Source organism: Microcaecilia unicolor, chromosome 5 (genome assembly GCF_901765095.1).
Source record: "Microcaecilia unicolor chromosome 5, aMicUni1.1, whole genome shotgun sequence".
Classification (NCBI taxonomy): domain Eukaryota; kingdom Metazoa; phylum Chordata; class Amphibia; order Gymnophiona; family Siphonopidae; genus Microcaecilia; species Microcaecilia unicolor.
In genome coordinates this window covers 58,686,715-58,938,673 of record NC_044035.1, presented here as the reverse complement: position 1 = coordinate 58,938,673, position 251,959 = coordinate 58,686,715, and the positions used below count along the sequence as shown (strand labels likewise).

The 251,959-nt window shown below is 45.4% G+C and overlaps 2 protein-coding genes across 2 annotated transcripts; one reads left to right on the top strand and one right to left on the bottom strand.

Annotated features, from left to right (window-relative positions):
- The first annotated feature begins 4,539 nt into the window (after window positions 1-4,539).
- On the top strand, window positions 4,540-35,666 carry MMP21 (matrix metallopeptidase 21). The gene is given in 9 exon segments (XM_030204957.1): window positions 4,540-4,686; window positions 11,772-11,873; window positions 18,661-18,981; window positions 19,012-19,122; window positions 20,273-20,507; window positions 27,730-27,869; window positions 32,603-32,721; window positions 32,723-32,742; window positions 35,659-35,666. Coding segments are annotated over 9 exon segments (1,203 nt in total).
- Window positions 35,667-38,262: 2,596 nt separating this feature from the next.
- EDRF1 (erythroid differentiation regulatory factor 1) lies at window positions 38,263-242,505 on the bottom strand. The gene is made up of 24 exons (XM_030202947.1): window positions 242,303-242,505; window positions 227,113-227,312; window positions 212,286-212,352; window positions 208,407-208,532; window positions 206,899-207,023; window positions 203,927-204,080; window positions 176,836-176,957; window positions 173,431-173,542; window positions 171,960-172,107; window positions 171,767-171,875; window positions 168,745-168,856; window positions 164,551-164,817; window positions 163,391-163,462; window positions 163,146-163,296; window positions 140,868-141,056; window positions 136,326-136,526; window positions 128,213-128,428; window positions 89,647-89,873; window positions 84,021-84,179; window positions 78,640-78,789; window positions 64,298-64,451; window positions 63,382-63,497; window positions 43,981-44,120; window positions 38,263-39,170 (listed from the first exon to the last, which is right to left on the bottom strand). The coding sequence occupies exons 1-24, from the start codon at window positions 242,390-242,392 to the stop codon at window positions 39,002-39,004; spliced, it is 3,576 nt and encodes a 1,191-aa protein (XP_030058807.1). The 5' UTR covers window positions 242,393-242,505; the 3' UTR covers window positions 38,263-39,001.
- Between the last annotated feature and the right edge of the window lie 9,454 nt (window positions 242,506-251,959).

The following is a 251,959-nucleotide window of genomic DNA, read 5'->3' as shown; positions in this document are numbered from 1 at the left end:
CCTAATTTAGGTGTCAGCATTTACACCAAGTTTTACTTGGCGTAACTGGCAGCGGCTAAATTTAGTCACGCAGACAGGCGTTCGGCATATTCTATAAACTAGGCGGAAATTTAGGCTTATTCTATTCACGTTAACTTCATGTTAGGTAGCACATGGTAAGTGCAGCACATTAACAGCTAAATGTCTTCCACTCTCTGCCCATGCCACACCCCTGACACAAAAAGCACTTACTACATGGTTAACTGTGTGGTAACTGCTGAATTACGGTGTAGCCTCTTAACACAGCTTTGTGCTAAAAATTACAATATGGTAAACAGTGCATTAAGGACCGGATTCAGTAAATGGTGCCCAAAGTTGAACACCAGAAAAAATTGACACAGAGCACTATTCAATATGGGGCGCTCCAGCGCTTAGAGGCCATTCCTGTGCCCAGATTGGCCACCAGTATTTATACCAGCTGAAACCTGATGTAAATGCTTGTGCCCAGCTCTTGCCATTTGGGTGTGGGAATGGCACTATTCTTTAACTCCACGCATAATTTTTTTAGAATGCTCCTGACCCACCCCTAGCCTAGCCATTTTTTGAGTTGTAAGCTAGGGGACTTGGACACACAGGGTTGTAGAATAGTGCCCAGGAAGATGTGCATGCAAATATTTAATAATGCCAATTAACTGCAATGATTGATTCTTAACATCAATATATTGCAATTAATTTGCTGATAAGCCAATTAATTTACTCTCACATCTTCGATCAGTACCCAAATTTGAGCGCTATGTATGGAATCCAGGGGTAAGTGCTTAATGCAATTTATTAAAAGGGCCCTTTAAATGCCAAAGTGTAAACATAAATATGCTAAGCAAATTTATTATGGGAGCAACCAGGATATGAATGTGCCAATCAGTATGCTAAAGAGAATGATTAAATTAATTATAACCTTGAGAAAACTACAGTATTCAATTGTAATACTTGATTACGGTCATATGATCTATTCATTCGTAAGGCTTCATAAACATGGTTAATAAATCCCAATTCATAATTAAGGAGTCCTTTATTTTGTCTATTGTCTCAATGAACATGATAATGCAGTCTCTGTCTAGAAAGTGATTTTTAAGGGCAGCTGGGTTATTTTTGCGTAGTGTTAGCATATAGACATCAAGCTGTTGTCTTTCATAAAGTAAACTCTGTAAGGAGAGTGGAGGAGTGGCCTATTGGTTAGGGTGGTGGACTGAGAAACTGAGTTCAATTCCCACTTCAGGCACAGGCAGCTCCTTGTGACTCTGGGCAAGTCACTTAACCCTCCATTGCCCCATGTAAGCCACATTGAGCCTGCCATGAGTGGGAAAGCACGGGGTACAAATGTAACAAAAAAAAATTAGCATCCCAATGGCCAGCTCAGTCAATCCCTAGCTCTTCAGAAAGCCTTGATATCCCATCAGATAGACCATAAGCTGTTACCTGATCTCATCATATTGCATTCTTCTTTCTACACAGTGTACAGAAAAAATGGACCCCTTACCTAGTGTCAAAATACTTTGCAATTGCTTAAACATTTAGGGGCCCTTTTACTAAGGTGCACTGAAAATGGTGAGCGCTGGTATAGATGCGTGTATTGGACATGCGCAGGTCCATTTTTCAGCATGCCTGCAACAAAGGCCCTTTTTTTTTTTTTTTGCCAAAAATGGATGTGTGGCAAAATAAAAGTTAGCACATGTCCATTTTGGGCCTAAGACCTTACTGCCACCTATTGACTTAGCAGTAAGGTCTTACACGTTAACCAGGTGGTAATTCTTAGCGCGTGTACACTGCCAATTACTGCCCAGTTAGCGCCGCGTGGTAGAAAATAGAAATTCTTTTCGGATGCGCATTTTTGATGCGTCAAAATTAGAATTACCGCTTGGGGCATGCGGTAGCTGGGCAGTACTAATTTGACACACGTATGCGCGTAGGCACCTATGTGTCTTAGGAAAAGGGCCTTTGAAAATACATTCGCCCAGCCTTTATTAGGATACTCCCTTAGCAGTTTGTGTCAGATGCCTTATTTTGTCACAAAAATTTAATCGCAATTTTGTCTTCTTTGCTAAACACCATTTTGCTTAAACAGATCTTAATGGTAATTTCCTGAATGACGTCATTTTGAAACAAGAATCATCCAGTTTTTACAGCATGTTGCAGTAACACCTGTCAATAATAGTAATAATTTTTTAATAACAATACATTTGTTTTTGGGTTGTTTGGAAAAACGTTGAGAGTCCTGTTTTTTCCAGTCACTGTGTATAATGTCAATGAATTCAATGCTGTCACAAAGCAAATAGTTAAAACAGCCAATTAATGATTACTCAGGAATCCAGAACTGCCCAATCGATAGCTGAACTCAGTGTCTCCTGTAGGTAAGGCCAGATGTAAGACTCTGTATCCATAGGTGCTAAATTTATGCTCCCTCTCGACTGCCCAATACTTTCTCTGGCACAGCATTCCTCGCTGTCTCTTTTCTTCTATCATCACACCAGCAGCTTACAGCATGTATGCATTAACCAATGTGAAGGATGCACAATTTTCATAAGCCATTTTTAAATGGATTAACACGCTGAAGAAAGGACTCTTGGAACCTTAAAACCAGAGCATACTGCTTTGTCGCCTACTGATTATCCATCCACCTCTCCCTGTTGCTCACTCCTCCCCCGACCCCTAATTTATCAATAAAATCTTATATCCTGCATATCTACAAATCTGGGCAGATACAATAAAAAAAAATACACAATTCAATTAAAACAAGACCAGTACTAAAACATAAAAAAGAAATATCTGCTGTACATCAAGCAAGATACACAAAATTATTGTCTAGAAAATGTGTGCTGAAAAAAGATAAGCCTTTAACTTTAAATGTGGCAGCCTCAGATCTTAACAGGACTGGCCAGGCAAAGAAAACTGTTCTACACTGTAATGCATTGCAAATGATTCAAATTTTGCAGTGATTGATTTTTGGAGTACGGAAATACATTGCATTGGTTGCCTGTTAAATTTCATATTATATATAAGGTACTGGCCTTGATTTATCAGATTTATACGAAGGAGGTCCAAAGTATCTAACAGAGGTGTTTCAGTTGTATACCTGTTTAGCTATTGAGAGGAACCTTTTTGTGCCAGCAGTAACTACTTTTCATTGGTCTGAATTAGCTGCTTGCGCTGTCGCCGCAGCTGGCCCAAGGTTATGGAATGCATTACCGGGTCATGTTCATTTTTGTTCATCTCTGCAGCAATTTAAGAAGATGATTAAAACACACTTGTATGTGCAAGCTTTTCCCAGCTCCTGAGTTTTGAGTGTGATATTTTTTTCAGCTTGATTTGTATGGTAATCTGCTGTATATGATGTTTTGCTAATATTTTGTTTTACAATTTTTATATATGTTTTTCATGTAAACAACCTAGGGATAGAAGTGGTATACATTTTTTAAAATATATAAGTAAAATTCAAATGAATAAGAGAAAAAAAATGTTCTTTAAAAACAAACACACGAAACTGTTGAGGATGAAGTAAGATGTTTAACAGGTCCTTGGATAGAGCTTTTAAGAGGCACCGCTGTTTTATACCTTTTGCTTTTAACAGAAGGCCCATGAAACTTAGGATTCAGAATCCACATTGGGCTGCCAACTTGTCTCTTTAAAAGATTACCCATTCTCATAAATATGAAACCAAAACAGGAGGGGACATAAAGAAGATTTAAATAAGGCAGCTGAGTGCCCTTAAAAGAGCAGTAAGATGCTGTCTTTATAGCCAGCCTAATGTTCTGAGTTATTGGAGCACAAAATTGGATTAACTTTCAACAGTACTGTTGTTCAAATTATTTGTGTAAGTAAAGTCAAGGTCGAAATCCTTCCAAACACTGCTGATGCAGACAGAAACATTAGATAAATAGATTAGATATGTAAAAGTGATCCAGGGGGCTGATTTCTTGGTTCATCCTCTGTTTATGCCAGGAACAGACTGACCTAGCTTGCATTTTATATTTTTGTCCTTTTTCTTAATCTGAAAAAATGAAAATGTATGTGCTGGAGGTGGTGTGATCCAGTGTCCTACTGCTGTCCTCTCCATGCCAAGCAGGAAAATGCTGGTCTAAGTAAGATATAAATAAAGCAACATGAGAAGAGGATCCATGATGGCCATCAGGTCAGACATTTGAACGGGCTGTTCTCAGCTGAGCTCACAAATTGATTTGTTTTTCTGCTTGAATTTTTTTTTCTGATAAGGGAAAACAAAAGAGTAAAGTTTGTGTTTGTGAGCTTGATTGCCATACTGTCCTATTTTGCAGTTTGTAGCTCCATTGGAACCTCCCCAGTTGCTGAGGTCCTTGCTGACAGTGTGGAGAGGGAAAGAATGACGGCCTTACCTTTCACTTGGCTTGAATGATCAACCTCCTCTACTTGCTCCCACCACGAGCTCCACAAAGGTGGAGGACAGCTGCAGTGCTAGCTATGGAGAGTGAGGCAGTCCATGTGGCACCATGAAGTGGAACATGCAGTGCAATAGAACCAAAGAAAAATATGGGTGCAGCTACTGAGAGGGATTCTCAAGAGCAGAGCTGTTTGTTGGTTTCAGCAACCGGGACAGCTGCAAATGCTGTTTCCTCTGTGGAGCAGGGTTTAGAGACCCTGAGTATATCAGGACCACAAAAGTTGGAAGAAGAAACTGTAAGTGGCAGTTTGCAGAGACTGGAGAAACCTGTGTTGATTACGACGGAGTCTATCTAGAAGGCCATCGTCTGTCTGAAAAGAACTGTTGGGAATAGGGGGAGTACTAGAGAACTCTGTAGACTGTGGCTGCTTGGGATACACTTTTTCAGAAGAAAATGGTGCGACATGAAGGACAACTATTGCATTAGAAAAGAAGGTTGAAGATATCCGGGGTATACAAACTAAGCTGGTTGTAGATCATACTAGTATACATTGGAGAGGTTGGAGGTATTTGAGAACAGAATGAGACACTGGAACTATAGGAATATATACTGCCCATACCTGTTTGGGTACATAAGGCCTGCATTAGCCATTTTGGGCCTATCAGCAGAACTATGTCTGCATCATAACCAGGCTGTCGTAGATTTCTTTGTGCACTGCATCATGGACACTGACCTCTTTCAATTATAAGTTGTTTATGAAAATGAACGGTTTACAGTTTCATTATTCTGTGAGAAGTTTGTGGGAAGAGAGTTTCACAGAGATAACAGAGCTGAGGTAATCAGTTGGTGAGGCGCCCTGTATATGGTTACCATACATCCTCTTTTAAGGCGACATGTCCTCCAGGTTTTTGTTTTATGTGCCTATAACCTACATGCCTACCCACATAATGAAAGAAACCATCTCTGGCCTATTAGTCAGTCTGGACACATGGGGGTGCTAAATAGAGAGAAAGGCATTGCTGATCTCCTCTATTTCCCTGCTGGTTAAATCTGTCAGAGGAATGTTGTTCATGAAGCACAACTTTAAGCATATATCATGTAAAGACTTTCATACATACCTCAGAAGACAGTCAAAGTTGTTGAGGGATATCCTCTCTTCTGATAAGTACTCTTGGGCTCAGTCAAGCTCAAATCCGGAAGTTCCTGAAAAGTAGATTGTCTACTGCTGCACTACAAATACATAAGACTAGCCATACTGGGTCAGATCAATGGTCCATGTAGCCCAATATCTTGTTTCCAACAGTGTCACAAGTACATGGCAGAACCCCAAATAGTGGCAACATTCTATGCTACCAATCCCAGGGCAAGCAGTAGCTTCCCCGTGTCTGTTTCATTGGAAAGGATAATCTGATTCATAGTTACCTGATGCTAGGGTCCACCTTGGGGTCAGCACTCAAGAAACAGATCTAGGTGGCGTTGAAGATAATATGCTGAAATCTGCTCAGTGTGCGGCGGTGGCCAAAAAAGCAAACAGGATGCTAGGAATTATTAGGAAACGGATGGTGAATAAGACCGAAAATACCATAATGCCTCTCTATCACTCTCACTCCATGGTATGACCTGACCTTGAGTACTGCGTTCAGTTCTGGTCACCGTATCTCAAAAAAAGATATAGCAGAATTAGAAAAAGTTCAAAGAAGAGCGACCAAAATGATAAAGGAGATGAAACTCCTTTCGTACGAGGAAAGACTAAAGAGGTTAGGGCTCTTCAGCTTGGAAAAGAAACAGATGAGGGGAGATATGATTGAGGTCTACAAAATCCTGAGTGGTGTAGAATGAGTAGAAGTGAATTGATTTTTTACTTGTTCCAAAAGTACAAAGACTAAGGGACACTCAAGGAAGTTACATGGAAATACTTTTAAAACAAATAGGAGGAAATATTTTTTCACTCAACGAATATTTCAACTCTGGAACTCTTTGCCGGAGGATGCAGAAACAGCGGTTAGCGTATCTGGGTTTATAAAAGGTTTGCACAAGATCCTGGAGGAAAAGTCCATAGTCTGCTATTAAGACAGATGTGGGGAAGCAACTGCTTGCCCTGGGATTAGTAGCATGGAGTGTTGCCTTGATTTGACTTTCTGCCAGGTACTTGTGACCTGGCTTGGCCACTGTTGGAAACAGGATACTGGGCTAGATGGACCATTGGTCTAACCCAGTATGGCTACTCTAATGTTCTGGCAAAGAAATTGCAAACTTAGCAGCAAAACGTATCACAGTACTAAATCACAAACAGTGAGGTACCGATTGCAGTACAACTAATAATTTATTCCTGATACAATCTTCGTGTTCCCTAATAGACTAATAATAGATACCTAATGAACTACATGCTAAAGGTCCTGAATCACACTTGAAACATAGCAATGCTTTCTATCTAACCCTGGGCCATAGGAAGAAAACCACTGTTCTCACCTGAATTGTGAGATGCACACAGAAAAGTCCTTGGCTCCCTCAGAGTGGCAGATCTCACCTAGGTTTTATCATACATCATCTTTTAAGAGGACATGTCCTCCTTCAAGACTTCTTCAGATAAGTCCTCCAGGTTTTTTAAATTTTAGGAAAATATCCTCTTGTTCTTTCGTGTGCCTATGACCAACACACCTGCCCACATAATAAGAGAAACCATCTCTGGCCTATTAGTCAGTCTGGACACAAGGGGGTGCTAAATAGACAGAAAGGCATTGCTGATCTTCTCTATTTCCCTGCTGGTTCATTCTGTGAAAGGAATTTTGTTCATGCAGCACAACTTGAAACATTTGCCATGCAAAGACTTTCACATTTATCTCAGAAGCCAGCCAAAGTTGTTGAAGGACATCTGCTCTTCTGATGAGTACGCTTGGGCTCAGACGTAGTCAAACTCAAATCCAAAGGTTTTTAAAAAGTAAGTTATTGTTTACTGCTGTACTGTATGTCAGTCACTTTTGACGTGTGTTCATTACAGTGTGTTTTTTTCTATCAAAAAAAGTGTCGGTACTCAAATGCCAGGCCACCCTTCAGGGGTGGGGTAATCACTGAGGGACCCACTCCATAATAGCCAGACCCCCTGCAACCAGTCACAGAATCTATGATAAGTCAGAATTGGTGTGTAGAGCCTGACTCTTTCATTAAAATTTGGGGTCCATGGGTCAATTGTAGCAGATATTGGAAAAGGTGCCGGTACTCAGTACCCCCAAGTACCTCCTCAAAAAAAGCACTGGTTCATTAACTAGAAGCCATTTACACATTAAATATTACATATTTCTTTAGCAAAGGTAGCAACCCTTTTTATTTTTTGTGTCCTCTTTTTTTGTCTCCACAAATATGGTAACCCTAGTCTTACCTCTTTTTCATGGACTACTGGCTGATGTCTCACAGCTGACTCCTGGATTAAGCCATAGAAGACTGTACAAGATTGTGTTGATAGGATGCCTCTGATCTGAAGTGTCTTAGTCTGTCTTTTTGGGTGAAGGTTGTCTCAGCAGTGAAGATGGATTGCACAAAACCCATCTCTGGAACTAATCTCAGTTGTAGATAAGATGCTGTGCGGTCCAGATTCTGGAAGGGAACTTTTAGAAGACTAGGGAACTGACTGAAAATATGATTCTAGGCTTTCAAGGCAAAGCTGACGTCCTCTGACTAGTGCTTCAAGTGTGAGAGTGGCAGGTACATTCCTCCAGAGTTTTTGGGTGTGCTCTGTCATCTGGTAGCTGTGGAATAAGGTGGCACACTATATGCAAATATTACTACAGGGGTTTGTAGTGGTGTTGGCAGAGTTGTGCTTGTTTAATGTATTCCCAAGGCTTGCTGGCCTGGAGAGAGAACCCTGCTCCCTGCTAAAGAGGGTCGTTTTGTTAGTGAAACAAGTAATACTTCAGAATTGGCTGCTGGGGAATGGTCTATCCTTTAAGCAGTATAGGAATGCCTGTCATGAGCTGATGGAGACAGAACTATGAAATGGGCCTGAGCTAAGCCCTTCACATGTACATCTAGGTGCAATCATGTACACCAACCCTATGGTGAGCCATGATTAAGAGCTTTAATTTTTTTCAGCAATAGTATGTATTCAAGTATCAAGTTACACCTTTCACTCCGAGTACTGGAGGGTTGGGTTTTTTTTACATCAATTTTATTTGCTTTGTAGGTGACTGAAAAGGGTGTGGATATGTGGTCTCCATATATGCAGACTCTTTACCTGCAGGCCAAAAGTACAGTGTTAAATTTGTAATGGGGTAGGTGGCAGTTAGGAGGGTGGGTAGAATTGCTAGTTTGGGGTAAGGGAAGGAACAGGAAGAGGAATTGTTGGATGAAGTGTTTTCATTGTTAATCTTGGATATGTCAATGGGAGATCTCATTGCATTTGTATTCTCTACCGTAGTTGTAAAGTGAGCTCTGCCCTGGAATAATAATAAAGAAATTTGAACTAAAAGCAGATGTCATCTTCTGTCTACCACAGGTGTCCTTTCTCAACATGTATTGTATAAAGGGCTAGACTCTATTTATTTATTTATTTATTGGGATTTATTTACCACCTTTTTGAAGGAATTCACTCAAGGCGGTGTACAATAAGAATAGATCAAACATGAGCAATAGACAATTACAGCAGTAAAAATATTCAAAAACAGTATGGCATGGTATACTATTTACAATGTCAACACAATACGTAATAGAACATTATAGGTGATAGCGAAGCATGGTAGCGCTCTAGAAATGTTAAATAGTAGTAGAGTAGTAAAGCAAAGATGTAACATATAGAAGGGTAAGAAAGTAGGAAGAGTTAGAAAGTAAGGTGATTGATTTAAAGAAAGTTGCACATCAGGTCAGAGAAATGGTTAAATGTTATCTCAGCTAGGGTAAGAGTGGATAAACATGTCCTAGCCTGTTACTTCTTCCAGTAAAGGTTTAGTTGAAGAGCCAAGCTTTCACCTGCTTCCTGAAGTAGAGATAGTCTTGTGTTAAGCGCAGCCTCCATGGTATATATGGTGCCTGAAAAATTGGCACCAAAAAAATTTCCGCCTAGGCGTATTCTATAAACCACGCCTAACTTTAGGTGTGGTTTATAGAATACACCTAGAGCCCTTATGCATGCCTAAACCTAGTCGAAGGAATTTATGCCAACTAAAACATGGTGTAAATACCAGCACCTAAGTTAGGTGCGGTGCAGGGGTATTCTATAACCACGCTCATAGTTTTAGTAATGCCCACATTTTAAGACATTTTTCTATGTAGTTCGTCTACAGTGCATCCAAATCACAAGGAGGCTTGTCAAAGGGCATGTTGAAGGTGGGATTTTGGCATTATTTCCTAGCAATTGGATATTTTGGAGTAGCCAAGTGGTTGGGGCAGTGCACTGTAGAGAAGGGGACCCAGGCCCATAACCCACTCTAACTGTTACACTTGTGGTGGAAGTATTTTTTCACGGCGAGAGTAGTGGATGCTTGGAATGCCCTCCCGCGGGAGGTGGTGGAAATGAAAATGGTAACGAAATTCAAACATGCGTGGGATAAGCATAAAGGAATCCTGTGCAGAAGGAATGGATCCTCAGGAGCTTAGTTGAGATTGGGAGGCAGGGCTGGTGGTTGGGAGGTGGGGATAGTGCTGGGCAGACTTATACCGTCTGTGCCAGAGCCGGTGGTTGGGAGGCGGGGCTGGTGGTTGGGAGGCAGGGATAGTGCTGGGCAGACTTATACGGTCTGTGCCAGAGCCGGTGGTGGGAGGCGGGGCTGGTGGTTGGGAGGCGGGGCTGGTGGTTGGGAGGCGGGGATAGTGCTGGGCAGACTTATACGGTCTGTGCCCTGAAGAGCACAGGTACAAATCAAAGTAGGGTATACACAAAAAGTAGCACATATGAGTTATCTTGTTGGGCAGACTGGATGGACCGTGCAGGTCTTTTTCTGCCGTCATCTACTATGTAAGTGTGAGCCCTCCAAACCCACCAAAAACCTACTGTACCTACATATAAGTGACACTTGCAGGCATAAGGGCTATTGTAGTGATGTACAGTTGGGTAGAGTAGGTTTTTGGAAGTTTCTGGAGGGTTCACCATACAATATAAGGGGTAAAGGTGAGATGTGTACCTGGGACCTTTATGTGACATCCACTGCAGCACTCCCTAGGGTACCCCACTGCTCTGGTGGGATGTCTGTGTGGCCAGTCTACTACATCCCAATGGCTTGATTTTGTGCATTTTTCACTTGGACTTTTTATTTAATAGTCCAAAATGATAGACGCACTGAGCACAACAATGTCTAGCAAATGGCCATTTTTGAAAGAAAAAAAAAAAAACATTTTTCAGGTTTGAAAATCACTATGAGGCCCTTTTACAGAGTGCCAGCCCAAAATGGTCGCCATGCGCGTGCCATTTCCAGGGGAAAAAGAAAACCCTTGGAAATGGCTTGCCTGGCAGCAACCCGGCACTAATCGGGCATCAGCACATTCTGCCCAGTTACAGCATGGTCATATGTGTCTGTGGGCTTTTTTACCCACTGCGGAAAAATGGCCCCGTCATTTGCGCAGGGCCCTTTTTCCCACAGCTTGGTAAAAGGACCCCTATGTCCGCTACTGGGGCAGGAAATGGGGAGGGACTGTGTATTACTGTTAACACGTGGCCATTATTATGAATTAATTTTTAATGTGAAAGATAATGCAGAACAATTAGCTATACCTCCAGATAAAGAATATCACAGGGACAGGGACCTGTGATTAAAAAAAAAATTTTTTTACAGCATTGCACCTTTCACGTCTCTGTTTTATCACAATTAAGCTAGACAAACAACAATAACAGATACTTGAATCTTTAGACATGGTCCGTTCTAGTCTATATGTATGTTGCTACCTAATAAAACCATATTTTGTGTTAGCATGTTCTAGCGCATTGGTCACTTTAGCAAACTTAGCCCTAAGCATGTACCAGAGACTTCCTTCCTTTCCCTTATCATCACACATCTCTTCCAATTGCTACCCATACACTGCCTACTAGAGGTCATGCCTTCTCCATTTTGTCCTTAGCTGGGCAATTCTGCATTAACAAAAAAAGCCAGTGGTTCTTCAAAGACAAGACAATTTGACACCACACAGAAATATCTACATATTTGCTACAAGTTGATGAGTCTCTAGCACACTTTGAAGTTTGTTGTAACTTTGCAAACCTTTGTTTGAGGAACTTGTACTGACAGAAAGGGGTCCGTGGGTAGTGTTATGTTACAAGCTGACAGTCAATAAAACACACCGAGTCTCTTCTTTGGTATAAGAACAAAGAGGAAGGCCGAAGTGAACTGAGCTAAACTAGCAATGAGCGTTTTTCCCCATTGGATGGCTCTCCTTTGCTGCTGGCTGATGTTTCTCAAGCCTGGCCAGCCAGAGAGACTCTTCCACAGCAGGGACCACTCGGATCTCCAGGATTCTTCTTCAGAGCAAGCAAAATCAGTCACTGACCTAAATTCAGCTCAGGTACGAATTCTTAAGAAACAAAATATGCATACATAATTATATATTTTATAGCAGTGGTTCCCAACCCTGTCCTTGGGATCCCCATTCAGTTGGGTTTTCAGGATGTCCACAATGAGGTTATATGTGAGGTAAATTTCCATGCAATAAGGGCAACGCATTCAAATTTATCTCCTAAATGTTCATTGTGAATATGCAGAAAACCCAAGTGACCAGGCTTCCTTTAGAACAGGTTTGGGAACTGCTGTATTAGAGCACTGTATGAGCTAATCAGTGGACTCTGGTGCTCAAAAGTTCATGCCTCAATAAATTGGTAGTCTATAAAACATCGCCTGCTTCAGTCAATTTTATATAATTTAGGTTCCTTTTCAAAAGAGCTTACAATCTAAATTGAAGCAGAAGAGTACTGGAGGTAGGGTTCAAGTTTCAGAACTCTGGTTCAGCAGTTGAACCTGATTTACTTCTACTCATTCTACAAAATCCTGAATGGTGTAGAACAAGTAGAGAAGTAAATCGATTTTTTACTCATTCCAAAAGTACAAAGTCTAGGGGATACTCAAGGAAGTTACATGGAAATACTTTTAAAACAAATACGTAGGAGGAAATATTTTTTCTCTCAACGAATAGTTAAGCTCTGGAACTCTTTGCCGGAGGATGTGGCAACAGTGGTTAGTGTAGCTGGGTTTAAAAAAGGTTTGGACAAATTCCTGGAGGAAAAGTCCATAGTCTGCTATTGAGACAGATATAGGAAGCAACTGCTTGCCCTGGGATTTGTAGTATGGAGTGTTGCCATGATTTGGGTTTCTACCAAGTACTTGTGACCTGGCTTGGCCACTGTTTGGAAAGCAGGATACTGGGCTAGTTGGACCATTGGTCTGACCCAGTATAGCTACTCTTATGCTCTTATTGAAGACCGGACTGTTCCTCTCATCACTTCCCAAAGAAAGGACTGAAAACCTCTTGAAATCAGGGCGATGTGAGAATGCTGCCTTCTGGCACCCCAAAATGCTTTACATTTAATTTTCTGTTTTTACACCTGTGTGCCTCCAAATTACATCCCATATAAGCTTTTCCCAGTTTTAATTGTCTCAATATTGATTTAGCTGTATGAGTAATAAATAATAACAGAAGACGTGTAAACTCATAATACCAGGGTGAAGCTGTGTTTGTTATTATTAGGAAACAGCTTTTTTTCTTCTTGATAATTCATTTACATCTTGATTTAATTAGAATTTTTTTCAAGCACTAGGGTGCCTTGGATTTATGTAATTCATTTTAATTACTTTGCATTGGGTTGGCTTTTACAATCCTCTATTACCAAGTTTTACTAGTTAATTGCCCCTTCCTGTGCTGGTTTTCATTAACTGCAATGCTGACCTTTTTTTTTAATAATTGTGTGAAAGTTTTATATTGCATTCTTTCACATCTTCAGCAGGATATAGATGGAATCAGGGTTTCCCAATCCAGTCCTGGAGGCATATGTAACCAGTCTCATTGTCAGGACAGCCACTATGAATATGCATCAGGGGCCTAGCCAGTCCTCAAATTTTTTTAAGGGGGGGGCCTGAGCCCAAAGTGGGGGGCACATTTTGTCCTACCTCCCCGCCACTCTCCACCTCCACTACAACCCCACATACCTGGGCTAGCTGGGGTCCTCAAGCCCCACCAGCTGAAGCTTTCCTTCCATAGGCCTCAGTGGCTCAGATGTTTGGGGAGGCTAAAGTGGGGTGAAGCTGGGGATGGGGCTAATTCAGGATGGGATGGTGTATGGCAGGACAGATTTAAATCTTTGGGGTCATAGCACTTGTACCTATGGGGGCACTTCACTGTGCTGCTCTGTTGCAGCAGCACCAGCTGCCTCCCCCACCCCCCAGGACCTCTGTTTCTGATGGTAATATGGACTCTGAACACACTTGCAACTGCAAATAATTTACCTGACGCCCACTTGAGATAATTGCGTTTTGGTCAATGAAAGACCTGCGTCTGGCGCTAAAAGCAAGCAGTCACGGAATATTCAAGGTCACTAAAGAGCGATAACTTACGAATGTAGAGGAGAGAGCGTTTTTCATCGGTTGTCGCTCTTTAGCGACTTTGAATATTCTGTGACTGCTTGCTTTTAGCCCAGACGTAGGTCTTTCATTGACCGAAATGCCATTATCTCAAGTGGGCATCGGGTGACTTATTTACAGTTGCTAGCACATGGTACAGGTGGCACAGTTAAAGATAAATAATCACTTTTTTTGACATTGTCAATGATATTTTTATATGTTGAAATTCAATAAAAGTCAGTAAGATGAATTTATAGGTACTGTCTGGCAAATGACCGATATTACAGCATAAGCTTTAACCTAAAATAGCTGGATGCTATAAGAGGTCTTATAGCTTTCTTTCACCTATATCTCATGCCATTCTGTCCTTTTGATAAATGAAATAAACAAAAATACAAAATAAAAATTGTATATTGTCGAGGTTTTTAAGGATCAGCTACATGTTACATTTCTCCCTAATTTTCTTCTAGAAACCCAAATAGTAGCAATATTCCATGCTACCGATCCCAGGACAAGCAGTGACTTTCCCATGTCTATCTGAATAGCAGACTATGTACTTTTCCTCCAGGAACTTGTCCATAATCGCACTAACTTCCAGGAGTCACAAGCAAGGGCTTACCAATTAAAAGGCAGCACCATACATATTGTATTAGAACATCAATACACCTATTGAGAAAACTGTACAGTACAGTATTAGTATAAATGGATCTGCACAGTATTAGTACAGATCCAGCCTATTCAGACATTCAATGCTAACACAATACCTGTTATTTTTTTCACATACAAACACAGAGAGGCCCTCAGCAAGTAAAGAATAAGTAACCACAAATGAAAAATAGAAATATGTAGACACAATTTTAATTAAAACCCCAAGATACTAGACTCTGCATACAGTGCAACAACAGAGGAATAAAAACTGTGATGCATGTCCCTCTATACTGTGCAGAATATAAAGATACGATGTAAATTAAAAAAAATTATCACATTTCACGCACTAAATTAAAAATGAATAAATAAATGAAACAAAAATGGATAATAAGGTGATACCTTTTTTACTGAACTAATTTAGGGCCCCTTTTATCAAGCTGCATTAAAAGGAGCCCTGTGGTAGCGTCGGTGTGTGGATTTGCCGCACACTACTACTACTTATCATTTCTATAGCGCTACAAGGCATACGCAGCGCTGTACACCATACAGAAAAGACAATGAGGCCTCTTTTACCACAGTGGGTAAAAGGCAAAAAAAAAAATAAGGAAATGGCCGTGCGGTAAGTGCACACTTGCCGTACAGCCATTTCTGGGAGGAGCCCTTATCACCACCTATTTTGGAGACAGTAAGGGCTCCTGCACTAACCTGGTGGCACACTGCCTGATTACTGCCGGATAAGCCCTCGCACAAAAAAAAACAATTATTGCTGTTGATCCGGAAATGTCACATGCTGGGGGAGGCACTACCGCTGGCTCCTGTGGTAGATCAGCGGTAGTGCCAGATTGGTGCAAGCCAATGCCACAGTAGCTCTATCGCAGCGTTGTAAAAGGGCCCATTAATACATTTTTTGACTAGCTTTTTGGAGTTTACTGACCTGAGGAAGGAGGTTTAGACCTCTGAAAGCTAATCAAAAATGTATTTAGACCAACAAAAAGTTGTCACCTTATTTTACTTTTTTTGTTTTATTTTTATTTATTGACTAAAGTGGACTAACATGGCCACTACACTATTTCACCCTACATTAAAAATAAAAATTTCATTTACCTTTGCTATCTGGCATTTAATTTTTCTAATTGTGCAGGTTGTGGTCTCTGGCTACAGCTTTCCTGTCTTCGCTTAACTTCCCATATCTCCTGTCCATTTATCATTTTTCTCTCTTCTCATGTCTTTCTCTCATCTCATGTGTTCTTCACACCTTCCACTACATCCATCTCTGACACTGATATTTTCCTTTCACCTTTCTTCCATTTTTCTGCCTCTCTGACCACCACTCAGACTTAATTCATTCTTATTCTCCCTGATATCTTACATTCTTATCACTTACTATCTTACATTCTTCATTTTCTCTCTGGTTCTCTCTCTACATCCAACATCACCTATCTGTCTCTGTCCCTCCCCCGCCCCCCCCCCCCCCACTTTACCATGCAGCATCTCTACTTTCTCTTCCCTTCTCCCATCCATCCAGGATCTTCCCTCTCTCTATCCCACCCCCTACCCCCACCATCCAGCACTGCCTGCCGCTCTCTCTCTCTCTCTCTCTTCACCACGGTTGCCAGATGGGCAGTTTTTTGGGTCGCGGTTTTTTGGGCGGCTTTCTTTTTCATTGGGCATGTTTTTTTTCCTCGCCGGCTGCGGTTTTTCACCCCGCGGGGGCGTGGTTAATGACATTGGGGCGGAGCTGTTGACGTCAGGGGTGGAGCTGATGACGGCGGGGGCGGGGTTGGTGATGGCGGGGGCGGGGTATGGGGTTTTTGGGCGGGTTTAGAGGCTGGTTTGGGTCGGAAAAATTATTTAAATCTGGCAACCGTGCTCTTCACTCTACCATCACCCTCAGCCTCTTTTCTCCCACCATTCAGCATTGCCTGTTTCTCTTTCCAGCTTTGCTACTCTGTCTTTTGCCCCATCCCAAATATACAGCTTTGACCCTCTGTCTCTTCCCTCCCTCTGTCATCCTCTCTCTTTCCTCCCATTTCCTACCTCCAGCATTACCTTCTCTCTCTCTTTATTCTTCTCCAAGCCACAAAAAGAAAAAGAAGTTTCCTCTCCCCGCCGCCTTTCTGTCTGACCCACAGCATTGCCTTCAGTAGAAACTGTGTACAGAGCCAAAGAGTCTGTATGCCACTAACAACTCTGCCAGTTCCTGCCCAAACAGGAAGTTGCATCATAGGGGGTAGGACCAACGGAGCTGTCAGTGATATGCAGACTCTATGGTCCCATGTACAGGGGGTCTTTTACTAAATCTTAGCTTGATTTATCTGCAGCAGGGTCCATTTTATTCCTTTGGGCCCTGCTGCAGATAACTCAAGTTAAGCTTTAGTAAAAGATCCCCACAGGGGAAGGAGAAGATCCAGCTTGATTTTCTTTTTACTGGGGGGAGGAAAGCCGAGCATACGCAGGGTGGGGAAGCAAGGCAGGCAGCGCGGAGCATACTTCACTAGAGGATGGATTCTGCAGGTGGGGCTTGAGGACCCCTGCCAGCCAGACCAGCAGACTTTGGAGGGACCTGAACACAAATTGGGGGGCCCAGGCCCCCAAGGCCCCCGTAGCGATGCCACTGTTTAGGACTCACCTTACTCCCACCCAAAACACACCTCCAACATACCCCTTTGCTCTTTAGATGAACTGCAGCCTTTTGAAAATCATAATTTGGATGTTTTTGGCAGATGGACTTTTTAAAGTAATTTTTAATGTCTATCTGCTTTGAAAATGAGTACCATATGGTCCCAAATTAAGAGGCTCTTTTACAGAGCGGACTTATCGTTTGCTTTTTCGGGACTGCCACTGGCCCAACATGGCCGTCAGCTGTAGTCCCACACTGAGTACATGCCGTTCCTGGGAGAAAAAGAAAACCACGGAAATGGCTTGCATGGCGGTAATCAGGCATCGCCACACACTGCCCAGTTACCATTGGGTTAGCACGGGAGCCCTTATTGCCACCTCAATGGGTGGCGGTAAAGGATCCCCATCGCATGGCCATGTAGTAAGAGTTATCTTACCGCGTTGCCATGTGTGCTGGAGGCTTTTTTACCTGCTGTGGTAAAAAGGGCCCCGGCACGCAGGCAAAATGGCCCCCACTGCCAGCGTAGGCCCTTTTTCCTGCAGCTTGGCAAAAGGGCCCCTAACTAAGCTGGCTTAGTGATCTAAACAGGCCAGTGGTTTTTGTTCTATTGATCCCATAGTCAGTTGGGTTTTCAGGCTGCCTACAATTAATTTTCTCCAGAACCAATATGTAAACTAGAACTCTGAACTATTGTCACGGTTTACCACATATCATGTGTGATTTATTACCCTAAAAAGAAGAATTTCTATATCAAAAATACCAAGTTTATATATACTAGAACATAAAAACAAAAGAGAGCGTTCTTAATCTCTATCCATTTCTTACTAATCCCTATATTCCTGCCATTTTTCTTTTATTGTACCATACTATTAATTCTCAAAAAATACTATCAAGCCTTTCTATTTCTTAATCCTTTATTCTCGTTTTCTTTCCTGTTCTCTTCCAGTCTCTTCTCAGCTTTCTTTCTTCTTTTTTGCCAATTTCTTATTTTAAAATTAACAATTTTTTTTGTTCATTTCCCATTTTTCTTCATTTTCACTCCCTATTGAATTTTGATTTTCTCCTCTTAGCCCTTCTGTTTTCTTAACCTGTCTTCTATTTTTTTTACATTCTGACTTCCTTTTACCTTCCTTTCCATCTTCCCACCATTTCTTTCTCTTTCACAGGAAGAAGGTAGACAGAAAGAGGAGGGGGGAGCTGTTGGGGACAGACAGTGCTGTGCACTTTCTAAGTTCCTACAACCTGCATTGATGCTATTGTTCTGTGCTCCTACAGGACCAGCAGAACAACAGTATGGTGGGGTCAGACTGTAGTGCATCAGCTATCAGATGTTTCTTCCATCTTGTAGGATTTTCCTGGTCCTAGATGAAAAATTGTCTGCCGATCAAACTGACTCCTGTAAAACAGATGATATTGTACAATCTATATTCTATTTTATCTGTGAAACTGAATGTTTGTATGTGCCTTGTAACAGCAATTCTTATCTAGATACGGTTGGACGGAATCTACAAACTGGGAGGAAAGCGTCTATCAAAATATCCCCGCAAGAAATTATGACCAGTTTCCAATAGAAATAGATCTAGTGCAGGAAGGGATATCCATTTCAAGACGAGGGCAAGAATTTCCAATACAGCCTACCAAAGATCCTATTTTCACAGAAGCAATGAAAAAGTTTCAAAGGGCAAATGATCTACCAGTGACTGGGCTATTAGATGATGCCACCATAGAAGCAATGAACAAGCCTCGGTGTGGTGTTCCAGACAATCAGGTCACCGAGAATAAGAACGCTCTTCCTGTTACTCTTCATAGCAACGCTTTCATACAGGTGAATGACACATCCCTCAATCAATCCATGAGCTCCAACTACACTGTAAATGATGAAGAATCACCTTCAAGAATCCGTAAGAGACGTTTTTTAAACATGTTAATACCTCCAGCCAGAGATAAAAATTATTTATTTATTTATGGTTCATTTATACCCCACAGTTTCCCCACAAATGCAGGCACAATGTGGCTTACATGAATTACAAAAGTAGAGAAGTACAACACATGAATTTTACAGCAGAATAAGGAGAGAACACTAACAACAATTAGGATGACTAATTAGCAGAATTACTAATGGAGTAAGTTTTTTTCAAAAAGGAACGTTTTCAACATCTTCTTGAAAAGGTGATGATCAGATTGAGATTTTAGGTTCAGAGGTAAAGCATTCCAAGTCTTCGGGCTGGAGTAGTGAAAAGTAGAGGCAAAAAGAAGCTTGTATTTGACACCCCGGCAAGACGGATAATGAAGTTGGAGATAGGTGCGGGCTGTGTTGATGGCATTTCTAGGTGGGAGGTCTATTAAAGGAATCATGTATTCCAGAGCTAGACCATAAATAATTTTATGCGTTAAGGTGCAGAGCTTGAAAGCGATTCGCTCTCTAACTGGGAGCCAGTGCAGATTGAGACGTAGAGGTTGCGCGGGAACCATGCGCGATTTGCCCAGGATGAGTCTTGCAGCAGTGTTCTGGGCAGTCTGGAACTTTCGCAGTAGTTGCTCCTGGCAGCCTGCGTAAATCCCACTGCAGTAGTCAAGGTGAGAGAGAACTAACCAGTGAACAAGTGTGCGGAAGAGCTCTCTGGTGAGACAAAACCTAATGCGCCGCAGTCTCCACATTGCATAGAACATCCGCTTGGTGACCACTCGCACTTGCAAATCCAGTTGAAGGTAAGGGTCCAGCTCAACACCTAGAAGTTTTAAGCTCTTTGAAATAGGGAGAGTCTGGTCTTTAAGGACAAGCAAGCGTGATGAAAATCTGGTATGGATGGACGAGAGCACCAGACACTGAGTTTTATCTTTGTTTAACTTAAACCGAAATACCTCAGCCCAATGATCCATGATGGAAAAACTCGCTTCAATCAGATCTATGATTTCATCCAATGAGGAATGGAAGGGAATAGAGATGGTTATATCATCTTTGTAAATAAATGGTTTCAAGCCTAGTTTTGCTAGTGCTGTTGCAAGGGGAAACAGCATGATGTTGAATAGCGTTGGTGAAAGAGGCGAACCTTGGGGGACCCCACAAGTAGCTTTCCAGGGTGCAGAATGATCAAAATGAAAAAGATTCACCTGACAGAACTGAGAGAAGAGCTTTTGCTAGGAAGAGTCTGAAATGGAGACTGACTGGGGAGGGATACAGCAGCCAGCTCTCCATTGAGGAGCAGACATATGCCTTCAAGTTGGCATTTCGAATGTGGAGTGAGGTTACACCTTTGGACTTTGAGGAAGACACTACCTCGCCAATCTCTCAAATAGATGTCATGCTGGGATTTGGAACAGGTACAGCATTATTCTCATATATTTTGCTTGCGTCATATCACTGCACTGTTCATGTCATGTAAACAAATGTAGCCTAAACGCATTGCTAGAGTAGGAAAAAAGAGGTTTAAAGACAATGGAAGGCAGTTCAGAACACCTGCACAATAAAAACCAACCAAAATGATCAAACTGTAGGCTACAGCTGGAATTCATAGCCTCTATGAAACAAATCCTGTATCATAATGATGAAATGACCCATCTTAATGATATAAAATTGCATAGACTCACAGACCAGATGGCACTGGAGGCTTTAAAATATTACATTAGTGCCCAGCAGCCGAGATAACCAGGAAACCTACTTGCAGTGTTCAGACAGAAGCAAGAAAAAAAAAATATATTTCAGCTTTTCAATAAATGTAAGAAGACAGCCTTAAATAAATCACCAGAATGAATGGCTGGCACTTCACTCACATTAAACCAAAGAAATAAAGCAAAATTCCATTAGAGTGTGAAGAAGCAACAAGCAGTGTTTTAGTGATTGTGGGTTGTTTTGCTTTTTTTTTAACATACTCCTTTGTTTCTTGTTAGCATCGTCTCTTCGAGCAGATGTTCTAGAAAAAGTATTTTAGCTGGCTTTGTTCTAAGTTAAACAAGATAAAATGGGATTTTTTTTCCAGGATTATGTTGTGTTTTGGAGAAGATATATGGGGCCTATTTACTAAAGTACATTAGGTATTCCAGTTTCAGTTATTGGAACAAATCACCTGTACAGTTATGTAAAATGAGTATATTATTAACTTTGAGGAAAGGTTTGAAAATGTGGGGCCTGATTTTCAGCCTGTGATGATCAACATTTTGCTGTCTGCCACCAGTGTTATACCTGGAAATTCAATGCCAGGCCATGTCTGGGCTCCGGCACTGAATTTCTAGGTGGATGGAGCCGGCAAAACCATAGCCAGTTAAGTCTGAACCGCATAAAGGTAGGACTGACTTTTCTGCAGTCCTATTTACAGGGCCGCCGAGAGTCTAGGCCGGGCCCGGGGCAAGGCTGCCCCACCTCCGCCCCCCTTGTCGCTGCTACCCCCTGTCGCTCCCCCTGCCGATGCCATCACCTGTCGCTCCCCCCCCCCACCGCTGCTGCCCCCCATCGCTCCCCCCGCCGCTGCAGTCCGAGCCCGGGGAATTTTGTCCCCCCCTGCCCCCCCCCTTGGCGACCCTGCCTATTTATGCCCTTACTTTGGCAAGTTAAGTGCTGAATACTGGCAATTAACTAGTCAAGTGCCTACTCCACCCCAGAATGACTACAAAGTCCCCCTCCATCTGTCATATCCTCAACCTCTCTCTCTCCACTGCAACTGTCCCTGACACCTTCAAGCACGCCGTAGTCACACCTCTCCTCAAAAAAACATCACTTGACCCTACCAGTCCCTCCAACTACCGTCCCATCTCCCTCCTACCCTTCCTCTCCAAAATACTTGAGCGTGCTGTTCACAGCCGCTGCCTTGATTTTCTCTCCTCTCATTCCATCCTCGATCCGCTTCAATCCGGTTTTCGCCCTCTACACTCGACAGAAACGGCACTCTCTAAAGTCTGTAATGACCTGTTCCTTGCCAAATCCAGAGGCCACTACTCCATCCTCATCCTCCTTGATCTATCCGCTGCTTTTGATACTGTCAATCATGATTTACTTCTTGCCACACTGTCCTCATTTGGGTTCCAGGGTTCTGTCCTCTCCTGGTTCTCCTCCTATCTCTCTCACCGCACCTTCAGAGTACACTCTCATGGATCTTCCTCCACCCCCATCCCGCTCTCTGTTGGAGTTCCCCAGGGATCTGTCCTTGGACCCCTTCTTTTTTCAATCTACACCTCTTCCCTGGGCTCACTGATCTCATCTCATGGTTTCCAGTATCATCTTTATGCTGATGACACCCAGCTATATCTCTCCACACCAGACATCACCGCGGAGACCCAGACCAAGGTATCGGCCTGCTTATCCGACATTGCTGCATGGATGTCTAAGCGGCAGTAAGCCCAACCGCTCGCTATACAGGAAGTACCGCCGGGATACCACAGCAGCCCGGAGGTACTTCCCACCCCTAGTGTGCTGTCACTTCTGGTGCAACAAAAATATATTAATTTTTTTAGCACCGGAGTGTACCAGGCAGTAATCAGGCAGTGCTGCCCGCTGCCCAGTTACCACTGGGTTAACGTAGGAGCCCTTACTACCACCTCAATAAGTGGCAGTAAGGGCTCCCCCTCAAAATGGACGTGCATGTAACGGCCCTCTTTTTCCACAGCCTGGTAAAAGGGGCCATAAGCGTATTCTATAGGGCACTGCGCCTCAATTTTAATGTGCGCAGTTCAAAAGGGTCATGGCAATGGGCAGGGAAATGGACGTTCCAAAATTTACACACATAGTTATAGAATATGACCCAGTGTGTGTAAATCTATGTACAGGGATTTACACCACATTTTCATTGGTGTAGATGGAGGTGCATAGTTTTAGGCCCTGGGATATCAAATAAGAGTATTCTATATACCGCGCCTAAATCTAGGTGCCGCTTGTAGAATACTAGTGGAACCATGTCCGTTTCCTCAACAATGAAACAGGCCCTAGGAAGTCTGTCATGTAAGCTTTTTTTTTTCTCTCTCCCCTGCCCTCCCCTCCATGTCCAGCGATTCTCCTCTTCCCTGCCCTCCCATCTATGTCCCGCGATTCTCTCCTCTACTGTCCTCCCATCCCATCCATGCCAATCAATTCTCCTCTGCTCTGCCCTGCCCTCTCCTTCCCTTCCCTTCCTTCCTCCCCCCTCCCCTCGATGTCCCGCGATTCTCTCCTCCCCTCGATTTTTACCTGAACGTTCTCTGGCTGGCTGGCGCTGGCTTCCGTTCCATTCGTAACATCTCCTGACGTCAGCCAGCCTCTAGCGTTCCATTCCCTCTCACTGTTCCGCCCTCTGAAGTCATTACGTCTTGATGCGAGGGCGGGACAGTCAGGGGGAATGGAACGCTGGAGGCTGGCTGTCGTCAGGAGATGTTATGAACCCAGGCAGCTAGACATGGAACATTGGAGGTGCAAATTTTTATATAGGATGCTTAAGTGGAAATGTTTGCCACGCGAATTTTTTAGGTGCCTTATATAGAATCTGGCCCTATGTGCATAAATATAGGTGTGGGATCCGCACTTAAACTTTAAATGTGATTTGAAAAAAATGGGTACAAAAATAGGCAGGTAATGGGTGGAATGGGGGTGTTCCTAAAATTTATACATCTAATGTAGGCACGCACATTTGCACCATGTTTTAGTTGGTGCAAATGGCCACACCTAAAGTTAGGCGCAATTCCCGAGTGAAAGCGCTATTCTATAAACCACACCTGACTAAGCGTGGCTTATAGAATAGTGCTTTTTTAAGAATCATGCTGCAAACCATGTTCGGTGATGTTAGGAAGGGGAACATGGTTTGCAGCATGATTAGAGAATGTTTGTTAATTATGAAAATGCGCAATCTCCCAAAGACACAGTCATAGCGAAACATGGCACCATGTAGAGATTCAGTTGAGATTCAGCCAGCAGCATGTGAGATGGTTTGACCAGAAGTGGAGGAATTTTCCCTGGAATTATTGAAACACTAGTAAAAGAGGCCCGTTTCTGAACAAATGAAATGGGCGCTAGCAAGGTTTTCGTCGCCAACACCCCCCCTCCCTGCCCAACCCCTTCGTTGTTCTGCCATTGCTCCGCCCTCAATGTCATGACGTTTGACGCGAGGGCGGGGCCCGGAGCGATTTCGCAACCCCCCCGCCTCCCTCCCTGTGAACCCCTTCGTTGTTCTGCCATCAAGGTTTTTGTCGGCAACAGCCCCCCCGCCTCCCTCCCTCCCTGCCTGCCAACCCCTACGTTGTTCTGGCATCGCTCCGCCCTCAACGTCATGACGTTTGACGCAAGGGCGGGGCCCAGAGCGATTTCCCACCCCCCACCCCTGCCTCCCTGCCTCCCTCCCTGCCAACCCCTTCGTTGTTCTGCCATTGCTCCGCCCTCGAGGGCGGGGCCCGGAGCGATTTTGGTGGCTTCACCACCACGAACCTTCAAACCTTTTTGAAGGAAGTCAGGGCTTGGCTTCACTGACGTCACTGTCTTCAGAACGTTGAGGGTGAGTTTTATATATATAGATATTTTTAAAATAAATCCTTTGGAGCACCTGAGCACTTCATTTTCACATTTTGAGTATTGCATCTGGAGGTGGATATTGAAACGCCTCCTGTAGCCGACACAGAAAACAATTGAAGTGGAGCAGCTGGTAATATACAATTTGAAGTTAAGTACAATTTGTTCTTTTTCACTTTATCAAGAAAATGATATTGGATGACGTTATCTTTGAGTGAATGTATGAACAATGATACGTTATAAGCAGCCTGGTAGACCATTCATACAAATATACTTATTGTTGGCAATATAGGAGGTGCGATGATTAAAAAGTGACAGCTTGTCCACTATCTGGCTATGCTTCACAGTTCTGAGCACCAAAACAATTTTGTTCATAAAAAGCTTTGATATAGTTTGTAGTCTCTTTAGATAGTACTGATTAAAGAATTTCAGTGACAGATTTGGTATGCAAAATCCCTTCTTTATAAAAAAAAGCATCATCCCCTGAGCTGGTAATGATGGGCCGGGGAGAGCGTAAGAAGCCCTCTGCCCTCAGTGACAAGCAAAATAAATCAGGCAGGCTTGTTTACTGATGGCTCAACAGCACTGAGTTTGTTTCTCAGACCCACTTTTCAATTGTTGAGGCCAAAGACTCTATGGAGGCACCACTCCAACCAGCATTTGGGAGGTGAGGAGAGTCCCAGTCATTGCACACCCAGGCAATACTCAGCAGTCAGTCTTTGGGCTCACTATTGCAGGAGAGCTGCTGTGTGGCACCAGCTGAGAAATGCAATGATTGGGCTGAAATGAGTTGAGCACAGGAGATAAAATAGGGGGAAATCCCTGGGTAATTATTAAAAATGAAGGCTCAGGACATCGGACCCCAGCTCCAGTTCTCACTGAGTTATAAGTCCAAAAGAAGCAGGACCAAAAAAAAAAAAATCAAAACAAAACAAACAAAAAAGAGTCAGGTCCACCATGCAAAAAACAAACAAACAAAACAAAAAAAAGAACAGATTCATTTCATAAGCTTACCCAAACAGCAGTAGTCCCTAAGGTTCATGTGATCGAACCAACTTGCTGGTGTCTAGGTTATGTTAATTTCTTTCCTAGTACATAAATACATAAATGTTGCCATATTGAGACAGACCAAAGGTCCATCAAGCCCAGCATCCTTTTTCCAACAGTGGCCAATCCAGGTCACAAGTACCTGGCAAGATCTCAAAACAGTACAATACATTTTATGATGCTTAACCTAGAAATAAGCAGTGGATTTTCGCCAAGTCCATTTTAATAATGGTTTATGGACTTTTCTTTTAGGAAGATTTCCAAACCTTTTTAAAAGCCCGCTAAGCAAACTGCTTTTACCACATTCTCTGGCAACGAATTCCAGAGTTTAATTACACATTGAGTGAAGAAATATTTTCTCCTATTTGTTTTAAATTTGTTAAATTTATTTGTTTTAAATTTAGCTTCATTGCATGCCCCCTAGTCCTAGTATTTTTGGAAAGAGTAAACAAGCAATTCACGTCTACCCGTTCCATTCCACTCATTATTTTATAGACCTCTATCATATCTTCCCTCAGCCATCTTTTCTCCAAGCTGAAGAGTCCTAGCCACTTTAGCCTTTCCTCATAAGGAAGTCGTCCCATCCCCTTTATCATTTTCGTTGCCCTTCTCTGTACCTTTTCTAATTCCACTATATCTTTTCTGTGAATAAGTGACCAGAACTGCACACAGTAATCAAGGTGCAGTCACATCCCCTTCTGTCCCCTCTTTTCTTCTTTGGCTGTCTCTGTCCAGGGCCGCCGAGAGACTGAGCCAGGCCCGGGGCAGAATTGTCATCGCCGCCGCCCACCCGAAGTACCTTGGCTGGCCCCGCCAGCTGCAGGCAGCACAGCTCCTTCCTCTGCCCAGCATTGCCTGCCCCTGCGGCTACTTTCCTCTGGTCGCACATGCTCAGTCTCAAGACTGAGCATGCTCAGCCTGAGGGCCCAGCAGCTGCTAGGCAGGCAATGCAAGGGGGGCCCGGCGCCGGAATTTTCTCTCTCCTGCTCTTGTCGGGTTGCGATCACTCGGGTCCTGTCAGGAGCAGGAGAGAGAGACCCCCTCAACAGGTCCCCCCTGGAGGCCCGGCCCGGGGAATTTTGCCCCCCCCTCCCCCACTCTCAGCAGCTATGCTGTGTTGCTGGAAGTGACTTGGTATGTTTGAATTACCCTCTTTCCTATTGAAGTTTTTAGTTCCTTTCTATGCTGTTAGTTGTATGTGTTTTATTGTATTTTAAAACCACCCTGTTCTGCGAGTCAGCTTGGGTGGTATAGCAAGTTTTAATAAACTATGTACTTCAGGATAAGCATGCACTCATTGGATTCAGATCAGTTTTGGATTCACCTGTATGGCCTAGGCCTGGTGTGCTTAGGGTCCTTTTTACAAAATGGCGGTAAGCACTAACTCATGTTTACCGCATATTAAACAAGCACTACCGTGAGACGCAATCAGGCATCTTGCAGTAGTTCTGGGATCAGCATGTGCTAATCTCACGCTAGAAATATTTAAAATATTTTATAGCGCAGGAGACATGTTTAGAGGCAGAGAGTAAGCATGCCCTATGCTAATCAGGTTGCACAGGTAAATCATCGCATATTGCCTGATTAGCACAGAGTTAGCACAAGAGCTCTTACCACCTAGTAAATAGGTAACAGTAAGGGCCCATGTGCTAATGGCCATGCACTAATTGGGAAATTAGCGCATGGACATTAAGGGGAAAATAGAAATTGTGATACAGGCCACTTTTTGGCATGGCTTAGTAAAAGGGCCCCTTAATTTGATGATGGGACACTAACTAATCACTGCCCAGTTTCACCCTTGCATTATCATATCCACTGGAAAGCAGGGACTACCAAAGATATCATCCCAACCGTTGCATTGGAATAATATACAGTAACAGATTTTGATTAACTTTCAAGAGCTTTGCCCCCCTAATAAATCTATACCCCATATATACTGGTAATCCCAGAGACACAGTCCACGGACCTTCCCTTCCTTACTCTCCTGTGTTGCCCTGGTACCTGTTAAAATGCTCTTCTTTTTGGCTTCTGCAGGTTAGCACTTGGGCTGTGCCCTTACATTTGATGGGGAGGGGCAGGAGTTTGCACACACCTGGCTATTGGGCGACATTCACTTTGATGACGATGAACGTTTCACAGCTGCTGGCACCGACAATGGGATCAGTCTCCTGAAAGTAAGATATCTAGAGTATTCTTGCATGCTTGTTTGTTTCCCAATACATGAAATTTGCAGAATTTCCATGTGAAGATTCATACAAGAGGGGGAGTAGCCTAATGGCTAGTTGGCTAAGAACCAATGGCGCTGGGTTCAATTTCCACTGCAGCTTCTTGTGACTCAGGGCAAGTCACTTAAGTCTCCATTGCCTGAAGTACAAAATAAATACCTGTATATAATATTTAAACTGCTTTGATTGTAACCACAGAAAGATGGTATATCAAGTCCCATTCCCTTATAAGCAATGTACAGACACTATAGGGGTTAATTCTATAAGGAGCAGCTAGAATGCACACGAGTGGTGATATTCATAGGCACATAAGCAATGTTCCCTCTAAGTGGAACGCTTAAGCAATTGCTCGTACATTTTAGGAGCGTTGCTCACAGATTTTACATGGTTGCTCACAAAAAAATATTTATTTGTGCTATATACAGAAATGCATTGCTAATACTGGTGCTCACACGAAAAATGTGTACACACCAGGCTACTCCTTAGAGGAAACATTGCACAAAAGTGGCCACTTGTGCATGTAATTGAGCTGGTATAGAATACCAGCTAGCAGAAAAGAGTGCATTGTGTTTTAAAGTGCTTACTGTGCATGGATGGGTGGAGAATGGATGGAGCACACAAACATGCAGGTATCTTAGGGGCGTAGCCAGATGACCAATTTTGGGAAGGCATGGAATTCGCCCCTTCCCCTGGTCCTCCACTGGTTTGCTCATTTCTCCACCCCTTCCTGCCCACAAACCCCAAATATTAAATACTTGAGCTGGTGGGGATCCCCAAACCCTGCCAGCTGAAGATTTCCTCCTCCTCCTCCTTCTCAAGCAGTCAGCTCTCTTCCAAACAGCAGCCGGCAGCACTTGCCTCAAACTAATGCTGTTGCTGGCAGGCCATACATGCTCAGTGCTTTTGCATGTGCGAAAACTGAGCATGTGCAGAAGGGCCACTCTCAGCATCAGCTCAAGGCAAGTGCTGCTGGCTGACATTTGGCAGAACACTGGCTGCCCAAGGAGAGAAAATCTTCAGCTGGCAAGGTTTTGGGATCCCAACCAACCACAGCAAGAGTGTCACAATTTTGGGTGGGCCTGAGTCCAAAGTGGGTGGGCCCTGGCAGGACGTCAGACTCAGAAACAGAACGAAGCCTTGCGCCGGAAGAAGAGGACCTTGGCTGGCGGGGGTTGGGGTCCCCCGCCAGCAAAGGTAGGAGACAGCGACAGCGGGTTGGCGGCGGGAGGGGGGAGTCAAGAGGGTCATCGGCAGGGGGGGTCTGGGGCCAAATCTACGGGGGCCCAGGCCCCCGTGGCCCCACGTAATTACACCACTGGTTTAGGCTCATAAATGTAGACTTATGCTCTAGATTTCGCGTTTAGCACACAACATCAGTGATTTTTCTGAATTTACCCCTGGCTGGCTAACATCTAGGGGGCTGGTGTAAGTGATCACACCTTAAATGAAAGCACATTTTCTGCCACTTCTGCTAGTATTCAACACACACACACACACACATATATATATATATATATATATATATCTATATATATATAAAGGACCTACTTTTCTTTATAGAATAGGCTTGAAATAGGTACCTGCTTACCCTCTTATCCTAGGTGACCCCTGTTATTGAATTACTCTTTATGTCACTATATGAAATGAGCAATGGTAGCAGACAAACACCAAATTGGCCATTCCATTCTGTCCGTGCAGATGCAGACAAAGACACACAAATTCCCATAATGGAATCCAACATCCTATTCATCTTGTCCCATGCCTGTCACCCAATGTCTCAAAGTTGTATCACTGTGCTTTAGGGTTGCAACTAATGCTTCCTCATAGATCCAAAGGAATCATACCACTGCTGTTTAGGATTTAAGCATCACTTAGTGCTGGTTTCCATATGCTTTCTTGGAAGTAGAGTGCAGTCATGTCACTGTTGTTTTGGGCTGTAACTATCACTCTTATCATTAAATTAATTGTTTCCATAAATTGTTTCCCATCTCCAACACTGGTCAGCGTTTCACAATTTTCAGTCTTCAGCTTGCTGCTTCAGGAAAATGTCACGGACCTTATCATAGTCTTATAACCAGGGCTTTTTTTGAGGGGGTACTTGGGGGGTACTAAGTACCGGCACCTTTTTTCCATTGTCTGCTAAAATTGACCCATGTTCCCTAAGTTTTAATGAAAGAGTTGCAGGCTCTATACACCAATTCTGCCTTGTCATCGATTCTGTGACTGGTTACAGGGGGTGGGTTCCTCAGTGATCACCCTACCCCTGAAGGGTGGCCAGGTATTTGAGTACCGGCACCTGTTTTGCTAGGAAAAAATGCATTGCTTATTACTATACAAAACACATTTATTAATTAATTCTGAACCAAACTCCAAAACAAACTCTGATGTTCAATATTTACTATCAGACAGCTTCTCTACTCATTTTCACCGCAGTGCACAAAAAATGGCAGCTCAGCTTATACAGATGCTGGCCAACATTGGAGACGGGCCTATTTATTTCAGATAAGTGAGTCTAATGATGCTTAAAGTTAAATTAATTTTCACCAGCTGCAAGCGGAAGGCTTTTTGCCAGTGACTGGAATGAATGAACACAAAAGCTATGCATGTCCAAAAGAAGTTCTGAGGCTTTTTCCTTCCATTGTATTCACAGTAGATAATTTATGTGATTGATATAGAAAGATAGTGATGTATTAATTGACTCACGGTTGATATATTTGAGTCTGTTTAAGAAATTATTAAAACAGCATTTTTTTGATGCAGGCTCGGAGCTGATTTCAGTATGATGGGGACGCAGAGCTCAAGTCTGATGTATTTCTTAATGTGCATGTTTGTGATTGATGGGATTTTATTATGTGTATATATTGTGCTCTGCTCTGGATAAGTGCAGAATATAAGGTAATATATGAAATGATATGAAAAAAAAAAAAAGAAAATATTGTGTCGATTAGCTTTTATAGTTTTGTTTGTATATATATATATATATATGGACTGGAAGCTGAAGCTACATTACTACTACTACTACTTATCATTTCTAAAGCGCTACTAGACATGCGCAGCGCTGTACACTTGAACATGAAGAGACAGCCCCTCCTCGACAGAGCTTACAATCTAATTAGGACAGACATACAGAACAAACAAGAGATAAGGAATATTAAAGTGAGGATGATAAAATAAGGGTTCTGAACAAGTGAATAAGGGTTAGGAGTTAAAGCAGCATCAAAAAGGTGGGCTTTTAGTTTATTTTTCTTCCTCTCCTCCTCCTCCCTCTCCAAATCCCGCAGTCTCCGGAGCTCCTCCTCCTGTTCCTTCCTCCGCCGTTCCTCTATCTCACATTGTGAGGGAGTGGGTGGTACATGGCTGGGTTTCCATAGGATCGCTCCGTCACTGAGGCCTAAGTTGAACTACCTTATGGCAGGTGACGTTAACCTGCTGAGTCAGAGGGGTGGGGCTCAAGCAGGGAGGGAATTAAGGGCTTCTTTTACAAAGCCGCTCTACCGATTCTCGGTGCAGCAAATGAGAGGAAGCCCATTCAGTTCCTATGGGCTTGCTCTCATTTGCCACACGGGAATCACTAGCGCGGCTTTATAAAAGAAGCCCTAAATGTCCTAAAACTGAACAGTTCAGAGAGGCCCCAAGTCAAGAGGCCTGTAAAGGAATGGCAACTGTGGGTACAGTACCTGAGGCAGGGGCGGACTCCGGCCAGTGCCTGAGGGTTCAGAGGCTCTGGGGGGCCCAGTGCCTCTCCTCCCCCCTGCACATTACAGCCCCTGGGCCTACTTTGAAGGGCTCTGGTGGTCTAGTGGCCTCTTTGGGGGCAGAAAAGAACCCCACTCTGTCCTGCCCACTGCCTCTGCTCTGTCCAGCACTGCTTCGTCTTTAAAATGGCTGCCAAGACTTCCTGCAGCAGTCTTTTGAGACTGCCAATACCTGCGACCACAGGAAGTCTCGGATGCCATTAAAAAGCAGTGGTGGCACCAGGTACAGCAGTGGCAGTGGACAGGAAAAAGTGAGGTTGTTTTCTGCCCCCAAAGAGCCCATTAGACCACCAGGGCCCTTCAAGGTAGGCCTTGGGGCTGTAGTGTGCAAGGTGGGAGGGCACTGGAAACAAAGGTGGAGGCGGAGGCTTTTATGCCCGGGAGTGCCCCAATGACTCCTTCTGCCCAGGGGCCCAGATCTCTGTCAGTATGCCCCTGACCTGAGGGGAGTAGTGCCAGGGAAGAGAAGTAACCAGAGCTAAGTGTTTCCCTGGTGTGGGAACTGTAAGCAGTTAAGTCAGCCTCCAGGAGTTAATGATGCATGGACAGAAGACTGCCAAGCTAGAAGAGAACCTTGAAGAGTATTCCTAAAGTGTATACATTTGATGTGTGTCCAGAAGGGACCTGGGGTGGTATTTAGTTGCCAGAGTGTTTGGGCCTGGCTAGAAGCCAGCTCCATGAAAAGTATTGACTGGGACTGTATTTTGAGAGAGAGAGGACTCTACTTAAAAGTACTAAGCCTGTGAAGTAACAGAGCTGACCACAACCCCATTTGTGCACTTTTGACTTTTAACCTCAAACTGTGTGTGTGACTGCCACATTTCTATGAGGTCCTGCAGACAGCCACAAGCCACACTGCCACAGTTGTATTGGAGGTATAAAAAGTTATGGGATATTGACTCATTTGCAGTGGCTTTATCTTCACAGGTGACAGTTCACAAGATTGGTCATGTGCTAGGACTGGCTCATAGCCACAGGAGGGGATCAATCATGCAACCAAATTACATTCCCAAGGAATCAGCATTTGAGTTGGATTGGTCTGATAGAAGCAATACAGAAACTGTACGGTAAGGAAAACACTAACTGGTCGATATTCAAAATGATTAACCAGCTAGAAATGACTTGTTTGGGGCTACCCACTAATTTTCAGTGGCATTTATGCGGTTATCGCTGCTGAAAATGATCAATTAGTGCCTAAGAGAAAGCTGGCTATTTTGGGAGCATTCCAGGACGGAGTCAGCACTTGGCCAGTTAAGTGACGATATTCAGCCCTTAACTGGCCAGAGTAACCGCATAAATGAGACCACATAAAACACAGTCCTACCTTCATGCAGCAACTCATGGCCACTTAAGTTCTTGAATATCAGCTTAAGTGGAGAAGTGGCCTAGTAGTTAGGGTGGTGGACTTTGGTCCTGAGGAACTGAGTTCGATTCCCGGCACAGGCAGCTCCTTGTGACTCTGGGCAAGTCACTTAACCCTCCATTGCCCCATGTAAGCCGCATTGAGCCTGCCATGAGTGGGAAAGCGCGGGGTACAAATATAACAAAAATAAAAGTGGCCATGTGTTAGCTGGAGCTGCATAAACCAGATATTCAATGCTGAAACCTAGACATGGCCTGGCATTGAATATCCAGAAATAATGCCAGCAGTGGTCAGCAAAGTGCTCACCACTGAATATTTACCCCTAACTTTTTAAGTGAAACAAAATAAACCCAAAGTACTGATAGCGAGGTCCCTGTTTCAAATTGTAGAAAATAGAGAAATGTAATGAGTTGTGCTAGGTCCTCAAAACAACTCTCCTGCTGGTAGGATTCCCTACCTCGACACCTCTTCTCTTATTGGTGTTGTGGATGGCTTGAGAGCTTTACAACATGGTGTGGTGGAGCATTAACAAGTAGCCAGTTCCCTTTATCGACACTCCCTCACAGATGCCCAGATGATCAGAAGCAAACACAGGTGCTAGAGGCTCTTAGCACCATACTAGCGCTTGCATTTGCTACCGTCCCATGGTCAGAGCCCCAAAGCTCGTGAAACAACACGCTCACGGGCTCTGAATGCAACTGGCATGCAAATGCATGCAAGACAGGACTCAGCGCAAGTAGCATGCAAAGGCATGCTAAGTGTAATCCTCCCCAATGATCAGCGAGCAGGTCCGTGGCAAACCCTAAGCCAGCTTGGAGCTGGTGTTCGGGTTTGCAGACCATTCGGGAGGAATTGCGAGCCCTGTCCAGCATGCATTTGCATGCTAGCAGGCCACCCATTCTCCCCAATGCAGTAACCCCCCCCCCCCCCTCTCTGCAGGAACAGGAACTGTGACCCGACCCCCTCCCCCCCAGTGACAGGGGGGCTGGAGGTCCTGCAACTGAAAATTGACCCCATTAGGAATGTAGTAGGACATAGACAGATTCTGTGAAATGTAAAGGAGTGAAAAACCTATTTAGGAGTATAGCTCCATGGGAGAGATCTCAACATCATTTGAGCCTGCCCAAACATCTGGTTTTCAGTGTAAGAGTTTCAAATGTTCACTTATTTGCATAATATAGAATTTTTACAAAATAGAGGCTGTTTTTTGTGGTGGTTTGCAAGTCTGATATAAAATGGGCAATATTAGGCCAGCTGTCTACATCAGGCAGTCTTACTGCAATAAAGATTACTTAAGTTCAAGTTTCCAGCTTGATGGGAGTGATGGAGTTTGTATGTGTTACAGAAGCGATATCCTTAGTTCTGACAGGGATAGAAGACAGCTGACACTACCTCATCAAGGGGTCCCTTTACAAAGCCGCAGTAAAAAGTGGCTTGCAGTAATGTGGGCGCATCTTTTTGGTTTGCGCTGGGCCACTTTTTACCACAGCTGGGAAAAAGGTCACTTTCTAATGGGCCGGGAAATGGGCGTGCACAAAAATTAAAATTAGCGTACGCTTATTTACAGCCTGAGCCCTTATCGCCATCCATTGACCTAGCGATAAGGGCTCATGCAGTACCCACACAGTAACTATGCAATGCACACCAACATGGCCACGCAAACGATTACCGCCAGGAATCCCCCCCCCCCCCCAACAGAAAAAAATAGACAAATATTTTTGTACTGCGGGTTTTGGCACGCACCAAACTCAGAATTCCCGCCAGGCACACACGCTACCCCGGCAGTAGTGGCACTTTGGCATGTGCTACCCACGCATTAGCCCTCCCGTGGTAACCAGGCAGTATGCAGCAATGCCCTATTACTTCCAGCTTATCACCATGCAAGACATTTCCGGGGGATTTCTTTTCCCCACAGAAATGGTGCACACTCGGGGCGGGACTACCGCCAGCAGCTGCGTTGGACGGGCCGTAGTCCCGGCAGAGTGAACGGTAAACCCGTATTGGGCTTACCACCGCTCTGTAAAAGGGCCCTTCAACCGGTGGAGACCTGAAGACTGGTTTAAGCATCACTGCTAAAACATGTTTATTTTTGTTATGCCTTTAACAGCAAAAGGTCAAAGCAGTGTACACACAGCACTGTTCTTAAGCCAGTAGATTTTATTTATCTATATTAAGATTAACTACATTTATAAAGAGATTCTACTGGCTTAAGAACAGCTCTGAAATGGGGGATCATGCCCAAAAAGGTAGCCTAACTCCAACACCTGATCATGTCACCTCTGACAATAAAGGCTTAATTTATTGGTGAGGACGCTTGAATCTTTGTCTTCAGGTTTATCTACTAATGCAAGAAGCTAGTTTTAGCATCACTACTAGCTAGTCTTCATAATATTTACTGGCTTGATGTTGGTTCTGTTGTATTCTCTTTTGGTCTTCCTTCTAAATTTTCTTTTATTTCTCCCAATATAGTTTTCTATTTATATATGTTTTAGGGGGTGGGATGGTAACTAAAGCACACACCTTTTTATTAAAGCGTCTCTGCTTCAGATTAAATCTCTTTCTTGAAAACATCTGACCCAGCTAGCTTTTATCCTCTAATTTTCTATTTTTTTTTTCTAAGGTTCTTGAAAAAATTGTTTTCAGTCAATGTTCATGTTTGGCAAAATCTCTCACGCAGGATTTAGGGAAGGACTCAGTACAGCACTGTATAACAAACTCCAAATGTCTCTAGGTCAATGCTCCTCTCATACTTATTTCACTAGCTCTCTTCTGCCTTCTATATCATAGATCACAAACTGCTTCCTGCACGCTTCCACTTCTTGGGTCTTTCTGGCACTGTTCTCAACTGGTTGTTTCTCTCAGAATGCTCCTTTCAAAATCACCAAATGAAGTTTTTCTGCCTCCCATTCCAATACCCCGTGGCATCCTTTAAGTGTCAATCCTTGCACCAGCTCTATTTAACATCTTTCTTGCTCCACTCCTCTTCATTCAATCTTTAAGGCTGTTGTCCATACTGCTATGCTGACAACATTCAAATGTTATACACTTTCTTCCCCATCCTCTGCTTTGAAGCCTAGTACATAGTATAACAAATGGAAATAAATACTCATAATCAACAGCTACCTCCAGTCCTCTCTTCCGGTGGCATAGCTAGGACTCAGTGAGCCCAGGCAAAAAAAATTAATGCCGGCCCCCCCCCCCCCCCCCCCCCCCCACACACACACACACACAAAAAACCTCTCCCCCAGCATAGCAAACACCAAAGGGAAGGGGGAACCATGCAAAATGCAAATACATTTCAGACCTATATAGAAAACCTGTCATAGTAATAGAAACAGAAATACATGATATCAGAAATGCACATTTCTCAAAGCTACCTTCAGAAGACAAAATAATCTTCTGCTGGCTCCCAAGATTCAACATCAATACATTTCTCAAAGCTGACATATTACAATTAATAAAGTTAGAAACATTTTTTTCTACCGTTGTCTGAGCATTACTTTGGTCTAAGTGTCTTTTTATGCCTCTGTTTTTTTTCCCCCCCTTAACTCTTTTCTTGGGGTCTCCTGTTCTTTTAACATTTCTTCTTTCTCTATGTCCAACATCCATCTTTCCTCTGCGTCCCTATCCATCCTATCCAGTGTCTCCCTCTATGTACCTGTCCCTATCCTCACCCCCATGTTGAGCATCTGCCCTCTCAGTATCTCTACCTGCCTATATATTCAGCATCTCCTCTCTGTGAACCTTATCTTATAGTCTGTCCAGCATCCACCCTCTTTGTCCACTATCCCTCCCCTTATATCCAACATCACCCTTATATACCCAATCCCTATGTTCCTTCAGTTCCAGCCTCTCTTCTCGGTTCCTGCCCCCCCCCCCCTTTCCCATGTCCATCTTCTCCCTTTTCTCCTGCGACCCCCTGTGGTCTGGCATCTCTCTCTCCCTCCCTCTTTTGGTCCAGCATCACTCGCTATTTCTCTTTCTTCCAACCCCTCAGCATCTCTGCCCATCTCTTACCTTTGTTCTAGGTCTCTCTCCCCCCCTCTTAGCCCCCTCCTATGTCCAGCATTTCTTCATCACTCACCCCACCCCACCCATACAGGTCCAGCATATACCCCTTCCGTGTCTAGTCTCTCGTTGTAGCTCACAATTTGCATGGAACCCCCCCCCCCCCCCCCCCCCCCCCCGTCCTTCCAATGTGTGGTGGGTTGCTGGCAGAGACGATAACAGGCTGCCTCTGCCACCTACAGGAAGTTGCATAGTTGCATCAGAGGCAGAACAGAGAAAACTTTTTTTTTGTTGCCTCTGCTACCAACCTACTACGTTGGGAGGACCACCGGGGGGGGGGGGGGCACAGAGGAGTGATGCTGGAACTTTGGGGGGGGGGGGGGGGGAAGGTCAACTGCAGGCGGCCTTGGGCATTTTGCCAGGCTTGCTCAATGGTAACTATGTCTCCTGGTCTCCTCCAAATGCGAGGCCATTCATTAGGAATTTTTCCAGTAACAATCTGGAGATAACTCTTCATGTTGTGAAATGCCTTAAATCTTACTCAAATTCAACAAACCATTTTATCTCTCTCTATCATCTATCTATATATACACACACAAATATATATATTTATCTAAATGGAGTGGCCTAGTGGTGGCGGGTTCAAATCCCACTGCTGCTCCTTGTGATCTTGGGCAAGACACTTAACCCTCCATTGCCTCAGGTACAAACAGATTGTGAGCCCTCCTGGGACAAAATATCCAGTGTACCTGAATGTAACTTACCTTGAGCTACTACTGAAAAAAGGTGTGAGCAAAATCCAAATAAATAAAATACATAAATACACACACACATATATATATCTGTGTGTGTGTGTATATATATATATATATATATATATATATATATATATATATATATAAACCCTGATTAGAATATTTAATTCTAATTTAATAACCAATTTATATTCCACTTTTTATGTTTGATGGAGCACATAAGGTGGCCTAGTGGTTAGAGTGGTGGACTTTGGTCCTAGCGAACTGGATTCGATTCCCACTACATGCACAGGCAGCAGCTCCTTGTGACTCTGGGCAAGTCACTTAACCCTCCAAATATGTACCTGTATATAATATGTAAGCCGCATTGAGCGGGAAAGCGCGGGGTACAAATGTAAGAAAAAAAATAAATAATGCAAATGTTAAATAAAATGAAAAAACATTTAATAAGGAAAAAAAGCTGATTCTGTACTTTCTTCTTTAATAAATAAACTTTTTATAAATATGTTTTACAAGTTATTCACAGCTTGAAGTGGAAAAATGAAAACAAAATCCAATACAAAACAATAATATATTTGAACATACAATTGTAAAATAAGGAGGAAATACCTTCCCTTCATGCTGAGATGAATCGTGGAGGTTTCAGTGCACAGCAAATTTCTTAGAAAAACCTGGCATGGTAACTAAGGCACAGTTTCAGTTTTTGTGCATGGTAATTGTTGCAGTTAAAGGGGGAAACAAAGCCAAAGGTACTTTTTCTACACTCAAATACATGTGAAAGTTTACACACTTCCAATAACCACGTTTTAAAAAAGAATGTATTAAACAATTCAGTCTGTATGTCAAGTTCACATAAAACTATTTTACACAATTGTATGTCTTAATTTTCATAGAAAAAAGAAACCTGTGCATATCTGTGTATAAAAAGTAGATTTTACATACTTTTTTTTTTTACAAAAGCTTTACATCTAGATTCTTGCCACAAATGTAAAACATAAGTAACAAAGAGAATAAAGTCTTGCAAGAGGGAAGCAATGGACAGTATTCATCAGCTGGCTCAGCTCTGGTAGTCTGGACACCTGCAGTGTTTCATGCTCCGTAACTAGAAGCAAGAATCAAGATGGACTAAGCATGGCAAATCCCAGGTTTCAAAAAGGCACTGATCATATTCAATATCCAAGACCCTTTCTATATGTCAGGTCACTGAGTTACAGAATCACTGGCTTCACTTTTAGGAGACAGCTGATCCAGTAAATTTATAATAATTTCTATTCTTTCCAGCAGAGAGGTGGCTTTATTCGCAATGGCCCGGAGTAGGATGGAGTAAACTTGTTTGTTGTTCTGAAGTACTGCCTCTTCTTTACTGCCACTGAAAATAGAATTTGACACTTCATAAGTTTATATGAATTAACTGTCAACAGAAAAATGTAAAATTCATCCATCATCTCTATACCCAAGAATTTACAAGTCAAAATTGCCTTCTCTGTTCTGAATTCTGATTGTACACATCATCACTGTTTTTTCAGGGTTGAAAAGAACTTATCTATATATAGTCCAGCAGCAGGTAGGAAGGCACTTGGCGCATGCACAGTCAGAAGGCTCTAGCAAACTTTTAAATGCCGATTCCCGGGCCGGTGCGGAACGCCGACCCACTTGTGAGGATTATTTCTGCCTGCTTGTCCTCGGAGAATATGCAAGTACACTATATTCCCTAGGCATGCTATATTTATACTTAACCAAAAGGTGCGATACATGACATTTTCTTTCCGCTCTTCCAAAAATAAATAAATGCATTTAAAAAGAGAGCTCTAGTAAACCATAGAACAATTTTCTAGACTGATTGTACACACAACTTAACTAATTGTGGTTTCAATGTGGCACACTTCCACACTAATCAAACAGGTTAGAAAAAAACAAGGGATTGATACATTAAAAAAATATCCCTGGATGGTGCCAAGAGCAGTTCTTACCTCCCTGTTTACTAAGCTGTGCTAGCGGCTGCTGAAAAGCAATGCAGATACAACCCATTCAAAGTAAGTAGGCTGTGTCAACATTAGCGCGGCTTAGTTATAAACAGGGGGATTAGTGTCTTCAATTGGTAAATGAATGTTTTAGGCAGAATCATTTGGTGCTGAATTTTTAAAAATATATTTTTTTTGGGGGGGGGGGAGAGGGGGGGGGAAGATCCGTCAAATAATTTTAAAATCATACAAGCTAATTTAAAAAGTACACATGCCTGAAGAGGCAACCAATGTAACCGAACAAGAGATGGAGAAGCCCTATAGAATTTCTTCAACCGAAATATCAGTTTAGCAGCTGTATTTTGAAGAACTTGCAATTTCTGTTGAAGTTTAATTGTAAAGTTTAATAGTCCAAACATGATAGAATGAAAGCCTGAACCAGCACTGAAAAATGGTCCTCTGAAAAAAATAAGGACGTATATGATCAAGCTGTCTAAGCTTTAAACATACAGTTTTCACTACATTATTCACTTGTAATTCTAGTGAAAGAGAGGTGTCAAATGACACTCAAGATCGAAGGGTGTTCCATCTTCCCTGACAAACCACCAGGCAGCTTTAATTGATCAGGAATAGATTGTATTTGGGGACAGTCCATATGAAAAGATAAAGGCTCCTCTTCCCGCAGTTAGACAATCACAAATCCATGGAGGTTTGGGGAGTTTTGCAAAGTTTAGGATATTACAAAAGAAAAAAAGAAAAAGCCAGTTTGGAAAATAAAAAGAATATCAGCATGAAAACAGAGGTTTTTTTAAGCCAATGATTGAGTCTAGTTGGATGGAGTTAAATGCCTGACACGGCTCCTATAAAGATACATAACATATCTGGCAGTGACTGAGGCTTTGTCCTCTGTAGATATAAATTCCCTAAACGATGATTTAAATTGATCACTATTTTGATTATTAAGTGGAAACTTTGTTTTAGCAGACCAATATTCTACAACAACTTTTTTGGTATTGGAAAGTTACCACAACAATTTAGTCTTTTCCCTATTTAGCTGGAAACTATGAATCCTACTTTTATGTTCAAACCTTATGATACAACATTGGGTATGAGAACTTAACTCTGGGATCTGCTGTTTTTTTTCTGCATTCCACACTATTTGCAGATCTGAAGAGCCTCTCTTGCTTTGCTGACATACAGTGGAGGAAATAAGTATTTGATCCCTTGCTGATTTTGTAAGTTTGCCCACTGACAAAGACATGAGCAGCCCATAATTGAAGGGTAGGTTATTGGTAACAGTGAGAGATAGCACATCACAAATTAAATCCGGAAAATCACATTGTGGAAAGTATATGAATTTATTTGCATTCTGCAGAGGGAAATAAGTATTTGATCCCCCACCAACCAGTAAGAGATCTGGCCCCTACAGACCAGGTAGATGCTCCAAATCAACTCGTTACCTGCATGACAGACAGCTGTCGGTAATGGTCACCTGTATGAAAGACACCTGTCCACAGACTCAGTGAATCAGTCAGACTCTAACCTCTACAAAATGGCCAAGAGCAAGGAGCTGTCTAAGGATGTCAGGGACAAGATCATACACCTGCACAAGGCTGGAATGGGCTACAAAACCATCAGTAAGACGCTGGGCGAGAAGGAGACAACTGTTGGTGCCATAGTAAGAAAATGGAAGAAGTACAAAATGACTGTCAATCGACAAAGATCTGGGGCTCCACGCAAAATCTCACCTCGTGGGGTATCCTTGATCATGAGGAAGGTTAGAAATCAGCCTACAACTACAAGGGGGGAACTTGTCAATGATCTCAAGGCAGCTGGGACCACTGTCACCACGAAAACCATTGGTAACACATTACGACATAACGGATTGCAATCCTGCAGTGCCCGCAAGGTCCCCCTGCTCCGGAAGGCACATGTGACGGCCCGTCTGAAGTTTGCCAGTGAACACCTGGATGATGCCGAGAGTGATTGGGAGAAGGTGCTGTGGTCAGATGAGACAAAAATTGAGCTCTTTGGCATGAACTCAACTCGCCGTGTTTGGAGGAAGAGAAATGCTGCCTATGACCCAAAGAACACCATCCCCACTGTCAAGCATGGAGGTGGAAATGTTATGTTTTGAGGGTGTTTCTCTGCTAAGGGCACAGGACTACTTCACCGCATCAATGGGAGAATGGATGGGGCCATGTACCGTACAATTCTGAGTGACAACCTCCTTCCCTCCGCCAGGGCCTTAAAAATGGGTCGTGGCTGGGTCTTCCAGCACGACAATGACCCAAAACATACAGCCAAGGCAACAAAGGAGTGGCTCAGGAAGAAGCACATTAGGGTCATGGAGTGGCCTAGCCAGTCACCAGACCTTAATCCCATTGAAAACTTATGGAGGGAGCTGAAGCTGCGAGTTGCCAAGCGACAGCCCAGAACTCTTAATGATTTAGAGATGATCTGCAAAGAGGAGTGGACCAAAATTCCTCCTGACATGTGTGCAAACCTCATCATCAACTACAGAAGACGTCTGACCGCTGTGCTTGCCAACAAGGGTTTTGCCACCAAGTATTAGGTCTTGTTTGCCAGAGGGATTAAATACTTATTTCCCTCTGCAGAATGCAAATAAATTCATATACTTTCCACAATGTGATTTTCCGGATTTAATTTGTGATGTGCTATCTCTCACTGTTACCAATAACCTACCCTTCAATTATGGGCTGCTCATGTCTTTGTCAGTGGGCAAACTTACAAAATCAGCAAGGGATCAAATACTTATTTCCTCCACTGTACATTTTTCTGGTTCGGAGGAAATAGGGTGTAATGCATACACAAAGACTACAGGCAATCTGGCAAGATTTTAGCAAGCCAAAATTGTTAACAGATAGTAATAAGATATGTCCTTGTGTGTATCTGAAAGCAAAAGAGTTTTAAAATATTTAAACTCATTCACAAGCTTTATAATAGAAAACATTGTTCTTTTGCTACATACAGTTGATACATACAGTATTCTTGAAACCTGCTCACCTTAATCCTGTGAGATACATCGAACTACAGCATGCAAATAAAAAGATAAATTACTTTGACTATATTAAGTGTCTGAGGCCCAGATGCATCAACCATACGTTAAAAAATCACAAACGTAAAAGTCCTTACCGAATTTGAAAGAACGAAGAATGCACTAAAAACAGAAGTCCCACATGTTCGGTATTTGTAAATCGAATGCATTACAGAAGTGTAATCCCCGTCGTTAATCTGCCTGTAAAGCATGCGCAGAGCAGCCAAGCATTATACTGGCTGCTCTGTGCATGCCACAAACGTCAAAACCCAAAACAAAACAAAAAACACACGTGGAAAATAAAAGGGGCAAAGGCGCTCATCAGGGCGTCCTGAATGGACGCCCTTGCCCCCCCCCCCCCCCCCCCCCCCGAGGTCGGCACTGCTCCCCGCTTCCGCATGTGTTAAATAAAAAGTAAGAACAAAAAACCAAAGTTTAGCAGCCCCGGTCCCCCTCCCTTCCTGTCTCTGTTTTTCTTCTTCTCCCAAGCTCCGCCTCCCACCATGCTCCGCCCCGTGCCCCGCCCCCTAAGCTCATCGCCGCCGCTCCCCCCCCTCCGCTTTACCGACCCATGCAGCGCCTCTCACCTCTGTGTGAAGGCGCTACACGGGCAAGAAGAGCTGATTGGTGATCAGTACTGCCTTCTCCGATGTCCCTCTGTTCTTCCTGGGCCGGCGCAAAACAGGATAGAGGCTAATCAAGTTCTATCCTTCAACCTGTTACCAATCCACAGTAGAATATTTTCTCCTACCATAAGGCTTTTTTCAGGAGTCTCACGACGGACTTTTAAATTACTTCTGAAAATCCAGGACCTCTGGATAGGTAGGGATGGGTCTAGGAATATTCCAGATAAATTATACATGGATATGAGCCTTCTGTCAGTGTAGAGCTTGGGAGTGGCACTTGACAAAGTTATTTATGAAGCCTTATAATTGTTTGCGCTCATGTTTTGTTCAAATGAGACTGACCCATCAAGCCCAGTATTTTATGGGATGCACAACTGTGTCAAAATTAAGGCTTGAACTATCTGAGTCGCTTCTGTAAATACTATAAAGGAAAACTTGTACATACACTTTCATAACTAAGTCCACTTGCATGCATTATATTTACAGGCACAAATGATACAACTTTACCAGTTAGTACTATTTGTGAGAACATACCTGCTTTTCTTTTTTGTTGAGGTAAGCAGTTTAATTAGTTGAAGGAGCAGGAATGATAAACGTGACTCAAATATACTGAGAAGTTTCAATATTTCCCCTTTGTTGAAGCTGGCTGAGGAACTGCTTCCTTCACTAGCATCCTTTAAAAAATAAATAATGAAGGCAGAGAAATGTTATACATCATGCCGGAATAAGTTCACATTTTCAATGGGCAATTAAAGAAGCTGCCCCAATAGTCGGCTGGTGGCAGTCAGTGCTTTTTTTTTTTTTTAAAGTGTCAATTGCAGCTGGTTAAATTAGACCTGGATATTCAATGCCAGGCCATGTCTGGGCACCAACACTGAATATCCAGGAATGACCAACCAGGAGCTAGTTGCCAGTACTTATCTGGGTTCCAGCCAATATTCAAAATCAGGACCCAAATAATACACATATATAATACAGTCTGACCCCCCCCCCCCCCCCACAACTGCCCACTGCATTCCCCAAATCTCTCCAATTCCAAACCTGCCCTCCATCCCACAGCACCCTCCCCCCTCCTCCCCCCCCCCCCCCAATTCCAGTTCCCTTCTGGTTCCAATCACCCAATTTGCCCTTATATGGACAGCTGACTCCTAGCAGTAATACCACAATAATACTTCCAGGAATCACTCCTGCTATTTTGAATCTGAGGCTGGATAGGGTGGTAGAAGAGGACCACTCCTGCCCTGTCCCACTTTGGATCGAGTTGCTGTTTCACTTGTTTATTTTATTAAACATTCAGCCTCTTTTCATAAGATGCGGTCAGTTTCTAATGTGGTCAGACTTCTAATGGCTTTAGTTCACTCCATATATAAGGCCAAGGCTCTTCTACAATCCAATGTGTGCAGTGTGCTTTCATCTTTATGGGCAAGAGGCTTGTCAGGACAATAGACTGGTAAAGATTAGAATTTTGTATTACTTTAGGAAGAAACTTAAAATGAGTGCACAGAATGACCCTGTTAAAGAATTTGGTATAAGATGGATCAGTTACTAGAGTCTGAAGCTCACACTGTGCTTAAGTCTCTGCTACCAAAAGCTGGACCTTTGAGGTAAGCTACTTCAGTTCACAGGTATGAAGCAGCGTAAAAGTAGCTTTCATCAGCTGGGTTTACACTAGATTGAGACCCCTTGACACTGTAGGATGCTTGATGAGAGACTTCAATAGAAGGGAAAGGGAAATGGGACTTGATATACCGCCTTTCAGAGGTTTTGCAACTACATTGAAAGTGGTTTACATATATTCAGGTACTTATTTTGTACCAGGGGCAATGGAGGGTTAAGTGACTTGCCCAGAGTCACAACTCAGTTCCCCAGAATCAAAGTCCACTGCACTAACCACTAGGCTACTCCTCCAATCCTCTGCATAAATCAAACAACTAAAGGCTGTACGGAAGTGGGTTTTCCTTCTACATGATCGTGATAAGCGCCAATCACACCAAGATGTACCCTAACACAGTCGAGTTTTAAATCCATTTCTGACAAATATAAAAGGTATTCAAGTAGTTTATGTGGGACAGGATAAGAGGTCTAAAGTCTAGTGCTTTTATGTCACATCAGATAAAAGTCAAATTCAAACTGTAAAATTTCAAATGAAATCTCTCCTGCAACACAGACAAACTTAGGGGCCATTTTACAAAGTGGTGGTAAACGCAACACGGGCCTACCGCTTGCTAAAAGGTACTGCCGGTCTACCGCAGCAGCCAGTCATTAGCTCCCTCCCCCAGTGCACACCATTTCTGCCACTGCAAAAATATTTCAATTTTTGTAGCACCAGTGTGTACCTGGTGGTAATCGGGCAATGTCACGTGCTGCCCGGTTACCACTGGGTTAGCGCGGAGTCCCTGCCACCTCAATGAGTGGCGGTAAGTGCTCCCTACTCCCCCCCCCCCCCCAAAAAAAAAATGGCTGTGTGGCAAATGGTTAACTTGCCAAACACCCATTTCTTTAAGAACAGGAATACATGCCTTTTACCTGCTGCGGTAAAAGGGGACCTCAGCGTGTGTCAAAAACACACACAGATGCCAGCACAGGCCCCCCTTTTGCCACAGCTTCGTAAAAGGACCCTTTAAAGAGGCTATAGTTAGCTTTACCCCATTATTGATCATGCAAGCATAAGACTCTGTTGCATTCCAGCATATATTCCTGCACCTTCACTGCTTGGATGTCTAGAAGGTAAGCTGAAAGTTTGGTTCTTCTCCCAAGTTAATGGAGAATAAGGGTAGGACCATGGCCATCATGGATGATTCAAGACAGCTGTGTTTGCTCAGACTATTTTGCTCAAGGTTTGTTATGGTTTTATATTTAAAACATTTTATTAAACCAGAAAGAAACAAATACAAATACTGCAGATTCATGTCATCATTTACAACAATTTCCCCCCCACCCAGTTCCCCTTCCCCTTCCCCCCCCCCCCTTTCCCATTTCTGATAACCTTTATCATGAGTCTAGTCCGGTGAGAAAGTTAGTCGTTTGCGTGCCACTGGATGGAGTGTCATCAAAAAACGCTGCCACGTATATTTAAACTGTCGTTGCTCGGCAAATGAGGCCTTTTGCAAGCTACATCTCTCCAATCGTACCAAGTCTATCATGTGTGTTCTCCACACTGACACCGAGGGTCCATGCACCTCTCTCCAATACAATAGAATCACTTTCTTCCCCATCAATACTGACTTGCGTAAGAATTGTAGCAAGCCTGCTGGGGGTCTATCCTCCAGCTGAAAGTCCTCAAATAGAATCAACTCTGAAATTGGAACAGGTTTCTTCCAGAGCCGAGATGCGGTTAGGATGATCTGTGTCCAAAAGCTGGTGATGTCTGGGCACTGCCAAAACATGTGTGCTAAGGTGGCCAGGCCCTGCGCGCATTTAGGGCAGGCTCCTTTTGTATCCAACCTCGCTCTGTATGCCCTCCTTGGTGATATGTGAAGTCTTAAGGCAAACTTATACTGTAATTCCCAGTATCTTGGAAATGTCTCTCTCCTTTGAATGGATGTGAAGTGCTGACGAAATCTATCCTCTGTTATGGTAATTTGTAAATCCTCTGTCCATTGATCTATGAGTTTCTTGAAGTTTATTTCTTCGGTCGTATCCTTAAGGTATCTGTGGTGAAAGCGCAATGGTACTGCAGTGCTAGCGTTTAGGGTGAGTGCTTCGCTCAACACATCCCGCACATCCTCAGTCAGATTAGACCACCCCAAGGAGGTAATGTAGTGTTTTATCTGTAAGTATGCAAGCCAGTCAGTGTGCTTTAATCCAAATGACTGTCTAAGTTCGGTAAAGGGTTTGATAGTTCCTTCCTCTGTTATCAATTGGCTTATATATTTTATCCCCTGTATTGTCCAGTGCCGAAACCCTCTCGACTCGGTACCTGCTATAAAGTCTGGATTGTGGTTGAGGGGCAGATATGGGGTGCTCGCTGCAGAAAATCCATGCCTCCGGCAGAGCCATCTCCAGGCCGCTCTGGATGACCGCAGCATTGGATTGTTCCTTATGCCCTGAACCCGTCTTCCAGGCATTGTGTGCAATAGCCAACTGAGATGTGCAGATGGCATCAAAGCACCCTCCACTGTTCTGTCCGAAAAGTCATTGGTCTCTGCGATCCAATCTCGTATGTGTCTCATGGCACATGCTACTGATAAATATTTAATATTGGCTAGTCCCATACCTCCTTGTTCTTTGGGTTTTTGTAAACTAGTGATTGGCAATCTTGGTTTCCGTCCTCTCCATAAGAATCCTTGCAAGGCGTTGTGTAATATTCTTTCTTCTTTTCTCCTCAGCGCCAGTGGTAGCATTTGAAACAAATACAGCCAACGAGGCGCTAACATCATGTTAAATAGTGAAATGCGTCCCACCAGCGCCAAGGGGACCCCGCCCCAAAGACCCAACAATCTTTTTGTTTCCATAAGTAATGGTGTTACATTTTTCTCATATAATTTCATAGGATCAACAGTAATGGTCACCCCTAGATAAGTAATTTGTTCTCTAGCCCATGTTAGTGGAAATGCCCCCCTCCATGTCAATTGAGTCTCCTCTTGTATTGGCATTGCCAAGGATTTGAGGAGGTTCAATTTGTACCCCGAAAGGGTACCATATTCCTCTATCACTTGTAGCAGCCTGGGTAGGGAGCTCTGTGGTTTACTTAAGAGGATAAGGAGGTCATCCGCATATGCGAGCACTTTAAGTTTACTATCATTCAGGCACACTCCCCCTACATCCTCATCTGCTCGAATCATGCATAGTAGTGGCTCCAATACTAAAAGGAACAGCACAGGAGACAGGGGGCAGCCCTGTCTGGTCCCTCGGCCAATGGGAAAGGAATCTGTCTGCACTCCATTTACTAACACTCGAGCCTGGGGCGTGGAATACATAGCCTGTATAGCATCCAGATACCACCCATGCAGTCCCACCCTCCGCAAGGTTGTGAACAGGAAAGGCCAGCCCACCCTATCAAATGCCTTTTCTGCATCTAAACTCACAATCATATATGGGTTACGGCCGGCCCCCCCATGTAGTAATGCCGCTATTAGTCTCCTAACGTTGATGACAGACTGCCTTCCCTTCACGAACCCCGTCTGATCTCCATGTATCACCCGGGGTATCATCGGTGACAATCTCTCCGATAAGATTTTGGACAAAATCTTTATATCCACATCGATCAATGAGATTGGTCGGTAAGAACCCGGGTGCATATGATCCTTCCCTGGTTTGGGTATAAGGCTAATCAGCGCTGTGTTGGTGTGTTGAGGGAATTTCTTTTCTTCTACTACTGTTGTATAATAATCTAATAAGGGACCAGTAATCTGGTTCTGTAAGATCTTATAAAATTCTCCCGTGTAGCCGTCTGGCCCAGGGGCTGAGGAGTATTTTAATGCTTTGATGGCCCTCTGAATCTCCCTAATGGAGATTGGTGCGTTTAATGCCTCTGCCGTTTCTTCCGACAAGTGTAACATGCCAGATTTTTCTATATACTTCTTCATTTCTGCTTCTGATCTTTGTGAGGTCTCTGGTGCATATGTTTTTTCAAAATGATTCCTAAAAATCCTAGCAATCTCTGTGAGATCTGTAATGGGAGTACCATGCTCATCCTTCACCACTGATATGTAGTGAGGTCTCCGCATTCTTTTAGCTAGGCATGCCATCATTCCCCCAGTTTTTTCCCCAAATCTAAAAAATCTATATTTCTGGTACATGAGTGCTCTAGTTGTTCTCTCATGTATGAGACTATTGAGTGCCACTCTAGTGGCTATCAATGTTTCATATGTGCTCTGTGTGGGCTGTCTTGTATATCTCTTTTTTAGTGCTCTCAATTTGTTTTCCAGTTCCACTATTTTGGCAGTTATTCTACGGTTTCTCCCACTAACATACGATATTACATTCCCTCTGATTACTGCTTTTGCAGTTGACCAGAACAGTACGGGGTCTTCTATATGTTGGCTATTCGTGGACTCATACTCTTGCCATTTAGCCTGTAGGTAAGTGACAAACTCCCTTGAGGATGATAGGTAAGTTGGGAACCTCCAATGCGGTGTTCCCTGGGAGTAGTGGGGCGCCCGTAAATCCACCCATATCATCACGTGATCGGAGATCCCCTCGGGCCCTATTGTGGCTTCAGATATATGTTGGAGAATGTGCTGCGTCACAAAAATATAATCCAGTCGAGATTGTGTTTTATGTGCCCTGGAAATGTGTGTAAAGTCCAGCTCCTCCGAATGGAGGAGTCTCCAAGGGTCCACCACCCCCAACGCTGTGGTGAACAATTCTAATTCAGTAGGTGAGTGTGTGGGCCCATGGGACCCCTGCCCTGTGCGGTCCAATGCTGGATCCATCACCGCGTTCATATCTCCAGCCAGTACCAGTTGCAGGTTTGGATATTTCTGGCATTCCCTCAATAGATGTGCAAACAGCTCTGTCTTGTTCCCTACAGGGCCATATAGGGCCACCAACAAAAACTCTCGTCCCTGCACGTTTACCTGAAGCCCCACGAATCGGCCCTTTACATCTTTAAAAAGTAACTTAGCCTTGTATTGTAGGGATTTACTAAACAGAATGGCCACTCCCCCTCTGCGCCCATCAGCAGGAGAATCATACACTTCCCCTACCCAATAACGTATTAATTTTTTGTGTTCCTCTGATGAGAGCCTCGTTTCTTGGAGGCAAACAATGTCTGCCTGTTGCCTTTTCAGAGCTTGCAAGATTTTTGTTCTCTTAGCTGGCGAAGTAATGCCACAAACATTCCAAGATATCAGTCGTACACATCTACCTTTTTGTTTAACCATTATCTATGGGCCAATATTCTTCTAGGTGTAATACCTTACATCTCGGCCCTAGGGCGCCCAGCCTCACCCCAGAGCAGTCCAGGTTATCCATGCCAGTATATTTATTTGTTATCCCCCATTTCCCGTTACTATTTATTCGTCCATCTCTTCTCTCTCTCCAGACTATATTAGGTTTTTCCCCCCTATTGCCTTCCCCTCCCCCCCTTCCTCCCCCCTCCCCTATCTTCCCCTTCCCCTTCCCTTCTTTGCCCTTTACATGCATCCGACCCACTAATGAGTCAGATACCCAGGTCATGTTCAATGCCATCGGCCCCAACCCTATCTTATAAGGTATCATTAACTCCCACAAGACAGTTATTTATAACATTTCCAGCTATCTTGTTTAACAGTGAACGATAAACTCTGTGCATTTTCTACTCATTTTGCATTATCAATCAAACCACATTACCAGTCTCAGCATTGGATGATAACTGTTTCACTTATCCAATAATTGTGCCACATACTCTTGTGCAGCCTCCGTGGCGGTAAACGATTTCCACTGATTATTGTGATGGATTTTGAGAATCGCTGGATATAGCAGCAAAAATTTTATGTTATGGTCGTGAAGCTTCTTGCACAGAGGAGTAAACTGTTTCCGTTGTTCCTGGAGCATCATTGAGTAGTCCTGGAATATTAGAATTTTATGCCCTTTGTATTGTAGTGTGTCGCGTTTCATGCGATATCCCCTGAGGATTTCTACCTTGTGGATATAATTGTGGACTTTTATTAATACCGCTCTTGGTGTTCGGCGGCCATCTTGAAGCCTCCCCACGCGGTGCGCTCTTTCTAGGCACAAGGGCCCGAATGTGTCCGATAAGGCCAGTTCTTCAGCCAGCCACTTCTCTAGTATTGTCGAGAGATCCCTTTCTCCTATTTCCTCTGGGAGTCCTATGATTCGGAGATTCGCTCGGCGGGACCTGTTTTCTAGGTCGTCCATTTTCTCCTCCATCCTGCTCACTTTCTTTTGAAGCTGTTCCACTGCCGTTGTTGTTGCTGGGCCCGTGTCCTCTAGCGCGGAGACCCGATTCTCTAGTTCTCCTGCTCTTCTATTAATGTCGGTAAGTAGTGTTTCGATGCTTACTATTCTCTCTTCTAAGCGATTGATTTGCGGCTCCAGCGCTTTCTCAACTGCAGCTGTTATTTGTGAGACTTGTTCCTCGGAGAAAACCGGCCCCTCCTGTTGCTTTTTCTCCTCCATTTTCGCTCCCAGCGCTTTCGTTTTCTCCTTCTCGCGTTTCACTCCCTTGCCTACCATTCCGCTCGGGGAGCTCTCCAAATATTTTTCCATTCACTCCTCACTCTTTCTGTTATCAAGATTTGCACCCGAGTTGTCTCGTTTAGAGTTATAAAGTTCGATTTTCGGGTTGGGGCCTCGGAGAGCTAGCTCTGCACGTCTGGCTCTCTCACAGCATCACGTGACCCTCTTGTTATGGTTTTAATGTATGGTACTGTTTTATTTCTATTTTACTATTTTATTTATATTTGTCAACTGCATTAGCAATTTTTTTGAAAAGCAGTATTGAAAGTGTAATAAACTAAGTTTTCCTTTGACACTTAGCAAGTACAAGTGGTAAAAGCATCTGTGTATTCTGCACATGCTGAATATTTAACCTGTGTAATGGGAGACAAAATAGCATATACACATTTTAAAATAAAATGTACACAGGCCGTGTTCCTTCTTCAGCCTCAACACAGCCACAGGAACACTTTTTTCATTCAACTTAAATGTATTTGCAGAGTGAAAATTTCAATTAGATCCTTTTGAAATTGCATTCCCCATTGGTAACAAGGATTTGGAACCAAGAGAGCCCTATTTAGTTCCTCTAATCATTGTCCTGGAGGCAGAGGCAAATACTACTGCCGGACAGATAAAAAGCATTCACTTCATAAATTCTCATTAAACATGCACCCATTCTGCCATCCGTGGAACCTTTTAACTAGACATTTCCACAGAGAATGTGGTATGTTTGGACAGATTGCAAACAGCTAAATCTACAAAGGGACAACTGAACTAAATGAATGCTGTTATCAAGTCTAATAGACTCAGAAAACAATTCTGGACTGTATCCTTTATGGTCCAGACATTTCAATTCATTTTTTGATAGTTTCCAAAGTGCAGGATGAATAAGGAGGGCTTTGTCTGCCTTTAGCTATATGCCAATTAAGGGCTATATAAAACTTGTTTTAATACATCAGATTTTATTTATTAAGTATACATTTAATGTTATATCTTTGATGAGAAAACTTGTATTATAAATTGTCAGAATTTTCTAGAAATAAACCATGCAGCCTTGGTGTCTGCTAAGGAGGGGATACAGCGAGTTAAGTATCTCTTTCCTTTTGTAGCTTGTTTTTGTAGACAGTCAAATCTTAATTTAGCCATACAATAACAAAGGTCTAGAATGGTTTTGAGATGGCTATCTTTTGTGTGAGTGTATGACATCATCACAATATCCCCAGATCCTATCTGGACAGCAACTTCTAATGCGTCAGATGCAATTTAAGACTTTGTTCCCCATATAGGATATATAGGTGCATTCTTGCCGTCATTTTTGTGCTTCTGATTCAAATATGCCTAGGTACTGAGGGGGGTTCCTGTTACTAATTAACCTGGGTTCTCAGGTTCCTGCTCAGCAGATTAATCCTGTTGGAAGCAGGATATTGAGCTACATGGACCATCGGTCTGACTCAGTATGGCTATTCTTATGTTCTCACAGTAAATTAGTACCCAAGACCTTAAAATGTATGACCTTAGCCAAGTTTGGTTTCAAGCAAGTTTGCTGCTTTTCTCTTTTTTTTTTCCCTTTTTTAATTCTGTGAGAACAGTGTGGCATATATGGATAACCCCATGGGACACAGAACAAAAACTGAGGCTGGAATAGCCAAGGCAATGGCATCACTGGAAGGCTCAGCAGAGAACTGTTGTACAATTTTATTACAACTTTTGTCTTCTCCTGTGTGATCACCATTCCTGGCTATACAGGAGGCAGTGTATGCAAATTAATCTCATGCATATTTATTGTAGATATCCTGAAAACCTGACTGACAAGGAGATACTACAGGACTGACATGGGAAACAATGGTTTAGAAAATACTTAATGAACCATAAACGATCTGCTGTGCAGGGCCAGATTGTGAGCCCATCTGGGACAAAAGGACCTGTACAGATATTAGGTGTGTGAATCACTTCATGCCTATGTTAGGCTCAAGCAACATATCAAATGCGTTAAATAAAAAATAATAAATCATGCTAGCCTACTACTGATACAATGTCATTGGTTGCAAATAAGGTATTACATAAAGTTGCTGATTTTGGTGCATCGGGCGCTCTTGTATGCGAACCCTGCCATATTTGGCCTCACTTGTATCCTATGTTCTGGGAAGAGCCTTGGTCTTCCTTGGCCCTTGGTTTGCAGGTGCCTTCTTTGGCAGATGCCCATTTAACCTCCTTGAGATTTAAGAAGTTGTTAAAGACATACTTCTGATATGGCCTTCGGTGAACAGGCAGGGACAGCATGCTAGTTCACTTGGTTGCCTGCAAGTTTCTTGATCTCACTGATGTCTTTCCTATTTTATGATGGTCTTCTTTTCTGTTGCTTTGTTTATTATAAACTGTGATCTTTCTATTTTGGGGCAATGGTATATCAAATACTATTAAATGATAAATGTCAGTCAGCCACTTCACAGCAATACACAATGCACACTGGAATGGGAGTTTAACAAAGCATTTGGATAAAATTATACTACATTAAAAGCGAATGCTACATACCTGTAGAAGGTATTCTCCAAGGACAGCAGGCTGATTGTTCTCACTGATGGGTGACGTCCACGGCAGCCCCTCCAATCGGAAACTTCTCTAGCTAAGTCCTTTGCTAGTCCTCGCGCGCCCGCGCGCACCGCGCATGCGCGGCCGTCTTCCCGCCCGAAACCGGCTCGAGCCGGCCAGTCCAGTATGTAGCAAGACAATACACTTCAAGGGAAGACACAACTCCAACGGGGAGGCGGGCGGGTTTGTGAGAACAATCAGCCTGCTGTCCTTGGAGAATACCTTCTACAGGTATGTAGCATTCGCTTTCTCCGAGGACAAGCAGGCTGCTTGTTCTCACTGATGGGGTATCCCTAGCCCCCAGGCTCACTCAAAACAACAACCATGGTCAATTGGGCCTCGCAACGGCGAGGACATAACTGAGATTGACCTAAAAAATTTACCAACTAACTGAGAGTGCAGCCTGGAACAGAACAAACAGGGCCCTCGGGGGGTGGAGTTGGATCCTAAAGCCCAAACAGGTTCTGAAGAACTGACTGCCCAAACCGACTGTCGCGTCGGGTATCCTGCTGCAGGCAGTAATGAGATGTGAATGTGTGGACAGATGACCACGTCGCAGCTTTGCAAATTTCTTCAATGGAGGCTGACTTCAAGTGGGCTACCGACGCAGCCATGGCTCTAACATTATGAGCCGTGACATGACCCTCAAGAGCCAGCCCCGCCTGGGCGTAAGTGAAGGAAATGCAATCTGCTAGCCAATTGGATATGGTGCGTTTCCCTACAGCCACTCCCCTCCTATTGGGATCAAAAGAAACAAACAATTGGGCGGACTGTCTGTGGGGCTGTGTCCGCTCCAGATAGAAGGCCAATGCTCTCTTGCAGTCCAATGTGTGCAGCTGACGTTCAGCAGGGCAGGAATGAGGACGGGGAAAGAATGTTGGCAAGACAATTGACTGGTTCAGATGGAACTCAGACACAACCTTTGGCAAGAACTTAGGGTGAGTGCGGAGGACTACTCTGTTATGATGAAATTTGGTGTAAGGGGCCTGGGCTACCAGGGCCTGAAGCTCACTGACTCTACGAGCTGAAGTAACTGCCACCAAGAAAATGACCTTCCAGGTCAAGTACTTCAGATGGCAGGAATTCAGTGGCTCAAAAGGAGGTTTCATCAGCTGGGTGAGAACGACATTGAGATCCCATGACACTGTAGGAGGCTTGACAGGGGGCTTTGACAAAAGCAAACCTCTCATGAAGCGAACAACTAAAGGCTGTCCTGAGATCGGCTTACCTTCCACATGGTAATGGTATGCACTGATTGCGCTAAGGTGAACTCTTACAGAGTTGGTCTTGAGACCAGACTCAGACAAGTGCAGAAGGTATTCAAGCAGGGTCTGTGTAGGACAAGAGCGAGGAGCTAGGGCCTTGCTGTCACACCAGACGGCAAACCTCCTCCACAGAAAGAAGTAACTCCTCTTAGTGGAATCTTTCCTGGAAGCAAGCAAGACGCGGGAGACACCCTCTGACAGACCCAAAGAGGCAAAGTCTACGCTCTCAACATCCAGGCCGTGAGAGCCAGGGACCGGAGGCTGGGATGCAGAAGAGCCCCTTCGTCCTGCGTGATGAGGGTCGGAAAACACTCCAATCTCCACGGTTCTTCGGAGGATAACTCCAGAAGAAGAGGGAACCAGATCTGACACGGCCAAAAAGGAGCAATCAGAATCATGGTGCCTCGGTCTTGCTTGAGTTTCAACAAAGTCTTCCCCACCAGAGGAATGGGAGGATAAGCATACAGCAGGCCCTCCCCCCAATCCAGGAGGAAGGCATCCGATGCCAGTCTGCCGGGGGCCTGAAGCCTGGAACAGAACTGAGGGACTTTGTGGTTCACTCGAGATGCGAAGAGATCCACCAAGGGGGTGCCCCACGCTTGGAAGATCTGGCGCACCACTCTGGAGTTGAGCGACCACTCGTGAGGTTGCATAATCCGGCTCAGTCTGTCGGCCAGACTGTTGTTTACGCCTGCCAGATATGTGGCTTGGAGCACCATGCCGAGACGGCGAGCCCAGAGCCACATGCTGACGGCTTCCTGACACAGGGGGCGAGATCCGGTGCCCCCCTGCTTGTTGACATAGTACATGGCAACCTGGTTGTCTGTCTGAATTTGGATAATTTGATGGGACAGCCGATCTCTGAAAGCCTTCAGAGCGTTCCAGATCGCTCGCAACTCCAGGAGATTGATCTGTAGACCGCGTTCCTGGAGGGACCAGCTTCCTTGGGTGTGAAGCCCATCGACATGAGCTCCCCATCCCAGGAGAGACGCATCCGTTGTCAGCACTTTTTGTGGCTGAGGAATTTGGAAAGGACGTCCCAGAGTCAAATTGGACCAGATTGTCCACCAATACAGGGATTCGAGAAAACTCGTGGACAGGTGGATCACGTCTTCTAGACCCCCAGCAGCCTGATACCACTGGGAGGCTAGGGTCCATTGAGCAGATCTCATGTGAAGACGGGCCATGGGAGTCACATGAATTGTGGAGGCCATGTGGCCCAGCAATCTCAACATCTGCCGAGCTGTGATCTGCTGGGACGCTCGCACCCGCGAGACGAGGGACAACAAGTTGTTGGCCCTCGTCTCTGGGAGATAGGCGCGAGCCGTCCGAGAATCCAGCAGAGCTCCTATGAATTCGAGTTTCTGCACTGGGAGAAGATGGGACTTTGGATAATTTATCAAAAACCCCAGTAGCTCCAGGAGGCGAAAAGTCATCTGCATGGACTGCAGGGCTCCTGCCTCGGATGTGTTCTTCACCAGCCAATCGTCGAGATATGGGAACACGTGCACCCCCAGCCTGCGAAGTGCCGCTGCTACCACAGCTAGGCACTTTGTGAACACCCTGGGCGCAGAGGCGAGCCCAAAGGGTAGCACACAGTACTGGAAGTGGCGTGTGCCCAACTGAAATCGCAGATACTGTCTGTGAGCTGGCAGTATCGGGATGTGTGTGTAGGCATCCTTCAAGTCCAGAGAGCATAGCCAATCGTTTTGCTGAATCATGGGGAGAAGGGTGCCCAGGGAAAGCATCCTGAACTTTTCTTTTACGAGATATTTGTTCAGGGCCCTTAGGTCTAGGATGGGACGCATCCCCCCTGTTTTCTTTTCCACAAGGAAGCACCTGGAATAGAATCCCAGCCCTTCTTGCCCGGATGGCACGGGCTCGACCGCATTGGCGCTGAGAAGGGCGGAGAGTTCCTCTGCAAGTACCTGCCTGTGCTGGAAGCTGTAAGACTGAGCTCCCGGTGGACAATTTGGAGGTTTTGAGGCCAAATTGAGGGTGTATCCTTGCCGGACTATTTGAAGAACCCACTGGTCGGAGGTTATGAGAGGCCACCTTTGGTGAAAAGCTTTCAACCTCCCCCCGACTGGCAGGTCGCCCGGCACTGACACTTGGATGTCGGCTATGCTCTGCTGGAGCCAGTCAAAAGCTCGCCCCTTGCTTTTGCTGGGGAGCCGCGGGGCCTTGCTGAGGCGCACGCTGCTGACGAGAGCGAGCGCGCTGGGGCTTAGCCTGGGCCGCAGGCTGTCGAGAAGGAGGATTGTACCTACGCTTACCAGAAGCATAGGGAACAGTCTTCCTTCCCCCAAAAAATCTTCTACCTGTAGAGGTAGATGCTGAAGGCTGCCGGCGGGAGAACTTGTCGAATGCGGTGTCCCGCTGGTGGAGATGCTCTACCACCTGTTTGACCTTCTCTCCAAAAATGTTATCCGCACGGCAAGGCGAGTCCGCAATCCGCTGCTGGAGTCTATTCTCCAGGTCGGCGGCACGCAGCCATGAGAGCCTGCGCATCACCACACCTTGAGCAGCGGCCCTGGACGCAACATCAAAGGTGTCATACACCCCTCTGGCCAGGAATTTTCTGCACGCCTTCAGCTGCCTGACCACCTCCTGAAAAGGCTTGGCCTGCTCAGGGGGAAGAGCATCAACTAAGCCCGCCAACTGCCGCACATTGTTCCGCATATGTATGCTCGTGTAGAGCTGGTACGACTGAATTTTGGCCACGAGCATAGAAGAATGGTAGGCCTTCCTCCCAAAGGAGTCTAAGGTTCTAGGGTCTTTGCCAGGGGGCGCCGAAGCATGCTCCCTAGAACTCTTAGCCTTCTTTAGGGCCAAATCCACAACTCCAGAGTCATGAGGCAACTGGGTGCGCATCAGCTCTGGGTCCCCATGGATCCGGTACTGGGACTCGATCTTCTTGGGAATGTGGGGATTACTTAGTGGCTTGGTCCAGTTCGCAAGCAATGTCTTTTTTAGGACATGGTGCAAGGGAACAGTGGACGCTTCCTTAGGTGGAGAAGGATAGTCCAGGAGCTCAAACATTTCAGCCCTGGGCTCGTCCTCCACAACCACCGGGAAGGGGATGGCCGTAGACATCTCCCGGACAAAGGAAGCGAAAGACAGACTCTCAGGAGGAGAAAGCTGCCTTTCAGGAGAGGGAGTAGGATCAGAAGGAAGACCCTCAGACTCCTCGTCCGAGAAATATCTGGGGTCTTCCTCTTCCTCCCACGAGGCCTCACCCTCGGTGTCAGACACAAGTTCACGAACCTGTGTCTGCAACCTCGCCCGGCTCGACTCCGTGGAGCCACATCCACGATGGGGGCGTCGAGAGGTAGACTCCCTCGCCCGCATCGGCGAAGCTCCCTCCGCCGACGTAGTCGGGGAGCCCTCCTGGGAGGTGGCCGCAGTCGGCACCGCACGCGGTACCGACGTCGGGGACCTCACCCCGGGCGATGGGCCAGCCGGCGCCACGCTCGACGGTACCGGAGGGGAAGGGCGCAACAGCTCTCCCAGAATCTCTGGGAGAACGGCCCGGAGGCTCTCGTTCAGAGCGCCTGCAAAGAAAGGCAAAGAGGTCGATGCAGGCGTCGACGTCAGAACCTGTTCCGGGCGAGGAGGCTGTTCCGGGCTTGTCCAGAGTGGAGCGCATCGACACCTCCTGAACAGAGGGTGAGCGGTCCTCTCGGTGCCGATGCCTGCTGGGTGCCGACTCCCTCAGCGACCCAGAGCTCTCGGTGCCGACGCGGGGAGGCGACCGGTGTCGATGCTTCTTCGACTTCTTCCGAAGCATGTCACCGGAGCTCCCCGGCACCGACGAGGAGGACGTAGAATCCAGCCGTCGCTTCCTCGGGGCCGAGGCCGAAGGAGGTCGGTCTCGGGGGGGCTGTACCGCAGGAGCCCTCAGGGTAGGAGGAGACCCACCCGAAGGCTCACCGCCACCAGCAGGGGAATGGACAGCCCTCACCTGCACTCCTGACGATGCACCACCGTCCGACGACATCAGCAGACGAGGTCCCGGTACCACCGACGTCGATGCAGTCGCCCGATACCTTGGCGCCGATGCAGAGGCCCGATGCCTCGATGCACTCCATACAGTGGCGGCCGAGGAAGATGGTCTGGACGCTGACGACGTCGATGCACTCGAAGATCCCGGTGCCGATGCCGACGAAGAGCCCGAGAACAACACGTTCCACTGGGCTAATCTCGCTACCTGAGTCCGCCTTTGAAGCAGGGAACACAGACTACAGTTCTGAGGGCGGTGCTCGGCCCCCAGACACTGAAGACACGACGAGTGTCTATCAGTGAGCGAGATTACCCGGGCGCACTGGGTGCACTTCTTGAAGCCGCTGGAAGGCTTCGATGTCATGGGCGGAAAAATCACGCAGGCGAAATCAAAATCCGAAATGACGGAAAAAGAGCACCAAAAAATTTAGAAGGGAGAAAATCTCGACCGAGGCCGAAAAGAGGCCTACCCCGACGACGAAAGAAAACTTATCGGGGCAAAAAGCTGGAAGTACGGGAAGGGGTGGTCTGAAACCTGGGGGGGGGGGGGGTTCCGAAGCACTTCCCGACACTTTAAAGACTTTTTCCGAAGAAAAAACACGTCAAAAATAAATTTGGACGCGCGAGGTCGACTTTCCGGGGCTCGACACGGCGAAACACGACCGTACCGAGTGCGGACAAAAGAAGACTGGCCGGCTCGAGCCGGTTTCGGGCGGGAAGACGGCCGCGCGGGCGCGCGAGGACTAGCAAAGGACTTTGCTAGAGAAGTTTCCGATTGGAGGGGCTGCCGTGGACGTCACCCATCAGTGAGAACAAGCAGCCTGCTTGTCCTCGGAGAAAAAAATATATCCATCACCCGGGAGGGAGTGGAAAACATGAAAAAGGATCTGAGGAAGCTAGAAGAATGGTCTAAGGTTTGGCAATTAAAATTCAATGCGAAGAAATGCAAAGTGATGCACTTAGGGAGTAGAAATCCACGGAAGACGTATGTGTTAGGCGGTGAGAGTCTGATAGGTACCGACGGGGAGAGGGATCTTGGGGTGATAGTATCTGAGGATCTGAAGGCGACGAAACAGTGTGACAAGGTGGTGGCCGTAAGCAGAAGGTTGCTAGGCTGTATAGAGAGGGGAGTGATTCCTTGTTTCATTTTTCCCAGAGTGACCAGCAGAAGAAAAGAGGTTTTAATGCCCCTGTATAGTCATTGGTGAGGCCCCAACTGGAGTATTGTGTTCAGTTCTGGAGGCCGTATCTTGCTAAGGATGTAAAAAGAATTGAAGCGGTGCAAAGAAAAGCTACGAGAATGGTATGGGATTTGCGTTACAAGACATATGAGAAGAGACTTGCGGACCTGAACATGTATACCCTGGAGGAAAGGAGAAACAGGGGCGATATGATACAGACATTCAAATATCTGAAAGGTATTAATCCGCAAACAAACCTTTTCCAGAGATAGGAAGGCGGTAGAACTAGAGGGCATGATATGAGATTGAAGGGGGGCAAACTCAAGAAAAATGTCAGGAAGTATTTTTTCACGGAGGGAGTGGTGGATGCTTTGAATTCCATTACCGTTTTCCTCTCCACCACCTCCCATGGGAGAGCATTCCAACATACATGGGATAAACATAAAGGAATCCTATTCCGAAGGCAAGGATCTTCAGAAACTTAGCCGAGATTGGGTGGCAGAGCTGGTGGTGGGAGGGGAGGCTGATTGGGAGATGGGGATAGTGCTGGGCAGCCTTATACGGTCTGTGCCAGAGCCGGTGGTTGGGAGGCAGGGATAGTGCTGGGCAAACTTATACGGTCTGTGCCAGAGCCGGTGGTTGGGAGGCAGGGATAGTGCTGGGCAAACTTATACGGTCTGTGCCAGAGCCGGTGGTTGGGAGGCAGGGATAGTGCTGGGCAAACTTATACGGTCTGTGCCCTGAAAATGACAGATACAAATCAAGGTAAGGTATACACAAAAAGTAGCTCTTATGAGTTTCTTGTTGGGCAGACTGGATGGACCATGCAGGTCTTTTTCTGCTGTCATCTACTATGTATATAAATATGGAGAAATTAAAACTTACTTGCTAATTTTCTTTCCTTTAAACCCTCCAGACTGGTCAAGACGTGTGGGTTATGCACTCCTACCAGAAGAGGGAGACTAAGAATACCTAACTTTGAGCACTGTATATTAACCCTGTGCAGAACTCAGTATTACAATAACAAACTCCACTCTACAGCTGTACCCCCTTGACAGAAACCATGCTTTCACCGACAGGCTCACACAGAAAACCTGTTACTTTGAACAATACACAACTAGTAAGATGGTTATCATTTAAATGAATGAAACTATCCTTTGATGATTCAATGTCGAGGCACAACCCCTGAAGAAGCCGTTTGAGTGAAACGAGTCTGGCTGCCGTTGGATGTCAGTTAAGTGCTTGACTTTTCTTCTTTCACATTTACTATAAATATAATTTCAAGAGACAAGAATGTAGCCGTATTATTGCTGTATTGTGAATGGAGCGCTACTTCTCACAGAAATACAAAATTGGAAAATTGAAAAAAATCTTTTTAACAAAGGATCAAAAAAGTAATACAGTAATTAATGGAATAAAATTAAAAACATCACGAGATTTTTCAGACCAATGATGAATGTCACAACCCCAGCAAAAGACACCAAAATCACAGTAAGCATTTAGGTGTTTTAAGGTCTTTTCCTCGTGTTTTTCTATATAATAGTAACCATATATTTTTGTACCATTACTGGGCTCTTCATTATTTTGTTAGTCATTTCTGGTTATTTACAGTTTCAGTTAGTTTTCTCTGTATTTTTGTTTACTCTCATTATACCACGCCAAATTAGCCAACTATGAGGGAAATATAAAGTTGCTATTAGCGGATATGGTGCGGTCTCTTAAAACTGTGGGAAAAATTACTACTCGTTCTCAGAAGAATATGATTGGTTAAGATAATCTTTCTGAAATGGTTATAAGTCCTTCAAAATGTGACATTTAAGATAGCTGGTAGGAAACTTAAGTATGGAATAAAATGCTGTTCTCATTTCTTTGAAGGTGGGGGGGGGGGGGGGGGGGGGGGGAGACAAAAATTGGCCTACTTAAGTCTCAAAGGAGGAGTAGGTCTCCCAAGACATAAGGAATACATGAAAAAGTTAGAGACTTCATTTCAAAATGCAGTGCAAAAATGAACAAGGATCTTAGAAGAGGATAACACGGCTGGGGAATTATTAGAAGGGGTTAGGAGAGGAGCAGATTTAGCTTAAAGTGCAATACTGAGACTCATTATTGAATGCTTTATCAGCTCTATAGGCATCCCAGGTGGGTAAACAAAGTATGGTCTAATCGCTCTGCATGCTGCATTAAATGTGCTGATATATTGGCGACATATTGTTGGTGGAGTTGTCCTACTATTGCACGATTCTGGGATCAGTTGTGGTGACATTTAGAATGAATGATGGGATGCACCATTCCAAGAAGTGTCAAATTGTGTTTGCTGGGTTTAGAGGATAACCTGGAACTTGAAAGAGAACACCAATTTATTTATAAAGAAAATATGTTTGCTAGCCAAGCACTGCATATTGTCACAGTGGATAAAACAGGATCTGCCTACCTTGATGCTATGGCAAAATCAGATGCATTTTCTATTGCAAATGGAGCACCTGTTAATTATTGGTAAAGGGGAGAAGATATATCTTTATCAAGTTGAGGACTTTGTTTCTGGACTCTAACACCTAGGCTGCAAGTATGTTACTTAATAGTTTGGTAAGCTAATTGGAAATATGTTTTTGTACTAATGATACTGCCCATGTCAATATCAGATTTATGTCCCGCGGAAGGAATTTATATAGGGGATAAAAGAAGGGAGGAGGGGAGGTTTTCTTTATGAAAAAATTGTCCAAATTTGTCAGTTTGTATGATGTTATATTGAACATAATAAAAATATTGTTCTTCAAAATATCATGTCTTCCACTTACCTGTTCACAGTCAGTTACAAGTTCATTCCTGATTAGATGGAAGGCACATTGAGTGTTCACCATTATATCCAGAGCTCCTGAGAGTGTCTTTAGTTTTCCAGCACTGCTATTCTGACCTGAGATGATAAAAATTAAACTGGATTTAGAAAGAGTAGTATAAGTTTAATATGTTCAGTTCTTCAAACTCCCATGTAGGTGGACACCTATCAGGAAGCTCTATCTATCAATGTTGAGGAATTAAGAATGCTCTGTTCAACTCCTCCTTTGAGTTATGAGTAAGGTTCATCATTTTTTCCAGGTGGTTTTCAGTCACACACTGGATACAAACACCAGGACTAACTTTGACAGCTCATATAAAGTAGAACTGCCTGTGGATGCCTTAGTAACCTTGCATTCCCCTTGTTGTCAATTGCTTCTCCAGGATACACCAGAATATTCAACCATTACTCAGCACACAATTCTCAACAGTATTCAGCCAGAGGGCAGTAAGAGAAGCAGAATGAGTGCTGATGGACCTGATTTTCTTACAGCAGAGGGACATGTCATACATTCTTTATATTACCCAAAAGGCAAGGTTTATTTATTCATCTGAGGTGGTAACTTTTCAATTATTTCCAAGCAACCACCCATAGATAAAACATGGTTTTTATCTAAAGATCTTCCCTTGTGAGCAAAGCAAAGGCCATTCTAAGAAATGAATTATTTCGGGCTAGAAATTCTGTCACCCTCATTAAAAAAAAAAAAAAACCCATCTATGGATTGTGTAACATTCTGGTACATACCCAAGCCATTTCCAACATCAAATCAATGGTTATGCCTATTTTCTCTACTCAGCAAACATTCTTATAAATCACACAAACATAGAATAAGTGCTTCCTGTGTAAATTTTTTTTTTTAAATTATCTTGCATACTTACTTGCCATCTGGAATTCTGCAAATGCTACTCTCTCTAACTGTACACGAAGAAGTTCACACGGAGCATCTTTCAAAATCTGAAAGAGCTTTACACCCTTGCTATAATGGAGGTCCGCTAGCATCCTGTGCTGTTTCCTCAGATGTTCATCACCAACCTGCAATAAAGAGAAAGCATATATTCTTCTCTGCAAATTTTCTAATGTTACTGGCACGACTCTTGTTGCAATCAGAAATTAATATCTTGAGGCAGGAAAACAAAATTGCTTTCCTCTAGCAGGTGTTCTGTAAAGTAGGGCTGTTCATCGATTAAAGGCTTTCATCGCAGGATTGTCCATGATTAAAAATTTTGATCGCTCAGTTGATAGTATAAAGTGTCCCCCTCACATTTTCACCTGTATAGTGCAAAATGTAGACTGCAGAGGTCAATTCTCAAAACTGACATATTGTACTTCAGTTACTAAACTGAAAATAAAATCATTTTTCTTACCCTTTGTTGTCCAGTGATTTTATTTTTCTAATCATCTTATTCCCTGTCTCTGGTTCTGTTCCTCTGTCTTTGCTCAGAACTCTATTTTCAGGGCCTACTCTCTTCTCCTCACTATTTCTCTCCTCCTCTCGTCTTCACTTCTTCCCCTATAACATCTTTCACATTCAACTTTCTGCCATTTTTATTCCTCCTTAAAGGAGAGAGCAGCATGATGCGATTAATCGAGCTAAATTTGTGTGTTAAACATTTTTTAATGATATTAATTGCGTTATATGAACAGCCCTACTCTAAAGACAGCAGTTTACCAATCACACACTTATTTATTAGGACTTATTTTCCGCCTTTTTGAAATAATTTACTCAAGGCTGTGTACAGCAAGAATAAGTCAAATATAAACAATATACAATTACAGCAGTAAAATATTCAAACAATACAAAATATGGCACAGTATGCTACTTTATAATGCCAACACAATGCAGCACAATAAAACATTTTAATAGGCAGGATAGGATGCAAGCAAATATGGAACATATAGATAGATAAGAGAGTAACAGGCGTAAGAAAATAAGGCACTAAAGAGTTGAAAATTAGGTCAGAAAGGTGCTTGAACATTCTCTTGGCTAGGGTAGGAGTGGATAAATATGTCCTGCTATAATATGTGCAGCTGGTGTTATTTACTTCTTCTGTTAAAGGCCTGGTTGAAGAGCCAAGCTTTCACCTGCTTCCTGAAGTAGAGATAGTCTTGTGTTAAGTGAAGCCTTTCAGGGAGTGCATGCCAGAGCATGGGGGCTACTCCAGAGAAGGCTTGCTTGTGGGTATCACATTGTGTGATGTCCTTTGGAAAGGGTATGGTTAGGGAAACTCCTTGGGAGGATCTTAGTGACCTTGAAGGTGTGTAGAAGGAGATCCTGTTCAAGTACTCTGGGCCATGAAGGTCAAACAGAGTTTTAAAACTGGCTCTGTAGTGTGCTGGTACCCAAAGAAGTTTATACAAAAAAATGGTGTAATATGGTCATGTTGCTTACCGCCTTCTATTAGTCTTGCTGCAGCATTCCAAATCAAATGGAGCTGGTGCAAACCCTTTGTAGTCAGACCAGTGTAGAGTGCATTACAATAATCCAAGTCTTTATCATGGCATGCACAACTGAGACAAAGCTTGCCTTCTCAATGTAAGGAGCAGACAGCATAGTTGTTACAAGTGATAGAAGCTGCTCTTGAAGGTTGATTGAATAGAAACATAGAAACATGGCAGATAAGAGCCAAATGGACCAGTCAGCCCTTCCTCAGTAACCACTAACTCCTCCTTTTCCTAAGGGATCCCAGATACCTGTCCCATATATCCTTAAATTCTGACAAAGTCTTCTCCACTACCTCCAACAGGAGGCCATTTCACGCAAACACCACCCTTTCCGTGAAGGAGCATTTTCTTAAATTCCTCCTAAGGACATGTCCTCTCACCTTCCTGAGGGATCAAAGTATTGCATTGAGCTGCATTCCAATGTTTCTGCCTTGTGATTTGAGGGACAGTTCATATTTCCCAAAAGAGATTTGATGTTAGGTATGTCCCCACTTGTGTTAGGTACCCACAGAAGCTCAGTTTTACTTGGGTTCAGGCAAAGTTTGTTATTTTTAGTCCATTCTTGAATCGATGTTAGACAGGTAGTCAGTTTATTCAGGGCTGTGGATAAGTCAGATTCAATGCGTATAAGTAGCTGCACGTTATCCGCATAGATATAGAACCATGTCCGTTGACCGAATCAACTTGGCTAGTGGCTTGAGGTAGATATGGAACAGAATAGGGGATAGTATCAATCAATGTGGTACCCCACAGGTCAGTACCCATAGTGGTAATGAGGTGCTGCCAAATACTTGACTGTGTGATAGATAGGATCTGAACCAGGCAAGTACTATTCTACTGATACCTGTTTCTGCCAGTTGAGCTAGCATATCGTGATCCCAAGTGTCAAAAGCTGCTGAGAAATCTAGCATTACTAACACCGAGGCAAATCCCCTGTCTCGGATTCTATGAAGATCATCTAGTAGGGATACAAGGACTGTTTCTGTTGCATCACCCAGTCTGAATCCAGATTGACATGGATCTAGCCAGTTTCTTTCTTCTAGTCAACCAGTGAGTTGATCACCGACTGCTTGTTCTATAAGTTTCCCTAAAAATGGGATGTTTGATACTGACTGGTAATTTTCAAGTGATGACACTGTGCTCTGCACTGAACAAATATATTCTTCTAGAACTCTGACAAACCTCTTCATCTGCCCTTCAATTCCCAGAAGTTCTGTAAGAAAGCCTTGAATTGGGGAGGGTGGGGGACAGAGAAGAGAGAGAGACACCTTTAAAGTTGAAGGAAAGCAAAAGTTGAAGGACTGGTGAACTGTTGCCTTCAGAGAAAGTGAAATTACTCACCTGTAGCAGGTGTTCTCCAAGGACAGCAGGACAAGTTATCACATGTGGGCGACATCACCAACAGATCCCCAGTGTGGACTCTGATCAGCATTCCTATAGCTTCTGGAAGCTTTTTTGGCAGGCCTAACTACATGCATAAGTGCCTTTTCACCCACTCGACTCAGGCAGGACTCTCAGTTGCATTAAAAAAAAACGCTTAAAGAATACAACTTCTAGGCGAAGTAGGAGGGTATATGAGAACGTATGTACTGCTGCCCTCAGAGAACACCTGCTATAGGTAAGTAATTTTGCTTTCTCCAGGTTCACCAAAAAACAAACAAACAGTCAACAGGGACTTGCAACAGCAAGACCAACGAGAATCAATGAAACTAACAACAGTCCTGTTGTGAAGGTGTAACTGGAACTGAAAAAAAATGGGCCTAGGAGGGTGAGTTGGATTCTAGACTTTAAACAACTTCTGCAGAACTGACTGTCAAAACCAGTTGTTGCATCAGGCATTCTGCTTGAGGCAGTAGTGAGATGTTAATGTGTGGACTAAAGACCAAGTCACAGCTTTGCAGATCTCTTCAATGGACTACTGACCTAAAGTGAGCCACCAACACAGCCATGGCTCTGACATTGTGAGCAGTGACATGACCCTCCAGAGTCGGCCTGGCCTGGGTATAAGTAAAAGAGATGCAGTCCACTAGCTAATTGGATAAAGTGCGTTTACTGATGGCTGCCTATGTCCCTTCCCTACTTCACTGGACGTCCAAAATCTCAGCCCTGGGCTTGTTCTCAACCTACAACTTAAATGGAATGGTTTACGTCATTTCCCTCTAGAACTGGACAAGAAAGCCCCTCCTTTCCTGGAGAAAGGTCTAAAAGTAGACCAAGAGGGCTCTGCTGGTTCCAGATCAAGAGCAGTCCGTATCAGACTCAGCAAACTACTCCTCCTAGATCATCAGAGTCTGTGCCTGCCTTGGACCAATGGATATGTGACCAGGCTCTGGGCAGAAGCACCAAGGTATGGATCCCTTCCTGGACCTTGGGGTTGCTTCCTCCTTTGACGGGCTAGAAAGGAGCACTGCATCGGCAGTGCTAGCTCTGGCACCCAAGGTAAAATTATGTATCATACCTGATAATTTTCTTTCCATTAATCATAGCTGATCAATCCATAGACTGGTAGGTTGTGTCCATCTACCAGCAGGTGGAGATAGAGAGCAAACTTTTGCCTCCCTATATGTGGTCATGTGCTGCCGGAAACTCCTCAGTATGTCGATATCAAAGCTCCATCCGCAGGACTCAGCACTTAGAGAATTACACCCACGAAGGGACACTCTGCCCAGCTCACCACCGCCGAAACGGGGGAGGGGAATTAACCCAGCTCATCCCCACACAAGTGGGGGAGGGGAATCCGTCCAGCTCATCCCCGCGGAGCGGGGGAGGGACACCACACCCGCCGATGCGGGGGGATCTGGCTTATCCTGCAACCGCAACCGCGGGAGGAGCTGACTGACCCTAACACCGCCGAAGCGGGAGGGGTACAAAGCTGCCCTACAGCCGCACGAAGCGGGAGGGAGTGCCGGCAGAATTTAAATCTCAATCCAGCCCCGTAAAACAGAGGGGAGAGGAATGCAGCAGCTCACTGTAACACAAACTCGTCTCAACTCTTGAAGAATCCAAGTGAAAAAACTTGAACACGAAGTCTTTCTGAAGTAACTGAAGACTAAACTTGAACCTGAAATGTAACCAGAATATAAACAGTACAGATATCTGGGAGGGGCTATGGATTGATCAGCTATGATTAATGGAAAGAAAATTATCAGGTATGATACATAATTTTACCTTGAAGATGAAACAAAAAAGTGAGGAGAATGGATGAGGATACCAACTGTTTTATATTTATTCACTTAAAAAATTCACTTAAAAAATTACATGTGCATAAACAGCGACCCGACACGGCCGTGTTTCGGCACAATGGCCTGCTTCAGGGGTCTTTATAACCTTGAATGATGTAGTTTAGAATGTTTGTTCCAAGGGAAATAACAGGAAACAAATCTCTCTGGTCTCCTCTCTTCAAAAATAATATATATGAGATATATATTTTTTTTTTTTAAAAACGAGCATCTAAATACTCCTCTCCTATGAGTTATCGGCAAATTGCAAAAATGCTGAAAGGATTTTTGCATTTTGCCGATAACTCATAGGAGAGGAGTATTTAGATGCTCGTTTTTAAAAAAAATATATATCTCATATATATTATTTTTGAAGAGAGGAGACCAGAGAGATTTGTTTCCTGTTATTTCCCTTGGAACAAACATTCTAAACTACATCATTCAAGGTTATAAAGACCCCTGAAGCAGGCCATTGTGCCGAAACACGGCCGTGTCGGGTCGCTGTTTATGCACATGTAATTTTTTAAGTGAATTTTTTAAGTGAATAAATATAAAACAGTTGGTATCCTCATCCATTCTCCTCACTTTTTTGTTTCATCTTCACGGTGTCGTGAGGATTTTTTACCTCCTTTTTTACCTCCTTTTTTGCCTTCGCTTCACATAATTTTACCTTCCATATCATCAAGCTGATCAATCCATAGACTGGTGGGATGTACCGAAGCAGTACTCACCCAGGGCGGGACATTGAAATCCCTGACCTCAACACTGAAGCTCCAAACCGGGCCTCCGCCCGTGCAGCCACAGTCAAGCGGTAATGCTTGGAGAAAGTATGAGCCGAAGCCCAAGTTGCCGCCTTGCATATCTCTTCCAAGGAGACGGACCCGGCCTCTGCCATCGAGGCCGCCTGAGCTCTAGTGGAGTGAGCCTTCAGCTGGATAGGCGGCACCTTCCCCGCGGCCACATAAGCCGCTGCAATGGCTTCCTTGACCCATCTTGCCACTGTAGGCTTAGCAGCCTGCAGACCCTTACGAGGACCTGCAAACAGGACAAACAGATGATCTGATTTCCGGAACTCATTGGTCACTTCCAAGTATCTGATGATGACTCGTCTCACATCCAGATATTTAAGAGCAGAGTACTCCTCTGGGTAGTCCTCCCTACGAAAGGAAGGGAGACAGAGCTGCTGATTCACATGGAAGCGAGAAACAATCTTGGGCAGGAAGGAAGGCACTGTGCGAATAGTCACTCCTGCCTCAGTGAACTGCAGAAAGGGCTCTCGACATGAGAACGCCTGGAGCTCGGAAACTCTTCTGGCTGAAGTGATAGCCACCAAAAAGACTGCTTTCAACGTCAGGTCTTTCAGAGATGCCCTCGACAAGGGTTCAAAAGGCGGCTTCTGCAATGCTCTTAGCACCAGGTTGAGATTCCACGCAGGCACCACTGAGTGCAGAGGAGGGCGCAGGTGATTAACTCCCTTGAGAAAGCGCACCACATCTGGCTGCGAAGCCAGGGAAGCCCCCTTCAGGCGGCCCCTGAAGCAAGCCAGAGCCGCTACCTGGACTTTAAGGGAACTGAGCGACAGGCCTTTCTCCAGACCTTCTTGCAGGAACGCCAACACTGAAGAAATTGGAGCAGTGAAGGGAGAAAGTGAGCCTGCTTCACACCACGCTGCAAATATACGCCAAACCCTGGCGTAAGCAGTAGAAGTAGAGTGCTTCCTCGCTCTCAGCATAGTGGCGATGACCTTGTCTGAGAAGCCCTTCTTTCTCAGACGCTGCCGCTCAATAGCCAGGCCGTAAGACCAAAGGGGGAGGGATCCTCCATCACCACGGGACCCTGATGTAACAGGCCCTGCTCCACTGGCAGCCGCAGAGGATCGTCGACTGATCGTCGACTGATCAAGTTCGCATACCAGGGACGTCTGGGCCAATCCGGACCCACCAGGATTACCCTGCCGGGATGCTTTGCCACCCGGTCTAGCACCCTGCCCAACATGGGCCAGGGCGGGAACACATAGAGAAGCTCTTGAGTCGGCCACTGTTGGAGAAGAGCATCTACTCCCAGGGATCGAGGGTCCCGTCCTCTGCTGAAAAAGCGCGGCACTTGGCAATTGGCCGATGACGCCATCAGATCTAGGCTCGGCTGGCCCCAGCGCTTCGTGATGTCCAAGAACGCCTGAGCAGATAGCTGCCACTCTCCAGGCTCCAAGGTATGGCGACTGAGAAAGTCCGCCTTGACATTCATGACTCTGGCAATGTGAGCCGCTGACAGCTGCTCCAGGTTCGCTTCTGCCCACTGGCATAGATTCATAGCCTCCTTGGATAGAGGGGCGCTCTTGGTACCTCCCTGGCAGTTGACATAGGCCACAGCCGTGGCATTGTCCGACTGGACCCGTACCGGCTTCAACACCAGTACCGGGATGAACTCCAAAAGCGCCAACCGAATGGCTCTGAGTTCCAGGAGGTTGATAGACCACTTTGCCTCTGCAGGAGACCAGAGCCCCTGCGCTGTCCTTCCCAAGCAGTGGGCTCCCCAGCCCGACAAAGAGGCGTCCGTCGTGACGACAATCCACTCCGGGGTCACCAGAGGCATTCCCGCAGACAACTTGTCTGTCTGCATCCACCAGCTCAGCGCCTTGCGCACTGCTGGGTCCAAGGGAAGGCGCACAGCATAATCCTCCGACATCGGAGTCCAGCGCTGCAGCAGAGATTGTTGTAGTGGTCTCATATGAGCCCTGGCCCAGGGCACTACTTCCATCGTGGCCGTCATAGAGCCCAACAGCTGCACATAGTCCCAAGCCCGAAGAGGAGAGGCTACTAGGAACTGGTCCACCTGAGCCTGAAGCTTGACAATCCGATTGTCTGGCAGGAACACTCTGCCCACTTGGGTGTCGAATCAAACTCCCAGATACTCCAGGGACTGAGTCGGGTGCAGCTGGCTTTTCTCCCAGTTGATGATCCATCCCAGGGAGCTCAAAAGAGCAACTACCCGGTCCACAGCTTTGCCGCACTCTGCATAAGAGGGGGCTCGGATCAACCAGTCGTCCAGATAAGGATGGACTTGTACTCCTTCCTTTCGCAGGAAGGCCGCGATGACCACCATTACTTTGGAAAAGGTCCGCGGAGCAGTAGCCAACCCGAACGGGAGGGCTCTGAACTGGAAGTGTCGGCCCAGGACTGCAAAACGCAGAAAGCGTTGATGAGGAGGCCAGATGGGAATATGCAAGTACGCTTCCTTGATGTCCAAGGATGCCAGGTACTCCCCTGCCTTCACTGCCGCTATAACAGAGCGGAGAGTCTCCATGCGAAAGTGCCGCACTTTCAAGGCCCGATTGACCCCTTTGAGGTCGAGGATAGGCCGGACAGAACCTCCTTTCTTTGGTACCACAAAGTAAATGGAGTAACGCCCCTTGCCAAGCTGACTTTCTGGCACCGGAACGACCGCCCCCAGGCGGATTAGATTGTCCAAAGTCTGCTGCACTGCCACAGCTTTGACTGGAGACTTGCAGGGAGAGAGTACAAACCCGTCTCTTAAGGGTCGGCAGAACTCTAGCTTGTAGCCGTCTCTGATGACTTCCAGCACCCAAGCGTCTGAAGTTATTGTGGTCCACTCGCCCAGAAACGAGGACAGCCGTCCTCCAATCTGCACTGGGGCGTGGACCAAGGCCCCGTCATTGGGTACGAGACCCTGGGGGAGGACCGGAGGGAGCACCTCCGGGACGGCGGTCTCTGCGAAAGGAATGCTGCTTGGGGGAGAAATTCCTCTTAAAGGAAGAGGGGGCAGAGGAACCCGACCTGCCCGGGCGGTACCGATGGGCTTCCTGAAACCGTCCTCTGGAGGTACCGGGACGAGTACTAGCCCGAGCCCTGACCTCTGGTAACTTCTTGCCCTTAGACGTGCCGAGATCGGTCACGATTTTGTCCAGCTCGACCCCAAAGAGCAGCTTGCCTTTGAAAGGCAATCTAGCCAGGCGGGATTTAGAGGCGTGGTCAGCAGACCAATGTTTCAGCCAAAGCCACCGCCGCGCAGAGATTGTCTGAGCCATGCCTTTAGCTGAGGCCCTCAAGACATCATACAGCAAGTCTGCCAAATAGGCTAAGCCCGATTCCAGGGCCGGCCAATCAGCCCTCAAGGAATGATCCGAGGGGGAAGCCCGCTGCACCATAGTCAGGCACGCCCTGGCCACATAGGAGCCGCAAACTGAGGCCTGCAAACTTAAGGCAGCCGCCTCAAAGGACGACCTTAAGGCCGCCTCCAATCTTCTGTCTTGGGCGTCCTTTAGGCCGTGCCACCTTCCACCGGCAACGCCGTTTTCTTAGTCACCGCAGTGATTAAAGAATCCACGGTAGGCCACAGATAGGCCTCACGCTCACTTTCAGTCAAAGGATAGAGGCGGGACATAGCCCTAGCCACTTTAAGGCTCGCTTCAGGGACATCCCATTGAGCCGAAATTAAGGTGTGCATGGCATCATGCACGTGGAAGGTTCTAGGCGGGCGCTTCGTCCCCAGCATAATGGCAGAGCCAACAGGGGCTGAGGGAGAGACGTCCTCCGGAGAGGAAATCTTCAAAGTGTCCATGGCCTGTAACAACAGGTTGGGCAAATCCTCTGAGCTAAAAAGCCGCGCTGCAGAGGGGTCATCCGCTCCATCCGAGCGGGGATCCGTCTCCTCCAAGGAATCCACAAAGGACCGTTGGGAGAACTCAGATACGTTGCCCTCATCTACATCGGAGGAGACAAAGTCCTCCAAGGCCTGGGAATCAACCCGAGGGCGTTTACCTCTGGAAACCTCAACCTCTTTACCAGACGAGGGAGCAGGGGCAGCGTTTTGCATAAGGAAGGCCTGATGGAGCAGCAAAACAAACTCGGGGGAGAAACCCCCCAGACTGTGCACTTCCGCAGCCTGGGCTACAGCCCTAGACGCACCCTCAACCGGCGCTCGCAAGAGCGGGGGAGAAACATGCTGCGCATCCAAAATGGCGTCCGGCGCGACACTCCGCGAAGGAGCCGCGCGGGAAGAACGGCGCTTAACTTTAGCCACTTTTGTGCCGTCGCCCAAATTAAGGGCGTTCATGGCATTAATGTCTCCAACCTCAAGGGCGGCCCAAGAAGAAGCCGTCCGAGCCGCGTGGCCGGCCAAGATGGCGGAGGCGAGGAGCGGGGGATGGGCGTTTATGGCGGGAAAAACCGCCACGCCGGAGGAAGGACCGGGACATTCATCGGTCACGAAACTGTCACCCAACAAGGGCGAATCAGGCTTTAAGACCCCCGCATCCCCTCTAGAAGCGCTCAAGCGATCCGGGGAGCGACTCTTTGCGCCCTCGCCCTCCGACGCCATATGCCACGAGGAGAAGAATCGGGGAACCCCCGCCCACTATAAAAAGGTAAAAATTACCTGCTTGCCGCTCCGAGCTGTAACGACCTGGTGTCCCAGTGAGTAGCTGCAATAAACGTTTAAATAAACGTCGAAATAAACGCCTTTAAGGACGTTCAAAATTTTTTTTTTTTTAACGGAGCCAGCGGGAGGGGGGAGAAAAGGAGGGACCTGGCACCACCAGGTTTGCACTTGCTCAAAAGAGCCCTCAACCCCAGGCACTCAACAAAACCTAAGAATTAGACTTGGAGGCCTAGCCAGAGCTGCTGCTGTGTGTGACCACCACCTGCTGAGATAGAGAACATACTGAGGAGTTTCCGGCAGCACATGACCACATATAGGGAGGCAAAAGTTTGCTCTCTATCTCCACCTGCTGGTAGATGGACACAACCTACCAGTCTATGGATTGATCAGCTTGATGATATGGAACGAGGCACTGGAATTGACGACCATCTGACAGGGAAAGCATGGGTCTCGGAGTGGCACCAAAGCTGGCACTGGTATCCTCAATGCCTCTGCAATGTGCAGAGTCAAGATGCGCCCGCAGCTTCTTTTGTAACATGACCTGCAGCCGCTCCATGAGAGCAGGCATTGGTAAAAGGCAGGGCTGGTGCCAGCGTGGAGACAGTCTGCAAAGACACAGGAGCCAAATCAGAGGCAGGGTCCTGGCTTCAGAGAGACTGGAGCATCAGCACTACTTCCACAGAGTGGGAACAGTCTTCACTGCGCCAACATTTCTTGGGTACAGACAATGCTGGCATCCCAGCATGCCTGGACACTGTGCTTGAAGGAGGACATTGGGATCCCTTGGTGCTGAGGACAACATCCTCGGTGTCAGATCCATTGATGCTCAACCTGAACAAACACTACCAACACCCAGTGAAAACCTCCCCAATGTCAGTGCTTCTCTAGAGGTGATGTAGCTCCCGATGCCACTAGTAGGTCAGTGCCTCCCTGATGCTGACATACAGTGGGGGAAATAAGTATTTGATCCCTTGCTGATTTTGTAAGTTTGCCCACTGACAAAGACATGAGCAGCCCATAATTGAAGGGTAGGTTATTGGTAACAGTGAGAGATAGCACATCACAAATTAAATCCGGAAAATCACATTGTGGAAAGTATATGAATTTATTTGCATTCTGCAGAGGGAAATAAGTATTTGATCCCCCACCAACCAGTAAGAGATCTGGCCCCTACAGACCAGGTAGATGCTCCAAATCAACTCGTTACCTGCATGACAGACAGCTGTCGGCAATGGTCACCTGTATGAAAGACACCTGTCCACAGACTCAGTGAATCAGTCAGACTCTAACCTCTACAAATGGCCAAGAGCAAGGAGCTGTCTAAGGATGTCAGGGACAAGATCATACACCTGCACAAGGCTGGAATGGGCTACAAAACCATCAGTAAGACGCTGGGCGAGAAGGAGACAACTGTTGGTGCCATAGTAAGAAAATGGAAGAAGTACAAAATGACTGTCAATCGACAAAGATCTGGGGCTCCACGCAAAATCTCACCTCGTGGGGTATCCTTGATCATGAGGAAGGTTAGAAATCACCCTACAACTACAAGGGGGGAACTTGTCAATGATCTCAAGGCAGCTGGGACCACTGTCACCACGAAAACCATTGGTAACACATTACGACATAACGGATTGCAATCCTGCAGTGCCCGCAAGGTCCCCCTGCTCCGGAAGGCACATGTGACGGCCCGTCTGAAGTTTGCCAGTGAACACCTGGATGATGCCGAGAGTGATTGGGAGAAGGTGCTGTGGTCAGATGAGACAAAAATTGAGCTCTTTGGCATGAACTCAACTCGCCGTGTTTGGAGGAAGAGAAATGCTGCCTATGACCCAAAGAACACCGTCCCCACTGTCAAGCATGGAGGTGGAAATGTTATGTTTTGGGGGTGTTTCTCTGCTAAGGGCACAGGACTACTTCACCGCATCAATGGGAGAATGGATGGGGCCATGTACCGTACAATTCTGAGTGACAACCTCCTTCCCTCCGCCAGGGCCTTAAAAATGGGTCGTGGCTGGGTCTTCCAGCACGACAATGACCCAAAACATACAGCCAAGGCAACAAAGGAGTGGCTCAGGAAGAAGCACATTAGGGTCATGGAGTGGCCTAGCCAGTCACCAGACCTTAATCCCATTGAAAACTTATGGAGGGAGCTGAAGCTGCGAGTTGCCAAGCGACAGCCCAGAACTCTTAATGATTTAGAGATGATCTGCAAAGAGGAGTGGACCAAAATTCCTCCTGACATGTGTGCAAACCTCATCATCAACTACAGAAGACGTCTGACCGCTGTGCTTGCCAACAAGGGTTTTGCCACCAAGTATTAGGTCTTGTTTGCCAGAGGGATTAAATACTTATTTCCCTCTGCAGAATGCAAATAAATTCATATACTTTCCACAATGTGATTTTCCGGATTTAATTGTGATGTGCTATCTCTCACTGTTACCAATAACCTACCCTTCAATTATGGGCTGCTCATGTCTTTGTCAGTGGGCAAACTTACAAAATCAGCAAGGGATCAAATACTTATTTCCCCCACTGTAGATGGACAGGACCTCAGCGCGCCAAAAAAGTCTCTCGCACAGGGCTTCTCTACTCTTAGAACATAAGAATAGCCATACTGGGTCAAACCAATGGTCTATCTAGCCCAGTACCCTGTTTCCCACAGTGGCCAATCTAGGGCACAAGTACCTGGCAGAAATCCAAACAATATCAACTACCAATCCCAGGATAAGCAGTGGCTTCGCCATGTCTGTCTCAATAACATATGAGCTTTTCCCCCAGGAACTTTTCCAAACCTTTTTTTAAACCCAGATATGATAATTGATGTTACCATATCCTCTGGCAACGAGTTCCAGAGCTTAACTATTCGTTGTGTGAAAAAATATTTCCTCCTATTTTGAAAGTACTTCCTTGTAACTTCATTGTGTCCCCCCAGGTCTTTGTACTTTTTGAAAGAGCAAAACACAGATTCAATTCTACTCGTTCTACACCACTCAGTATTTTGTAGACCTCAATCATATCTCCCCTCAGCCATCTTTTTCCCAAGCTGAAGAGCCCTCAACTCTTTAGCCTTTCCTTATGAGAGAAGTTCCAACCCCTTTAACATTTTGGTTGCTCTTCTTTGAACCTTTTCTAATTCTGCTATATCTTTGAGACACAATAACCAGAATTGAATACAATACTCAAGGTGAGTTTGCACCATGGAGCAATACAGAGTATTCTTGGTCTTATTTACCATTCTTTTCCCAATAATTCCTAGCATTGTTTGCTATTTTGGCCACCGCTACCACATACTGGGCAGATTTCAGTGTACTGTATATGATACCTAGGTCACAAGGTGGATCCTACCATCAGGTAACTATGATTTGGACTATTCTTAATGTACACTGATTTGTATTTGTCCACATTAAATTTCATCTGCCATTTGGATGCCCCAGTCTTTCAGTTTCCTAAGGCAGTGTTTCCCAAGTCCAGCCCTGGAGTACCCTTTGCCAGTCAGGTTTTGCATATGCATGAAAGAGATTTGCATATAATGGAGGCAGTGTATGCAACAAATCAAATACCAGCTTGAATGTTAAGCAATTTATCTCCCAGTAGCCATAAACCAACCGATAAATTAAATAAAGGAGACCTCAAGGATACAATGGAGAATATTTCTTCCTGAATCAGCGAGCTCCAGCAAAACAAGGCACTCTTGTAGAAGATATTGTTGTGATTTGTTTATGGTTTTTTATTCAGCAGCAGTGAGTGGATGGTTACACAGTGGAAAGTCGTTGGAAGACAGCAGGGGATTTTGATCGCCATATCCCCTTCTTGGATAAAGTACTGACTGGTGCACCACTTGGGGAGGGTGGGGTTCTTGAAATATATGTCTGCTGTTTATTTTTGATATTTAGATTGCTTTACTCAGAGTAGTTAAGAACTTTCTCTCACAGTTCCAGATTTTTTGACAGCAAAATCCCTACACACTTCTCTGCTCCTAGCTAAAATATATAATGAAGACTGCTGACTAAAAAAACAAAATCAAAGACAAGACAAAATCTATTTTTGCAACTACAGTTAAGCATGACAGAATGGTACACTGTCTAAATGGAAAATAAAATACCACAACATATATCTACTAGCTCTGTGTACTAATTTATTGAAGAGCTCAATTACAAAATTACCTGGTTCCTCAAGCAGCTGTGGTACATAGAAGCCAATCTATGATGAATAGTTGCTGCTCGATATTGGCAAAGAGGCTGTCGTGCTGATGGGGTATCAATGTCACAGTATTTTAAAGACTTCTTCATGGCTTCAGTAACTTCCCTTTCGATCTAGCCCAGACAGAAAAATACAATTCAATTCAATTTAGTATATCTAAACAGAGTCAACTAAATGAACATTTTATGTTGGAGTTTACTTGGGAAATAAACATGGGGGCCTGATGCAGAAAGCTTGTGTTAAGAGCTATGCGCTGATGCTTCAGTGCACACTTCTAATGCAAATGTAATGCCCAATTTTTGTTTGCTGATGCAGTAAACAAATTATATGCAAACAGGAGTTGAATGCTAATCACAGAGCACACTGGATACATGCACACAATATTCTGCGCTAGAGGCACCTAGTGCTGTGTGCATATCTGAGCAGAAAGTGAAATCAGCACACTTCTGCTGGATTGTTATTCTGCATATATAATCATGGTAATCCTAAAATATTTTAAAGGAGAAACACAATGAAACTATTTCAAAAACACTTCCTCTAATAATAATAATTTATAGAGGTTTGACCATCAGATATATAGCTAGTACCAAATTAGTTTTGTTTAGGTACTTAATAGCCATCCAATTCCTATAGAAATAACATTTTAAGACTCTGCTTTCACCATCTAAATGAAATGTTTTGGGGACAAAAAGTTCAAATCTTTCCTGATATGGCAAGAAGTACGCAGAAAAGGAGGAAAGAATTTCTATGTTATAAATCTAGAGTTGTTAAATTGGGTGCTACTTTCTTGCTAAAGTTCCCCTGTAAATGCTTTGTAACTTTTGAAATAACATATAACATAGTAACATAGTAGATGACGGCAGAAAAAGACCTGCACGGTCCATCCAGTCTGCCCAACAAGATAAACTCATATATGCTAGTTTTTGTGTATACCTTACCTTGATTTGTACCTGTCTTTTTCAGGGCCCAGACCGTGTAAGTCTGCCCAGCACTATCCCCGCCTCCCAACCACCAGCTCTGGCACAGAACGTATAAGTCTGCCCAGCACTATCCCCGCCTCCCAAAAGGAATAACTATATATTTTTTCCCCTTTGAAATTGTTAGAATTTATCTCATCTAAAGAAATTGTTAAGCCGCCAACTGTTTTGCCTCCCTAATTACAGTGCTGTAACGTCGGCTGTAGACATCCGTGGCCCCTCCCATTTTAATTTTTGATTTACTATACAGATTTAAATTTCCTAGTATCTTGATCCACCTATTGGGGACAAATGTAAATCCTTTTTTCCTTTATAATTTAACTTGTTTAGGTTATAGTATTTTAATTGCCTTTATTTGATTGCTGATATTTCATGTTTATATTATTGGATGTAAACAAAAATTTATAAATAAAGAAATTAAAAAAGAAAAAAAAAATAGCCATCCAATTCCTCATAGGTCCATTATTTTACATCTATATAACGGCGAAATTAGGTTTTACTTGATAATTTTCTTTCCATTAGTCCTTCCCACTCTTCCAGAACCTGTTGAATAGTTGTGTCTATCGACTAGCAGGTGGAGATAGAGAACTGAAAACAGAGCTGAGATCTCTCTTGGCATCCAGTCCAGCTCCTCAGTATTTACACAGACAAGCAAATAGGATAATACTCAGAATAAACACAACTTTAAACAACTCGCTAACCTACACAAACCAGATCAGCAAACATGTATGGACCTCTCTCCTCTCTGGACAACTTGTAGAGAACAAGAGATATGCATACGACAGTCACTATCTGGCCCATTACTTTGCACCAACTAAACATCTCAGAAACCTCTGGCAGGCCTCTGAAATCGTGGGAAGGACTAATAGAAAGAAAATTATCAGGTAAAACCTAATTTATCCTTTATTATGTAGCTTCCCAATATTCCAGAACCTGTGGGATGTATAAAAAGCAATCCCTAGACTGGATGAGATCCTAGAATTGCCACCCTGAGGATCGAAGCCCCAAAACTGACTTCTGAATGCACCGCAACATCCACCCTGTAGTGCCTGGCAAAAGAACGCTGCATCGACCATGTTGCCGCCTTGCAAATATCCATCAATCAAAAATAAGGGAAAACAATCCTCAATTTGGAATGCTAACTAATATTCCTCACAAACAATGCCTTGCAAATATTCACCGGAGACAGTAAGGTAGTCTCTGCCCAGGATGTTGCTGTACACCTCATAGAATGAGCCTGCAAGGCCTGAAGAGCCTGCTTCCCTGCAAACAAATAAGCTGATGCAATAGTCTCCTTCAGCCATCTAGCAATTGTGGGCTTGGAAATGATGACGCCAAGCCTGTTAACCAAAAAGCATAGTCTGTCTGATTTGCAAAACTCATTCGTGACTCCCAAACATCAGCCTCCCCCCTACTGGCAAGTCGTCTGGTATGGACACTTTTACTGAGACTATGCTGAACTGGAGCCAGTCAAAAGGCCGTCCCTTGCTTTTGCTGGGGAGCACCAGGGGCCTTAGGTGCACGCTGTTGACGAGAACGAGCGCGCTGGGGCTGCGCCTGAGCAAGCTGTCGAGAAGCAAGAGTGTACCTACGCCTAGGATAGTAATAGGAAACACTCCTCTTCCCCCACAAAAAACCTCCTAGATGAGGAGGTAGTAGCAGAAGACGCTCGGCGGGAGAGAGAATCCATTGCATCATTATGTTTCTTGGTCTACTACATCCTCTACTTTCTCACCAAAAAGGTTATCCCCCAAGCAAGGAACATCCGCCATTCGCTGCTGGACCGAATGATCCAGGTCAGAGACACGCAGCCATGAGAGTCTGCGTATCACACTATACCTTGAGCAGCGATCCTGGATGCTACATCAAAAGTGTCGTATGTAACCCTGGTCAGGAATTTTCGACATGCCTTCTGCTGCCTTACCACCTGGCGAAAAGGCTCGGCCTGCTCCAGAGGGAGTGCATCAACCAAGCTGGACAGTTGCCTCACTGAATTCCGCAAGTTGACACTCGTGAAGAGCTGGTATGTTTGGATCTTGGCGGCAAACATAGCAACCTGATACGTCTTCCTCCCAAAAGAATCCAAAGTTCTAGATTCTCTGCCTGTGGGCGCCGAGGCATAGTCCCTAGTGCTCTTGGCTCTTTTGAGGGCATAGTCCACCACCATAGAACTGTGAGGTAGCTGAGACTTCATCAATCCAGGTTCACCGTGGATCCAATACTAGGATTCAGCTTTTTTCGGGATCACGGGATAGACAGAGGAACGACCAGTTTCACATAAGGACTTCCTTCAGTACGTAATGCAAAAGAGCCGTTGCAGCCTCTCTAGGCAGAGAAGAATAATCCAGGACCTCGAGCATCTCAGCCCTGGGCTCATCCTCAACCTCCATAGGGAAGGGAATAGCCGCAGCCATTTCCCTGACAAAGGAGGTAAAGGATAGACTCTCCGGTGGAGAAAGTCTTCTTTCTGGTGGAGGGGAAGGTTCAGAGGGAATCCCATAGGACTCGTCAGAAGGAAAGTACCTGGGATCTTCCTCTTCCTCCCACGAACGCTGATCTTCGGTATCGGACAAGACTTCCCACAGAGCAGTCTGAAACTGAGTCTGCCTCGATGCTGAGGAACGTCCTCGATGGCGGTGCTGAGAAGTCGACGCCCACCTGGACTGTGGTGAAGCTTCCTCCACCGACGTCGAAGGGGAGTCGACCTGGGTGGCAGCCTACGCCGATGCCACAGGCGGCACCAAGGCTGGGGACCTCAACACAGGCGAAGGACCAGATGCTGCTGCAGCAGACGGTACAGAAGGCGCAAGCACCCCCGACATCGAAGCAGACTGGGGCAGCAATTCTTCCAGAAGCTCATGGAAGCAGGGCCCTGATGCACTAGTCGAGAGCCGCCGTCGGAAAAGCCTGCAGGGTCGGTAAAGGAGCCAGTGGCAGAATCTGTCGAGGCTCGGGAGCAGGTACCGGGCTGCCAGAAGACCGACGCATCGGCACCTCCTGTATCAAAAGGGGAGCGATCCTCTCGGCACGATGCTTCCCTCGACACCCCGGAGCTCCCGGCACCGTGTGTCGAAGGAGAACGATGATGGTGCTTCTTCGCCTTCGCTCAATGCCCATCATTGAGACTCCTCGGTACTGATGAGGTAGATGTGGAATCCTCGCGTCTCCTCAGGGCCGGGTCCAACGAAGACCGGTCCCGGGGGGCTTGCATAACAGGAGGCCTCGAGGCAGGTGGAGACCCACTCGATGCCTCACTGCTCCCAGCGCGAGTTGGTCTTTCAGCAGCCATTACCTCCGCTCCCGATGTCGACGCCGCTGACCTCGGTACCGGTGTCGATGTCAAAGGACCAGACCGAGCCCCAAAAAGCTTCTCTCGTTGGGCTTCCCGAGACACTTGGGTCTGTTTCTCTCGTTGGGCTCCTCGAGACGCTTGGGTCTGTTTCTTCATAAGAAGACACAGACTACAAGCGGCTGGGGCTATGGTCTGGCACAACGCACTGGATACACCAGGCATGGGTATCGGTACCTGAGATGGTCCAGTTGCACTGAGTACAACATCTGAAACCGCTGGGTGTCTTCGATGACATGGAAGACGCGAAATTAAAAGACGCGATTGTGCCTGATAAAAGAAAAAAGGCAGAAAAAGAAGGGAATAACCCGAATGTGCGGCCTGAAAACGGCCGCGTCGAAAAAGAAAGAAAACTTTAAAAAGGGGCTAACCTAAACAAAACTACGGGACCATGTTTTTTGTTTTAAAGACGATGAAAATAAAATAAAGAAAAATTAGAAGAAAAATACGAAACTCGAAGGCTCTTCCTGGGCCTGAGTGGAGCACAGAAAAAACTACGGCACCTCAACGCGGAGAAAGAAAAACTGACGAAACATGCTCACGTGACGGGCAGGAAATCAGTCCGCGCACGCGCGCCAGAAGACTCTGGCAAAACTTTGTTTTTATTTTGCTTGCAAAATGCCGATTCCTGGGCTGGACATAGACCCACCTGTGAGAACAAGCAGCCTGCTTGTCATCGGAGAAAAGACATGACCTCTCTGCTTTGCAGGAAAACAAGAGACTGACTGGTTCAGTGCCGCAACAGAAGGAGGGAAGGTGAACGCGAATGTGCAGTTGCTCTTTTCTAAAAGCTTCTGGAAATGGAACCCCGAGGAGCTTCTCTGCATTGTGGCCCCATCAGTGGGGATATTCATCTTGCTTCTCCTTGGAGAAGCATACTGCACCTGTATTATGTCAGCCTCTAAATGAGCTCAGGCAAATACCTATTTTGCTATAACACAAGTCCAAGTACACCCAAGCAAAAGAGGATAATAGAGGCATTCAAATATCTAAATGGTACCAAGATGTTTTCTCTTACCTGCTCTTGAGCTTTTCTAGACAAAGGAGCATAATCCTGCTGTAATGTTGCCATTGTAAAATAGGAAGTGGATAACTCCCAGTTCACAGAATCCCAAACAGCCGGATGTGTCTCTCTTCCACCAAGTGATCGAAGAGCCTTCAAGTAATAATCAACAGCCTAAGAAATACAACAGACAGATTATAAAAACAGTTTTATTTTCTTGCACTGTTACATACTTGAGATCAACACTGAAAGCATGCAGAGCTGTCTGTCCACAATGCAATATCTGCCAAGATACATTGTCATTTGCTGCCATAGACCTCTCCGATTGCATTACAGAAATGTTTTTTTTCTTTTCTTACGGAGAACATTTAGTAAAAACTGGTATTTCTCTTTGGGCTTATGGTTATCATTAGTAAGACTATTAACACATGCAAAAATGGCAGAGGAAGCCTGGAAGGCACTTGCATAGACAGATATCCAATTTGAGAGGCTCATGACTAAGGAACCAGCTAAGCCTTAATGAAATGGCAACGTGTTCCTGCCAGAAGTAAAAACTTGAAAAGACATTCAGTAAGCCCCAATCAGTGCCAAATATTGGTCTCTCAGACCTAAAGCCTGTAACCAATAAGAATTTGGGAGCTTTAAGGATTTCTCTCATCAACATAATTTCAGTTTGCTTAGAATTAGCTATAAATGTTTATGGCTTTGAAACACTTAGTATATTTCATGCTGCCATAGGATTAAATTGTGGGATCTCTGTGCCTCATTTGCTACCTCGTTAGTGAGGCATCCCAAACCATTCCCGTTAAGGTGGACCATCTGGAAGGCCAAGCTCCCCTCATTGTTTATGTTTGTATATCACCTGCCAGACAGATGAATACAGTACCTGATTTGTCCAGGACAGTTACCTGTGAACCACTGGGGTAGATCCGATACAGGGCTTGATAGCAAGTTTGGACCGGAGGATGAGAAGAAAAGATGACCTAGTGGCATACGCATCTCTTAGGAGAGGGACTGACTTGTCAATAACACCTATGAACTCTTTCTCTCTCTACAAAGTGTAATATAAGAAAGAATTCAGGAGCTGATTAACAGCTTCTACCAGACTGAAAATCTAGCTGCCCATGCAGGGCAAGTACTTGTCAGACTATACCCGATACTAACCAGGGGGGGTTTGTTGTGTATAGCAAGAGGCCTAAAGAGGAATTATCAGCCATCGGACTTTGAAGCTGAAGACCTCTAAGGGTGAGAGAATGGGATTTCTTCTACAGTTCTGCTTTTGTAATCTCTTCTCAGTAAAATATTGTAGTTATGTAACTGAATATATATACACCTACATATCTATTTTGTGTAACCCTCAGTATATTTTTGTAATTATTCTTAAACAGCTGAGAAAGGTACCAGAAACCCTTGGACTTCCATAGTGATTCTAGATGCTGTATACATATAGAGTCAAAGTTGTGTTATATGGGTGTATTCTGACAGAGCTTATTTCAGCCTTGACAGCATTATGGAATTTGTGTAGTGAACAAACTGATGCTTTGAGGATATAGGAAGATATTGTATAATGATATCTGCCATCAAAGGAAGTAAATATAGGGGATATGGTTGTAGCATAGAAACCAAAAAAAAGACAGCCATATTATAGATTGAGATCATCTGAAGGCTGTATGATAGTGCCTACAATTTAGTCCATCTAGTTCCTTAATAAGCTTCAATTTATTTAGTGCCATGAGGGAGGTTTGTTTTTCCAAATGAATTTATTGAGTAAACAGTCTACCTTTTTACAAAAAGAGCAGTTGGGAAAGGTAATGGGTTCATGCTAAAAATGTAATTTAGCTGGCCTTCAGGTCCTTGTTATAGGATACGTTGTTTTTTTTTGTGCAAGTTTTAGAGTTTACACAAATCCCAAAGCAGCAATGGGAGCTTATAGGAACTGATATGAGACATTCAGCCTGCAATGGGGCATGACTCTGGGTTGTCCACTCTTGCCATTATTACACTTGCTATATTTTATTTACCATCTTTTTGAAGGAGTTCACTCAAGGCGATGTACAGTAAGAATAGATCAAACATGAGCAACAGGCAATTAAAGAAGAAAAATATTCAAAAGCAATACAAAACATGGCATGGTATACTACATACAATGTCAACACAATACGTAATAGAACATTATAATTGATAGTGAATGGTAAAGCAAAGATGTAACATATAGATATGCCTTGTAGCGCTATAGAAATGCTAAATAGCAGTAGTAGAAACTAGGAAGAGTTAGTGATTGATTTAAAGAAAGTTGCACATGAGGTCAGAGCAATGGTTAAATATCTCAGCTAGGGTGGGAGTGGATAAACATGTCCTGCTGCAGTATGTGCAACCCGAGTCACGCCTTGTGTATGTGTGAGTGAGACTAACAAGTTAGTTAGATAGTTCTGAACGCTCCGGAGGTCTATCGGACTCAAATCGAGAAAGGGAATAAACTGTGTGGCCATGGGGAACAAAAAAAGATTAAATACTTGGACGTTTGCAGATGCTAAATTGATGGCATTTACTATACCAATGCAGAGCAGAGGAGAAGGGAGAGTAGGCGCTTTCCAATCAGTGAAGGAGATGTATGAATGATAAAGGTCTTTATTGGATAACATCGAATGTGACTCGACACAGCTGCTGTGTTTCGGCGCCAAAGCACCTGCCTCAGGAGTCTTATGATGTCATGTTAGATAGTAATGTTGAAAACAAGAAAAAAATACAAGGCTGTATTTTACACGATGGGACTATAGCCCACAATCAGAAGAAAACAACTTTCACGGACTGTCAAAGCAGTCTCTGTGAAGCATCGAGTCACCTTTCATGTTATCCATTAAAGACTTATCATCCATACGCCTCCTTCACTGATTGGAAAGAGCCTACTCTCCCTACGCCTTCTCTGCTCTACATTGAACTGTTTTTCGTAGGGATCAAGTGCACCTCCACCCCCGTGTGGCTTTTCTCACATTTACTACACCAAAACAGTCCCTCAGTATATTTTAGACTTTGGGTACCTGTAGCAGGACTTGCATTAAGCTTCAAGTTTAAGTTTCAAGTTTATTTCTGACTTGATATACCGCCCATCAACAGTGCCATCTGAGCGGTTTACAATCAATCTTAAAATGAGAAAAGAATTTCATTATAAAAAAGGATAGTTATAAAAATAATGCAGTAGTTTCACAAAGGCCCTCTGCCATCCAACAACAGTCAAGCTTTGAAATAGGCACCAAATTACACAGTTTGAGAGTCCTGAAATAAAATGTTTTTAAACTAAGTTTAATTTACAAGAGAACCTTCTTCGCGAATAAACAATGCAAGATTAATCCATAAATGAGCCACAACAAAAAAAATTGTGAAGCATATACGTCTCAAACTTGACAAACTGAAATAATAACAAGAAAGTCTCATTGTGAAGATCGAAGCACTCGGGATGGAGCACAAGACACTAAATACTGGTGAACAAATATGTCAAATTCAGAGGACCTACTGTTACAGGAATGTGTTAAGAGAATGTACAAAAGAGAGCATTGGGATCCTGACTTCCTCTGGACTTGGGTATCTTGGTCTATTAAATACATGGCGGGGGGGGGGGGGGGGGGGGGGGGGGTCTGAACATCTGCCAAGCTAGAAAACCTGTACAACCAGACTCTGGAACCTCTTATACTACAAAAATGAGCATGCGGCAAACATTCAGCATGTCCCCCCTCTCTCTCCTAGGGCATCTCTGATTTACCAAATGATAGTTGTATCCAAGTGAATATATATACTGCAGATAATCCTGCTGGGACTCACTTGGAGGCAGAAGGTTTCAGTAGATAAGACTGTTAGATTTCTGAAGCAGGGCAAGAAAGCAGCGATCCCACAAACTTTTGCTTCATCTGCTAGAGGGGAATGAGGTTACCCAATTTGAAAAGGTACAGCGTAGCATGTGGTGTGCAGAATGAAGGACTGGCTCAAAGAAAACACATTATGTATCACCACTTTAGAGAAAAACATCTGTGAGCCTCTATACCCCAGTTTTATAGAGCAGACCAGATCCATCTTCCTTCCTGCTCAGATTAGCTACATTAGCTACAATATATTGGTAAACTTTGCTAAGTGGGTGTGGTGAAACCTTAACCAGAAGCTGTGGCAAAACAGGGGATTTTTATGCTTGTGATCAGTAATGTTGCCTTATGACACTTTCTCTCCCTTTCATGGTATTTTCCCTGTTTGAACAGCAGGTGGGGCCTGTCCTCTGCAATATAGTTGTTTTCCTTTTAGCTTACCTTCCCAAAGAAAAGAGGAAAACCTCAGAGGGGAAGAGTAACCTGCAATGCCATGATTGGGCACACAATGCACAAAGTGGTTCAGTGCAGAAATTAACTCACAAAGCATGAGCACACAGTATATTAAAATGAATGGTAATGGAGTCAATAGGTATTCCTCTGCAATGCACATTAGTAAACAGGAGATTTTAACACATGCGCAATGTGAGAAATTGACTGCCAATTCTGAGGCAGCACAGGTGGTTTAGTTAAGGTGATTTAATGGCAGTTTTTGGGATTTACTGTCTGGTTTTTTTTCTGCGATGATAGCAAGTACCTGTTTGTGTATCCATAGAAATCAGATGTACCAGCACAGATCTGCAATGAAATCATAGCTCTGCATATTAGTGTTGCAAAAATTTTGTGAAAGAAATTTTTTTAAAGCTAATTTATGTGTAGAACATTCCAGTTCATACAGAGATGTGCGCTGGCACTTTTGTTTTCTTTAGATATACGTACAGTGAAGCTGCCCTTAACACAAGATCTTTGTGTGCATGTGTCCAGCAGGCTTTTTCTGATTAGCACGCAGCTTCTGTGCACTTTGAACTTGCATCTCATTTGCTTACTGATTTGCTGATTTCCACCCAGGAATGCCACGCCTGCTGCACGGACATATCTCCATCTACAATTCCAAAATTGTAAGGGTGTCAAGTACAAAAGGATTTTCACCTCTTCCTTCCGCTACTGGTGCCCTAAATCCTGAAACGCTCTCCTGCAGCACCTTAAAGCACAAATGGACCACGGCCTTTTCAAGAAGCTGCTGAAAACCCACTTCTTTACCATAAGCTACGCCCCTAATTACTCCGCGAATTGATAACCCCCTCCTGCTCCCCACCCTGCTCAGCTTTCTGTTGCTAGTTATTTTTTCCCACCGTCTATCCTCTGTCTCCTCTGCACTGTATTTCTGCTTGGTTGTATATTTGCCTAAATTTTGTAAGCCACATTGTGCCTGCATGAGTGGGAAAATGTGGGATATAAATGAATAAATAAATTAATTAATCTTGTGGTAGAAGCTTAGTGCTCTGCCACTGGTGTGCAGCTCTACAACATGGCTTTCTGCATTGACCTCTAGAAACATATACAAAGCCACCTCTGAGGTGGACAGATTAGCTGCATGTTTCTGGAAACTGAAATGCATGAGATCTCAAAAGATGTGCCAAACAACAAGGTTCTGTTATGCAGCAAGAAATACAGTGATCAGGGAACGCTTGAATTTTTATCCCAGAATTTCTTCAGGCTCAATTTGACCACCAGCCTACAAATCTTTCCACAGGCTTATCTGAAAAAAAACAAACAATCTGGTATGTTACCTTATTATAATACAAAGATTCTTCTGGTGTAAATTCGCCTCTTCTAAAATCATCTCCAACAGCACAATGGGACTGGGCACAAATTCGCATCAATCGTCCCGTGTTGCACAAAAGAAGGGCAGAGTTCGTGGAATCATCAATTGCATCAAAGTTTTGAATGCCTTTTTCAAAGCAAGAGAAGCTTTTTTTCCATAGTTCTTGTTCCATACTGGATACACCTTTAGTAGCTAAATTTAAAGGAGAATGTTTTCAATAAAGTTTAAAAATTTAAAAAAATAAAAGTTCAAACATTCTCTGTTGATTGTTCCCAAACACCTTATTTTATGTAGCAATATCTGATTACACACGTCACCAAAAAATATTTGAGGTGAGTTACAATTCATAACCAAATTAGCCCTCCAATCAGTACCTTCCTTCCTTAAAACTAGTAAAATATTAGATACATCCACCAATATATTAAATCATATAAAAATTAAATCACAGTATAATCTCTAAGCAGCATTTCTTATAAGCTATAAAGGAAAGCTAAAATAAAATACAATTATATGGTTATGTATCAAAAAGATCTCTCTAATGAGTGGAAACAATTGTCTAAATTCAGATAGTTGCTAACAGTACATTCAAAAAAACAAACAAACAACCAAAGGGAACACCAGAACATTGATCTGTTATTGCAGCTAAAATTTAGCTCTTAGCTAAGTGGTAACAACTAGTAGTTACAGCTCAGAGCATTTTTAGCAGTTGATAGTATTGCTGCAACAAAAGCTCGGTATTCTAAAGATCCCTTATATAAAATTTTCAATGTACCACTATATCGGATATGGGCAACCTTTCTATGCAGAGGACCACGTGAATGTCAGTATTATCCTGCCAGGCTGCAACATTACGTAATGTCAGAACCAGAAACTCGCTGAGTTCCATAGATCATTTGTGATAAATTTTTACTTATTCATTTAACTGAAAAGGATGAAAACAAAATGCTAGACTGGCTAGTCTGAAAATATTTCAGAAATATAGTATTTAAAAATCGCTAATACTCTGGTTAATGTTTTCTGTGTATACTTCCCATGGTCTCATGTGCCACATAAAATTCAATGGTGGGCTGTATTTGGAATGGATTTAGTATTTGTATTTAAAATCATATACAAGACAATGATCATATGTGACTATTAACAGTAACTTGGGGACAACTACATAAATCAGATGTTTCTTTTCCAAAATCCTTGGCTTTTATTTTTTAAAGAAAATGGAGATCAGGTGATGCAGTGAGCATGACCAGACATCCTCCAGATGACTTTCTTCACATATTAGCAGGTTCCTACTTTAGAGTCAATGTAAATAATACAGTGCTGTTATGTATGCGGTGATAACTGCTCACAAATTATTTACCTTGTATTGTGATGTACGATTCTTATGTAGATAGCGTTTACTTCTGATTAGCATTAGTCAAAATGTTTTGAGCATATTGGGAATTTTCTGTTTGCTACTTTTTGTAGCTGGTGGAGTAAGGTACCTCATAGTGTTTAGCATGTTCTCTCCAACTCCATATGATATGAGGTGGAGAGTTGGTTTAAAAAAAGGTCTGGACAAATTCCGGGAGGAAAAGTCCATAGTCTACTATAAGACAGACATGGGAAGCAACTGCATCTGTTCACGCTTTCCAAAAATACTAGGACTAGGCAGTGCCGTAGCGAGGGAGGCTGACACCCGGGGCGGGTCGCCGCTGCGCACCCCCCCCCCCCCTGGGTGCAGCACGGCGCACCCGCCCCCTTGGCGCACCCCCCCTCCCTGGAGCGCATTCTTACTAGCATAGGAAAGTGGGGAGCGGGCGGGAGGGCCGATCCGCCCTGACTGCACGTAGCTATTTTCTCCGATTCGTTTTAAATTTACTACATTGTAGCTTCATTGCTTGCCCCCTAGTCCCAGTGGCGTAGGAAGGGGGGCGGTTCGCCCCAGGTGCACATCGCTGGGGGGGGGGGGGGGGGGTCGGCTCCGCTGGTTCCCTGCTCTCTCTGCCCCGGAACAGGTTACTTCCTGCAGAACAGATTACTTCCTGTTCCGGGGCAGAGAGAGCAGGGAACCAGCGGAGCCGACACCCCCCCCCCCCCCAACCAGCGATGTGCACCTGGGGCGAACCGCCCCCCTTCCTACGCCACTGGGACTAGGGGGCAAGCAATGAAGCTACAATGTAGTAAATTTAAAACGAATCGGAGAAAATATTTCTTCACTCAATGTGTAATTAAACTCTGGAATTCGTTGCCAGAGAATGTAGTAAAGGCAGTTAGTTTAGCGGAGTTTAAAAAAGGTTTGGACAGCTTCCTAAAGGAAAAGTCCATAGACTGTTATTAAATGGACTTGGGGAAAATCCACTATTTCTGGGATAAGCAGTATAAAATGTTTTGTACATTTTTGGGATCTTGCCGGGTATCTGTGAACTGGATTGGCCACTGTTGGAAACAGGATGCTGGGCTCGATGGACCTTTGGTCTTTCCCAGTATGGCAATACTTATGTAGTTATGTAACTGCTTGCCCTGGGATTTGTAGTATGGCGTGTTGCCATGATTTGGGTTTCTGCCAGGTACTTGTGGCCTGGCTTGCCCACTGTTTGGAAAAAAGGATACTGGGCTAGATGGACCATTGGTCTGACCCAGTATGACTACTCTTATGTTCTTATGAGCTGGCAGAGGCCCCATGGGGTGACTGTTGGAATAGGATTGGGGATGGGGGAAGAAGGGTGTTGCATGGGAATACCCAGGGTTGAAATCGGTGTTTCTTTAATGCCTCATTGAATATGTGATGTGTGTTCTGGGTACAATATTTTCTCTGTCTTGCTGTGGATGAAGAAGATAATTCACGATATATATAGGCTCAGCAGTGATTGGAGTTTCTGGGCAGAGGCTGGGCACGCAGGTAATGCCTCTGTATTAGATTAAAAAAAAAAAGTGGAATATATGCTAAGGTCTCATATACCTGATGTAACATTTAGACCATTATCATGGAATGTGGAGGGCATAACCTTGCCAATTAAACTGGAAAAACAATTTTAAGTGCCCTTCAACACCACAAATCTCATGTAGCCTGGTTGCAGGAAACTAGATTATCCGATCTGGAGCACCAGAAGCTCAAATCGATGAGGGTGGGTGAGGTATATTATATGCCTCTTCAGGCCACCAGAGGAGGAATGGCCATACTGAGGAAGGCACTACAATATAAAGCAGAACTTCTCCTTAAAGATTTGGAGGTCAAATATTTAATGCTGAGTGAGCAGGTGCAGGGTAGAGAACTACATTTGCTAGTAGTGTATGGTACTGTTAGTTAATCAGCCTTTTATAGGCAACTAATAAAGCTAGTTACTAGTTATGGCTCCAGTACACTCTCTCTTCTTGGTACTGTCCCTTCCTAATCTGTTTCTTCCTCTGAAACCACTCTACACTGCATAAACACATTGCCCACCCTCTGCTTTCATCATCTCACCATCTCTTTTGTCCTCTTCCTTCTTCTCAGCTCTTAACCTTAAACATTTCCTTCCTTCCATTCATCTATCTCCTTTCTATCTGAATACATCTCGCCTTCGTCGCTGTCGTCATACCTCTCCTACTCTTCTCTGTACTCTCTTGCTTCTCCACATCAGCTCATCCTATCTGTGCAGGTCACACCGTGATGTCTCCAATCTAATATCTGTTCCTCTCCTCCCCCCTTCTTGACTGCCTTTCTCGTGTGCTCTGTGGAATGCCCGCTCTATCTGTAACAAACCTTTCTACATCCATGACCTCTTTATCTCTCATTCTCTCCATCTGCTTGCCCTAACTGAAACTTGGCTTTGCCCTGAAGACTCTGCTTCAGTCACGGACCTATGCCATGGAGGTTATCTTTTCTCCCATATTCCTCGCCCAGTTGGCCGCGGAGGTGGTATTGGGCTACTACTTTCACCCTCCTGTAGATTTCAGCCTCTTCTTCCACCTCAGTCTCACTGCTTTTCTTCCTTCGAAGTGCACTCCATCTGTCTATTCGCTCCTCTGCCTCTCCGAGTAGCAGTCATTTATCGACCCCCTGATAAGTCCCTTTCTTCCTTTCTGATTTTGATACCTGGCTTTCCTTCTTTCTTGAACCTTCATCTCCTTCCCTCATTCTTGGGGATTTTAACATTCATGCTAATGATCCCTCCGACTCTTATGCTTCTCAGTTTCTCGCTTTAACATCCTCCTTCAATCTTCAACGGTGTTCCAATACCCCCACTCACCAGAGTGGCCACTGTCATGATCTTATCCTCTTCTCAAACTACTCTCTCCAGTTTCTGTGCCTTAGCTCTTCCCCTCTCTGACCATCATCTGATAACTTTCACACTTAAACACCCTCCTCCCCAGTCCTGTCCAATCTTAACCAATACATTTAGAAATCTTCAGGCTATTGACCCTCCTGTCTTCCAGTGTTTCAAATCTCTTCTCTACCACTATGTTATCCAAGTCTGTCAATGAGGCTGTCTCTTCCTATAATACTATTCTCTCCTCTGCTCTGGATACTCTTGCTCCTCCCATTCCCCATCCTGTAATGCTTACCAAACCCCAGCCTTGGCTGACCTCTAGAATCCACTACCTACATTCCTGTGCCAGCTCTGCCGAACGCCTTTGGCTGAAATCCCATGCCCATGCTGATTTCATACATTTCAAATTCTTGCTGACCTCCTTCCAGTCTGCTCTTTTACTTGCCAAACAGGATTACTACATCCAGTTGACAAATTCTCTTGGCTAAAACCCTCGACATCTCTTTGCCACACTGAACTCTCTCCTCAAAGTGCCTTCACCTCCAACTCCCTCTTCACTTTCTCCCCAGACTGGCTGAGTACTTTCATAAGGTTCACAAGATTAAATTTGAATTCTCAACCAGGTCACCTCCACCTCTCCTTCCCTTAGTCCATTCCCTCAACCCTCCAACCCCTGCCTCCTTTTCTGAAATCACTGAAAAGGAAACTACACATCTTCTCTCCTCCTCGAAACTAACTACCTGTTCCTCCAATCCTATTCCCACCCATCTACTTAACACTATCTCTCCTACTGTCAACCCTTTTATCTGTCATATCCTCAATCTTTCACTTTCCACTGTGACTGTTCCTGATGCCTTCAAACATGCTGTAGTCACACCACTCCTTAAAAAACCTTCTTTGGACCCTACCTGTCCTTCGAACTATCGCCCCATCTCCCTCCTCCCTTTCCTATCCAAGATACTTGAACGTGCTTGTTCACTGCCGTTGCCTTTCTTTCTTCTCAAGCTATTCTTGATCCACTTCAATCTGGCTTTTGCCCCTTCATTTAACTGAAACAGTGTTTGCTAAAGTCTCCAATGACCTGTTCTTGGCCAGATCCAAAGGTCTCTATTCTATTCTCATCCTTCTCGATCCATCTGCTGCTTTTTGTTAATTTTATTAGAATCTGCCATCTCTGTTGCGCAGTGGACCCATGGCCCTTTTACAACCCTGGACAGAATTGTCTACCCCCTCTAGGTACTTAATTACCCCAACCTCATATCTGCACATGACAGTGTTAGCAGTCAAGTCAGTATAAACCTATGTAATTAGAAAGGAACCCAGTATTTAGTAGGTAAAGAAATATAGTTTATTGACATTGATATCTTACCAAGGATAGTACAAGCAGTTCAGGCATTCACATGGTAGTACAGCACTTCACGACAGATGACATGTGCCTTCAAAGGTTGCTGGCTTCTTCTCGGTCTCTTTCCAAAAAACTGCTTAGGTAGCAGACCTTTTATACTTTTTTGATCCCATAGATCCCTATGAGGATTTCACTTTCACACCTGCACTTTCGTCATAATTGGCACATATATCCAATTATGCCCAAGTTCTAACTTTTCTTATCTTTCATCTAATTAAGACAGAGTTTCAACCTTAGCAAGTTTGCTTATCTGTTATCCAATCATGACCAAGTCTCAGTTTTCTTATCTCTTATCCAATAATGACCAAGTTTCAGCTCTCCTATCTCCAAACTTCGCTTACCCTTAAATTGAACTTTTCTTCACCTGGCCCAATTAGTTTCATAGTTTCTCAGTATGCCTATGTCCAGCTATACACAACCCTTGCCAACTTTGTAACTCTGCCAAGGTTAAGCAGGCTGTCACATTTCTTCAGTGAAGTATCAGGACTGAGAGATGCTATGATTTTAGAGGCCTAGTTTACTTTAGAAAGCCTGAACCTGTTTTTCACCGCATTCAATTTGTGACAATTATTTACATCTCCCCTCTTGCCGGGCCCCCAAGGGGGGGCCGGCACACATGACTGAGTGGGTGTGGCCATCTGTTCCAGAGGGCTCTTAGAGTCCTGTGGAGAGGAAATGTATATCTTTGAGAAGGCATGGGTGCTCTGTCATGATGAGGGACTTAGGCAATAGCAGGAGTCAGTATGTGGATACATAATTATATGCTGGATGAAATACAGCGTTGTGATTCCCCTTTTATCATAACCACCCCAAGGGACCTAACTATCCTAGAACTACCCCTCTAGGACGGAGCGAAACTTGGAAATATGAGAATTCAACTAAGTCTATGTGTCATACAATGGAATCAACAAATCTGAGTACATATGATTGCAATCAACTAATATATACCATTTCTACAGAACCAATCACTAGTCAAACTTCGATTAAGTAAATATTGCTTAAATTGGTATTAATAAAGCAGCTATGTTTCATCCTAACATTAATAAAAAAGGTTAATATTGGTTATAAAAATCTACTGTTATGAATAACTACTGCAAACTCATAAGCATTATGAGTGTTGCAATGACTTAATTCCAATAGGCCTTGAATATATAGGAAGGCCTTGCTAGCTTCTAATGTCTTGGAAAATATATAAAGGCTTCTTCTGTTCCAGCAATAAGCTCATCAGTCATAAAGCATTCATAAAGGACATAATGACCTGCAGGTTCTTTCTTGCTTATAGCAGGAGTAACTACGCGTACCACTAATTCCCTAATACATGGGATGACACAGCATCCTACAACTACGAAAATAGCAATACAAACAACAATAGCAATTGCAGCTGAAACAAAGAGATTCTTCCATTTTCCAAAGGTTTTATCCAGCCATCCTATCCAAGAGGTGTCAATACCAGAGTTGCGAGCCACTTCCTCTGAAAGTGAGTAGAGGCCTTTCAGAGCTCTGGAAATTGACCCGTCTGGGAGCAGTGTTATTGGGGATAAAAGTACAGCATTGAGTACCTAGCTTGACACACACTCCACCCATTATATTAAGAATCATGCGATTCTCCATTGTCATTCTACTGGTGGCATCTAATTGGGCTGCTATTCCTTGAATAGCATCTCTGCTGTAATTAACAAATCTTTGCTGATTGTAATAGATGTAATTAATCCAATCTACATTTTTGTTAATTGTAGCCCAAGGAAAGAAAAATGACTCAAAACCTGAAGCAATTTGATTGCGGGCCTTGAATTCATCTGGTACCCCTCTAGAAACTCCAATTGAGTCTTTATAGACATGATCATCAAATGAACCTGGTACAGAGGCCTCTCTTTTCATTCGGCGTAAGGAGGGTGAATGGGGTGAACCTAGGGAGGCAATTGCTAGTGGAATTACCAATTTAACAAGAGCACAAGTTCCCTTCCAACTTCGGTGCAGGGTGTGATAAAGAGTATTGGTTCCACAATACCACCATACATCAGTGCGGGCTTGAGAAAAGGCAGTAAAATTTATCTGTTCAATACTGTAATGGGTAGTTTTGCAGGAATGCAAGTTACCTACAAACCTCGAGTTTAGGGTTGGATACCTGGCCAGACAAGTCTGGAACATTGTAGTGGGATCAGGTCTTATGAAGGTGGGGGGGATTCTCTGTCGTAGGGGCAATTCAGGATAACTCTCTGATAGGGCTTGACAGGACTGATTAATAGGCTCTAACACCTGGAGTAACTGTAACATGCACAGGAAACCTTCTGGATGGTTGGAAAGGTCAAAGGGAACTGCTAAGGGCTCTGCATGGGTGCAGAAGTAGCAGTTGGAGACATTCAAACTAGCTGTGGTGAAGTGGACCCATTCCCCAAATCCAGTTTCCAGAATGATCCAATCTTTGGCATTCTCAATTCTGCGAACCTGATATGGAATCTTTACTGCAGCTAATAAAATTAACATTTTTACACTGTTGATCACAGTCTACTCCTTGATACGCTGTCCTCACTTGGATTTCAGGGCTCTGTTCTTTCCTGGTTTTCTTCTTATCTCTCCCAGCATACTTTTAGTGTATACTCTGGTGGATCCTCCTCCACTTCTATCCCACTGTTAGTTGTTGTACCTCAGGGATCTGTCCTGGGACCTCTTCTTTTCTCCATCTATACTTCTTCCCTTAGTACTCATCTCATCCCATGGTTTTCAGTACCATCTTTACGCTGATGACTCCCAGATCTACCTCTCTACACCAGAAATCTCAGCAGGAATCCAGGCCAAAGAATCAGTCTGCCTGTCTGACATTGCCGCCTGGATGTCTCACCGCCATCTGAAACTAAACATGACCAAGACTGAGCTTCTTATCTTTCCACCTAAACCAACCTCTCCTCTTCCCCCATTCTCTATTTCTGTGGATAACACTCTCATCCTCCCTGTCTCATCAGCTCGTAACCTTGGGGTCATCTTTGACTCCTCTCTCTCTCTCTCCTTCTCTGCACATATTCAGCAGACTGCTAAAACCTGTCATTTATTTCCCTATAATATCACCAAAATTCGCCCTTTCCTTTCTGAGCACACTACCAGAACCCTCATCCACACTCTTATCACCTCTCGCTTAGACTATTGCAACTTGCTTCTCACAGTTCTCCCACTTAGCCATCTCTCTCCTCTTCAATCTGTTCAAAATTCTGCTGCACAACTAATATTCCGCCAGTGTTGTTATGCTCATGTTAGCCCTCTCCTCAAGTCACTTCACTGGCTTCCTATCCGTTTCCGCATACAGTTCAAACTCCTCTTATTGACCTATAAGTGCATTCACTCTGCAGCTTCCTCAGTACCTCTACACTCTCATCTCTCCCTACATTCCTCCCCAGGAACTCCATTCACTGGGTAAATCTCTCTTATCTGCACCCTTCTCCTCCACTGCTAACTCCACACTCCGTTCCTTTTATCTTGCTGCACCATATGCCTGGAATAGACTTCCTGAGCTGGTACGTCAAGCTCCATCTCTGACAGTCTTCAAATCTAAGCTAAAAGCCCACCTTTTTGATGCTGCTTTTAACTCCTAACCCTTGTTCACTTGCTCAGAATCCTTATTTTATCATCCTCGCTTTAATATTCCCTTATCTCTTGTTTGTCCTGTTTGTCTGTCTTAATTAGATTGTAAGCTCTGTCGAGCAGGGACTGTCTTTTCATGTTCAGGTGTACAGCGCTGCGTACATCTAGTAGCACTTTAGAAATAAGTAGTAGTAGTAGCACCTGGGAAGTTCAGGAAATATTGCTGCTCACAGGTTACAACTGCTCAAAGGGCCTCAGTGAAGTGATCTTTCTCTCTCTTCTCCCTATCCGAAATTAAAGATTACCTCACGGGTTAGACAGGGAAAAAAAAAAAAAAAAAACAACAGTAACCATCTGATGGCCAAACAAGGGAAATTCACTTTATGAAATAACAGTTCACAGACTTGGAAACCCACTGTTTCACCACAAACCACCTTGTACAGCACCGGTTCTCAATCTTTTTCCAGTCAGGACATACCTGATGGATGAAGCTCACATACATGACACCCTGCATACACAATCCTCATGGACCTTTGGTCTGTTACAGTATAAAGCGAATGCTACATACCTGTAGAAGGTATTCTCCGAGGACAGCAGGCTGATTGTTCTCACTGATGGGTGACGTCCACGGCAGCCCCTCCAATCGGAATCTTCACTAGCAAAAGCCTTTGCTAGCCCTTGCGCGCCGATGCGCGCCGAGCATGCGTGGCCGTCTTCCCGCCCGAAACCGGCTTGTGCCGGCCAGTCTCATATGTAGCAAGACAAAGAGAAGGGAAGACACAACTCTAAAGGGGAGGCGGGCAGGTTTGTGAGAACAATCAGCCTGCTGTCCTCGGAGAATACCTTCTACAGGTATGTAGCATTCGCTTTCTCCGAGGACAAGCAGGCTGCTTGTTCTCACTGATGGGGTATCCCTAGCCCCCAGGCTCACTCAAAACAACCACCATGGTCAATTGGGCCTCGCAACGGCGAGGACATAACTGAGATTGACCTAAAAAATTTACCAACTAAATGAGAGTGCAGCCTGGAACAGAACAAACAGGGCCCTCGGGGGGTGGAGTTGGATCCTAAAGCCCAAACAGGTTCTGAAGAACTGACTGCCCGAACCGACTGTCGCGTCGGGTATCCTGCTGCAGGCAGTAATGAGATGTGAATGTGTGGACAGATGACCATGTCGCAGCTTTGCAAATTTCTTCAATAGAGGCTGACTTCAAGTGGGCTACCGACGCTGCCATGGCTCTAACATTATGAGCCGTGACATGACCCTCAAGAGTCAGCCCAGCCTGGGCGTAAGTGAAGGAAATGTAATCTGCTAGCCAATTGGATATGGTGCGTTTCCCTACAGCCACTCCCCTCCTATTGGGATCAAAAGAAACAAACAATTGGGTGGACTGTCTGTTGGGCTGTGTCCGCTCCAGGTAGAAGGCCAATGCTCTCTTGCAGTCCAATGTGTGCAGCTGACGTTCAGCTGGGCAGAAATGAGAACGGGGAAAGAATGTTGGCAAGACAATTGACTGGTTCAGATGGAACTCCGACACAACCTTTGGCAAGAACTTAGGGTGAGTGCGGAGGACTACTCTGTTATGATGAAATTTGGTGTAAGGGGCCTGGGCTACCAGGGCCTGAAGCTCACTGACTCTACGAGCTGAAGTAACTGCCACCAAGAAAATGACCTTCCAGGTCAAGTACTTCAGATGGCAGGAATCCAGTGGCTCAAAAGGAGGTTTCATCAGCTGGGTGAGAACGACATTGAGATCCCATGACATTGTAGGAGGCTTGACAGGGGGCTTTGACAAAAGCAAACCTCTCATGAAGCGAACAACTAAAGGCTGTCCTGAGATCGGCTTACCTTCCACACGGTAATGGTATGCACTGATTGCACTAAGGTGAACTCTTACAGAGTTGGTCTTGAGACCAGACTCAGACAAGTGCAGAAGGTATTCAAGCAGGGTCTGTGTAGGACAAGAGCGAGGATCTAGGGCTTTGCTGTCACACCAGACGGCAAACCTCCTCCATAGAAAGAAGTAACTCCTCTTAGTGGAATCTTTCCTGGAAGCAAGCAAGACGCGGGAGACACCCTCTGACAGACCCAAAGAGGCAAAGTCTACGCTCTCAACATCCAGGCCGTGCGAGCCAGGGACCGGAGGCTGGGATGCAGAAGCGCCCCTTCGTCCTGTGTGATGAGGGTCGGAAAACACTCCAATCTCCACAGTTCTTCGGAGGACAACTCCAGAAGAAGAGGGAACCAGATCTGACGCGGCCAAAAAGGAGCAATCAGAATCATGGTGCCTCGGTCTTGCTTGAGTTTCAACAAAGTCTTCCCCAATCCAGGAGGAAGGCATCCGATGCCAGTCTGCCGTGGGCCTGAAGCCTGGAACAGAACTGAGGGACTTTGTGGTTGGCTCGAGATGCGAAGAGATCCACCAAGGGGGTGCCCCACACTTGGAAGATCTGGCGCACCACTCGGGAGGTTGCATAATCCTGCTCAGTCTGTCGGCCAGACTGTTGTTTACGCCTGCCAGATATGTGGCTTGGAGCACCATGCCGTGACGGCGAGCCCAGAGCCACATGCTGACGGCTTCCTGACACAGGGGGCGAGATCCGGTGCCCCCCTGCTTGTTGACGTAATACATGGCAACCTGGTTGTCTGTCTGAATTTGGATAATTTGGTGGGACAGCCGATCTCTGAAAGCCTTCAGAGTGTTCCAGATCGCTCGTAACTCCAGAAGATTGATCTGCAGATCTCGTTCCTGGAGGGACCAGCTTCCTTGGGTGTGAAGCCCATCGACATGAGCTCCCCATCCCAGGAGAGATGCATCCGTGGTCAGCACTTTTTGTGGCTGAGGAATTTGGAAAGGACGTCCCAGAGTCAAATTGGACCAAATCGTCCACCAATACAGGGATTCGAGAAAACTCGTGGACAGGTGGATCACGTCTTCTAGATCCCCAGCAGCCTGAAACCACTGGGAAGCTAGGGTCCATTGAGCAGATCTCATGTGAAGGCGGGCCATGGGAGTCACATGAACTGTGGAGGCCATGTGGCCCAGCAATCTCAACATCTGCCGAGCTGTGATCTGCTGGGACGCTCGCACCCGCGAGACGAGGGACAACAAGTTGTTGGCTCTCGCCTCTGGGAGATAGGCGCGAGCCGTCCGGGAATCCAGCAGAGCTCCTATGAATTCGAGTTTCTGCACTGGGAGAAGATGGGACTTTGGATAATTTATCACAAACCCCAGTAGCTCCAGGAGGCGAATAGTCATCTGCATGGACTGCAGGGCTCCTGCCTCGGAAGTGTTCTTCACCAGCCAATCGTCGAGATATGGGAACACGTGCACCCCCAGCCTGTGAAGTGCTGCTGCTACTACAGCCAAGCACTTTGTGAACACCCTGGGCGCAGAGGCGAGCCCAAAGGGTAGCACACAGTACTGAAAGTGACATGTGCCCAGCTGAAATCGCAGATACTGTCTGTGAGCTGGCAGTATCGGGACGTGTGTGTAGGCATCCTTCAAGTCCAGAGAGCATAGCCAATCGTTTTCCTGAATCATGGGAAGAAGGGTGCCCAAGGAAAGCATCCTGAACTTTTCTTTGACCAGATATTTGTTCAGGGCCCTTAGGTCTAGGATGGGACGCATCCCCCCTGTTTTCTTTTCCACAAGGAAGTACCTGGAATAGAATCCCAGCCCTTCTTGCCCGGATGGCACGGGCTCGACCGCATTGGCGCTGAGAAGGGCGGAGAGTTCCTCTGCAAGTACCTGCTTGTGCTGGAAGCTGTAAGACTGAGCTCCCGGTGGGCAATTTGGAGGTTTTGAAGCCAAATTGAGGGTGTATCCTTGCCGGACTATTTGTAGAACCCACTGATCGGAGGTTATGAGAGGCCACCTTTGGTGAAAAGCTTTCAACCTCCCTCCGACTGGCAGGTCGCCCGGCACTGACACTTGGATGTCGGCTATGCTCTGCTGGAGCCAGTCAAAAGCTCGTCCCTTGCTTTTGCTGGGGAGCCGAGGGGCCTTGCTGAGGCGCACGCTGCTGACGAGAGCGAGCGTGCTGGGGCTTAGCCTGGGCCGCAGGCTGTCGAGAAGGAGGATTGTACCTACGCTTACCAGAAGAGTAGGGAACAGTCTTCCTTCCCCCAAAAAATCTTCTACCTGTAGAGGCAGAGGCTGAAGGCTGCCGGCGGGAGAATTTGTCGAATGCGGTGTCCCGCTGGTGGAGCTGCTCTACCACCTGTTCAACTTTCTCTCCAAAAATATTATCCGCACGGCAAGGCGAGTCCGCAATCCGCTGCTGGATTCTATTCTCCAGGTCGGAGGCACGCAGCCATGAGAGCCTGCGCATCACCACACCTTGAGCAGCGGCCCTGGACGCAACATCAAAGGTGTCATACACCCCTCTGGCCAGGAATTTTCTGCACGCCTTCAGCTGCCTGACCACCTCCTGAAATGGCTTGGCTTGCTCAGGGGGGAGCGCATCCACCAAGCCCGCCAACTGCCGCACATTGTTCCGCATGTGTATGCTCGTGTAGAGCTGGTAAGACTGAATTTTGGCCACGAGCATAGAAGAATGGTAGGCCTTCCTCCCAAAGGAGTCCAAGGTTCTAGAGTCCTTGCCCGGGGGCGCCGAAGCATGCTCCCTAGAACTCTTGGCCTTCTTTAGGGCCAAATCCACAACTCCAGAGTAGTGAGGCAACTGAGTGCGCATCAGCTCTGGGTCCCCATGGATCCGGTACTGGGACTCGATCTTCTTGGGAATGTGGGGGTTAGTTAAAGGCTTGTTCCAGTTCGCCAGCAATGTCTTTTTTAGGACATGGTGCATGGGTACAGTGGACGCTTCCTTAGGTGGAGAAGGATAGTCCAGGAGCTCAAACATTTCAGCCCTGGGCTCGTCCTCCACAACCACCGGGAAGGGGATGGCCGTAGACATCTCCCGGACAAAGGAAGCAAAAGACAGACTCTCGGGAGGAGAAAGCTGTCTCAGGAGAGGGAGTGGGATCGGAAGGAAGACCCTCAGACTCCTCGTCAGAGAAATATCTGGGGTCTTCTTCCTCTTCCCATGAGGCCTCACCCTCGGTGTCAGACACAAGTTCACGGACCTGTGTCTGCAACCTCGCCCGACTCGACTCTGTGGAACCACGTCCACGATGGGGGCGTCGAGAGGTAGACTCCCTCGCCCGCATCGGTGAAGCTCCCTCCGCCGACGTAGTCAGGGAGCCCTCCTGGGAGGCGGCGGCAGCCGGTACCGCACGCGGCACCGACGCCGGAGACCTCACCTCAGGCGATGGGCCAGCCGGCACCACGCTCGACGGTACCGGTGGCGCAAGCACCGCCGGTACCGGAGGGTTAGGGCGCAACAGCTCTCCCAGAATCTCTGGGAGAACGGCCCGGAGGCTCTCGTTCAGAGCGGCTGCAGAGAAAGGCATGGAGGTCGATGCAGGCGTCGACGTCAGAACCTGTTTCGGGCGTGGAGGCTGTTCCGGGCTGTCCAGAGTGGAGCGCATCGACACCTCCTGAACAGAGGGTGAGCGGTCCTCTCGGTGCCGATGCCTGCTGGGTGCCGACTCCCTCGGCGACCCAGAGCTCTCGGTGCCGACACGGGAAGGGGACCGATGACGATGCTTCTTCGATTTCTTGGAACGAAGCACGTCACTGGAGCTTCCCGGCACCGACGAGGAGGACGTAGAATCCATCCGTCGCTTCCTCGGGCCGAGACCAAAGAAGGTCGGTCTCGGGGGGGCTGTACCGCAGGAGCCCTCAGGGTAGGGGGAGACCCACCCGAAGGCTCACCGCCACCAGCAGGGGAATGGACAGCCCTCACCTGCACTCCAGACGAAGCACAACCGTCCGAAGACATCAGCAGACGAGGTCCCGGTACCACCGACGTCGATACAGTCGTCCGATGTCTCAGCGCCGATGCAGAGGGCCGATGCCTCGATGCACTGGCGGCCGAGGATGAAGGTCTGGACGCTAAAGACGTTGATGCACTCGATACCCCCGATGCTGATGCCAACGAAGAGCCCGAGAACAAAATGTTCCACTGGGCTAACCTCGCTACCTGAGTCCGCTTTTGTAAAAGGGAACACAGACTACAGGCCTGAGGGCGGTGCCCAGCCCCCAGACACTGAAGACACGATGCGTGCCTGTCAGTGAGCGAGATTACCCGGGCGCACTGGGTGCACTTCTTGAAGCCGCTGGAAGGCTTCGATGTCATGGGCGGAAAATTCACGCCGGCGAGATCAAAAGTCGAAATGGCGAAATTTGGCACCAGAAATAGCGAGAAGGAAATTTCGACCGGGGCCTAATTGAGGCCTACCCCGACGACGAAAGAAAACTTACCGGGGCGAAAAAAAACTCAAAGTACAGGAAGGGAAAGACCAAAAGAGGTCTGTCCGAAGCAATTTTTCAAAGTTTCTCAAGGAAACGAGTCGAAAACGACGAGCGAGGTCGACTTTTCGGGGCACGAACGGCAAAACACAACCGTACCGAGCGCGGAGAAAAGAAGACTGGCCGGCACAAGCCGGTTTCGGGCGGGAAGACGGCCGCGCATGCGCGGTGCGCATCGGCGCGCGAGGGCTAGCAAAGGCTTTTGCTAGTGAAGATTCCGATTGGAGGGGCTGCCGTGGACATCACCCATCAGTGAGAACAAGCAGCCTGCTTGTCCTCGGAGAACAGTCCTTATGAATTAAATGTAAACATGTTCTGCATCCATAAAAACCTTATCTCCTCCCAATAAGAGGTACAGATCATAACTAGCACATTTTCTCCATGGAAGTTACCATACCAAAAAACAAGAAAATAATCTGATTACCATGTCATCTGAGTAATAGCAAACAAATCTTTTCACTACTAGGCACCTTGTGAAATAGAAAACCTAATAAATCCTAACTCAAATACATGCAGCAAACCTATCATACAATAGTAGCACTAATTCCTATGATTCAAAATGAATCTTACCTAAGAATAAGCAGCACTACAACTACTACACTGAGCCCTATGCCAATATACCTACTACTGGCAAAACATAAGAGGCACTGCTATAGAATTTTACAAAGAAACCATGGGCAAACAGAATACCACACCTCTGTTACATGCAAAACACAGACAAACCCTCACCAAATACAGAACAAGAAATCATAACTTAGAAATACAAATATAAAGACAAAAATTGAACTGGGAAACCCAAGTCGTCAAACTAGGCATGTACCACAAGAAAGTTCATTACATCATCCATGTTTCTATATATATTACCAATTGTATCTGTACTCTGAAATGGCATAAGTCATGACGGAAAATTGTAAGCCACGTGAGCCTGCAAATAGGTGGGAAAATGTGGGATACAAATGCAATAAATAAATAAAGAAGAAATAAAAACAGAAATGCATTTCCTCTTGTACTGAACAAAATACAAAAGCATCTTTGATGCACATTTCCCAAAGCTAACATACTCCACCTAATAAATTAACACTTTTCTCTACCTTTAACTGGGCACTTTATTTTTCCAAGCACATTGGTCTCAATTTCTTTTTTCTGCTTTCCTAACTTCTGCTCTCTTTCCAGAGTTCTGCCCATTTGTCCTTTCTCTACTTTCCTTTCTTCTTCAATCCCTCACTTTATCCACCTCTGACATTTTCTCTCTTCCCATTCAAATTTAACCCTGTCTTTGTAGCATGATATGAGTTTCTCAGAATTATTGATTTTGCTGGATCAGATATAAATATAAAATATATACAGATGCAAAGACTTTTACTTTCACCTTCCCCCTGGAAACTACTGATAACAAAAACTACCTGGGTGGATACCTAAATCCATCAACACATCTCCAAAGAACAAAACTCTGACGATGGACAGCAAGCACAGAGACTGGCGTTCATAAAAGACAGCAAAACTCCACCTAAAAAGCTATCTACTCTCAGACAATGACTCAGAGACTGAAAAGCCCATCTATCTGAGTGGAGGAGTGGCCTAGTGGTTAGAGTGGTGGACTTTGGTCCTGGGGAACTGGGTTCGATTCCCACTGCAGGCACAGGCAGCTCCTTGTGACTCTAGGCAAGTCACTTAACCCTCCATTGCCCCAGGTACAAATAAGTACCTGTATATAATATGTAAACCACATTGAACCTGCTATGAGTGGGAAAGCACGGGGTACAAATGTAAGAAAAATAAAATAAATAAATAAATGAATAAATCTGACAAATGAAGCCCACCTACTCTCAAAGACTCTTGTAATCCTGTCAGATGCCTTATGGATGTGTATCTACCATCAGATGTCCAGACAGAAAGTCTTATGTAGTCATTAAACATGTGACCAGTTACCTTACTCCATCTCAAAACTAGATGAAACCAGTTTTCAGGTTTTCAGCTATCCCTGAGTTTTCATTGCATCGAGTACATCCCACCTGACTTCAGCCTATGGTCCAACAACAGATTATAAAAAGCCTGGAAAATGGAGGAAGTGATGTCACCGAGTAAAATGGACGTTTGAGCAAAGAGCTCCCGCTTACCCCTCACAAAATTGGCGATTAATTAGCGCTAAACCAGAAAGAAACTGCACAAAAAATGCACCTGAAAGGCTGCTGAACAGAGTGGCTCCCACGATCGATGAGCCAGAACCCAGCAGCGACGAACCTAGCGCAATTTGCTTACACGCCACAAGTGGAAGCAGAGGCGAACAAAATGGTGGAGCCAGCTAAAAAATCGGCGCCTGAAGGCACGAAGGAACAACGAATACAAGGCAAGCAGCCTGGGCTAGGGGAGGAACTCCCGCCAGGGCCAGCGTTGCCAGCAGAATTGAAGACCTGGCTCCAAGACATTAGCGCCAACTTGCAGACACTGCGAAATGAAGTGGCGAAGATGGGGTCTGACCTCAGGGCTAATATTCGGGAATGGGTTCCAGAATTGATGAAAACGAAACGCAGATGGAGAATCAGGGGGAGGCCCTGGGCCAGATGGATCAGCAAGTACATGAATTGAGAACTGCCCAGCAACTACAACAAGATAAATTAGAAGATCTTGAAAACAGGAGCCGCCGGAGTAACCTGAGGTTTCGGGGCCTGCCAGAAACACCGACCTATCAAGACTGCGAAGCAGTGGTCCAAAAGACAGCGGCAGAGCTATTAGGTAAGGGCGGCATGCAGATCACAGAGGAAGCCATCCAGATTGAGCGAGCGCATAGGGCGATGGGCCCAGTACGAAATAATGCGCTGAAGGACATTATTGCCTGCTTCACTAGCTATAAGCTAAAAGAACACGTTCTCAAAGCGTCGTGCCAGGTGCAAGACTTCACATGGGACTCATATAAGATAGAAGTGTACCAAGACCTGGCAGCCGCAACACTGAAGAGGAGGAATGAATTGCGCCCATTTACAAGAATGTTGCGAAAGATGAACATTAAATATAGATGGCGGCATCCATTCGCACTAGCTTTCTATAAAGAAGGTAAACAACACCAGGTGCGTTCCATAGCAGAGGCGAAGGAGATATGCCCGGAGGCCGAGGCAGAGAAAGATCAAATGGACACAGCCAGCACCCAGAGAAGAAACATGCACGATGCCCCACCGAAATGGAAACGGGTGGGGAAAGGACCGAAGTGCCTGCCGCGGCAACAGTCAGCGGTGAAGGTCCCCTGAGAGTGCCCTGACAGAGGAAGGTACTCATTCTTAGAAGACGAGGGCCATGCATACAGATGAAGAAGCAAAGCCCGTGAGGACACTCGAGATAGTTTGTCTGGTTTGGTTCACTATGTTGGTAAATGGGATATGGGGAAGCGGTAAGCGTTCTATATTTCACTCTCATCAAGGGGCCCAGGGGTTGTCCACGGGTCACCATAAAGGAGCGGGGAAATATGGGGAGTGGGGGGAGGGGGGGAAGTGGGGTTCAATTGGGGAGGAGAGACATACACAGGGCATATTAGTTTGCGGGCCAGACAATCACGAGACCACCACAGAGGGCAGGGAGGGCGACAAGGCCAAGGGAAGGAAAGAAAGACAATTACACTCGATGGCTGAAGTAAAATGGTTGTCGCTGAATGTAAAGGGATTAAATACCCCACGGAAGCGACAACTCTTATTCAGAGAGCTTAACCGCCTACAGGTAGAAATAGCATTGATACAAGAGACCCATCTTAAGGCCAAGTACGAGAGATTATGCTCCAATAAAAACTACCCAAATATTTATTACGCCTCTTCAGCGGGAGGCACAAAGAACAAGGGAGTATTGATAGCGATACGAAACTCCAGACCCTGGGAGATAAAAAAGGTAGTCCGAGATAAAGAGGGCCGCTACTTGCTCCTGGTGATGGGCCCTGGCGGGACAGTCTTTTACAGTGGTGAATATATATGGGCCCAATGTCAATCAGGGAGATTTTTACCAGAAAATAAATAACATGCTTCTAAACACAGGTGGAGGGCTCCCTACTAATGGGAGGAGATTTTAATTTTACACTGCAGCCGAAGGTTGGTAACTCTTCCCTGGGAGGGCAACAAGCTAAACTAAATAGGCGCCAATTAAACCAGCTGATTGAGCGCTGGCAACTGACAGATCTTTGGCATAAGGTTCACCCAACACAAAGGCAGTATACACACTATTCAGTGGTCCATAAGACCTCATCTCGTATTGATCTATGGCTGGGGGATGGATCACTTCTGGGACAGGTGGCATCAGTTGAGATCCTATCATGCACCTGGACTGACCACTCCTCAGTGCTCCTACATATGAAAGATAGGGGATCCACCAGGACAAGGCGGCCCTGGCGGTTAGACGATGCACTCCTGTCAGACCCAGAAAATATCCCTATTATAGAAAACCACATTAGGGAATATATACATTTCAATGACAATGGGGAGGTTTCACCGGTGGTAGTTTGGGAGAGCTTTAAAGCAGTCTTAAGGGGTCACCTCATAGCTTTAAGCGCTAATTGTTGGAAAAAATAATGATCAGCTAAGGAAAATACATTGAGAACAGAATTACAACACCTAGAACATCAATGCCAGGGAGGGGACACCCATACGCCCATAGAAAGGGAGGCTAAGAAAGGAGGCTAAGGGGCCAGCTACAGGAGTTAGAATTGGCGGATATTGCAGAACAGATGCAAAGGGTACGCCAATCCCACTTTGAATTTGGAAATAAGGCAAGCCGTTTATTGGCATATAAGTTGAAGCAACAAGCCACACGTAATGGGGTAGGAAGTTTGGAGATGAGAGGGGACAGGTGAGGTCCGATGAGCAGTATATAAGAACAGCTTTTAAAAAATTTTATGAGGCGCTGTACTCGCAGGAAACATCCCAAGCAGACTTGCCTGGCGCACAGTTTATAGAGGAGGTGGACCTTCCCTAGCTTTCTTCTGAGGCTCGGGAGGCGCTCTCGGAGCATATAACCCAGGAGGAGTTAGAACAATCTATAAAAGAACTGAACCCAAGCAAAGCACCAGGGCCCGACGGGTAAACTAATAAGTTCTATAAATTATTTGGGAAATTGGTGGGACCCCAATTATTGAAAGTATTTAACTCACTGGAAAAGGGTGAGGGATACCCGCCAACGTGGAATTTAGCTTCAATAGTGGTACTGCCAAAACCAGGGAAAGATCCCACGCAATGCAGTTCATACAGGCCCATCTCCCTATTGGGTGTAGATTATAAAATATTTACAAAGATTCTGGCATCCCGGCTACAAAAATGTTTACCTACACTAATACATGAAGACCAGGCAGGGTTTATTCAGAAGACAGACATTTGACAATATTCGCAGGGCCCTCTTCATGGTTCAGAACGCGCAGCTAAGCGGAACCCCACTCTGTATTCTGTCATTAGATGCGGAAAAAGCTTTTGACAGAGTGAGCTGGTCTTTTCTATATAAAGTCATGGAGTGCATGGGAATTGCAGGAAGGTTTGGTGACTGGCTCAGGCTGATTTATAAGGAACCCCAAGCCTCAGTAAGAGTCAATGGGCAACTCTCTCAATCATTCAGGCTCTATAGAGGAACACGGCAGGGGTGCGCTTTGTCCCCATTGCTGTTTGCTCTCGTAATGGAGCCTCTGGCAATAAGAGTGCGGCAGCAGCCGGAGGATTTAAATGGAAGGGGCTAGAAACAAAAATCCTCTTATTTGAAGACGATGTTTTGCTTATTCTGAAGAATCCCCTAGTAGCACTACCAAAGCTGAGGGAGATAATCCAGAGGTATGGGGTAGAATCTGGATTTAAAATCAATTTTGACAAATCGGAGGCCCTTGACGTAAATATCCCGTCAGACCAGTTGCAACAACTGAAGACACAGTTTCCATACAGATGGGCAAAACAACATATTAGGTACTTAGGGATAAATATTACCCGTAGCCTTGATGAACCCTTCAATGCTAACTTCCCAAATAAAACACAGGAGTTGTTCAGTGAACTAGAGAGATGGGAGGGGCTCAACTTGTCCTGGATGGGGCGGATAAGCGCGATCAAGATGACATTCCTACCTAAACTCCTATATCTCTTTATGGCCTTACCGATAATCCTGCCAAAAGGGTACTTGCGGGGTATGCAAAGAAAGATGTTTGCTTTTACATGGAGGAAGAGACCCCCTCAGGTACGGAGAGCAGTAGTTTCAGCCAAGGGAGAGAGGTAGATGGGGGTCCCGAATTTGCATATATATCACCAGGCCGCACACTTGTGGATCATATCAATGTGGTCGCAGAAGGAAAGTAAATTAGGAGGGGCCGCTAGAACAAGGCTGGTGGGGACCCGTCCCATTGAGAGCAGTACCATGGGCATCTAAACAACAATTAGGAGACTTTATAAAGAGGAGCCCCCTCCTTATAAGGTGGTCGCTGGAGACATGGAGTAAAATTAGAGAGACATTCTTCCCTGATCGTATATATTATACACATATGTATCTCAGATTTGCACCTGATTTTGGCCCGGGGTTAATAGACGAGGCATATATTAGGTGGGAAGAGATGGGCTTGTGCAAATTGGGCCAAATGCATGAACAGGGGAGCATGATCCCATACAAAGAATTGTGTCAGGTCCACGGACTCTCCCCCCTACAGGCTTTATCAGTATCTCCAGGTGAAAGATTTTATTAAGCGAAAAGCAGAGGAAGAGTTAAATCTTACTGAAACACGGCATGATGGGGGGGGGGGGGGGGGTAGTATCTCCAGGCTGTGTAAGGCATTATTGCTTCAGGACACCCCAGTGACATATTACACCGCTAAATGGGAGGCAAGAATGGGGGTGACATATGACCAACAGCAATGGAGCAGGGCATTCCATTCCCTGTTTCTACTTCAAGTGCTCTCATGGAGAATGGGCATAAAATTTTGTACAGCTGGTACTACATGCCTTGTCGATTGGTACAAATGTATAAGACAGGCTCTGCTGGAGAGACTGTGGACTATAAGGAGACATGGCCCATATTTGGTGGGAATGTGAAAAAGTGAGTCGGTATTGGACGGAAGTTGTGACTTATTTGAACCAAATGATGGAGATGTCTTACCCAGTAAGTCTGGACAGCTGTATACTACACTTTAAACCACAGGGAATCAAGTCGGGTACTCACAGGTTTGCTACTCAGCTATTTGTAGCAAGCAAATTGATGATTGCGACAGCATGGGAAACACCATCGCTCCCAGACTTACAAAGAGTCTTGCATCAGGCGTGGATGCTGTTTAAAAACACCATCCTGGAGGTTCAGGACAAATATATTCCACGTATTAGAAAAAAGGGAAAAAAGACTAAACGTCAGCCGGCGTGGCTAAACAGTAAGATAAAGGAAATCATTAGAGCCAAAAAACAATCCTTCAGAAAGTGGAGAAGAGAACCAACTGAAAGTAACAGGATAGATCATAAGGAATGCCAAGCCAAATGCAAAGCGGAGATAAGGAGGGCAAAAAAGGACTTTGAGAAGAAATTAGCGTTGGAAGCAAAAATACATAGTAAAAATTTTTTTAGATACATTAAAAGCAGGAAACCGGCCAAAGAGTCGGTTGGGCCGCTGGACGAAAATGGTGTTAAAGGGGCGATCAAGGAGGACAAAGCCGTAGCGGAGAAATTAAATGAATTCTTTGCTTCGGTCTTCACCGAGGAGGATTTGGGGGGGACACCGCTGCCGGAAAGAATATTTGAAGCGGGGGAGTCGGAGAAACTAAACAAATTCTCTGTAACCTTGGAGGATGTAATGGGTCAGTTCAGCAAGCTGAAGAGTAGTAAATCACCGGGACCTGATGGTATTCATCCCAGAGTATTAATAGAACTAAAAATGAACTTGCGGAGCTACTGTTAGAAATATGCAATCTGTCCCTAAAATCGAGTGTAGTACCGGAAGACTGGAGGGTAGCCAATGTTACTCCGATTTTTAAGAAGGGTTCCAGAGGAGATCCGGGAAATTATAGACCGGTGAGTCTGACGTCGGTGCCGGGCAAGATGGTGGAGGCTATTATTAAGAATAAAATTGCAGAGCATATACAAAAACATGGACTGATGAGACAAAGTCAGCACGGATTTAGTGAAGGGAAGTCTTGCCTCACCAATCTAATGCATTTTTTTGAGGGGGTAAGCAAACATGTGGACAATGGGGAGCCGGTTGATATTGTATATCTGGATTTTCAGAAGGCGTTTGACAAAGTGCCGCACGAAAGACTCCTGAAGAAATTGCTGAGTCATGGAATCGGAGGTAGGGTATTATTATGGATTAAGAACTGGTTGAAAGATAGGAAGCAGAGAGTAGGATTGCGTGGCCAGTATTCTCAGTGGAGGAGGGTAGTTAGTGGGGTCCCGCAGGGGTCTGTGCTGGGTCCGTTGCTTTTTAATGTATTTATAAATGACCTAGAGATGGGAATAACTAGTGAGGTAATTAAATTCGCCGATGACACAAAATTATTCAGGGTCGTCAAGTCGCAGGAGGAATGTGAACGATTACAGGAGGACCTTGCGAGACTGGGAGAATGGGCGTGCAAGTGGCAGATGAAGTTCAATGTTGACAAGTGCAAAGTGATGCATGTGGGTAAGAGGAACCCGAATTATAGCTACGTCTTGCAAGGTTCCGCGTTAGGAGTTACGGATCAAGAAAGGGATCTGGGTGTCGTCGTCGATGATACGCTGAAACCTTCTGCTCAGTGTGCTGCTGCGGCTAGGAAAGCGAATAGAATGTTGGGTGTTATTAGGAAGGGTATGGAGTCCAGGTGTGCGGATGTTATAATGCCGTTGTATCGCTCCATGGTGCGACCGCACCTGGAGTATTGTGTTCAGTACTGGTCTCCGTATCTCAAAAAAGATATAGTAGAATTGGAAAAGGTACAGCGAAGGGCGACGAAAATGATAGTGGGGATGGGACGACTTTCCTATGAAGAGAGGCTGAGAAGGCTAGGGCTTTTCAGCTTGGAGAAGAGACGGCTGAGGGGAGATATGATAGAAGTGTATAAAATAATGAGTGGAATGGATCGGGTGGATGTGAAGCGACTGTTCACGCTATCCAAAAATACTAGGACTAGAGGGCATGAGTTGAAGCTACAGTGTGGTAAATTTAAAACGAATCGGAGAAAAGTTTTCTTCACCCAACGTGTAATTAGACTCTGGAATTCGTTGCCGGAGAACGTGGTACGGGCGGTTAGCTTGACGGAGTTTAAAAAGGGGTTAGATAGATTCCTAAAGGACAAGTCCATAGACCGCTATTAAATGGACTTGGAAAAATTCCGCATTTTTAGGTATAACTTGTCTGGAATGTTTTTACGTTTGGGGAGCGTGCCAGGTGCCCTTGACCTGGATTGGCCACTGTCGGTGACAGGATACTGGGCTAGATGGACCTTTGGTCTTTCCCAGTATGGCACTACTTATGTACTTATGACAACATTCGGCTGTTGTCAAAATTGACTGCCATTCGTAAAGGCACCTTGGCCCAGTATCACAAAGTGTGGGACAGATATGAGACCAAGAGGGGGTTGACACAGTGTCTATCTTTCAAGCTAAGAATACAAGTTCAGTTGGAGGGAGGGGTGGGAGGATAACAAGGGGGGGGGGGGTATGCAAGGGGGAAGTGGAATGCAGGGGATGGCTGTGATGTATACCATGTTTTTTCTTAATAAGGTTAAGATATATTACCAATCTTGTTTAACAGTATTTGGAGATATCACTGCTCCCTCAGTTTGTATAGTTATTTACTGTAAAAATTCAAAATAAAAAGCCTGGAAAATGCCCAGTTTGCTCTCTGCTGGACTTCACACACATGTAAAATAAAACTTTCTCCAGGCTCCAGCAACAACTCTGCAACAAAAGACTTCTTTAGCAGCGAGGATCTCCTTCATCACTCCAACCAGCAGCCTCCATCAAAGTGAGTTACCATTATCCAGCTTAATTTATAATTCAGACTTTTTAATCTTGAAAAGCACATTTCCCCTTGTGAAAGATTCTTAAAAACTGCCTCTCTCTTGTAACATTACTTCATTGCCTGTATTGTAAATAAACATTTTAAAGTTAAATATATGGTCTTTATGTTCTGAGCATATGTCCTTAAACCTTACAGTGCAGGCTACTGTAATTCAACAAATATAGACCTTAATTCCCCCTTTTCTTACATATTCTTATCATATTACCTTATATTTAATTGGTGGAGAATATAGAAGAATAGAAATAGAATATATTATATTTGTACATTTTTCATCTTCAGTCCTCCAACTATTTCACCTACCTACTTTCCTTCTCTTCCTCATGTCTCATTCCTTTCCTGGCCTCCTACTCCCTTCTCTCACCCACTCCTTATTACTGCAGTTTTTCCATCTGTACTCACCATCCTCCTCTCACTCATCTTCTTGTCCCCCTTATCCTCCTCCTCTATGGTCCAGAAACTCTCTGCCCCCACCTCTTTCTTCCCCTCCTCTCCTATGGTCTAGAAACTCTGTCCTCCCTCTACCCCTATGGTCCAGCAACTCCCTGTACCCCTCTCTTTCCCCTTCCTCTCCTATTGTCAAGCAACTCCCTGTTCTCCTCTCTTCCCCTATCCCCCCCTATGGTGAAACAACTCCCTGTCCTCGTCTCTCTTCCCCTCCCATCCCTGTGGTCTTGCTACTCCCCATCCCCTTCCAGTTCAGCAATTCTCTATGCCCTTTCCTTCCCCTCCATCCCTATGATGCAAAATAAATTCATGTCCCATTCTCTCTCCCCTGGGGGTCTTTAAGAGTCATGCCCCCTTACACGGGTAGAGTAATCTTCTTTGTAACCACCGTGACTAGGGAATCCACTGTAGGAGTACATAGAGGGGCATAATCAAACGTCGTCGGCCAAATAGATCACCGGCGATCTATGTTGGCGGCGGCGCTACAGCTGGCCGGAACCGTATTATCAAAAAAGATGGCCGGCCATCTTTTTTTTCAATAATACGGTTTAGCCCGGTCAAATGCCATGGAGTTCGCCGGGTTTGAGATGGCCGGGTTTGTTTTTCAGCGATAATGGAAAGTTATGTCGGCCATCTCAAACCCCGACCAAATTCAAGGCATTTGGCCGTGGGAGGAGCCAGCATTTTTAGTGCACTGGCCCCCCTGACACGCCAGGACACCAACCAGCCACCCTAGGGGTCACTGCAGTGGACTTCAGAAAAGCTCCCACATGCATAGCTCCCTTACTTTGGGAGCTGAGCCCCCCAACCCCCCCCCCCCCAAACCAGTTACCCACAAATGTACTGCACCCACTAAAATTGCTCCAGGGACCTGCATACAGCCTCTAGGACATATTGCTGCTGTATAACTTTGACTAATCTCTCTGAAAAAGTCCTTTCTTGAAATAACCACGTTTACTCACAGTTAACTGCAGATCAGAGGTTGTGCCCCACTGGCAAAGAGTCTCCTGATACTAAGATTAGCAGTAGGTCAGAGCTGGCACAATGGTGTACAATGCCCTCTTTCACCACCATTCAAGGTAAGAACTACATTCTCTAACGTGGGTAACACAGGAAAGGGAACTAAAACTGGCTTACAAAAATGGCCACTACCGCATGGACTACAACAGGAAACCAAACAGGGCACACTCTGACCCAGTTAGCAGGGGGGAAAAGCACCATGGGGGTAGAGCCCAGTACCCTACACCCACCACAATGCATTGCTAATGTGACTCTGCAGGGCACCTAACAGAAAAGTTGTCACACTCACCCGAGAGCCACATCGCAACCAGGGAAAGGCTGTCGGAGGATACAACACATTCTGCTGTCATGGAGGTGGGTACGGCATTTGAGGCTGGCATACAGGCTGGCAAAAAAGGTTTTTAGTTTTATTTTTTAGTTTGAAAGGGGATTGGTGACCACTGGGGGAATATGGGGAGGACATACCCCATTCCCTCCAGTGGTCATCTGGTCAGTTGGGGCACCTTTTTGAGGTTTGGTCGTAAAAATAAAAGGACCAAGTAAAGCCGACAAAATACTGCTTAACGACACTTTTTTTTCTTCCATTATCGGCGAAAGCCGGCCATCTAGTAGCCACGCTCATGCCTGCCCATGTCCTGCCTTCGCTAATCTACCGACACGCCCCCTTGAACTTTTGCCGGTGTAGCGACGGGAAAGCGGTGATGCTGTAAAAAATGCCGCTTTTGATTATACCGATTTCGCCACTTTTAAGAAATCGCCGGCCATCTCCCGATTTGTGTCGGAAGATGGCCGGCGATCACTTTCGATTATAAGCTGGATAGTGACTCCAGCTCCTCAGTAGGCAGCAGGTAGAGGCGAGTCATAGCCCGCACCACCTGCAGACCGGCGTCCGGTGTATCCCACTGCGCTGAAAAGAGGACCTTCATGGCCTCATGTATATGAAAGGTTTTCAGGGGTCTCTTGGTCCCAGACATAATGGAGGGGGCGGACAGCGCCCCAGACGCGGAATCTAGAGGAGATATTCAGGACCTCCAGCGCCCAGACAATAAGGGCAGGAAGCTCATCCTTCCTAAAAAGTCGAGCTACCATGGGATCATCATCCTTCTCCAGCAGCAACTCCCCCTCCTCAAGCATGTTGGAAGCCGCTGGGATGGAATCTCCAGAAAAATGCCATCTTAAACATCTGAATCCAAGGAGACCTCATCCAGGTTCCGCTGAGCCTCATAAACACAGATGTTTAAGCAACAGGGGCAGTGGGACAGTAAGGGACCTCCCTGGGAGCCCGGTAGAAGAGAAGAAACCTGGGGCCCTCCAGTCCTCTTTGACAAAAAGGCCCTTGTGCATTAACAGCACAAATTCAGGAGCTAACGGGGTGTCCTCCATTCTGGAGCCCTTAGCAGTCTCCCCCAGAGAACCAGGATCGGTCAGGCCGAAGACCGGGGAATGCTCCATCTGAGATCACAGTTCCACTAGCGCCTCAGTGGCTACACTCAGAGAGCAAAAAAAAAAATGGCGCCTGCAAGGAGTGCGTGCACCTCTTACCGACACTTGAAACCGGCTTCCCGTCCGGCTTGGGCTGCGGTGGGCCCTGCGCAGTTAGCCACAAGCAAGATGTGCAGATCCCAGACGCTACTCTCCGGTTCTTACACTGGGAGCAGCGCTTAGCTGGTTCAGATGGCATCGCCATGCACAATGACCCCCCCCACACACACACTGTTCCCGACAGTAGCACAGCGCTCCCCCACTTTTTTTTTTTTTGGTGTGGCTCAACAGCAGACACTTACCTGCCAGTTTTAAAGTGTCCTTTTTTTTTTTTTTTTGCTGGAGGCAGGAGAGAGAAGCTGGAGCCAGATACCCAAGGAACAATCACCCGGGAAGACAGAGGGGTCTGGCGGGAGGAGGAGGGGAGGGACCTGGTGCCACCAAGTGTACCCTAGGAGCCCTAAGTCAGGAAAACCTCAACCCTAAAAAGAAAGCTCAACTCGCCTCGGGGGATGGACAGGAGCCAGATCCACCTGCTAGATAGAGAGAATACTGAGGTTAAGGTGGCTGCACATGATCACATACAGTAAACCTTTGAAGTTCTCTCTATCCCTACCCGCTGGCAGAGGGACATAACCCACAAGTCTCTGAACTGATCTGTGGGCTGCTATGGAAATATTTTCTCCTGTATGTTTTAAATGTGCTACTACGTAACATTATGGAGTGTCCCCTAGTCTTTGTACATTTTTGAAAGAGTAAACAATTGATTTGTGTTTACTCATTCCACTCCACTCGGTATTTTATAGACCTTTACATCTCATCTCCCCTTAGTCCTCTTTTCCCCAAACTGAAGAGCCCTAGCCTCTTTAGCCTTTCCTCATAAGGAAGTTGTCCCCTTTATCATTTTCCTCACCCTTCTTTCCCTGTACCTTTTCTCTTAATTCCTCTATATCTTCATGCAGGTATAAAATCTTGCAAACAAAGAGGACAAGCAGAAGACACTGCTGCTGCCAGCAACTTTGCTGAGGATGTGACCAGGTCATACAGTTAATCTGTCAAAAATGCCACCCCAGACGAGTCAGCTACCTCCCTTGCGAACCTTGCAACTCACTCCCTGGAGATTTATCCTGACATTGCAACTGGTTAGGTCAACAACAGTGTAATGGGCCACAGATGGAACAATAAGGCGGAATCAAGCATTGGAGGAAGCAGATTTTATTTGGAGACCTGACAGCTTGTGTTTCAGCAAAATGCCTGCATCAGGGGTCAGACAGTAGTCACAGCAGTGCAAGGCTTCCTATGTCAATTCCACAAATTACAGTACTATAATTTCAAATGGATTAGAACACCCTACAATCCATAAAAACATAAGAATAGCCATACTGGGTCAGACCAATGGTCCATCTAGCCCAGTATCCTGCTTCCAGCAGTGGCCAATCCAGATAGGGTATGATACATACCTGTAGCAGTTGTTCTCCGAGGACAGCAGGCTGATTGTTCTCACGACTGGGTTGACGTCCGCGGCAGCCCCCACCAACCGGAAGAAGCTTCGCGGGACGGTCGGCACGCAGGGCACGCCCACCGCGCATGCGCGGCCGTCTTCCCGCCCGTGCGCGACCGCTCCCGCCAGTTGAATGACTAGCAAAAGATGAAACACACAACTCCAAAGGGGAGGAGGGAGGGTAGGTGAGAACAATCAGCCTGCTGTCCTCGGAGAACAACTGCTACAGGTATGTATCATACCCTTTCTCCGAGGACAAGCAGGCTGCTTGTTCTCACGACTGGGGTATCCCTAGCTCTCAGGCTCACTCAAAACAAGAACCCAGGTCAATTGAACCTCGCAACGGCGAAGGAACAACAGAAATTGACCTACGAAGAACAACTAACTGAGAGTGCAGCCTGACCAGAATAAATTCGGGTCCTGGAGGGTGGAGTTGGATTTACACCCCAAACAGATTCTGCAGCACCGACTGCCCGAACCGACTGTCGCGTCGGGTATCCTGCTGGAGGCAGTAATGAGATGTGAATGTGTGGACAGATGACCACGTCGCAGCCTTGCAGATCTCTTCAATAGTGGCTGACTTCAAGTGGGCCACCGACGCTGCCATGGCTCTGACACTATGAGCCGTGACATGACCCTCAAGAGTCAGCCCAGCCTGGGCGTAAGTGAAGGAAATGCAGTCTGCTAGCCAATTGGAGATGGTGCGTTTCCCGACAGCGACCCCTAGCCTGTTAGGGTCGAAAGAAATAAACAATTGGGCGGACTGTCTGTTGGGCTGTGTCCGCTCCAAGTAGAAGGCCAATGCTCTCTTGCAGTCCAATGTGTGCAACTGACGTTCAGCAGGGCGGGTATGCGGCCTGGGGAAGAATGTTGGCAAGACAATTGACTGGTTAAGATGGAACTCCGACACCACCTTCGGCAGGAACTTTGGGTGGGTGCGGAGCACTACTCTGTTGTGATGAAATTTGGTATATGGAGCATGAGCTACCAGGGCTTGAAGCTCACTGACCCTACGAGCTGAAGTAACTGCCACCAAGAAAATGACCTTCCAGGTCAAGTACTTCAGATGGCAGGTATTCAGTGGCTCAAAAGGAGGTTTCATCAGCTGGGTGAGGACGACGTTGAGATCCCATGACACAGTAGGAGGCTTGATAGGGGGCTTTGACAAAAGCAAACCTCTCATGAATCGAACGACTAAAGGCTCTCCAGAGATGGCTTTACCTTCCACACGATAATGGTAAGCACTAATCGCACTAAGGTGATTCCTTACTGAGTTGGTCTTGAGGCCAGACTCTGATAAGTGCAGAAGGTATTCAAGCAGGTTCTGTGCAGGGCAAGAACGAGGTTCTAGGGCCTTGCTCTCACACCAAACGACAAACCTCCTCCACTTGAAAAAGTAACTCTTTTTAGTGGAATCCTTCCTAGAGGCAAGCAAGACCCGGGAGACACCCTCAGACAGACCCAACGCAGCGAAGTCTACGCCCTCAACATCCAGGCCGTGAGAGCCAGGGATTGAAGGTTGGGGTGCAGCAACGCTCCGTCGTTCTGCGAAATGAGAGTCGGAAAACACTCCAATCTCCACGGTTCTTCGGAGGACAACTCCAGAAGAAGAGGGAACCAGATCTGACGGGGCCAAAAGGGCGCTATCAGAATCATGGTGCCGCGGTCTTGCTTGAGCTTCAGTAAGGTCTTCCCCACCAAAGGTATGGGAGGATAAGCATACAGGAGGCCGGTCCCCCAATGAAGGAGAAAGGCATCTGACGCTAGCCTGCCGTGTGTCTGAAGCCTGGAACAGAACAGAGGCAGCTTGTGGTTGGTCTGAGAGGCGAAAAGATCCATCGAGGGGGTGCCCCACTCTCGGAAGATCTTGCGTACCACTCTGGAATGGAGCGACCACTCGTGCGGTTGCATGACTCTGCTCAGTCTGTCGGCCAGGCTGTTGTTTACGCCTGCCAGGTACGTGGCTTGGAGAAGCATGCCGAAGCGACACGCCCAACGCCACATACCGACGGCTTCCTGACACAGGGGGCGAGATCCGGTGCCCCCCTGCTTGTTGACGTAATACATTGCAACCTGATTGTCTGTCCGAATTTGGATAATTTGGCAGGACAGCCGATCTCTGAAAGCCTTCAGTGCGTTCCAGATCGCTCGGAGCTCCAGGAGGTTGATCTGCAGATCCTTTTCCTGGAGGGACCACAGACCCTGGGTGTGAAGCCCATCGACATGGGCTCCCCACCCCAGGCGGGATGCATCCGTCGTCAGCACTTTCGTGGGCTGCGGAATTTGGAATGGACGTCCCAGGGTCAAATTGGTCCGTATGGTCCACCAGAGCAGTGAAGTGCGGCAACTGGTGGAGAGGCGGATGACATCCTCTAGATTCCCGGTGGCTTGGACCCACTGGGAAGCTAGGGTCCATTGAGCAGATCTCATGTGAAGGCGAGCCATGGGAGTCACATGAACTGTGGAGGCCATATGACCCAGAAGTCTCAACATCTGCCGAGCTGTGATCTGCTGAGACGCTCTGGTCTGCGAAGCCAGGGCCAAGAGATTGGTGGCCCTCGCTTCGGGAAGGTAGGCCTGAACCGTCTGGGAATTCAGCAGCGCTCCTATGAATTCCAGAGACTGAGTTGGCTGGAGATGGGACTTTGGGTAATTTATCACAAACCCCAGCAGCTCCAGAAGTTGAATAGTGCACCGCATGGACCGGAGGGCTCCTGCCTCCGAGGTGTTCTTGACCAGCCAATCGTCGAGATATGGGAACACGTGCACTCCCAGCTTGCGTAGGTAGGCCGCTACCACCACGAGGCACTTTGTAAACACTCGTGGGGCAGAGGCGAGCCCAAAGGGCAGCACACAATACTGAAAGTGCCGTGCGCCCAGGCGGAATCTGAGATACTGTCTGTGAGCTGGCAGTATCGGGATGTGAGTGTATGCGTCCTTTAAATCCAGGGAACATAGCCAATCGTTTTTCTGAATCATTGGCAGAAGGGTGCCCAAGGAAAGCATCCTGAACTTTTCTTTGACCAGGAATTTGTTCAGGCCTCTCAGGTCTAGGATGGGACGCATCCCCCCCGTTTTCTTTTCCACAAGGAAGTACCTGGAATAGAATCCCTGCCCTTCCTGCCCGGGTGGTACGGGCTCGACCGCATTGGCGCTGAGAAGGGCGGAGAGTTCCTCTGCAAGTACCTGCTTGTGATGGGAGCTGAAAGACTGAGCTCCCGGAGGACAATTTGGAGGCAGGGAGGTCAAATTCAGGGCGTATCCGCACCGCACTATTTGGAGAACCCACTGGTCGGAGGTTATGAGAGGCCACCTTTGGTGAAAGAATTTCAACCTCCCTCCGACCGGCAGGTCGTCCGGTACGGACACTTGTAGGGCGGCTATGTTCCCGTGGATCCAGTCAAAAGCCCGTCCCCGGCTTTTGCTGTGGAGGCGCAGGGGGCTGCTTAGGCGCACGCTGTTGACGGGAACGAGCGCGCTGGGGCTGTCCCTGTGCCTGACGAGGCCTTCGGGCTGGCTGGTTGTACCTACGCTTCGCAAAAGAATAGGGTGCAGCCTGCCGAGCCCGGGAAAAACGCCCGCCCGCGGGGGCGGGTGCTGAAGGCGCCCGGTGGGAGAGCTTGTCGAGAGCGGTTTCCCGCTGATGCAGTTGGTCAACCATCTGCTCGACCTTCTCGCCAAAAATATTATCCCCCCGGCAAGGGACGTCAGCCAGTCTCTGCTGGGTGCGGTTGTCCAGGTCAGAGGCACGCAGCCATGAGAGCCTGCGCATCACTATACCTTGGGCCGCAGCACGAGATGCCACGTCACAGGTGTCAAAAATCCCCCTGGACAGGAACTTTCTACACGCCTTCAGCTGCCTGACCACCTCCTGATATGGCCTGGACTGCTCCGGCGGGAGCTTATCGACCAGGTCCGCCAGCTGTTGCACATTGGTCCGCATGTGGATGCTCATATAGAGCAGGTAAGATTGGATGCGGGTCACGAGCATAGAGGATTGGTAGGCCTTCCTCCCAAATGAGTCCAGAGTGCGAGACTCCCGCCCCGGGGGCGCCGAGGCGGTATCCCTCGAACTCCGTGCCCTCTTTGAGAGCAGAATCCACGACCGCTGAGTCATGGGGCAACTGGGGTCGCATGAGCTCTGGGTCAGAGTGGATCCTGTACTGGGACTCTGCTTTCTTGGGAATGGTGGGGTTAGTTAGTGGTCGCACCCAGTTCCGAAGCAGCGTCTCCTTCAGGACATTGTGCAGCGGTACCGTGGAGGACTCTCTAGGTGGTGATGGATAGTCGAGGACCTCGAGCATCTCGGCCCTCGGCTCTTCCACAGAGACCACGGGAAAGGGAATGCTTATAGACATATCCCGCACAAAGGAAGCAAAGGAGAGACTCTCAGGAGGTGAGAGCTTCCTCTCCGGTGACGGCGTGGGGTCCGAGGGAAGGCCCGTAGACTCCTCTGAGGAGAAATATCTCGGGTCCTCCTCTTCCCCCCACGAGTCCTCATCCTCGGTATCGGACATTAGCTCATGTAGCTGAGTCCGGTACCGGGCCCGGTTCGACGTCGAGGCACCGAGGTCTCGGTGTCGTCGAGCGGTGGACTCCCGCGCCGGCGGGGACGGAGCTCCCTCCATCGACGTCGACGGGGACTCCACCTGCGTGGCGGTCGAGACCGGCACCGCAAGCGGCGGCGGTGTCGACAGCCCCGGCGCCGGGCTAGAGCTCGCCGGCGCCACAGTCATCGGCGCCGGGGGCGCAAGCACCCCCGACGCCGGCACAGCCTGGCGCATCAGCCCTTCCAGGATCCCCGGAAGGATGGCTCTGAGGCACTCGTCCAGGCCCGCTGCCGGGAAAGGCGGTGGGGCCGGTAAGGGTGTCGGTGCCAGAAGCTGCTGGGGGCCAGGAGACGGCACCGAGGTGCCGGAACCCCGACGCGTCGGTACCTCCACCACCGACGGAGATCTCTCCTCTCTGCGATGACGCTTCGGCGTCGACTCCCCTTCAGGGTGCACCGAGGGCTCCCGGTGACGGCGCTTCTTATCTTTTTTCCGGTGCACGTCACCAGCGCCGGAGGGCATGGAGGAGGAGGAGGTCGATCCCCCTCGGTCTCGAGGTACCGGGTCCGACAGGGTTCGGTCCCGTGGCTCACGAGCTGAGGGAGTGACCGGGGCCGACTGCCCACGCGGCCTCTCACCGGCGGACCGGCGGGCCGACGGGACCTGTTCTCCTGGGGTCGCTGCCATCGGTGCCGATGTCTCGGGCATCGATACCGGTACCGAAGAACCGGCCTTCGATACCGATGCCGTCGAGGTCGACGTCAAGGGGCCGGCGCAAGTTCCAAAAAGACGGTCCCGCAGAACTTGCCTCGCAACCTGAGTCCGTTTCCGGAGACCGAGACACAGCGCGCACGACTTGAGATTGTGCTCCGGCCCGAGGCACTGGAGGCACCAAGCGTGGGTGTCGGTCTGCGAGATCGGCCGGCCGCAGCGACCACACTTTTTAAATCCACTCGGGACCTTCGAGGACATCGACGGAAAAATCGCGTCGGCGAAGTCAAAGTCGGCAATGGTGGCTAAAATCACACCACGAAAAAACTAGCCGACCGAGCGACCACTAGGCCGCAACGAGGCGTCCCCGCTGGAAGCGAGGGAAAAGGGGAGCGCGTGCTCCACAAGCGCGAAAATCTTTTTTTTTTTTTTTTTTTTTAACAATACAAAGAAAGAAAGAAAGAGGAACCGAACGGGTCAAAGCAACGATCCGCGTAAACGCGGTCGAAAAATCCGGCGGCTGAACGGAGAGAGAGGCAATTGCACAACTCTCTCCAGTCGCGGAAAAAAAGTAACTGGCGGGAGCGGTCGCGCACGGGCGGGAAGACGGCCGCGCATGCGCGGTGGGCGTGCCCTGCGTGCCGACCGTCCCGCGAAGCTTCTTCCGGTTGGTGGGGGCTGCCGCGGACGTCAACCCAGTCGTGAGAACAAGCAGCCTGCTTGTCCTCGGAGAACACAAGTACCTAGAAACCCAATTATAGTAGCACAGTTCCATGCTACCAATCTCAGGGCAAACAGTATGCAACCACTTTGGTGACACAAAATACAGGTCATGTCATGTCCCGAAATAAAGTCTGCTTCCTCCAATCCTTGGCTCCGCCTCATTGCAACTGCCTAAGCAGCACCCTTGCCACTAAGCTAACACAGATTGCTGCCTGTATACACAAGCTAGTCGACTCGAAGACTTGCCAGTATTTGGAGAGTAAAACCAGTGCAGGGCAGACTTCTACGGTCTGTGCCCTGATCGTGACTGAATAGATATGGATGGGCTGGAGTGTAAATTTTAAGGGGCCTCAACGTTAGCTTCAGAACTTTTAGTACAGGAACAGTGCTGGGCAGACTTTTACGGTCTGTGCCCTGAGTTTATCTTGTTGGGCAGACTGGATGGACCATTCAGGTCTTTATCTGCCGTCATTTACTATGTAAGGACTCCATCTTAACTTCCAGAGTTGCAAAAGCCACATCCATACCCACCCCCACCATGATGGCATTTGTGTGTGCCTGCCAGAATTAGGGCATCTATTCTAGACAGCCTCAGAAGTTTCTCCTGCTCTTCTTGGGAAGAAAGTAAATTTAGCTATCAACCTTACCACTTTAAAACTGGCTTCTAGTGTATCCCATTATGTTGCTCTGTTTCACAGATGGGTTGAAGAAAAGAAAATATCCCAGGCTGCTTGCACATGGCAGTGAGGATTGGGTCCAATCTGTGCATCTCCAAAGGCTGCTTTTCCTGGCTATACTCACAGAACTTACCACTTGAACAACAGAAGTTGTTTTGCTTGTAAAAAAAACCTGCACCATCAAGACCACTGCCTCAGAGGTGGTAGGTATTCTTATTCAGGCTTTCATTATTAACTCTTGAGGTCCTGCCAGAGCTTACTAACTGCAGTTAACCTTCTAGAGTACTCCCCTTTTCTTTCAGAGTCCAGGCATTGTAACGGCTGGACAATATTAACCCCTTGTCACTGCCTCTGATAGGACTTGTCCTCCACCCACAACACTGTCCCAGAACCCTGATGCATTTCGTCCTTTAGATTGTAAGCTCTTCTGAGCTAGGACCGTCCTTAATTGTTAATTTGTACAGCGCTGCGTAACCCTAGTAGCGCTCTAGAAATGTTAAGTAGTAGTAGTAGTGATGCATGCTGGGTTCTGGGCCAGTGCTCTGTACATCAAAATAAACTCTGTAGGATGCAAGAAATTATTAGGAAAGGGATAGAAAATAAGACAAAGAATATTATAATGCCTCTATACTGCTCCATGGTGCGACTATACCTTCAAAAAAGATATAGCAGAATTAGAAAAGGTTCAAAGAAGGGCAACAAAAAATGATTAAGGGGATGGAACTCCTCTCATATGAGGAATGGCTTAAGAGGTTAAGACTCTTCAGCTTGAAAAACAGACAGCTGAGAGGGGATATGATAAAGGTTTACAAAATACTGAGCGGTGTAGAACGGGTAAACATAAATCAATTTTTTACTCTTTTCAAAAAGTACAAAGACCTGGGGACACTCAAGGAAGTTATATGGTACTACTTTTAAAATGAATAGGAGGAAATATTTTTTCACTCAACAAACAATTAAGCTCTGGACCTCATTGCCAGAGGATGTGGTATTAGCGCTTTGTGTATCTAGGTTTAAAAAAAAGGTTGGACAAGTTCCTGGAGGAAAAGTCCATAGTCTGCTATTGAGATAGACATGGAGAAAGCAACTGCTTGTCCCTGAGATAAGTAGCATGAATCTTGCTACTATCTGGGATTGTCAGGCATTGGTCTGACCCAGTATTGTTATTCTTATGTTCTCAATTTAAATTACCTCAGTCCTCTTGACTGCTACAGTGTCCTTGATGTGTCTGCGATCCTGCCTGGACTGTGCTCAGGCACAAAGGAGCTGGCATGGTCTCTCAGCCTTGCTGACCTGCCATACGACACACTCTCTCACTCCTGCAAGGAGCACCATGTTGCTTTCCACAGATGAATCTTGGACAAAGAAACTGAAAGAACTGGAACTGCATGTCAGGGAGGAGCATCTGTTCCAGAGAAGCAGCACTCGCACTGGGACCTGGACCCAGTTCCGGCCCTGGATCCTGCAAACTGAATACTTTGCCTTCCTAGACAGTAATCCACAATGTAGGATTGCCCATACAGGATACGGGGAAACCAGTCCCCCCACTTCCCCCCAACACTGTTGCCTACACGTTCTTAACCTCAACCCAAGCCCGATAGGGGAAGTAGAGCCTCAGCTGTCTGCCCCCAGCCTCTTTGTCCACTACATTGCTCAGATGTCTGCACCATAAATTGGTATAGAAATACTGACTAGATGCTCAGCTGTATCCACCTTATAGAGAAAGAGTCCACTTGAAAAGTTTTTCTGTCTTCATATGCTGGCAGAGGGGCATAACCCACTTTTGTGGAAATGTATGGTAAAAAGAATAAGGAAGAAGATACTGTAACAGTGAAGCAAGAATAAAACCATCATAAAATATACAAACCTCTTTCAGCCTGTATGGCAGCTGCCTGGTTCATGTAATACACGCCAATCTCATTCCGGATGTTACCAAGCCGTTTGAGAACTTGCTTATGCTGTTCTGGATTTTGATTGTCAAGATGAGTGAAAAGTAGGGTTTCATCAGCTGCTTCATAGCACCTGCAGCTGATCGACAGTTGGCATTCCAGATCTGTAGACAAGTCAGTTGCCCAGGCAAATCCTTCAAAACAAAATATTTAAAAAAAAGAAAATGAAAATCTATTTGAATGTTCTTATGAGCAGGCAAGCAGTATAAAAAAATGAATATATATACAACAGAGATTACATTAAGACTAGAATAAACTTTTAAAAATATTTGTAATAACTAAAAATGTACTGCTCACAAGAAAAACCGTGTGCTAAAACCATATTTCAAAACTCATAACAAAAAAGTAACTCTTGCAACCACAAATGCTTCAGTGTGAAACTGACCTGATTAAAAATGTAGAGCCCTGACTTTGGGGGGGGGGGGGGGGGGGGGGATGGGGAAAAATTGGGGGAACTGTATTGTATAGTTACTGATGATATCTTGATTACCTTGTCCAAATTTCTGACAACTTTCAATAAAGCATTTTGGAAAAAAAATGTACAGCCTTGAGTAACTGTATGTATCCCACTTTTTTGTGCCTTGGATCAAGGGTAAGGCCTGAGCCAAATGCTCAAGACAGTCTCTTTGTGGCTTTTGAAACAAGACATGTTTCATACAGAGGAGCTAAATTCCTGCCATCTGTTTCACTGGGGACCCAAAATGGTTTGGACTCTGACCAAACTAGGATTAAACTTCCTATCAAACAAAACAGAAACCAATGTTCTTGGCATATGGGAAAATTAGGTTCTTACCTTGGTAATTTTCTTTCCTTTAGTCATAGCAGATGAAGCCACTACGTATGGGTTGTGTCCATCAACCAGCAGGGGGAGATAGAGAGCACTCAAATTTCACAGTGCCACATGGTCAGCTAGCTCCACTGCCTCTTCAGTATTTGAAGCTTCCAAAGCAGTATAACAAACCGCAATGGGAATAACATGAACTTTCCTCACAGCGAACAATGGCCCTATAACAAAGGCATGAACTCAAAAGGAGGGAATGAACACATCCTCCTGGAGGGAATAAACTCGTCCTCCTCTTTGTATTTATGGAGGGAATACACACATCCTCGTGGAGGGAATGAACTCATCCTCCTATAAGTGAACAAGAATCCTGAAGACTGTTTTCCAACTTTCTCCCAAGGAAGGATTAGAACTTCAGGAAACAAGAACAGAACCTGAAACAGATTCACATCATACAGACAATCATATAGGGAGGGCTCATGGCTTCATCTGCTATGACTAAAGGAAAGAAAATTACCAAGGTAAGAACCTAATTTTCCCTTCCTTGTCATCAAGCAGATGAAGCCATTACGTATGGGATGTATCAAAGCAATCCCTATATAGGGTGGGAACAAGTCACCACACGCTAGCATTTGTGCTCCAAAACGCGCATCCCTCCTAGCAGCCACATCCAGCCTGTAATGTCGGGCAAATGAGAGCTTCGAAGCCCATGTTGCTGCACTGCAAATCTCATGAAGAGAGAGTGCTCCAGTTTCAGCCCAAGAGGAAGAAATCGCTCTTGTAGAATGTGCCTTAAAGGCTACAGGCGGAGGCCGGCCGGCAAGCAGATAAGCTGAAAAGATAGCTTCTTTGAGCCAGCGGGCAATAGTGGCTTTAGACGCTGGAGACCCTCTACGAGAACCTGATAGTAAAACAAACAAATGATCAGAGGTCCTGAAAGAATTAGTAACTCGCAGATACTACAACAGAGTCCTGCGCACATCCAACAGGTGCAACTGCCCAAAGGATTCTGGAAACTCCTCCTTAACAAAAGAGGGTAGAAAAATAGGCTGGTTTAGGTGAAACGTTGAAACCACCTTAGGCATGAAGGAAGGCATGGTACAAACCGTGACCCCGGACTCTGAAAATTGCAGAAATAGGTCTCGACAGGACAGCGAGTTCTGACACCCGTCTCGCCGAAGTAATGGCCACCAGAAAAACAGCCTTTAGTGTCAAATCTTTCTCTGAAGCTCGCCGTAGCGGCTCAAAAGGAGAACCCTGCAGAGCCTTCAAAACTAACCCCAGGTTCCAAGCTGGACAAGGTGCCCGCACGGGAGGACTGAGCCAAAGCACCCCTCTAAGAAACCGTGCCACATCTGGATGAGCAGCTAAAGACATGCCTGCAACCTTACCACGAAGGGAGGCCAATGCTGCCACTTGCACCCGGAGGGAATTATAGGCCAAGCCTTTTTGTACACCATCCTGCAAAAAGTCCAGAATCGGCGAGACAGGTGCCCGCATGGGTGTGATCGCTTTTGAAACACACCAAGCCTCAAACTGGCGCCAGATCCTGGCATAAGCCACGGAAGTGGACCGCTTGCAGGCCTGCAGGAGAGTGGAAATAACATTATTGGAATAGCCTTTGCCTCTCAATTGCGTCCTCTCAATAGTCATGCCGTAAGACCAAAACGGCAGGCGTCCTCCATGGCCACCGGTCCCTGCAACAACAGGTTCGGTACCAGAGGTAAAGGAAGGGGAGCCTCCACTATCATATGTCGGATGTCCGCATACCAAGCCCCCCTGGGCCAATCCGTGGAGAAGTGGTTAACCACTTCTCCTGGGTGAAGCCGAATCCACAGGAGCACACACCCTATCAAGGGCCACGGAAGGAACACATACCAGAGGCCCAGAGGCCAGGGTTGAGCCAAGGCAGCCAACCCGGCTGAGCAAGGATCTCTCAGTCTGCTGAAAAGCACAGGACTTTGGCAGTTGAGCTTGTCGCCATAAGATCCATTAAGGGCTTGCCCCATTTGGCACATATCTGCAGGAATACTTCGTCTGCCAGTTCCCATTCCGCTGGATCGATTTGATGCCTGCTTAGATAATTGGCTTGCACGTTGCTCTGACCTGCAATGTGAGCTGCCGACAGAAACTGTAGATGCAGCTCGGCCCAGTGGCAAATCTGTTCGGCCTGCGCGGCCAGCGCTCTGCACTGAGTGCCGCCTTGTCGGTTTATGTAGGCCACTGTTGTCGTGTTGTCCGATATCACTCTGACAGCCAATCCTTCCAGGGTCACTTGAAAGGCCAGAAGCGCCTGAAACACCACTTTCAACTCTAGGCGATTGATGGACCACTCCGACTCGTCGGGTGTCCAAAGACCCTGGACATGCTTCCCCTTGCAATGTGCGCCCCAGCCCTTCAGGCTGGCATGTCACCACTAGGCACCAATCAGGGAGCACCAGCGGCATTCCTCGCCGCAGCATGCTGAGAGCCACCACTCCATGTTGAGTCGGGCCGCAGGGAGCCAAGAGAGTCTGCATTGATAATCCTGAGATACTGGAGACCATCGTTGAAGCAGGGAATACTGTAGAGGTCTCAGGTGCGCTCTCACCCAGGGCACCAAATCCAAGGTGGCCGTCATCGATCCCAACAGCTGGACAATGTCCCAAGCTCGCGGGCGGGGCATCCTCAGGAGCAGACTGACCTGATTCTGAAGCTTGCACTGCCTTTGCTCGGGTAGGAATACATATCCCGAGTCTGTGTTGAACCGTGCCCCCAAATATTCTAGAGATTGCGAGGGGGTCAGGTGACGTTTGGCTACATTGACGACCCAGCCCAGAGATTGCAGTACTGAGACCACTCTGGCTGTAGCTTGATGGCTCTCTGTTGCGGAGTCCGTTCTGATGAGCCAGTCGTCTAGGTACAGGTGAACCCGGATACCTACTTGCCTGAGAAAAGCAGCTACTACCACCATTACCTTGGAAAAGGTTCGGGGAGCTGTGGCGAGGCCAAAAGGCAAAGCCCGAAACTGGAAATGTTTTCCCATCACCGCAAACCACAGAAACTTCTGGTGCGGGGGCCAAATTGGAATGTGCAAGTAAGCTTCTTTCCGGTCCAGAGACGTGAGAAACTCTCCTGGCTGTACCACCACACTGACGGAATGCAGGGTTTCCATGTGAAAATGCCGCACTCTTAGGGACTTGTTTAATTCTTTTAAGTCCAGAATAGGGCGAAAAGACCCACCTTTTCACGGCACCACAAAGTAAATGGAGTAGCGGCCGCAGCCGAAATCGGCAGGAGGCACCGGGGAGAAACCGCCCCAATGTGAATCAAGCCTTGTAAGGTCTCCTCTACCGCCGCCCGTTTGGCGGGAGAACCACATCGGGACTCCACAAACACGTCTCTTATCGGGGCATCAAATTCTATTCGGTATCCTTCTCTGATCAGGTCCAAGACCCACTGATCTGAGGTAACCTTGGCCCACTCCTCGAGAAAGAGGGAAAGACAGCCTCCTATAACAGGAATCGAGGAGGGGGCCGGCGCACCCTCATTGAGAGGGTCACCCTTGAACTCCAGGTCTTGAGCCTGCTGCTGCGGAACGTTTGTCCGAGCGAAAGGAGTTCCTCTGCTGAAAACCAGCCACAAGAAGTGGACGCAGCAGAATGCCCCGGGCAGTACCTTCTAGCTTCACGGAAATGAGGTCTATAAGAGGAGTGAACCGCCTGACCCTTGGAGGGAGGCCGCGGCCTATCCTCGGGTAAGCGCTGGGGTTTAGCATCTCCCAGGCCTTTCACAATTTTCTCCAACTCCTCACCCAACAGGAGAAGGCCTTGGAAAGGGCAACTGCACTAACCTTTGCTTAGAGGCCATGTCCGCCGTCCAATGTCGTAGCCACAGAAGACGGCGAGCCGCCACTACTACAGCCATCTGTTTAGCCGAAGCTCTGACAATATCATAAAAGGCGTCAGCCAAAAAGGACAAGGTTGACTCCATTCGCGGAGCCACTTCAGACAAGGGCTCCGCTCCATCACCGGGCTGTTCCACTGCCTGTTGCAACCATGCCAGGCAGGCTCCAGCAGCTTAACAACTGCATGCAGACGCCCGAATAGTAAGACCAGCAATTTCAAAGGACCGTTTAAGTGCTGCTTCCAGTCTACGGTGTTACATGTCCTTCAGGGCAACACCTCCTTCAACCGGGAGGGTAGTTCTCTTTGTCACAGCTGTGACTAGGGCATCCACCTTAGGCATTGCAAAGCGAGCCAAATGCTCCTCACTCAGAGGGAATAATTGCCCCATAGCCCTGGAAACTTTCAAAGGTCCTTCGGGGTCAACCCATTGAGCTGAAATAAGCTCATGCAAAGGAAAGTCTCGAGCAGGCTTTTTGGTACTTGCCATCCTCGGATTTCCAGAGGAGGCCACGCCACTCCCAGGATCTTCAATAGAGAGGACCTGTAAGACAATCTGAAATAAGTGCTGGTAGCGCCTCGTGGTGGAAAATCCTCACCGCGGACAGATCATCTGGATCCAGTGGCCCTTCTGCACCTTCCTCTGTTTCCTCTGGCCACGAGGGCCTGCCAGACCCCTCAGAGTCACCACATCCCGACCATGGGGGGGGGGGGGGGGGGGGGGGGGGGGGGGAAGGGGGTGCGCCACTCTCCAAAGGGGAATTTACCCTTCTGCCCTTCTCTTGCGGCCAGCTATCAGGGAAAAACGCCTCAGAGGGCAATCCCAGGCCTGCATCCACCGGAGGGGCAGTAAGGGGGGCCGTAGAAAACCCCTGTGGCTGAGCTCTTTTAAGCATATATGCATTATGAAGCAATAATACAAAGTCAGGGGAGAAAAACTCGCCCTGGGCACCCGGGTTCCAGTCCGGGGCTAGTAGCTCTTTGGCCAGCCTCAATTCGAGAGCCCCCTCCGGTCTCCAGACCCTCCGCCTCAGCGGGTCGCGCCATGTGGTGCTTTCAAAATGGCGCCCGCTGCCAGCTCCACCGAGCAGGAAGAATCATCGCTCGCCATGCTCGGGCCGGCTCTTACGCCTGAACAGCACGTTTTACAGAGCCCCGCTGCTGATCTGCACTTGCCACACTTGGAACAGCACTTAACACTCTCTGCAGCCATCGCCGAAAAATTCAAAATGGCGGCTTCGCGCCAAAAATGTCCCGATCGCGGGCCCTCCCCGGAGGAGTCAGAAAACACTCTTACCTCACTGGACCGAGTATACAAGCTCCGGTCACGCTGTAGTAACTGAAGAAAACCTCTTGCTTTTTTTTTTTAACGCTGTGAGAAAAGTAGAGAAAACAGCAAAAGAGGCAATCAAATCAACTCCAGAGGTACAGAACAGTGGGAAAGGCAGGGAAAGGCGAACCAATGTGCCTGCCTCCACTAAGCATAGAGTGGGAAAGAGCAGGGAAAAGTGAAACTAACGTGCTCACATCCACTGGGGGGGATGGGTAAGGCAGGGAAAGGGCTAACCTATGTGCCTTTAAAGTGAAGCTGCTATAGCCTCTAACACCCCGGCTAACAACTGGAAAGCCAGAAGCCACCTCCAGGCAGATTTTTTTAAGGAGCTTGATCAAGCTGCAACCACCCTGCTTGGGGAGATAGAGAATACTGAAGAGGCAGTGGAGCTAGCTGACCATGTGGCACTGTGAAATTTCAGTGCTCTCTATCTCCCCCTGCTGGTTGATGGACACAACCCATACGTAATGGCTTCATCTGCTTGATGACAAGGAACAGAAAGCTATTCTCGGAGTGTGGGGGCTTCCCAATAACCTCAGCAGTTAGCTGGAATGCTGTCAGAGAAGTACAGTTTCAGTATACTGAATTTGCTATACACCTGAGCTTTTTAAAGATCATAGCGGTATACACATTTTAAAATAATATAAAAACCTTAAAAATGAACACAAGCAAAGAACTACAATAGCCAAATAGGAAAGTTCAATCATATAAAGACCACTCATCCTTATAGCAAAAGTAGAACCAAATCATTACCGTTACCTGGGGCCCACTCCAGTCAACTCTCAGAAAGACCATCACCAAACACAAGACCAAAATAATGAGCTTTAAGTAACCACTTAAAGCGTTTCAAAGACTTCTCAGCTCATACCATCAAAGGAAGCGCATTCCATCAGAAAAAGAGCTAAATAAAGCCCCCTTTCTAGTGGCAGCAAGATGGGTCCTAGTCACCGGAGGAACTGTCAGCATCAACATGTCTTTACAACATAATGTCCTAGCTGGTGTACATTAATGTACTAAACTAACAAGTGTCTGAGGAACTTTTTCATAATATGCCCTATGGGTAAGAACCATCAGTTTAAATGAAATCCTATACTACACTGGTTACCCATGATAACAGATACAGGGAGACATATTCAAATCTACAAGCTCTTCCTAATAACCAAACCACGGTATTCAGTAATATCTGAAAAAAACTTTCTTAAATTCATGTGTGTAATTAGTACCAATACTGCATTTACATAATCAAATTGAGTTATAAAAAGTATATGCAATAAAATTAAAAATGCCTTCTCGTGTACATAACACCTTATGATGCACTTGGGACTTGGTTACAAGCTGGCAAAGTTAATTGAAAATCAAAACACCTAGATATTTAAAGGTGTCAACCACCAGTATTATATCACCCAACAGAGTCACTGTGAGGCATGGGCAACCTTTCCTCCCCATTATCCAACAAACCTCAGTTTTCCTTTTGTTCAATAGTAAACAATAGCTTCTCAACCAGTTACAGGTTTCACACAAACTTGAGCCCATAATAAATCCTCAGCCATCTTTGAAACAGGTACAAGAAACAGATCTGTATAAACATAAGGACTAACACCATAAGATTGTACCACCTCAAGTAAAGGACTCAAAAACATATTAAATACAGGTAAAAGAGCTCAGCCTCGGGGTACTCCACTCCTAAGTTGTCTAGCAACTGACAACTCCTGCCTTCCTAATACCAAGAAACTGCATTCAGATAGAAAATTTTCAAACCAAGAATACACTATACCTTGAATCCCTACAGTTTTTAGCTGATGAAGGAGAAGACCATGATCCACTATGTCAAATCTCCCCCTATCTAAACTTTCTCTCAGCTCACTAAGAAGTTCTACCAGATTAGTCACAGTACTAAAGCCATAGCGAAACGCAGTTTGCCTAGCATGCAATACCACTGAATCCTCAATAAAATCTACCAATTGAGTCACCACAATCTTCTCTACTGCTATGGATTTATTAAATGCAACACCTTTTCATTGATAAAGATTTACCTTGGCAATTAGATTCATATTGCAGGCTGTGCAGTATTTCATGGTCTTCCTTCGTTTGATAATTATACTCTTCAAGATAAGCAGCTCTGTTATTTGCATTTTGGGCCAACATCAACTGAATATCACCACAGAGAGTCAAATATTGGCAAAGCAACAGAAGAACATCAGGGAGCATGTTGGTGCAAAGGCAGCAATAAGCATCTGTTGTTGGAAAAGGAGACAAGAATTCTGAACATTATTACAATAAACAAATGCTTCTATCATTTTGGTCATCATCATCTTGAACGATCTATAACTAAAAAAAAAACTTCAAAACTGTTAGAATCATCCTTTTGATAAACTGTATATAATAAATCTGAGGATGCAGGTATTTGCCCGCACATGGGTCCCACAGATTGCTCTACACAACTGTTGGCTTTACCAGCTTATGATGTGTTGTCAATTTCTATTATGCACTCTGGACTTGGTTATAAGTACTACTGGATCTTGGAGAAGAGCAAGATAAATGGTAAAATTTGTTCTTATCTGCTAGTATCCTTTCCTTGAGTCATGCTATATCAGTCCATAAGATTGAGTTATGCTCCTCAACAGCACATGGAATCAAAGAACACAGAACTTTCAATGACATCATCACCAGTATAAAAAAATGGTGCAACCCTAGAACTCACCAGTATACTATTACCAAATGGATATGAAAAACTCAAACCTTCTCACAATGTCAGAAAGCATTTTCAGTGGACACGCCAATGATAACATTAATTGCTGGAAGATGCTGACAAGAATACACTGAAACCTGAGTCTTCCCAGGAAAAGGAGGGGGGGGGGCTGGGCTGGGCTAGCAGGTCAAATCAAAATTTCACTACCATCTTGCTAGACCATTCCAGATAAAAGAACGTTAACAGAGCTTTAATGACCCCATGTGAGAGGAAGACCAGAACTCAACACACATCTTTCCAATATGATAACCCCATCACTCCAAAGCTCAACATGGGAGAAACAATACCTAAGATGGCATCATGCCCATAGTCTCATGCACTACCATTCTGCCTCTCTCAAAGGCATTGTTCATGCTACCATTGAGGCTGCCTAGAATTGCTGAATCCCTTCAAATGAACCTAGACAAAAACAGCCCAATGGCTCCATTAGGCCAACACAGTTGGCACTGCTCCACTCCCTTGCTGTTTGCCAAGTGCAGCAACCATAAATGGCCTAATGAAAAAGGGAAGAGACACTTAACCCCAGATAACATCCCTAAGCACATAAACTGTGAAGAGTCATAAGATAAAAAACTTGATACTTAAAACTGTGGCCACAGCCTAAAGTAACAAGACCAGGCCTGGGCCAGGCTTTAAAAGCTCAAAAAACTAGCAAGCTTTTCAGATTGGAGTTTTGATAAGAAGTTAAGAACAGTGGGGGGTTTTGCCGATGATGAAGAAATCCTAGCCCTATACCCGCACTGTTAGTGGGATAAAGGTACTTCTCGAGGCTTTTTTTCCCCCTTGATAGACTCACATAGTAGCTTACTTTATGACTTGTTTCCAAATCATTATACTAAAAGAGTTCTCTTGGATAAGGAAACTCGTCCCCTTAAATTACTTTAGTTTATATCTAGAAGGAAGCCAAGCCAGAACTAGAACAAGCCTTATCATTCAATGCATTTGCTTGCAGGGACAACTACTCATGAAGCCTAGAGCAGTATTTCCCAAGTCCGGTCCTGGAGAACCCTTGCCAGTCAGGTTTTCAGGATATCCACAATGAATATGAATGAAAGAGATCTGCATATAATGAAGGCAGTGTATGCAAAACAAGTTCATGCATATTCATTGCGGATATTCTGAAAACCTGACAAGGGGGAAACACTGGCCTAGAGCCTTCAGCTAAACTGCAAAACTTGACAAGACCTGACCCTAAGATTAGGTGTAGCAAAAAAATAACTGTTACTAACAATCTTAGAGACCATGACTGAACTATTCTAAGGTCCAGGCCACAAAATCCTCCATTATGAAATGGCACACCACTGACCACAAGGCAGCCTCTTTACTTCATGGAGAATTAGACTAAATAGCTGACCATGTGAAGTACTGTAGACTTCCCAGGGCCAAGACCTATGCTATACTGCTAGAGCTGCTACCAGAAAAGCAACTCAATGGTTGACAACCAGCAACATCAAAGCTTCTTTCACCTAGGGAGCTCATGACTCCAGCTCTCATTCCTCAGAGCTGAAAAATCCTGGCTGAGGAACCTGCCTGCACAGACTGCATACCAGCTAAGCAGGACACATATATCCTAGACAGAGTGACCTTCATTCACTTGAGGCACAGAATAACTTCTTGAACCACAACAATCTTCAGAAATCTCCCCTGCTCACTGACGGAAACCACCACCATGGCCACAACCCAGCAAACATGATGCACCTTGCCATGTATAACAGGGACAGTGATCCCAGAACCAACCAGATGGCCTTGGCTTCCAGACTATAGAGCTCTAAAGCTCCTTTGATGCAACCAGGACTCATAGAACCCCTGAGCCTGACTGAGGAACCCTGAACTGGAGAACACAACATTGGACCTCAATACAACCCAGCTGGGAGCCAGATTCTAATCCTTAAAAAGAGGAGGACACGTTGAAAAGGTCTTTTAAGAGCCATAGCCCAGGGGAAAACCTCCATAGTTGCTGGCATGGGACTCAGGACTTGGCAGCAAATTTCTAGTTCTTTGGAGTCGGCTGCCGAGAACTCTGGAGACTTATGGTAAAGCCTGTACCCAACCGCAGGCCTCTAGCCCAGAGAACACACCTGAGCCCTGACCAAACTGCAACCATCCAGAAATGAGTGTTGCTGAAGAACTAAACCAGGCTGGATACCAGCCCCTCAAAGCACACCTTGCTTTAAGGTGGAGCGGCCTGGAATTGACAGAGCCAGCATGCTCAAAGCCAAAAAACCAGCCTAGGTAGAGCACCGACTAAAACAAGACTAAGATCAGAGATGACGTCCTTGTCCCAACTGAATTTACCACTTAGAACATAAGAAAAGTGTTGCTATACTGGGATACACCAAAGGTCCATCAAGCTCAGTATCCTGTTTCCAAAAGTGGCCAATCCAGGTCACAAATACCCGGCAAGATCCCCCAAAAAAGTACAAAACATTTTATACTGCTTATCCCAGAAATAGTGGATTTTCCCCAAGTCCAATTTAATAATGGTCTACGGACTTTTCTTTTAGGAGTTATCCAAACCTTTTTTAAACCCTCTAAGGCTACCTGCTTTTACCACATTCTCTGGCAACGAATTCCAGAGTTTAATTACACACTGAGTGAAGAAAATATTTTCTCCGATTTGTTTTAAATTTACTATTTTGTAGCTTCATTGTATGCTCCCTAGTCCTATTATTTTTGGAAACAGTAAATAAGCGGTTCACACCTACCCGTTCCACTCCACTCATTTTATAGACCTCTATCATATCTCCCCTCAGCCATCTTTCTCCAAGTTGAAAAGCCTGTGAGCCAATCCTTGAGCATCCCACAGGCTCAAAGGGCCTGAACACAGGGATCATCACAGTCAGTGAACTATGCCCTGGGAAGTCAGGCCTAGCTAAGATCAATTTCTGCACCAGTCCAAAACATAACCATCTGCTTGAGGCAGAAAATACTAGCAAGTTCCAGGGCTAGTAATGACATCAATGAAAGCTCTGCCTCCATCTGCTGGTTGGGGAGCATAACCCACTCATCTAAACTGGTCTAGCAGGATAAGAAAATGCAAGATAGGTATGTATTTTTTTTTTCTATTACCACAAAAATTAAAATAGATGGTTCAAAACCAACAAAACATCCTGTCACTCCAAACTGACAAAATCTCTCTTTCCTTCATGTTCAGCACCAGAGATTAGTAGTATGGACATAAAACGGCCAACTAATACGCTTCTGGCTCATCTTCCATTTCTACCTGTGCCCACCCCAATTAGCCAGAATGCTGCAAATTTAAATATTATAGGCCCGACATTCAGCCAGCGGCGATCAGCATTTTGATGACTGTCACCAGCGTTAAACCCAGATATGCAATGCCGGCCATGACCAAGGAGCCAGCTAACACATAGCCAGTTAAGAGTGATATTAAGTACTTAACCGGCTACGGGTTACCGCATAAAGATAGGACTGACTTATGCAGTCCAATTTATGACCTTAACCTAATCGGTTAAATGCCAACTCTACCCCTGGACAGCCCCAAAATAGCCGTTTTTTGGATCTGGTCAAGTGCCACTTGAAAATTAGTTGTTAGTCTCAAACAGGCAATTTAACCAGCCAGGAGCCATTTTTGGCCAGTTAGATCGCTTTGAATATCGAGACTCACATTGATACAAGTCTCTGCAAAGCAAGAAAACTATAAAAAAAAATATGCCCAATTTTCTAATGAATGGTTACGTACAGGAGATCTATAACACTGATGGTATATACAGCATGCTGCTTTTAAAATATAAAAATATCTTAGAAAGTCTCTTGCACAGTATTTTGTTTCTGTAAAACTGAAAGTAAACTAGCAACATCTTACCTTGGCATTGCAAGGCTAATTTAATGTATCGAAGTGCTCTGCCATATTTCTGAAGACTCATCGCAGCATCAGACAGTACAAAATATGCCTTTGAAGCCTTGAGAATTAGCTGCAGTTTCATTCTGAACTGCCAAGAAGAAGGAATGATTCCTGACCTGCTGGAATGTTTGCTTTCTTGAAATGAACCAACTGCTCCAAAATACAAAAAAAACCCAGAGTAAGTGGTATAGCAAGAGGCCAAATTGTCCGTGGATTTCAAAAGCAATAAAAAATATACATGCATTTTCATTAAAAATCAAGGTACTAGGTATGTCAGCCTATTGTATGAAGAAAATTACTTCCAGATAGGGTTCTCAGAGGACCCTGCATGGATCTGTTCTTCACAGGAGTCACTGTGTGTGTTAGAGGTTTCAAAACATCCGCTAAAGAAAACCCTATGGCACACAGAAAATGAACTTGTTTTCTCCATCAGTTTTGAGTTGCAAAATTAAAAAAAAAAAAAAAAAAAATCACACAAACCTGCTACATTTAATGTTATCTAGACGATAAACTTGGGCTTAGTGAGGTTTTTGGGGTTTTTTTTTTTTTTTTTACTATTTTAATCCAACAGCTTCATCAACCAAATTACGGCAGCTTGGTACCATACTGAGTACAGCAAACCCATACTTCAACTTCCTCATTAGACTCCGTATTAAATCCCCCTTCCCCCTCCTTTTTCTCACCCAGCTTCCAAATTCACCCCATCTGTCAATTCCTTACCATCCCCACCCTACCCCCAGTGAACACCTTCACACCCTCTTTGCTTTGAATGCTCCTTGAAGCCCACATTTTAATGGGCTCTCCAACATTTCTCAAGTTGCTCTAGTTTACCATGCCTAATTGTGGTCAACTTGCTCAGGAAATAACTTCATAATCATTGATATACCACAGCCCTAACTCAATCTCTGTAAATTTCCAGTTACTTGCCAACTCACAGTGCACCATAAAGATTAAGGCTTTTAGCATGTGTATGTAGCTTCTAGTCCAACACTGGAGGGCAACAGTTGTAGGAGGAAGACCTTTTGTACAAATGGTAACCAAATACTACTATCATTATAAATCATTTCCCCACACGTTTCCTAAAAGGATTTAGCTTGGGGGCATTCCTACCATATATGAACTACAATGCCTAACTGCTCACATCCCACCAATACTAATTTGAAACATGTGGGAAGATATTATGAATCTCTGGGCGTTCATATACCACTGGTACAGTAATTTAAATCCATTTTTCAGAAAATCTGGGGAAAATGATATTCTATGGATATTCTGGAATACTTTCCCTTATTCTTTAGCATCTAGGGCGATTCCCAAGTCTGTCTCCCACTAAAGATGCTTGTGCTTATTCCATTCTTTTATGCTGAATGTCCGATACACATTTGATAGTAACTTATGTTGTCCCACCCATCTCTTATTACCTCAAAAGGAATAAGCTACCACTCTAGGTCCCTTCAAACACGTAAAAAGTGACAAAATCATCTCACTTTCAAAGGCAACAACAAAAAAAATCTTTGTTGGGCATCCTAAAGGGAGATGAATGTTCTCAAAATTTTCCCTTCATGCAGAAGGCCCCAAATGAGACAGACCCCTCTTCCCTCATTTGCTCAACCCTACTTGATTGGTGCCCAGAGCTTGGTGGGGAAGCATATCTAAGGAAGTTATCTGGACAATACATTATCTCCTAGTAAGTGTTTCTGGAATTTCTTCCCTGTTCAACATGTTAAGTTCTACACAAGTGGTTGCTCCCCTTCCCTAGCCCCCTGTCCAACAACAGAGCATACTCTAATGGGAACTTTCCCATGATGGCCTGCTGAATGTGAACCCACTGCTTGGGGACAGCCTTACATCACTCAGCCAGCATCCCCAAGTGTGCTGTGGCATAACAACCCTGCAGATCCAGCACTCCAATTCTATCCTCCACCCTACTCTGCACTAAAATCTGGCAGGAGACTGAGCAGGTCTCCTCTTCCATATGTGTACAAAAGTATTTTCTTAAAAAGCTGTTTTAAATAAGATGGAGAGAGTGACATATGTATAGGAATATGTAACACCAACTTTATTCCTGCAATCCAGCCAAACCACAAAAGATTAAGCCTACTCTTACCCTTCCATATCTCACCTAAAACTCCTACAAAGGAGAGAGTACGTCAGTACACATTGTAATATCCTTAACCGCAATTTGAATCTCTAGGTACTTTAGTGAAGTTTTTTACTAAAGGGGGAAGGTCTGGGATACACAGGGCCGGTCTTAGGCCGAGGCGGCCGCATAGGGCCCCGCGCGGCACGCCTCAGTCAGCCTTGACCTAGTTCCGGCCGCCCGGGGATCGCCGCCGCTCGTCCCAACTGCCCGCCCTCTTCTCTCCCCCACGATCGATCCCTTTCCTTTTTTTCCTTTTAAATTTACTTCCAGTCCGGCAGCGTCAGTGAAAGCGCTCCGAGTAAAAGCGCTTCTCTTCGCTGTGTCCCGCCTTCTTCTGATGTCATGACGTCAGAAGAAGGCGGGACACAGCGAAGAGAAGTGCTTTTACTGGGAGCGCTTTCACTGACGCTGCCGGACTGGAGGTAAATTTAAAAGAAAAAAAAGGAAAGGGATCGATCGTGGGGGAGAGAAGAGGGCGGGCAGTTGGGGCAGGGGAAAGAGGGACATGGATGGGATGGCAGGGCTCAGGGAGAGAGGGGAATTGCTGGATACATGGGTGAATGGAGGGGGGGCAGGGGAGAGAGGAACAGATGGGAGGGCAGGGCCCAGGGAGAGGAGAAATTGCTGAAAATGGAGGGGAAGGGAGAGGGGAGAATTACTGGATGTGGATGGAGGAGGGAAGGGCAGAGAGGGCCAAGGATGGACTTGGATGGGATGGCAGGGCCCAGGGAGAGGAGAAATTGCTGGAAATGGAGGGGAGGGGAGAGAGGAGAAATGCTGGATGTGGATGAAGGAGAGAAGGGCAGAGAGGGCCAAGGATGGACTTGGATGGGATGGCAGGGCCCAGAGAGAGGAGAAATTGCTGGAAATTGAGGGGATAGGAGAGAGGAGAATTGCTGGATGTGGATGGAGGAGGGAAGGGCAGAGAGGGCCAAGGATGGACTTGGATGGGATGGCAGGGCCCAGGGAGAGGAGAAATTGCTGGAAATGGAGTGGAGGGGAGAGAGGAGAAATGCTGGATGTGGATGGAGGGGAAATTGTTGAATTTAAGGGCTGGATCGAAACACTTTGAAGGCAGATGCTGAAACTGGAGAAAGGATAGGGACAAGTTGGCTACAGATGGTAGACAGAACACATAAGGACACAGGAGGATGGTGGACATGGTGAGAGAAAAAATATCAAACGGAAAGAAGACACTGCATAAAACAGAAGACACTGGGACCAAAGCAAATAGAAAAACTAAATGATCAGACAACAAAGGTAGAAAAAAAGTATTTTATTCAGTATTTATTAATTGGAATATGTCAGCTTTTAGAAATGTGCATCTGTGATATTTTGCATGCAAGTTTCAATTTTTCTAGTATTGCTGCATGCTGAGTCTGACTTCTTGTGGTAACTTTCCATTCAGTATTTTGCCTTCATATTTGTTGTGTCATGTGTTTTTCATGTGTGATGAAGGTACAGTATCCTGCTAGCGTGTAGTATTTGCAGCCCTTTTTTTTTTTTCACAAGGTAGTGTATTGGTGTTTTAGAACCTGGTGTAATTACAGTTCTGCCTTTCCATGCCTAAGGTTGTAGCTCGTCCTGTCCTTGGAATTACTGCTGTTATGGTTTGGTAAGGTTCTGACTGTGTTTTTGCACAAGTTTGTGTATAGTGTTTTGCAGTGGAGAGATTGTGTGTCCGCACCTCTGACCCCCGGGGTTATGAGAATTGGAATTACTAATTGTGGACTTGAACTGAATAATTTCTTGGGAGGGGGGGGGGGGTTCATGATAGCATTGTGCTTATTTCAATCAGTTTTTCTGTACAAGTTTAGCTTCATTTGTCTTTATTTGAAATTTCATAAATAAAAAAATTTCTAAAAATCGAATAATCTTATAAATGGCGGGGGCGGGGCTAGGATGGGGCCCCACAAAATTGGTCTGCATAGGGCCCCACACTTGCTAAGACCGGCCCTGGGGATACAGCAAACATTCTTTCTGAATCGAGTGATACATGATACATTCAAAAGTTCTGAGTTAGTTAAGTTGACCTTAATGAGCAATAAATTACCATATTCAAGGTCCCTAGGAACAGCAAAAAGTGAATTTGTGGCTGAGCCATCATCATCATCATATCTCTCACAAAAAGGGACACTATATTCTCCCTCCTCTACCATCACCCCTTTTATCTCTGCACTAATTTTTGCTCTAATTTTTGCTGCCAGCAGGGCTGAATGAAATTTAACTTATCTTTTGTTTAGAAATTAATGTCAACTATGAATAGAAGCAACAAAATCACGGAAACAATTTCCCCATAAATTTCCTTGCCTCCTTTTATACACAATCCCTGCTCTACTTCAAATACTAAATCTAAATCCTGTGCAAATGTAAAATTACTTTCACAAATATTTGAACAATGCAGTTAGTCAAAACTCTTACAGGTCTTATTACAAATAGAATAGAAGAACAAATCATGTGTCAGCCTCCTGTAATACCTATATGATGAGCTACTGACAAGGTTCCAATCACTAAGCTGGCACTCACCACTGATCAACAAAACAGGTGCACTAGTTCACTAGAATCCTCAACAGGGTTAGGGTCTGCAGACTCAAACTCACATCTGAAAAGGTAAAGGTTCAAATCCTGAAAATTACTGAAAAAAGGTAAAAGCTTGATGCTGTTTACTGGCTTTCAGGAAATATGCAAGAAAAAAGTATCTAAACAGATTCTTTTTGCCATTTATATCATCTGATGAGCCAGATGAAGAACACCACTACACAAACACATAGTAGGTACAAGCTCCAATCTTCCAGAAAAGAAACTGAAGCCCCTTCAACAAACCCAACCTATGTAACTTTGTAAGTCTATATAGTTTGAAAATGAGCTTCCACATCACTTATTTGCGTGTCATGAGACTCCTTATTTTCTTTATTTTGAAGCACTGAAAAGGAAGCACACCAAGAACCCTGGGCTGTGGTCTTCCATGGTTGGGACTAAAGATAAGACAATTATCAGGTAAGACAATTTCTCTTTTCTTACATAAGAACATAAGAGTAACCATACTAGGTCAGACCAATGATCCTTTTAGCCCAGTATCCTGTTTTCCAAACAGTGGCCAAGCCAGGTCACAAGTACCTGTCAGAAACCCAAATCATGGCAACACTCCATACTACAAATCCCAGGGCAAGCAGTTGCTTCCAATACCTGCCTCAATCGCAGACTATAGACTTTTCCTCCAGGAATTTGTCCAAACCTTTTTTAAACCCAGATATGCGAGAGATCACATGGTGCTATGAGCTAGGCATCAGTCTGTTGCACGAGCTCCAGAGCCCCCACCTGCAAATCGCATAGAACCAGAGACTAAGGCTGGAAGAGTTTACATCAGCGAAGTGTATGAACCCCGCATGGATAGATACCTCCGAAGTACGCCGGCAGTAAAAGCATGGGAGCTGAAATGGATGGCATTAGATCGAAAGATAGAAGGGTTCCAGGCCACGCTAGCAGGTCTACAAACTCGTGTGAACGACGCGAAAGTGCGTGTAGCAGCAGTACAGGACAATATGCGGGCTTATGTCCCAGATATAACCAGCCTATAACAGCAGTTAAAGACACAAACTGCTAAGTTGGAAGATCTTGAGAATCGTTCCCGCCGGAACAATGTCCGTATTGTGGGACTACCGAAATTGCTCCCGGAGCGGAACTTGGAGGTATGGTTAGAGACATGGCTATCAAAAGAACTGGCCCTAACAGACTCCATGGGGCCAGTTGTAGTAGAGCGGGCCCACCGTGTCGGGAGGAAAATGGAGGCGCAAAGCAGGCCACGAGTTGTAGTCGCCAAACTGTTAAACTATAGGCACAAACAAGAAATCCTCCAAGGCTTCCGTTTGAAGAGAGATACTTTAAAATACAATGGGAGGAATATTTTAATTTTTCAAGACTTCTCGATGGAGGTGCAAGCACAGTGAAAACAATTTCACCCGATATGTACAACTTTAGTCAACAAAAAAATTTTTGCACTGCAATACCCGGCACAACTGAAAGTGCAGATGCAGGACACTTGGCACACATTCCATACTGTGGCAGCCACGCAGAAATACTTGCAGGACAATAACATACAAAGTTCAGGACAAGAGTAAGTCAACGTGCTTTGCCAGAGAGAGGGGAGCACAGAGGTTGGAACATGTGAATAACAAGCAGGAATAGCTTTTAAACACTTGGCCATTGTGGGTGGGGGTCCCAAGCACGATTACGTGATCCAGTTCCATAGCCAGGTTGGGCCTGGGAGAATGGAAAGGGTAGCAGATAAGTGGGGGAATGAAGGGGAGGGTTTGGGAGGGAAACATCCTAATTGGCGTAGGCGATTAATATATATAACTAGATTTAATGCAATGAGATGGTGGAGGTGTTTGAAACTTGACAGTATTGGTGCACAAGAGCTGTACGGGCCATGTATAGTCAAGGAAAAGGATCACGGGTTGGTTGGGAAGACGAATTCAGAAGTACTATGCCAGCACGGATATCATGGAATGTGGGGGGCTTCAGTACCCCCACGAAACGCTCTAAGATACTACAGGCGTTACGCAGGCATAAGGCCGATATTGCCTGCCTGCAGGAAATGCATTTGAATGACCAAGAACATGCCAAATTAAAAAAAAGACATGGGTAGGAGAGTGTCATGCAGTGGCAGCACAGGGGCGGAAAGGGGGTTTGGCAATTTTGATCTGAAAAGGACTCCCATGCAAAGTTAAATTGTAGCGCAGGGAGGGCAAGGGAGGTACCTAATATTGAAGATTTGGTTACAGGGAGTAGAATTTATATTGGTAAATGTATATGGCCCTAATGGACATGTACCTGGCTTTTACGCAGCTTTAGTTAACATTTGTTTGCAATATAAAAACAGCAAAATTGATGGTCTTGGGAGATTTCAATATGGCCTCAGATCCCGAATTAGATACATCGAGCCCCACCTCACCAAGGAAGAAGGTTTAAAGATTTTTGTGCCTTCCAAAGAATTTTAGGGTTGATTGATGCATGGAGAATCTTGCACCCAGGGGATAGAGAATACACCCACAGATCGCGGGCGCGTGGTACCTTGGCCCATCTAGACTATATCTTGGTAGAGTCCACCATGTTCCCCTGGGTGCAGTCTGCAGAGGTGGGCCTCGAGGAACTCTCGGACCACACTCCTGTGTGGCTGGATTTAACTATACCTGCTGACAGAGAGAGGGGAAGGGCTTCTATTACTCCCTCATAGTATTCCAACAAGGAAGCTAATGCCTCCGGGGACAGTAATCTGTAATATTCCCCCGTGAATCCATACTATGAGGGAGTAATAGAAGCCGGCCAATTCCCGCAATATGCTAACCAGGCATTAATAACGTTAATCCCCAAACCTGGCAGGTCACCAGATAGGGCAGATGCCTATAGGCCAATATCACTTCTGAATGTAGATACAAAGCTGTTGGCCAAGGTGATGGCAGATAGGTTGGCGGGCTGCCTGCCCCGATTGATAGGCAAAGAACAAGTGGGATTTGTGAGAAACCGGCAGACCACCCAAAATGTTCGTAGGCTACTTTTAGCAATGGCAGCTTGTATAGAGAAATCTGAATCGGCCTGGGTGCTAAGCCTAGACGTCGAAAAGGCGTTCGATCAGTTGCAGTGGGATTACCTGACCCAGACACTAGAACATATGGGCTTTGACGGATGGTTCTTGAGCGCCTTCAAGGCTCTTTATTGCCATCCAGCGGCAAAGGTGTTGGTAAATGGCCTGCGGGGTCGGGAGTTTGAAATTAAGAAGGGTACTAGGCAGGGCTGTCCCCTCCCCCATTGCTGTTTGTCTTGGCATTAGAGCCCCTGTTACGTACATTGAAAACAGGTAAAAATATTGGAGTCCTGGGGGGGGGGGGGGGGGCAGACAATAAAAGTGCTGGCATATGCTGACGATCTGCTGCTGACGGTGACCAACCCGGTAAGATCCACAGAGGCCCTGATAGAGCAAATTAGGCAATATGGGCATATGTCTGGATTTAAGTTAAATTTAGCAAAATCAGCTGTGTTATTTGTAGGGCCTGCTGGGGGGGAGGGAACAGTGGGGAGGGGCAGATACCTCTTCAGATAGCTCCAGGTAAAATTAAATATTTAGGAGTTATGGTTCCGGTCGAGATGAGAGAGTTGTATGACCTTAACATACAGAGATTGTTAATAGATACAAAAAACAGTTTGCAAGCATGGACAGCACTGCCTCTCTCCCTGTTGGGCCGAATAGCCTTGTTTAATATGATCATTACCCCTAAGTGGCTATACGTCCTGCAGACGTTACCATTATACTTGAACAAGAAAGATGAGAAAGAACTGGACAGAATAGTGCAAAAATACCTTTGGAATGGTAAAAGAGCTCGCCTTACTATGAAGGTGCTATGTACGCCGGTGGAATATGGAGGCCTGGGACTGCTGAGTGTGAGGTATTTCAATGTGGCCTGTGGGATGAGGCATGAGAATGATTGGTTCCAAGGTACAAGTGACTTCTCAGATACCATGATGGAGCTAGGCCTTACCTCAGGGACCCACTTCAGTAATTATTTGCACTCAACAGGAGCGCCCATTCCACAGATTTTTACAACAGTCCCAGATCATGGGAGCAGCGGTGGCGACCTGGAAGTGGGTCTGCAAGATGCATCAATTCTCAGCGCAGGTTACCCCGTATCTACCCACTTGTGACAACGCGGCCTTTGACCCGGGCCGTATGTATGGGACGTTTAAGAGATTGAAAAAATGTGGCCTAGAACATCTGCTGCAGGTGTTGACCCGGGAAGGACATATGAAACCTTTTGTGGACTTACAAAAAGAGTTTGGCCTCCTAAATGGAGAGCGGTTCTATTATGAACAATTAAAGCATTATGTAGCGTCACTCCCCTGGGAACACCTGGCGGACGACGCACAGGAGGAACTGGTGTTGGCTTTCTCTTTGGAGGTCCAGCAGAAAGTGCCGCTCTCTCATCATCATAGGCACATAAAGGATACTATGCCTGAGCCGGATTACAAGACTATATCTCAGCAGTGGACAGCAGATCTGTTAGCGGACATCACACCGGCAATGGTGCAATCGCATGTACTTTCGCTTAGGCGAGTGACTTACCAGTCCACACATTGGGAATTACAGTTCAAATTTGTTATTTTGAACACATATACCCCCCAGGAGAGCATTTTATATGGGTCTGTCGCCCTGGGGAGAGTGCCCGAAGTGTGGAACAGAAGGTGCCACTTTAGGGCACATGTTTTGGACATGCACGAAAATAGAAGGAGTCTGGAGGGTAATCATAAACTATGTCAATACAATATGGCGCCAGCGATGGAGTTATAACCCAGCCCTACTGTTTGGCCAACCACAGATGCGGCGGCCTCTGGCGAAGAGCTTTACGGCTTTCGTCGCGCGAGCAGTGATAGTTGGCAAGCAAATTATTCTAGCGCCGCCTCCTTCCCTGACGCTGCGCTGCCGGAATTGTTTGGGGTTTTTTTCCGCCCTCGACGTCATGACGTTTGACGCGAGGGCGGGGCAGAGACGGCTGGCTGGCTTCACACCACGAATCCACGAACCCTACAGGGAGTGTTTGAGTGGCTTCAGAACGTTGTCTTCAGAACGTTCACGGTGCATTATATTAGATGGGATGTAATAGATTAGGGGGGGGAGGAGAGGGAAGGGGGAGGAAGGAAAGAAAAAGGAGGGGTTTATTTTTTTTGGGGGGGGGGGGGGCGGAATTGAAATAAAAAATTTACTTGTTGTAAGATATGCCTTGTTTATTGTTACTTGGTTCAATAAAAATGATTTAAACATAAACCCAGATATGCTAACCGCTGTTACTACATCTTCCAGCAAAGAGTTCCAGAGCTTAACTATTCACTGAGCGAAAAAAATTTCCTCCTATTTGTTTTAAAAGTATTTCCATGTAATTTCCTTGAGTGTCCCCTAGTCTTTGTACTTTTGGAACGAGTAAAAAATTGATTTACTTCTACTTGTTCTACACCACTCAGGATTTTGTAGACCTCAATCATATTTCCCCTCATCTGTCTCCTTCCAAGCTGAAAAGCCCTAACCTCTTTAGCCTTTCCTCATACGAGAGGAGTTCCACCCCCTTTATCATTTTGGTCACTTTTCTTTGAACCTTTTCTAATTCTGCTATATCTTTTCTGAGATACAGTGACCAGAACTGAACGCAATACTCAAGGTGTGGATGCACCATGGAGAGATACAAAGGCATTATACAGTTTTCGGTCTTATTCACCATCCCTTTCCTAATAATTCCTAGCACCCTGTTTGCTTTCTTGGCCGCTGCCACACACTGAGCAGAAGATTTCAGCGTATTACCTACGACGACACCCAGATCTTTTTCTTCAGCGCTGACCCCCAAGGTGGACCCTAGCATCAAGTAACTATGATTTGGATTATTCTTTCCAATGTGCATCACCTTGCATTTGTCCACATTAAATTTCATCTGCCGTTATATCGGATCATTCAGTGATTAGAATGTGCTGGAAAGGGGGAGGGGAGGAAGAGAAGTTAAATAGTTGGACGTTTCCAGTCTACTTGTTTAGAGACCCACGATTTGGGGAATATTTACGGGCTAAATGGACTGAATATAAGCACTTTAACGAGGGTACGGTTGACAGTTCCACCAGTTTTTGGGAAGCCGCGAAAGCAGTATTAAGAGGGGAGATAATAAGTTATGTGTCACAATATAAACGCGCGCGTGATAGGGAAATTGTGCGGCTAGAAAAGAGACTAATTAAGTTGAATAGACAATATGGGCTAACCCCATGTAGTAAGATTAGACAAGAGGTGATAGAACTACAAACAACTTTGAACTCCCTGATACATGATAGAGAAATGAAATCTCAAGCCTATTATCGCTTTCAGTTATATAAGCATGGAAATAAAGGAGGCAAATTTTTAGCTAGACTTATAGCATCTAAATATTCATCTAAAAATGTAACAGCTATTAAAAACAAAGAGGGGAATTATCTTCACACTAATAAAGAGATTAGATCAGCGTTCCAGACATATTACCAAAGCCTTTATAAGGCGTCCGAACAAGAAGGACTACCGGGTGAGCTATTTTTAGATGGGGTTCAGACCCCTAAACTACAAGATAGGGATAGTACTCAACTAAATGCAAAAATTAGTGCTGAAGAGGTGACATGGGTAATAACGCAAAGTAAAATGGGTAAGGCAGAATTTTATAAGTTGATAGGTGATTCGGTGGTCCCAACTTTGGTCAAGGTGTTTAATGAATGGATGGAGAATGGTAGGATACCAGACCAATTAAATTTGGCTAGGATAGTTGTGTTTCCTAAGCCTAAAAGAGATTAAAAACTGGTAACCTCCTATAGACCTATTTCATTAATTAACCAGGAAGCAAAATTATTTGCAAAAATTCTAGCAAATAGACTGGGGTGAGTGCTACCTCATCTTATCCACACAGCTCAGGTGGGGTTCGTACAAGGTAGATCAGTTTCCAAAAATCTGAGGAGTATTCTGGCAGCATTAGAAGGTTTGGGCCACTCCCAGGCACAAGCATTAATGATAAGTTTCGATGCTGAGAAAGCATTTGATAGAGTAGAGTGGCCCTTCCTATACTCTGTGCTGGAAAGATATGGATTTCAGGGTAGATTTGTACAGGCGATCAGGGCATTGTATCACCATCCTAGAGCACAGGTGATGGTGAATGGGAATATATCGGAGGAGATCCAGATTAGTAGAGGTACTAGACAAGGGTGTCCACTCTCACCTCTACTTTTTGCACTGCAGTTGGACCCCTTAATTAGAGACATATATGAGTGTGCGGCGATTCCTGGGGTACAACTTAAAAACCAGGAATTTAAGCTTGCCGCGTTTGCAGATGACCTAATGATGGTTATTACAAAACCGAAGGAGACCCTGTACAATCTACTAGAGTTAATTCAAGAATATGGAGATTACTCGGGCTTTAAACTAAACATAGACAAATCTGAAGCTCTTGGGATAAACTTAGACATTCGGGCCCATTGGCCGGAAGGATTTCCTTTGAAACGAACGAGCAAGTCTTTTACATATTTAGGGATTCAATTACCGGCTAAATTGAAGGAGCTTTATACTTTAAATGTCACAAACATGCTGGAACAGACAACTCAACAGTTGGATTCATGGGGCAGTTTAACACTATCTTTGATGGGGAGGATTAGTCTTATCAAAATGGTGATATTGCCAAGGTGGCTATACACATTACAGGTACTGCCCATAGTGTTATTGCAAAAAGATATCAAGCGTTTATATCGATTGATATCTAGATTCTGCTGGGCAAAAAAACGGGCTAAGATGCAGCTGAAACATATGTTGGGGGGATGGAGGCAAGGAGGCCTGGGAATACCTAACAAAGTTTTATAATATGGCATGCCTCCTGCGTCAAACACGAGATTGGCTATACCAAACCCAGGAACACACACCTCTAGAGATGGAGGAAGCGTTATATAGTCCATATCATGGGATAACATTAGCACATTTACAGAAAAAGGAGATACCGCATAGACTTAGACAAAATGTTCTGATATTATCACTCAGAGCAGCGTGGAGATTCTTAGGGGAACTATTGGGGGGAGATTCAAGAGTAACTGAGTATCTAAACATCAAGGGAAATCCGTCTTTCGTGCCCGGGCTGGAAAATAAAACATTTGATAGGTGAGCACAGGAAGGTATTACTTGTATAGCTGATGTACTGGGAGAGAGAGGGGACATACTGCCACTGTCACAGCTATTGGCTCAGAGGGAGCAGGTCTGGGGTGATGTATACGCGCATTGTCAACTTAAACATTATGTACAAACATTAGATAAAACAGCATTGCAGTGTAAACTGGGCAACAAAATTAAAAAATTCTTTGATGAAATATCTGAAAATGCCCCATCTATATCCCAGATACATCGGAAGTTGTGGGAGCTGGCTCCGTTGAAGGAGATAACCACGGTTAGACAGAGATGGGAAAAAGATATGAGCGGCAATTTGGAATCATGGGATATTACCGCGCAGATAAAAAATATACCAAGAATAATTGGGGGCGCAGATTATAGGGAATGCGCGTATAGAATAATTTACAGAGCTTATTTTACCCAAGTACAACTATATAAATCAGGGGGCATAGAGACAGCGCTCTGTTTGAAATGTAATAGACATGACAATACTTTATACCATGCGCTATGGGGATGTGTAGTACTACAGAGATATTGGAGACAAATAGTTACTTACCTGTCTCATGTTTTGGGTAGTAGAATAGACATGAATCCACGACAGTTGATATTAGATTTGAAAGACGAACCTTTAAGACTCAATGCTGATAAAACATTATTATATCGAAAGTTATGTCTGGTGGCGAAAAAATGTATTATGCAACATTGGACTGTAGCCAGTTCACCACCTTATTGGCACTGGCGTAACAGGGTGCATCAATTGTTAGTGTGGGAGGCGAAAGAAGTTAAAGGACAGTACAAAAGGAAAATACGGTTTCTTAAAACATGGGGTAGCTACCTGGAAAAAATGACACAGAGAGGCCGAAGTTTGGTCATTAACACTTTATAAAAGAACCTTACATCACTACAATATTGGGATATATTAATATGAGTTAGTCAAGAGGGGGGGGGGGGGTTGGAAGGGAAAAGTGGGGGGAGGGCGTAGGAAAGGGGATAGAGGAATAAGAGGTTTTGAATTACATTGGAGTGGTAAGCTGATCACTTTACATCACGGAACAATAATGGTTGATTTACAATTGTACATTTGCCAAAGCAAAAGTTGTGTTATATTGTTGATATGTTATGACTCTTTTTCACAATTGTGGACAAATAACGATGTTTGGTGGGGAGGGGGTGGGGGGGGGGGGGAACAGAAAAAATGGGATTCAGTGAATGAAGCAGATACAATGTTATTGCAATACTGATTGGAAAACTGAACTTTGTTGTATGAAGCCTCCAAGTTTCATTGTATTGTGCCTTTCGATAATAAAAAAGTTTAAACATAAATTTCATCTGCCATTTGGATGCCCAGTCTTCCAATTTCCTAAGGTCTTCTTGCAATATTTCAGAGTCTGCACATGTTTTAACAACCTGGAATAGTTTTGTATCATCTGCAAATCTGATCACCTCACTCGTCATTCTGATTTCCATATCACTTATAAATATGTTAAACATTACCGGTCCCAGTACAGATCCCTGCGGCACTCCACTGTTCACCCTCCTCCATTGAGAGAAATGTCTATTTAACCCCACCCTCTGTTTTCTGTCCAATAACCAATTCCTTATCCACACCAGAACCTTGCTTCCTATCCCATAACTTTAATTTTCTCAGGAGTCTGTCATGAGGAACTTTATCAAACGTTTTCTGAAAATCTAGATACACTACATCAACTGGTTCACCTTTATCAATGTTTATTCACGCCTTCAAAGAAATGAAGCAAATTGGTGAGGCAAGACTTCCCTCGGCTGAACCCATGCTGACTCTGTCCCATTAAACCATGTTTTGTCTATGTGCAATTTTATTCGTTATAATAGTTTCCATTATTTTGCCCAACACCGACATCAGGCTTATCGGTCTATAATTTCCTGGATCACCCCTAGAACCCTTTTTAAAAATCGGCGTCACACTGGCCACCCTCCAATCTTTAGGTACTACAGATGATTTTTTTTTAAATTATCTGTTTATTGAAATCCAGAATAAATAACATAAAAAGAGACATCAGTGAGAATCATACAATCTGGATGGAAATTTTTTTTTTTTAACTGTCCCAATTCCCCCCCCCCCCCCAATGCTTCTCTGCCCTCCCATCCCCTCCCCCCTTCCCTCCCCCAACCTTTGAAACTTAACAATTCAAAATCTTACTTCTGGCTATTGGAGTGAGAAGAGTCCCAAAATGGGGACCAAGTTTTACAAAATATATCGCCTCTTTTAGAGGCTAAGTCCTTGATTCCTCTTTTCTCTAATGAGCAGCAATGAATCATGGCCGACCTCCAATGGGCCACGCTGGGACTTTCAGCGTCCATCCAGAGTTGAAGGATAGTTCGCTTTGCCATCAGGGTGGTCTTCCTCAAATATGCTTTAAGCCCTGTTGGGGTTGGCCTCTGTGTCTGAAAGATATCAAACAGTTGTTCCAGAGAGGGACTCCATCTACAGGACCACATCTGTGACACGTGAGAACATAGCAGTTTCCAAAAAAACTTGGATTCTGGGGCAATTCCAGTACATATGTCCCAGGTTAGCATCACCGCCTGCACACTTCAGGCATGTGTCTGAGTCCCGGAGGGCAGCTCGAAATGCTCTGTGCGGCGAGATGTGGAGGCGTAACAAAAACATACTGAATTTCACACCATGCCACATTTTCGGTCAGTCTATACGCCGATCGGAGGCACTCTATCTGCTCGTGACTGAGGTGAAGACAACTCCTGGTTCCACCCCTGCGTCACCCTAGACAAGTCAAGCTCTGGTACTACAGATTATTTTAACGACAGGTTACATATTACTAACAGAAGATCAGCAATTTCATGTTTGAGTTCTTCGAGTACCCTTGGATGTATGCCATCCGGGCCAGGTGATTTAACTCTTTAATTTGTCAATTTGGCTCAGTACATCTTCCAGGTTCACAAAGATTTCTTTCAGTTGCTCCACATCATCACCCTTGAAAACTAATTCCAGTACAGGCAGATCTCTTACATCTTCTTCCGTAAAGACAGAAGCAAAGAATTCAATCAGTTTCTCCGCTATGGCCTTGTCCTCCCTGAGCGTCCCATTTGCTCCTTCATGATCTAACAGTCCCACAGATTCCCTCGCAGGCTTTCTGTTTCTGATGTACCTGAAAAAATTGCTACTGTTTTAGCCTCTGCAGAAAGGCTCTCTTCAAATTCTTTTAGCCTTCTTTATTAATGCTTTGCATCTGACTTGCCAGTGCTTATGTTGCTTCTTATTTTCTTCATTTCTGTCCTTTTTCCATTCTTTGAAGGACAACCTTTTGGCTGTAATGGCCTCTTTTACGTTACCTTTTAACCATGCTGGCTGACGTTTTCTCTTCTTTCCACCTTTGCAAATATGTGGAATGCATCTGGAACTGGGCTTCCAAGATGGTATTTTTGAACAACATCCATGCCTGATTTAGTGTCCTAACCTTTGCAGATGATCCTTTTAGTTCCTTTTTAACCATTTTCCTCAATCTATTATAGTCACCAATTAGAAAGTTAAATGCAGCCACAGTAGATTTCCTTTGTGGATTCATTCCAGATAGTAGCTCAAACTTGATCATATTATGATCACTATTTCCCAAGTCATTATTTCCTAGCATCAGTTCCACTGTTTTGAAGCAACAGGATGTACTGAAGCAGATCTATTAGGGCGGGGGAAGACAAGGCCCCCCCCTGAATGATGGCTCTGGACAGCATGTCCAATCTGTAGTGCTTATCAAAAGATTGAAGCAACAACAAAAGTCGCTACCCTGCAGATCTCCTCAGGGGATACTGCTCAGGCTTCTACCTGGGAAGCAGCCTGAGCCCTAACAGAGGGAGCAGACAGCCATAGGACCAGACTGAGGTCCCAAGAAGGAAAGGAAGGATGCGCCTCCCCCTTTAGAAACTGAGCTACCTCTCTTTGCAAAGCCAGAGAGATGCCCTTCACCCTCCTCCGAAGGATGGACAACACAGCCACCTGGACCCTCAGGGAACTCAGCCCCCAATCCAGGCCCAGCTGCAGAAAACCCAAAACATTGGGAACTTGAGCCCTCAAAGGAGATAGGGACTGTTCCCCGCACTAGGATACAAACACATGCCAGATTCTGATATAAACCAGGGACATAGAAGAATTCCTGTAACAAAGCAGGATAGAAGTCACTGTGAAGGAAAACAAATAACTGTTGCCTCTTAATGGCCATACCATAAGCCAAAAAGGATCAGAACTTCTATCTCTACCGGCCCTTGCCGAAGCAGACCAGACTGTTGGGCAGCGGAAGCTGGTCCTCCACCAGCAGACGCCGGAGATCCGCATAACAAAGTCTGCAAGGCCAATCTGACGCCACCAGCAAGACCAGATAAGGACAATGCACAATCCTGAGCAACAAGCAGCCACTGAAAGGCCAAGGAAGAAAGATATAGTGAGGATCCACTACCAGGGCATCAATTCCCTGACGCATCGGGTCCCTTCGGCAACTGATATGGCACTCTGCCTTTTAATTGGCTCTGGACACCATCAAGTCGAATTGAGGAGGCTCCTAGCGGTCCACAATGAACTGGAAGTCCTAAAGCCCCAGAGCCCATTCTCCCAGATCCAGGAGAGAACGATTGAGAAAGTCCGCCTACACACTATCACTGCCTGCAATATGGACTGCTGAGAGAGTCTGCGGATGCATCTCTGCCCACCGACAGACTCGCCCCCTTCCAGATTCTGCCCTGCTTGTTGATGTATGCCACCACTGTGGTGTTGGCCAACATCATTATGATTATATTCTCTTCCATGAGCGGCTGAAACTCCCACAGAGCCAGACTGTCCAGGTCTCCAAGTGACTGATGGTGCAGTGACACCACCTGGGTGCCCTGCGCCACATGCCCAAGACACTGAGCTCCCCAACCAAGGAGACTCATATCCGTGGTGACCAGCACCCACTGATGAGGATCCAGAGAGACCCTCTCAAAAGGTTCACTGGATTGTCCCACAAGGTCAGACTAATCCTAGCCCTGGGCATGACCAAAAGAGACTGATGGAAGTCCTGAGAGGCCAGCACCACCAAGACACCAGGGCCTGTTGTAGAGGGCACACGTGATCCCCTGCCCATGGCACAACCTCCAGAGTCACAACCATGGAGCCCAGGAGCTACAAATAGTTCCAAACCGTGGGCTACAGAAGCTCACACAACAGGCACCTCTGCACCTGCAGCTTCTCCGCCCACTCCTCCAAAAGAAAAAAAACATCCCCCGGCTCATGCTAAACTGGACTCCCAGGTACTCCAGAACCTGCGACGGAGTAAGGTGGCTCTTGGATCAATTCAAGACCTGCCCAGAGACTCCAACCTGAGAAATGGCCTGATTGGTCCCTGCCACTGAATCCTCAAATCAGCCAGTCGTCCAGGTACAAGTGAATTTGAAGCCCCTGGCGCCGAAGATGCACAGACACCATCAACACCACTTTGCAGAATATGTGCAGCGCCGTGCCAAGGCCTGAAACTGAAAGTGTTGCCCCAGTACACAGAAACAGATACCTCCTATGATGAAGAACAATGTGAATGAGGAGATAAGTCTCCATAAGGTCCACGGACACAAACTCCCTGGCTGCACCAACACAATGACTAAGCACAGAGCCTCCATCTGAAACAGCTGGACTCTGAGACAAGTGTTGACCCCTTTGAGGTCCAAGATGGGTCAGAAGGAGACACCCTTCTTCAGGACCCTGGGAGTACCCATCCAGGCTATACTCCACCAGTGGAACAGGTTGTACCGCTGCCATATCGCAGTGATGCTGAAGGCAACTAACGACAGCCTGGCACTTTAGAGCCAAGCCGCAGGGAAAGGTCACAAAGGCTTCTGGAACTAGATATATGAAGTCCATGAAGTACCCCTCTCAACCATCACCAGAACCCACTGATCTGAGGTGATGCGGACTCACTCGCTGCAGATGAGAAACCACTTGCCTCCCATGGGAAATGAGGGACCTGGTGCACCACTCACTGGGCAGGCTGAGCAGCTATGGTCCTACCGGAAGGACTCAAGGGCCCAGCTCACTTGGGGCCTTGAAAGGACCCCTGTTTAAATTATCTACTCTGCCGTTGCCTGGGCTTAAGGGCGCCAAGTGGATCTGAAGCGGCCAGCCCCCCGGAGGCCAAGGAGCACTGCGCACTCTTGCCGCAGCTCCCCTATATTCCTCACCAATTTCTCCAAGTCATCACCAAAGAGCAGCTCACTCAAAAGCTTCTTGGAAGCCTGCATATGCACACAGTGGCGAAGCCACAACCAATTGCGACCCTTGACACCACCACTGAACGGGAAGCCAAATGGACCAAATCATATAGGATGTCCACCCAAAAATGCTGACCCAGAATCCAGGCAAGTCGTCTCTGGGGTCTCCAGCAATTGCTGGAACCATTACAGCATAGAGCTACGTAACCACAACAAATTGCAGCCTCAATGCTGGGGCCCTCACTGAAAAAGCCAGGTTGGGTTGCTGCTCCACGTACTTTGAATGGAGCTCCCTAAAGACCGAGTCCCTTGGACAGGTTCAGCGATCACCTTCGTGACCACCATAACCAGGGAGTCCACCCTTCAGGAAGACCCAACACTTCTCCACCTCCTCAGCAAAGGCACAGAGAAGAGCAAGAGCCTCAGGCGACCCTGAGGGGACCATCCAGGGATTCCCACTCCGCCATCAAGTGGATGAGGGCCTTATGAAGCAGAAAATGCTTTGGGGCCTCAAGGGACCTGCTGCAGGAGGCTTAAGTATAGCCAAGGCCCCTGCAACCTCATCTAAGAGACAAGACAGCTCCTCATAGTAAAAGTGATGGAACCCATGGGATTGTTCCTCCACAGCCTCCCAACAGGGAAGGTCATTGAAACCAGAGTCCACGGAGAACTGGGAGCCCAAGAGAACCTCAGAGTCCTCCTCTGCTCCCCTCTGAAGAACTCAGACACTCCCCCACCCAAATGACCAAATATGTTCTACAGCGATGCCCCCCCCCCCACCATCAAGACTTAGACTTCAACTAGGATTGTAAGAGAGCACTGTATAAGTTGGTTCACTCTGCAGACTTTAGATACCAAGGTGCTAAGCGGTGGAACTCGCTGCCAATGGCAATCAAGGGTCAGCCTGATTACTTGGTATTTTGAAAAAGATTGAAAGTTTTCCTCTTTAAGAGGTTTCTACACATTGATGGAGTGTGTTAGATTGTAACTGGCCAGCAATGGTTTATTATATAGTTCTTATTTGTATCTTATTTGTGCGACTCTGCTTTCACTTGATATTTTGTTTATGGTATTATAAACCTTGCCTGTCGTTTTATTTACTAAGACACACTGTTCGGGATAATGTGGGGTATAAATGTCAAAATAAATAAAATAAATGAGCTCATATTTACACACTATAAAAATAATCAATTATCCCTGCTCAACTGCTGGCTCTGGAGGATGTGCAGTGTATGCCACCAGCATGCTCTACCTCATGGCAGACACAAGAAGGCCTGTCTGACTACCCCAGCCTACCTCGGCCCTGGGATCCAGCATCTCTGCTTTCCCCAGCAATCTCTGGGTGCACCTAGAGGGAAATTCCCTACTTGGTATACCAGTATACCGGTAGGGATACTGCTGGGCAGACTTATACGGTCTGTGCCAGAGCTGGTGGTTGGGAGGCGGGGTTGGGGCTGGCCAGACTTAAACGGTCTGTGCACTGAAGAGGACAGTACAAATTTAAAAAAGTAGCACATATGAATTTATCTTCTTGGGCAGACTGGATGGACCGTGCAGGTCTTTTTCTGCCGTCATCTACTATGTTACTATATTAGTCCCTGACAAAGGGCATAAAGCTAGCCAAGAAAAATTGAAATTTTGTTTTTGGTATATGTGCTGTCGAAGCGAGCACTTTTGGAAAGCCTGGGAGCTGCAAGGGGAGCCTGTTTAGGGAAGGGGAGGGAGGGAAGAACACCCAAACAGGGTGAGAACAGGCAAGAAGGGTGGGGAGTGAGGGTTGGGGACCCACAAGAGCGAGGCAAAGCCTCACACAGTGGTTTTAAGAAGTACGACTGGGGGCTTTGGAGCCAAGCTTGGAGCTAAATCAGCTGCGGCTGTTCGGCTCGACTATACTATGTGGCCGCTGTGCAGTCGTGGTCAGCAGACCGGAGAGCTAGGCCAGGGTCAGGAGCACCGTCAGCATAACCTAGCACCTGCTGAACATACAGAAAAATACTAGATTGTTCCAGAAGCACCTTCCCTTATGCTATAGATGTCACTTGCAGAATTCAATTTTCTCTACCTCCACCTGCTGGTAAGAAGGGATAACACCCACTGGTTCAGAACAAAGGAGCTGATGACAAGAACATTTGACTTTTACCTTCCTATAATTTAATTTTTCATGCAGTAGCAAGGCTATGGCTTGAGTGTGTGCATCAGTTGCTTTAGTCTTTCAGAGAACAGTCAAATCTGAAAACCACCTAAAAAAATAAATAGGCTCATAAAGCTCACCCTTCTGCTTTATTATTGAAGTTAAAAACAGAGACTATAATGTTCTACCGTCTAAAAACTGCAGGTACCTAAAGTGGGGTATGTGATTTCTGGGGTTAATCACTTTTTTTATTGATAAACTAGTAAAAAAAGGCCCGTTTCTGACACAAATGAAATGGGTGCTAGCAAGGTTTTCCTTGGAGTGTGTATGTTTGAGTGTGTGTGACAGTGACTCTGTGAGAGAGAGAGAGAGAGAGAGAGAGAGAAAGAGAGTGAATGTGCGAGTGTGTGTGTGTGTGACAGAGAGAGTGAGACTGGGTGCGAGTGTGTGTCTGTGTGTGAGAATGAGAGTGTCTGCCAGGGCCCCCCCCCCCTCCCTCCGAGTTCCAGGGTCATCGTCCCTCCCTCTCTCCGAGTGTTCTTCCCGCTGCGCTACGGGCATCCGATGAGCCAGCGGCGGGTGCGGCTCCTGATCGCCGTGGCCTGGCTGCTGCTGCCCGTCCTGCTCTTTCCCATCGCCATCCCCGGCAGCACCGCGATCTGCATCTACTTCTCCCTACTCGCTGCTGCTGACAGCGCTCATCTTCTTCCCTTGCTCGTCCATCGTCATCGTGACCAATGAGTGCCTTTTTTCACAGTGATGTCAGCCTGTGTTACGGAGCCTAGCAGACCAACTCCGAAGAAGTCACAAACACAGGCAGCAAGACCAGTAGAATGTTGGAGGTGAGAATTATTATATAGGATGTTTCTCATTCTTTTAATGCTGTAATTAGTCCATACTAGAGGCTGAAGTTTTGCAACATTATGCTGTTGATACCACTATCTTGTGGTATAAGGAAGTCACATACCCCACTTTCAGTACCTTTACCTTTTTGCTCAGCGGGACACGTATCTTTCTGAACAAAGAATTTGTTACAATTTTGCTTACTTCTATCCAGAAACAAAGCCATGCGTTTTTCCAGGGACTCCAGGCCAGATGTTGAAGATTCATCTTCGTATTTTAATGGGATTGGAGTACTGGGATCAGCTGCAGGTAAGTCGCCTTCTCTCTCAGTACTGCTATCGATAGATTTCAAGCCCTTTGAAAGGAGAAAAATATCAAACCTTTTAGGTGTATGACCAGGCTTCTTTTAAAAGGTAACTCATTTTCCACAAAGCAGATTAAGAATTTACCTCAAGGACATAGCCGAGTACTAGCCGACAACGCTCCTCAGTGTCGTTGCAAACCGGAAATGCACAGCTTGGCTTGAGGGAATAAAAAACATTAGCTTAGAGGACGCTATGTCCTTTTACAACACTTTTGCTTGAATGACATATGAGGGGCTTACAACTATATGGAACACTACAGACATGCATGGGGAAGACTGCAATGAAATTCAAAAGGCTAATAAATTCATCTGGTAATATACTGTTTAAAAGAAAAACTTCACCTCACAAATATTGGTAATGCTCACCATCCATAAATATCAACTATTTTTTAATTTCATATTTTTTTGCTTTTATACATTGTTGAAGACAACACACTTTGGTAGCTCAGTATCTACAAATACCTTTAGATTTTATACAGGAGGCTCCTCTTTCACTTACCATACCCTTCAAGGATCCTCTCTCCCCTCCAACATTGCTTATTTCATAGAACCTGCCGCTTAGGTAGTGATTCAGGTAAATTAGAACAGACCGCAAGGTGGAGATAGAAAGGTAGAGGATTGGGTGGGTGGGTGGGGGGGGGGGGGGGGGGGGGGGAGACAGAGTAAGGGGTGATGCTGGACCTGGGGGGCTGAGAGGGCTGTTACGGATATAATTCATAACAAGTATGATGACGAATTCTTTTCTTTTCTAAAGTTCCAGTGTTTTTCATATTGGTTGAATGTCACTTCTTGTTACTTTATGTTGATTATGTGGATGTATTTATCATGTCATCAATAAAAATTGCTGAACCATAATAATAATAACATGTCCATTTCAAAATCTCTTATCGGTAGTCAGGTGTACTTGGTTGAAATTTGTTAGACCTAGGAGGTACTTGGCTTGAAGAAGTTGGGAAACACTGTCATAGAAGATGCACTAAGCTTTCTTGCTGAAATTCTAAAAGTGACACCAGCCCTGCATGAAGGACTCGTACATGTCTAACCTGTGACATTACTCAGCTTTCAGATAAAATTTAGCATCAAAGGGCTACCATGCCTTTCTCCAACACCAAAATCATTCTTCCCAGTTAAAACACAAAAGAAAATGTAACAAGTGTCTTTGCTGACACATATGAAAACTGTAAAAAAAAATGTCAACCCAGCATTCAAATACAATTAACACTGCAATTTTAAATGGCTACTCACTCTTATCTGATGCGTGGATTTATATTTCTCTGGTACTGACAACTCGCCAACAGACTGGATTATGGCCACAGCCTTGCTGTCTGCATGCACATCAGAGTCATTGTTATAGCAGCCATTCTCATCACTGTCTGGCAGATCTTCTTCTTCCTCCTCCTCACTGTAACTTTCATCAGAGTTCCCACTGGAAGGTGCCTCTAAACTTTCTTCCTTTTTTGGTTCATCCAACTGGAAAAGCTCAGACAGCATGTAATTGGCAGAAGCAATAATCTTTTTTTTTTTTTTTTTAAGAGAAAAAAAAAGAAAGAAAAGAAAGCAATTATACTAAACTGTGACTAACTACACAAAATTCAGTTAAGTACTGATTAACTTTTAGAAGCATGATTGCATTCAAAGCTCTTTCAATTGTGATGGATCATAAAATTACTGGAAGTCAAAAAACTATTAACAAGATTTAAAAAAAAAAAAAACGAAAAACCTGCATGCCCCTATTTTTATTCCTCTTTTTTCTGTACTTAACCCCTATTCTGATAAACTAAGAGACTGCTCCCCTTTCTAGCCAAAGGCAGGAAGGGAAGCCTCCTGAAAGGCTCAAGGCTTCTGAAGGTTTCAGTGACGGCAGGGATCCCACATGTAAGAGCTGTTAATCCTCCATAGAGCACCCACACAAGATGATATAGACAGGGCTTTAGCACATTGCTACTATGCTTTCTTAGCAAGGTCCAAAAAGCTAAAATGGATCACAAATGAGACTGGCATTGTCATTTAATATCCCTTTCAAAAGCTGTCACCCATAAATTCCTATAGCTCTTTCTACTACAGAACAATGTCATCACATTACAAGACAGCTTGATCTTTTATGAGAATAGTGTGAATCTACTTTATATGTTGTCCTTATAAAATGGAGCACTCATGGCTATGCCAGAGAGAGCAGGATGCCTAAACACTCCTATTTCCTTTCTGTGTTTTACTAACAGCCCTACTAATAGAAACAGTGGCAGCCAGTAAGACAATTCATTGTTGCTTCCAGGGCTATAATCTAATATATGTTAGTATGAAAACTAAACTAGAATCTGGAACAAGCTTCCTGTTGAAATACGAGTTATCATGCCTTACAGGGGCGTAGCCACGGGCGGGCCTGGGCCCAGCCACTTTCCTTCCAGGCCCGCCCACCCAATGTCCCTCGGTGCTAGTGCTGCTGCAATGACGGTTCCGTTCCAGCGTCCCCTCCCTCCAACTAGTGCAATGTATCGCTCTCCCTCCACCATCCCCCCCCCCCCCCCCCCCCACAGGCCTTTAAACTTACAGACCTCCGGCAGCGTGCATCAGCAACATGAGCGCTGCCTTTGGCCAGCCCCAGAAGCCACCTCTGAACAACGTCCCACCTACACGGGAAGCTGTACATAGAAAGCTTCCGGGACAGGCTAAAGGCAGCTCTTACATCGCTGATGCTGCGTGCCAGTGGGGCTGGAAAGCTTGGAGGCTTCAGAGCAGGGTAGGGGTGGAGAGAGCTGAGGTGGAAGAGTGTCGCGATGTCAGCCAGACCGTAGGGAAAGGGAAAAGGGGGTGGAGAGAGGAGGAAGATCACGTGATGCCAGTCTGAACGGGAAGAAGGAATCCTGTGCAGAAGGAATGGATCCTCAGAAGCTTAGCCAAGATTGGGAGGCGGGGCTGGTGTTTGGGTGGTGGGGCTAGTTCTGGGCAAGACTTCTACGGTCTGTGTCCTGAAAATGGGGCTGGTTCTGGGCAAGACTTCTACGGTCTGTGTCCTGAAAATGGCAGATACAAATCAAGGTAAGGTATACACAAGAAGTAGCACATATGAGTTTATCTTGTTGGGCAGACTAGATGGACCATGCAGGTCTTTTTCTGCCGTCATCATCTACTATGAGAGGCAGAGAGTGATGCCAGACCTCAGAGGAAGGGGGAAGAAGGATGGAAAGAGGAGGGAAAGTGATGCCAGGCCACATGGGAAGGAGAAAAGTAAAATATACAGGAGATACTGAAAAGCAGAAGATGGATGGGAAGAGAAGAGATAAAGATGGAGAGAGGGGGAGATGTTGGAATGCATTATGTAAAAAGGACAGAGGGGGCACATGCTGGATGGAAGGGGCAGAGAAAGCGGGCAGCACCAGTGGAAAGGGGGAGAGGGCAGACAGAATGGAAGAGAGTGCAACAGTGGATGGAAGGGGCAGAGAAAGCAGGCAAACGCTGCATAGAACATAGTAGCATAGTAGATGACGGCAGAAAAAGACCTGCACGGTCCATCCAGTCTGCCCAACAAGATAACCCATACGTGCTACTTTTTGTGTATATCCTACTTTGACTTGTACCTGTGTTCTTCAGGGCACAGACCGTATAAGTCTGCATGGAAGGGAGAGAGAAAAGGGCAGACGCTGGATGGGGCAGAGAAAGTGGGCAAATGCTGGATGGAAGGGGGGGGGGGGGGAGAGAAAGGGAGCAGATGCTGTATGGAAGGGAGAGAGTGAAGAGAAGATGAGGAAAGCAGAAACCAGAGATGACAAAGGTAGAAAAAAAGATTTATTATTATTATTATTTTTTTTTTTTTGCTTTAGGATAAAGTAGTATTGTAGTTGTGGTGATAAATAGAAAATGAAAATAAGGTGATCTTTCTATTAGACTAATTTTAATACATTTTTGACTAACTTTCAGAGACCAAAACCCCATCCTCAGGTCAGGACAGGATACCGCAACATACTGACCTGAGGAAGGTGGTGTTGGCCTCTGAAAGCTAATTGAAAATGTATTAGTCCAATAAAATGGTATCATCTTATTTTCCATTTTTTTTGTTTTATTTCTATTTGTAAAGTGGTGATTGGTATTTGTCAGGCTTTTCAAATTTACATCTGCTGTCTTTATATTGCACAGTACTAGGGGACATGCATCACAGTTTCTGTGGTGTTGCGTTGTATGCAGAATCTGACTTATTGGGGGTTCAGTTTAACTTTTGTCTACATATTTCTGTTTTTAGTTTGTGGTTACGTATTCTATACTTGGTGAGGATGTATCTGTGTTCTATGTGAAAAAGACATGGTTTCGTGTTGGCAGGATCATTTTTACTAATGTCTTGTGTAGTTTTACAATTGGTGTATTGATGTTCTAGTGCTCACTGCAATGTTTAAGATGCTGCCTTTTCCCAGGTGTTCTTCTGTATTTTGGTTGTTTTCCTAGGTACACCCTTGTTCTGTGAGTTGTGGATTACTATTAAAAATATTTTTTTTTCATATAGAGGAGGGGGGTGTTAAAAAAATGATCGGCCCCAGGTGTCAAATACACTAGGTATGCCCACTGCTGCAGATTTCTTCTTTTCGCCTGTCGCCGGCAGCGCTCCGACTGCTGCCATTCACACAGGCAGCTCAGCTCCCCCCGCCGCATCCATCTGGCCCTACGTAAACAGGAAGTGCATCAGAGAGGGCCAGATAGATGCGGCAAAGGGGAGCGGAGTGCCTGTGTGAATCGCAGCGCTGCCGAGGAACAAAAGCAGCAAATCTTTCTATAAAAGTTGGTTTGTTTTAGTTTTGCTGGTGGTGGGGGTTTGTGTTTATTTGTTTTATACTTTCTGCATCCAGGATGGCAACTCTGACCCAGTATGGTTACCTTTATGTTTTTGCTTTTGGAATTTATGTACAACATTCTAAATCGTGAAAATAGCTGCAAAGGAAAAGTGACTTTTACTGGAGAATAATGAGGCAGCATTGTATTTTTGTATGGTGACTTATTTTGGCTTATCGTGTGTTGTGTGTGGGGGGGGAGGGTTCTCTCCTGGGGCTTTAGCTACTATTAAGAGAGCCTGAAAACCGTGCCTATTTGAATTAGTTATTCACTCACGGATTTGTAAGTTATTGGGAGTGGGGTAGGTGTGCGGTAGGAGTAGGGGAATGGGCAGGGCATATCAGGTGCCCATCTATCCAACCTGTTGGCCCACCCAAAAATTGCCTTCTGGCTACGCCACTGATGCCTTATATCACCTTTCGTAAGGCATTGAAAAAAAATTACAGTACTTGTTAAATCAGTAACCTGATCTGCTGGTTTTAAGTTTTGTTTTTTTTAAATTTGTACTGTAGTATTATTTTTGTAAATTACTTCCAATTAGAAGTCTCTTATCACTGTAATCTGCCTGCACGATATGGCTAAAGGCAAAATAGAAGCAACCTAATAGTATAGAATAATTCCTACTTGAGGATGTCTGTCTTTGTTTAACAATTTAACACAATTTAGGAGCAATGTTCTGATAGTTCCATAGTGCTTTCTGTTCTGATTTTTCTTCAGCATCATGTTGTAAGCAACCCTGAAAGAAAATCAACACATAAAAATGGCTGAGAATGGAAATCAATTTCATCACCAACTTTCTAAAAAGATTCTTACTTCCAGCTGCTACCAAGCATTTGAAGACTGCAGGAAGGGGGAGGAAAATCAGTATAAGCAAAACCACAATTTCTTACAAATCAAGGTAACTTTAAAACCATACAAGAACGCAAGACCTTTGAAGTCAGAATGATTGAATATTTTAACACCCAACAGAAAGGACTTAACAAGGATCTGGGGTTCCTAGCGCATTACAAACCATAAAGCTGTATGTCTCTGTTGATCACCCCACCCCTCACCTATCCACACCCATCCTGTTAGAATATCAATGATATGCTTTGATGTCCCCATGCATACCTCCGACCCACCCCCATCCTCCCACCCCGTCAGACTGTCATAGTAATACTTGAATGTTTTCACTTATATACACTGTCAGCTAGCACATTTGCTTATTTCCGATCTGACGAAGGGCAACCTTCGAAAGCTAATCAAGAAATGTATTAAGTTATGTCCAATAAAAAAGGTATCATCTTATTTTCTTTTCCATGTTTTATTTTGTTTGATTTCTATTGATAACCTTAAGAGTGGACTAACATGGCTACCACACTCCTCTACTTACAAATCAAGAAAAATGCTATTTTATAGATAATGAAAGACAAAATAATTAGGGAGATATTTTTGGCAGGAGGGGAAATATAACATAGTCCATCTGATTATTCAATCTTGGAAGTTCTCACTACAGCTGGCAGTAGACAGACAAAAAAAAAAAAAAAAAACAGGTCAGAATAAAGGGAAGGCAGTAAGGCATTATTTTGTGTCACTCTTTGGTTGGGTCTATGCTGCTAAGCAAGATTTTAGGACACCTATACAGCAAGGAAAAAAAATTCACATTTTCAGTACAGTCCTCCCAGGCTTTTAGTAAAAAAAAGAACTTAATCAAATTATCAGGAAAGTTTTAACACACATCCCTCAAATGCTATGCTCCAAAAGAAAAATTTGCAGAAATATAAACACCACCAAGCAGCTTTTAACTTTAAAAATTCAGTCAGTCACTCCCAGTCTCCCCCATCACTTGTTAAATGCACAGATCATATAATGTATATTTCAACACAGACATGTCCATCAGCTTGTGCCCTCCTATTGCTACAAAACCAGCTTGTGTGTCATAACTATAAAGCAACACAGTAAACTTGAGGCAAAATATACTGGTTTGTTTCTCACAAACAAAACAGACCAAGGGTGGAAGAAGACCAAGTCCAAGTGACCAGCCCAAACAGTTTATTGGGACCCTACACTGTCCGTGTTTCGGCAGCATGCCTTCTTCAGGGGTCTAAAAACAAGATTTAAAATCAATATACAGAGATAAAACACAATAAGAACCAAAAAAAGCCATAAAACAATAAAAACAAATATAAAATATAGAGTATCTACTATAATAAAAAGCACCTCCAACGTTCTGAAGCTGACTCCGTGGCAGTGAAGGGTTTGTAGAGTTTGTGCTGCCTGTAACGCTGTATCCATCTCCTGTCCTGATGTTAGCGTGCTTCCTGGTTCGTCACAAGCAGCACTGACCAACCACACAATAGCAGCACGAGGCACACCAATGGACTCAAAGAATAGCGCAACCCGCGTGCCCGGACACAGATTCGCACACAGAACTTCTTCAGGTGCTCCGGGGAGGGGGGAGGACAGCTGGCTCACCCTCAAGAACAACCGGCTGGCACCCGGCATCCAGATCCGCAACCTGAGTGCCTCCTTCCGCAACGGGCTGGCCTTGTGCGCCCTGCTGAACCCCCACCGCCCCGACCTCATGTGAGTACCGACCGAGAAAGGGAAGGGGAATTGCTGTAAGAGTGAACCCCACACGGGGAAGTGGGTGAGGCTCTGCTGGCTCAGGGTAGGGCTGTGGAACCTCTGCTCTGACCGACTCCAAGCATCTTCCCCCCAAATACTGACCAAGTTCTGAGACGTGAGAGGTGGGCAGGGGGTCCCGAGTCGAGAGAGGTGGGGGGGGGGGCCTGAAATGAGAGAGAGGTGGGGGGGGCGGGTCCTGAGACAAGAGAGGGGGGAGGAGGAGGGGAGGGGGCCAGGGGAGAATGCAGAGTTGATGCACATGTAGGGGGGAGAAGGGCAACGGACAGAGGAGAATTGCTGCACCACGATGGATGGAGGGGGCAGGGGAGAGATGCTGCATATGGATGCAGCACAGATGGCGTTTGCTGCATATGGATGAATGCAGGGGAGAGAGCATAATTGGTGCACACGGGACACACACTACACTCTCTCACTCACACAGACAGACAGACAGACACACACATTCTGTCTCTCTCACACATACTCTCTCCTAACATTTCCCTTAAAAACATAATTGCCATTAGAGGACAACCTTGCTAGCGCCCGTTTCATTTCTTTCAGAAATGGGCCTTTTTTATTAGTCATATATAAAACGTAAAATATGTAAACTATAATAGTAATGTTGATGACACACACAACTCTAAAAATATACCTAATAGGGTCTCAATATAGATCTCACCACAATTCATGAGTGCATACATACAGGCATAATAGAACAACGTTTTATGATATTTTATATTTGTTTTTATTGCTGTTTTATGGCTTTTTTGGGTCATATTGTGTTTTATCTCTGTATGTTAATTTTAAATTTTATGATTTTAAATTTTATGTTTTTATACCCCTGAAGAAGGCGTGCTGCCAAAACATGGACCATGTAGGATCCCAATAAACTTTGTTTGGAGCTCTTACTTCTTTGTTTGGGCTGGTCACTTGGACTTTGTCTTCTTCCACCCTTGGTCTGTTTTGCTTGCGTTTTTGTGGAAGGAGTGGACCCCTCCCCCCTTTTCTCTCTTGTTTCTCACAAACACACAGTACTTACTTGTATAGGAGGATTGCTACTGGCATGGTGAATGGGTTTTGGTATTTATCTTCTGTTTCTTCACAAAGAGTGGTAAGGTCGTATAGTTTTACTATGTCACTTCCACTAGCTGAAAGACAGCAGTTCTTATTAGCTTCAGCTACTAGTATCAAATAAATATGGTTCATCAGTCAGGACAATCAACACTTTTTACCTTTGAAGAGCCAGTACGTATGCCCCTCCTTGGTACAGTTAGATTTTAGGAAAGATAAAATGTTCTGTGCAATATCTTTGATCACTTTGGTAGAGAAATTAGAGTTTTCCAAACTGGGAATATCTTCTGTCTTTATCATTTCATATTTCTGCAGTTTAAAAAGCATAAAGTATTAATGTGTATATATATATATCTATATATCTATATCTATATCTATATCAAGAGTCTTCAATATGTTTAAATCAACATTGCTAATCTTAAAATGGAATAAAATTTTCAACATATACCAGACCATATTAAATTGTTTTCAAAATTTAAGAGATATAGACATTTACATATTTTGTGATAACCTGGAATACTCATTCTAGAACCAGGGTCATTAGTTCCTCTTTAGATACAGGAAACATCAAGATGATGGCATCAAGATGATGGCTCTCATTTGATATAATTTCAAAAGGATTGAAAGAGTGTGTGTGTGTGTGTGTGTGTGAGTGAGTGAGTGAGTGAGAGAGTGTGAGTGTATATATATTACCCACACACACAATATATATATATATACACACACACACACACATATACACAGAGTGAGGCAAAAAGAAAGTAATCCCCCTAGAGTTTTTGCAGTTCTCAGCAACCGCTTTGAATTTCAATGACAAATGTTACATACTTATTTAGTCATACTTGCATGTTACTATTAAACAACACTTAATTATCTTAACCTATGTTGATGTTACTGACATTTTTGTGTTACTACCTAGTGATTTTTGCATATTAAAAATGTTCCAGCTAAAACGCAGCAAAATGTCATTCAAACAATACAAATTAACGAGTCAATTTTGCAGTCACAGTGAATGCTCAAAGTGTCCACCTCTAGCTTTAACACAGGCCTTCAGTTGCTTTGGAAAGTTCTTAACAGCCTTGTTGATTGATCCCTGTAGGAGGATGTCCCAAATTATCTGTAGCACTTCCTTGAGTTCAGTGACTGTTTGTGGCTTTAGGTGGAGCTTGTCATAGGCCTCCAACATTGCTCCTCAGACAAAAAAAAAAGTCTCCATCACTGTGACTACTTGGCACATAAATGTAAATAGTAACAACAAATAAAGCTGTAAAATTTCATGTTGAAATTCCAAGCGGTTGCTGAGAAAACAGAGTGTGTGTGTGTGTGTGTATACACATACACACACCCTCCTCCCCAGAGAACAATCATTATTCAGAGTGCTTTCTAGTTACTTTTTAAATCACATCTAAAGAAAAGATCTTATTTTTAAAAATCTGAATAAAAAGTCAGGGATATTATATGGGAATGAATTTGTTTAGTGGCAAATTACCTGTTCACCTCTAAGTAATCCAGCCCCATTGTCCAAACCATTTTGTACTTTTCCCCCTATACATCAATAACTCCTGAAATAACAATTGCTTTTTATTAAAAAAAAATAAGAGGGTAAACAAATGTGGTTATAGAAAACCTTACCTGAACAATTCCATTTACATGAAAACACATCACAAGTTCTGGGACATTACATATCAAATTATCCAACCAATAGTCAATCCCAGTTAGCACATTAATTGGTTTGTTGTTATCCCTATTACAAAGAAAATCAAGGTATTAGCTGGATTTAGTAGCAAAGGGGACATTTAAATATTATTATTATTTTTTTTTTCAAGACATACTCTCAATTTATACAAACATTTTAGGTGGCCTGATTCAGGGAACAGTACTTTGCAATTGATACAAGAATGCACACACCTCAGAAGTTGAAAACTGAAATCCTGACAAAAGATCAACAAACAAAGTAGGCATTTTCAGCTCCAACACACAGCAAAAGCTTTTAAATTATAATCTATATTAATCTTTATTTTAAATGTGCTGAAGATTCAGTAACAGGCCCTTTTTATTTTTTTTTAATGACTTAATCATGGCAGACGGGCATGAGCACAACAAACATAGCACTGCAAAATGTTTACACTGTTCATCAAAGAGAACAGTCCACCAGTTCCAAGTATACAATATCTTGTCAGCTATGTTGAATACCCCAATCCTACAAGTGCTATAGCATTGCAAATGATTATCAAGCTAAGTCCAATAAGCTCAGCGTTGCCTTAAACAAGTGTTCTCCAATTCCAATAATTAGCTCAAGCTGCTTCATCTCTTTGTTCCTCACAATTTACTGGTGAGCAGTTAAGAACATAAGAACAGCCATACTCTGTCAGACCAATGGTCCATCTAGACCAGTATCCTGTTTCCAACAATGGCCAATCCAGGTCACAAGTACCTGGCAGAAACCCAATTAGTAGCAACATTCTATGCTATCAATCTCAGGGCAAGCAGTAGCTTACTCGGGATTTTGTAGACCTCAATCATATCCATAACCATCTCTTTTCACAGAGGAAGAGACCTACCCTAAGATTGCTATTTCTTTAACTTTAGCCTTCCAAAGTACCAATTCAGGGCAGTATTCCCCAAAATAAGTGACAATTATCTGTGTAGCATGTAAACAATGCGAAATCAAGCACTTTTGTTCTCTGGACTTATTCTCACCTTCAGAATTCTCCAATATATTGGCGTCGCTATTTTGGAAGGGGCAAGGCGTATTGCTCCTGCCCTCCTGTCTCCAACTTTTTATGGTACGGGCAGTGGAGGGCAGAGTCACTAGACCACCAGGTAGATCTTTGCTGGGGTGCGGGAGGGGATTCAGGGGGGGCCAGGTCCACTGGACCACCATGTATCTTTGGCAACCTGTCAAATGCATGACAGCTGAATTGAAAAACAGCGACCAATAAACAAAGAGGAATTTCTGTATCTCATTTGTATGTGATCCCCTTTGTGCATTGGTCACTGTTTGTGACCTGGTTTTACCGAGGCAGCCAAACTTTACGGCTGCCTTTGTGCATCGAACCCCAAGTTGGGAATATCATAAAGGATTTCTACAGAAAGTTGGTATAGGCTCCAGGGTTTATAAGCGAGTGCATAAACTTTATGAGCAACCAAAAGCCAGAGTAAAGGTAAAAAGGGAATAGGAGCATCCATGATGGATATGGCCCTATTACACCTGACATTTTTTAAAGCCACCAGGAGGTTTTTTGGGGACATGTCAGGAAAAACAGCCATAGTGAAATCAAACAACTTCAAAGTGGAGAAATCTATCCAGGCAGTTGACCAAGGCATAAAAGGAACTAGAGGAGCAGGGAAAAAGAAAACTTCAAAAAGGGATAAAAAACCTTAACTAAAAGTGTACTTCCAGGGATTTGGGCCCTTCACACAACAGACAGGACTTACACACGATAAAGAGGCAAATCTTGCCAAAAAGTTAGTCACACACATACAATATTCAATGCTCAAATCCAAATCCAGCCTAGCTTACAACCTGCTTACTGTTCCATTGGGGCACTTTCAGTAGGATGGGCATGTAGCCACATCATATTTTGAGCGATTCCCTGTCAACCAATGAACTACACAAAATAAACTTTGCTGAAGAAAGTGTTTTGTTTGTTTGTTTTTACAAAGTAGCAATACCACTCTACGTTAACATTCTATTAGTGGGAAAGCAAGAATGAAGTGAAGTATTACCTTAACCAAAAGAAAACACTTTCCAAAAATACTAGGACTAGGGGGCATGCGATGAAACTACAGTGTAGTAAATTTAAAACAAATCTGAGAAAATATTTCTTCACCCAACGCATAATTAAACTCTGGAATTCGTTGCCGGAGAACGTGGTGAAGGCAGTTAGCTTGGCAGAGTTTAAAAAGGGGCTAGACGGTTTCCTAAAGGACAAGTCCATAAACCACTACTAAATGGACTTGGGAAAAAGCCACAATTCCAGGAATAACATGTATAGAATTTTTGTACATTTGGGAAGCTCGCCAGGTGCCCTTGGCTTGGATTGGTTGCTGTCGTGGACAGGATGCTGGGCTCGATGGACCTTTGGTCTTTTCCCAGTATGGCATTACTTATGTACTTATGCTATATAGACAGATACATCCAGACTAGAGGCCGACCGAACTTCAACTTCAGCACCAAGATGAGCCTGAAAACCGGGTTCAGTCATTCTTTAGTTTTGCTCAAAAATGCCACTACATTTTTGGCTAAAACCAAAACACCCTTCCCCTTCTGACTACTCTGCCTCCCTTCTCTCGCACCCCCCCCCCCCCAAAAAAAAAACACACCATCAGAGAGTGGGCCCTGTTGAACCGCGCACCCCAACACCTCCTGCCGCAGTGATCTCCAGTCACTTGGAACTCAGGGAGGCCTGGGAGGGCGGAAGGCAGGGAAGATGGTCAGCCTGGAGGGATTTGCTCTCACTACCAGGGAAGGAGGCACCGGTTACAGTTTCAGCCGAAACAGGGAAATTTTGGCTGATGATTCAGTTTCAGTCGAAACCAAGAACCCTGGTTTCAGTCATCCTCTAACCAAGACTGAGTTTCAGCTCGAGCCTGTAGCTTAAAATTTTTTTTTTTTTTTTTTTTGGGGGGGGGGGGGGGGGGGGGAGGAGAAAATAGATTAGCTACAAGCAAGAACTGTCCTTAAATCTAAGGGCAGAGATACTATATAATGAACGGTACTGAACTGAGTTTATTTCTACTATGTTATCCCTTACTGTGATTCACTGCAAGTCATCCAATAAAGGCAAATATATATCTAAAACTGTAAAGATGATCCCACCAATTAGTGACAAAATTACAGATTAGAAAAATGGCATCACATTTCTTTAAAAATTAGTCGAACTCATACTAGTGGCAAAAGCACTTCTCAGCTGTATGCACAATTCTCAGTTTTCTATGAAATTATACACATTAAAAAAAAAAGGTGGTGAAAATTAAAAATTCCTTGTGCAGACATGAAGAATGTAGCTTTATTTTTCTGAAGTAAAAGGTCACCTGAGCCGTAAGCTGACAGCAGGATATCTGCCACCTCCAAATATAGGCATGTTAGATCCCACCAACATGTGAATGTCTTCAAAGGTCCACAGAATATTTCTAACAAAGTCATTTTTCAGACCCTGTGTAAAAAAAAATACATTTTTAATAAAAAAAAAAATAAAAAGACTAGCAGAACAGAATATGAGATACCAGAAGAAATAAAAACTGGTTTGCATATTTAGGGTGAGAAATTCACATATGCTACAAGCTACTTCTAGAAGGGATTGGTTTCATATTCTATGAATGCCAATTTAGAACAGGGTTAAATAATGAATTTCACTGGTGGTGGTGGAAGGGGGTTAAATATTTCAGCTCAAATTCTGGATAAAACATACCTGACTGTTTTCCCTGACACTGAATAAAGTAGGTAGATTGCTCTTTAGGGACTGAGGCCACAAGCCCCACTATATATGAGGGTTCCAGAGGCACACTCCCCTGCGAAAAGTGCAAGCACAGAACAAGTGATTCTGCTGCCATGCTTTAAATTAGGTACTTCAAAAATGTCTGGAACATATCTTGACCATCCAAGAAATATATGCCAACATCCTAATTCCATAATAAAGGAATTTCATACAAGGAAGGTAATTCTATCAAGATGGCAACATTTAAGTGCCATGAACGTGCTAAGACAGCATACTCTTATATAACTGGCAATATTCCAGCTATGTACTATTCTATATGATTGGCGCCTAAATACAATACCACAGTTCGAAGGTGAGCATACATATGGGCAGAGAATGGGCTGAGTGCAGTTAGTTATGCACCTTTTTTTTTTTAAGCAATCTAGGCAGATTTACCTAGCTGTTAAGGCTGATGTAAATGGTCATGCCTAAATTATGCATGTATTATTGCACTGCTATGCTAATATTCTACAAAGAAAAGAAGGCTCCTACTTTCATTTAGAGAACAGACTCCAAACATGCACCAATTTACAAAGCAGCCCTCAAGGTGCTGTTTTCCTGTCAGTGTGTCCACCAATTACCATGTAGGCATAGCGTATCATAAGCTTTTGACATTTCAAAACTCCTCACAGTGCCTTGTGAGTAAAACATACATAAATCAAAATATCCAGATGCCCAAAACCTCCAAAACTGTGACCATAGGAACAGATTATCACCTGTAAAAAAACTGGTACTGACTTGAAACTGTATGTAAAAGGCAAAGTCTACCACCGAAACAGAAATTACCACAGTTCTAGCTTTAATCTCCATAAGCTGTGATGTGTTGGGCATGAAGACCCCAAGTCAACATAAAATGGATAAAGTCCTAGATGATTCTAAATTATTTAAACCCAGTGTAACTGAACTGTTTCTTAACTAACCCAATGAGGACTTTTGAAAAGTTTGTCACAAAAATAAGAAGACAGTCCAACGAAAAAGACACAAACTACAGACTTGATTGTTGACCCTTATTTCCACATATCTAAGTGGACTAGCATGGCAACAACAATTTGCAGATCATATTTTCCTCAGAATGTTGTAAGGTTTTAAACAAGTTTTCTGACTTCCTAGTGAGTGAAGAAAGCATCTAAGATTACACCAGCTGGTTCCTCAGACTGGGCCAGATTAAGGCACAGGCAAACTAGACATTTACATAGGACTCCAAAACTCAGGGGCCCTGTTAGATGTGCTGAGTACTAAGGAGTCTATAATTGCAGATGGTCTGGATTTTTTCGGCATTCTACAAATTTGTATGTTACTTGTCTCAAACTATCTGGCTCTCCAGTCCTCCCCCTTTCCAGAATAGACTGTGAGCCAATGAAAAGGCTGCTTTGTTACACTTAGGAGGGACCAAGTTCCAAGTGCTGGAATGGGGGAGGAGATGAAGGCTGAGCTCTGCAAGGGGATTTGGAAAGATCTGTGGAAGTAGATGATTGTCCTTGGGTGGAGGGGGATTGTTGAAAAAGAATAGAAATTTAAGGGGGGGAGCATGACGGCTGAGGAAAAGAACTTGCAGCAAATGCAATAACTTTACATGAGGTGCAGACCTGGCATGGAACGGGTACATTCATGCCTGTGTATATTTTTATATCTCTCTCTAATGAAGACAGCCTCGTACAAAAGAGAGCTTCCATTTGAAAATTAGGGCTAGAATGGAGAAGTTCACTGCTACAAATGTACCTGTGAGCATATCAAGTAAAGGCAAGTTTCAGCTCAGGGAATTTACTCAGTAACTATTTCCTGGGCAAATTCCTTTGAAAATTGCCCTAATACTGCTTCCATTCTGAACTGTATCCTTTAAGATACAACTAAAGCTAAATATGTTTTCTTCCATTTGTGAAGCTTTTTCACATGTAAAACTTTGTAAATTTATACATCATACACACTGCTCATAAATCTCACTCATTGCAGTGGTCCACCCTCGGCACCTCTGGTTTATACCAAAGGCAATTTGCCTGACTCTTCTGGTTCTCTGTCCACTGCTGCAGAACTACTGAGTTACTTAGTTCCAGCAGGGAGACCTTTTGGTGAGTCCTGTATAGCAAAGTTAGTCACCTGTAGCAAGTGTTCCTGAGGACAGCAAGACAAGCATTCCCACATGTGAGTTGGGTCACCAACAGAGCCCCAGTGCAGACGCTACCCGCATTCTAACTTCTAGAAATCTTTGGCAGGCTCCCACTGCATATGCATGAGTATCTTCCTGCCTGCTTGAATTGTACAGGACATGTAGCTTGATAAAAAGCATAAAGAATGTAACTCCTAGGAGAGGTGGAAGGGTATGTAAGAACACTTTGTTTCTTGCTGTCCTCAGAGAACACCTGCAACAGATGAATAATTTCGCTCTCTCAGAGGACAAGAAGGACATAGTATACTCATATGTGGGAATCCCTAGCTACCAGGCTCACTAAAAAACAGTGAACAGGGACATGCAACATCAAGGCCAAACCAAACCAATAACATTAATAAAGCAGGCCTCTTATGAAGGTGCAGCCTGGAACAGAAAAGAATGGACCTAGGAGGGTAGTGTTGGATTCTAGACTCCAAACAAATTCTGCAGAACTGTCTGACAAAACGGCTGTCAGGTCGAGTATTCTGTTCAAGGAAGTATTGAAGTATTGAGATGTGAATGTGTGGATTAAAGACCACATCGCAGCCTTGCATATCTCATCAGTGGAGGCTGACCTCAAGTGGGCTACCAACACAGCCATGGCCTCAGCCCAGCCTGGGCATAAGTGAAGGAGATGCAATCTACTAGCCAACTGGATAAAGTGCGTTTACCGATGGCAGTTCTCCCTATTAGAGGGATTGGAGGATACACATATAGAAGGCCTTTTCCCCAATCAAGGAGGAAGGCATCTGACATTAGCCTGCCATGTAATTTGAGCCTGGAGAAGTACTGAGGGACCTTGTTGTTGAGATGAGTGGCATAAAGATCCACCAAGGGGGTTCCCCTCTCTCGGAAGATCTTGTGAGCAACACCCATATTTAGAGACCACTCGTGAGGTTGCACCATCCTGCATCAGTCTTCTCCGCCAGGTATGTAGCTCAGAGCACCATGCCTTGGCTGGTGGTCCACTACCCATGCTTGTTGACAGTACATGGCAACCTGATTGTCTGAATTAGAACAATTTGGTTCGAAGCCAATCTTTGAAAGGCTTTAGAGAATTGCAGATTGCCCAGAGCTCCAGATTGATATGGTCTCCTGAGTAGACTATTACTCATGCATGTGAAGCCAGTCTAACATAAACTCCTCATCCCAGATTGGATGCATTTGTGGTCAATCTTCTGGGGCATAAAAATTTGGAATGGGAGTCCCAGAGTCCAACTGGTTTGATCCAACCACCAGAGAAGCGAATGAGCCAACCTCTGCAAGATTCCCCATGGCCTGACACTGCTAAGAAGCAAAGGTCCACTGGGCACCCTACAAATGGAGGTAAGCCATGGGTGTAACATGCATTGTGGAAACCATGTGGTCCAAAAACTTGACAAGCTGTGACCAGCTGGCTGCGCTGAATCTGAGTAGGCAATGCCAATAACAGTATCAGCCCGAACCTAAGGTCAAGTAGGCTCGAGCTTGAACTGTGTCTAGCAGGGCTCCAATGTTCTCTAATTGCTATACTGGGAGTAGATGGGACTTGGGGTAGTTGACTATCAACCCTAGTAGCTCCAATGCCCAAATAGTTTGCTGCACTGATTCTTGAGCACCTTCCTTTAATGTGCTCTTCACCAGCCAGTCATTCAGATAGGGAAATACATGCAATTACCGGTCTGCGCACAGACACCGACTACTGCTAGGTATTTTATGAACACACAGTGAGCGGATGTGAGGCCAAAAGGCAGGGCGTGGTACAGGTAGTGAAGTTTCCCCACCCAAAATCTGAGCTACTTCCTGTCATAGGGACACATCTGGATGTGGGTATAGGCAATCATATTTCAAGTTCAGAGAGTATAGCCAATCAGATTTCTGAATCATGGGAAGAAGGGTGCCCAGAAAAATTATCCTGAAATTTTCTTTGATCAGTCAGGTCTAGGATGGAATGAAATCCCCCTGTTTTCTTAGGCACAAGAAGAACTTGGAATAAAATCCTTTCCCTTCTTCCCCTGGTGGAATGGGTTCGACCTCGTGGGCCCTTAGAAGAGAGGAGATTTCCTCTGCGAACACTTCCCAGTGCTGAGAGCTGTAGTGACACCAACTGAGGTTGTAACCCATCCGGGCTATTTGCAGACCCCACCAGTCTGAGGTTACAAGGGGCCACCTCTCCCGGAAAAAAATTCAGACTCCCTCCTATTGATGATGGTTAGTGCAGCAGACTTTGATCCTGGCAACCTGGGTTCAATTTGCAGCTTTTTGTGACCTTGGCAAGTCACTTAACCCTCCATTGCCCCAGGTACAAAAAACACACATGATGAGCCTTCTAGGAACTAAGTACCTGCATATAATGTGTACAGTGCTGTCTAGTAGTGCAATAGAAATTATTAATACAAGTCATTGGTGAGGCCCCACTTGGAGTATTGTGTTCCGTTTTGGAGGCCTTATCTTGCTAAAGATGTAAAAAGACTGGAAGCGGTGCAAAGAAAAGCTACAAAAATGGTATGGGATTTGCATTGCAAACTGTACGAGGAGAGACTTGCTGACCTGAACATGTATACCTTAAAGGAGAAACAGGGGTGACATGATACAGACGTTTAAATATTTGAAAGGTATTAATCCACAAATGAACCTTTTTTGGAGACGGGAAGGTGGTAGAACTAGAGGACATGAATTGAGGCTGAAGGGGGGGGGGGGCAGACTCAGGACTAATGTCAGGAAGTATTTTTTCACGGAGATGGTGGTGGATATGTGGAATACCCTCCCACGGGAGGCGGTGGAGATGCAAACGGTAATGGAATTCAAACACGCGTGGGATAAACACAAAGGAATCCTGTTTAGAACGAATGGTTCTGCGGAATCTTAGAGGAGATTAGGTGGCGATGCCGGTAATTGGGAAACAAAATGGGAGCTGGGCAGACTTCTACAGTCTATGCTCTGATTGTGACTGAATAGATAGGGATGGGCTGGGGCTGGAGTGTAAATTTTAAGGGGCTTCGATGTTAGCTCCAGAACTTAGTACAAGAACAGTGCTGGGTAGACTTCTATGATCTGTGCCCTGAGAAAGGCAAGGACAAATCAAACTTGGGTATACATATGAAGTTATCACATACCATGTAAATGAAGTTATCTTGTTGGGCAGACTGGATGGACCGTACAGGTCTTTATCTGGCGTCATTTCATTTACTAATAGTAGTAGTCCCAGATGACCTATTTCAACTACACTCTGTGGAGCCAGTCAAAAGCTCATCCCCTGCTTAGAATGGGGAGCTGGCTGAGGCTTCTGAGTCTGTAGCTTTGAGGATGGAAGCACGGAGGCTGGGCCTGTCGTTGAGAATGGGAAGAAGGCTTGAACCTATGCCTTTAAGAGTAGTAGGTACTCTTGACTCCCACCTGAAACCTCTGATAAGTGGAGGCTGCAGAAGGAGTGGACTGAGACAGGGACTAGATAGTATCAGTTCTTTTCTTTATGAGGTCTGCTACATCTTCCACCTTGTCCTCAAAAAGATTATCGCCTCGGCAAGGGATATGGGATATCTGCCAACTTTTCCTGAACCACTGGCTCTAGGTCCAAGACATGCAAGTCTGCAAGTGCCGATACCTATAGCAGAAAGTCTGGACACCACAAAGGTGTCAAAGGTGGCCCTAGCCAGATGTTTTCTGCACTCCTCCTGTTTAATGGCTATCCGATGAAGGTTTGAGGTCTGCTTCAGTGGGAAAGTGTCCACAAACTCGAGCACACTATTCACCAAGGTCTTCAAGTAACTGCTTGTATAGAGCTGGTATGACTGGATGTGGGAGGTGAGCATTGAACCATTAAAAACCTCTCTCTCAAATGATTCCAAGTGGAAGTATCCCTGTTTTGGACAGCCAACACAAGCCCCTCAATCTTCTGGCTCTTAAGAGAGCATATCTGACCACCATGGAATGGCGCGGCAGCTGTAGCTTCTCGAATCCGGGAGACTTCTGGACTAATGGAATCCACTTTTGTAGGAACAACCTTGTACAGAGAGTGGTGTCTCCCAATTCTTCATCTGTGCATCTTTAAGGATGCTGTGAACAGGCACTGTCACAGCTTTCTTAGGAGGGGAGTCAGTCAAGGATGTCCAACATAAATCGGCCCGAGACTCGTCCTCAACCTCCAACTTAAATAGAATAGCCTCCACCATTTCCCTCAAAAAGCCTACAAAGGAGAGTTCTGTGGGGAAGAGTTCCTCTTTTCTTTTGGTGGGGAGGAGTCTGGAGGCCAAGGGAAATCTTCTCTGAGCCCTCTGGCCCCACCTCAGATACCCATGAAAAGTGAGGAAGTGACGTCAGCGGAGCAAATGGCTGCCTAAACGCTGAGCTCCAGCACACCCGCGACCGAAAAGCACTTTCTCTCCTCCCTACAGTGGCGAAGTTGTAGCCAATTGAGGTAAAAGTGATATCCCGATCGCCGAAAGGAAGATTCGTGATGCAGGCGAGTGGAGGAGTGGTGAACCTCACTCAATTCGCGTTCGAGAGCAGTGCGACGCAGAAAAAAAAGAGGGCGGATCAACCAGCGATGGCCTCGTGCACACAAGACTCGGCGACGGAGCTATTCTCCTCCCAAGAGCAAACGGACAGGCTGGGAGAGATCCTGCCTGAGCTACGCGACTGGCTGCAGGAAATAAGATCTGATTTGAAAGCGGTCCGGGAGGAACTCTCGACCCTGGGAGCCAGCTTGCGAGGAGAAATCGCGGAGATAGGCCAAAGAGTCGAAGAAGTTGAAACGCGGATGGAAGATCACAAGGAAGCCTTGACAGCTTTCGATTTACAGGTCTCTGATATCAGACTGGGTCAACAACAAATCAATGATAAGATCGAGGACTTAGAGAACCGGAGCAGGCGGTGCAACTTACATTTTCGAGGCCTTCCGGAGACTCCAGCCTACCAAGATGCTGAGACAGTAATACAAAAAGTGGCTAGCGCCCTCCTATCGGCAGATGGAACTGAGGTGAATCCGGATGATATCAAGCTGGAGAGGGCACACAGGGCGTTGGGCACGTCAAGGCAGAATCTGCCTAAAGATATAATTGTGTGCTTCCGCGAATACGTGATGAAGGAGCAAGTGTTACAAGCAGCTCGCAAAATCACAGATTTTAAATGGGATGCTCACCGTATAGAGGTGTATCAAGACCTGGCGACTGTGACATTAAAGCGGAGAGCTGAACTGAAACCGGTTACAGCTAAGCTACGTGAGATGGGCCTGCGCTACAGATGGAGACATCCCTTTGCGTTAGTGTTTTATAAGGAAGGCAAACTACAGCAGATTCGAACGATGGCGGAAGCGCAGAAAATTCTTCCAGAGGGATTAGCAGAGGTACCACCGACTGCAGGAGCTAGAAGAGGAACCTCAGGGGGGATGGCCTCCCAGCCAAAATGGCAGCGAGCCAGACGCAATAGGCTGCAGCGACAGCAATCAGCAAATCGACTGACATGAGACCCCCAAGGCTGACTGGATTTGGTTTGGCTAGCGGAGGTCTAAGCCTCCGGTGCCTGCTGAGGGGGCTGAAACGATGGCTGATTGGTATAAGAAGTTGAGAACTGATGAGTTGAGTGGGAGGAGAGATATTGTGCTTAAGTTTCAATCTCACATGTGTATAGTTGAAGATATGTGTTGTTGTTAGAAAGAGAGGCAATGGGGTGTGGGGGAGTCACTTCCTTCACGGGTAGCACCTGTCAAAAATAAGAGAAGGGAGGTGCTTAAGATGTATGAGGGTGGATCAGAGGGTGGGTGGGAGGGAAGAATGAGGGGGGAGAGGGAGGGGGGGGGGAAGTCAGATATGTCATAATCAAACTGTGGGTGCTCTTGCTGAGACTGCAAAGTGGGGATTGGTTATGCGATCAATAAGAGACTAGATATCATGGCTCTTAACTGTGTAACGTTGAACGTGAGAAGTCTTAACTCTCCGCAGAAACGCAGTCAGATGTTTAGAGAGATGATACGCTTGAAAGCAGATGTTGTGTTTCTCCAGGAGACGCACTTGAAGCGTGGACACGAAAAATTGGTCTGGCATAAGAGATATCCCTCAATGTATTATGCATCCAATATTGCAGGAACCAAAAACAAGGGTGTCCTAATAGCGCTGTCCAGTGCGTGCCCATGGAGTGTGCAAGAAATTATACGAGATCCTGGAGGGAGGTACTTGGTTCTTGTGGCTTCACTGTTTAATGTGCAATACACTCTGATAAATGTTTACGCTCCTAATGAAGATCAAAAGGGGTTCATAAAAGAATTAGAAGGGGTAATTCAGAAGAAAGCTAAAGGCCATCTCTTGATTGGAGGCGACTTTAATGTCACCTTAAATCCGTGTGTGGATAACTCGGGGAGGACAGCGGGGTATGCTCAGAAGGATAGAGCCGCAATGTGTGAATGGATGGCTCGGGAGGGTCTTATAGACATCTGGAGGGAAGTCCATGGGACTGAAAGGGATTATACATATTACTCTCCTAAATATAAAACATACTCGCGAATAGATTATTGGTTAGGTGAGGAAACCTTTAGAGGTAAAATTTGCAAGATCAGGATTGAGCCTTGTTCCTGGTCATATCATTGCTCGGTTAGTCTGGTGATCAACCTTGTGAGGGAACAGAGGGGTCATAGGAATTGGCGTATGAACAAAGCAATATTGTTAGACCCCCAACATGCACGAACAATAGAAAAGTGTATTGAGGAGTACATTATGTTGAATGACAATGGAGAGGCCCGTCCCGTGAACATATGGGAAGGTATGAAAGCGGTTGTGCGGGGCCATATTATTGCCTTGCAATCCCATATAGATAAGGAAAAGAAAAATAAGGAAGCCGCATTACGCCAACAACTAGATAAACTAGAAAAGGCCCATAAGGCAGACCCCAAGGATAGTACACGAGAGGGTGAGCTACAACAGCTACGTAGACAACTTAATGAATTACAGCTGGCTGAGATTGCAATTCAGTTACAGGCAGCTCAGCAGGAACACTTTGAGTTCGGGAATAAAGCTAGCAGATTACTGGCCCGTAAACTACAAAAGCGAGCACAACGCAATGCTATAGCTGCTATAAAATCTACAGAGGGTGAATTGTTCACCTCCTCAGAGGCTATACAAAAAGCTTTTTGGGACTTTTATGGTCAACTTTATAAGAGGGAGCAAACAGTTAATAGGGAAGAACAGGAAGAGTATATAAATGACCTGGGCGTACAGGGGATCTCAGAGAAGGAACAAGAGGGCATTTCAGCGCCAATAACAGTAGAGGAAGTGGAAGAGGCAATTGCAGGAATGCCTACGCATAAGGCACCGGGCCCAGATGGCTTCCCAATAAGATTTTATAAGATGTTTAGGAAGTGGCTTGCCCCCCTGTTATTGAGGGCGATTAGGTCCTTTGATGAGGAAAATACATTGCCATATTCCTGGAGAGTGGCTGAGGTAGTATTGATATTGAAGCCAGGGAAAGATCCACAACACTGCACGTCATACCGGCTCATATCCCTGCTAAATAATGATTATAAAATCTTCACTAAAATCCTGGCCAATAGATTGGGGGGGCTGATGCCTCACCTGATCCATCAGGATCAAACTGGGTTTATCGAGGGACGCCAAGGCAGTGACAATATAAGAACCCTGCTGCATGTGATCCAGCAGATTGAGGAGGAAGGGAGCCCGGTGTTGCTGCTATCGATAGATGCGGAGAAGGCCTTTGACCGAGTGGACTGGGCCTTCCTGCAGTCCCTGGTAGCGAAGCTGGAAATGGGAGATAGATTCTGTAAGTGGATGCGCCTCATATATGACAAGCCTCTAGCCCTATTAAAAATCAATGGTGGGTTATCCAATCCGGTCCAACTCTATAGAGGCACGAGACAGGGATGTGCCCTCTCCCCCTTGCTGTTCGCACTGACTATAGAACCCCTGGCCAGGAAAATTAGAGAGCATGCAGGCATTAGAGGAGTGATTAGGGGCGCACGCGAGCATAAGATAATGCTCTTCGCTGATGATATTTTGTTGACCATTTCAGACCCGGTCATATCACTACAGAGGGTGATGAAGGTGTTTGCGCAATATGGGAAGATGTCAGGATTCAAGATCAATATGGCAAAATCTGAAATCCTAAATTTGTCAGTAGACCAAAAAGAAGTGCAAGAGATACAACAGAGATACCCATTTATTTGGGCGCAAAAATCTATCAAATATTTGGGAGTGCAAATAACAGCTAAAATAGACCAGCTTTATCAGGCAAACTACCCCCTTAAAGTTAAAGAACTCTTTCTGGAATTAGATAGATGGGAAGCTATGACAGTGTCTTGGTCGGGTAGACTTAATGCAATAAAAATGATCATATTGCCCAAGTTATTGTATATGTTTACAGCCCTCCCGGTGCCAATACCGCGCTCCTTTTTCCAGCGATTGCATAGAAAAGTATTTGCTTATATCTGGAAAAAGAAGCCACCGAGGGTCCGTAGGAGAGCAATGCACCATCCACCAACGATGGGGGGGATGGGCGTCCCTGATGTCTTTGTATACTATCAAGCAGCCCAGTTGAAAATCCTGGCTGAATGGCAGCCCAGTAATAATAAGAAATGGCTCCACTGGGAAAGAGCATGGATGGGCACTAAGTTTTTGGGTAACGTGCTATGGGGGCCAAAGCAACAGATTTTGGCAGCAGTACGCAGGCTGCCGGTGGGGATGGCCCATCTACTTGCCACGTGGCTGCAAATTAGAACTAGAGTGTTTCCTGAGCGACAATATTTTCTGCAAACGGCTATAAGTGAAGCCCCTGGTTTCCCTCTAGGGGCAGAGGAAAAAACCTACAGGTGTGGGCCCGTAAAGGGTTATATAGATTGGGTCAATTATGGGAGGAGAGTGAGGTTAAAGATTTTGAAATAGTGAGAGAAGAATATGATCTGTCTGACAAGGACCTTGTTTATTACCACTGTGTGAGGAATTACATACAGAGGAAAGCAAGGGATGAGCTTGAGCTGACAGAGACGGGCTTAGAACGGGCGCTAAAAGAGGGAGGAGGGAAGGGATGCATAACTAGACTTTATAAAGCACTTTTGCTCCTGTCCTCCCCGCTAGAATTCTATACAGACAGATGGGAGAAAGCGATGCAAAAGAACTTCTCCATAAGCTGGTGGGCCAACAGTTTTAGGTTCTTATTGCGCTCATCAATCACTCAGCCGGTGGCTGAAAACGGGTATAAGATGTTATTCTGGTGGTACTATACGCCAATGCGCCTTCATAGGATCTATCCAAATGTATCTAAGAATTGCTGGCGTAATTGTGGGGGTCAGGGGTCTTTTCTACACATATGGTGGGAATGCCCCAAGGTGTGTACATTTTGGGAACAGATAGTAAATGTGGTCAATTGCCTAGGTAAAGGGGGCTACACACGTCAGATAGAATATTGCCTACTTCATGCCCGCCCTAAAAAAACAAGGGTGCAGGAACATAAGCTTGTGGTTCAAATATTTGCTGCGGCCAAAATGCAGCTGGCGAGGGCTTGGAAATCATTGGAAACACCCCCCTTACAGAGGGTAGGCTATAAAGTAGAGTATATTTATCAAATGGCTAAACTGACTGCAATGCGGAAAGGCTTGCTAGTGATGTTTCAAAAAGTTTGGGGCCCATACGAGAAGAAACGAGAGAGAATCTGGCTTCCAGGGGGGGGAGATGAAAATGAGAGGGAGGGAGGGGGGAAGGGAAACTAGGAAAAGATGTGAAGAGGGAATTTCATATTGCTTGGTTGTTATGATAAGTGACGCTATGTTGTTGTAAGCTAGTCCTTATGTGAATGTATGATCAGAGATGTTTCCAGTTGGATGTTAAAAAAACAAAAACATCAATAAAATATGTTAAAAAAAAAAAACAAAGATACCCATGAGAAGTCAAACTCAGCAAAATATTCTTTATGGGATGTCAGAGTCCATGCCTGCCTTGGTCTACTGGATGTATGGCCAAGCTCTGGGTGAAAGCACTGATCCTCTCCTGGACTCAAGGGTCACTTCCCCAACAGGTGAAAGAGAAGAATCACATAGGTTGGTGCCGGCTCCGATGCCCATCGAGGTACCAGCTTCAATGAACGTACAACAGGCAGGACAAGGGTCTCCAAGATGGGTTGGAGCGGCACCAGAGTCGGTGCCAGCCTTCTCAATGCCTCAGAGTCAGGTAGATTCAGGATGCATCCCAGCTCCTCTTGTAACATGAGGCAAGCACTCCGAGGGCAGGCATCACTAAAGGCACGGCCAATACCAGTACAATGACAGTCTGCGAAGATGTCAAAAGCTATGGATTAAAAATATGTTACACAGAAAAGACAGTTGGGTTAAATGATCATCAGTATTCTCAATATGGAGAAGGGTAGAGAGTGGGGTTCCCCAGGGGTCTGTGCTGTAACTGCTACTTTTTAACATATTAATAAATGATCTAGAGTTGGGAATAATTATTGAGAATTAAATCTGCTGACACAGTTATTCAAAGTTGTTAAGTTGCAAGAGAATTGTGAAAAATTGCAAAAGGACCTTATAAGACTGGGAAACTGGGCATCCAAATGGCAGGTGACATTTAATGTATGTGAGCAAGTGCAAAGTGATGCATGTGGGAAAAAGGAACCCAAACTATAGCTATAAACTTAGATTGTGAACCCTCTTGGGACAGAGAAATATCCAGAGTACCTTAATGTAACTCACTTTGAGCTACTACTGAAAAAGGTGTGAGCAAAATCTAAATAAATAAATAAATACGTGATGGAAGGTTCCACATTAGGAGTCACTACCCAGGAAAAGGATCTAGGTGTCATCATTGATGATACGTTGAAACCCTTTGCTTGGTGTGCGCAGAGGCTAAGAAAGCAAATAAAATGTTAGGTATTATTAGGAAGAAATGGAAAACAAAAATTAGAATGTTATAATGCTTTGTAGTGCTCCATGGTACAACTGCACCTCGAATACTGTGTGCAATTCTGATCACCACATTTCAAAAAATATATAGTTGCATTAGAAAAGGTATAGAGAAGGGCGATGAAAACGAAAAGGGGACGGGTCAATTTCCCTATGAAGAAAGGCTAAAATGATTAGGGCTCTTCAGCTTGCATAAGAGACGGCTGAGAGGAGATATGATAGAGGTCTAGAAAATACTGAGTGGAGTGGAACAGGTAGACGTGAAATCGTTTGTCTACTCTTTCCAAAAATAATAGGACTAGGGGGCATGGAATGAAGCTACTAAGTAATAAAGTTAAAACAAATCAGGAGAAAATATATTTCTTCACACAACGTGTAATTAAACTCTGAATTCGTTGCCAGAGAATGTGGTAAAAGCAGTTAGCTGATCAGGGTGTAAAAAGGTTTGGATAATTTCCTAAGAGAAAAGTTCATAAACCATTACCAAGATGGACTGGGAAAATCCACTGCTTATTTCTAGGATAAAGCAGCATAAAATCTGTTTTACTGTTCTGGGATTTTGCCAGGTACTTGTGACCTGGATTGGGCACTCTTGGAAACAGGATACTGACCTTGATGGACCTTTGGTCTGGCAACGATTACGTTCTTATATTCTAATACAAGGCAGGATCCCGGCTTTGGGGAGACTGGCGCATTGGCACCTCTTCAATGGAGGGGGGGAGCGGTCCTCTCTATGCTGACACTTCTCAGGTACCAGCTACTTCAGTGCCCTAGAGCTCCTGGCACAGTATCAGAGTCCTTTGGTGCAGATAAGAACGAAGTGGAATCCATGCTGGTCCTCAGTGTCGGGTCCAAGGATGCTTGGCCTGAACAGGCACTACCAAGCGACCAACGTCAAGGGAGGGGGTGATCTACTTGATGTCGATGCATCTCCAGTGTCCGGTGAAGCTACAGAAGCCAAGGGGACTGATGCTTTCAATGCTGATGTCCCAGACTTCTGTGTGCCAAAAAGCCTCTCACGCAGGGCCTCTACTTTTTTGAGTTCTCTGTGCACAAAGAGAACAATTAGAGGACTTATGGTCAGGACCCTGACATTTCCAGCATGTCATGTGGGTCAGGTTTCTGGGGGAAAACAGTCACAGCTCAATTGTGAAAAAAAGGGTTTTCCTTACTTTATTTTTTTAATTACTCAGTTAAGAGGCTCATGCCTAAAGCAGCCGCAAGCCACAAAAAAAAAAAAAAACTAAAGAAATGAAGAAGTGCTGAAAAGTTAGAAGAAAAAAAAAACCCCGGGCGTCAGAACAAAATTGAAGGGAACCCCCCCCCCCCCCCCCCAAAAAAAAATAAACAGTCCTGTACTATTCACTACTAAAATCAAGAGACAGGAAGACAAAAGCTCTGTGAGAGAAACTCCTCACTCCAGCGATAGAAGACGCATCTTACCAGCTCCATGGAGAAAGTGAAACTGTAGGTCCCACAAAACTTCAGGCAGGCAGGAAGGCACTCATGCATATGCAGTGGAGGCCTCCCAAAAGCTTCTAAGTTGCAGAACGCTGGACAGTGTTCGCACTGGGGCTCCGTCAGTAACGTCACCCACTTGTAAGTATACTATATCCTACTTTTCCTTGGATAATTGAATATACATCCCAGTTCAGTGTGCTATTTTAGTCTCTGATACTACCAACTGAAATCAGAATATCAGGTCCCATAATATGCCAGGATAGGGCTGCCAGAAATCCAAGACAAGGTCAGAATTCCTCTCCTGGAACTTGGTAATTTGGCAGCTCTCTAGCTCTAACCATTAAGCCACAACATTCGAAGCATGTACTTGCCTAGTCTCCATGCTCACTCACAAACTATTACTGCCACTATGCCCCAAATTAGGCTCTGAACTCTCTGCTACTTCTGGAGGGAGTCCATGGTAAAGGGGCCCACAAATATATGCTTACCTAGGGCCTAAGGAGAAACTAGATCTTACCTGCTAATTTGCTTTCCTTTAGTCCCTCCGGACCAGACGAGGATTGGACTGATTGGTTGTGCTCACCTTCCAGCAGGTGGAGACTGAGAAAAAAAAACTGACTCTAGAGAGCCAATAAGAGCCCTGGTCATGTGACCCTAGCCTCAGTATTTGACTAACAAAGCAGGAAAGAGAGAAAGAAAGACCTTCTGTGCCGTATGGAATCCTAGCAGCCACAAAGCACTCGGCAACGCCAAGTATTAGAGCGCACCAGCAACTCTCACCAGAGAAGTGGTATGGCTCACTTGTATTACAGCTCACCAGCAACTCCCACCAGAGAAGTGATATGGCCCACTTAAAGTTTTACATATATATACCAGCAACTGAGCACCCCAGCAACTCTCACCAGAGAAGTTGTATGGCCCTCTTGTAGTAAAGCTCACCAGCAACTCTCTGCAGAGAAGTGGTAAGGCCCTCTTATAGTTCTATATATATATATATACATATATACACATACCCACATATATACATAGATATATATATACCAACGACCGAGCCTACCAGCAACTCCGACCAGAGACGTGGCATGGTCCACTTAAAGTTCTATATATACACTAGCATTTGGTTTGTTTTTTAAATATTCCGTTGAAAAGGTGACGAAAACATGGGAGGGGCCTGGTCCGGTCCGGAGGGACTAAAGGAAAGCAAATTAGCAGTAAGATCTAATTTCTCCTTCCTTAGCGTCCCTCCGGACCGGACCAGGATTGGACTGATGGGAAGTACTAAAGCAGTAATCTTACGGGAGGGACCCTATCAAACTCGCTGGGAATACTGAAGTTGAAAGACCGCCTACTGGCGACCATGACCATCTAGTGTGCCAAAGTACTCAGAGGGCCCTAAAAATCAGCCTGTCAAGGAACAACCACTTATCAAGTTGGAATGTGTTTTAGACCTTACTGTAACTGTACCACCTGGAAACAAACTTGCAGTCCTGAGACTCTCCTAGTTGACTCAATGGCTATGAAAAAACAGTGTCTTAAGAGAGAAAAAACCTTAATGGAAAACCAGAAGAAAAAAACAGCTGCAACCTGCAGGTAAAGAAAAGAGAGAGAGAACATCCATTATCCACCAGAGAGAGACATGGTCCGACGACGCAACCACAGCATAGTAATAATTACTGAAGCAGCAAATCTTGTCTTAGCTCATCAAGGCCGTAGCAGAGCCCAACGATAAGGCAAAAAGAAACCTGGACTGGCAAAAGATGAGACTTTGGAACAACCAGGCCTTGCTAACCGGAGGGCCTTGCTAACCGGAAGATGTAGAGAAGACGCCAAGAAAGACGCTGAAGATCCGCCTTAGGACCAATATGGAGCTGCCAGATCTACCAGCCCCCCATGCGTCTCGATGTCCTGTAAAAGATGACGCCAGAGAAAAGATGTAGGAAAGAGATGGAGAAGACTATTGCTGCAAGAGGGCATCTACCCCCGCTGCTGACAAGAATTTTCAGCGACAGACTAAACGAGACACCTGAGGACAGAGCGAAAGCAAAAGGTTCTAGAACTGAAGCATCCCATGAAGGCACTATCAGCTGACAACGCTCAGAAGGTGAGAGTCCATTCCCCTGGAACTAGAGTGAAATAAAAGAGAAAAATGCACTAAATTAATCTTTTTTTTTTTCCGACCACATGGAAAGCTGAAAATGGCAGTAAGGCGAAAACCTACCCATGCTAAAAGACTCGCCTTCTGCCATGTGAAGAGTAGATTCTTCATTCTTCTTTGAGAAAAGACATAGGCCACTGCAAGGAATTGTCCGACAGACTCTCACCACCTCTCTATCCAGTTGGGAAAGAAAGTCCTCCAGAGCTAGACAAATTATTCAAATTTCCAAGAAATTGAAGGAGTGCCAAGTAGCCAAAGCAGACCACTGAAAATGGGGTAGTCTGCCTAAGCAACGTGCACCCCAGCCACGGAAACTGACAAGGAACAATAAAAACTGTCCACTATGTATATTCTACAGGCATACCTGCAGTGAGGATGTTCAATCTCAACCACCAGAACAGAGTGCTGCACTATTGAGAATACAGAGATCACCTCAGCTGAAGGGATTCCATCCGAGAGGGATATCTGGTTATGAGAGAACATCAGAGAGATGTCATGAAAGGTATAGCCCAGAAAAAAAACTCCAAAAGTCGCTGTCATGGACAGTAACATGAATATAATGTTGAACATAAAAAACGCGACCTAGAAGCAATATTTGAATCTGGACCACCTTTAGTAGCCAACCTAAGAACTGTAAAAAAAAAATATTGTCCCATTCCGTCTAAGACCTGCCGACTCTCTTTATAAGAAGTTTCCCTGATTAGTCAGACACGTAGATACTGGAAAGTAGAATTCCCTCTTCCATGAGAATCACTGCCACCACCTTCAAAATTTGGAGACAGTGGGAGGGACCGTTGCGAGATGCAACGGCAGAGCCTGAACCCGAAAAAGGGTGTCCCAGAACTACAAACCGCAGGAAACTTTTGGAAACCTATCCTGATAGGAATATGTAGATAAGCTTCCAGCAGATCTAAGGACATGAAAAACACTGTCCTGCACGAGATAACAGTATGACATATTCAAATGTCGCCATACGAAAAACATGCGACATTGAAAACACGGTAAACTACCTGGAAAATAAAAAATAGGATGATTAGAAAGCAAAAAGGCTTGAAGGTCCAAGAGCCACTATAGATTGTCCCCTGAGAGGGACAGGGAGACTCCATAAAGACGGCTGAAAGAAGGTATATCCGTCTCGAAAATGTGGAATGAGTCCACCTCAACTGTAGAGTGTGGAAACAGGAAGCCTGAACTACAAAATCCAACTGTTATCGTAGAGCCTTGCCGATATATCAACAGATAACGAAGTATGTAAAGGCTGTCATTGAGAAATTACCTGATCACCTGAAGCTAAAGAGGTGAGAAGAAGCGTAGAGCAAAATAAACAGTCATAACACAAAATCTCATGCTGAGAAGAAGGTATATAAACCCCTGTTGCATAACTGACTGAAACCCCAGATAAACTGCCAGCCGCTGCAGTTGCACAATATACACCTGAGGCACATATGATATGAGAAGAAACATATCCCAGAGAATAATTCCTACCAAAGTGTAATTCATAGGAGACAGAAAATGCCTGTAGCTGCTGCCTCTGCAAGTAGATCACCTGAGACTCTTGCGGCTCATGTGACTGCTAGAACAGAAGCCACAAGAGAGGAAGACAAACTGAATTAAGGATAAGTAGGCATTTTTTTTTAATTCCGTTATTGAAATGTTTATATATATATATATATATTTTTTTTTTTTTTTGACCTATGCAGCCGTCAAAAACCAAAGCCTGACTGAAATCATGCCTATGGAAGAAATGCACATACCAAACCAAATGGGTGAAATCATGACATGTTCAAAGTGGCTATAACAGAAGCCATAACTGCGCACTACGTATGCACAGCGAAAAATCACCCTATGTTATAGAGAAAGAAGCGTCAAAAGGTTGTCCAAATGCTATATAGATTGGTACAAAGACATACAGGAATCGTATGAAAGAGGAAACGAGTTTAAATTCATAAGGCGCAAGCAAACAATCATTCCATGTAAAAAATGTATATAAAGCATACACCATAGAAGAGAAGGGAAATATCATGTTACCAAGATCCTTCTGTTATACTAAATGTATAGTCTCTTGAATATTTCCACTATTCATGATGTATTGTAAGCCACATTGAGCCTGCAAAAAGGTGGGAAACTGTGAAATACAAATGCAACAAATAAAAAATAGCGTAGTGGTCTGATTGTGGGCTAAGAAAAAAAAAAAACCCTTATGGACCTCAACCAGTAGGCCTGACGAATTGAAAGACCTAGATGACTGATCTGGAAGTTATGATTATTATTATTATTATTGTTAGCATTTATATATAGCGCTCCCAGGCACACGCAGCGCTGAACACCTGCCAAAGAGACAGTCCCACGTTGAGTCCCAAGACCAGATAAAAATTAGTGGTATATGGGTGAAACAAGCTGAGAGGAAACTGTCCCAGAAAAACTACCTCCGTTTTCCTTCTGCCCTCCAGCCAACTGAGAAGCAGATAAGAGCCCCATGAGGGAAAAAAGGTGCAGTTAAAGCCAAGATGGCGGCCTGCCACACGAGATCTAAAGTACCAGAGTACTACTACTACTACTTAGCATTTCTATAGCGCTGCTAGGGTTACGCAGCGCTGTACAAGTTTAAACAAGGGGAAGGACAGTCCCTGCTCAGGAGAGCTTACAATCTAAAGGTTACGAACTATGTAGTCAGTGTAGGTATCATGAATGGGGAAGGTGGTTAGGCGCCAAAAGCAAGGGAGAAGAGATGGGCTTTGAGTAAGGACTTGAAAATGGGCAGGGAGAGCGCATGACGTATGGGCTCGGAAAGTCTGTTCCAGGCATAAGGTGATGCGAGGCAGAAGGGGCGGAGTCTGGAGTTAGTGGTGATGGAGAAGGGTACAGATAGGAGTGATTTGTTCTGAGAGCGGAGGTTACGGGTGGGAACATACGGGGAGAGGAGGGTAGAGAGGTAATGGGGGGCTGCAGATTGAGTGCACTTGAAGGTCAATAGGAGAAGCTTGAACTGTATACGGTAACGGATCGGGAGCCAGTGAAGCGACTTGAGGAGAGGGGTGATATGAGAGTGTCGGTTCACGCGGTAGATAAAACGTGCGGCGGAATTTTGGACAGATTGAAGGGGGGATAGATGGCTAAGAGGGAGGCCAGCGAGAAGAAGGTTGCAATAGTCAAGACGAGAGGTAACGAGCAAGTGGACGAGGGTTCGGGTGGTCTGTTCAGAGAGGAATGGGCGAATTTTGCTAATATTATAGAGGAAGAAGCGACAGGTCTTAGCTGTCTGCTGGATATGGGCAGAGAAGGAGAGGGAGGAGTCGAAAATGACTCCGAGATTGCGGGCTGAAGAGACGAGGAGGATGAGGGCGTTGTCAACAGAGACGGAAAGTGGGGGAAGAGGAGAAGAGGGTTTGGGTGGAAAGACAAGGAGCTCAGTCTTTGCCATGTTCAGTTTCAGATGCCGGTTGGACATCCAGGCAGCGATGTCTGAAAGGCAGGCTGAAACTTTGGCCTGGGTTTCGACTGCGATGTCGGGAGTGGAGAGGTAAAGCTGGGTGTCATCAGCATAGAGATGATACTGGAAACCATGTGATGAGATCAGCGAGCCCAGGGAAGAGGTGTAGATCGAGAAAAGAAGCGGTCCAAGGACAGATCCTTGAGGAACCCCAACAGAGAGTGGGATGGGGGTGGAAGAAGAGCCATTAGAAAATACTCTGAAGGTGCGTTGGGAAAGATACGAAGAGAACCAGGAGAGGACGGAGCCCTGGAGCCCGAATGAGGACAGTGTGTCAAGAAGTAAATTATGATTGACGGTGTCAAAGGCAGCAGATAGGTCGAGGAGGATGAGGATGGAATAGTGACCTTTGGATTTGGCAAGGAACAGGTCATTGCAGACTTTAGAGAGTGCTGTTTCTGTCGAGTGTAGTGGGCGAAAGCCGGATTGAAGCGGATCGAGGACGGCCTGAGAAGAGAGGAAATCAAGGCAGCGGCTGTGGACAGCGCGTTCAAGTAATTTGGAGAGGAAGGGTAGAAGAGAGATGGGGCGGTAGTTGGAGGGACAGGTGGGGTCAAGTGATGGTTTTTTTGAGAAGTGGTGTGACTACAGCGTGCTTGAAGGTGTCAGGGACAGTAGCAGTGGAGAGAGAGAAGTTGAGGATGTGACAGATTGAGGGGTTAACTGTAGGAGAGATGTTTTTAAGCAGATTGGTGGGAATGGGATCAGAGGAACAGGTGGTGCACTTAGAGGAAGAAAGAAGGCGAGCAGTTTCCTCTTCGGTGATCTCAGGGAAGGAGGAGAAGGAGGCCAGGTTAGGTTGGTTGAGGGAGTGGGTCAAGAAGTCACAGGGAGGAGAAGGCTTGGATGTGAATTCAAGGTTTATCTTCTGCACTTTATCGCGGAAGTAGTCAGCTAGTGTTTGAGGAGAGAGTGGGGGTGGGGGGTGGGAGCGGAGGGCACTTTAAGTAGGGAGTTGAGGGTGGTGAAGAGGCGACGAGGGTTGGAGCCAAGAGAATTGGTTAATTGAGAGTAATACTCCTGTTTGGCAAGGGATAGGGAGGACTGGAAGGAGGACAGCATGAATTTGTAATGGGAGAAGTCTGACAGGGTGCGAGATTTCATCCAGAGTCGTTCAGCAGATCGGGTGCAGGAGCGAAGGTAGCGGATGCAAGGGCTGAGGATTAATGCACTTAGTGGGGCGAGAGACAGATGGTGCTAGGGTATCCAGAGCAGTGGAGAGAATTTCATTGTAGGTGGAGACAGCCGTGTCAACAGATTCCGAAGACGAGATGGAAGGGAAGAGATTGGAGATGTGAGAGGATAGGGTAGGGGGGTCGACGGCTTGGAGATTCCTGAAGGCAGTGGTTGTAGGTGGGCGAGGTTGAGGGGGAGGGTGATGAAGTGTGAGGGTGATTAGGTGATGATCTGAGATAGGAAGGACTGAGGTGCAGAAATTGGAAGGTGAGCAGGAAGAGAAGAGAACGAGGTCGAGACAATGGCCGTTACGGTGAGTAGGGGTGGTAGAGCATAGTCGGAGGTTAAAGGAGGATGTCAGAGTGAGGAATTTAGAAGCGTAAGAGTTGGATGGGTTGTCAACGTGAATATTAAAATCACCAAGAATGAGGGATGGAGATGAGGGATCAAGAAAGACGGTGAGCCAAGCGTCGAAGTCAGTGAGGAATGAAGAGAGGGGCTTATCAGGGGGGCGGTAGATGACTGCAACTCTGAGTGGTGTCAGGTAAAATAGCCGGATGGCATGAGTTTCGAAGGATGAGAAGCAGTGAGACTGTGGCAGGAGGAGGGGCTGGAAACTACAAGAGGGTGAGAGAAGAAACCCAACGCCTCCACCGCGTGCATCTGGGCGGGGAGTGTGGGAGAAAAGACATCCTCCATGGCATAGGGCTGCGAATGAGGCAGTGTCGTTAGGGGTTATCCAAGTTTCAGTTAAAGCGAGCAGTTGAAGGGAACGGGAGATGAATAAATCGTGGGTGAAGGAGAGTTTGTTGCATACTGAGTGGGCATTCCATAGGGCACACGAGAAGGGGAATAGAGATGAGATTGGAGGCATTCTGGGATCGGTTACGTGGATATGGAGAGGAGAGGTGAGGGGGACCTGGATTGGGATTGACGTCACCTGCGGAAAGTAGGAGGAGTAAGAGAGTGCGGAGGAGGGTGGGGGAGGAGGGTCGACGAAGATGACGAACACTGGATGTGTTAAGAAGGAATGGGGATGGGTTAATGGTGGGGAGGAAGTGTAGAAGGTTGAGAGCTAGGGATGATGAGGGGGGCAAGAGAGCTGGGGAGGTGGTGGGGGGTGGGGGGAGGTAGGGGAATAATGAGCAGTACAGGAGGGGACAAGGGTGGGCAATGAGTTCCTGAGGTAGCCAGTGGAAGGGGAGGGGGGAAGAGGTTAGGAAGGGACAGGGCGATGAAGAGAATGTGTATAGGGGCCATATATAGGGCTAAGGTAGATGCGGATAGATGTGAAGTGGCTAAGGTGATAGGAGTAGAGGAGGAAGGCAGGAAGGCTAGGACTGGGACAGCAGGCAACAGCTAAGGCATAGGGAATGATAGTGTCTAGAGGAATTCAATCAGCAGTTAAGATAGAGTAAGGGTTTTCAATATGCATCAGAAGTCGAGGTAACAACTGGAGCAGGTGGCTGGAACAGGCAGGGAGAGGCTGAACGAGCTGGATCAGGCGGGCTGGAACAAGCTGGAGCAGATGACTGGGACAGGCAGGGATAAGCTGGATCAGACGGACTGGGACAAGCTGGAGCAGGTAGCTGGAGCAAGCTGGATCCGACGGATTGGGACAAGCTGGAGCAGGTAGCTGGAACAAGCAGAGAGAGGCTGGATCAGGTGGACAGGAACAAGCTGGATCAGGTGGGCTGGCACCGCTGAAGCGGAAGGACTGGAGCAAACAGGAGGAAGCTGAGCAGATGGGTTGGAATAAGCTGGATCAGGTGGGCTGGAAGAAGCTGGAGCAGATGTCTGGCACAAACAGGGAGGAGCTGGGTCAGGCGGACTGGAACAAGCTGGTGCAGATGGACTGGGATGAGCTGGATTAGGCGGGCTGGAACAAGTTGGAGCAGGTGGCTGGAACAAGTTGGAGCAGATGGCTGGAACAAGTTGGAGCAGGTGGCTGGAATAAACAGGGAGAAGCTGGATCCTACGGACTGCGGCTGGAACAAGCAGGGAGAAGCTGGATCCGACGGACAGCGGCAAGCTGGAACAAGCAGGGAGAGGCAGGAGCAGGTAGCTGGAACAAACAGGGAGAAGCTGGATCCGACGGACGGCGGCTGGAACAAGCAGAGAGAAGCTGGATCTGACGGACTATGGCAAGCTGAAGCAGGTAGCAGGCGGGCTGGAACAGGCCAATGGATCAGAGCAGGCAGGGAATGCTGGGTCTGCAGACTGGAACAAGCTGGGGCCGGTGGACACTGCCTCTGTCGCAGGCCGGGGCTGATGGACTCTGCCACCCTCAGTTCCCGGTCCCGTCCCGAAGCCACCACGTGGTCAGCAACTGCGATTCGCGCCCAGGCCGTTCCGGCCGGGGAGTGCGGCGGCAGCGCACAGGACCACGGGTGCGACCAGTGCGGCAGACTATGGCCCACCCGGCTCCTCCGCGCAGAGACCCCGAGCCCAGGCTCTCCGGGGTGCACGAGGCAAGGCAGAGAGGCCGCGGGAGCTGGACGACAGTGGGGAAAGGCCGCAAATAGCCACAGTCAACCCCAGGCTGCACGCCCGCGTCGGGGACCAAGGAAATCGCCGCAGATCTCGCCCGACGGCTCCCCCGATGGCCGCTTTCCTCCAGGTGGAACAAGCTGGATCAGGCGGACTGGAACACGGTGGCACAAGCTGGATCAGGCGGACTGGACACGCTGGATGAAGTGGAATAAGCTGGAGCAGAGAAGAGCACAGCGGCAGGACCAGGATAAGCTGGAACAGATGGACTGGAGCAGAGTAGCGGGCAGGCTGGAGCGAGCTGGGTCAGGCGGACAGGGCTATGCTGGACTGAAGAAGTTGGAGCAGATAGGATGGATAGACTGAGACAGGCTGGGTCAGGGGGGGTTAGAGCAGACTGGGTTTCTTAGCCAAAAGCTCCCCAGGTCCAGCCCTGGGACCAGTCGGATCAGACAGATCGGGACACAAGTTCACCAGGTCCAGTTCAGGCACAGCACAGGCAGTGAAGTCGCGAGGCACAAACAGAGGATCTGCGAGGGCCTCACAGCAACTCCCCTGATCTGTCCCACCCTCGTTTGAAGTTACAGCGTAGTCGGGCCAGGTCGGACGAGGTGTTCCGTACAGGCGAGAGGTTACATCGCCCTCTCGCCGGGAGTCCAGGACATCCGTTCGTGCTGTGTCGGGCGGGGCGCTCCCGAATCACTGGCCGGGGCAGTTCTTTTTCCAAGTTACCAGCAGCGCGATCGGCCGTGTGGTCGGGTCCGCCGACTGGCCTCGCGACAAGGCCAGGTCAGTAGATGGCGCCAAGGTCGAACTTCGGTGTCGCCATGGGCCACTGCCACTCTGCCTCCGCTTTCCGGTCTGGTCTCATGGGTCCCTCCTCGTAGTGTGTGCGTCCCAGATCTGTGGCCAGCGAGTCCGCGTCCGGGCCGTTCCGGCCAGGGAGTGCAGCGGCGATGTCCGAAGCAGGAACGGAGGATATTGAGACAGACGCAATGGACCAGCGAAACGAAAAGGAAGAAAAAACAGCTGACGAGAACAAAAAAAAATAAGCCAAAGCAACATCTAACCCCGTAGCGCAGTTGCGCGAGCCGAAAGCACTTACAGCCTGGCGCTAAGGAGAAACGCGTTGTGTGGCCAATATAGCTGAGCGCTGTGTCCCAAAAACAACTCTTCGCGCCTTTTTTTTTTTTTTTCAAACGTGCCGCTGTCAAATGTGAGGAAAAAACGGAGAAGAAATTATGTAAGTAAAAAATATTGCTCGTTAAGGCCATGGGGACTGAATCAATTCATTCTTTTTTTTTTTTTTTTTTAACAAAGAACTGGCAAAGAAACACAACAAAACTGCCAGCTCAAAGCAGTCTGGGGAAAGGAAAGGTTTCACAATGTAACTTCTATTTTTTTTTTTTTTTAATAACTAAAAATGGCTGCCTCTCCCAAAGGCAATACACCTTTCTAAGGATAGCCCTTCCCAGCTAAGTATGGGATATGGGGAGGGACTTGGGGCACCCGAGTGTAACACCCTAGAGGCTGTAAAAAAGAAAAGAAAGAAAAGAAATCCCTATCTGCCAAGCCTCTAACAGAGATTTCCTAGGCACAGAAGAAAAAAGTAGCATTATTGTTCTTATTATTAACCTCTAAAAGAGAAAGAGAGAGAGGCTAATGGGCTCACCTCCTGCCTGCTGGAGACTGAGAAAATACTGAGGCTAGGGTCACATGACCAGGGCTCTTATTGGCTCTCTAGAGTCACAGGTTTTTTTTTCTCAGTCTCTACCTGCTGGAAGGCGAGCACAACCCATCAGTCCAATCCTAGTCCAGTCCGGAGGGACGCTAAGGAATATAGTGTTAATCTGGCCCTGTCCTCGGATGCAGCAAAGAGCCCACCACCCAACCTCCGGTTGCTCTTACCTAGCTTTAAGAAGCCACAGGTCTCATTTCTAGCAGTTTACTCTCAAAGTTGCCCCTTTCCTCAGGTAATCCCAATTAACATGGCTCTACTTCTTCAAAACATGGTCTGTTATTTTATCCAGCCAACTAGAGGTTAATCCCATGCAGAAACCACAAGACAAGTGAGGAGGCCGTCAAGTGCAAACCACTTCATTTCTATAATCAAAAACAGAATTTAAGTAGGCATACATTAAATATTCTTTGACTTGTGAATGCACACTACTTTGGTTTTATACATAATTTGAAAAGATTAGTTTACAATCTTCATATTTCTATTTAAAATGTCTTTAAAAAAATCAATGTGTATTTGTCTTTTATATACTATGGTGGTTTTAGAGGTGATGGGATGAAATAGATTTATATATTATGACATGATTTATAAAATTATATATAAAGATTTGGATTATATCTAATCATTTTTGTACACAAAGTCTGTGATTTATAGTCTTAGTATGTTATTTTATTTTTAATTTTATAGCAGGAATTTATCAAATTTGGACTATAAGTTTTAAGATCCCTGCTGTAAGCGCTAGCAGAAATATGGCCATGTTGGGCCCCTTTTTAATTTTGTGTTTTAATAAAGCGGTGTTGTGCTTTATGACCTCCTCTTGTGGTTATCTTCTTGCTGATTTTAACCCAAAGCCTTTTGTTTTCTCTGTGTGTGCCTTGATTAGGCTAAGATCTAAGAAAGAGGGGACTGCACTGCATACATCTGACAGCACTACAGAAATGACTGCTAGTACTAATTACAAGGGCTATCAAAGTTTGAAAAATGAAAATGTGCTTTTAACTTGCATTTCAAATTCTAAACCCTGACCCACGATAAGACATGAATACCAACAAGGTTTATTATGAGATGATAATGAAAGCAAAAACGTCAAGCAGCAAAGTCCGAGGAATAATTAACCTGATTGATAGCATCTTCAGATACAGAGGATGAAGCTTCAAAAGGAGCTGGCCAGGAGGCACTTTCAGAATCACTTGTCTGGTCTAGAGTTTGTGTGTCTTGATGCTCATCTTGACTGGAAGGGATTGGTTGTGCAGCATCATCACCATTAATACTGATAAAGGACAAAAAAAGGATAAGAAATCACTATAAAAGATTATGAACACATATTTTTTATTTTTATTACATTTGTACCCCGCGCTTTCCCACTCATGGCAGGCTCAATGCGGCTTACATACACAGGTACTTATTTGTACCTGGGGCAATGGAGGGTTAAGTGACTTGCCCAGAGTCACATATCTAATGCAACGTCATTTCTTCTAGTTGACTCTTCTCGAAGAACATTATAAAACAAACCAAAATCATTTCTCAAACATATGAGTCTGTTACCACACATATGAAACATCTAATGGAAAACAGTATGAAATCATCATCTTTGAGTAAACAATAACATGGTCAAATGCCTTCATACATTACTACTCAAAGCACAGTCTGAGCAAAATCAAAACTCAAATTATTGGCATTTTTCCCTGAACTTCTTCTCTGGTCCCTTTGGGGCATCATGACTCTGAATGCATGAAGATCACCCCAAGAACAAAATGTGGCGGATGTAGTACCTTGGTCACAGATACACATGCATCTGAAGCTGACACTGTACTCTAGAGTACGCAGGAAGGACTACGCTCAGGGCCAACATGGAAAAGGAAGATCTGAAAACTGGAAGTGAGGCCTTGAGCCTTTTTCTCCAAGCTAACAGAACCTCAGTTTCTTCTGGAAACAAAGGAACTCGTATTTCACAGGTTGGGAAGGAATAAAAATGATAGTTCCTGAAATCTATCAGCCATTCTACTGCTTCCAGCACATCAAAAACTCTGAATGTGGCCAAACTGTTTTCACTTGTGCTGCATAGCCAGTTGACAAAATAAGGGAGAACCAATAATCTCTCCAGTCATAAGGAGATTGCTCTTACCATCCTATGAGATCAAGAAAAGAGCCTGAAGCTATCGGAAGGAAAGCACATCTGAAAACCATTTGGTGGAGGGAACTCATGGGAATGCCTCTGTTTGGGCTCAGGACTGTGTAAAATCTCTCCCTATTGCACCATCCTACTGAGTTGTCATAACATCTTCTACCTTGAGTGCCTCTAGCAGACAGCACCATGCTTCTGACCCCTTTTCTGACAGAAATGAAGCACCAAACCTCCAATTGAATGCAGTTACTACTGTGGCCAGCAATGTCTGACAGAGAAGATGTCCAGAACCCTGAGAGAAGTTCAAGGCAAACCAACTTTCATGAGGAACTTGGTCGGAAACATACACACCCCACCAAAATGTCCAGGATGTTTCCAGATGGCAGTTACTTCAGTCTCAATTTACAGTGATCACCTCTATTATGAGGAAGCTCCCAAGAACCGGGCTGCACTAGAACCAGTCGAGGTCAATAAAGCATCTGACAAAAGGAGCTCTTCAACATTACTCATCTACACCGTTTCACTCAGATGGCTGTCTCCTTGCACAGGAAGGTCAAGCCATACAACCTCTGCATACCATTATTTATTTTATTTTTGTTACATTTGTACCCCGCGCTTTCCCACTCATGGCAGGCTCAATGCGGCTTACATGGGGCAATGGAGGGTTAACTGACTTACCCAGAGTCACAAGATACCTGAAAAAGGTCCATATTGTGCCATCCCTAGGTTGCTAGACCCAATGCAAGATGTCTTGGGTCATGCAGCCATTCATAGCACTGTTTGGCAATTGGAACTAGAAAACTGGAAACATGATTAAGCAGACGCCAAAAGCCTGTTATCACTGATGTCCATAAGTGCTGTGATCCCCAACATTAGGGTTGTGTGTGGTCTTACGTGAAACAGCTTCATTGCTTCTTTCTGGGGAATAGAATACAACTTCTGTTCCATTAAGATGGGAAACTGGCAATTCCTACTCCTAGACAGGTACCACTCTAGGAACCTAAAGCAGTGAGAAGCAAGACCACCTAGCTAACAAGTGAAGTGATTTCATCTTTTCAGGTGAGTCTAAAAGCATAAGAGACATCCCATTCAGAGAAGGAGGGCCTGTTTCCACCCAAACTCACTAAGGGATATAACAACCCATGCTTCCTTATCCTCCTCTTCCCCTAAGGATCCTTTCAAGGGAACACAAAAAGGGAGTCCTCCCAAACAGGACTATCCTGCCCCCCACCCCTGGCCTGTCTAGGTCACTTGGTAGATTTAGGGGTTGGGGGGTTGGAACAAACTCACCCTGGAAGGGACATTAAGGAGAGCACCAGAATGTGCAACAGCTTCCCTTACCAGACATTTACAACTCACAGAAGGACTGGTACATTCACTCCACTAGGCTACTTCTTTCATTCCTTGTATCTAACAAGAATGGCTTCCTAGTGAAAGCATTTTCTTACAGAGAAGACAAGCAGAAGCACAAGAAGGGGAGGAAGGAGGTGGTGCACAATAGAGGTAGGATCTAACTTCCCTGACCCAGCCCTGCTCTGTTGCCCTGGGAGTCTGCTCAACTGGGGAAATCGGCCCAACTGTTGCCTTCGGAACCCAATTGGGCTCCAACTTCACTAGGAAAGGATAGCCTGCAGACCAATTCCCTGGGGAGGCTTAGCAATAATGCTGCATAAATCCACATCTGAACAATCTGTTAGAGACAGAAACTGAACAGAAGGCAGCACCAGTCCTCTGTGAGGAAAGTGAAGTTAGTTCTGTGCTTACCATCCCCCCTCCCCCGGTCTCTATATGGACTAGTCTAATATAGTTGATAACGAAGCACAACTGGAGAAAACAGTATGAATGTGAAAGATTCAAAGATTATATTGATGCTTTTTTCACAATGCTAGCAAAACTGGAAAAGAAAGAAGTTCTACAAACACTACACAATGTAATGAGCTTGTCAAATCTATAATTAAGCTACCTGTAGTACAAAAACTTGGAAAGAATCGCTTTCTGGTACCAGTGCTCTTTACTCTTCTTTTTTCTCTGCCATTTTTGGTCTATTAGCCTTTGATAAAATTCTTTTAACCACGTCCAATCTCCTGTCTTCAGAAATGAGAACAAGCACAAGATTAAATGAGAGACAGCAAACAGTCTACTTTAGGCTCAAATATGAAACATACCCCTGTGAAAATGAGGAGAAATGTAAGTAATAGCTAATGTTTGTAACAGAAATTGCAAGGTATTCTATAGAGCTACTGGACTTTGCACAAAATATACTTGTTCAATATCTTGAGAAAAATATCCAATTACAAGAGTAAGAATACAAAATTCTAATGGGGGGAGGGGAGATCAGTAAAAGACAGTTGAACCTGATGGTTTCCATATTTCTTTAAGCAAAAGCTTAACAAAAAATAAACAAATAAAATATAGTACTCTGCAGAAAGGCTACAGTCATCATAGTTGCTCAGGTGTAGGGGAAGTGAATTTTAAAGATTGTTTTTCAACTCTGCCTTGACCAACCAGTGCACTTGGGGTCTGTAAAAAGTTGGAATGTGGAAGATAAGGCACGTCTCTGATCAATTCAGTTTGTGCAGGAGGGAAACAGGATATGCTCGGAGTTCAGGAGATGAGCCACCTGGCCAATGGTTTGTTTACTTGAGCCGGAAGCATGTGACTGCATCCTCATGTACAATGCTGTAATTTTCCTTAGCTCTGAACACGAGTTCTAAGCCTTATAAAAAAAAAAAAAAAAAAAAAAGGAGTTTCTTTCAGTGAAATTGGGAGCTCATCTGTGAGTAACATATGAACTGCGCAGAGAACCATGTTTCCTGGTCAAAGAAATTCCTGGCTTTCGCTGTGAACAGGCCCCCTCCTCCAGCTGATAAGAGCCTGGATGATTGTTTATAGTGTATTATTGCTTCTTTTCCTGGTCTAGGAACTCTTAGCATTGCTTAGATGTAGAAACCAGTAATGTAATGATTGTCTATATATAGGTATTGTTTCTCTTTAGTTATATAGCTAATCATTGTGTGTATATATATATCTTAATCATTGTATATATCTTAATCATTGTAGATTTTAGCACTTCTAATAAAAGTCTCATTTACCTAATACGAATCCAAAAGAATCCACACTAATTACTGAGTAGTGTGTGTCAGTAAAGCAGGCTGTAAACCCATAACAGAACATCAGGCTATAACACAGTGCAGTCTTAAACCAATTTCTGGATTTTAATTTGGCTCCTTGCAAGCTTCAAAGGAAAGGTTACAACTATCCAGAAAGCTACACTAGGTAAGCTGGAAGGAAATGATCTTTCCTGATTATTTTACCCTATTACTACCAACAATTAATGCATGATTCAAAATAAGCAAGTCCTATCTGAGGAAAGAGTTCTACGCAGCCTTCACTGGCATTCATCACAGCTGTTAGCAAGCTCAGAAGACAATGTACAACAATATATCTTTTAAATGAAATGAAATGCTTAACCTGAGATGACCTCATGAAGAGCTCTTGAATATCCAGCTCGTCAAGTAGGAGAGTTCGTCCAATGCGGTGAACAGCCATGCTTACATGGGACTTGCTATAGGGGATCTTCAGAAGTTTTTTAATGTTCTTTGGGGGTTGGCAGAATAAAATACAAAGAAATTACCATTAGCAATAAATAAAAGAAAGCAGGATCATACCAGATGAGTTGCAACTTTATCAACAATCTGAATACCTAGCAATTCATTAAGTTCCATTCATAACAAGGCCTAAGAGCAGATACCATAAATCATTCAGTTATGTGGCAGTAGATATGCCAGAAACAGCTTTTTCTGCTTCTAGAACAAATATACAGAATTTCACCTTCCTCATGACTCATTCACAGCATCCATCTTTCCATACCCCAAACTTTTCCCAGGCACATCTTTTCTCACCACCACCAATCCCATCCTGGTCCACTAAAAATCTGTAAGAACAGCGGGAAGTGGACCGGGGTCTCCAGGGACACAAAGACTTCAAATTCTTAATGATACAAATTTTTACTGAAAGGTTGCTTTTTCAATGGTCTTTTTCATGACCACTTGCTTTCTAAGCCAATTGGCAGATTTACTATCAGATGGTTTCACTTACCAGAGACAACAGAGAAAGACTCCCGACGCAGGCCTTTTTGGTTGAAACACATTGCTGTGTCGAGTCTTCTATCAATAAAATTTGTCATTAAGAATTTAAAGTCTGTGATTTCTTCCTGGAGAGTCCAGTCCACTTCCCACTGTTCTTACCACTAAAAGCCTGCTCACCCTCAACCCCTGCCCGTCAACAGTCTTTCCTCTTTCTCCTATCCCCCACTGCCCAGCAACAGCCCCTTATTCTCTCTCCTTCACCCTCTCCTAATCATTAACTGATCCAGTTTCTCATAGGCAAAGTCAAACAAGCTCTTCAGGCTGTAGCCTCAGCAACAGTAAAGCAGATATTTTAAAAATCTGCAAGGTGCATTATAGCTGAGCCACCAGTCACAGGTCTGGCAATTGTTCTGTCCCCTCTTCCAACCCCTGATTTCAAAGAAACATGTGCAAGAGGCCAGGATGGGGTTCACAAGCCCTGTGCCTATTTTTTCTTAAGTTGTCACTGCTCTGCCATGGCCCTTTAGGAGATAAGCTTTACACCACAGCTCAGGAAATAGCTAACCCATGTTTGTTTTTTTTAATAAGAAACTGTACGAATCTGTATCTTATCCAACCAGCAAATTAACCTAGTTCTTAAGAACACTGAACCTGCCAGAACTATCTAAAGCCAAAATAGATACAGTAATACCTCAGTTTTCAATGAGTTCGGTTATCGGCAGTTTCGGTTTCGTTGATTTTTTTCCACAAAAAATTTGTCTAACACAACGCACGTAAGATAAAATCTCATGTGCTCAAATCTCATTGTCCCTGTTAAAGTGTTTCCCTTGCTAATAAGTTAACCCTTTCCCTTTAGCTCCATCATGGGACTATATTTATTCTCTATAAAATGTGTTTTTGGTATGTATTTTGGAGTGTCTAGAACAAATTAATTGGATTTACATTGATTCATATGGAAATAATTGCTTCGGTTTTTGTCGGTTTCAGATTTTGCCGATTGTTTTCGGACGGATTATCGACGAAAATCAAGGTATCACTGTACCTTAAATCGCCCTATTGCAACCTCCGAGGTTACCAAGCCACCAAAGCTTTAAAAATGCATAAAACTCCTGGTGAAGATGGCTATACAGCAGAGTTTTTAATCACACTTTCAGTCCTCTATTAGCTTTAATTTACAACTATAGCAATCCTTTATTCATGATCACAAGAGCGCAGGCACATTTACTGAAGCCACAATAGCGGTATTCCCAAAACCAGGGTGGGATTCGATGCTTACAAAAAAATTACAGGCAATTTCTCTGCTTAACTACGATCGTAAAATTTACGCAATGCTCTTAGCTGAGACTAGCCAAACTCATGCCTCATTTAATTCATAATTCTGGCTTCATGAAGGGTAGAATGGGAATGCATAATGCAAGGGTTTTCTGTCATGTGATTCAGGCTGCTCTACATTACTAATTTGACATAATATATACCAGCACTGCTTAATCTTCATAAAACCTCTGCCGGGCAATTCAGGGAACTGGGACAAAACTGAGGTGATGCCATTAATGCTCATTGCACATCTGATATGATTTATCCCCATGGTTTTGAATGGTTGTCAAGATAAGATTAAATATCTAGGTGTAAAATTCAGATCTACATGTGAGGACACTTCGCTTACCAAAATGAAAGAGATACTCTGCCTTGTTGCCACTATGGATATCTTGGTGGGGACGCTTGGAAGCAATACAAACGATTATAGCTCCCCAGGTGACTTATCCTACAAATGCTGCCTCAACCTTTCCTGGCACATTTTCTAAAAGTTGGATGTTATTTTAGGCAAGTTCCTCTGCAATTAAAACCACCACATCTCTCAAAGCTTTAGAGAAATCAAAAGCAACATGAGGACTTGGATTTCCAGACTTTCAAACTTATGCTACTGTATCATTACTCAAGAGGAGCCTGTTGCTGGAGCCTTGCAGAGGATTATGATGAGGTTCCAACTTGGCTTCCTAAAGAGAATACTTTGTGGTACAACCGATTTCTGAGCCTCCTCTTTGAAGCAACAGATTTGCCTTTCTCTCGACTAACCTATTTGTGTGTGACTTACTTCAGTATGTCTTGATGTCACACTGGCATATCCAAAGAAAAATGCAATGGATGTGATAATTTGGGGCAAGAAGTATCTATCGGTACATCGCCTTTTTTTTTGGAAGGAGTGGTTGATCTTGGGAATATGAAGCCTTAAAAGATGTTCAGTTGCCTCAACAGCATTTTGTGCTACCTGTTGTATTTGTAAATATTGGAAGAATTGACATCACTACATTTCTAAATATTTAACGACCAATAGGCAGCAATTGCAATCTCAACCTTCGGAGTTACTCCCATTCCACTTAGTACGGGATTCATGTCCTGCTGCAATGTCCAAGATATATAGTAAACTCATTAACTTTCAAAACCGGCGATTACTACTACTACTGCTAATAGTAGCATTTATATAGCGCTACCAGACGCACGCACGAACGATACAATCCTTTTGGGAACAAGAGTTAAATATTGAACTCTCTTCCAAACAATGGGAACTACTATGGTCAAACGTGTATAGACCCGTATGTTCTGTCTCTTTGCTTCAATCACTATATTACATTCTACATAAGGCTATTTGGACTCCCATAAAGAGCAAGAATTCTAAATCATCATAGTCCGATACTTGCTGCTCCTGCCATCACCAACCCACTTTATATAATATGCTTTTTTTCTGCTCAGTTTTATGTAATTTTTGGTCAGATGATTGGACTATTACCTATAATGTTCCCTTATCATTCTCACCGATTATACTGAAGAGATCAAACATTTGTTTAATATTATGATGGCAATTGCAATTAAGGTTGCCTTATGTCACTGGAAAGACACTATCAGCTAATGTAAATCATTAATGGCGATACGTTTTTATCTTCAAATACGAATGTCAGCTGGTGGAGCATATCATCACTTGTTTCACTTGAACAGAACCTGGCAGCCTTTTGTTCAATCTGTAAGCACGGTACTACACCCTAGTAGTTTTTTTTTTCTCCCCAAGTATCATTTTGGGACGTATATACCTCTTCATTCTATCATTGCTTTTAGTCTCTTACTGCATATATTATATACTATTATGCTGATACAGTTCTATTGTCTTGTTCTGGTTGTTTTTACTTTCTTGTTTTTGTATTACAAAATTTTTCAATTTAAAAAAAAAAAAAAAAAAAAAAAAAAAACTTACTGAACTATAAAAACATACCTCAGAATCCGAGACAACATCGACATCATTTCCCACAGAATCAATGAAATCATATGCCATTCCAAAGCTTTAAAAAGAAAAAAAAATAAGTTATGCATAGAAAGGCAAGTGAAAAAAGGTCAAAGTGCCACGCTGTAGGCGATTTTGCTCCTTGAAATTATTTATAAAAAAAAGTTTCAAATCAAAATGTGAAATGTGAAAGAGGCCCTTTAAGTTTCATTAGGTGTTAATGTGCACTAACAGCTTAAAATGGCGTACCACAGCGCACACTCAGGCATCCTGCAGTAACTGCCTAATCTGCATGCGCTAAAAAATATTTAATTATTTTTTTTTTGAGATGTCATCACAGGGCAGAGGGTGGGTGTTCCTGTGCTAAACCGTGCACAATACTGCGCAGTAACTTGTTAGCTCAGAATTACTGCCATCCATTTTGCGGGTGGTAAGAGCTCACGAGATAATTTTATTTAATGGTGGCACGCTAATGATTAGTGCATGGCCATTATTACAAAAAAAAAAAAAAAAAAAAAGACATTTTACGGCTGTGGTAAAAATGGCCTTAGTGTGCGGGAAACTCATACAGGCATGTACTAAGACCCTTCTTTGCAGCAGCTTAGTAAAAGGATCCCCCAAGGATCCTATACTAAAGTGCGGGAAGATTTTGAAACTACTGCACCCTACTGTCGCAGTAATTATAGCAATTAACTGCAAAACCTCTAACTGTATTGGGTGTTGCCAGCAGTTTCCCATTCATTGGCCGATGCTCAAAACCTAATGCCGGCGCTAGTGGCAATTAGCATTGGTGTTAGTGAGCACTGAATGCCAAGGACTCTAATGCAGGAGAAAATGTGCACATCAAAGATTAGCACAAATAGCATGCAAATATAGTCAAAAGGATGATGTTAACATTTCCTATTACCTCCCAATGCTCAGAGAACAGCGCACAATACAAAGCTGCTCTTATGGCTGAGAACCTAATGCCAGCTCAAACATGCATTGGGGTGTTTGAAGAGGTGAGCGCCGCGCATATCATCTGCATACAGTTGAACATTGGGGAGCTATTTTTCAGCGTTGCTCCTGAGTTCTGAGAATCATCCCATCAGTTAACACACAAAAATTTAACTGCACCGTGAATAAAACAATGCAGTTAGTAACACCTATTCAAGCAGTGTTATCTGTAAGGTACCAGTCCTGCTCTATACTACATTAGTTCTTAATGTGGCAATTATAACATCTTAGTAAACTGGCCCCTAACTTACACATAGCTCCTTTCTAAAGAAGATGCATAAAGGACACTGAAATAGGAAAGATTTCTTTCTATATTAAATCACTGAGAACAAGATTGTTTCAATAGAGAGATCAAAAAAGCAAGGCAGGGGATCTGAGAGCCCACTGGATTAATGGCAAAAATGCAGCTGTATGCAATAGACATGGCTGGTCAAATTGATGTTTCAAAAATTAACAGAAGCTGACACAACCTTTACATAGTACAGCAATTAAAATCTGCGCAAAGATGTTTGTGTGTACTTTATTTATTTAGATCTGATGGTGATTTTTTAAACTGTGTATTTGAAATTGCAGCACTGTACGTGGAAAAATTCTTACCTGATAATTTTCTTTCCATTAGTCCCAACAGATTAATCCAGAGACTTGTAGGTTGTGTCCCTCTACCAGAAGGAGGAGATAGAGAGAACCTCCGAGGTTTGCTACATGTGGACCTGTGCAGCCAGCTGAACCTCAGTATGAACGATACCAAAGCAGTGGAATGGAAACAATAGAAAAAAAACTCTCAATTGCCCAACATACTTCCACCACTTCTACATTTATTTATTTAATCAAACGAAGGAACATTCAGAACGGAACCCGAAAAACTAACCAACCGCAACAAAACCGCAGACAGAAAACCCAGGGGGGAACTCTGGATTGATCTGTTGGGACTAATGGAAAGAAAATTATCAGGTAAGAATTTTTCCTTCCATGGCACCCCACAGATCAATCCAGAGACTTGTGGGATGTACCCAAGCAGTCCTCAAGTAGGGCGGGACACCCCCAACCCAGCAGAAATCACCGATGAGCCAAACACCACATCTTGACGAGCTGCCACATCCACCCGATAATGACGAGTGAATGTATGGACCGAAGCCCATATAGCTGCCCTGCAAATATCTTCCAGAGAAACCAAACGGGACTCTGCATAGGAGGAAGCTTGAGCTCGTGTAGAACGAACACAAACTTGCAAAGGGGCTTACTTGCCCAATGCCACGTATGCCGAAGAGAAAGCCTCACACACCCAGCGGGCTATGGTGTCCTTGGACGCCATACGACCCTTCTTACTGCCTCCAAAAAGGACGAAGAGATGGTCAGAAAGAAAATTTGTCACCTCCAAATACTTGAGAAGAGCCCGGAATTGCTTAACCTTCCTGGCGGAAGGCCGGCAAATGCAGGGACTGCCCCAAGTGGAAACGAGAAGCCACCTTGGGCAAAAACAAAGGAACTGTAATAAATCGATACCCCCACCTCCTTAAAACGCAGGAAGGGGTCTCTGCAAGAAAGGGCCTGCAACTCTGAAATTCTCCGAGTGGAAGTAATGGCTACTAGGAAAATCACCTTCAAGGTGAGATCCTTAATCGTAATTCCCGATAATGGTTCAAAAGGAGGACGCTGAAGCGCTTTGAGAACTTAAGGTTCCAGGATGGCAGAACTGGCACGTGAGGAGGGCGCAAATGATTTACGCCCCTCAAGAAACGAACCACATCCGGGTGGGAGGCGATGGACGCCCCCTGAAGCCGGCCTCTAAAACATGCTAGATACTGAAGCTGAAGCTGCTGACAATCCCGAACTCGCACACCACGAATCGAAGGTACGCCAAACCCTAGCATAAGCTATTGAGGTGGATCTTTTCCGAGCCTACAGCATCGTAGCAATAACCGTGTCCGGATACCCTTTTCTTCTCAACCTTGCCCTTTTAAGGGCCAGACCATAAGACCAAAGGGGGAGGGATCCTCCATCATGACTGGCCACTGCAGCAGGAGACTGTCCTGCGCCGGTAGCAGAAAAGGACAATCGAACAGAAGCCTGATCACATCTGCGTACCAGGATCGTCTGAGCCAATCCGGGGCCACTAGGATCGCTCGACCGGGATGACTGGCAATGTGAGTCAGTAACCTGCCCACCATTAGCCACGGAGGAAAGGCACAGAGCAGACCCCTGGGCCAAGGTTGAAGAAGGGCATCGATGCCTTCTGAGCCCAGCTCTCGTCCCCCTGCTGAAGAAACGGGGAACCTTCGCATTGAATATGCTGGCCATTAAGTCCATCTCTGGCATCCCCCAACGGGCAGATATCTGACTGAAGGCCAGAGGGGAGAGCGTCCACTCCCCCGGCTCCAACTGGTGGCGACTGAGAAAGTCCACTTCACATTCTTTGACCCCGCTATATGAGCCGCTGTCAAGAACGAGAGATGAGTCTCTGCCCAACAGCAGATCAGAGCCGCCTCACGCGCTAGGAGTGCACTCCTGGTGCCCCCAACGGTTTACGTAGGCAACCACCGTCGCATTGTCCGAAAGAACTTGAACTTGGCAATCACGGAGAAGATACAAAGACTCTTGAAGGGCCAGACGAATCGCCCGTAACTTCAAGCAGTTGATGGACCATGACGCCTCCGTCGAAGTCCAAACGCCCTGGGCCGTCTGTTGCAAGTAATGAGCTCCCCAGCCAGACAGTGACACATCCATGGTCACTATCTTCCAGTCCGGGGTTGCCAGAGGAATGCTCGACATCAGATTCTTTTGAATGAACCACCAATGCACGATTGTGTGAAGATGGGCCGAACATTGTAATCCTCCGAGAGCGGAGACCAACGGCTCAGAAGGTGCCACTGGAGAGGGCACATGTGAGCTCTGGCCCACTTTATCACGTCCAAGGTGGAGGCCATGGAACCTAGAACTTGTACATAGTCCCAAGCCCGCGGGTTTGGAGCTTGAAACAGCGCTCGTAACTGAGCCTGTAACCGCTGTGGAAGAGCTGAAGGAAGAGAAACTATCCCTGTTCAGGTAACGAAGCACACCCCCAAGTATTCCAGTGCTTGGGAAGGCGTTGGGCTGCACTTCGGGAAGTTGATCACTCAACCATTCGACTGCAGCAACCCGACCACTTTGTCAGTTGCCCGCCAACTCTCCTCGAAATAAGACTCCCGCATAAGCCAGTCTAGATAGGGATGGACCTAAATCCCCTTCCTTCCTTCCTGAGATAGGCCGCCACTACTACCAGGACCTTGGAAAAGGTCCGAGGCGCTGTGGCTAGGCCGAAGGGCATCGCTTTGAATTGAAAATGTCAACCAATCACTGCAAAGCGAAGAAAGCGCCTGTGGAGAGGCCAGATTGGAATGTGTAAATAGGCCTCAGATCGAGAGAGGTCAAAAATTCCCCTGGCTGTTCCGCTGCAATCACTGATCGGAGGGTTTCCATGCGGAAAAGCCGATCCCGTAAGGAACTGTTGACGCACTTGAGATCTAAGACGGGTCGCTAAGACCCGCCCTTTTTTAGCACCACAAAATAAATGGAGTATCGACCGCACCCTCTTTCTGCTGGAGGTACAGGCTGGACGGCACCCAGCCATTGTAAGTTGAGGAGGGTGTGTCGAACGGCCTGCACCTTGGTGGGACATTTGCAAGGAGATTCCAGAAAAAAAAAAAAAAAAAAAAAAAAAAAAAAAAAAAGAGTATCATCGGACGAGCCAATTCTAACTTGTAGCCATCTCTGATAAACTCCAAGACCCATTCGTCGGATGCTACCCTGGTCCACTCCATCAGGAATAGGGACAGTCTGCTCCCAATAACCGGCTGGATATGGACCAGGGCCCCATCATTGGGCGGACCTGGCTGTGGATTGGTTTCTGTTACTGGAAAGGAAGGGCTGAGGCCTTGCTCTCTGAAAAGAGGCCCCGTGACCTGGACAGTAATGCAGTGTATCCCTAAACTTAGGTCTAGGTCCCGCCGGTCGTACAAACTTGGACCTGTCCTCCGGGAGGCGCTGGCCCTTAGAGTCAACGAGGTCCTTCACAATCTGTTCTAAGTCTGTCCCAAACAAAAGCTTTCCCCTAAAAGGAAGACTTGCTAAACATGACTTAGAGGCCACGTCTGCAGTCTAATGCCGCAACCACAGCCAGCGACACGTGGTGACCACTAGGGAAACCTCCTTCACCAAAGCCCTCAAAAGATCATAAAGAAGATCTGCAAGGAAGGCTAAACCGGACTCCAAGGCCGGCAAAACAGCCACGAGATCTTCTGGAGAGCAGGCTTTCTATACCCACGATAAGCATGCCTGCGCCGCAAAGGAGCCACAAACTGAGGCCTGCAGGGAAAGTGCCACTACTTCAAAGGGCAGCTTCAAGCAAGTTTCCAACTTATGATCCTGAGGGTCCTTGAGCGCCGTGCCCCCCTCCACTGGGAGAGTGGTTTTCCTTAGTGACCGCTTTGATTAAGGAATCCACCGTAGGGACCTTCAGCAAGTCTAAGTCAGGAGCAGGTAGCGCGTAAAGACGCGACATAGCTCTAAGCAACCTTAAGCCCACTGTCCGGCATATCCCACTGCGTCAAAATAAGGATCTTCATGGCCTCATGCACATGAAAGGAACGAAGTGGGCATCTGGTGCCAGACATAATAGAGAGCACCGGACCTGTTCCCCCTGACGATTCAGGGGGGAAATGGTAAAAACCTCAAAAGCCCTAACAATCAGGGAGGGAAGCTCTTCCCTGCGAAAAAGGCAGGCAGCCGTCGGATCATCCCCCTCCTCAGGGGGCAGGGTGACCTCATCTGCCAAATCCAAAGATTCTGAGGGAGAGCCCGGAGACAAAACCGGGCCATCTGTGTCACCTGGGGACGTTTTGGCAGGAAAGACTGAGAGGCTGCAGCAACCGAAGTTTGCTGAGGAAGAGACGGGGCTGCCTGAAGAGAAGCTCCTGACTTCTTCACAAGAAAGGCATTGTGCATTAATAAAACAAAATCTGGGGAAAAACGAACTGCAAGGGTCTCCCCTGCTCCCTGTACATCGCTTCCCCTCCATCGGAGCCTGTGCCACAGAAGCGCGCTGCGCCTCTTGTCTATCAACGGCCACGAGCGGAGCGGGTCGCGCCTGACAGGAAAAAATGGCGCCCACCAACGCGCACTGCACTAACTGCCCCGAGGAAACCGCCAAAACTATCCCCGCGCTTCCGACTCACCGGATGCCTGAGGGGAACCCCCGTCACACTGAACACCCGCTGCAGACTGACGGCGGCAGGACTCAGTCCCCCCGATGCTGCTCTCTGGCCCCCACACCGGCAGCAGTGCTTAGCCTCCTCAGAAGGCACTGACATGCTCCACAAATGCCTACCCCAAAACTGACTCGGCAGAATGTCTAGTTCCTCCATATGATTAAACAATAACAAAGTCTCTGACTTTTTTTTTTTAAAGGCAGGAGAGAAAGGAAACACCCGATCAGGCCAACAGCCCCGGGCGACGGAGGAAAGGTAGGGGGAGACTGGGAGGGACCTGTCACCACCAGGTGTACACCACAACCGGCAAACAGCCATTCAACCCCTGTCTGTGCTAAACTAGGCCCAAAGGACACCAGTAGCCAGATCAAACCAGAGCTGTACAGAGATGTCCCTCCACCTGCTAGAGAGAGAGAATACTGAGGTTCAGCTGGCTGCACAGGTCCACATATAGGAAACCTCAGAGGTTCTCTCTATCTCCACCTGCTGGTAGAGGGACACAACCCACAAGTCTCTGGACTAATCTGTGGGACGCTATGGAATTCCAAGTTTATTAAAATTTTGCTATCTCGTTCTACGGGAATGCCTTCAGAGCAGCTTACAGACTAAAAGGGATATTTTTTTTTTTAGTTCCAATATTTATTTGATTTTATCAACGAAACAAAAACACAAATGGCTAGAATGTTAGCCAGTATACAAATATGAACAAACTGAGCAAACAATATACACATCAGATACAAAATATGGCTACGGATTAGTAACGATGGAGATTTTGAGACAGAATTGACATAACATATACAGTAGGGCAAAGGGGAAAGAACTACAATGTTTGTTAGGATAGTGCATGGGAAAAACATAACTAAAACTACATATCTTAACTAGAAGACTGTATGTTGCATATGTTTGTGAAACATTTCACGATAACTGAGGATAACTGGATGATTGAGTTGTGCTGACAGGTAAAGGGGCTCACCAGAACTCAGGGTCTTTAATACTAGGAGTAAGATTTTGTAGGAAATTCGGTGTGTGATTGGGAGACAGTGTACATCCTTAAGATGAGGGGTAACGTGATCATACTTACAGATTACAAATAATCCAAAACACTGCAATTCATTTAATCAACAAAGTTCTTTTGACTCTAATTGTTTGTAGAGTGAATTACAGTAGTCTGTGTAATAACTAAAGAATGGACCAGTATGTTGAGAGCAAATGGACTGAGTGGATCAGATGTAATTTATAGAAGGCCTTTCGAACTACCTTTGAGATTTGGGGTTTGAAGGATAGTTTACAGTCTAAAATGACTTCTACAATTCGGAAGTTTCAAGCTGGGGTACAGAAGTGTTGGAAAGAAGTAACAGTGAAGGGTCTCAGTAACTGAAAAAATAGTATCAATTTAGATTTATTTGGATTCATAGTAACATAGTAAGTGACGGCAGATAAAGACATGAACAGTCCATCCAGTCTGCCCAGTCACACTTATCAATCGTGATTAAATCAACATGAACGTGATATTATATATTCTCTACCACGAGTCTCTTTGGCGTTTCTGAGACATAGACCATAGAAGTCTGCCCAGCTCTATTATGTTCCACCTACTGGAGTTGACATCAAAGCCCACTCCAGCCTATCCAAATCCATCTTATCATTTGCGGGACCCAGACCATAAAAGTCTGCCCAGCATGGTTCTCAGTTCCAGCTACTGAAGTTGCCATTGAAGACCTTTCCAGCTTATCTTACACCGGATTGCCATATAGTCACAGACCTACAAAGTCTGCCTGGCACCAGCCTTAGTTCTTTACTGCCAGAGCAGCCATCCAAATCCACCCCCTGTTTTTTTTTTATTTTTGTTTTCTACCATCTATTTTCTAAATAGAGTTCCTCTGAGTTCATTCTATGCTTTCGAATTCAGTCACTGTTTTTGCCTCTACCACCTCCCTAGGGAGGGCATTCCAGGCATCGACCACCCTCTGCGTGAAAAAATAATTTCCTGACAATACTCCTAAGTCTACCAATCCCACAACCTGAGCTCATGTCCTCTAGTTTTATCATTTCCTCTTCTCTGGAAGAGATTTGTTTCTATATCAAGCATTTAAACATCTGTATCAACTCTTTAGGAAAAGGAGGAGCTAGTGGTGACCAAGGAAGGGCAGACTGGATGGGCTATTTGGTCCTTATCTGCCATCATGATTCTATGTTTCTATCTCCCCTGCCCCTTCTTTTCTCTAGGTTATACATATTTAGGTCTTCCAGTCTCTTCTCATACGTGGATGTGAAGGATGTTTAAAAAATGGAAGCGGTGCAAAGAAAAGCTACGAGAATAGTATGGGATTTGCGTTACAAGACATATGAGGAGAGACTTGTTGACCTGAACATGTATACCCTGGAGGAAAGGAGAAACAGGAGTGGTATGATACAGACATTCAAATATTTGAAAGGTATGAATCCGCAAACGAACCTTTTCTGGAGAGGGGAAGGCAGTAGAATGAGAAGACATGAAATGAGATTGAAGGGGGGCAGACTCAAGAAAAACGTCAGGAAGTATTTTTTTTTAATGGAGAGAGTGGTGGATGCTTGAAATGCCCTCCCGCGGGAGGTGGTGGTGAGGAAAACGGTAACAGAATTCAAACATGCGTGGGATAAACATAAAGGAATCCTGCTCAGAAGAAAGGGATCCCCAGAAGCTTAGCCGGTGGTGGGAGGCGGGGCTGGTGGTTGGGAGGCGGGGATAGTGCTGGGCAGAATTATACGGTCTGTGCCAGAGCCGGTGGTGGGAGGTGGGGCTGGTGGTGGGCAGACTTATACGGTCTGTGCCCTGAACAAGACAGGTACAAATCAAGATAAGGTATACACAAAAAATGGCACGCAAGTTTATCTTGTGGGGCAGACTGGGTGGACAGTACAGGTCTTTTTCTGCCGTCATCTACTATGTTACTATGACTTATGGCGCAAGCAAGGAGCTGCAACAGAATAAGCCAGGAACCTGTGGAACACGTCCATCTGCCTGCTAGAGACAGAGAATACTGAATGACCAGGGAGCATCACATTCAGTTAGGCACAGTGCAATTTAGATGTTCTCTACCGCCACCTTCAGGTAGACGGACACAACAAACAGTCTCTGGATTCATCTACTGCTGACACTAAGGAAAGAAGTTATTTTCTATTCCCTGCAATACTCAGAGAACAGTGCCCCGAAGGGTGCTCTTACATAAGTACATAAGTAGTGCCATACTGGGAAAGACCAAAGGTCCATCTAGCCCAGCATCCTGTCACCGACAGTGGCCAATCCAGGTCAAGGGCACCTGGCACGCTCCCCAAACGTAAAAACATTCCAGACAAGTTATACCTAAAAATGCGGAATTTTTCCAAGTCCATTTAATAGCGGTCTATGGACTTGTCCTTTAGGAATCTATCTAACCCCTTTTTAAACTCCGTCAAGCTAACCGCCCGTACCACGTTCTCCGGCAACGAATTCCAGAGTCTAATTACACGTTGGGTGAAGAAAAATTTTCTCCGATTCGTTTTAGATTTACCACACTGTAGCTTCAACTCATGCCCTCTAGTCCTAGTATTTTTGGATAGCGTGAACAGTCGCTTCACATCCACCCGATCCATTCCACTCATTATTTTATACACTTCTATCATATCTCCCCTCAGCCGTCTCTTCTCCAAGCTGAAAAGCCCTAGCCTTCTCAGCCTCTCTTCATAGGAAAGTCGTCCCATCCCCACTATCATTTTCGTCGCCCTTCGCTGTACCTTTTCCAATTCTACTATATCTTTTTTGAGATACGGAGACCAGTACTGAACACAATACTCCAGGTGCGGTCGCACCATGGAGCGATACAACGGCATTATAACATCCGCACACCTGGACTCCATACCCTTCCTAATAACACCCAACATTCTATTCACTTTCCTAGCCGCAGCAGCACACTGAGCAGAAGGTTTCAGCGTATCATCGACGACGACACCCAGACCCCTTTCTTGATCCGTAACTCCTAACGCGGAACCTTGCAAGATGTAGCTATAATTCGGGTTCCTCTTACCCACAAGCATCACTTTGCACTTGTCAACATTGAACTTCATCTGCCACTTGCACGCCCATTCTCCCAGTCTCGCAAGGTCCTCCTGTAATCGTTCACATTCCTCCTGCGACTTGACGACCCTGAATAATTTTGTGTCATCGGCGAATTTAATTACCTCACTAGTTATTCCCATCTCTAGGTCATTTATAAATACATTAAAAAGCAACGGACCCAGCACAGACCCCTGCGGGACCCCACTAACTACCCTCCTCCACTGAGAATACTGGCCATGCAATCCTACTCTCTGCTTCCTATCTTTCAACCAGTTCTTAATCCATAATAATACCCTACCTCCGATTCCATGACTCTGCAATTTCTTCAGGAGTCTTTCGTGCGGCACTTTGTCAAACGCCTTCTGAAAATCCAGATATACAATATCAACCGGCTCCCCATTGTCCACATGTTTGCTTACCCCCTCAAAAAAATGCATTAGATTGGTGAGGCAAGACTTCCCTTCACTAAATCCGTGCTGACTTTGTCTCATCAGTCCATGTTTTTGTATATGCTCTGCAATTTTATTCTTAATAATAGCCTCCACCATCTTGCCCGGCACCGACGTCAGACTCACCGGTCTATAATTTCCCGGATCTCCTCTGGAACCCTTCTTAAAAACCTAACCTGCTGGAGACAGAGAATACGGACTGGCCAGGGAGCTGGCATCAGGGTTCCCTGAAGAAAGGGTGTGTGTGGAGATGAGAGCAGGCAAGGAGAGTGTGCTAGGGGAGAAGGCTGAAAGCTTCTGCAACTTCCTCCCACATTTCAAGGGGGGGGGGGGGGGGGGAAACAACTCACAAGCACTGTTTACCTGACTTATAAAAACTTCAAAAGAATCCGGGGTGTCGGTTTAGGGACCCACATGTTTAAGATCGCAGCATTTGCGGATGACATTTTAGTACATCTCACAAACCCAAGGGAATCCTTAGACACGTTATTGGAAACCTTTCGTGAATATGGAGACTACTCTGGTTTTCGAATCAATCTAGATAAGTCAGAAGCTCTGGCTTCGCCAGAGGTGAACCAGAGGGACTGGGATCCTGAATTTCCATTGAGATGGGCTAGAGAGTCTTTTAAATATCTAGGAATCCGACTCACAATGAATACTTCAGACTTATATCAGTTGAATGTTAAAATCTTACTGGAACATACTAAAGCTAAATTGGACTCTTGGATGAGTCTTCCACTGTCACTAATGGGACGGATACATTTAGTCCAAATGGTGCTGTTTCCGCGCTGGTTGTACGTCCTTCAAACCTTACCCATACGCCTAACACGGACTGATTTGAAACGGATGATGCGTCTTTTTAGTCGATTTTGCTGGGCAGGCAAAAAACCCAAAGTTAGCCAAAATATGTTAATAGGGAGCTGGAGACAGGGCGGAATGGGTGTCCCGGATGTGTTCCTATATAATCAGGCGTGTTTGTTGCGTCACCTAGGAGATCTGGTGAACACCACGCAGTATTATACACCTATGGACTTGGAGGAAGCCTTTTTTGCTCCATATGATATATTAGCATTGCTCCATTTACCTCGCAGTCGGCTCCCTTCTAAATTTAAAAAAAGTATAATACTACAGCCCCTTCGAGAGGCGTGGCAGTGGTGGATGCGGCAAATGGGGGGCCAACCACACGTTACAGATCAAATCCCAATCGTAGGTAACCCTGTTTTTGAAGCAGGGATAGACAACCCGACATTTGGCAGATGGCAAGGGCTGGGCATCACAAGATTGGAACACCTGTTATTGGAAAATGGGGAAATGATAACATTTGACGCGCTTCAAGACAAAGTGGGTTCGGCTTGGGGCAATAGATTTGCTTATGCACAGGTCCGACACTATATGAAATCTTTGAGCCAGGTACCCCTGAGGGGGCGGATGGGGGAACTGCTAAGGGTCTTCTTTGAGGAGTTGCAGATGGAGAAGCAATCTGTATCAGCATTGTATGGGGCACTGGTTAGGCGTAGGTCCCAGAGGCAATATGTAGATCTTAAGCGTAAATGGGAACAAGATCTTGGGACCTCACTGGCAACATGGGATGTGTCAGCTACCTTGAAAGGCATCCGGGCATTGGTGACAGATGAGAGGCTGAGGGAGTGTGGTTATAGAGTGGTCCTTCGGGGGTATATGTCTAAAGCACAACTGGCTCATATGTTGGGGCCGGACAACTCGGGGTGCTCTAAATGTGGAGGGGGTCCCAGCTCATTATATCATGCATTATGGCAATGCCCCAAGGTGCGTATGTTCTGGCAGAGGGTAAGAGGGGTTTTGATGCGATTGGGGAATAGAATTCAAGGAACGGAGAGGCAGCTTCTGTTGGACCAACCAAGAGCGTTTGCTCCATTAGGTGCCCCAGCTATAATGTTATGTAGGAAGCTGAGCTTGGTAGCTCGGAAATGCATTATGCAGTACTGGGTCTCATCGGAAGGGCCAGCTTATTGGCATTGGCGCAATCAGGTGCATCTCCTGGCCTCTTGGGAGGCTAGGGACTCAAAACAATCGCCTAAGCGCAGAGTACGCTTTCTACAGATCTGGACACCATACCTGCAAATTCTCAGTCCAAGGGGACGTAGTCTGCTTGTTAATGTCTGATAAATAGTGGAATAATGGAGAGTATGGGTAGCCTGGAGTGGTAAATTTAGTTCAGAGGGGAATCCTGCTTGCAAGGGGGGGAGGTATTGGGTGGGGGGTTGAAGGGGTTGAGTGAGATGTATATGGCTAAAGCTTGGCAGTGCTCTAGAGCTTGGATGTTTAGTTTTCTGATATTTTGTGATAAGCACTATTGCACCTAACGAGGTACTTAAAGTGTATGATATTAGGAATAGAAGCCATTTAACATCTAATATTAGCACTTGACAAGTAATTGTTCAGAGGGGAGGGGGGAGAAAAATGGGGAAGAAAAGTGTTTGGCGATGTTGAATAAGCTGTAAGAATGCTGTTTTGTATATCAAGCAATGTTATATGAATGTTCTAAGTTAATCTGTATTGTGATAATCGTCAATAAAACAGTTTAAACATAAAAAACTTCAAAAGAGCCTAGGTTTATTTGTGATGTCTTGTTTACCTGCAGTCTGATGAGCCTAGGCTCCCTCTTCCTCCAGAGTGGGCATCTGCCAGGCTGGAGGAGACTTTGCTTTATCCTTGTAGCAGCGGGACAGGGTGGCAAACTGCAACTCTTCCTCCTCCTCCTTCTGTCCTCCCCCCTCAGACATTTCTGCTCCCCGGACCGAGCATGAGCACAAGAGTTTTGCTTACCACACAGCTCTTGTGCGCATGACTTCCAAAAGACTTACTAATGCTCAATGCCAACAGCGCGCCTATATTTTCATGTCATTAGCACTGAGCATTAGGAAGTGTTTGGCAGCGCTGTTCAGTACAGCAGCGGTTTTTTGAACATCACCATAAAAGTATTAGCAACACTAACAATGTACAGATAGTAAGTTGAAGTTTATTCTTAGTCTTGATATACCGCTAAAAAGGAAGCCTATCAAAGCAGTTTACAAATTAAAAAACTGGAAAGGAACTACAATAAAAAAGGAAAGAAAAAGGTCACAGTTTGAATGAAGGAGGCAAAGCACTACAGGAGAATCATACCAAAAACACTCAAAAGCAGTGTTCAAGTGCACACAGCAGCACACACGTGACTCAAAAAGGCTTCTTGCAATGTATTTCATGGAATTTTCTGGCATTTGGTTAAATATAAAAGTTTAATTTCAACATTTATAGGAATGGACTGGATTCTTGCTTGGATTTGGATTTTAAATGTATTACTCATCTTCTTCCAAATCTAAACTATAGGCAAGTTACATTCAGGTACATGAGTTATTTCCCAGTAGAAGTGTTTTCGTAATCTGAGTTGTTCCTGAGGAAATGGAAGGTAAAGCGACTTGCCAAGGTCACACAGATTTTAAGTGGGGAAAAACAGGACTTGACACCCACTTACATGGTTCTGAATCTGTTACTTCTTGCCAAACAACTCCCCCAGCAGTTCTTATTTTAACAACATTTGGTCATCTGTCTCATATTGAGTTGAAATACAGATACACTTTTTATACACAACCTTTAAATAAAAGGTTCTGACCCATAAGAATTCTTTGCATCCTGGGGGGTGCAAGCAGAAGTTTAGGTATTTTTTCCACTATCTGAAAAGGTTAATGAGACCTAACATTTCATCAAAAAAAATTAAGCCTTCATTATTATTATACAGTGAAACATTTGTCTCGGATTTCGTTAGTTGCCTCGGTTTTCGCTGCTAATTTTGCGAAAACAAAGGGCAACCCACGTGTTCTCCTGCTCATTGGATTTACATTGATTCATATGAAAATAATTGCCTCGGTTTTCGTTGATTGTTTTCAGACGGATTATCAACGAAAACCGAGGTATCACTGTTATGTCCTTTTCCCAACAAAAATATCTATCAAAAGATGAATATTGTAGATATCTGATACAGGGTTTCCCACATCTCAGATACAATATTTAATTCCAGAGACAATCATCATTTTTACCTTGAAAATGGTTTGCTTTTCTTGCTGGAACCAAGTATAGTTGGTCCCAGTTTTGCATTTTCACGTAACCAGTTGGCAGGTGGCAGCTTCAGGTCTGTCTTTTCTTGAAGACGGGAAAATGCAGCTGGAGGTGGAGCAGAGGAATATTTTACCACCGCACTACTCTTCACTTCACTGCCTCCAAGAAACATCAAGGATTCCTAGGTTGCAAGCAGAATTAACAGAAATAAATCCATTCAGATTAAGTTTACCTTCTAAAAGCCATTTTATGGACCGATCAATGTTAAAATTGGTATGGTAATTAAACTAATGATATGCACAACGTGACCATACTCAAGACAACATGCCCAGAATAATGCTCATGCACTGCAGCTCATATTTTCCTGTGTTAAATTAGCCCAAAGCAAAAGGGCCATTTGGCAAGGGGAACATCTCCCAAAGGCACCCAAACAGGCCTCCACGGCCTTTGTGAGCTCAGTTTCTGTTAGGCTGTAATAACAAAAAAAAACAAACTGAAGCTGATGGCACTTTTCTAGACTGGGCCCTCCGTCTACCATTCTTCTGCAGCCACAAGAAGGGCTGAATATTTCTGCCCTTGCTGTGGAACTAGATGGTTCCTTCCAATCATCACATAAAATTACTGTTCCTCACAGGCCACAGGTATACTAGTTGCAGTGAGCAGCATAAGAACTGCCTACTACTACGGTAAAATTAGTTCTTACCTGATAAAGCGAATGATACATACCTGTAGCAGGTGTTCTCCGATTCTGTTCAATATATTTGTGAGTGACATTGCCGAAGGGTTAGAAGGTAAAGTTTGCCTATTTGCGGATGATACTAAGATTTGCAACAGAGTGGACGCCTGGGAGGGCGTGGAAAGCATGAAAAGGGATCTGAGGAAGCTAGAAGAATGGTCTGAGGTTTGGCAATTAAAATTCAATGCGAAGAAATGCAAAGTGATGCATTTAGGGAATAGAAACCCACGAGAGACGTATGTGTTAGGCGGGGAGAGTCTGATAGGTACTGAGGGGGAGAGGGATCTTGGGGTGATAGTATCCAAGGATCCGAAGGCGACGAAACAGTGTGACAGGGCGGTGGCCGTAGCGAGAAGGTTGCTAGGCTGTATAGAGAGAGGTGTGATCAGCAGAAGAAAGGAAGTGTTGATGCCCCTGTACAAGTCGTTGGTGAGGCCCCACCTGGAGTATTGTGTTCAGTTTTGGAGGCCGTACCTTGCGAAGGATGTTAAAAAAATGGAAGCGGTGCAAAGAAAAGCTACGAGAATGGTATGGGATTTGCGTTCCAAGACGTATGACCAAAGACTTGCTGACCTGAACATGTATACCCTGGAGGAAAGGAGGAACAGGGGTGATATGATACAGACGTTCAAATACTTGAAAGGTATTAATCCACAAAAAAATCTTTTCCGGAGATGGGAAGGCGGTAGAACGAGAGGACATGAAATGAGATTGAAGGGGGGCAGACTCAAAAAAGATGTCAGGAAGTATTTTTTCACGGAGAGGGTGGTGGATGCTTGGAATGCCCTCCCGCGGGAGGTGGTGGAGATGAAAACGGTAACAGAATTCAAACATGCGTGGGATATGCATAAAGGAATCCTGTGCAGCAGGAATGGATCCTCAGAAGCTTAGCTGAAATTGGGTGGCGGAGCAGGTGGGGGGAAGAGGGGTTGGGAGGCTAGGATAGGGGAGGACAGACTTATAGCCTGTACCAGAGCCGGGACTGGTGGTTGGGAGGCGGGAAATACTGCTGGGCAGACTTATACGGTCTGTGCCCTGAAAAAGACAGGTACAAATTCAAGATATGAGTTTATCTTGGGCAGACTAGATGGACCATGCAGGTCTTTTTCTGTCGTCATCTACTATGACAGCAGGCTGATTGTTCTCACGACTGGGTTGACATCCACGGCAGCCCCCTCAAACCGGAAGAAAAATCTCGCGGGAGGTCCCGCACGTGGGGCATGCCCACCGCGCATGCGCGGCCGTCTTCCCGCCCAGTTAAATGACAAGCAAAGAAATTAGGAAAACACACAACTCCAAAGGGGAGGAGGGAGGGTAGGTGAGAACAATCAGCCTGCTGTCCTCGGAGAACACCTGCTACAGGTATGTATCATTCGCTTTCTCCGAGGACAAGCAGGCTGCTTGTTCTCACGACTGGGGTATCCCTAGCTCCCAGGCTCACGCAACACAACAAACATGGTCAATTAGGCCTCGCAACGGCGAGGGCATAACAGAAATTGACCTACGAAGAACATCTAACTGGGAGTGCAGCCTGAACAGAATAAAACCGGGTCCTGGAGGGTGGAGTTGGATTCAAACCCCAAACAGATTCTGCAGCACCGACTGCCCGAACCGACTGTCGCGTCAGGTATCCTGCTGTAGGCAGTAATGAGATGTGAATGTGTGGACAGATGACCACGTCGCAGCCTTGCAGATCTCTTCAATAGTGGTTGACTTCAAGTGGGCCACTGACACTGCCATGGCTCTGACATGGCCCTCAAGAGCCAGCCCAGCCTGGGCGTAAGTGAAGGAAATGCAATCTGCTAGCCAATTGGAGATGGTGCGTTTCCCGACAGCGACCCCCTTCCTATTGGCATTGAAAGAAACAAACAATTGGGCGGACTGTCTGTGGGGCTGCGTCCGCTCCAGATAGAAAGCCAACGCTCGCTTGCAGTCCAATATGTGCAACTGACGTTCAGCAGGGCGGGTATGCGGTCTGGGAAAGAATGTTGGCAAGACGATTGACTGGTTAAGATGGAACTCCGACACCACCTTCGGCAGGAACTTAGGGTGAGTGCGGAGGACTACTCTGTTATGATGAAATTTAGTATAAGGAGCATGAGCTACCAGGGCTTGAAGCTCACTGACTCTACGAGCTGAAGTAACTGCCACCAAGAAAATGGCCTTCCAGGTCAAGTACTTCAGATGTCATGAATTCAGTGGCTCAAAAAGAGGTTTCATCAGCTGGGTGAGGACGATGTTGAGATCCCATGACACTGCATGAGGCTTGGCAGGGGGCTTTGACAAAAGCAAGCCTCTCAGGAATCGAACGACTAAAGGCTCTCCAGAGATGGCTTTACCCTCTACACGATGATGGTAAGCACTAATTGCACTAAGGTGATTCCTTACTGAGTTGGTCTTGAGACCTGACTCTGATAAGTGTAGAAGGTATTCAAACAGGTTCTGTGCAGGACAAGAACGAGGTTCTAGGGCCTTGCTCTCACACCCAACGACAAACCTCCTCCACTTAAAAAAGTAACTCTTTTTAGTGGAATCATTCCTAGAGGCAAGCAAGACACAGGAGACACCCTCAGACAGACCCAATGAAGCAAAATCTACGCCCTCAACATCCAGGCCGTGAGAGCCAGAGACTGAAGGTTGGGGTGCAGAAGCGCTCCTTCGTTCTGCGAAATGAGAGTTGGAAAACACTCCAATCTCCACGGTTCTTCGGAGGACAACTCCAGAAGAAGAGGGAACCAGATCTGACGGGGCCAAAAGGGCGCGATCAGAATCATGGTGCCGCGGTCTTGCTTGAGCTTCAGCAAGGTCTTCCCCACCAAAGGTATGGGAGGATATGCATACAGGAGGCCATTCCCCCCAATGGAGGAGAAAGGCATCTGACGCCAGTCTGCCGTGTGCCTGAAGTCTGGAACAGAACTGAGGCAGCTTGTGATTGGTCTGGGAGGCGAAAAGGTCCACCGAGGGAGTGCCCCACTCTCGGAAGATCTTGCGTACCACCCGGGAATGGAGCGACCACTCGTGCGGTTGCACGAGTCTGCTCAGCCTGTCGGCCAGACTGTTTACGTCTGCCAGGTACGTGGCCTGGAGAAGCATGCCGTGCTGGCCTGCCCATCGCCACATCCTGACGGCTTCCTGACACAGGGTGCGAGATCCGGTGCCCCCCTGCTTGTTGATGTAGTACATTGCAACCTGATTGTCTGTCCGAATTTGGATAATTTGGAAGGACAGCTGATCCCTGAAGGCCTTCAGCGCGTTCCAGACCACTCGGAGCTCCAGGAGAATGATCTGAAGGCCTTGTTCCTGGAGGGACCACACCCCTTGGGTGTGGAGCCCATCAACATGAGCTCCCCACCCCAGGAGAGATGCATCCATCGTCAGCACTTCTTGCGGCTGAAGAATTTGGAACGGACGCCCCAGGGTCAAATTGGTCCGAATCGTCCACCAGCACAGCAAATTGTGACAACTGGTGGGCAGGCGGATGACATCTTCTAGATTCCCTGTGACTTGGCACCACTGGGAAACTAGGGTCCATTGAGCTGATCTCATGTGAAGACAAGCCATGGGAGTCACATGGAATGTAGAGGCCATATGGCCCAGGAGTCAACATCTGCCGAGCTGTGAGCTGCTGGGACGCTCTGGCCTGGGAGGTGAGGGAGAGAAGGTTCTGAGCCCTCGCCTCGGGAAGATAGGCCTGAGCAGTCTGTGAATTTAGCAGAGCTCCTATGAATTCCAGAGATTGGACTGGCTGGAGATGGTACTTCGGGTAATTTATCACAAACCCCAGCAGCTCCAGTAGTTGAATAGTGCACTGCATTGACCGAAGAGCTCCTGCCTCTGAGGGGCCCTTCACCAGCCAATCGTCGAGATACGGGAACACTTGCACCCCCAGCTTGCGCAGGTACGCCGCAACCACCACGAGACACTTGGTAAACACCCGTGGGGCAGAGGCGAGCCCAAAGGGCAGCACACAATACTGGAAGTGACGTGTCCCCAGACAGAATCGCAGATTCTGTGAGCTGGCAGTATCGGGATGTGAGTATAAGCATCCTTTAACTCCAGGGAACAAAGCCAATCGTCTTTCTGAATCATGGGGAGAAGGGTCCCCAAGGAAAGCATCCTGAACTTTTCTCGCACCAGATACTTGTTCAGGCCACTCAGGTCTAGGATGGGGTGCATCCCCCCTGTTTTCTTTTCCACAAGGAAGTACCCTGGAATAGAATCTCTGCTCGACCGCACTGGCGCTGAGAAGGGCGGAGAGTTCCTCTGCAAGTACCTGCTTGTGGTGGGAGCTGAAGGATTGAGCTCCCGGTGGACAATTTGGTGGGATGGAGACCAAATTTAGGGTGTATTCGCACCGCACTATTTGGAGAACCCACTGGTCGGAGGTTATGAGAGGCCACCTTTGGTGAAAAACTGTCAACCTCCCCCCGACCGGCAGGCCGTCCGGCACGGCTACTTTGATGGCGGCTATGTTCCCATGGATCTAGTCAAAAGCCCGTCCCCTGCTTTTGCTGTGGAGGCGCAGGGGGCTGCTTAGGCGCACGCTGGGACTGTCCCTGTGCCTGAGGAGGCCTTCGGGCCGGTTGGTTGTACCTACGCTTGCTGTAAGCCTAAGGTGCAGCCTGCCTGATCCGGGAAAAACGTCCACCAGTGGGGGCGGATGCAGAAGGCGCCCGGTGGGAGAGCTTGTCGAGAGCGGTTTCCCGCTGGTGTAGTTGGTCCACCAACTGCTCGATCTTCTCGCCAAAAATGTTATCCCCCCGGCAAGGGACATCCGCCAGCCTTTGCTGGGTGCGGTTGTCCAGGTCAGAGGCACGCAGCCATGACAGTCTACGCATCACTATACCCTGGGCTGCGGCTCTGGATGCCACATCACAGGTGTCATAGATACCCCTGGACAGGAATTTTCTGCACGCCTTCAGCTGCCTGACCACCTCCTGAAAGGGCCTGGACTGCTCCGGGGGGAGCTTGTCAACCAGGTCCGCCAGTTGCCTCACATTGTTCCGCATGTGGATGCTCGTGTAGAGCTGGTATGATTGGATCCTGGTCACGAGCATGGAAGAATGGTAGGCCTTCCTCCCAAACGAGTCCAGAGTGCGAGACTCCCGCCCTGGGGGCACCGAGGCGGTATCCCTTGAACACCTTGCCCTTTTGAGAGCAGAGTCCACGACCGCTGAGTCATGTGGCAGCTGTGGCCGCATCAACTCCGGGTCTATGTGGACTCTGTATTGGGACTCCGCTTTCTTAGGGATGGTGGGATTAGATAAAGGCTTCAACCAGTTCCGAAGCAGTGTCTCCTTGAGGACATTGTGCAACGGTACTGTGGAAGACTCTCTAGGTGGTGATGGATAGTCGAGGACCTCGAGCATCTCAGCCCTCGGCTCATCCACGGTGACCACTGGGAAGGGAATGCTAATAGACATGTCCCGGACAAAAGAGGCAAAGGAGAGGCTCTCTGGAGGCGAGAGCTTCCTCTCCGGTGAAGGTGTGGGGTCGGAGGGAAGACCCACAGACTCCTCGGAGGAGAAATATCTGGGGTCTGCCTCTTCCTCCCACGAAGCCTCCTCCTCGGTGTCGGACATGAGCTCTCTCAGCTCAGACCGCAACCGGGCCCGTCTCGACCCCGAGGAACCATGTCCTCGACGATGGTATCAAGAGGTGGACTCCCGCGCCGGCGGGGACGAAGCTCCCTCCATCGACGTCGATTCCACCTGAGGGTGTCGAAGACCGCATCACAGGGCCAGAGCCAGCCGGCGCTTCCATCAACGGCACCGTGGGCGCAAGCACCCCCGGTGCCGGCAAGGCCTGGCGCATCAGCCCCTCCAGGATCCCCGAGAGGATGGCTCAGAGGCACTCGTCTAGGCCCGCTGTCGGGAGAGGCTGGGGGGCCGGTGCGGGCGTCTGTGCTGGAAGCTGCTCGGGTCCAGGAGACGGTACCGGGGTACCTGAAACCTGCGCATCGACACCTCTTTGATAGAGGGGGAGCGCTCCTCCCGGCGTTGGCCCTTCTTGGGGTTCGAGTCTTCTCCCGAAGTCCCGGAGCTGCCAGTCCCATGCGCCGTGGGCGACCAATGACGGTGCTTCTTCGCAGCTTTCTTTCAATGCCAGTCATGGACGAGGAGGAGATGGAGTCTCCGCACCCTCTGGGGGTCGGATCCGACAGGGTTCTGTCCCGATGGCCCTGAGCAGCGGGAGTGGCCGGGGCGGACTGGCCACTCGGTCGCTCACCGCCGCCGTCAGGTCATCGGGCCAAGGGAACCTGTACTCCTGGGGTTGGTGCCATAGTAGGAGTCGAAGACGTCGACATCGATACCGAAGACCCGGCCGTCAACACCGATGCCGCCAAGGTCGACGTCAAAGAGCCGGCGCAAGTTCCAAAAAGACGGTCCCGAAGAACTTGCCTCGCCACCTGCGTCCGCTTTCGCAAGCCGAAACACAAGGTGCACGCCTTGGAATTATGCTCCGAGCCAAGGCACTGGAGACACCAAGCGTGAGGATCAGTCTGCGAGATCTGCCGGCCGCACCGACCACACTTTTTGAATCCGCTCGGGACCTTCGAGGACATCGACGGAAAAATCGCATCGGCGAGGTCAAAATCGTCAATGGTGGCGGTAAAAGGGCACACCACAAAATAAAGAATGGCCACAAGGCCGCGATGAGGCAAAACAAACAGATGGAAAGGAAAGGAAAAGTCCTTTTTTTTTAAAGGGGGCGCGCAAACGCGCGGAAAGCAAAAACAATAAAGAAAATCGCGGACTAGGCTGCAAATCGGTTTTCCGGGGCTGATACGGAGAGGGACGAAGACGCGTTTCTCTCCAGCGCGGAAAGCGAAAAAACTGAGCGGGAACGGTCGCGCACGGGTGGGAAGACGACCACGCATGCACAGTGGGCGTGCCCCGCGTGCGGGACCTCCCGCAAGATTTTTCTTCCGGTTTGAGGGGGCTGCCATGGACCTCAACCCAGTCGTAAGAACAAGCAGCCTGCTTGTCCTCGGAGAACTCTCTTTCCATTAGTCCCAATAAATCAATCCAGAGACTTGTGGGTTATGTCCCTCTACCAGCAGGTGGAGATAGAGAGAACTTCAGAGGTTTACTATATGTGGTCATGTGCAGTCACCTTAACTTCAGTATTGTCGATACCAAAGCAGTGGAAGACGAAAGAGGAAGTCCTCGCCTGCCTGCATAAAGCCCACATAAGCTCCTCAACCGCTCCTGCGGGAGGGTAACAGAATGCTTCCTTTAAGTTTTGATTTGTTTTGCCTTGCCTTTGTTTTTGTAGCCAAAAATCAAACGAAGGAATTTGATGAAATTGAGGCAACTAGAAGAAAACACTCAACCCAGAACAACAAAGGGCGGGCCTCTGGATTGATCTGTTGGGACTAATGGAAAGAAAACTATCAGGTAAGAACTAATTTTACCTTCCATAGCATCCCACAGCAATCCAGAGACTTGTGGAATGTACCAAAGCAGTCCTGACATGGGGCGGGGTACTACAACCTCAGCAGACTGGAGCAATGATCCACAGGCCACGGTTACATGCACTACCATGTCAAATCTGGAATGCCTAGCACTGCCATGGCAAGCCTGCAAAGCATGGCAAGGGAAGGACAGCAGATCAAGTGGGCTTATCTGCAAAGGCCATCAATGGCAGGACAGAGGACCAAGTGGCCGAACTGCAAAGGGCAGCCATGGAAGCCAGACGGGACATGGAAAAGGAAGTCAACTGCGCTCTGGAAGAAAGCGCTGCCACCCGCAAAAGGGACAGACTGTACCATACGGAGGCCAGCTGAAGAAATTGCCTCTCTCAGGCAACGGCCTCTGCGGCTCTTGAAGCCAGATCCCCTTTCTTGTGACCAGCCAGAGGATAACATGAGGGTATGCCGGGAGGCATTTCTGATCAGCAGGTCAGGAATCTGATGATCCTACCACAGTGTGGGTGTTTCGTAAGGAGTCGCCACCTTCCTATATACCTAAGGCTCTCCAGGTTCTGAATATGTCTGCTTCTGATCCTGCCACCGCTACATCTGCTAATCTTAAAATGGTGAGCACTAGAAGACTGCTACAGTCTTTAGCAGTCCATAAGATTACGTAGGAAGTCACTTCTGCTCAGTGGGTCATCCCAGGCCCTGCCCCACTATGCAGAGGCGTAGCTAGGTGGGGTGCAAGGGGAGCAGCTGCTCCCCTAAAAGGATTTTGAATAAAATGGCATTTATGCGGAACAGCTCTTCAGCTTCACACTGACGCCTATTCTACAAAAGGTCTGCTCCTCCCGACATCAAAACCGCTATGCCCACATCTGCCAATCTAAAAATGGTGAGCCTTCCTATGATCCTGAGCAAAGCAAGAAGCATTGACCAACGGAACTCGCTGGTCACTTCCAAATAGTATAGGAGTATATGGTGAACATCCAAAAAGCGGGAAGAGAAAAAGGTGGAATGGGATGGAAGGCAGAAACCACCGTATACAGAAAAAGACAGAACTGTGAGCCTGTCACCAGTAGAAATCCAGAGGATCTCAAACAGATTAAGTTGGGAGTTCTGAGAACCTGCCTGGACTGGATTGCTAAAGAAAACTAGGCTGCCCAGGACGATAGCCCTGGTGTTATAAAGATAAGGGTGATCCTGACCCGATCGAAAAGAACTTGTACACATGTCCTCAAGAAGACACCAATTTCAAGGAGTCCTCAAACAATAGCTGCCCTGAAAAGTGAGCTGAACCAGTCATCATTAAAAGCTGCATTCACCACCCAGCAGCACAACCACATCAAATGACAGGCTGTGACCGCCAAAAAACGTCTATTTGACACCCAAAACAAATCATAGAAGAAAACTGGCAATTAAGCCGTCCTCAACTCTACATCTGGCAAGTGAGGAGGTGGTCGACTGTCTGCCTTCTGGAAGGGATCCGAAATCTGTTGCCGCCATCTACGGCACACCCTAACAGCCTACAAGCTGCAGATAGCCACCTCCAGGGAGAGAGAACTGAAATGTCAGCAGAAAGCTGTGTTGAAATCACCCATTGAGACTAAGCTGGCTTGAAGGAAACCATAGAGATGGGAACCAAAGCAGAAAGGGAACCCCTGAAGTGGTCTGATACAGACTCAGGCCCACAGGGGAATGTCCAAGAAAGAGAACCTTGTGCCCATAACTTTAACCTATTCCCATATCCTGGACCTGGGACGGAAAGTAAAACCTGACTTGGGTTGGCATCTGTTGCTCAGGAGCAAAAGAAAGAAAGGACTTCCCAAGCCTATATGGAACAGTACTCCCCAATAAGCCAAGATTTGTAAGGGAAACAACTGACTCTTGGTGACACTGAATACCAATCCTAAGGCCTGAAGACGAGTAGGTATCTTGGATGAAGTTTGCAAAGTCTCTTGATAGAGAGAGCCGCAAATCAGCCAGTCACGAGGTATGGATGAACCTGCAATCCATCCTCACGAAGGAATGCTGCCACTACCACCATGACCTTGCAAAAATGTCCTCGGCAACATGGAAAGGCTGAATGACAGTCATAAATCGCTACGATCCCTCTGCAGCAAGGAGCACTGGGAATATGAAAGTAAGTTTCCTTGAGGTCCAGGGAGGCTAGAAACTCTCCCCACCAGACAGAACTATTACACACTGCAAGGTTCCCATTGTGAAAAGTTGAACCGTAAACACCCTAGACTCTTATGATGTCCAAACTCAGCTGGAAGGAAGCTCCCTGGTTGGAACTAAAAAGCAAAGGGAACAACTTCCCATTCCCCAATTGCAACTGGGGACAGACTTGACTGTGCCTAAAGGAAGACACGTTAGCAAGGTGGCAAGGACTGCCTGACAGTGTTTGAGCTTGCATGTAGACTCCAAGAAATATCTGTAGTGAAGTCCAAGTTGTAACTGTGCGATAGAAAAACAAAGACACATTTGAGCCGAGGTAATCTTGGTCCACTCCTCCTGAAACCAGTACAGGAGTCCTGCCTAAGGAGTGAACTGAGATTCCATCATTGGAAGATGAAGCAGGCATAGGTTGACCTGGAGTTGAAACAGAGCTCATTCTATCTATTCTATTCTGTCGAAGTGGAAGTGGAAACCCTGAAAGTGGTTTTCCTGGCCCCACAAAACCTATGACAAAACCAAGCGGATTAAAAATCATCCTTAAACTCGTCCCTGGAAATCTCCGAGACTTGGAAGTCCCTCAGGTCTTTATCCAACTGCCCTAGATCTTCTTCAGTCCCACGATTACTTCCAAAAGGCAGGTTGTCAAATGTGACTTGGAAGCCACATCAGTGGTCTGATGCCTAAGCCAGCGCTAACTTCTTGCAGATAGGGACAAGAATTGGCTGGTGTGACTGTGCACTATAACTGCTGCGCATTGGAGCTAACAAGTGCGGCTGAGAAGCAGAGACAGATGGCTGTTGCACCATTGCGCACTACAGATAGCAAGCTGCAGTGGGTCGTGAAGCAGCACCCCTAAAGCTCTGTGCTTACTCTCAGCTGATTGCAACAACTATTAAGCTACCTCTACACTAAAGTAGCTCCTGGAGCACTCCTCATGAAATGTACCCCATACCATGAAAAGATGCAAAAAATACCACAGAAGCAATTAGAGGTACCGGGTATGCAGCAGATACTGGGGAGCTGAGGCTAATTTGCAAAGGTGTGGCCAGTATCAGTGTGCAACAACTGCTTGGCCAGGCAAGCAGTAAGAGAATGAAATAAAATATGCCCCACTAGAAACCTAGCTGAGCCCACAGTTTCTAATAGGATGGATAAAACCAGCCTTAAACCTGTAACCTTCTGGCTGAAAGGTCAGCCACCCTCCTGACTAAAACTAGTTTGATGTAAACAGTACACAGAGGCTCTGTATGGCAACACTTAAGTACTTATGTAACATTATATATTTTGCAATCCATAATGTGGAAAGGTCCCATCTCAGTCTATAATGCTATACAGTTCAACTGACAGCAGTGAAAATATAAATAAAATACAGGTAACATATCTCTGTCAAGCAATGATAAAATAAATAAAATACAAGTAGAGGTTCTGTCAATGATAAAAACCCAAAGAGATTAAATCATAAGGAATATGGAGGAACTACACGCATACCTATGAACCAACTCAAGGAAGGCCTGCAAAATATCCAAGTGAAATAACACACTGCTATCCGCAAAAAAAAAAAATCAAGCTGTCTTCTCTCCTGCAGAACCACAGAGAGAAAAACATCTCATATCAGAGAACAGACAAAGCTGCAAAACCAGCAAGCTCCAAACAACTTGGAAACACTTTCCAATCCACCTGAGGTATGTGAGAATCAGAAACCAAACAAACCAAGACATGGAAAGTCAATAGATACCCTATAGGCAAACCCCCACTGATCACACTATTGAAAATGCAAATCAAATGGGGATAGTAAACCTCTCCAACTATCAATTATCACAGCATGAGATCTCTGTACTCTCCAAAGGGCTTTCATTTTGTCTGTCCAGCAAGCTGGATGAAATTCAACTATACTCAGACCTGGAAGTATTCTTTAGAAAACTCTGCTTAAAGGTACATTTTCACACAAAAAAAAAAAAAAAAAAAAAAACCAGTCAGAATATAATTTTACACAGAATGCATATTTCACCCCACACAATGGACAAAACAATAATAAGACAGCTAAATAAGTTTCAGGCTTAGGGTAAATTCACAACCATTCTCCACCAGAAACAGCGGCCATAAAAATCTTACAAAACAACCAACATTTTCTCATCAAACCCGCAGACAAAGGAGGTTCTGTGGACACACAAAAATACATCAAAGGAGGACACAGACAGCTCTCAGACAACACATACTGTACTACAAAAAAAAAACTGAAGAACCCACACAGGATTATACAAAACAGCTGAAAAACCTTATCAAAACACTTCCAAAATAAGTACAGCCACATACAAAGAAACTCTACCAAACCATCCATCTGTGGGCACAATCTACATGCTACCCAAAATCCACAAACATGGAAACCCTGGCAGGCCAATCATATCTGGTATTGGCACACTCACGCAGGAACTAGCTGGACTTATAGATGGGATTCTGAAACCTTTCTTGCACAAGAGAAATAGCTTTACATAAGACACCACAGACGTTCCGAACAAATTAAAAAAAAAAAACAGTTACCACCGGGTACCCTTCTAGTCACAATGGATGAAGAATCACTATACAGCATAAGTACATAAGTAACACCAAACTGGGAAAAGACCAAGGGTCCATCGAGCTCAGCATCCTGTCCATGACAGCAGCCAATCCAGGCCAAGGGTACCTGGCAAGCTTCCCAAACGTACAAACATTCTATACGTTATTCCCCATGCAGACAGCATAGCTGCATGTGACAAACTCCTAAAAACATCCACCCTAGACCGCAAATACTCAATGGAAACTATTACAAAATTAATCAAATTTATTCTAACTCACAACTATTTCCACTTTAACAATGATATCTACCTGCAAATCATGGGCACTGTAATATGCACCCCAATATGCTAACATGGCAGAACTGGAAGAGACATTTTTTAATACATGTCAGACTAAACCCCTAAACTACTACTAATATATTGATGACATTTTTATGATTTGGACTGAGGGAGAAGAAATTCTAAAACAATTTTACAGTTCTTTCAATACATACCATCCTACAATCAAATTCAAAATTGACTACTCCCCAGATAAAATCAATTTTTTGGACACCACAGTTTCCATCAGCAATGGCTATATACAAACATCTATAAATAGGAAACCTAAAAGACAAATGCAGTTGCTTCCACAGCTCCAGCTTCCACCCTTCACATACAAAGAAATCCATTATACACAGCCAAGCCACAAGATACCACCATATCTGCTCTGACCCAGGGGAGAAAGATAAATAACTCAAAATCCTGACTGAATCCTTCAAACAAAAAGGCTACAATCCCAAAATAAGCACCAATAATGTTGCCTCCTCCCTTAAAATACCCAGGGAAAACCTATTACAGTACAAGGAAAAGAAAGACACAGAATCCGTCTTGTACTACATACAAACCAGAGCTAGAAAAATCATAAAAGATCTACTCCAGGAGGATAAACAACTGAAAGAGATACTCCCATCCCCACCAGTGCTGGCCTTCCAACAGCCACCCAACCTAAAAACACAAACTAGTGAAAAGCAAGTTCCTAGAAACTCAAAAAGAAAATGGCACACATCCTTGCAATATATCCAGCTGCAAACTGTGCCATCACATTTCACAGGAGCACACAGTCATTCACAAAGGAGAAATATTAAAGGAATCCTTCACATGCCCATTTTCCAATGTGGCATATATAATCCAATGTATAACGTGTGAAGAAGGATGCTATAATGGAGAAACAAGCCAGATGCTAAAGATGTGATTTAATTTACATAGACATCATATGAAAAATGCCAGTGTCAACCAGTATCACCTGTGGGATAGCACTTTACAAAACCAGAACACTGTATAAGACCTTTGAAGTCTGAGTGATTAAAGATTTTAACACCCACCAAACAGAAATTCAAGATCTGGGTTGTCTAGCCCATTATAAAACATAATATTCTACAGCTCTATCACCCTCTTAATTACATGCATCTCTCCCTCTCAACCACCTAGCTTCCATGTTTCACACCTTACCCACCCTCTTCCTGTGAAGACTGTCATTGAAATGCTTTGATACTTCACTTATATATACTGTTATTTGCTTATTTCTGATCTAAAGCACGGTTACTTTCAGAAGCTAATTAAAAAAAATGTATTTAGTCCAATAAAAAAAGGTATCTTATTTTCTTTTCTGTTTTCATTTATTTCTATTTGTCATCTTGTTAATCAAGAAACTGGCTGAACCCCTCCTAAAATTGCACAGATGGACAGCATATCCCAATCAAAACAGCAACAATTAGTTGAGGACCTAGCCATTCATTTTATATAGCTCAATAGCCTTGAAACAAGGGCTAGCAGAATCCTATTATTTATGGTGACTGACGGCCCCTGTACAGACGCTGACAGGCAGTATAGGGGCAAGTCCTTTCATCAATACCAGTTTATTTATAATTCACAACCTGAACTCTGCTAGCTCACACTGCACTATTCATGGAAACATGTTGCCCAACCATCTTTAAGTTCCCTTTTCTGAAGTACATCAGTACAATGAGGTTTGGACAATACAGATAGTAACAATCAGAATCAGAGGTAACAGATTCGTACTGCCCGCTGGAATAATAAGCCATCACTTGTCACACAGACTTTCATTTTTTTTTAAGCTTAGGGAAGTGGAATAAACGAATGACAGGCTGGCTACTGTAAGAGGCTTTGCTCCATTTACAGCAAAAGCCCCACACAGAAAACAGCATACGGCGAATCAGTCCTCAGCGGCAGCACGAGGAGGCCGTGGTCACAGCAGGGACGACGAGCTTCGTCAGCACTGCGGTTACCTGGCCGGCCTCGTCCACGTCTTCTCTGCTGTCACTACTGCTGGCGAGCCCCTGCTCTCCGGGGGGGGCTTCCTCCCCCTCGTCCCCCATGTCCCACAAGGAAAAGTACCGCCAGCCCGTGCAGAGTGGTCACAAAACAGCCAGAAACTTCCAAGCACTAAAGCAGACGTCGAAGACCGGCTTTAACCATAGCCCGCCCACAAGACCAGCGAGTCCGGAGCTCTGGCAGCACCTGTCGTTCTAAGGCCTAATCATATCACAGCGCCACCTATAGGGCTGTCTCACCGCCTTCGCTTCATGCCTGCACTGCTATCCTCTTATAGCAAAACCTTGTGTTTAGTTCTTTTTTTTTTTCATCTTCCTAGTTTGGGAATGGTCACTGATTATGACTGTGGTTTATATGTCATCATCTACATTGTTATTTAAAACAGCCTTTCAATTTTTAAATGCCCAAAGCAAGCTTCAACAAAATTAAGCATAACTTGTATCTGATGAAGTGGACCCTAATCCAAAAACTCATGCCTCAGTAGATTGGTTAGTGAGGTGCCACCTGCTTCTGTCAATTTTATTATGCCAGACCAGACTAACACAGCTACCTCTTTTAAAGTTTTTAGAAAACATAATAGTATCACAGAGATTCCAATCATTAGGAATATGTCATATTGATTTGAAAGCTCTCTCACTTTTAAGACTCTTCTCTCATGTATTACAGCCTCGTTATTAGTGAACTGATCATGACTTAATGCTGGACTTTCAACAGAGGCAAGCTTAAGAAAAAAAAAACTAGAGACAAGATGGCATCCTGAAGGGAGCACTGCGAAGTTGTTTCTGGACTCGAGCTGGCTTGAATTGAATAATATCTTTTCTTCTAACATATGCCTAAACGGAGGGGCAAACAACGGCCAGGCCCCGTGGTACCTGTTTTGCCGACAGTCGAGCCTATGGACCGATTCGCAATTCCAGGACCATTGGGTGGCTATGAGTCTTCGCTGCTGGCAGGAACGGAGAGCGGTGAACCGCTCCCGCAGTCTGAAGCTGACATCTCCTTCAGCCCGGAGATAAGAGATCCACTGCCTATGCCAGCAGTCAAGCAAGGTTTGTCTGTACAGGGATTCCTGCAAGCCGAAGAGGCAGTGGAGAGCCCTGCGGCAGGGCCAGACCCGAGCGATCGACTGCCGAACACCCTTGTGAAGCTGGGTGTGATTCAACATGGCGACAGCATGCCAGTTGCAACACCTACGGAGATGAAGTCTAATCTCTTGGATGATTCCGAAGTTCTATCAGTCTGACTAAGTAAGTCATTTATTTCCTCTAAACCACCAACTATAACGCTGGAAACTATATGGGAAGCGCTTTTGGCTTTAGAGTCATCGTTTTCTCTAAAGTTGGTTTTGGTCTCTAAATCTATTCAAATTCCCAAAGAATCTATATCTATTTTGGAGAAAAAAGTGGCAGAAATAGAAGATAAGAATGAGGACAATAGTAAAGAAATAAAATTGGTTCAACAAACTCAATTAAATATCATTAAGGAAAGCAAGTGGCTACAGAATAAAATTTAAAATTTGGAGAACCAGCAAAGGTCTAAAACTCTGCGTATAATAAACGTTCCAAGACAAGAGTTTATTGTACCATTAACAACTTTTAAAAGATATATGTTTGAAATGTTAAAGATACTGGAACAAGCTTGTCCACCAATCTCACAGATTTAATATTTGCAGCCTTATAAGAAAAAAAGTATTGCTAATCAACCTGAAATTGAAGGAATGGAAGCTGTTTTTGATACTTTAAATTTAATACAAATAATAGAAGACAACTTGGGTTTGAAACCTGCAACGCTAATTGTGACTTTTGTGTTACAACCAGATAGGGACTGGATATTAAAAAAATTTTCAGACATAGGCAAGAGACTTTCTTGAGTTATAATATTAGAATATTTCCTGATGTATCTAAAGCCACACAAAAGCGGCATCAAAGTTTTCTTAAGCTTCGTTCTCCAGTTTATCAGTTAGGTGGTCTTTTTTTGTTAAACTTTCCAGGTAAATGTGTAGTGAAACTGAAATCTGTTAAATATATATTTTTTGATCCTTTACACTTAAGTTCTTTTCTGGAATCCAAAAGAAGGAGATGGAATTCAAACATCTCCTAAATTAGGAACGGTTTTGACATCTACACCCTAATCTGATTTAGAATGTCCTTGGACCTCTCCCATCAGGACTACATATCTGAATTAATATTGATACTATATTTCCTGAATATTGTGCCTTGTCTTCTCCCAGAATGGTGGACTAAGATAGGAAGATTATACTGAGTTTTCTTGTAATAATTAGTAAGTAATAATAATGTGTTATATATTCTTCCTTTTTCTGTACAAGAATTAACTTGGAATTGTAATATTAAATTTAATAAAAATAAAAAAAACTAAGGGACTCTTTTCCCAAACGGTAGTAAAAGGTGGCCTATGGTGGCATCAGCAGTAAATGACCATGCGGTAATTAAAAAAATTGCCACACAGCTATTTACTGCTGGAGCCCTTACCACCTCCTATTTAGACATGCCCACTCCCTGCCCCCTGCCCCCAAGAAATGGCACATGGGAGGCCTGGAACTACCACTGGGCTCCTGGGCAAACCCAGCAGTAGGGACGATTTGCTAATCTGGGTGATAAAAGAGCCCCTAAGTGGCCCAACCAGTAGGAAGAAATATAAGCACACCTTCCTGGGCACTACCTCCTCTCTTCTCCTTGTATTTACAAATACATGTGCTCTGATCTGGTACTGCAGATGACACGTCTTGATTTAACATGTACCACAAAATGTTTCTCAACGTCTTTAATAAGACCTGGAGCTGTAAGATGTCTGATGTATATTTTTGAACACCTGACCAATGATTCAAAATGGTTTTTGAATGGTTGCATTCAATAAAAAGTATTTCAACATACATGTGCTCTGAAATCTGTGCAGGTACTTTTAGCCACTCAGTGGAGGGCATTTTTCAGTCTAGAAAGTATACACGTGTAACTGCTTAGTTACCTCGGCAAATTCTTTTGAAAACTCTCTCACATTGCTTCCTTTCTGTGTCAGAGGTACCAAGTTACATGCATTGGGTATGTGACATACACATTTGGCTGGCCTCACATGCTCATGTGCTGAGTACCAATCTTCAAGAACATTCAGAAGTCTGCCTTTCCCTCTCCCGCAGTCTGATGTCCTTTCCACACCTCCACCCCCTCCCCTGTCCGTGGTCCAGCAACTCTCCCTCTCAGTGTTGTATAGCAACTAAGTAAATGTAATTAGTTACTGCACTTAAGTAAGTTTTGTCACTTTTACTTGTAAAGAAGTACAGGAAACACGTATTATTTTTACTGAAGTAATAATTTCACCAGTTTTTACTACTTTTACTCAATTACATCTGATACTTGCAGTTCAAAGTAAAAGCTGAAGCCAGATGTAAATGGTGATTCCTTAGTAAACCAAATGAAACAGCAAAATCTGGAACAGGATTTTGCTATTCCAAGCCTTGTCACGCAAACAGTGGATCACTTCATCTTACATTTTGCTGTTCAGTGAATCTAACCTATGAGAATAATGGAGTTGCCTGTGCTTTTTGAGTTGGTGACTGGTCTCCAGCCAAACTGAGCAGTGATGAGTTGGGTCACTTTGAAACAGAGATGAAGCTGGTTGCAATTCTTAGTGAACAGACATATGTCTCTACCACAACAAGCTGCTGGTCAACCAATGGAAATGTTTACAATGGGGTGACTGTCCACTGGATTGATAGAGTCTTTAGAGAAGAAGTCTTCTGGGGGTCATGTGATGAGTGACTGGTGAACAGATGCCTGTGAGAGGGGCTCCTGACTCAATCCCAAATGAAAACATTTAAATAGCTTCCCTTGATGATTATCTGGGCTCTAATTTGAAAGGACTGGTGCAGATCTCTTTCCTGTTTATTTTGCTGAACGAACAGTGTCCTCAAGGTGTAGAGATGACTGGCAAAGCACCTCAGAACATAAAGGATCGAGGTCGCCTGGCTGATTACAAAATGGCGCCTGAATCTCCTGTGCTGATGGTGTCATTACAAGAGTAGACTGTGAGGGAACTCATCATCTGCAGTGTCAGAGCGATTCAGAAAGATAAACTTTCAACGCTTCAATTGACAGTCGATGATATAAAAAGCTGTTTGGAGGTGCACGGTGTGCACTTGCAACAAGTGGAGGATTGCGTGGCCCATGCAGAAGACTGGCTGGCCTCTGTGCACTCTGGAAGGTGGCCACAAGACCCTCATGACCGCCTTGAAGATCAGGAAAACAGGGTGAGGCGGAATAATATTCGTTAGTGGGCCTTCCAGAATTGATTAAGGATGGAGAGTTGAAGGCGATGATGGGAACATGGCCTCCCAAGCAGGTGAGGGTTCCAGTGGCAGAGCTTCCCATTAAGATAGAGAGAGCGCACCACTTGGGCAGCACTGTTACATCTGAAAGTCGCCCATGAACAGTCATTGCTCGAATATTAAACTTTGCAGATACAGCCCGCCTTACAGCACTTTACAGGAAAAAAGATTTAATGTATGAAGGCAAACCACTGAGGCTGTTTCAGGATTACTCTAATCAGGTAGCGTAGCGGAGAAGCAGAGGGCGGTGACCCCTTACTACACAGCACTCTTTCACAGGGGTATCAAGTTTTCCTTACAATGCCCAGCAAAGGTACATCTTTTTCATCACAATAAGCAGCTCTTCTTCGAAAAGCCCACCAAACTCACCTTTTTGGATGTGCTTCTACCTGAGAAATAACACGTGAACATTACTCTGCTTTAACATCTTAGCTGGCTCTATGACTTGAATTCCTGAAATCACAGTTGGGGACCAGTTTTTCCCCTTTTTTCTTTTACATTCATTCGAGGACGTTCTCTCCCTTATTTCTCTATTATTATGACTAAATATGTTGTGCTGGGTGCGGGTGGTCTCCTTTTCTACCTGTTTGGCCACCTTAAGGTTATCAGACACTTTCACCCCCAAGTCCCATTCTTCTTTCATACACAGAAGCACTTCACCTGTTCCGAGGGAATGGATCCTCAGAAGCTTAGCCGAGATTGGGTGGCAGAGCCGATGGTGGGAGGTGGGGCTGGTGGTTGGGAGGCGGGGATAGTGCTGGGCAGACTTATAGGGTCTGTGCCAGAGCCGGTGGTTGGGAGGCAGGGATAGTGCTGGGCAGACTTATACGGTCTGTGCCCTGAAAATGACAGATACATATCAAGGTAAGGTATACACAAAAAGTAGCACATGTGAGTTTATCTTGTTGGGCAGACTGGATGGACCGTTCAGGTCTTTTTCTGCCATCATCTACTATGTTACTATGTTACATTGTATCATGCCCTTGGATTCTTGTAACCCAAGTGCATGACCATGCATTTCTTAGCATTAAATCTTAGTTGCTAATTATCAGATCATTCTTCAAACTTCGCTAGATCCTTCTTCATGCCATCTATACTCTCCAGGGTGTCCACCCTGTTACAGAGTTCAGTATTATCCGCAAAGAGATAAACTTTACCAGACAGCCCTTCTGCAATATCACTCACACAGATGTTAAAAAGAGCCGGCCCGAGGACCGATCTCTGCGGTACACCACTGACAACATTCCTTTCCTCGGAGCAAGTTCCATTTACCACTACCCTCTGTCTTCTCCCATTTAACAGTTTTTAACCCAGTCAGTCACTTTAGGTCCCATACCGAGGGCATTCAGTTTATTAATCAGTCGCCTGTGTGGAACCGTGTCAAAGGCTTTGCTAAAATCCAAGTACACCACATCTAGCACCCCTCCCACATCCAATTGTTTGGTCACCCAGTCAAAGAAATCAATCAGATTTAGCTGATATGACCTGCGTCTAGTGAAGCCATGCTGCCTTGGGACCTGCAGGCCATTCGATTTGAGGAACCTCATAATCCTCCACTTTAGAAGCATTTCCATTAGTTTATTTATTTATTTATTTAATTTATTTGTTACATTTGTATCCCACATTTTCCCACCTATTTGTAGGCTCAATGTGGCTTACATAGTACCGGAGAGGCCTTTGCAGGCTCCGGTGTAAACAAATACAGGGTGATGTTGTGGTAAGTTTACTCACCACCAAAGTCAGACTCCCAACCACCTCCTTACTTTTGCTCTTGTGCAGAGGGACCACATCCACCCTTCCCCAGTCCTCCGGGACAAATCCAGACTCTAAGGAAGCATTAAAGAGGTATGACAATTGGAACCACCAGAACATCTCTGAGTTCCTTGAGATGTATCCCATCAGGCCCCATCACTTTGTCTACTTTTAGTTTAGCTAGCTCCTCACAAACAGTCCCTGTCTACCATACATCCATCCGCATTAGCATTTGTTTTCTACTTTTAGTTTAGCTAACTCCTCACAAACACAGTCTTCTGAGAATTGAGAATCGGTCCCTGTCTACCATCCATCCGCATTAGCATTTGTTTTCTGCGGTCTGACTCTAGGCCTTTCATCCATGAACACAGAACAGAAGCAATTGTTAAGTAGTTCAGATTTATCCTTATCAGCTTCTACATTTTCCTTCCCCTCTGCTTTGAGCCTCACAATGCTATTGTGGCACTTCCTCCTGTCACTTATATATCTGAAAAATATCTTGTCCCCCAATTTTGCCATGTTGGATATCTTTTCTTCCATTTGCATCTTCACTTTCCTGACAGCTTTTCCTGCTTCTCTTAGCTTTTCCAGGTATCCCTGCCTGTCTTCCTCTTTCTGAGTCCTCTTGTAATGTACGAAGCTAACCTTCCTTCCCTTACCTTTTCAGCTACTATGTTCGAACACCAGAGTGGTCTTCTTTTCCTCTTAGTTTTATGTAGTTTTCTAATATAAAGGTTTGTCGCCTTTAGGATGGCTCCTTTCAGTTTTGACCACTGCTTTTCTACTTCCTTCAGCTGTTCCTATCCAACTAACTCTTCCTTGAGAAATTCCTCATCTCGGCAAAGTTAGTTCTTTTGAAATCTAGGACCTTCAATCTTAAATAAGTCCTCTCCTCCTTTGTCTTGATATTGAACCACACAATTCGGTGATCACTAGATGCCAAATGATCTCCCACCATAACACCAGAAACATTGTCTCCGTTTGTAAGCACTAGGTCTAAAATAGCTCCATCCTGCATCAGTTCTGTCACCCACTGCTGAAACAATTCTTCCTGTAGAGAATCCAAGATCCCTTTGCTTCTAGACGACGTAATTGACACCCCAGTCGATGTCCAGCATAATAAAATCACCCGTCATTAGTATTCCCCCTTCCCTAGCTATCTTGTGGATGTCTTCAATGAAGTCTCTGTCCAATTCTTCTTGAAAAAAAGGCTATAATGAGATATATTTGATTCTGGGGAATTGCATTAACCTGCACTGTATAAGATTTAAGGACATGTGCTCAGAACATAAGGACCAGATTTTTACCAATAATGTTTATTTACAATACAGGTAATGCAATAATGTTAGAAGGCAGTTTTTAGGGATTTTACACAAGGGAAATGTGCCACAAGATAAATATTATTACAAAGTCTGAATTATTAGTTAGGCTGGACTAACAGTAACTCACTTTGAGGCTCAGATGAATTCTTTCTGCTGGTGGCTGGAGTGAAGGAGGTCTTGTGGCTGGAGTGGTGAAGGAGCTCTTTTCTCTGTAGTTGGATGGTCTTTGATTGAGGTTCAGATGAATTCTTTCTGCTGTTGGTTGGAACTGTGAAGGAGGTCCTTGCTGGAAACAAAGTAGTTTTGGCAAATTTGTTGAGAATGGAACCTGGCTTGTCCAAGAGAGATTCAGTGAAGGTCCAGAGAGGTGCAGATTGTCCAGCAGGCAGGGTCCAAGGAGAAGAGAAGAGAGAGGGGGCGGACTGTGTTCTAGGTTTTATAATTTTTTGTTGGGCCAATAGGCTGAAGTCAAGTGGGGTGTATTGATCCAATGAAAACTCAGGGGTAGGTTCTCGCTGTTTTTTTTAAATGCAGCATGGTAGGGCACGCCTCAACAGTTGTTGCTGGATTGTCCTGGCTCTTTTGGAGGGCTAAGGGCGGAGGAAGTCCTGTTATGTAGAAAGCTTTGTTTACTAGCACGTAAATGTATCTTGCAAACCTGGACTGTTTCGGATAGACCTGAATTTTGGCACTGGCGCAATCAGATACACCAACTGATGACTTGGGAGGCGCAAGAGGCCAGGGGTTCATTTAAGCGAAAATCACGTTTTTTAAAGACGTGGAGTCCCTTTATAGATGAACTCACACAAAGAGGACGAAGCCTCATCCTTAACAAATTATGAGATTCCATTGATGCCACTAGACAGATAATAGGGAGGGTTACTGGGAGGGAGGATGAGGGGATAGGGGGGTGGGGGGGTAGGGGAGGGATGGAAAGCTAAGTAAACTTTGATGTTACTTTAACAAGGAAGTGCTAATGGCTTTAGAGTTCACATTTTGGGGATTTTAATTGATGCTTACATGATGTGGGTGGGACATCAATAAAAGAAGGTAAATCATAAGGGGGAGATGGGGAGAAGGGGAGAAAATTATGTAAAAATGGATGATGCATTTAAGCTGTATATAAATGCATATGTTGTGTCATTATGATTACAGACTGTTTGTCTTTCACAATGCTGTTACAAATGTTTGATCATCAATAAAAACCGTTTAAACATAAATGCAGCATGGTAGCTGGTCACATGTTCAAACTATACACACCTAGAGATACAAGATTAGGTGGGTCATTATCTGTGAGTTTCAGATAGATGGGCTTTCTTTTGTCAGGTTAGGTGGGTCATAGTCTGGGAGTTTTGCTGTCTTTTGTTAACTCCAGTCTCTATGATTGCTGTCAATATGCAGACTTTGTTCTTTGGAGATATGGTGATTGTATCCACACAGCTAGTTCTATTGTTACAAGCTATCAGTAGCCTTCAGGGGGAAGAGTCCAGTTTCTGATTCTGCTCGTTGCCTTAGCAAAACATTATATATATATATATATATATGTTTTCTAGCACAATCAATAATTCTGAAAATTCCTCATATCATGCTACATTCTGACTGTGAAGGTGACCTGTATATTACACCAATGTAAATATATTTTCCTTTTCCTCTTTCCAGTTTAACCACATCGCTTCTTCCTTACCCCATACGTCCTGCAGTTCTGTCACTTTAATATTATTCTTAACATTATAATGCTAATCCTCCACCCTTTTTTCCTACCCTGCCCTTCCTGAGTAGATTATAGCCAGGTATAACTATATCCCAGTCATGGTTCTCCGTGAACCACGTCTCCATGACTGCCACTAAATCCAAGTCAGCTTCTATCATTGCAGCCTCTAGATCTAGACATTTGTTTCTCATACCACGGGCACTGGTATACAAGGCTCTCCAGATGTTAGTCTGTTTTCCCCTTTCTATAAGGGTATTTGATATTTTACCTTCCTGATGGTTATTAATAACTTTGGGGCTTTTCTCACCCATCCCCAGCAAATTTAGTTTAAAGCCCTCTTTAGTACAATAGCAAATCTAGTACTGAAGATACTTTATCCCTTCCTTGAGAGATGGACACCATCGCTGCTCAATAGTTCTTGAAAAATCATCCCATGGTCCAGGAAACCAAAGTGATCACGTTGGCACCATTCACTCACCCACACATT

Coding starts and splice junctions, on each gene's coding strand:
- EDRF1 (XM_030202947.1), bottom strand. CDS start 242,392: ATGGGGGACGAGGGGGAGGAAGCCCCCCCCGGAGAGCAGGGGCTCGCC. Junction 176,958..203,926: donor CTGAAGATGCTATCAATCAG/GTTAATTATTCC, acceptor TTTTTTACACAG/GGTCTGAAAAATGACTTTGT. Junction 63,498..64,297: donor TGCAGAATTCCAGATGGCAA/GTAAGTATGCAA, acceptor TTATCATCTCAG/GTCAGAATAGCAGTGCTGGA.